Here is a 288,358-nt window from a genome sequence, read left to right on the forward strand (position 1 = left end):
CAACCACTTCAATCAAATAAAATATTAATACATTAGCATCTCGTGAATGATCCCTTTGGCATTTTTCATTTTGGCACCCATCTCACGTTTCCTTTTTTCGTTTTCTGAATTCATTATGTCATGTGCCCTTGAGCTTAATTTAAGAAACCGGCAACGTTGCACCTGCAGTGGCTTGGTAATATAGAACTGTCTAAGTCTAAAGCAGAACCCAAGCTTTATCGGGGATCACTTAACAGTAAGAGTAGGTAGATAACATCATGTTGAAAGCCAGTATCGAAATTGCAGAGGTAAATGATTTTGAGACATACTTACTCAGTGAAAAATACCATAAATTAATAAAATTTTTAAATTATATATATTTTAAAGTTATTTTGCATTATCAGCTATCATTAGTCTTAGGCAGAGATGGTTCCACATATCAGTCAAGTAAATAACTGTTTCATATAAATGTTCAGTACATGCGCTATATACGCGCTTTCTTATATGTAGTACACTAAATAATTTGAAATAACTCAGTCCAAAGCGTACATTTCTCTCCTAGGACTGAATTTAAAAAATTTCTTTTGGCACGGGCTCAAACGGGCAAATCCGAGAATTTTGTATGAAACTTATGCAATTATGTGATTTGCTTATTTGGGAAGTTTGGTGTTGGCAATGATATGAGAAATTACTTGTAAATCCAAAATATCTCATCATCCTCCAGTGTGGTCCAGAAAAGCTAAAATGTTGGGCTCCTCAGCATTTAACATAAAACAGAAGAGATCCTGTATTTAAGCCAGTATCCGAATATGAGAATTTTCTCTTTCTTTGCTTATTTGCTAGGATAAATTTGGAGCTTCGTGCATTATTAGAGCACAGGGAAAATGAAATATTAGGACATTTTTGTTTATAGTGGAAAACCCACTAGCAGCCGAGTGTTAAAATTGCTGAACATGTAGTACTTAACACAACAGACGTATAATATGTTTTAAAATCTCAAAGTTTAACAGAAAGTATAATATATTGCAATATGTTTAACAGAAAGCCTTTACTGTTAAACTTTAACTGATACAACAACTTGTTGTAGGGGGCTCTAGAAAAGCAATCCTGAATGAAACATAATTCAGATTTTGAGAGACCACATTATTGTTTTTTTTTTAATTATTTTTATTTTAAAATTTTGAAACTTTGTTTACTTGGAGATTGAGCTGTTACGCGTATTCTCGATAATGCATCCTTGGAAAAGAATTTCGAAATTTCTTAAAAATTCCATTTGCACAATACCAGGTTGCTGAAACATCGTCACACACCCTCTAAATGAGATTTGTTAATTACGCTCCGAAACGCTTTCGAGGAGAACAGCAAATCCAAAAAACAGTTTATATAGAAAACTAAGCAAGGAAAAAGAATACTACAATATTTTCCATAGCCACCACTCTGCCTAAAATAGATAGCGCAGTTTTTTTAAAGATAGAAAGCATATAAATTGTTTACGAACTTAATCCTTATTTTAAACTATATATCAGGCAAACGTATACGAAAAAACTACTAGGTAACGAATTGCTTAGAAGTTCCATCAAAACAATCTCAATTTCCAAATTAATTTTAACCCTTTAACTGTGCCACGTATTTCAGAAAACGCACCAAAATGGAAACTTTTTGGCTGCTTAATTGTGTTCTTTATATTAACATAATAGAAAAATTTTATTCAGTAAAAGAAAAAAATTACAAGCGGCAACTACTATACTTTGATGAACACATAAACAAGTAATGAACTGCAGAAATCTGTCATTGAAGTACAGCGAATTAACCAAAATTTTGAAGCTAAATACAATGTCATGTTTAATATTCAATAGTTTATCAGAGCGTCCATCTCTTCCTGGTTTGGTTACTTAAATTTCTGAGAAGTTCGTTAGCCTTTCGCAATATTATCTCCTACTATCGATGGCACATCTTTGCTTTAATGCTTTAAAGTGCATTTCCTTCATGTGCTTTAAAGTGCATTCCTATGCATTTTTAGCCTACAAAGTAGGCTGCCGAATGATCTATTGAAGAAACGCCTGCAAGGTACATTACATGAAAACAATCAATTCGAGTCCCACGATGGGAAAACTGGGGGTCCACAAAAAAAAAGGGGAGTAAGTCTATCTTTAACAGATCGAAGATCAAAATCGCACAAGTACGTAAACCCAGGAGAAGGAGACTATATTTATGAAAAATAAATCACGTTCAGAAAACTCGAACAATGTACAAATACAAAAATACGTAAGCAAATATTATACATATATACAAAGTATAAAAGTGTATACAGAAGCGAAACTCGATTATGTAAGAGCCAAATTAACAAAATTTTTGGCTCTCAGTCTATGCGCTGTGTATGGATTAATATCAATATCCGTCGGATCGACAAGATTCCACTCACAGATTTCCAGCGTGACTGTAGAAATTTTCTGTAGAATCCTTTTCTGTAGAAATAGTCATTGCTCCTGTGTAAATAGTTCTCCATTGTTTCTGTTTTAAGATGCTCAAGTAGAAGCGTATTGCGGATATAAAAGTGAGCCCCCATAATCATCCTAAGCATTTTGTTTTGCACCACGTGAAAGCCTATTTGTACTGGCCTTTAAAACACGTGCCTAAGACGGAGAGCCAAAGCTCATAATGGCCCTCAGAATTGTGGTAAATTTTGCCTCTTTCTGTTACGATTTAAGCCTGAAATTTGCCCTTAAGCATATGCAATTGATTGACAAGATTGTGCTAAAAGTACGCACTATTTTAACCCTGGAAATGGGGAAAACCATGGCTGGTACAAAGGCGTTTACTGCTGGAATTTTTACCTCTACTTGAATTGTTGCTCTAATGCTGTTGGCTGTAAGTAGAAAAATAAGAGCTTTTGCGCTAATGAGATAAAATCTAAGCAAAACAGACATGCGGGCTTTAGCCCTGAACTAAAAAGGAAAAGAATTCATTGGCAAAATTCAGGATTAAATTAATGATCAAGCTGGTGAGAGCTGTTTCGTTAACAAACGGAATTGAGAGACTGAATAACCCTGGCGGCATCTGGCGACAGAGAATCAACTTATTCTTTGGCGAAACTCAACATAAAGTAGTGTAGCTGTAGCTTTCTAAGTTCAGTAGCAAATCATCCAAAGTTGAAGTAATAAATATTGAACTTGAAAGTATATGAACATATTATGCTTGCAATGATTAGAACTAATAAGCAAAACGTCTTGCAATAAGAGATAATTTGTTATTCAGATTCATGAAGATATACAAACAGAATAATTATAACATATGCTAAGCTATATAAAAATGGAACAGAGTTCTTTATCGTGCCTTTGTTAATAACAAAGACATATCTTTGCAAATAAGATGAAGTAATAACGTAGAATAATATAATGATATTTATAAAGATAAAATGAAATAATTGGAAATCTCAAAAGTGATCAAAATCCTTTGCACTTGGCAAAAAAAAAAAAAAGTCCTAAATGCTTTGCCAGAATATAAAATGAAAATATTACTTTATATTATATATTTTATGCCAGAATATAAATGAACTATTGCACTATCATGAAAATGGGAAGTTAAATTTGAAACGAGAAAAACTGTTTGCACGGTCTCGAATCCGCCATCTCGTTGCGGCCTCGTCCAATACCATTTCGCTGCATTTTTCTCTATCTGAAACGCTCTTTTTGTGTAATTAAGCAAAGGAAGAAGAAATTGTTGAAGTTTATTGCACATTTGGTTCTGATTCGACAGTTGAATATGCACTATCATGATGAATCGTTCTCGGTCTTTTAAGTGGATGTTGAATTATCGGATCATAAATTGGGGGAAGTTTGATAGAGGGGCAAGATACATTTGTAAATTTAATTAAACATAACACAATGGCATTTCGACAAGAAAACGGCACTGCTGAGTCATTTCGCCATTTTGTAGCAGTTTTGAATAATTATTATTAGAACCAACGATACTTGTGTTGTTTCCATAGCAACACAGCATTTATCTTATTTGCGGTTTCATTTCCCTAACAAACCCACAGAGACAACTCCTGACATAGATCACTAAAGTTATGAACTAAAGTTTTATCACTAATATAAATTGCTGGGTTGAGTCTATCAATTGAAACAATTTGATTCTTACCTTGTAAGGGGTTGATAAAAGTTTTGTCATGTCTCTCAGTCAGAGAATGAGGACCTGAGTATGGCTGTTGAACAAAGTTCAATTCTCAATTAAACATGGGAATAAGTTTTTAAAGATGGATTCGAAACAGTGTTTTGATGCTGGAATGGAATGAGATAGTGCATTATATATCGTAAATGATTGGCATATATTGCTGTCGAGAATGACGGAGAAAGCTGATCTGAGCAACAAGGTGTCCTAAAGCCAGCCTTAAGGTAATACCGTAGACTAACTCAGAACAAATTGTTTAGATCACATCTTTGATGGAAAATAGAATACCCAAAACAAGAAGAGGAAACCAGACTAGCATTAGTGGAAGGACATTCAAAACGAGATATCCATCCACCAATTGGAGATCTACATATTGTTTCAGCAGATATATCAGACGGAGGAATTACTTCGGGTCATGTCTTAGCGTGAAGCGATCGATTATGATCAGTCAATACTGATAACCTTCAGAAATTGGTAATGGGCCAATACAATCGATGCAAATGTGAAACTATCTGGCTTCAGGAAGTAAAAGTGTCGAAATGGGGGATTCCGTTTGCCTGTGTATCCTTAAACATTTCTATTTTTCACAAGCCTAAGCAGAGTGTAAAATAAAAGTATCCATGTTAGACCAAACGTAACGTTGTTTGCTTATCAGTTTTGAAGTGGCAGATATACCTGGATGCGAAAGTTTGTAAATAACTTGGAAGATGATAGGTCTAAATGAAAAGGGAATGAAAGGACGACGAATATCGGTTGTGGAGTTACAGTCGTCTTCAAGAGGGAAATTGTGTTAGAAGGTTAATTCTAGAGCTTCAAAGAAGATCTGGAATTTAGCGATTGTGGTTCATTGTCGGTGTTTCTTCTTGACGCTAAGTGATTGAAATCCAGAGTAGGTGAGCGGGACTTTAACATATTATATATAAGTGGAAAATTGAGAGATATAATCCATGTCTCAGTTGTCGAGAACACTTTTCTGCCTTTTGTCTCAAAGCGAATTTTAGTTGTTTTGTCGCTAAATATAACGACGTTGAGACCTTTTAGAATATGCAGAAATTTCCTGATAGATTCATATTTTTGCGGTCATATGGAGAACATTTTCTTTGACTCTCATTCAATTTTGAAAAGGGAAGGCTATTGGCTCCTATTGAACATTTTGCAGTTGCAACGAGAGAGCTGCCAATAGAAACTTCAGATGCATCGGTCCAAAAACTGAGTTAAACACCAGGAATTGGATGTCATAAGAAGCCAGCTTTTGCAAGAACTTCCTTAGCTACTAAAAATGCATTTTCGACTACCGCAGACCACTGGAGTGGATTTTCAGTCGTTTTATTTGGACGGTGTGATTTCCTTTTGTTAGAATAAACTTCGAGGCACTTAATTAAAGGGGACAAATTGTGTGCAGCAGGTGGTTCAAATTTGCGATTAAAATTGAATAAGCCGAGAAATCTGCAAAGCAATATTTCGCTTATTGGTCTAGGAAATTTATAAATTCATTCGGCTCGATCTGCAAGCGGAGAACTACCTTCTTTAGAGTAAATCCTGAGACTAAGAAAAGAAGTCAAAGTAACGATGTAGATAGCTTTGAATCAGTAGAATAAAATAAGCGACATCAATCCGAACTTTCCGTGTGTCGTTTCCGTCTAGTAGCCTTCCGATAGGAATATGCGAGAAACAGTAAATAAATTGAACAGCTGAGCGAGACAGAAAGCTTCCTACATGGCAAGCTGTTCGAAAACATATCGGTGCAGTTGAAGGAGAAACAGAATTGCAGCGTTGAAGTTGTCCTCGCCAGCTGAGTGTCTTCCTCGAGAATTAACGACTGGTTTGAGTTAAAGGAATACAAGACAAAGGATTCCTCTTTGAAGAAACCCTCTTTTGATGATATACACTCACGTTTGTGAAAATTGCAACACCATGAAGGACTTACGCGAGTGAGCTGAAATTTTCAGGAAATGCAAAGTAGCGCATGATATGCAAATGATTAGAATTGCAAATCCGTAGCGCATGCGTATGTTGAGCAGCGCCCTCTGAACGGCTGATGGATCCGAATAAATAGACGGCTGTAGCGAGGCGTGTATGGTTATCGGTGGTTATCTGCTAGTGGTAAACGCTAACTCAATCTGTACTTATGCCTCGTCGACGAAAGAGAGCGAGATTTGAACAACTTACAGAGTTTGAACGAGGGAGAATCATCGGCCTTCGCGAAGCTGGATTGTTGTATCGTGCAGTAGCCTCTCGTGTGCAGCGTAACAGCAGCACAGTGATGCGCGTTTGGAAGCAGTGGACGGACGAGTGTCGGACAACTCGGAAATCCGGGAGTGGACCCCGAAATGTGAGATCAGCTCGCGATGATAGACACCTGGTCCGCATGGCGCGGACGGACCGTACAGCTTCCTCTAGGCAATTGGCAGCACTGTGGTCAATAGCTACAGGTGTTTCATTGTGTGCTTCATCAATTCGTAGACTTCTGCTGCAGTGTGGACTGCGCGCACGGACTCCTTTATACAGGATCCCCCTAATGCACGACCATCGCCGCCTGCGGCTACAATGGGCCAATCAGCATAGAGACTGGCGTGCTGATTGGCAGCATGTCGTGTTTTCTGACGAATCCCGCTTTAATTTGTGGTACCATGATGGCCGCATTCGTGTCAGACGCTATGCCGGTGAACGCCACCTTCCGGAGTGCATTATCGAACGCCACAGTGGACGAACACCCGGAGTTATGGTCTAGGGCGCCATAGCATATCATAGACGATCTCAATTGCTACGAATTGTGGGCAATCTGAACAGCAACCGGTATATCCGTGAAGTTCTACAGCCCGAAGCTGTTCCCTTCCTTCAAAGCTTGCCAGGCGCTGTATTTCAACAGCACAATGCCCGCCCTCATACTGCTCGGATTGTTAAATCCTTCTTTGCAGCGCAGCAGGTACAGCTTCTTCCTTGGCCTGCGTGTTCCCCGGATATGTCGCCAATTGAACATGTGTGGGATGTCATTGGTCGGCGTCTTGCTCGTGATCCTCGTCCTGTTGCGTCTGCAGACGAACTTTGGGTACGCGTACAAACGATATGGAATGCTCTTTCTCAGTCAGACATTCAAACTTTGTTTGACTCCATGCCACGTCGTGTAGCAGCACTTATTGCGGCGCGTGGTGGCCACACAAAATACTGATTCTGATCTCTTGTTCTTGTTTGTTTGCTTTGAACATTTAATCATTTATTTGTACCACTACCACTCAACTGTGTATTAAATTGCATTCAATTATGACGATTCCTTCTTGGGGTTGCAATTTTCACAAACGTGAGTGTAATTTCTAATTTTTGACAATGCGGATATAAAGGCAAATTGCCTAAATGCTCCTTAATCCACCTCTCGTTGGTCCTTGTTCCTTGCAAAGGTGGTGTGGTGTATTTAATTATGGCAAAGCACACTAGGGCTATCTGCCTAAGGGGAGGGATGCCTCCGTGGAGGACGTTCTAAGGGAAACTGGCTCGTATACACGTTACACATGGGGAAAACCACGAAAACACCCACGCAGCCAGCCCGTTCGCGTCCTTGCAAAGAATTGATTGAGGCAAGCAGTAATGACTCTATTCAGTGTCATTTTTAATTTCGAAAAATAGGGGAAATAAATTCGGCAATAAAAAATTAATCAACAATATATATATCGATATAAAGAAAACTTTTGAAGTTACGAGTGGATCATGAATTGGGGGTTAAGATTCAACTGGGAGTAACACATTAAAATTAAAAGTAGATAAGCCCACGATTTCAAACTGGTAAATGCCGGGTTACCACACTCTCGTCAGCTAACGATGTTGCAATTTTATCCGATTGAAAGGGAAGAGTTATTGTTTTTGTTGTTTTGTGCAGATATTTTATGGAAGAATGGTTGCAGAGTCTCAAGGAGGTTGCACATCAACCACATCCAACGCAGGTTTTTGGTGAACACGTCAATGAAGACTTCCCTGAGATTTCAGTCATAAGTATAAAATCTGCAATAAAACATTATTATGAAAATAAAATATTCTAAGAGCCATTGTAATGTCAAGTCATATAAATAATCAAATCTATATGTTCAAATCTTTCAATAATATTTATATCGCAGTTGTAAGATTCAGGAATTTACTTATTATCGTTTTTAAGATTATACAATTAATGTGAAATTAAAATATTCCATTGCAATGTAAAGTCATATAAATGATCAAATCTGTATGTTTACAATTTTTCAGTAAGATTTGTTTCGTACTTTGAATATCATCACAGCAGTTACGAATTTTCGTTTTCAAGGTAATCGATATAATGTAAACCTTAAAACCATTAAAAACTTAAATTATCTCGAAATTTTTAGCATGATAATCAATGTCATGACAATGCTAATTAACTGAATGGAAATTGTATTCGCGAGCTACGATGGCTCTACTTTCAGATCACTGACTTATAGGATCTGTGATTTTCTCGTATTAAGAAATATCAGTTCTTAACAAAGTTGCTGTCTGACAGATCCCGAAATCCAGTGTGTAGTGTTATCACATTAATATAGTCACACTGTTATTTTGAACTGAGGTAGCTGAAACCGCACGGGAAAGTAATTTGCAAAGTGTATTCGCTTGAGTTTGTTACAAAGCTGAATTAATTGTAAACACTCAAGGTAACGTCTAACATGGAAAATTTCCCCAACCTGCTCAAATATTTCTGCTATTAACAACATTTTAATGTAATCACAAAGCAAGTTTGATGAGAATAGAAACGCCTTCATTAAGACACTTTTGTGATATATAACCGAATATATAACACGAATCTAAAACGATAACTTGTTGTAATAAAAATATTTGTTGTTCTTAATAATCTCGCTTGTCTGAATCAGTTCAAGCGAATAAAATTCATCGATGCAAGGAGTCAAGATCGCATTTGTCTCTGGCAAGAATCTTGTGCGCCATATACACAAAGTGGAACTTTGCTCAGTTCCGCCCAAAATTTTGAAGGAGAGCATCTCGCGGGCACGGGGCTGAGGGTCTCTGACCCATGTTCCCTTACCAACCACCTATCCAGATGACTGTCGGCTCCAGGAATATTTGGAGTGCCCCATGCAGCACAGGCACAATATATTTAAAACCGTCAATGCCTTTTCCGAGATTTGAACCCCGCAATACGGTACGGCAACCAGCGTCGCTAAATAGTAACCCGGTTAGAGCCACAGAAATATAATCCCCAAGCTAAGACTTTTTCCCCTTTTAGGTAAAATTAAATTATTTACAAATACGAAGCTTAATACAAAGTTAAAAATCTGACAGGTCTAGATTAAAGTCTTTACGTAGCGGACTAGTAGGGCAGCCTTCTAATATTGGCCCTCAAAATGGATTTAGGAGGAATTACCTTTTAGTGAGGCAGAGGCGAACACTCCACTAGCCGAGATTAACTCCTACTTTTACGCTGTGCGCACTGATGTTAATTTCCTGTACCTTTCTGCTCTGAACCAAAATTTTGGCATGAGCAGAGAAAAACAGAAAACCTCGAAATGTAGATGTTAATGAAATTAATATTACACAAAATAAATATTATACTGTATAAAATAGTAATATAGACCTTATGTTACATAATTATATTATATAGTGAAACTTATATTATATATATAAACTTATATCAGATATGAAAAGTTCCCACAAGCTTTCTAAATATTATATTCTTCTATTCTGGTCCAAATCTCCGAATTTATTTGGCTTCATTTTTGAAACCAAAGTTGCAGCTGGAAATGAATGAAAGTTTTTGGTTCTTTAAAAGCTCAAGGACTTTAATTAATCACGTTATGCTTTGAAGTACTTTGTGTCTCTATGACAAGAGTTACGTCTTTATTTTGCAGAAAAAATGCTTAACATTTATTCATGAACAAAGTAACAGATACCCCTTCTGACTTCACTCTGGCAGTCGAAATAACCGTTCTACATAGAATCTCGTTCTTTGAGAAAGGTACGGCTCGCGCAATATGGAATTATACAAAAATCTAAACACGTATAGGGTGGGCCATGTAACTTTTGGTATTCAAATAGGTTCTGAAAAACGATAATCAATATTTTTTCGAAATTATTAGTTTATTAAGAAAGATTGGACATTTTCATTTAAGAATGAATATAACATTATTCAAATGACTGCTACGGCTGGTTTGGCAGTACCCATCAGATCAACCCAGTTATTCAGTTTCGAACCAGTTTCAAGCCACTTTCGAACGTTTGGACTCTAATCGCATGAAATAGGAACTTCGATTTAGAGTTTCAAGGTATGAATCGTCTCTGGGTGGTTATCGTAACACTTATCCTTAAGGGTTCTTTTAATACAAATCCGACTGGATCAAGATGCTCCGAGGCGGCCAATTGAAATCATTTCGGCTGATTTTCCATTTCCACAAACAGCGCGCAAAACGATCTATTCAAAATACATAATAGAAAAATATTAAAACTGAGTCTTGTTCTATCCTATGACGCCATAATTTTTAAAACTACATATACTGTCTGAGATTATACTTTTTGAAAAAAAGATGTAACCAATTTGTTACTTACTAGTTTTTCGTAATCTATTTCTCTTTATATATTTTAAAATTGCTAACGAATACGAATCATAAAGTAGATGCTTTCTTTAAATAAAACTGCGTTGCCAGTTTAGGCAAAGCGGTGGATGTGGAGTAAATTGTAGTTTCTTTATTTCTGCTTTTTTTTTATACTACTTACATACTTTTATTTTATTTCAACGCAATATCATTTAAGAACAACGTAGTTGATTTACAGGTGTGTGTGTGACGATGATTCGACACTCGATGTAACACTGACCGAACTTTAAAGAAATTCTAAAATCCTAATCAAGGAATCCATTCTCAAGAATATTCGTACAGACACATTTCTCATGATAAAAAAAATAATAGTTTGAAGATTTTAAAATTTCCGATAAAGGTCTTTGTAAATGGCTTCTTTCGTAACAGTATCGGGAAGGATCTTCAGTGTAATCCGTGGGGGTCGCTACTCATCTGGAAGGTATGATAAAGGGAAACTTCTTTCTTGTAACAGTTTTGTGGCATTTCTGTAGTCTTCTATGAATCTAACATTTCCTCTTTCTGCGTTCTAGTCCAAGTTCAAATGATCGAAGCGATTTCTTTGCGGAATTTCCATGGGTTCTTCCTTTTAATGTAACTTTATTAGTAACAATTAACAAATAATTGCCAATTATTTAAAACAAAAGGTACAGAAACTAATAGTCGTGACTCTATTTGGAATGTTGAAAATTTATAGGATCACAATGTGAATAAATATCCTAAAAATCTGAATTAATGGTGTAAAACTAAAAGCAGAGTCTCTGACTGTCATCGTGGAATCGGTTTTTGAGCGTCGGTTGCATTTTCGTGAGGTCGCATTGCCATTAATTTTAAATACCATTAATTTAAAGCACTTTATATGTGCTAAATTGCAATGTGTGAATCAAGTTTAAAATTTTAAATCTGTTTCATAGTTTAGGTTTTACTTCGTAAAAAAAGTAATTATTTTCAAAACATTTAGTTCATCAATATCAAACGTTAAATGGTGTAAATTTTTCATTTCATTTAACGTAATATTGTATTTGATAGATTAATGTGGTCTTTGCCAGTCCTTTGCATTAGGGCGCACTTGTATTATTTAGGTCGCTGCGAATTCATTTAGTGTTTTTGCAGTATAGGAGATGAACCTTTCTGAAATCGGCTCCGTTAAAGACCATCTGAAAATACTGGTTACCTCAATTTTCAGACATTCCGTTTTAAAGTTATCAAACAGTTTAGAAAATTCTCGAAGAGATATTTTATTAAGCCACTAATATAATGCAATAAAGACTGTGCAGCAAACAGCGTTCAGAATCCCACTGAACATCTGTATATAAGCAAAGGATTTTAAAGTAGGGGTTTCCAACGCGCGGCATGTAAGAAAGCCAAACTTTATTATATTACGTAATTAATCAACTACTGTTGTTCGAAGTCGTCAGAATCCACTGACGTATGCAGGTTCTATTGATATAACTGATTTAAAAAAACAAGAACAAAATTCATTTACCTGTTCTGATGCATTGTTGAATCTGACGTGATGTTTCAGCTGGCAGTTTTCTTTACAGAAAAACCACAATTATATTTCTTGACATCACATTTTATTTACATAAAACATCCAAAAGGAAAAATTTAATATTTAAATACATTTTCTTGTACAGCCTCTCTCTTTCTCTCATGGCTGTACGAATCAATTTATCCGTCCATCACACGGATTTTAAACCAAAGTATCTACTCGTTGCAAAAAAGTATAAAAAAACTAGGTTTTAATTTCTCTCACAAGTGGAACACCTAGCTCCATCTAGCGAGGAAAAGACATAAAAATTTCCCACCTTTAATTTATGGTGGAAGCCAGAAATTAAACATTAAAATTAAATTTGCAACATTATTCAAAAATAATAGAATGAAAATAAAACTTATATCTATGAAACTTTCAAGCAAAAAAACATTAAAATTCTAAAATTGAGTTGTGAAAAGTGTTCATACAGTTCATCAGCTGAATTAGTGGGTCATCGTTCTTAGTATCTCCAAATGGCAAAGTTTACGAATGGGTCGTACAAAAGTTCCTGAAGAGGTTTTTACCTCTGCCACAAGTGTACAAACATCTCTACTTGGAAACAATTTTGTGACTTTGCCTACTGGCCAGTTAAGTCTCTTTCGGTTGTCTAGTTCAGTTAGTACTGCATCACCCGTCTGGATCACTTGAGTCCTTTCTCTTGATTTTTGAACGAGATTTGCCAAATATTCTTTTTGAAATCTATTTCTCAATTGATCTTTTATATTTTGGCATTTCCGGTATCTTTTTTGAAGTTTTTGGAAATTAATTTTTTCCAGATCAGGTATCTCAATTTCTTGGATGTCTTGAATAAAAGATGATGGAGTCAAAGGAATAAATTTATCAGATTCTTCTGAAATATATTAAGAGGTCGATTATTCATTACAGCTTCAACTTCACATAATATCATTAAAAGGTCTTCAAAATTGAGTGATGATCTACCAAGTGCTCTTATAAGACAATTTTTTACACTGCGAATGAGCCGCTAAGCAGAAATAATCCAATAACTTTCTGGCATGATAGAACCAACAGTCTGGAGACCAGTGTGGCAGTTCTTTAGAAGGCAGTCTCGTATTAAACAATTTACTACGTGGTGTTCTGATGGCCACAACATTCGATATTTGAACGAAAATTCATCATCACATTCTAACAACTTGGTTTTCTCTTGTATTATGTTATTTTGATCTTTCACAACAACAAGAGTTTTGACAGAACCTGAGACATGACCAAAATTTTCTAACTGAATTCTTGACCAAAGGAACTTCTCTGCCTCTTTCTTTTCTTCGATCGAGAGCTCAGACGGGGAAAAAATAATTTCTATTTCTACATCTGGATATGAATCTTTTCATCCAACAAATAATATTTACAAATCTGCAAAATTTCGAAACTCTCTTGTAATTCATGAATTGATCTACTTTTGCACAGGTAAATAATGATATTGCAGTTTTCTTTCTTTCTGACATTACTAAATCTTTATTAGGAACCTGTTCTGATTTGGACCAATTATTTTCTTCCTCTCTTAACCATTTTTGTCCCTCCCACCATCTCGTCTCGATAAGATGTCTTGGGCGACAACCACGAGATGGCATCTGATTCTGCTACCCACAAAAGTACCCCACTAGTCATTTCTTCGTATCCATGAGATAACTGTTGAAGAGTCCGTCCAGTAATAAACTGGAATTGTAGGGACATTCACAGCCTCACGAATATAGTTTGCTAATATGGTTCCCAAAACACAAGCAAGAAGTTCTAGACGCGGATTGTCCAAGTTTTTTGTGGCGCAAGTCGAGATGCTGCTCCTAGAAGCTATGCCGAAATCCTATGATTATCGTTACAGCGCAGGAAAATTACTGTTGCATATGCATTCTGACTCGCGTCGCAAAAAAACATGTATAGACCATTTTTCTTTATTTCCGTAACCTATGCGTCTGTTTACCTTCAAGTTAGATAATTGTTTCAATTCACTATACCATTTCTGAAAGTCCTTTTGGATCTTCTCTGGAAGCGGGTAATCCCAGTCTGACTTAGCTGACCAGGCCTCCTGAATCATTAGCTTGGCTGGCAACAATGCTGGGATGAGAAAACCGACAGGATCGTAAATACCTTGTGTTATAGACAAGATCTTCCGTTTAGTAGGATTTTCTATTTAAGCGTCAAATTCATTGCAGTTTATTAAACAATCCTCCTTTCTATCCCATCTAATCCCCAAAACCGAAACTGGAGTTGTAAGATCTTCTTTAATAAAACTTCTGTTCTCAGTTGACAACTTTTCTATTTCTTCTACCGGACCGAATTGCCATAATCTCAAATCCATCTTAGCTTCAGCCGTAATTTCAGTTGACCTTGAGATAAATTCTTCTAATTCGGATGCACTGTCTACAGAGGTTACGCAGTTGTCAATACAGAAGGACTTCAAGAGTTTGTCAGTAACTGTTTTGAGTTGTTTTGGGTACTTGTTCAAATGGTATCTTATAAAAAGGGCCTGAGTAAAAAAGGGCTATAAGTAGCTCCAAATAACACTCTGTTATGGTGATAGACTTTAATTTTATTTGCCTTCTCCCACCATAAAAATCTCAAAAATCGGCGATCTTCTTCCCTAACTTCAATTTGGGGGAAGGCTCTTCTGATGTCGGAGACAACAGCAATAGCCTTTTCTCGGAATCTCAATAATATAACGAGAATTTCTTCTATCAAGTTTGGTCAGTTGAAGAGACAGTCATTTAGGGATGGTGTTCTTCCTACTTTGCACGAGGTGTCAAAAACTGGTCTGATAGACGTAGTAGCACTCTCTGGCTTAATAACTGGATGGTGACACAAGTAATGGCCTCTTAGTTCTTCTAGTTTCTTTTTTTGAGTCGCTGAACGCTGGTAGTTCGGTCCGAAGTTCGAATACCGCGAACGGGTTGGCTGCATGGGTGTTTTCGTGGTTTTTCCCATGTGTAACGTGTATACGAGCCAGTTCCCCTTAGAAAGTCCTCCACGAAGGCATCCCTCCCCTTAGGCAGATAGCCCTAGTTTTCTTTGCCATAATTAAATACACCAACCTTTTTTTGAAACTTCCTGTATGACATTCTCTTTTTGCCATTCTTTAAAGACTAGGTCATAATCTTCAAATTTTTTTAACTTCTTCAGTCTTCTTGTAGTGCTAAACAACCTTCTTTCTGCTTCATTTCTATTTGAAGGAATGTTTGGATTAATACAAGTCCAGGAATACCAACACGGTAACGCCCGTCTTCACTTCTCGTAAGTTCTGTGAGGAACAAATCATCATCTTCTTCTTCCTTCTTAGATAACTTTTCAGTGGGATCATTAATTCCTATTGTTTCTAGTCGCCATAATTCTGGAATACTAAGTTCTCTCAGAGATAAATTAGTCATCAACGTTAGCTGTACCACTATTCAACGTAACATTGGGACAGATTCTTTAACTCACCGCAAATTGTCCATCCAAGTTTTGTCTGAATTGCCGTTAGACCGTTGTTCAGCTGCTTAATTCGTCCTGTTAGGAGTTGGCCATAAACATCATTGCCAATTAAAATTTCTATTTCAGGACACCCAGAACCAATATCCGACATCCATAATCTATATTTCTTAAGCTCTTCTAGAACAGACTCCTTTAGAATGCGTGGAATGTTCCCACATATCTTTTCTTGGTCAAGGAATTCGGTTGGTGCACTTAACTTAATTTTATATTTACAATGAGGTTTAGCTTCTTTTTCTGCACCTCCAAATACCGTGTGGGTAATAGTTGCTGTAGCGAGAGGCTTAAGATCATGTTCTTTCGCGGTGCTCTTTAAAATATAACTCCTTTGGGAAACACTGTCCTTTAGTGCCCTAACCTTCTTAATTTTCTTATTACCATTAATTAGTATTTCTAGTGTCATGAGAGCTATTTTTCTAACACTGCTGATGCAAGTGCGTTCTGGATATTCGCTAGGGGTTTACTTTTATCACTAATTTCTTTCGTTTTATCTATCTCAGGACAGAAAAGCTCTGTATGAGGTTTTGAGCAAACATGACAGCGTACAAAAACTTTACACATTTTGGCACGGTGGCCAAAGCAGAAACATTTCAGACAACAGTTCATTTCCCTGACTTTCTTTATTTTTTTTCCAGAGAGAACGATCTGGCGACTACGCAGTCCTTACTTTCATGCGACTTACCACAGAACAAACACGACATTTCTTTAGCAGCGAATAAACCAGCTGCAGTAGGGTACTTGTTATCCCTTTTCAGTATTTTCTCTTTTACTCTCTCTTTTGGGATAATACTTTCAAAGCCTGCCCTGGCTAACTGTAATCTTTCTTCACCCGCTACCTCCCTCTTCAAAAAGTTCATTAACAACGTTAAACTCGACTTCGGAAAACTCCCTTCACTATTAGAATCTTCCTTTCCCCTAATACTGCATATCTGCAATGCTCTTAAAATATCATCAGGTAAGCTGGATTCTATATGGGGTACAGCCAGGCTGAATTAATTTCTATATCAAGCTCCATGGAGTCTAAAGACCTTAAATGTGCTTCTACCTTGGTAAATAAGTCACACAATGATAATCTGTCTTTACCCCTAGCTTGAACATTTTCTGTAATTAATTTCAAAAATTCCCTGACATACACTTCGATAAGAATTTCTTTGTCCCTATAACGGTCTTGAAAAGCTCTCAAAGCTTTTGAATGATTTTCTGAAGTTATCGGGTAACTTTCTAATAAATGTCTAGCACGAGTTCCAGGTTCTACAGCTTGTAGCAAATATTGGAACTTATCACAATCCTCTAATTCTTTATCTTCATGTATCTTCTTAAACTGTGCCCAAAATGGCAAATAATTAATTAACTGAGAATCAAAAGGTTTTATATTCAATTTAGGTAATTTATACCGTTTGACTTTAAAGTTACTACTGACATCAGAATTACTAAAAACAGCGTCATTTGGAACTTTGTTTACATTTAGAAATTCACTAAATTTTCTTTCAATTGTCATGAATTCATCAGAATATTCCTCACAGCTCATAACTTCGGTTTCTAAATTATCTTCCGTGGCACTGCCCTTAATTAATAAATCTAGTACCTCGGAATCATAAGATTTTAACTTAGCAGTTATCGATTGTAACTTCACAATTTTATCTTTTAATATTGCTTTATCTGCTTGAGCATTTTTACTAATTTCGTTTTTAGAACCTTAACTCTAGTGAAAGCACTGCGTGTCGTTGCACGTTTTTTCTTTATCATATCAACATTCATTTTTAATTTAAACTCAAATATTTTATCTTAAATCTTAAAGTAATCCTTTTAACGTAATCTTATTTCCTCAATCGTTTATTGGATTCTTACACATAAATTAGTTTTACGTTGAAATCAATTTTATTCAAAAACATAAAACTTATAATATATATTTTAAGCTGAAAATACTAAATATCTATTTCTATTCAACTTAAATATAAACATGCTTTCATTCAACAAAATGCATCTTCAGAAAGTAGACATATTTCAAGTAATTTCGTTTTCGAAAGCATAAATAACTAGTTCTGCTTTAAGACAACACATCCTAATGGCGGACGCCAAACTTTATTATATTATGTAATTAATCAACTACTGTTGATCGAAGATGTCAGGATCTACTGACGAATGCAGGTTCTATTTATATAACTTATTTAAAAAACAAGAAAAAAATTCATTTACCTGTTCTGATGCATTGTTGAATCTGACGTGATATTTAAGCTGGCAGTCTTCTTTACAGAAAAACCACAATTATATTTCTTGACATCACATTTTATTTACATAAAACATCCAAAAGGAAAAAATTAATATTTAAATACATTTTTTTATACAGCCTCTCTTTTTCTCTCAGGACTGTACGAATCAATTTATCCGTCCATCACACGGATTTTAAACCGAAATATCTACTCGTTACAAAAAAAAATAAAAAAAAAGGTTTTAATTTCATTTACAAGTGGAATTCTTGGCTCCCACTAGTGAGGAAAAGACACTTTAGATGAGTATTTAATAGGGCACGAAGCGTCGGTGAAATAGTAAGACGCCGTACTGAAGATATATTTTAACTCTTCTTTTCAACGTGATATATATTTTAACGTTCCGATCGGGATCCAAGGCTGTACGTTAACAGGAACGGACGGGTTGTTTGATGCTCCGAAGTGGATTGAGATAAATTGCATTCTAAATGGTCAGACGAAGTCAGCCCAAATAAATGCATATAATTATTTACATTCCAATACGCACGACAAATATAACCTAAAAATAGGAAAAAATACGTAGCCTTACCTTTAGATTTCATAGAAGAATATGAAAATAAATTTCAAGAATTTTGGAAAAAAACTCAAAATTTTTGTATTTTTGCGACTTCGTTTACAGTTTAGATACATATTGCTAATAAATTTTCGATCAAAATACGCAGAGTTGTAATCTGACATACAGCTCAGGTGACAGGTGACAGGTGACAGAGGACGGGGCGCCTGAAGTTTAACAGAGGTTAACAGGCATATGTCCCGCGTCCTCCCCTGGAGTTTATTTAATAGTTATAAGTGTGGATACATGGCCATACAGGGGCAACTGTTTGACATCTGACATTTGAAGTACATTTGAATTAACATACAGGCACGGTTTAAAAAAAAAAAAAAAAAAAAAAAAACACTTAATAGGTTATAACAAAAGAAGAAAATTAAACACCTAAAAATGGTGTTCAATTTTCTTCTGCTCCCTATGCAGTCAGAGATTAGATGGTAGAGCATTAGAGTGCATATGTCAGTGCAAGTAATGCATGTAAGCCATATTACTCTGGCTGACAGAGGTCCTGGCCATATGCTGCAATGGTGGTTATTATTTTGCAGATTTTATTTATGGCCGCTCTGTTTTTGGCTAGGAACTTGTGAAATGCTGAGATATTGGCTGGTATCGGGAAGTGGAACTGTTCCGTGAGTGGGCACTGAAAGATATAATGGTCCGGTGAACCCTCACCCCCGCAAACACAGCGATCCGTGGTTGAGATGGTGCGGCGGTAGAAGTAATCCGGGAAGGGACCATGACCAGTAATGAAGTTGGTAACGGGAGCAATTGCCATAAGGCGCTCCGTGGTTACTTTTGGCAAGAAGCTATGCGCTCTCCTTCCCGTGTCGCCCTGATCCCATTCTCTTTGCCACCACTGGATAGCGGCATTTCGCAGTTGACTTTTAAGGAAAGACGGTGGTGCTGATACTGATATCGGTCTGGCATTTTGGTTCGAAGCAGCCTCTTTAGCGAGTTCATCCGCTGTCTCATTACCCATGTTACCTGCATGGGCTTTAATCCATACTAGGTCAACATGTGCGTGCCGATTATCTTTTAGGATATGCTGCAGTCGTGTGATCAGCGGGGAGGCGTGACTATGTTTGTCAAGAGCAAGCAGTGTCGACATACTGTCTGTATAAAGCTGCACATGTGTGATGTTGTTGAGCGCCACGTATTCAATGGCAGCTGTTATGGCAACTACTTCTGCTTGAAAAATGCTATTATTTGGATTGAGGTGCCCTTTCCAATGGTGTGCAGCATGGCCTTGCCTGTAGTATATAAAGGCACTACCTACACCCTCAGCAGTTTTCGAGCCATCTGTGTAGAACGCGTGCATATTAGGGTTTCCTTCTGGTTGACTTCGTGACGGTTTGAGGATAGTGTGAATGCCAAGTCCCTTGTGTGCTGGGTGCGTGTGGAGAGGAGTACATGGATGTTCGTAATTTGCAGGGCTATGTAAGGTGCCTGCAAAGGTTGCGTCTTTCTGTAGATGTATTATTTTAGTATATGTGGCCTCTAGCTCCGCTTGGATATGAAGTGGTATGATGCCTGCCAAGGTGAGTGCTGCATAAGTTGCAGTGGTGCGGTAGGCTCTGCATAAGCCTATGGCGAATGGGCGCTGTAGTGATAGGAGTTGCTTAACCTTGCGTGCGGTCATGGGTTGTGCCCATATAGCTGCCGCATAGAGTGCCACCTTCTCAGCTACAGTTTTATAAAGTACCTTTTGAATGTGGGGATTCCGTCCCCAGTTCCGGCCTTGGAATTGTCGTGATCTCCTGGCAATTGCAGATGTTTTAATCTTTTGTGCCTGGATATGCGGAAGCCAAGTCAGACCTGAGTCCCATATTACCCCAAGGTATCTTAAAGTTTTTACGACTTTAATATTCCGGCCTTGTAGTTTGATACATGGGCTACGTGTTGGATTTGTACCCTTTCTTGGAAAGATGATAGCAGTGGACTTTGTGGTGGATATTGTGAGTTTTAGCTCTTCGCAGAGGTTGGCAAAGATAGTGCATGACTCACTGCCATGGGCTTCAAGCTCAGCGCGTGTGCGGCCTCTGACCAGTAATGCCGCGTCGTCCGCGTATGCAACTAACACAGTATGTTGTGGCCACCTTGCCTCTAAGACTTTATTAAAGGTGAGGTTCCATAGCAGAGGCCCTGCACAGGACCCCTGTGGACATCCTCTCACTTGTGTTATTGAAACAGTACTACTGTTGTTAGAGATCATCAGTTGCCGGTCTGCCAGATAGTTGTCCAGAACTTGAAAGATATTTCTTGGGCATCTTGCCTCTCTGAGGGCCTGCCTGATGGCAGGCCACCAGAGGGTATCGAACGCACTTTGCAAATCTATCGATATAAAAGCCGTCTGGTAGCCCTGCGATTTGTTCTGAATTATGACTTCATGGATTCGCTGCAGGGCATGAATGGTAGAACTGCCTTGTTTGAAGCCAAATTGTCTTGGGCTAATGCTTTGGTATTGATGTAGATGAAATTTTAGCCTGTTGACGATGAGCTTCTCGTAAATCTTTCCCATCGCCGACAGAAGGCAAATTGGCCTAAAGGAACTCGATACTAGGGGGTCTTTATCCTTTTTTAAAAATAATACCACATTGCCTTTTTTGAAAGCTGTGGGGAATATTTTATAATGCAGAAGCTGGTTGTAGTATTTATGGAAATAGGATGGTCGTGCCTGATATGCAACTTTGATAATTGCGTAATCGAGTCCGTCTGGACCCGGGGCCTTTTTTAGTGGCAGATACCGGAAGATATTACGTATCTCCTGTGCAGAAAACTGTATATCGTTCGGTGTGCATGGCGAGCTTGTATCTTCTCTAATTTGCCTCTGTTCTGAAGTATCTGCTTGTGTATCATCTGTGGGAAAGATAGCATTTAAAAGTTCCTTGGCGGTGGAGGCCGCTACGTCCATAGTATGTGGTGCTGTTGGTTGAACTGGTACTTTCGCTGGTTGGAAGATCTTCTGCGTTGCCAGTTTGTGTAAAATTCCAAATGGATTACTGTTACTGGTGCAGAAAGATCTCCAGCTGTTAATTTTAGCTTCAAGAATTGCTTTCTTGTAGGCGGCCCTTTCTTGCCGAAAGGCCGTAAGGATGTTGGAAGCTACAATTTCGTTGGTAGCAGATCTGAGGCGGCGGCGCAGAGCTCTGCACCTCTGTTTCATATCTCTCAGTCTTCCCGTCCACCAGGATATGCCTTGGAGTTTTTTGGCGGCCCTTGTAGGGAGGATCTGCTGACATATTTGTCTGAGTAATGACAGAATGTGGTCTGTGTAGTCATCCAGTTCTTGGGGGTTGGTAGGGGTTGGTAAGCTCTTCTAGTATGTCTTCTTCTCTGATGAGCAGCTCCTGAAAGGCATTCTTCAGTCGTCGTATCTTTCCGCCCGGTAGTTTGAATCTCTGGAGGATATTAATGCTGGCTTCAAGTGTTAGTGTGAAGTGGATGTATCGATGATCTGAGTTACTCTCATCATCTAGAACATCCCATGAGCTAAAGTTGTTGGCAAAATTAGCACTTGAGAGTGTAAGATCAGGCCATGCTTTATGATAGGTATTGTCATAGGTTGGTTGTGCCCCTTGACTATTATGTAAATGTAGATCGTGACAGGCTATAAAGTCTTCCATGTCTCGCCCTTTAGGCGTTGTGTCTTGGTAGCCCCATATAGTATTATGTGCATTGAAATCTCCTCCAACGACGTGAGGTACTGTTGGGCATTTCTGTTTCACTCGTATAAAGTTGCAAGTCACATCCGTAAGACCTTCCGTGGGCGGGGAGTAGACGGAGGTTAGGAGGAATTGCTGCTCTTCAAAGATGACTAGAATAGTAACGAAGTCTCTTTCTGTGGTTACTACGTATGGAGACTGTGACGAGGTCACATTGAATTAATTATTTACTACGTTATGGCAATATTTAGATATTTGCATCAGATTCCTTTGGTGACAGTTTCATTTTTTTCGCCAACTTGTGTTGTAAGGTGAGGAACAGATTTCATCAGACAACTGTTGTAAGCGGAGGAAAGCATTGCATCAGACAACTGTTGTAAGCGGAAGAAAGTATTGCGTCAGACAACTAGCGTCTTCACTTCTGTTTGCCTGGGTAGCTGAAGGTATTTTGTGATTGGTTGCCTTCTGACTCTGGATCTTTTTTCATTGGGTGGCAAAACTTAACTGTGGAACTTTATAAAAGGCGGTATTTTTTGTCTACCAGGAGGGACGAGAAGGAGGAGATTGTGAAGGTGCGAGATGGAGATGCTGCATAGAGAAAGACAGTAAGAATGGAGTAAAAATGCAAACTTGTGGGAGTTTATCGTGCAAGCTTTCTTTGGTCTCCCAGTGTGTATAAAGGAAGTGATTTTCTTTCTCTTTGATGTTGTAGCTGCAAAATTTAAGCTAATCTCTTTTTTTCCCCGGGCTTGGCATTTTCGCCCGGCATCCCGATGAAGAGTACCTGCATGTGTGTGAGCTGAAATACACCAAGTCTTCGAGGGGCTGTGTGGAAGAATTGATCTATCCTTTTTTTTGTTCTGAGTGAGGAGGCCTCATATCGTCATGTGACATACCGGATTACAAAAAAAGGAATATCTCTTCAGTATTGTTGGTATCCAATAAAGCAAGAATTAAATCTGTTTTCACGTGTTTGTCACTCTCTCGTCACGGCGGGCTATAGACCTGGATCTTGTCCTGGGGTAAGTTGCCACTATATTCCTGTTTATCATAACATGTGACATATACGTTTGCCACCACAACCAACGAAAAGAATCATTACCACACTTAGTGCCGTGACCAGGATACGAACCTGGGTTATTGCGGTGCTCAACCGCTTGGTGCCGTGCCCAACCGTTTCGTGTGCTGTGGCAATTACATTAACGTTGCATTGAACTGTATCTATTCTAAGACTGTATTTAAAGCAGTTGTGTTTATGAAAGTATTTAAAGTGAATATAGATTGTATTAATCGCATGAATGATTCAAAGTCTAACTGAATGTATTTAAGATGAATATACATTGTATTAATCACATGAATGATTCAAAGTCTAACTTAAGTCTTATGCTGCAGTGGTAAATTTGTTTGATATTAATTTTTTTATTTGTATTATATATATGATTTATAGTATATACCTTTATTGGGCAAAAATTTGCATATTTATCATATGTGTCATTTCATAGAATGTTATTTTGTTTAATTGAATATGCCTAAGACACGACAACAATCTCCTGAACAAATGGAAACTAAAACATTCACATTTAATATTGCATCATTTTCTGGTGATCCTGATACCGTTCGCTGGTTCACTAGCCAGATTAAAGAATATAAAACTCTTAATAATTGGAATGATAAAGTTGCACTATTATATCTGAAAAGTAAACTTGTTGGTGCTGCACAGCAGTTCTTTGCAGAATCGCCTGCTTGTCAAAATGTGACTTCCCTAGACGAGGCTTGTGAAAAACTGATAAATTTCTTTTCGAAGGATTCTAACTCTTCATCTAATTTAATTGCTTTCCAGACCATTCAGCTGTTACCTGGTGAGTCAATGAAAAGTCTTGCTCATCGCATTGAAACTTTGGCTCATGCTACATACAATCATGTTCAAAATAGCAAAGCATTAAACCAAATAAAATCTTTGCAGTTTCTAGCTGCTTTACCAATAGAACTCAAAGAAAAATTAATTAGTGAATCTACAGATAATTTTGATCAGCTTGTGAATTTAGCTCAGCAACATCATTCTAATTCGCAAAATTTGAAAATAATGCAAGCACATTCCATTGCTTTGAATAGCAAAAATGATGCTATTGAGAGTTTAAAAAGTCAAGTTGAAAACCTCAGTCTTCAAATTGCATTACAGAATGAAAAATGTCAGTTTTGTAATTTAGATAAGCATCCCTTAAATCAATGTAATGCTGTTTTGTCTTTACAGACAGGTAATCCCACACATGCTCAAGATACAAATGACCACTGTGTAAATTGGATGCAAGAAACTCCCATATATCCTCCATACCCACTTCCTTGCTTATACTGTCATAAATTTGGACATTCAATGTCAGTATGTCGTGCGTATTTGGCAATGTGTAGCCCTCGTCAGAACCAGGTTAGAAGTTCGAATAACTATGTTAGCAGTCGTCCTAATCTCACTAGACCACAGTTCTATCGCAATAGTACGCGACAAGGTGATAATTCAAATGTTAACAGATTTCCATCTTATGTTCGGAGACCAAATTATTATAATCAGCCAAGATACAGTACCCCTTTAAACGCAAGGGGAGTTCACAAGTAGGTGGCGATGTGACCTCTAATGTTTCAATTAAGTCACCAAAAACCAACTATCATACGAGCAAAGAATCGGAGAGTATTGAAACATATTTAAATAAGCAAATGATAATCAGTGGTAAAACCTCGAGTTCTATCAAAGAGTTTTTGCAACAATTTCATGTCAAAAGTAAAAGTAATTGTTTACCTATTGTGCATATAAATAATGTCTTTTCTGATTGTACTCTTCCTTTGATTCATGTAACATTTGGTAAAAATTTGTGCACTTTATTACTTGATTCAGGAAGTTCTGTGTCATTGTTATCAAAAGCTGTGTTTGATACAATAAGATTGGATACTAAAGTTAGATTTTTATCCAGACATGTTCAAATTAAAACTATCAATTCCAATTTACATTTTTCAGCCTGTGCAGAAATATCATTTAAGATAAACAAGCAGCATTTTAAACATGCCTTTTATGTATCTGATGCTTTTCAACAAAATTTTCATGGAATTTTAGGTTATGACTTTTTATCCAAACATGATGTCTTAATATGTGCTAAAAGTGCAGTTGCAAAATTTAATAATTTTGATGTACCTCTAATTAATATGGCTAATGTAAAAAATTATAATTGTAATCCTGTACCTTCAGAATGTTATGCAATTTTGAAACACAAAATTATGTTAGATCCTGGAGAATCGACAATTGCGCACTTAAGAGTCGATAGTCCTCATGCTAACAATCAACCTGTCCTTTTTCAACCAACTGTAAGTAAACATGATATTGAATTGCATCCTGCGATCCACACTCTAAACGACAATTCCTTCATTACTGTCATCAAAAATATTGGTTCGAACAATGTTCATATAAACAAAAATCAGAAGCTAGGTCAAGTCACATCTGATATTGAATTTGCTGAGACCATACCTGATTCTGTAAATTCGGATACTCCTCAAAATGAGTATTGCAATCATATAACTCCATCAAAAGAGGTTTTAGAAATAAGGAAACAAGAATTGTTACCAACTGACTTTGATCTTAACCATCTTTCTCCTGAACAAAGGCAGTGTTTATTGGATGTGTTAATCTCTAATTATGCAGCTTTTTCCAAATCTTTAAAATCACTTGGCTGCACTGATAGGGTAACCCCACAAATTTGTTTTAGGTCTTCGAATCCCATTAGGACCCTCCCTTTTGAAATTCCTTATTCATTGCAATCCCAAGTTAAAGAGGATCTTCAGGAATTGCAGGAAGCTGGTTTAATTCATCGAAATGTTGCTGAATGGGCTTGTCCCATGCTGTTAGTAAAAAAGAAGCCAGATCCCAAATACCCTAATAATCCACCCAAATACCGCATGGCTCTTGATTTAAGATTGCTTAATTCTATTATTGAACATTCAACATATCCTCTTCCAAAGATTTCAACGCTTATAAACAACATCTCCACTTACAAGTACTATTCAGTACTTGACTTAAAAAATGCTTATTGGCAAATTAAACTTCCCGATCACTTGCAGGATGTGTTAACATTTACTACACCTTTTGGATCCTTTGCTAATAGAAGGCTAGTTTTTGGCTTAAAGACTGCCGCCAGTACTTTTCAAGCTTTAGTGGATACGCTTATTGATGAACTAAAAATGGACGGCATCGTAGGTGTGCATGCATATCAGGATGATATTGTAATAGGTGCTTCTGACTTTGATGATATGATGACTAAGTTGACTGCAGTATTGAAACTTTTATCTAAGTATAACATAACACTGTCTCCTACAAAATGTGTCTTTTTCAAAACAGCTATAGATTATTTAGGATTTCACATCTCTCATAACTTAATTAAACCCATTTCAACTAATATTGCTAAGATCACTAACTTTCAACCACCTAAGACTGTCCGACAGGTCAGAAAATTTCTAGGCCTTTGTGGTTTCTATAGGCATCTCATACCAAATTATGCCGAACTTACTGATATTTTGACACAACTGACCAGTAAGAAGAATAAATTTAAATGGACTGATGCGCATAGCGTTGCATTTGAGAAACTTCAGCATATATTCTTTTCTGAACCTTTTGTTATCTTACCACAATGGGACAAGGAATTTATACTGAATACTGATGCCAGTGGTCATGCTATTTCGGGAGTTCTACTGCAGGAGCACAACAATGAATTGCATCCTGTATCATATTATAGTCGAACATTGTCACCATCTGAAAGAAAATACCCAGCTATAAAATTGGAACTTTATGCCATTTATCGGTCTGTTACTGCTTTCAAATCATATTTATATAATCGAAAGTTTACAATTTTGACTGATAGTAAACCTCTGTTGCATTATCAAAAATCTACGTCACCTGCTGACAACACGACTAGGTGGCTTATGGAGTTAAGTGAATATACTTTTGAATTTAAGCACATTCCTGGAAAATTAAATTCTCTAGCTGATTACATGTCACGTATGCAAGATCCTGATCATAATCAGCCAGTGTTGGCTGAAAACTCTGAAGATAACTCAATTATTCTTCCGTTTGTTGAAACAAATCTTGAACGACCCCAAGTGAATGCCCTGGTTTCTTCTGGAGATCCTGCTCATGAAATTTCTGAGTCAACGTTTCTTGCTGAGCAAAGTTCGGATCCTTTTAATTCAGAAATTATCACAATTTTGAAAAAGCCTTCCTTGCTTAATGCTGCAAAGGTACATAATTTCTTCATTAATGAGTCAAGCAAGCTTCTTATGTTTATTTCAAACAAACAAAATAATGCTGAGTTAATTGTTGTTCCACAAGCACTGAAATCTAAAGTGTTAGAAATTTCCCATATATCCCATCTTGGGGTGCAAAAGACTTATGAGATTTTATCGAAACGTTACTTTTGGAAGGGCATGTATAACGACACAAAGAACTTTGTCCTCTCGTGTCATTTATGCAACAAATATAAGTCGTTCACTCCTAAACAAGCACCATATAAAGCAACCAGAATACCTAAGTACCCAAATGACTTTATTTCCATGGATATTGTCGGTCCTATAAGGAATTGTGGCCATGTTCTTACTGTTTTAGATCATTTTTCTAAGCATCTTGCTTTATATCCACTTAAAAATCTCACTTCTGAAACGATTACAGGGCATTTATTACAATATATATCTGTACATGGACGACCGGAAATGATCTTGACTGATTTGGGCACACAATTCACTTCATTAGTGTTTGAATCAATTACAAAATCATTAGGTATTAAATTATCTCATTGTACTCCTCAGAGACCGGAATGCAATGCTCAAAGTGAACGAGTTAATACTTCAATCAAAACTTCTTTACTTACCCTTCATGAAAAAGGTGTTTCATTTCAAAATGCATTGTTAATCCATCAGAATATTTACAATGGTACTATTCATCCTTCAACAGGCTATTCTCCTAATATTTTGCATTTTGGAAGAAACTTATCTTTACTTTTTGATACATTTCATCCTGATCCAAGGCCAGCTCAATTGGATAAATCCCATTATTTGTGTGATCTTCTAACACAGCTGAAATTAACTTATGAACATGCCTATGAGACGCTTGAGCGAAAACAAATAGAACAAAATACTCGTCAACTGAAAAATGCCAAATTAAGATCATTCAGTATTGATGACGTAGTGTATCTGAAATCTAAGGATACATTTAAACCCAGATTTTCTGGACCATTTTGTATTGTTTCAAAATCAAGTGATGTAAACTACACTATTCGAGCACTTGACAATGAGTTTGCTCAACCATTCAAAATTCACATCAATCGCCTTCGTTTAGCTCCAAAACGATTCTCTCACTTAGTTCAAAATCCACCTCCTGCTCCTCAAGTTACACATCAGTATAATCTAAGAAAAAGACAGCACGTTTAAATTTTCTTCTCGTCTTAACATAGTAGTGTATTGAAGAATGTTGATATATATGAAAAGTTATTATATTATTAAGTAGTGTATTTATATCTAATTGTACCAAATTTATTCTGTTGCGCCTCTTTTGTTGAATTCTTATGATTGTGCAGGCATAATCATTAGTATTTAAGGCTTGATCACCCTTAAATATCAATTATAGATTCAACAACATTGTGCCTAACATATTTAAAATGATTAAAGGTGTTTTATTTTTCAAAATCTCTCTGTATGATGTGATTATAGTTGTCTTATAATATTTTGTCATCATAAATGCTATTTATTAAGTGTAACTAGGTTTATGTAAAAATTGCAATTTTACTTTATCATAAAGAATGTGTTCTTATTTTATTGTAACGGTTCTCTAATCTTTAGTCACCATGAGATTTTATACGCCCTACTTTTATCTTGAAACTGTATGTGTTATACTACATATTTATAGCATGAAACATGTTTTGCATCAAAAGTTGGTATGTGAATTTTGTTTGTTGTATAGCATGAGAAGTATTGTATGTCATGATATTCTATTACTGTGCCTTTGAGGACTCACTGTTAATGCATTTACCACCACAACTGTCTTATGTCTTGCAAGTTAACTTTGTTTACACATGATATTTCTGTGTTTGTGTATCCATATATCCTCTTAAATGCTGAATTCTGTGCAAATAGAACAGAATGTAGGTTATGAACTATATGAACAATGTTCAAATTGTTTGACATCTCGACTACTTTTGTGGGCTGTGTACTTTTTAACGCACACTTATTATCAATTATGTGCCTAGTTCTTCAATATTTTGGACAAATTAAGTGAATGTGCAATGATTATATCACTTATTACTGAGTACACGTGTTAGAGACTGTGCCTGAATACTCAGTACGGTAATTATGCTAAATTTATAGACTTTTTGATATTATGGACTCTAATATTTTTCATGGACTTTTAAAATGAATGCTTCTATTACTGTGCGTGATGCACAGAAGACTATCAATTGAACTTTAATCATCTGTGCCAACAGTAGAAAATTGGATTCTTTGCACAATTATCCATATACTTTGGTGTTAAACGATAGCAATTTAATTAAGTGATCTCCATGTTTTAATATGTTAGAAATTGTATGTTTATTTATAGCACATTTGATTATGTTATTTGCCTGGCATTTGTATACTACATACTTTTATTTATTATGTAAATAGCAATTTGTGTGTAATATATGTATTTTTAACCAGCACTTTCACATGAACTGCCATGTGTTGATGTGAGGCTCCCTCTTAACACTAGGAATGTTCTTCGTGTACATAGGAATTTTTTTTTTACCCTTTTTTTTTCCGAAGGAGGGGTGGATATGTGACGAGGTCACATTGAATTAATTATTTACTACGTTATGGCAATATTTAGATATTTGCATCAGATTCCTTTGGTGACAGTTTCATTTTTTTCGCCAACTTTTGTTGTAAGGTGAGGAACAGATTTCATCAGACAACTGTTGTAAGCGGAGGAAAGCATTGCATCAGACAACTGTTGTAAGCGGAAGAAAGTATTGCGTCAGACAACTAGCGTCTTCACTTCTGTTTGCCTGGGTAGCTGAAGGTATTTTGCGATTGGTTGCCTTCTGACGCTGGATCTTTTTTCATTGGGTGGCAAAACTTAACTGTGGAACTTTATAAAAGGCGGTATTTTTTGTCTACCAGGAGGGACGAGAAGGAGGAGATTGTGAAGGTGCGAGATGGAGATGCTGCATAGAGAAAGACAGTAAGAATGGAGTAAAAATGCAAACTTGTGGGAGTTTATCGTGCAAGCTTTCTTTGGTCTCCCAGTGTGTATAAAGGAAGTGATTTTCTTTCTCTTTGATGTTGTAGCTGCAAAATTTAAGCTAATCTCTTTTTTTCCCCGGGCTTGGCATTTTCGCCCGGCATCCCGATGAAGAGTACCTGCATGTGTGTGAGCTGAAATACACCAACTCTTCGAGGGGCTGTGTGGAAGAATTGATTTATCCTTTTTTTTTTGTTCTGAGTGAGGAGGCCTCATATCGTCATGTGACATACCGGATTACAAAAAAAGGAATATCTCTTCAGTATTGTTGGTATCCAATAAAGCAAGAATTAAATCTGTTTTCACGTGTTTGTCACTCTCTCGTCACGGCGGGCTATAGACCTGGATCTTGTCCTGGGGTAAGTTGCCACTATATTCCTGTTTATCATAACATGTGACATATACGTTTGCCACCACAACCAACGAAAAGAATCATTACCACAGAGACCAGGAGGGGTTGCAGCAGACAATGGCTGCCCGTGGTGCTTGTTCTGCATTGGCTTTCTTCTGAAAATTTTCCATGCCATTGGTAGGCTTGCCACTTGGCCCTCGCGACAATAAGGTTCTTGAATTATCAAGAAATCTAAGTTATATTGAATAGCATGCTGGACTACCTGCGTGGTCGCGGCTACCGCCCGTTGTAAGTTAATTTGTGTGCACTTTATCTGTGCTTGATTAGAATTAGCTTCCGTACTTGAAGTTTCTTGGGTTGGCCCGCGTATCGCTTGTTCTGTTGTCGTGCTGTTCGGCTCTTGTTCATTATTCATAGAGAGTGCTCCTTCTGACGCGTTCGATGTATCGTCCATACGTTGGGCAGTTGGTATCATAGGTCGGATGGTTGCATGGCATTGTGCTGCGCGTTTTATAGTTGGCGTCTGAACAGTTGATGCATGTTGGCCTGCTGGCGTGGCAGTCCTTAACACTGTGACTTCCGGAGCAGAAGGCACAGTAGATTCTATTGGTGCATGTTTGCTGCAGATGGCCAAACTCCTGGCATCGGAAACATCTTTTTGTGTCGAAGTGCTCAGCAATCCTATGTCCTCTCCACCCAATGAAGAGCTTGGATGACTGGAGGAGGCTTCTAAATGCCGCTGGTTGACATTCAAGTATCCATTTGACGGTGTTTCTTCTGTCCTTGAGTCGGTACATGACTTTGGCTGTTGTTTTGGTGAGGTGGAGTTCTGAGGCGAGTGCATTTTCTATCTCTTCTGGCTGGACGTCAGGAGATACGTTGTGGATAGCCACTCGTGGTAGTCTAGTCAGTGGTTGCTTGATCTTGACTATTACTTGTCCCTGCGTGCTTTGTAAAGTAGTAGTGAGCTTGGTCACGTCCTCTTTGGAAACACAGTCTACAGCTAGTCCTCCTTTCTGTAGATTTCTAATGGAGGAGATTTTAACTCCAAGCTTCTGAATAGGGAAATTTTCGTTAAGGACAGCTTTTAGGTCCTTATTACCCTGTGCAGTACCCTCAGAGGGATAAATTAAAACCGTATGTTTTGGCTTCGGTCTGGTTGCTTGCGCGTATGTTTTGACTCTGACGACGGTATCGCTAAGCGCTGATGAATCGTTGGGAGCTGTGCCGTGCAATGAACCGCAACAGACTATGGAGGGAGTGTTGGTACAGCCGTCTGCTGCTTCAGGTTTCGGTATGTAATTTGGACCTTCGAGTGCCAAAGTGTGCACTGCGTCTATCAAATCCAGGAGAGATACCTTTACGTCTGAAGGAAGAAGGTATCTGCCTCGTCTTTGTATGGAGGCTGTTTTTCTAAGACTTTCGCAGAGCTTATTGATTTTTGTGTGATAGTCTAATTCTGAGCCAGCAAGAGTTGCCGGATCAGAGTCGCAGTTAGAATTGTCGTACTCAGCCACTGAGGTGGATGGCCGTCTCATAGTAGCAATCACTTGCACTGTACAATGCGAGAAACAGTTGTGGACTTGAGATGGCGCACTGAATTTGATGCAAAGAGTAAAATCACATAGAGACACACAGAAGTCGCTTCACAGGTATCACTGTTACACTTAAAGATCACTTATACATTTCACTGTAGTAAAAATTTCACTGTGACACTTACTCTGCTCGTAAATGCACTCACTGAACGTAAATGCACTTTTTGTGCACTAATTACTTGCACACGTATCACTGTAAGCACTTAATAATCACTTATTCACTTTCACTGTAGTGAAATTTCACTGTGACACTAACTCTAATCAGCACTAATCACTAATGCACTTTTTGTGCACTAATTACTTGCACACGTATCACTGTAAGCACTTAATAATCACTTATTCACTTTCACTGTAGTGAAATTTCACTGTGACACTAACTCTAATCAGCACTAATCACTAATGCACTTTTTGTGCACTAATTACTTGCACACGTATCACTGTAAGCACTTAATATCACTTATTCACTTTCACTGTAGTAAAATTTCACTGTGACACTAACTCTAATCACTAATGCACTTTTTGTGCACTAATTACTTGCACACTTATCACTGTAAGCACTTAATAATCACTTATTCACTTTCACTGTGACACTAACTCTAATCAGCACTAATCACTAATGCACTTTTTGTGCACTAATTGCTTGCACACGTATCACTGTATGCACTTAATAATCACTTATTCACTTTCACTGCAGTAAAATTTCACTGTGACACTAACTCTGCTCGTAATTCACACACACTTGCACTTTAAGTAACGCTAATGCTCTTATTCGAAGAAATATGTAATGATCAACAAATTAATTAATGCTAATTAATAAAATAGAATAATCAAAAGGTGACCAGAATGCTGTAATAGTACTATTATACATTCACGGAATAAATAATATGCACAGGGATACACACAAATAATATAGTATTACTATTTATGTTTAATTACTGCCTAATTAAAACACTTTGGTAAGCCAATTACCACACATAAAAATTTAGAATAAAGTACAGGGAAACTAAATCATAATGCTCTGATAAGAAATGCTACTGTTTATGCATTCCGTAAAAACATATTATCAAATACTGATACAAGAGAATTATACTGGCAATTAATGTAATTAATGAGCCAGTTTGAACTGCGGTAAATAAAACAGATTTGTAATGGGAGCTAGAGCCTTCTGTGCAGAGTACAAATTAAATGCACACGATCACAGCAAAATTGTAGCGTTAGAAACTGTAATTAAATTAACATAGCAGTAATAGATATTATTAGATAGCACAAAATGACACAAATTGACATAGTTTGATAATTATACAGTATCCGGTGTTATACCTGAAGCCTATTTTATAATATGAAGTTAATGACTAAAATTAGCCGAGTCTAACCAGTAAGTAATGCGATTCTTAATTAAACTAATTGATTTAATTAGAAACAGGCAATCCTACCTTGGCTGCTAACCTTCTCTGTACTATCTATAAGCAGCCGCGGTAAGCGAATTGACACTTGGCCGCTATTTTCTCTGCTCTTCTTCTGTATAATGAGTTTTTGCAGAAATCGTTCAAATATTGTCACTGTGTAATCCAAGAGATGGACATAAATCAGGTAAACACTGTACGTAAACACAGGCGCGCGAAGGTGAAAATCCTGTCCAAAATAAAGTCACAAAAAATGAAAACTCGGGTTGTAGTCGTCCAAAAAATTTGAAATTTATATCCCTGTAATCCCTGTCACATGAGGAGTCCAAAACTGAAGGTTCCGAAGAGCTACTTCAGTTAGTTGCCTAATTAGCGAAAAGACGAATTAAAACACAGTCCCTTTTGTTGGTCTTCTTTCCCCTTTGTTGATAGAAAGGAAGTCGCTGACGCCGGGGGGTCGCTGGACTGCAGGTGGTCGTTGGATCGCTTGAAAAGGTCGAGGGTTACGGACACCTCGTGGCTGCAGAATCACTTACTTTAAAAATTAATTACTAGCGGTATAATTAACCAATTGTCTTGAAACTGGTCTGTAGATACTCCTTGTAAGGTCCTTTTTCCAGCGATATAAAATTCAATATGATTCGGCTTCCGGCGGTCGCTCAAAAACAATTTAAGGTTCAGCCCCGTTGGATGTTAAACTGAGAAATTAATGAATCCGTAATTAATGAACCGTTGGTCGTAGAACCAAAACATTAGTGTCTACGTATTCCTACTGATGTGGGCTAAATAATAAAACTTGTTTCAGCACCTGAAAATAAAAACTTCCGCTGCTAAAGACGAAACACGAGGAGCGACGAAAATGCGACCTACTGCTGCAAATATGGCCGCTACTATTGACATACAGCTCAAGAGAACGTTGATGACGTCTCTTTGTTGGAATTTTGCCTACAGACAGAAAAATTCGCCTTATTCCATAGTCATGTGTAATTTATCGCCTTCATTATTTGGAAATATTATACGTATATTTGTGAACAAATATTTTCAAAAGTGAAGCATACGAAGAATAAAATTAGAAAGATATCATCGAAGGGAGATCTCGAGAACTTTCTGAGAATTTCAACCACATCAATCGAATTAAATATCATTAAACATTAGTTAAATCAAATTTAATTAATTCAATTTAAATTAATTAATCAAATTTAATTAAGCAAATTTAAATTAATCTAAAATAAATTAAACATTAGTTTCTCAAATTATCACAAAGTCCAAGTCATATTGGGGATCACTAATAGAACTGTTAAGATCAGGAAGATAACATCTTGTTGAATGCCAGTATATCACAAAGTATCAAAGATTTTTTGGCAAATTGTTTTGAACCGTAGGTACGCCGTAAAACAAATTCATCCTTTGTGAAAAATATTATATTAATTTTATGATTTATTGTAATTAAAACCAAAGTTTGCAACGCAACTTTATGTATAAAATGCTGAAAAAATTTCAAATCGTGTTGTAACTAAAACTTTTTTAATTATATATAATTTTAAGTTATATATTTGTCATCAGCTATCATTAGTGTTAGACAGAGACGGCTAGTCATATCAGTCAAGTGAATCACTGTTTCATATAAATTTTCAATACATGCCTTGTATGTATGCTTTCTTATGTATAGGGCACATCATATTTGAAATAATGCAGTCAAACCCGTACATTTCTCTCCTAGATCGGAATTTTAAACATTCATTTCAGTACTAAAATTGACCAAATCCGAGAATTTTGAATAACATTTATGTGATTTGCTGATTTGGGAAGTCAGATGTTGGCAATGATATCAGAAATTACTTGTGTAGTCCAAAATATCTCATCATCTTCCAGTGTGCCCCATAAAAGCTAAAACGTTGGACTCCTCAGCGTTTAACATGAAATAGAAAAGAGCCTCGAAATGCCTCTTCTAAATGCCTGCATTTAAGCGAGTATCTGAATATGAGAAGTTTCTGTTTCTTTGCTAGGATAAATATGCAGCTTCGTGCATTATTGGAGCACGTGAAAAATTAACTGTTAGGACTTTTTTGCTTATAGTAGGAAACCCACTAGCAGCAGAGGGTTAAAATTGCTGAACACTGGTCGTTTGGTACAGATCGAATCACTAAAAGGAATAGGACAGATCTTCGTGAAATCAAAAAATCTAGAAAATGCCCTGATTAAATTAATTTAATGCTTAACACGTACGCTTTAACACTTCAAAGTTTAGCAGAAAGGCATTTACTTTTATTTAAATACTTTAATTGAGGAATAATTTCTGTCTGGCTCTGCAAAGCGCTCCTGTATTGAAATATAGTTCAGCTTTTAAAAACCACAATCAACTTTTTAAACTCTCAAAACCTTCAAACTGCTAGTTTTGTTTCCCCTAAAGAACATGGCATTTATGCAATATCTTGAGAATGCATCCTCAGATAAGGAATTTAGTATTTCTTTAAAGTTCTGTCAATTTTATATAAGAAGGTGAATCATCGTTTAACTCAAATTTCTGAAAGCTTTTGCAGTGAAGATTAACAGAAGAAACAGGTCAAGCAGAAAATAAAAACGAAATTACCTAGATGGAAATCTTTCTAAAAACACCGCTCTGCATACAGAACGCAAAGCAGTTTTATTTAAAAGAAAACGGAGCCATCTTCAATTCACATTAAATTTTGTAAATTTAAAATACATATAGCGCAAAATTCTACGATAAAACTGGTTGGTAACAAATTGGATAAAACTTCTTTCCAAATATGTGTAACCATAAACTGTAAATATAATCTAAAAATCCATGCCATCATCGAATCTAAAATTGTTTCCATGTAAAATGTATTTCATGAAAAAAAATGAATTTTTTTAAAATCTGAAGAACTTCATTTCCGAAATATTTGACAGTTCAACGTTCATAAGCTGCATTCATTTGTTTAAAAGTCATTAAACACATTATCACAGATTTTCTTAAAAAATTGTTAGATATAAATGGTAATTTTGATGGACGAAATGGATACACGAAAATATCACGCATTTGTTTAGGAAGAGAATCGGAGTATTTGTGAGATTTCCTGCAATACTATGCGTCAGTTTTGATGTATTAATTCCTATAAGTCTGGCATAATTTGCTTGTCTCAATTAGGTAAGGGAAATTGATTCTATCTGTGAAGACATTGATCTGCATTTTGTTATTACATTGTTTTACTGACATTTTTAAATCAACATGCCTGGAATCAATATGTGCACTAATTTGATTCCGGAAGTTCCCTGAAATTTCAAAGGTCATACTTCAAAGCATCATACATACAGGAATAAAGGTAAGAGTTTATTTTAAAAATAAAATATTTTAATAACAATTGTAATGACAAGTTACATAAATAATCAAATTGGTATCTTCAAATTTCTGTGTAAGAATTGATTTTCAGAGGCGTTACTCATGCTCGTTTTTAATAATAATCAAAATAATCTAAAGTTGGACTCAAAACAATTAAAATCTAAAAATTTTTACGCATTTTTTGCCACAAAATATAATGTTATAAGAATGCTAACTAAACGGAAGTAAAATGTATTCGCTAATAATAAGATTCCTTCGACTGCCTATTGTTTCAGACCACTGGTTTATGGGATTAGTGTATTTTCCTACTATGAAATGTTATTTCTTAACAGAGTTTCAGTCTAAACTATCATGGACTGTACTATGTGGTATCATAAAAACTCGGAAATCACAGTCATTCTGTTAAGCTCAGATAGCGCAAACCGCATGAAAACCTAATTTGCAAACTTCGTTCGCTTGAGCTGGTAAACCTTATTACAAAGCTGAAGTGTTTCTGAACGCTCAACCTAACGACTAAATGTACTCGTACAGTTCTTCAAAGTGTAAGAATGCACAATTACTTATTAGCAGTAGAACCTACTCGGAACATTAAATACAACGCAATGCAAAGCAAATCTAAAGAGCGATGTTCACACGGAAGTACCTCAATATTTCGAAGTCGGCTTTGAATTTGAAGAATCGAAAACTGCAAATACCAGTATTTAATTAATTCCTAGTTATGGGGCAAAGCGCGATTTTACCACCTCTGCCGTTGTACTGCCGTTGATCGGCTCATAATTTCGGAATTTTTATTAACGTAGAAAATAAGGAACTTGATGCCATCCGGGTTTATATAACTAACCCGGCCGCCGGAATATCTTTACTACCTTCCAATTCTGGAAGGCTTTTACTTTTTTGGTTTACTTGACGATCGGAAGGACACGTGGGTTCTCTACCTACACGCTCTAAATCAGATTTGAAGGATTCTCCAGGGAGAAAAAATCTCTAATTTTTTTAATAATATCAAACATATAGCATAATGTTTGGCTCTTTACCTTTCGTGTAATAAATAAGCTTTACAAATAAGTCAAATTTGTTTTGCTCCTAACTCTTCCTTTGCCATTTATGCACATGAGTGTATTTAAAAATTTCTCTAAATTCTGTCAATCTAACACTACATATTCAGTCGTCGAGACACACGCTTTAAACCAAATTTCCGAAATGAAGGCTGAAAGATTTTAAAGTGAACAGGAGCAAAATATACAAATCAGAAAAATGACATAAGTTCAATTTATTGACGCCACCGCTCTGAGTAAAATATTCAGAGCGGTTTGATTTAATAGGTTGGACTTAAGGCAGTCGAGTGCATTGCTCAGTATAATTTTAAAACACTTAAAGCGGAACAGTATACTAAAAACCTAGTGAATAAAAAATTAATTACAATTCCTATCATAAATATTGTAATCTAAATCTCTAAATATAATTTTAAATATCCATGCCACATCGAATCGAAAATACCTGCTCTCCTTTCAGATATACTTCAAGAGAATTTTCAAATGATTTGGAATCTGAAGAAATATATTTCCAAATATTTATCAATTCAACCTATCCATGCTGCATTCATTTTTCTTAAAAGTAAGTAAACTGCTATCACCGAATTTCTTGAACATTTATCGCAGATAAATGTTGATATTCAATAACAGCAATGAACAAGAATACCATGCATTTGTTACGGAACAGAAACCAATGTAGGATATTCTCGTCAAATGTATGACGTGTGAGATTAACTCAGACATAGTCACAATTATAACATTTTAATATTAATCTCTACACGTCTGCCATAATTGACGTATCTGAACTATGAACGGAAAATTGAATCTGACTGAGACCATTGAATTCCGTTTTGTTATAAGATTTTTTTCAAATTTAATTTGTTAATCAACATGTGTGTAATCAATGTTTGCACTGATTTAATGCCCCTAAAAGCTGAAGTTTGAATCATCATTACACAAGCTGCAAAAAAAGTAATACATAATTATGAAAATATCTATGTTAAGAACAATTCGGTGACAAGTCATATAAATACTGAAATCTTCAGCTCTGAAAAAGATTTATATCAACCTTTGTTAATTGTCAGAGGTGTTACTCACGTTGGATTTTAATCGTAATCAAATTAATGTAAAACTGGACTCAAAACCATTCAAATCTTAAGACATCTCAAAATTCTTGATATAAAAATTAATTTCCTGATAATGCTAATTAACTGAATGGAAAATGTTTTCGTTGGCTGCGTAAGATTCTTTCAATGGCCTTTCTATTCGGACCAGTCACTTTTACTATTTGTGTTTTGTTAGGGCTATGAAATACTAATTCTTGACAGAGTTTCAGTCTAAACGATCATGGAGAGAAAACAGTCTGACCTTTGTCACTTTATTTCTATGCCACGCAACCGAGATAGTATCTAGCGAGGCTGACTATTGCAACGAAGTGGCCGGGTTTGAATCCCGCGAAAGAGATGGATGTTTGTAAATGTACACTGTCTGTTCGGAATGGTGACTCTAAATATACGGCGAGACGAAACTCCTCTTGAGAAATAGTTGATTGTGGAAGAGAGGTAGCAGACCCTCAAACCCGACCCTCCCTTCGGTCTAGTCTCCTTTAAAATTGTGGGTGGAACTTAGAAAGTCGAACGGTCATCTATATGGAACGCAAGGCTCTTTGCAAATTAGGCTAAGGTTATAAAAATGAATGTGATTTCCGAGCTGATGATGAGACGTAGTAGACATGATATTCTACTCTAAAAACCATTAAGAATTTATATCTCGTACTACAAAAAGCACTAATCCTATAATCCAGTGGTCTATGGAAATTAGAGGCCGTCGAAGCAATCTTATGCCGCTAGCGAATACGTTTTCTCTTCAGTTAATTAGCATTACTGTGACATTAATTTTTATTCTAAGAATTTGGAGAAACTTTAAGAATTTAATGGTTTCGAGTGTAGTTCTACATTATTTTGATAATCATTAAAAATAAACATGAGTAATTTGTATGATAAAGTCTACAAGCTCTGATAAAAATCTTATTCAAAGTTACAAATTTGATATTTTATATGACTTGGAAATACAATCATTGCTAACATATTTATTGTGCTTTCGTAATTAAGCTTTACTTTTATCGCAGCTTGTATGATGATGAATCGAGTCTCAAAATTTAGGACAAAAAGTATAGTAACCAAATCCAGATTAATGTTTGCACAGACAGAATGAATTTTGCGTATTTAGTTGAGACATGTAAATTATATTAGACATATGTTTATTAATACCAAATTTTAAACTCGAGCTTTATTTGCACAGAAAACCTCACAAATATTTCGTTGCAGTTTCGAAAATAATGCATGACATTTTCGTTCAGTGTTGACGATCCGTATTAGCATTTACCTCTGATTTCTTTTCAAGAAAATCTGTGAGAACGTTTTCTTAATGCTAAACAAACGCATGCAGTTTATAAAGGTTCGATAGTGAAATAATTCGGAAAATTAGTCCTTCAAATTCCAAAAAAGTTTTAGTTTCTTCATGTTATGAAAACTGGGTTTCATTCGATGATGCTGTGTATTTTTTAATTTATTTTTGCAGTTTAAAACACATAGTACGATTAACATTATACAGAATTTGTTACTTCTTAGTTCTTTCGTAACTTTCTGCGATACATATACTTTAAAATTGCAATAAGCTGCAGATCTGTAAAACCATTTATCTGTATTGTTAAATGAAACTGTTTTTCCTATTATAGGTAGAGCTGTTGTTTTAAAATAAATTGTAGTTTTGTTTTTTTAGTGTTCGGTTTTGCAGTTAAAATTTATCTTCGATTTGCCATTAACCGCAAACGTTTTCAGGAAAGTAATTCAGAATTTGATTTAGAAATTGTCGGACGAGATTTGACGGAATTTCAAAGGAATTCTAAAATCCTAATCTAGGGATGTATTCTCAAATATATGCGTAAATGCATATTCTTCAACTGAAAATAGCTTATCGGTTTGAAAATTTTAAAATATGTCAAAAATTGCTGATCGATAATTTAAAACGCTGACTTATGTTTTATTGAGGAAAGCTTCTCTAAAGCCCCACAGGAAGGTTGTATAAATTAAAATATTTCAGTAAAGCTTTCTGCTAAACTTTCAAAATTTTAAAACTTACTTTAAGTCTAACGTGTTAAGTTTTAATATAATTTTGTCAGTAAATTTTCTACACTTTTTAACTGCACGGAGATCGATCCTACACCATTCTTCACTTGACGTTTCATTATGAAAAGTAATATTTCCTTAATCATAATGAAGAAATATATCATTAACATAAAGTTAATCAGTAATCAATACCTTTTGAAATTATTTAACTTAAAAGTGTTAGACTGCCAACTGAATACGAAGATCAGATTGCCTTTTTCTTAATTCTTACCATGTCCACGGTGGAAAGCAGATAAAGAACCTTAGCTATCAAGAAGATGGAGCTCTTATTTCTGATTGAGATTTGGGGACTGATTGAATGGGTGAGAATTCACTTCGCAGATACTGTCGCAGTGTATAATGCCTGAGGGAAGTATTCCTAATATGCTTTACTGCACATAATTACATTCTGTTGTTAATTTCCCAGAAGTTGTTGCTTTAGATATATATTTTCGGGGACGAGTGGAAGTTGCTTGTGCCAGATTTCAATAGCTTGTCCGTTTTTCTGGTTGCTACCATATTTTGTAATGGGAACCAGCTGCTCTTGATGTGTGCAGGTAGAAGTTTTCAACTGCAATGTTCCCCAGGAGATTCAGCAACGAAGGACGATAAAAATGGAGATCCGCGTGTCTTGCTTTTCGCTAATAGTTTTTAATTTAAAAGCAATGACATCGTTAGGAGATGGTTGAGGTGAAGCAGAAGTATTCGACTTATTAAAAACCACTATTTCTCAGGAATTTTACCGCTTGGCTGCTGGTGGTTCCCCCCCTATAATAAAAAAGTAATTTTCCACGTTCTCCAATAGTATATGAAGCACATATTTACTTTGGGAAATGATCAAGAAACACAAACTTCTCATACTGAGATTCTCACTGGATTGCAAGCATTCAGCAGCTAGATAGCATGGAGGCTTTTTTCTCATTGAAGCTTTAATGCAGAGAAATAAAATCTTTTAGCTTACCGGGGCCACAATGGGAAAAGATCACATAATTTGGGCTTCACAAATAATTGTTTTTAATATGACTGGAAAATCGTGGCCTCCCAAATATACACTTTACATAATTAAGTTTTATTGAAAATTCTCCGATGTGCTCAGGTTTGACTGCTGAAAGGAATTTGTTTTAATTTGACCTGTAGGAGAGACATGTACTGGATTGACTACATTGTTTCAAAGTTGGTCATTGTGTATTATATACAGTCGCGCAGCAGCACCACAAGTCCGGGATTCGATCTCCGGACCCGACAAGTTTGACTCAGCCTTTCGTCCTTAGAGTGGGTCAATAAAATGAGTACCAAGTTCCCTTGAGGAATAAACAGCAGGGGTCCTGCGACTAGCGGACTACTTGTCCGGAGCATATGCACACACCCCGGGGCCCATGGTCTAGGAAGCAGATATCAGAGCACTGCCAGCCATGGTTCTCTAAGGGCTGTTGTCCGCTAAGTTTAGTTAAGTTTTAATTTAGTATTATATGCAAGAAATCGCATGCATAGAAACATGTAGCAAATATATAGAAAATTTAAGTGAATCAGTGATTCACTTGCTTCATATGGCAAGACTTCATTGCTTAACATTAGCGATGACTGATGACCAAAATCAACTTAGAAATATATTTAAGTAAATTAAAAATTTTCTAATTAATATACGATGTGTGTGAATGCAGTGAGAGCAAGAAACAAAGATTTTGATATTTAATTTAATATTCTATATACAAAATTTTATTGCAAATTTTGGTTGTAATTACAACAAATCATAAAATTAATATATATTCGACCTTAAATTTAAGAAACTAATCCATTAATCTCTAGTTGGATTGAAATGGGTTTAATTCTTAGGAAGTTTTCAACATTTACTTGATCTAACTTTACTTTTAGCGCGGTTACGGTTCTAAAATATTTGAAAAAAGCTCCACAAAATAAATTACGATTTTCTTCACCGATTCAGGTTAATTGCTTCACTTTCATAACAGGAAAGTTCATTTCTTATAGTTCTTTTTGAATATCAGCTTCTCGGCTGTATCTTTTGGCTATTCTTTGATTACCGCTTTTATTTGTTTTTGACTTGGCATCTTGAAAGTATGAAATTGAATGTTTAACTAAGATGTTCAGCAACTTTTCTGAAGTCATCTGAATTTTTTGAAGTAACTCTTTAGCTGTTCCTTCCTGAGGGATATCATGACAAATTCTGTCCAACTGGCGCTTTAGATCGTCAACATCCTGGTTGGAGAGCCCTGCCCCTAATGCTGCAAACGTGCTCAATAGAAGAGCGATACGGCGACCCTGCTGGCCAAGCATTAGAAACATGTGCAGTGTGGGGACAGGCATTATCTTGCTGAAATGTAAACCCAGGGTGGCGTGACATGAAGGGCAACAGAACGGCCCTTAGAACTTCGTCGACGTACCGCTGTACTGTAAGTTTGCGACGGATGACAACCAAAATGTAATGAAATGGTACCCCAGACCATCACTCCTGGTTCTCGGCCTGTCTACCAGAAGAGAGTCAGGTTGGTATCACACAGCTGTCCGGGGGGTCTCCAGACTCGCCTTCGCTGATTATCGGGGCTCAGTTCAAAGCGGGACTCCTCACTGAAGACTATTCTATTCTAGTCAGTGACATTCCAATGCGAATGAGCCCGACACCACTGCAAACGGGCTTGACGTTGTACAGATGTCAATGCTAGTCGACGCAAGGGACGCCGTGAGTTCAGCGCCCTTTCTGTGAGCCATCTATGAATGGTCCTTGAGGTCACTGAAGCACTAGTTGCACGTACAATCGATCATAATGATGCATCTGGGGCTGTGAGTGTCGCTCTGACGATTGCTCGGTCTTCACGTTCTGTCGTTTCTCTGGGCCTCCCGCTTCCTTGTTGACGCTGTGTGCGGCCATGGTTCACCCATTCCTGCCAATGCGACGTCTAATAATGGCATCGCTCTTTCTCAAATGTCGAGCCGATAAGACCAACCGGCTTCTTTAAATCCAACTACACGACCTCTCTCAAATTTGGACATCTGTGCATATCGTTCGCTCACCTGTATGCGATGCATAGTAACTGTCTATCAGAGTACACGGAATGAAATTCGTGAAAAATTTGTGACCTGGAATCGTAATTTCTCCTCTTAAATATCCTGCCAGTTGTGCAGATCAAATGCGTTGTAGCGACAACCGTTCATGCATTGCCAGCCAAAATGTAAAATTTTGTATTTTCCGTCGAAAGCTGTTTGCATATCAATTTGTGTCCAATTCGCTTTACATCTTCTCAGTGAGTTGGCGTTTCTCCCCCCTCTAATAGTGTATATGTGATAGGTGGTAGACAAATGTTGAGAAAATGTGATATGTTGCGCCAAATTTGTGATAGTTTTAGGAATTTTCAACATGTTATTCTTCAATGTGTTCGTCTAACTGGAAGGTTTAGCGTTATGGACTAAAGTTTTATCACTAATAAAAATTTCTGTTTTGAGTGGATTAATTTAAACTATTTGATTCTTACCGTGCACGGGGTTGATAAACGTTTTGTGATGTCGCTCAGTCACAGGATGAGGACCGGAGTATGGCTATTGAACAAGAAGCTTGACTGAGTCAATTTTCAATTAAACATGAGAACATGATTTTAAGGATGGATTCTAAACAGTGTTTTAGTGTTAAAACTTAGTAGTGGGTTCACAATTTTTGGACGGAATTCGCGCATCTTCGACGTGGCTATGTGTTCCTGTTTGCAGTTCGCGCAAGTAGGTTTCTGTTCTTTATTAAGTTTGCAGATGTAGGTTAGGTGACCCTGTCCACACTTGAGGCATCTTGTCGCGTTATTACAAAACATCTGGCCGTGGCCATAGCACTGGCATTTAAAGCAAATTATGATGCTTCGGTTACTTCTAAATCGTCGAAACTTGACCCGGAGATCTAGTAACGTTTAATTTCTGTAAATGCTCCTGCCCTCGTCATTCCGCTTGAATGAAACAAACAAAATCGGGAGCTTAACTTCTTTGCCGTCTTTTTTCCTGGTAAACTGCGAGACGCTGAGTACTGGAAATTCATCTTTAATTAATTCTTCCTTGATTACTTTAACAGGTGATTCATCTGTCAGGTCGTGGATAATAACTTTCAGCGGTGTTTCCTTCTTCTGTCTAAACATGCTGATCCTTCATGAGCATCGCAAGTGTCCTGTCTCTGTGATCTATCGAGTTAAAAATCAGGGTGATATTGTCTCTTGTCAGGACGCCGAGGTAATCATTAACGCCGTGCTTAGTGAACTTTTCTCAATCGCTCGTTGAATCTTCGGATTATGGTAACTTGGCGAAACTTTGGCGACCAACCCTGCTACAGCAACCTGCTACTAATTTGTTTTTGGACGTCATTTTGTTTTCACGAAGGAAAGGCATTTTTTTTTTAATTTTTAAATTTTTTTTTTTTTTTTTTTTTTTTTACTCAACATCTTTTCCAACAATCTGCTAGCCGAATTACGCTTATGCTAGAACTATTATGCAACAAAAGTGCTTAATCATGACAAAGATTAGGTGCTAAATTGGGAGAAAGTGCAGAATCGCCCACTGCTTGCCGCGTTTTTAAGAATTGCACATACACGCGGTATCCATGTACACGTCGACCTATTTTCACTTAAAAAAAATCCCAGAATTGCACAAAAATGGCATTGCGCACACTCTTCACTTTATCCATGTACACATCGACCTATTTTCACTTAAAAAGTCAAAGAAAATTGACAAAAATCAAATTCTTCTTACTCTTGTAAAAAGCGGCAAACAAATAAGTGGACGATTCTGCACTTAAGCAGCGAAATTGTTTCTAATTGCTTATTAGCTAAAATCAGGATTGGAATTTTCCGGAAAATGTCACATTACATGTCTCATGATCTCTCATTTCTCTGAGACAAAATAGTCTGGGATTCGAACTGTGTGCTTCTCAGATTATTCCTAAAGTCCTATATAGTAACCTTTATCGCATTACCAAAATGTCGCCAAACTACCTGTTACCATATTCCGAAGATTAGCCAATCGCTCCATTTCACATCTTGTCTGGGGCAGATAATCGGAGGAAGTCTTTCATTTTTAACATCAGTCTTATTCGCAGTGCCTTGCGAAAGATCAGTAAAACAGGAACTGTAAGAAGAGCTTCGAAACTATTCTTCGTGACTACTTCGGAAGTCGAGGTAGCAACAGGAGCCGTCTTGATACTGGTTTTCTGCGGTTCCGGAGTAGGAGCGGTGAAAATCTTCGCTACTTTAGTAGGAGTTTTCCACTCATCTTTAGGTTTATCGGGCTTGAGAAACTGTTTTCTCTTCCTTTCTGCTTGTATTCTGTGAAAGTCTATCACTGTCGGATCCCCTTTCATATAATCTTTCTCGTAAAATTGCTCTGCACCGTAATGTCTCTTTAACATCATGCCGTAGAAAATCTCAGCTTTGCGCAGTCCATTCTGATTTGAAACGCTAGTCAGATAGCAGCGTAAAAGACAGACAGCCTTCGAGCATGAAGGCCTCCCCTCGAATGCAGCGTTATCGAGGAAGCGCCTTAGGAATTGTGATGTCTACTACAAACGAATATTTACCAATCGTTCTAGTTGCCCTTAGGCCATTCGCGGTTGTTTTAGTTAATTAATGGATGCTCATTAGCACCCCGCCCGCAGGCAAAAAGGTCGTGCTAGCAAAGTCCTGAGGTCAAGCAAGGAAGAAGTCCTCTCTTTAGCTGTAGCTATCCTATCTGTAGACAGTCAGTGGTGGTTGGCCACAGCCAGTCACGTGGGAGGTCACCCTCCCAAATACTGCCCGCTGCTTCTTGAAAACGGGTATCCTTGAAAACGGGGTGAGTGAAGGAAATAAAATTTTTGAAAATGACTTCAAGTCCATAAATTAACATCGGGAGTTGGGATATCATCTAATCTTCCTCTTCTGCAACTTTCATAATAAACATCGTTGCTCGAAAACCAGCTGTTAATTTTGATGTTACTCCTTTCACTGCCCTGATTTTTTCTATCCGCTCTATGATATTTTCCATAAAATTCTGAACAGGTCTTGTAACCAAGATATCGCTTTGCGGGCTTCTCCTGGGATATTCGTAATGTTCTTTTTAATTTTCTCGCTGAAACGTGGTCTTGAAATTCTGTTTTCTTTTCCGAGAGCTTCGGTAAGCTGCGAGAAATCCTCTTCCTTCTTTTCGAAATTCTTTCGGCATTTTATGTGCTACTTTCTTCTCTATTTACTCAAACGTTTTCCTGTATACTTCACACCCGCGGTAACTGCAGATATGACTTTGTTTGCAGAAAATACAAACAGGGTTTTCTTCTCGTTTTAGTGGACACACATTGTTCCTATGTTCTTCTCCGCAACTGCATTAGTGCATTGATTTTGTGAGTGTCCCCACTCCTCGCATCTATAGCATTGTGTTGGTGTACGTCTCGGATTGAGTTTTTTAATTTTTATATTTACGCTGAACATATTGTTTATTTGGTGGATTGCATAGCCTTTCTTTATTTTTCTTTAGTTCTAAGAGCCCCCTCCCCCATACGGGCAGTTTTTGGAAGTTGTTTCTTCTACTTCGGCTAAATTGCTTCCCTTTTTGAATCGGGAATTTTCTTTTTTCTAAGTTAGCGAAAATTTCTTCTTTTGTTATGTCTTCTGGTAATTCTTTGAGAATGACTCCTGAGTGGCTTCTCGTGAGACATCAGATGTGTATGAAACTGAATTCCTCTTTCTTTGAATATTTTCGTAACCTTTCTATGATCATCAGCGGTTTTAACATTGATAAAAATTGTCTTTTACTTCATTTGAGCTTCGAACTCTTCTGAGCATAATTTCCTTAAAGTTTCTTCTATTTTTAGCCAGTTTACTTTGCCTTGCTGTAAGATAATTGGAGGGAGTAATTCATCAGGATTTATAATTTCATCCTCATTTTCGGCAACATTTTCTTCAGTGTTAGCTTTGGGATCCAGATTTTCAAAGCGATTTTTCTTTCCAATTGAATTTCCATCGGATCTGGGCTTTTGATGGGTTTCGCAACTTTCTTAGGTGATTTCCATTCTCCTTCTTTATCATTCGTTTTCTTTTCTATTTCTTTCTCTTCTTCCTCTCTTGTCTGCCTTTCTTTTACTTCAGGAATTTTCTGTTCGAATGTTCATTTAACATCTTATTCACTTCTTCCATGCCAAATTCTTTCCATAAAATCGAAATTTCATAATCATTCATTTCATGAATATTATTCACATTGTGTCTGGTCACTACTGCGTCGAGTAGAGCTTAATGTACATTCCTAGCGGTTTTTGCTTTCTTGGCTTTCTTTTTCGGAGATTTGATAAAATCTTCCTTCCTTAACATTTGCGATTTCGAGGATCTGAAAGACTTGTCCAAATCCGTGTCCGTGTTGTCATCTTCTGTCATATTCGAGGGTGTTCTAAAAAAGGACAATTTTATGTACGCGAAGCTACCTGCAAGGTTAGAGATTTTACACAAAAATCAAAAGAACTGAGCTGTCCGCCTACTGGAATGGAACAATCTGCGCGAATAAGTGAGACGTTGCCAGTTTAGCCAAAGCAGTGCCTATGGAGTAAATTGTAGTTTCCTTGTTTTTAATTTTTTTTTCTTTTTCTTTTTCTTTCTTTCTTTTTTTTTTTTTTTTTTTTTTTTGTTTCACAGCAAAAGCATTCAAGACAAGATTTTGATTTAGAGGTGTGTGTGTGACGATGATTCGACACTTAATGTAAAAGCTTAAAAAAATTCTAAAATACTAATCGAGGGATGCATTCTCAAGGATATACGTACAGGCACATTCTTCAAGAGTAACGAAATGTACAGTTCGAATATCTTATAATTTCCGATGAAGAAAATTGATTTAGGCTTTAGAAAGATGAAGTATGTTTCATTCATGAGGGCCTTTCTAAAGCCTCACGCGCAGGTTTTAGCTATTAAATAACAGTAAATATTTTCTGTTAAAATTTCAAAAGTTAAAACGTATTTTATGTCTAACATTATACGTATTAATACAGTTTTGTCAGCAGATTTTCTATGTTTTTTAACTTCACACAGTTCCGTTCCTGTTTCCTTTTTGAATGAAAATGGAAAAACTACTTGTGTTCAACATTCCTCCCTCCTCGGCTGCAGGTGGGGCCTCCACTATAAGCAAAAACAATTAAATGTAAAAAATTCTGTAAAATTTAATTTTCCATATACTCTAGTAATACTAAAAGCTGCACATTTACTTTTTCAAATAATCAAAAAAGAGAATCTTGTTATGCTCGGATACTCGCTTTGCAGTCAGCAATCTAGCATAGAGGTTCTTTTCTGTCTGATGTGTCAAAGCACAGGAGTCCAACATTTCAGCTTCCCTGGGCCACACGGGAAGAACATGAGATATTTTGAGTTACACAAAATATTTCTAATATTAGTGGCAAATCGGTATCTCCTTAGTAAACAAATCACATAGTTGCGTAGGTTTCATTGAAATTTCTCGGATTATGCTGAGGTTTGACGGCTGAAAAATTTTTTAACTTCACTTCTGCAAAATGTATGGGTTTGACTGCATTATTTTAATGCTCAGCGTGTTAAGAAAGCTCGTGTATAGAAAACTGAAGTGAATAAATAAATTATTTGATTCATAGCCGAGTCATGACTGCCTAACGCTAACAATGGCTGACTACAAAAATAATTTAAAAATATATTTAGATAATTTAGTCTTGATTAATTTATGACTTTTCTAATGTTATGACAGCAAAATTTATTTGACATTTCATACGTAAAATTTCTTTGTAAATTGTGGTTGCGATTAGAAGAAATCATAAAATTAATGTAAGATCGGTCGTTAAGAAATCTGCGAATCGTTTAAAATCCTTTACTCCCCTAAATCTCTTTCATGATCTTTGATCGTATCTTTATTTCTAGCCTCAACTACTAAGTTTTTACCAATACACTGAAAATTATAACCATTTAGACATTTGCGAACTGGTAAAAACTCTTTGTGTATTACTGGAGTATATGGAAAATTAAATTTTACAGAATTTTTACATTAATTTTTTTTTTTTTTTTTTTTTTTTTTTTTTTTTTTTTTTTTTTTTTTTTTCTTATAGTGGAGGCTCCACCTGCAGCCGAGGAGGTAGGAATGTTGAACACAAGTAGTTTGTTCCCTTTTCATAAATATAACTGGTCGATCGATACATTTGGTGAGGAGGCAGTCCGAGAAGAAGTCAAGTGGTCTTGAGAAGGCACCTCATACCGTCTCTCCTATTAATGACATGGGTGTCACACACCACTCTGAAGTTGAGATTCAAAATTAATGGCCCACCAGCGGCCGAGCGGTAAAGTTGCTGAACACTGGTAGTTCGGTCCGAGGTTCGAATCCCGCGAACGGGCTGGCTGCATGGGCGTTTTCGTGGTTTTCCCCATGTGTAACGTGTATACGAGCCAGTTTTTCTTAGAAAGTCCTCCACGAAGGCATCCCTCCTCTTAGGCAGATAGCCCTCGAGGCTTTGCCATAATCAAACACACACACACACAAAATTAATGGCTGAGCAACTAGGAAAGGTTTCCAAGCCACAACCCGATGCTTGAAGAAGAAATTCAGTAAGTTCAGTCTCTGAAAGGCAGCACCCCTTCTAATTTTATTGAAGTCACCTCTCCAAGAGAATTAAGGCAAATTATTACACAGGTTAAAGGGCGAAAAGCAAAAGAATTTGATGAAATTAGCAATGATGCTCTCAAAGCTCTTCCTAGAAAATGCATTGTTATGCTCAAAATTTTTTATGCTTGTATAAAACTGAGATATTTTCCTCAACTATGGAAACATAGTATTATTATAACTATCAGCAAACCATGTAAAGATCCTAAACTGGTCACCAGCTACCGTCCTCTTAGCCTGCTCCCTGCTTTGGGGAAAGTTTTTCAAAGAATTCTCAAAATTACACTGACTCATTGCAAAAATTTTAACGCCTGCTTAAATTTAAACTACTTAATCTGGAAGTATCTGGAAGCTCGTATCTGAAACACGCTACAATTATAGTTATAGGAAAACTAGGAAAAAGCGGTTCAACTAAGAGCGGTTATAGACCAATCAGCTTGCTCCCTGCTCTTGCTACATTATTTGAAGGTATTATTATAAATCGAGTTAACTTCATTGAAAGTCACAACTTGCTAAAGAATTACCAGTTTGGCTTCAGACCGGGTCATTCTACGATTCATCAAATCACAATTACAGAAATTCTTGGACAACATCTAAATAAGAAAGAGACTGTTGCTACCCTACTTTTAGACATCGAGAAGGCTTTTGACATGGTTTGGCATGCAGGCCTTTTTGTCAAAATAATAAATTATTAATTTCCCCCGTACATTATTACACAATATCCAGCTACCTGAACAGTAGAACCTTTCAGGTCAAAATTAAAGATACTTTATCCAGCAAGAAAATTATTCAGGCCGGTCTTCCGCAAGGAAGTTTACTTTCGCCAATATTATTTTGTCTTTACATCAACGATATGCCAAATATCCCAGATACTACTTTTGCCTGCTATGCGGATAACACCGCGATCATGTGCAGTTCTATCAGCCCCATCAGAGCTAGAGATAAGCTTCAAAAGCCGTTAATATCCTCACTAAGTGGTTTTACGCTTGGAAGATCAAAACCAATGCAACCAAGTCCCAAGTCATATTTTTTTAGATACAACCTCAAAAAAGTAAACAACATAACACTAAACGGTGCCACAGCATCCACAGTGAAAAATATTAAATACTTGGATGTAATTCTTGACGATAAGCTTACATTCAGGCAGTATATTATGTAAACTCCTGAAAAAGCTGATAAAGATTTTAAGTCTATATATGCCTTAATAGGGAGACATTCAAAACTAGAACTAAGAGAATTCTCTATCTACAAGAAATAAGACCGATTTTACTGTAAGCAGCACCAGCATGAATTGCTATAGCCAGATCAAACCGCCAGATTTTGCAAAGATTGCAAAATAAATTTCTTAGAACTATTACAGACTCACCGTGGTTTGTAAGAAACATTGCAATACATCGTGGAATGAAAATAGAACCATTAGACAGCGAGATCTAAATTGTCTCACATAATTTCTACACCAGATCACGAAAATGAAGCTATGCGTAGCATAGGAGATTATGACCTTACAGTCATTCAACGCTGCAAAAGACCAAGAACGATACACCGTAACGAGTTATGGTGATCAATGTACATAGTGTATATTGATTTTTTTCTACTTTTCAATATTTATTCTTAGTTATCTTCACTCATTATGCTCCACCGACTTCTTTTATATGCCTCAACTTCTACGCCCACGATATTCGGTTAGCTTCGAGACACGGAGGAAGGAGGCCGCTACAGCCATAGCACCTACGAGGGCAAAGTTATGCCAATGTTTTTATGCTACACATGTACTAAATTGCTTTTACGATGTGAAAGTTATGCTTCAGATATGTTAAATCGCTATTTTGCCCAAGTTATGCCACTGTTACATACTGCCATAGTGGATGTCATTCAACAGTTCAAGTACACAGGTTTGCTCCAACTTTTGGATTTATTTTTCACTTTTAGGATAGCCGGCTAAGAACAGATATAGATAGGTAAAGACTTCAGGGTCGTATACCTATTAAATAAGCGAAGACCTATGACCTATGACCTATAATTTATAGTGGGATACCACAGGGAGCGGTCCTATATTATTAACGACTTGCCAAGCCCTCTTGACTGTAAAATTTTGAAATATGCAGACGACGCGGTCGTCTTTACGGACTCACTTAGTTCATTACTCGCCATGGATAAATTGCAGTTAAAAGTTAACATCGTAAATAAATGGTGTGAGCATTGAAAGATAAATTTAAGCGTAGGCAGTTGTGTTGTTCTCTTCAGACGTTACAGAAAAATGTATTCATCCATATTGAGATCAAAATTAAGAATGAAGTTGTCCCTCGTGAAAGCTCTTACAAATATTTAGGAATTATCATTGATAACCGGCTCACTTTTGCCTATCATGTAAAAGCAGTGGCAAATAAAGCAAATATGGCTTTTTGGGGCACTATACAGCCTTATAGGCAAGAACTTTAAATTATCGCTCAAAATCAAAAGAACTCTCCATATCACCTTAATTAGGCCTATCATGCTTTATGCTGTGCCGGCTTGGGCAACCGCCAACAAAACAGAGCCTGCTAAACTTGATGTTCTACAGAATAAAATTCTACGTTCCACAGTGAAAGCTCCCTGGTATATAAGAAACGCAGACATTCAGCAAGATCTTAACTTAAAAGCCATGCATGAACAGATATTAATCTCGTCTCATAATTTCTTTGAAAGTTTATGCAACTCAGCTTACACCTCCCTCCGAATTTGTGTGACTACGATCCCACAATTGAAAGCGTGGTAAAAAGACCGAGCACTATACACCCCGACGCATTATGGTAAATGTAAATTGTTCATTTTTCATTGTATTTTATCAAGTTTATTGTATTCAAGACTATAAACTTTATGTTTAATTCCAAGATTCGGAGCGGAACTGTGCTACTACTTTCGTTTTGGACACGCCCACACGGGCGTATCTGCTATTGTAACTTTAACGTTCTTCATACAACGTGACTTTTGTGATTACAAATTCCTCATAATTTCCTGAACTTTGTGTTATTGACCAAAGTCATTATTGTGTGCACGTAAATTCTATTAATTTTATGAACTTTGTAATTTTGACCAAAGTCAATATTGTGTAAATGAAAGTTAATACTTATTTTACGAACTTTGTGTTTTTGACCGAAGACTGATTGAACTTTGATGTTTTGGTGCATGTTAAGGATTTTATTGATTATTGAAGGCAAAATTAAATGTTCTCCTATTTTGTAACAAAGTGCTCTCAATACTGAATGTTTCTCCCTAATTAACTCCGAACTATTACTTTGCAGAAATATAATACGACCACTTTCATGATTGCTTTACTACTTAAGATCTACGGAAACGTTTACTTTCCCACGATCAGACAACTCCAAACCTTGTTTTTTTTTAATGTTTTCCAAGCCTCCGGGTGAACGATGTACCAATAGGACATCTTTTATTTGATACAAATCTGAAAGGCCTAAGGGATACATGATCTATTGGTAAAACCTCTTTGTAGTTGAAACGAAAAGCGAGTTACGGTAAATGTAAAGATTGTAGGAACGGCTTGGGAGAACCAATGAGAGGAGCAGTTAGTGTCCGAAGCACAGTTACACGAAAATACACAAAATTCAAAAAAGAGAATAAAATCTTGATTAAATAAAAACTAAGTACTGTCTACAAGTTTCAGGTTGAATATGTACAAGATAAGGATGAGAAGACTCGAAATCTAATGAAGTTGCAGTTAGGGAATTGTAGTTTTTTAAAATCAGAATTCCAAATCTGTACTTGAAAAATAATCGAGGACAGCGATGCCGACTTCAATTTACTTATCATTAACTATGCATTCTTAAATTTCTGTAGGAATTCTTTTGCTTTCTTCAGGTTTGTTCTTATCCATGCAAGAATAGACATTTCATTTTCATTTACTGTATTCTTATGAAAATTCCGTCAGTTCTATATTCAGAGTTAATATAATGTCACTCCTTTTAACTCAAATTTCTGAATTAGATACCTCGGAGCTTTTGCGGCGAGCAACACTTTAACAAACAGGTTAATCAGAAAATCAAACAGAAGTTAAACAAGCTTAAGTTTCGTTAAAGCCACCGCTCTGCCTACAGTAGGCAGCGCAGTTTCATTTAAAATAAAACCAAAGCAAAAGGAAAGCGTTATTCGTTAGTCGTGTAATTTTAAAATAATGTAGCAAAAAAAAAAAAAAAATTACGAAAAATCCGGTAGTAGCAAATAATGTTGCGTGCGTAGGGTTGCTAGTGGAAGGAACACACCAGTTTATAAAATGTTATTATACCAAGAAATAAATCTAAATACTGAAATTTACTCAGAGATATTCTCACAGTAGTTATATTTTACACTACTAAAATGTTAATAGAGCTCACTTCAAAGCAGAGAAAACTAATCCGATGTCACCGCGAATTCGCTAACATACTTAGTAATCAACTTTGTAAGCAAATGAATTGCGGTTTTCTAATCGGGCATTTATAAGCTTTTTAATCAAGCACGCGAAAATTCTGGTAAACTTTATTTCTCGAGTTTTAGTTTTCTGGAAAGCAAAAGCAATTACGAGATATCTATATTAAATGCTCCTGTATCTTAACTTTTCTGGCGTAGCTTTCTCTTAAAAATTCATGTGCGCAGCACTGCACAGGGAAATGAAATATTGAATAACAATTCTACTAAAAATTGGCAAACTAACATTTTCCCCTTCCCAAGGACTGCACGTCCCGTGCAGTACAGTCCCTGGACAGGAAGCCAAACTTATAAGTAACGGATCAATGCAAAACTAAACATTACATTACAATAACAACATAAACAATAATTGCAATTGGAACTTTAAAAAAAAAATCAAATGCTATCAAATACTAAATGCAAATAAAAGCTAAATTCAATTCAAAACAAGCACAAATTTAGAATCAAAAAGGACCACGGTATGGCCATAGTAAAGACCTAAATTGTCGTAATGAACGACTTTAGGTTTAGCGTTCGATGACTTACGGATCCGAACCACGCCGTCATTCAGCCTGTTTAGGACTGTGTAAGGACCATCCCAAGGTGACTGTAATTTATCACAGAGTCCTTTCCGTCGTGTTGGATTCCACAACCACACCTTACCTCCGTTCAATCGATGTTCATCTTCTCCGTCGCCAAGTTGACTCACTCTCGTGCGAAATTGTGCATCACTTCAAACCGGACCTGGAAATCTTGGATGTATTCCTCAGGAGATGGAACCGCATCCGGATGGCGACCAAACAAAAGATTACAACGCAGGTCACGACCGATGAGCATTTGGGATGGAGGATAACCGGTTGTATCGTGTCTCACTTCGAAACTAGTATGATTTCGGTAGCTTTCTGAGCAAGATCTTTCAGACATGTCGGCGTTTCCAGGTGAGGATCACTTCTCATGATGGATAGTTGTATTTTATAATGCTGAAAGCAGTTTGTTGTTTTTAAAGTCCAGGGAAAAATTCTATTTCCTTAAAAAGGTCCAATCCGAGTATGCAAGGATCCTATAATATCTGACGCATATAGTGTGGGATAGTAGGCGGCACTTCCACACGTGATGGTCAGGTTTACCTTCCCATCCATGTCAATTCTATCACCAGACGCAATCTGAAGTATAAGACGGGATGGCGTCCAGATGAGTTTATCTTTAAATTGTTCAGTTAAATCTTTCCGAATGAAGGTAATATTCGCTCTTGTATCGATCACCATATTGCAAGAAACTCCTTTGATATGTCCCATAATGAAGGATCCATTATTGCCGCCACTCACTGAAGATATCTGAAGGGCTTTGAAATGAGGCTTCTCATTATCCTTCAAATTCCTTTTTTCGAAATTGGCCATTAATTTTTTCTCGCATCGTTGCTAGGAAATGGTCTTATTCTCCGTGCCCTGGGGTGTTCTGCAGTTCCTCCGTACGCGCCCTTCAGCTCTGCAGTTCCAGCACTTTGGTTGCTTGTCACTCCTTTTCCATCTCGTGGCATTTAATTGACTGTTTAAATCGTCTGACTTATATCCTATGCTCTGGGGTATTCTTCAGCTCCTTTGTATGCGGCCTTCAGCACCGTATTTCCAGCATTTTGGGATTGGCTTCTGTTCACCTCTATTCCAGCTCAAGGCACTAAATGGTCTTGCCAATTAATATCTTTTATTTTCCGTGCCCTGGAGTGTTCTGCAATGCTGTTACATGTTGCTTTCAGTACCACATTTCCAAAAGTTTAGAATCAGTTTCTTCTCACTCCTACTGCGTATCAAAGCATTGACTTGTCTGCATAAATCATCTAAACGAGCCATACAATTGATCCACTGGCTCATCGACTCGCACAGCTCTGAGTGGATAGCGATCTTTGCGAGTTACTTGCTGGGCTGCCTCGAATTTCATTTCGTACACTAGAGCGCTTTTTACGTCCTTAACATCCGCCGTGCGCAGTGCTTTCTGTATTTCAGTATCCCGGAGGCCGTGGGTGAAATATTGCAGAGAAAGGATTTCACTTGTTTCTGTCGGGCTCTCCGAGAAGGTGAGGTGGGACTGCCTTTCAACGTCAGTGGAGAGGTTCTGGAGTGTTTCTGTGGGCTTCTGTTGACGGGATTTTAATTGAAGCCTACTGTAGTCTTTTAAACATTTCTCGCCAAAGCGCAGCTCCAACGCGTATGATCGAGCTTCGAAGTCTAATCTCTGGTTTTCGGGAAGAGTCTGTAGGATATCTGCTGCATTTACTCTCAGAGAAGCAACGAGATAACTGGCTTTAACTTAAGAATCCCATCCGTTCGCATCCGAATATATAGAAAATTGTGTCTTATTCACTTGCCAAGAGTACTCCCATCATACGTGGATAACTTCAGGGAGGGACGAGCAGGCATGTGTAAAAATTTAAATCCATCACTATTGCTCCCTGGCGTCGCTACGAATTTCTTCATGTTCTCAACTTCTTTGGCAACAGCAGTAACCTTGTCATCATTTGTTGTTCCACGGCATATTCTCTCTCTTCTATTTGTTCTTTTACTTAAGAAACGCTTTCTTCAAGGTGTCCAACTTTATTTTCAACCGCGTCAATTTCGCTTTCCATAGCCTCTAATATTTTTTCTATTACGTAGGCAATTTCTTATTTCATTTCCTTTTGACCTGCTTCAATATTTTTATAAAAATTTCTCATTTCCTTTTTAACAGATTTCAGTACGGCTTTAACAGATAGTTGACCCGTTTTCATCACTTCTTGGTTCGTTTTTATTTCTCCTAGATAAAATATAGATCTCCTATATTTCAGACGCTTTTTGTTGTTTCTTTGACGAATTCTTTGGCAGCTTCATATCTCCTTTAAATGAAGCAAAGGCTGCAATCAGCTGTCTTAGCTGCTCTTCCGTCCCTCTCGTGATTTGCATTCAAACCCCACTTCTGACACCAAAACGTGTAGCGTGCGTACGAGTTCGTAATGCATTGAATGCACAAGTCGAAAAATGTTAATCAAATTTATTATTATCCCAAGAGATAAAACGAAATGCTGAAATTTCCTCAGAGATATTCGTACAATATCGTAATACTTCAGAGTAGTTAAATTTTATACTACTAAAACGTTAATAAAACTCAGTTCAAAACAGAAAAAGCTAATTCGATTTCGCCGCGAATTCGCTACCACCAACAACCAAAAACTTAGCAAACAACGTTGTAAGCAACTCAACTGAGAAGTTTTAATTAGGCTTTTATAAGCTTTCTATTGAAGCACGAGAACATTCTGGTAATTTTTATTTCTCCAATTTTCTAAAAAGCAAAAGCAAGACGAGCTATCTATTTATTAAATGCGCAAGCTCCTCTATTTTAACTTTTCCGGCGCTGCTTTCTCTTAAAACTTCTCGCACGCAGCATTATACGGGGAAATGAAACAATTTATTAACAATACTAAAAATAGCAAATTAAATACAAAAATCTAACAATCTGTATAATCACAAGCTGTAAATATGATCCAAAATTCCATGGGATCATCGAACGAAGACCTGCTTCCCTATCATATCTATTTCATGAAAAAAATATGAATTTTTTTTTATCTGAAAAGCTACATTTTCCAAGTATTTGACAGTCTAACCTTCATAAGCTGCATTCATTTGTCTAAAAGTTAGTAAAGTGTTAACACAGATTTTCTTAAAATGTTATTAGACATAAATGGTAATATTCATGGACAGAAATGAACGAAAATATCATGCATTTCTTTAGGAACAGAAACGGAGTTTTTGTGAGGCTTCCTGCAAGACACATGTGTCGGTTTTGATACTTTTGTATTAATTTCTATAGGTCTGACATAATTTAAGTGACTCAATTAGGTAAGAAAAATTGATTCTGTCTGGGAAAAATCTTAAAATTCTACAAATTCTTGTCACAAAATTTACTGTCATAAGAATGCTAATTAAGCGAATGTAAAATATATTCGCTAAACAGAGTTTCAGTCTAAATGATCATGCACTCTACTATGTTGCATCATCAACTCGGAAATCACATTCATTCTGTTAAGCTGAGATATCGCAAACAGCATGTAAATCTAAGTTGCAAACTTTGTTCGCTTGAGCTGGTAAACCTTATTACAAAGCTGTGTGTTTCTGAACCCTCAATCTAAGGACTAACATGCAAAACTATCTTAATCTGTTGAAACGTTAGTGCCAATAAAAACTGTTTAAGTGTAATCACAAAGTAAGTTTTGCTGATGAATCGAGTCTCAGAATTTAGGACAAAAAGTGTAGTAACCAAATGCAGATTAATGTTTACACAGTCAGAATGAATTTTGAGTGTTTAGTTGAGACATATAAATTATATTAGACATGTGTTTATTAATACCAAATTTTAAAATTGAGGATTAGTTCCACAAAAAATCTCACAAATATTTTGTTTAGTGCCACTGATCAGTATTAACATTTACCTCTAATTACTTTTCAAGAAAATCTGTGAAAACATATTTTTCTTAATGTTAAACAAGCACATGCGGCTTTGTTACTTTCTACGTTTATTGGTAACCTGTGGCGATACTTATACTTCAAAACGTCAAGGAGCTGCTCACCTTTAAATGAAACTGCTTTTCCTATTATACGCAGTGCGGTGGTTTTAGAATAAATTGTAGCATTTGTCTTTTTTAGTGCTCGGTTTTGTAGTTAACTTTTATCTTCAATTTGCTGTTAACCGCTTACGTTTTTAGGAAAGTGTAATTCAGAATTTTATTTAGAGAGTGTCCGACGATGATTCAACGCTCGACATAAATTTGACGGAATTTCAAAGGAATTCTAAAATCCTAGTCTAGGGATGTGTTCTCAAATATATGCGTAAATGCGTATTCTTCAAGTGAAAATAGGTTATCCGTTTGAATATTTTAAAATGTGTCAAAAATTGGTGATCTAGAATTTAAAGAGGAGAGCTTCTCTAAAGCCTCACAGGAAGGTTGTATCAAATAAAATATTTCAGTAAAGCTTTCTGAAAACTTTCAAATTTTAAAACTTACTGTAAGTCTAACATATTAAGTTTTAATATAATTTTGTCAAAAAATTGTCTATTTTTTTTAACTTCATGGAGATCGTGCAGATGCGTGTGTTTTGCTTTTCGCTGACAGATTTAAAACGCTTAAGCAATGACATCGTTAGGAGTTGGTTGAGGTGAAACAGAAGTATTCGACTTGGATCAAACTACCAGTGCTCAGCAATTTTACCGCTTGGCTGCTGGTGGTTTCCCCACTATATAAAAAAAATAATTTTCCACGTTCTCCAGTAGTATATGAAGCGCATATTTACCTTGGCAAATGATCAAAGAAACACAAACTTCTCATACTCGGATTTTCGCTCGAATGCAGGCATTCAGCAGCTATATAGCATGGAGGCTTTTTTCTATGTATGCTTTAATGCAGATAAATAAAGCCTTTTAGCTTCCCTGGGCGCCACAATGGAAGACGTTGAGTTATTTTGGGCTTCACAAATAAATGTTTTTAATATCACTGGAAACTCGTGACCACCCAAATATACAAATCATGTAATTGAGTAAGTTTTATTGAAAATCCTCTGATTTGCTCAAGTTTGACTGCTGAAAGGATTTTTTTTTAATATAACCTGTAGGAGAGACATGTACTGATTTGACTGCATTGTTTCAAATTTGGTCATTGTGTATTATATACATTCGGCAAGCAGCATCGCAAGTCCGGGTTTCGATCTCCGGGATGGACAAGTTTGAGTCAGCCTTTCGTTCTTACAGTGGGTCAATAAAATGAGTACCAAGTTCCCTTTAGGACTAAAGAGCTGGGGTCCTGCGACAACCTGAAAAGTTGTCCGGAGTATATGCACACACCCTGGGGCCCATGGTCTAGGAGACGAATATCAGGGCACTGCCGGCCGTGGTTGTCTAAGAGCTGTTCGCCGCTGAGTTTAGTTTAGTTTTAGTTTTAGTATTATATGGAAGAGAGCGCATGTATAGAAACATGTAGATCATATATAGGAAATTAAAGGGAATCAGTGATTTACTTTCTTCATATGGCAAGACGTCATTGCTTAACATTAACGATGACTGATGACCAAAAACAACTTAGAAATATATATAAATAAATAAAAAATTTTGTAATTAATTTACGATCTGTTTGAATGCAGTGAGAGCAACAAAGAAAGGTTTTGACAATTTATTTCATATACAAAATTTCATTGCAAGTTTTGGTTGTAATTACAAAAAATCATAAAATTAATATATATTCGACCTTAAATTTAAGAAACTAATGCATTAATCTCTGGTTCGATTGAAGTGGGTAGCAATTCTCAGGAAGTTTCCAATATTTTCTTGTTCTAATTTTACTTTTAGTACGGTTCACGTTTGAAAATATTTGAAAAAAGCTCCACAAAGTAAATTGGGATTTTCTTCACCGATTCGGGTTAATTGCTTCATTTTCGTAACAAGAATGTTCATTTCTTATAGTTTTTCTTGAATATTAGCTTCGGCTGCATAGTTTGGCTATCCTTTGAAAACCGCTTTTAGTTGTTTTTGGCTTGGCATCTTGAAAGTATGAAATTGAATGTTTAAATGCCTAAGATGTTCAGCAACGTTTCTGAAGTCACCTGAGTTTTTAGGCTGTTCTTTCATGAGGGCTTTTTCATTTTTAATTTCATAAGGACTTCAATGTGTTTCTTAGGGTTTTAGAATTAACACTGGATTCCGAGAGGGTAATAGGAGGTATCTTCTGCTTTAAGTAAGAAAGTCCTTTTTTAGAGTTTCTCGTTCTTTAGTTAGCTCTTCGTCACTGCTGAGGGTAACATAACGATTTGATTTTTTGTCTTTGGCTTCTTGCTCAATGAACTTCCTTTAACCCCATTCTTGCGTTTAATTCATTCTTGTCATTTCTACAGGCTTTTGATGCTTTGGTTTCTTATTCCTATATTCAACAGGAATTTATCCTGCTCTTTTTAGAGCTTATTATGGAATCCCACTAGGAGGGCCACTAGCCTTTGAATCCCAGTAGCAACGGTAAAATGTGTCAGCGAACGGAGACCCTAACACATCTTTCTCGATTCTCGGATTGTACTGACTCTTGCTTTCAGCCTCGCACTAGACGCAGGATATTTAATGTATAATTTGTAATTATCATGTTCACTGGAAATCTATCCGTTTCTTCACAGTACTTGAAATTACACTGAGCTGGCTAAAGTCATGAGATATCTACTAATATCGTGTCGGACCTCCTTCTGTGCAGCGAACTGCAGGAACTTGACTTGGCATGGATTCAATAAGTCGTTAAAATTCCCCTGCAGGAATATTGAGCAATGTTTGGCTCAATAGATGTCCTAATTTGGAAAGTGTTGCCGTGCTCGATTTTGTGCACGAACTAATCTCTCGATTATGTTTTAACGTCTTATTTAGAGTATGTCTTATTTATGATTAAACGATCGATGGGATTCATTTCAGGAGATCTAAGTGGCCAAATCATTCGCTGGAACTGTCCAGAATGTTTTTCAAAGCAATCGCGAATAGTTGAGACCCGGTGATATGGAGCATTTTCATCCATATATTTGAGTACAAGAAGTATATGAGTAGCTGTTGAGGAAATAGGCTTTTCCTTGGCAAAAGAGCGTACACATTATGAAGCTACCGCTAACTTGCACAGTGTCTTGTTCAAAACTTGGTTTATGGCTTGTTGGACCTACACCACACTCGAAACCTACTATGAATTCTCAGCAACTGAAATCGTAACTCATCTGACTAAACAAGGATTTCCAGTCGCTTTTGGCCCAACCGATAATGATACGTGCCCGTGAGAGGAGCTATATGACTTGATAATGACGCGTGCCCGTGAGAGGAGCTATATGATTTGATAATAACACGTGCCCCTGAGAGGAGCTATATGACTTGATAATGACACGTGCCCCTGAGAGGAGCTATATGACTTTGTTAGTAAAAAAACATTTTACTCAGTCTTTTGCTGCCATAAATCATTAAAGACACATTTCACCGTACTGCTCTACCACATACGTTCATCTAACGTCCCACATTGATTTCTGGGGTTGTTTCAGGCAGTGTGGTTTGTCTGTTAACAATGATAATTTTACTCACATGTCGCTGATTTCGAGCATTAAGTGCAGGCGGTCGGGCACTGCATTGTCCATTATGAGAGGTTATGCTTGAAATTAAGTAGTCTCGGCAGATTCTTGAGACAGTGTATCTCGGAACGTTAAATTCTCTAACGATATTCAGAAAGAAATGTCCAACGCGTCTAGATCTATCACCCATTCCACGCTAAAAGTGCTAACACCTGTCGTCTGGTCATATTTTTTTTTAAAAGAATATCTTGAACACTTATTTACATTTCCACACATTTGAGAAAAATAACCTTTAAATGAGAAACAATGCAATGTCTTACTTTTTGATTTGATGCAAGAATATGAAAATATATTTCATAATTTTCGGAAAAGAAATCAAAGTTTTCGTATTCTTGTGACAATATTTGCAGTCGATATATGTAGTGTCAGCAAGATTTCAAATAGAATGCTCAGAGCTGCTTTCTGACATTCAGGTCAGGGGAAAATTGATGACGTTACTTTGTTGCAACTTTATAAATTATGCCTGCATAACTCCTCATAATTACATATAGTCATGCGTAATCCATTGCCATCATTATTTAGCAATACCTATAGTCATTAACAAATATTTTCAATAATGAAGTATACGAAGAGTAAAATTAGAACCATATCATCGAAGAAACATATCGATAAGTTTTTGAGAATAGCAACCACTTCAATCAAATCAAATATTAATACATTAGCACCTCGTGAATGATCCCTTTGGCATTTTTCGTTTTGACACCCATCTCACATTTCCTTTCTCCGTTTTCTGAATTCATTATGTCATGTGCCCTTGAGCTTAGTTTAAGGAACCGGCAACGTTGCACCTGCAATAGCTTGGTAATATAAAACTGTCTAAGTCTAAAGCAAAACCCAAGCTTTATTGGTGATCACTTAACAGTAAGAGTAGTTAAATAACATCATGCTGAAAGCCAGTATCGAAATTGCGGAGGTAAATGATTTTGAGACATACTTACTCAGTGAAAAATACCATAAATTAATAAAATATTTAAATTATATATATTTTAAAGTTATTTTTTATTATCAGCTATCAGTCTTAGGCAGAGATGGTTCCACATATCAGTCAAGTAAATAACTGTTTCATATAAATGTTCAGGTCATGCGCTATATACGCGCTTTCTTATATGTAGTACACACTTAACAAATTGGAAATAACTCAGTCCAAAGCGTACATTTCTCTCCTAGGGCTGAATTTTAAAAATTTCTTTTGGCACTCAAACGGGCAATTCCGAGAATTTTGTATGAAACTTATGCAATTATGTGATTTGCTTATTTGCGAAGTTTGGTGTTGGCAATGATATGAGAAATTACGTAAATCCAATATATCTCATCATCCTCCAGTGTGGTCCAGAAAAGCTAAAATGTTGGGCTCCTCAGCATTTACCATAAAACAGAAGAGAGCCTGTATTTAAGCCAGTATCCGAATATGAGAATTTTCTGTTTCTTTGCTTATTTGCTAGAACAAATTTGGAGCTTCGTGCATTATTAGAGCACAGGGAAAATGAAATATTAGGACATTTTTGTTTATAGTGGAAAACCCACTAGCAGCCGAGCGTTAAAATTGCTGAACATGTAGTACTTAACACAACAGACGTATAATATGTTTTAAAATCTCAAAGTTTAACAGAAAGTATAATATATTGCAATATGTTTAACAGAAAGCCTTTACTGTTAAACTTTAACTGATACAACAACTTGTTGTAGGGGGCTCTAGAAAAGCACTCCTGAATGAAACATAATTCAGATTTTGAGAGACCACATTAACGTTTTTTTTTAATTATCTTTATTTTAAAATTTTCAAACTTTGTTTACTTGGAGATTGAGCTGTTACGCGTATTCTCTATAATGCATCCTTGGAAAAGAATTTCGAAATTTCTTTAAAATTCCATTTACACAATACCAGGTTCCTGAAACATCGTCACACACCCTCTAAATCGAATGTGTTAATTACGCTCCTAAACGCTTTCGAGGAAAAGCGCAAATCAAAAAAACACTTTATATAGAAAATTAAACAACAGACAAAGAATACTACAACATTTTCCATAGCCTAATATAGATAGAGCAGTTTTATTAAAAGATAAAAAAACCTAATATATTCACAAATTTAGTTCCTATTTTAAACTATATATGACGCAAAAGTATACGAAAAAACTACTAGGTAACGAATTGCTTAGAAGTTTCATCAAAACAATCTCAATTTCCAAATTAATTTTAGCCCATTAACTGTGCCATGTATTTCAGAAAAACGCACCAAAATATAAACTTTTTGGCTCCTTAATTGTGTTCTTTATATTAACATAATAGAAAAAGTTTATTAAGTAAAAGAAAAAAAATTAAATGCGACAACTACTATACTTTGATGAAAGCATTAACAAGTAATGAATTGCAGAAATCTGTTATTGAAGTACAGGGAATTAAACAAATCTTTTAAGCTAAATACAATGTCATGTTTAATATTCAATAGTTTATCAGAGCGTCCATCTCTTTCTGGTTTGGTTACTTAAATTTGTGAGAAGTTCGTTAGCCTTTCGCAATATTATCTCCTACTATCGATGGTACATGTTTGCTTTAATGCTTTAAAGTGCATTTCCTTAAAGTGCATTCCTATGCATTTTTAGCCTACAAAGTAGGCTGCCGAATGATCTATTGAAGAAACGCCTGCAAGGTACATTACATGAAAACAATCAATTCGAGTCCCAAGATGGGAAAACTGGGGACCACAAAAAAAAAAAAGGGGAGTAAGTCTATCTTGAGCAGATCGAGGATCAGAAAGGCACAAGTACGTAAACCCAGGAGAAGGAGACTATATTTATAATCACGTTCAGAAAACTCGAACAATGCCCAAACACAAAAATACGTAAGCAAAAATTATACATATATTCAAAGTATAAAAGTGTATACAGAAGCGAAACTCGATTATGTATTAGCCAAATTAACGAAATTTTGGGCTCTCAGTCTATGCGCTGTGAATGGATCAATATGAATATCCGTCGGATCGACAATGTAATTAAAAAAAGTCACAGATTTCCAGCGTGACTGTTCTCTCCTTTTTTGTAGAAATCGCCATTGCTCCTGTGTAAATAGTTCTCCATTGTTTCTGTTTTAAGATGCTCAAGTAGAAGCGTATTGCGGATATAAAAGTGAGCCCCCATAATCATCCTAAGCATTTTGTTTTGCACCACGTGAAAGCCGATTTGTACTGGCCTATAAAACATGTGCCTAAGACGGAGAGCCAAAGCTCATAATGGCCCTCAGAATTGTGGTAAATTTTTCCTCTTTCTGTTACGATTTAAGCCTGAAATTTGCCCTTAAGCATATGCAGTTGATTGACCAGATTGCGCTAAAAGTACGCACTATTTTAACCCTGGAAATGGGGAAAACCTTGGCGATACAAAGGCGTTAACTGCTGGAATTTTTACCTCTTCTTCTATTGTTGCTCTAATGCCGTTGGCTGTAAGTAGAAAAATAAGAGCTTTTGCGCTAATGATACGAAAAATAAGAGCTTTTGCGCTAATGAGACAAAATCTAAGCAAAACAGACATGCGGGCTTTAGCCCTGAACTAAAAATGAAAAGAATTCATTGGCAAAATTCAGGATTAAATTAATGATAGAGCTGGTGAGTGTCGTTTCGTTAACCTACGGAATAGAGAGAGTGTATGACCCTGGCGGCATCTGGCGACAGAGAATCAACTTATTCTGTGGCGAAACTCAACATAAAGTAGTGTAGCTTTGTAAGTTTAGTAGCAAATGTTCCAAAGTTGAAGTAATAAATATTGAAAGTATATAAACATATTATGCTTGCAATGATTAGAAGCAAAACGTCTTGCAATAAGAGATAATTTGTTATTTAGATTCATGAAGATATACAAATGGAATAATTATAACATGTGCTAAACTATATAGAAAATGGAACAGAGTTCTTTACCATGCCTTTATTAATAACAAAGACGTATCTTTGCAAATAAGATGAAGTAATAACGTAGAATAATATAATGATATTTATAAAGATAAAATGAAATAATTGGAAATCTCAAAAGTGATCAAAATCCTTTGCACTTGGCAAAAAAAGTCCTAAATGCATTGCCGAAATATAAAATGAAAATATTACTTTATATTATATATTTTATGCCAGAATATAAATGAAATATTGCAAATGATAGTGCAATATTTCATTATATTATTAAGTTAAATTTGAACGAGAAAAACCCTTTGCACGGCCTCGAAACCGCCATCTCGTTGCGGCCTCATCAAATACCATTTCGCTGTATTCTTCTCTATCTGGAACTCTATTTTTGTGTAATTAAGCAAGGGACGAAGTTGTTGAAGTTTATTCCACTTTTGTGGCTCTGATTGGACAGTTTAATATGCACTATCATGATGAATCGTTCTCGGTCTTTTAAATGTATGTTCAATTATCGGATCATAGTTCGGTGGTAGTTTGATAGAGGGGAAAGATTCATTTATAAATTTAATTAAACATAACACAATGGCATTTTGACGAGAAAACGGTACTGCTGAGTCATTTCGCCATTTTGTATCAGTTTTGAATAATTATTTTTAGAGCCAACGATACTTGTGTTGTTTCCATAGCAACACAGCATTTATCTTATTTGCGATTTCATTTCCCTAACAAAGCCACAGAGACAAACCTTGAGGTAGATCGAATGATACACTAAAGTTATGGACTAAGGTTTTATCAGTAATATAAATTGCTGGTTTGAGTCTATCAATTGAAACAATTTGATTCTTACCTTGTAAGGGGTTGATAAAAGTTTTGTCATGTCGCTCAGTCACAGGATGAGGACCTGGGTATGGCTGTTGAACAAGAGTCTTGACTGAGTCAATTCTCAATTAAACATAGGAATAAGTTTTTAAGGATGGATTCTAAACAGTGTTTTGATGCTGCAATGGGAATGAGAGAAAGCGTTATATATCGTAAACGATTGGCATATATTGCTGTCGGGAAGGACGGAGAAAACTGATCTGAGCAACAAGGTGTCCTAAAGGGCAGCCTTACAGTAGTACCGTAAACTAACTCAGAACAAGTTGTTTAGATCACATCCTTGATGGAAAATAGAATACCCAAAACAATAAGAGGAAACCAGACTAGCATTAGTGGAAAAGCATTCAAAACGAGTTATCCGTCCACCAATTGGACATCTACATATTGTTTCAGCAGACATATCAGACGGGGGAATTACTTCGGGTCATAGTATGAAGCGATCGATTATGATCAGTCATCAGATACTGATAAACTTCAGAAATTGGTAATAGGCCAATACAATCGATGCAAATGTGAAAATATCATCAACATAATATTTTCACATTTATCATGAAAATATCTGGCTTCAGGAAGTAAAAATGTCGAAATGGGGGATTCCGTTTGCCTGTGTATCCTTGAACGTTTCCATTTTTCGCAAGCCTAAGCAGAGTGTAAAATAAAAGTATCCATGTTATACCAAACGTAACGGTGTTTGCTTATCAGTTTTGAAGTGGCAGATATACCTGGATCTTCCAAGTTTGTAAATAACTTGGAAGATGATAGTTCTAAATGAAAAGGAAATGAATGGACGACGAATATCAGTTGCGGAGTTACAGTCGTCTTCAAGATGGAAATTGTGTTAGAAGGTTAGTTCTAGAGCTTCAAAGAAGAAGATCTAGAATTTAGCGATTGTGGTTCATTGTCGGTGTTTCTTCTTGACGCTAAGTGATTGAAATCCAGAGTAGGTGAGCGAGACACAGAATCTACCTCTGTTAGGGAGAGTGTGTCAGCAACACAATTTTCCCTACCTTGAATATTGAAAGATATAATCTATGTCTCAGTTGTCGAGAACATTTTTCTGCCTTTTGTCTCAAAGCAAATTTTAGTGGTTTTTGTTGCTAAATATAAAGAATTTGAGACCTTTTAACATGTACAGAAATTTCCTGATAGCTTCATATGTTCTCGGTCATATGTAGATCATTTTCTTTGACTCTCATTCAATTTTTAAAAGGGAAGGCTATTGGCTCCTATTGAACATTTTGTAGTTGCAATGAGAGAGCTGCCAATAGAAACTTCAGATGCATCAGTCCAAAGACTGGAGCTGAACACCAGGAATTGGATGTCATAAAAGAGTAGCTTTTGCAAGATCTTCTTTAGCTTCTAAAAATGCCTTTTCGACTTCCGCAGACCACTGGAGAGGATTTTCAGTCCTTTTAGTTGGACGGTGTGGTTTCCTTTCGTTAGAATAAACTTCGAGGAACTTAATTAAAGGGGAAAAATTGTGTGCAGCATATGGCTCAAATTTGCGATTACAATTGAATAAGCCGAGAAATCTGCAAAGCAATATTTCGCTTATTGGTTTAGGAAATTTATAAATTGAATCAGCTCGATCTGTAAGCGGAGAAATACCTTCTTTAGAGACTTCATATCCTAAGACTCTACGGAAAGACCTCAAAGTAACAATGTAGATAGCTTTCAATCAGTAGAATAAAATAAGCGACATTAATCCGAACTTTCCGTGAGTAGTTTCCGTCTAGTAGCCTACCGATAGCAATATACGAAAAGCAGTAAATTAATTGAACTGCTGAGTGAGACAGAAAGCTACCTACATGGCAGGCTGGTCGAAAGCATATCGGTGCAGTTGAAGGAGAAACGGAATTGCAGCGCTGAAGTTCTCTCCGCCAGCCGATTATTTTGCGCGAGAGTTAAAGATTGGTTTGAGTTAAAGGAAACCAAACCAAACCAACCCTCTTTGAAAACCCTCTTTTCATGATATAACTTTCGACGATACGGATATAAAGGCAAATTGCCTAAGTGCCCCTTAAACCACCGTTCATTGTTCCTTGTTCCTTGCAAAGGATTGATTGAGGGAAACGGTAAGGACTCTATTCAGTGCCATTGTTAATTTCGAAAAATAGTGGAAATAAATTGGGCAATAAAAAATTAATCAGCAATAATCAGATCGATATAAAGAAAACTTTTGAAGTTACGAGTGGGTCATGAATTGGGGGTTAAGATTCAAATGGGAGTAAAACATTAATATTAAAAGTAGATAAGCACACGATTTCAAACTGGTAAGTGCCGGGTTACCACACTCTCGTCAGCTAACGATGTTGCAATTTTATCCGATTGAAAGGGAAGAGTTATTTTTTTTGTTTTTTTGTGCAGATATTTTATGGAAGAATGGTTGCAGAGTCTCAAGGAGGTTGCACATCAACTACATCCAACGCATGTGTTTGGTGCAACACCTCAAAGGAAGACTTCCCTGAGACTTCAGTCATTATTATAAAATCTGCAATAAAATATAATTATGAAAATAAAACATTCTAAGTGCCATTGTAATGTCAAGTAATATAAATAATCAAATCTGTATGTTCAAATCTTTCAATAATATTTATATCGCAGTTGTAAGATTTTCAGATGCGTTACTTATTATCGTTTTTAACATAATACAGTTAATGTAAAATAAAAATATTCCATTGCAATGTAAAGGCATATAAATGATCAAATCTCTATGTTTACAATCTTTGAGTAAGATTTATTTCGTACTTTCAATATCATCAGAGCAGTTACGCATTTTCGATTTTAAGGTAGTCGAAATAATGTAAACCTGGAGTCAAAAACCATTAAAAACGTAAATTATCTCGAAATTTTTGCCATGATAATGTCATTGTCAATGTCACGACAATGCTAACTAACTGAATGGTAAAGGTATTCGCGTGCTTCGACGGCTCTACTGTCAGATCACTGACTTATAGGATTTGTATTTTTCTCGTATTAAGAAATATCAATTCTTAACAAAGTTGCAGTCTAACAGATCCTGAAATCCAGTGTGTAGTATGATCACATTAATATAGTCACACTGTTATTTTGAACTGAGGTAGCTGAAACCGCACGGGAAAGTAATTTTCAAAGTGTATTCGCTTGAGTTTTTACAAAGCTGTGTTAATTGTAAACACTCAAGGTAACGTCTAACATGGAAAATTTCTCTAACCTGCTCAAAATTTTCTGCTATTAACAACATTTTAATGTAATCGCAAAGCAAGTTTGATGAGAATAGAAACGCCTTCATTAAGACACTTTTCTGGTATATAACCGAATATATAACACAAATCTAAAACGATAACTTGTTGTAATAAAAATATTTGTTGTTCTTAATAATCTCGCTTGTCTGAATCAGTTCAAGCGAGTAAAATCCATCGTTGCAAGCAGTCACGATCGCATTTTTCTCTGGCAAGAATCTTGTGCGCCATATACACAAAGTGGAACTTTGCTCAGTTCCGCCCAAAATTTTGAAGGAGAGCATCTAGGGGACACGTGTCTGATGGTGTCTGACCCATGTTCCCTTACCAACCACCTATCAATATGACTGTCGGCTCCAGGAATATTTGGAGTGCCCCACGCAGCACAGACACAATATATTTAAAACCGACAATGCCTTTTCCGAGATTCGAACCCCGCAATACGGTACGGCAACCAGCGTCGCTAAATAGTAACCCGGTTAGGGGCACAGAAATAGAATCCCCAAGCAAAGACTTTTTTTCCCCTTTTAGGTAAAATTCAATTATTTACAAATACGAAGCTTAATACAAAGTTAAAAATCTGATAGGTCTAGATCACAGTTAAACACTTTACGTAGCGGACTAGTAGTGCAGCCTGTATCTAATTTCGGCCCTCAAATGGATTTAGGAAGAACTACCTTTTAGTGAGGCAGAAGCGAACACTCCACTAGGCGAGCTTAACTCCTACTTTTACGCTGTGTGCACTGAGGTTAAATTTCTATACCTATCTGATCTGAACCAAAAATCACATGAGCAGAGAATAATAGAACAACTCGAAATATAGATGTTAATGAAACTAATATTACACAAATTTAATATTATACTGTATAAAATAATAATATAAGCCTTATATTACTTAACTATATAATGAAACTTATATTTTATAACTATATTATAGTGAAACTTATATTATGTATATAAACTTAGATCAGATATGAAAAGCTCTCCCATGTTTTCCAAGTATCATATTCTTCTACTCTGGTCCAAAACTCGGAATTTGTTTGCCTTCATTTTTGAATTCAAAGTTGCAGCTGGAAATGAATGAAAGTTTTTTGTTCTTTAGAAGCTCAAGGAGTTTAATTAATCACGTTATGCTTCGAAGTACTTTGAGTCTCTATGACAAGAGTTACGTCTTTATTTTGCAGAAAGAATGCTTAACATTTATTCATGAACAAAGGAACAGATACCCCTTCTGACTTCACTCTGGCAGTCGAAATAACCGTTCTACCTAGATTCTCGTTCTTTGGGAAAGGTACGGCTCGCGTAATATGGAATTATACAAATATCTAAATACGTATAGGGTGGGCCATGTAACTTTTGGAATTTAAATAGGTTATGAAAAACGATAATCAATATTTTTTCAAAATTATGAGTTTATTAAGAAGGATTGGACATTTTCATTTAAGAATGAATATAACATTATTCAAATGACTGCCACGGCTGGTTTGGCAGTACCCATCAGATCAGCCCAGTTATTCAGTTTCGAACCAGTTTCTAGCCACTTTCAACCCAGTTTCGAACGTTTGGACTCCAATCGCATGAAATAGGAACATCGATTTAGAGTTTCAAAGTATGATTCGTCTCTGGGTCGTTATCGTAACACTAATCCTTAAGGGTTTCCATTAAGAAAACTCCGACAGGATCAAGATGTTCCGAGGCGGCCAATTGAGATAATTTCGGCTGATTTTCGATTTCCAAAAACAGCGCGCAAAACGATCCGTGGTTACGTTGGCCCTGTGGCAAGCGGACCCGTTTTGTTCAAACCAAATTCACCCATGTAACCCTCTTCAATTTTTGGACATAAAAAGTTCGTTTAGCGTGACACGGTAACGTTCGCTATTGACGGCAACATCACCTCCTTGCTGCTTTTTGAAGAAAAATGGTACAGTAATGCCGCTGGACCCCCCCCCCCAAAAAAAAAAAAGAAAAGAAAAGAAAAGAAAACGAATGAAAACATAATCGAGTTTGCTTTAATGAAATCCTTTTAAGGAAAGAAGATATTTATAAACGTTCATAATATTCTTCTTGAAAATAATTTAATTTTATTATTAGGTTTACTTTTAACGCAGATTAAAAGAAAGTGTTAAAATACCGTGCCGAATATGAAATTATATAGGGAGGCTATATTACCTGTAGCTATTTAAATATTGGCTGAACCTAAAATGACTAGAACTGAAAGCATCTAATTTCTTCCATTCTAAAATTTGGCGGCACACTAGCAATAAAATAAGTTTAAAAGAATTTTACTTATCTGTAATACACTATGTAAAATGGTTTATGATAATTATTTTTAATGTTAAATAAAACAATATGTACGACGAAGACAACAAAATGTTTATTCAGTAATTAATTAGAAATTAATCATAAGAACACAATTAATGCGAAATTTGCTTGATGATTTTTGATAATTCGTTTATATTTGGTTCTAAAAATGATAATGCCGCTCTCATTTCGTAATATGCATGTAAAAGTCTCTAGCTTTTTTTTTTTTTTTTTTTTTTTTTTTTTCATTTTTGTATTTGTTAATGATGAAAATCCGAATTCACACAAATAAGATGTAGAAAATTGTAACAGTATTTTTAAAGCGTTATTGGCTGTTAGGAAATGATCGTCTCTAAATATTTAATCCAGAATGAATTAGTTGACTTTCTGAAATTAAATCTCTATTACTACCGAGTGAAATTAATTTCCCTCTTCATTCAAAGTTAATTCATATCCAGATGTATCCGTTATCACAATCCGATTACGAACCCAATCAAAATTTTTCATATCTAAATTTCGGAAGTAACGAAGTTTTGTACTCCAAAGTCTAAACCTTAACTCTCATCAACCTTTTCGTTAATTTTGAATCACAAAGATAAAGCTGAATTGTTATGGGATTTCCGTAATCTTATATGTTTGTAGACAGTTGTATAAGCCCACATTGTGCGAAGGATAGGACTATAAGTCGTCTGATTACTTCGATTGCGAATGAAGTCTCTTAGAAGGGGGAACAGTCCTCTTGCTGTTGAAGAGAAACATAAGCAGAATTTAAGGAAAATTAAAGGCGTAACTCTGGTCATGTAGATACAAATTTCTTCGTAGTTTATCGTAATTAATTTAAGTCCTTGAACTTTTTAAATAACGAAAACCATTCGTCCATTTCCAGTTCCAAAGTTGGGGCCAAAAATGAACTCAAAAAATTCTAAATTTATGACAAGCATAAAAGAATTTCACATTTAGAAAGTTAGTGACATTTTGAGGTGTTCTGTACTTCTTTGCTCATGTCACAATTTTTGCGCAGAGCAGAAAGTTGTACAAATTTAAACCCATTAACGTAGAGTTTAAAAGTAGGAATTTAGTTAGCGTAATGGATTGTTCGCCACTGAATCAACAGAAAGTACTTCCTGCTAAATCCTTGTTAAGGCCAAAATTAGATTCTGCCTGTTCTAGTAGTATATACGATTGACATTAACTGTAGCAAAGACCTATCAGATCTATCTTTAAATTAAACTTTTTCTTTATAAATATTTGAAATTAAATTACATGAAAAAATAATCTCAACAGTCTCATCTTTGTCATTCTATTTTTATTCCTACAAACCATGACAGCGTTTAGCCACGCTGACTGTTGTACCAAATTACTCGGGTTCGAATCCCGAAGAAGGCATGGTTGTAAATATTTAGTGTCTATTCGGCATTGGACACACTAAATATGCTGCGACTGTAAAATATGCGGCAATTGGTTTTGAGCCCAGTTTTATATTAGTTTGATTACCATTAAATAACCATAAGTAACGCCTCTGGAAATTTACAAACTGTGACATACATCTTATTCAAAGATCTGAAGACAGAGATTTCATTATTAATGGGATCTGGCATTGCAATAGTTGTTAGAATATTTTATTTTCATAATTATGTTTTAATAATGATTGAAGTCTCGGGGAGGCTTCGACATTGTGCACACACTCTTTACAGACGAGCTAATTTATATAAAATTTCATTTAAGCGAAAGAAATCTTGTAATAAAATGCAGATAATTTTTTTTACAGTGAGGATCAAGTTTCTGTATCTAGAAGAGTCACATAAATTCTGTTAGAATTGTAAAGATTAATACAAAATTTTAAAACTGAGACTTGTTCGTCCAGAAAATCTCCCAAATACTTCGCTTCAGCTTCTAAACAAATGCAGGTAATTCTCGTTCTCTGCTGTCTGTAAATATTAGCATTCTTCTCTGATAACCTTTTAAGAAAATCTGTGATAAGCCTTTGGTTGTCCTTAAAACATTTGAATGCAGCTTGTATAGGATGTACTGCCAAATTTTTCATAAATTTAGTTCTTAAATTTTAAGATTTCTTCATGAAATGCATCTGACATGAAAAGAGGTTTCTATTTTATGACGCCATAATTTTTAAAACTTCGTATAGCGTCTGAGATTATATTTATTTTGAAAAAAAGATGTAACCAATTTGTTACTTACTAGTTTTTTCGTAATCTATTTCTCTTTATAAATTTTAAACTTGCTAACAGATGCGTGTGGTACAACTCTTCTTCGTATTTAAATAGACCTGCGTTGCCAGTTTAGGCAAAGCGGTGGATGTGGAGTAAATTATAGTTTATTTATTTCTGCTTTTTTTCTCTACTTATGTACTTTTGTTCAGTTTGAACGCCAAATCAGAACGTAGTTGAGGATTTTGATTTACAGGTGTGTGTGACGATGATTCGATACTCGATGTAAAACTGACCGAACTTTAAAGAAATTCTAAAATCCTAATCAAGGAATGCATTCTCAAGAGTATACGTAGAGACACATTTTTTGAGATAAAATAATAATAGTTTGAAGATTTTAAAATTTCAAATAAAGATCTTTGAAAATGACTTCTTCCGTAATAGTATCGGGAAGGTTCTTCAGTATAATCCAGAAAGGTTTTCCGCTACTCATCTGGAAGGTATAAAAATGAGAAACGTCTTTCTTGTAACATTTTGGTGGCATTTCTGTAGTCTTCTATGAATCTACCATTTTCTTCTTCTATGTTCTCGTCCAAGTATAAAGGATCGAAGCGATTTCTTTGAGTAATTTCCATGGGTTCTTCCTTTTAATGTAGCTTTATTAGAAACATTAAAAACTGCCAATTATTTAAAAACGTGGTACTGAAACTAAGAGTCGTGACTCCATTTGGAAAATTTATAGTAGAATCAGAAGGTGAATAAATATCATAAAAATTTGAATTAATGGTGTAAAACTAAGAGCGGAGTCTCTGATTGTGGTCGTGAAATTGGTGTTTGAGGGTCTGTTGTATTTTTATGAAGTCGCATTGCCATAAAGTTTAAATACCAATGATTTAAAACATTTTATATGTGCTAAAATGCAGTGTGTAAATAAAGTTTAAAATTTTTAATCTGTTTCATATTTTAGGTTTTACTTCGTAAAAAAGTAATTATTTTCAAAACATTTAGTTCATCAATATCAAACGTTAAATGGTGTAAATTTTTCATTTCATTTAACGTAATATTGTATTTAATAGATTAATGTAGTCTTTGCCAGTTCTTTGCATTAGGGCGCACATGTATTTTTTAGGTGACTGCGAATTCATTTAGTGTTTTTGGAGTATAGGAGATGAACCTTTCTAGACACAGGAAATTCCGCTACCGGTAGTGAAGAAAGTGTCACAGAGGTTGTTGCGATACTTATGGTAAGTAAATTACTCAGTTAATGCTTTGAAAAAAATAGCAAAGTCTCTGTTTATCGCGAGACTGTGATTAGAACAGTAGTTTTAAAAATTTTTTTAAAGAAAATGAGTTTGTACTGAAGCGGTTTGTTGCAAATAATTGAAATAAAATAATTATGCCTAAAACGAATCTTTTTGTCTATCATTTTGAAACGAACCTTCTCGTTTGCCTGATTTAATGGGTACCTTTAGTCTAAAGTAACAGACAGATCTTATTGAAAACTAAAAAAATTTGATTGACAAGTTAATCGGAATTCTCGACACAGCAGTTATAGGAATTTTGTAACTGAACAAGAAATTATGTATGTTTATAGAATTAAAGAGAAAGTATTACTACAAAATACGAAACAACTTACATTGAAAGAAATATTTAATAAAGAAATAAATATTAAGCTTATTGTTTTGTAAATTTTCATACCCTTTAGGTCAAAAATACTTATTATTTCAAAAATCTATATACCGTATCCTTATACTTATAATTTATGCATACCATGTAACTAAATTTAAATTAATGATCCATTACCCGAAAAAATCCCAAAGCACAAGGATCTCAGATTTTGTAGTGTATTAAAATGTTTTACATAGCCACCGCTCTGCCTAAACAGGCACTGAAAGTTCATTAAAAATGCAGATACGAACCGTATTTTCAAGCAAGATTAACCCATATATAGCATAACGGTATACAAAAACACTAGTGGATAACGATAATTGCTTAGAATTTTTTCATAATAATCTTCATTTCCAAACCCTTTAACTGTGCCATGTATTTCGGAAAAACGCACCGAAAACGGAAACTTTTTGACTGCTTGTGTTCTTTATATCAATATAATAGAAAAAAATTATTCAGTAAAAACAAAAATGCGATAACTACCATACTTTGAAGCAGACATAAACAAGTAATAAATTACGAAAATCTGTTTTTGAATTACAGCGAATTAAGCAAAATTTTGAAGCTAAATATAACGTCACTTTTAATATTCAATAGTTATCTTCATAAGAGCGCCCATCTCTTCCTGGTTTGGTTACTTAAATTTGTCAAAAATCCCTTCGGCCCTTCCCAATATTAGCTGCTGCTATGAGTGGTATTTTGCTTTAATGCTTTAAAGTGAGCTTCTTATGCTTTATTAACCTACAAAAAAGGCTGTCGAGTGCTCTGTTGAAGAAACGGCCACAAGGCACATTACGTGAAAACAATCAATTCGAGTCCCATGAAGGGAAAACTGGGATTCACAAGAAAAAGAGGACTAAGTCTATCTTGAAAAGATCGAAGGTGAAAATTGCACAAGTACCCATGAGAAGGAGACTATATTTATGAAAAATAAATCATTTTAGAAAACTCGAACAACACACAAATGCAAAAATACGTAAGCAAAATTATACATATATACAAAGTATAAAATGTATATAGAAGCGAAACACAATTCATGTTACGTTCAAAATCTGCTATTAAAATGTCTGTGTCCTGATCGAGAGGAATTTCTTCTGTTGAATGTGTGTTCGATTTACTAGGAGAGCCTTTTATTCTTTTATTTCTGAACAGTATACATATTTGAGTTTAAAAATGTACTTGAAATTTTCCATTCACCATCCTGAGGGTTTGTGTTTGTGTCATTTCGAGAATTATCTAGGGTAGTGTCAGAAATATTGTGTGTCATATTGTAAGCAGTGTAGAATTTTTTAAGAACATCGAGTTCTCAATTTTCTTTCGTGGTAATGGTGTTATTACTCAGCGTAATTGTCAGTTGCTCAGTAGTAGAAACCATTAAGTCTTATAACTGCGTCCATATTCAAATCCTTTATCCAGTCCTAAGTCCGATCAGAAACGTAACAAAAGGAGTCTTTGCATATTCAGTAAACAGTGGAGGGTAACCTGCTCCCTGGAATCGAGCCCACACATATTACAGCTAAGTAGAGTTCAGAGATTTCACATGAGCTGTCATCGAGGATCATAGCTGGGTTCGTTTAAACATTTCAATTTTTGTGAACGACGTTTAGGAGTATAAAATTTCTACTGTTCAATTTTCCTAAATTTGTTGGCAAGATATGGCTCAAAAACAAAGTCGGCATTGGGATAACATAGCATACAAGGTATATGGGACTGCGTATGCTAAAGAACATGAAACGACGACTGCAGAGAGCCATTTGGAGCCAACCCCCAACTGAGAAAAAGTTAAGAACTTGGTGGAATCAGGAAGGGGATCTGAAAAATGCTACTCATAGACTGGGTATCTGCATAAATTATTATTTTGTATTTTATTACTTTATACTTAAGATACTATAAATTCTTTATAATGATCAGTAATAGAGTTTTATTTTTTAAAAAATGTGTATAAACAAGCGTGCGCGTCTTATAGGCCGGCAAATACTGTCATGAATTTTTTTACGAACGTTTAGATTATCAGTAGCAAACGTTGAATTCTGTAAATTTTTAATTTCATTTAACGTATAATGAGTTTTATACACTAACGTGGTCTTAGTTTGTCCGTTGCATCCGAATTCATAACTATTATAGAGATCACTGCGATTGATTAAGAATTTTTGAAGTATTAAGAGTTTTTCAAACAGGACGGTATTTTTCTTTGAAATCGGCTTGGTTTCAAGACGGTCTGAAAATTCCTTCAGTTCTCAGACATACAAATAAAATGTTATCACACAGTTTAGAATATTACCGAGCTGTCTTATTATTAAATAGTTAACATACAATATTAAGTTCCGGGGGTTCAGCTGCAACCAGTCTGAATCGTGCTGAATATCAGAAGCTACTCGAGCTTTAAAGCAGAAGTCGTTGAGTACGCGACCGCAAGCACTAAAAGTTCTATGCAAGAAATGAGCTCGAAACGTTGGAGAAATATTAAGAGTCCGTCCCGATGACATAATATATTACGATCGGAATGCAAGCCATCCGTTTAACATGGATGGCCTTGTTATTTGACGCACGGAACTGGATTGAAATAAATTGCCTTCTGAATGGCCAGGTAAAGCAAACCAAAATAAATGCATACAACTGCTTACATTTCAACATCATCTAGACAAACACAACTTCAAAATGGAAAAAAATACGCAGCCTTATTTTTGAGTATGATAAAAGAATATGAAATTAAATTTAAAGATTTTTCGGAAAAGAAATCAAAATATTTGTACTTTTGCGACTCAATTTACACCCGATATAGATGTTGTCAAAAAATTATCAAATAGAATATACAGATTTGCTGTCTGGCATTCAGGTCAGGGAAAATTTGATAAGGTGTCCTTGTTGGAATTTTATAAATCAGGCCTACCGAGAGATAAATAGGCTTCACTGTTCAGTGATGTAGTATTCATTATTATCATGATTTGTCAATACGTATATCTGAGAAAACATGTTTTAATTTTGAAGCATACTAAGTGTAAATGTAGAGCCAGAACACTGAAGAAACTTCTCGAGAACTCGCAGACAATTGCAACCACTTCCATCGAACTAGATATTATAGAATTAGTTTCGCAGTATTTAAGTAGTTAGGAATAGTCAGGTTAGGTTATTAGTTATATATTTCGGAATATTTAAGTAGACAGGAATAGTTTCGCAATTTTTACGTCGAATAATAATTTATTATTTTTTGGTCGATATTAACCTTATGATTTGTTGTAATTACGAACAAAATTTACAGTGAAATGACAAAATAGTATCGGCTGCTGTCACTACATTAAAAGAATCATATAAATTAATAACATTTTTAAATTAATTATATATATAGATATATTATAGTTAATTCTTTTCATCAGCTATCGCTATTGTTAAGTAGTGACTGCTCGACGTTTGAATCAAGAAAACCACAAATTCACTTAAATTTTCTTCACTTGTGCTCTGTTATATATAAATTACCCTTTAAGTAAATTTGAAATATTCTAGTCAAACTCGTATGTTTCTCTTCCAGAGATCTGGTGTGGTGTGGTGTATTTAATTATGGCAAAGCACACTAGGGCTATCTGCCTAAGGGGAGGGATGCCTTCGTGGAGGACGTTCTAAGGGAAACTGGCTCCTATACACGTTACACATGGGGAAAACCACGAAAACACGCATGCAGCCAGCTCGTTCGCGGGATTCGAACCTCGGACGGAACTACCAGTGTTCAGCGACGTTACCGCTCGGCCGCTGGTGGGCCTCTCCAGCCAGATGAGTTTCAAATATTCTTTCAGCAATTAAACCTGAGCATTTTCAATGAAATCTATTCAGTTATGTGATTGTTTATTTGCGAGATCCCGAGTTACCACAGATAATAGAAATTATTAGTGTAGCAGGAAATATCTCCTCTTCTTCCAGTCTCGCTAAGTTGGACTCCTATACATTAAACCATCAAACAAAATACAGTTCCTATGCCATAGATGCTGAATGATTTGTGTTCAAGCGAGCATCCAAATACGAGAATTTTCTGATCCTTTAATTATTTGCCAGACTTAAATATGCAGCTTTTTGCATTAGTAAAGCAAAAAATTAAATGTTAGGTCTTTTTGCTTATAGTGGGGGACTCACCAGTAGCCAAGGGGTACGCTGCTGAATATTGGTAGTTTGGTCCATGCCAAAAACAAAAGGAGCTTTGTAAAGTTAAAATATATAGATAATTTGGTGAAAAATTAAGTTAATACTCAACAAGTTAGACTTACAAGATGCTTTAATATTTGAAAATTTATCAGAAAGGCCTTTACTGTGATTTAAATACTTATACTGATGAAAGCTTCCTGTAGCTCTTTGGAAAAGCACACCTGAGTAAAATATAATTCGAATTTTTAAAGAATAAACAATATTTTTATAATGTTTTGAAATTTAGAAATTGCTTATTTTGTTTCACTTGAGGAGTATTGCATTTCCCTTAATATTAAGAATGTATCTCTAGATAAGGATTTTAGAATTTCTTCGAATTCTGTCAAGTTCACGCCAAGTGTTGAATCAAAATCAAATATCTGACTTAAGGTCTCTGTTAGCTTTTACTGATAGTACCAAACCGAGTAATTATTCAATTACAAGAAAACCCCAGCATATAAAATAAAATGAAACGAATGCATTTCAAAGCCACCGCTATGCCAAAAGACGGCATCGCAGTTTTATTTAAAAGAGGAGATTAAATTGGAAAATTTCCCTTTATATATAATTTTAAAATATATAGAGCGTAAAATTGTACGCAAAAACCGGAAAGTAACGTATAATTATAATTTTTTTTTTATAATGAGTATCTTCTCAAATTGCAAATATTGCTTTAAAAATCCATGTTATCATGGAATCGAAATCTGTTTCCATGTCAGTTGCATTTCCTGAAGAAATCTGAAATTTGTTGAAACCCGAAGAAATAGAAGTATTTCACAGTCCACACTGTATATGTATGAGATGCATTCCTTTGTTTAAGAGTCAGTAAAGGCTTGTCAGAGATAAATGCTAGTATTGATTCATAGCAATGAACGAGAAATTCATGCATTTGTTTAGAAACAGAATGAAGTATTTGTGTGATTTCCTGCAAAAATTTATCTGCATTGTGTTGCAAAATTTGTTTTCTTAAATTTATTTTTTTTAAATCTATTTGCCTACAATCAATTTGTGCACCAAATTTCCATTGTCATTTTACAAGCTGCAATAAAACTAGTTAGTTATGAAAATAAAATATGCTAACAGTTATTTTAGTGCCAAGTCTTATAATTAGTCAGCTCTGTATCTTCCAATTTTGAATACGATTTTTAAAAGAGTTTTTAAATTTTCAGAGGTGTTACTCATGTTCGTTTTTAATGCGAATCAAACTACTAGAAAACCGGACTCAAAACCTTTAAAATCTTAAAATATCTCTAAACGTTTGGCCTAAAAATTAGTGCCATAATAATGCAAATTAACTGACAGCATAATGTGTTCGATGGTCAGGTAAGATTGCTTCGACGGCCTTTTGTTTCAGACCGCTGAGTTACAGGGATAGTGTTTTTTGTCTGATGAAATTCTAATTCGCAACAGAGTTTCAGTTTAATAAATCATGATTTTTTTATGTATCAGAAATCCCATTTTTATTCTTAGCCTAATATAGCGCAGACGGCACGGCAAAATAGTTTTCAAACTGAACAAAACAAATCACTTGAGTAAAACTTATTAAAAATTTGAATTACCTATGAATACTCTATCGACCGTCTAACAAGCAAAATAATCTAAACTATTTGAAGACATAGTTCCCTTAGCAACTATTTAACTGTAATTAAAAAGCAAGTATGATGAAAATTTAAATGAAGCTAAAACGGTCGCTAGTTATAATTATAATGTTGTTGATTTAAAACTAATCTGACTTATGTGAATCAGATCAAGCGCACGAAATTCATCGTGGGAATTCTTCAAGATTGCTCCCGTTCTTCGCCAGAAGCCATATAATTTCCATGTAAATAATAATACGATTTCCCCCTCCCCATTTTGAAGAAAAGCGCTCGGTGGGACGCATTCGAGAATCTCCCACCCTCCTTGCCCTACTGCAGACACGCGAGAGGATTTTTAGGTTGCCTAATATTTAGAGTGCCCTATGTGGAACAGACACTATACATTTACAAACATCTATGCCATTTCCAGGATTCGAGGCCCACATTTCGGTACAACAGTCAGCGTCCGTAACCATGATACCGCTGTGCGGCGCTCCCAATTTTGAAGCACAGCAACCTGATGTGCGGAACCGAGGGTTTTCCCCTTCTTTCCCTACTAACAGGGTCTTAAGTGCACTTTCGGCTCGCCGCATATTTAGGGTACCCCATTCCACACAGATACTCTGTATTTACAAACTTCCATGCAATCTCGGGGTTTCGAACCTTCGCCTTTCGATAAGGCATCAGCGTCGCTAATTACTATCCTATTTGGGATATATAAAAACCGTACGACAAAATTGAGACTCTTTTGCATGCAATTAAATTTGAAACATTCATAAACACACAGTTTAATTTAAATTTAAACATTTGATAGGTCTACACTACAGGTTTAACCAGTAGCACAGCGCCAAATAATTTCGCCCCTCGGATGGATTTAGCAGGTACTACCTTTCATTCAGTCAGTAACGAACACTCCACTAACTGAGCTAAATTCCTGCTTTTATGCTCTGCCGCATTGATTTAATATTTGTAAAAATTTCTGATCACTGCAAAAATTGTGACATAAGAAAAGACGAACAGAACACCTAAAAATGTAGAAGTTAGTGTAATGATGCGCAATTTTCACAAACTTTCTAAATGTGAAATCCATCTATGCCCCACTAAAACTCACAATATTTTATCTTCATTTTTGAACTAAAGGTTCCAGCTTAAAAAATAAATGTGTTCCATTATTTAAAAAAATGAAGGACTTAAATATATCACGATATGCTTCGAAGATATTTGTGTTCATATGACAAGAGTTGTGTATTTAATTTGCAAAAAAGAACGCTCAGCTTTTCTTCCTCAACAAATTAGACAAACCTTCCTTCTATAAGAACTTCACTCGCAGCCATTCGAAGTAATTGTCTACTTAGTTTATAGCTCCGCACAAAATTGACTTATACAAATGTCTAAACGTATATAGGTTTTGTGGAGTTCATTTAATAATTCAGCTTAATTTCTGGGATTCAAAGTTAAGGCAAAGTTTGATCAGAATTATCTTCCACTCTTTGGAGTACGGAAACTTTGAAATATATTGTCTACCTGATTAAAATTAACATAAGTGTTAAGCGTATTTAAACATGAATCCAAAGTCAGCATTCACGATGAATATTAAAAAAATAAAAAGAAATATATCTGAAACTTGTAATTTTATATGTTAACCGCGAAAAAAAAACTTACATTCGCGAAACTCAAGAATTGTCCTAAAATTTGAGAAACTGCTGGAATTGCCGGAGCAAGCTTTCGATAAAATTGCCTCCCAGTGATATAATTCAGCATTTTAGAGATTACATATTATTTTTTGGAAAACATTTTGATACCTCCAAACTTTTCATTTTGCTTCACTTGAAAAAATCTGCCAAAATGCATATTCTGGAGAATACATCCCTAGGCAAGAAATTTGGATTATCTTTAAAATTCGGAAAATTTTTCAGTATGTACTGACTCAATCGTTGCAAACATTATAAATCAAATTTCTGATTTAAATTCCTTAAAGATTTTTGGAGTGAACAACAGAACGAACAAATAATTAAATTCCACCACCAAACACTAAAAACAATACATTAACAAAAACAAATTTATGGCACTGCTTAAGTTCCAAATTCCGCTGGATGCGTCGCCGATTAATTTCCAGAATTTACAAGTTTTGTCTATATCTATGTCTTATCGCTTAGTAAGAGGCAATCGACCTTTAACCGCCTTTACCAATATATTATACTTGACTTTTAAATGCTTGAGGAATCGAGAAAGTTGTATCCAATAATATGGAAGTACTTGTGCACATGCTGTGCTAGAACTCAGAGATTTGTAGAGAGGGAGGCTCCTGCGCTACCGTCTGTAGAGTAAGTAAATTTTGAACAAATGAGGCGTCGTGTGGCGCCATCTATTACTAGGGATGAAAAGCATTTCAGTTGACTGGAACTCTGCAGGATGTATTGTGAGGCAAAATTTAATAAAAATTAAATTAAATTCAAATTCAGATTTGATAAAAATTATTCTTCTATTAAGCAATAATTGGAAAGTGAAATGATGAAAAAGACAATTTGCTGTACATTGAAATATTTCACAAGCGTAAAACCTATTTACATAGAAAGTCTACCTGCTTTGGCAGCAACAATGTCCATAGCGCATTGTAATTTGATAAGCAAAGCTATAAGAAAAGAAAAAGGAAATAAAAAATTATGGCAAAATAAGAGCAAAGTTATACGTAAAAACTAGTGAGTAAAAATCTGGGTAATATTTTTAATAACAAGTATAATCTCAAACTATACAAATAATTTAAGAAATGTATGGCATCATCGAATCGAAACCTGTCTGCATGTCAGATGTATTTTATGAAAACATCTGAATAATTTTTAAATTTGAAGTACTGGAAAATATATTCGCGACCCGAGTTATAGGATTAGTGTTTTTGGTACTATAAAAAATGCTAATTCTGTACAAAGTTTCAGCCTAATATATGATGGATATGTTACATCATCAGCTCGAAAATCACATTCATTTTGTTGAAGTGTAAAAGCGCTATGATTTGTTGTAATGAAAGTAGAATGACCAAGATGAGGCTCTTTGCTTTTGCAGTTAAATTTGAAGTTTTTTATAAACACAAATTTAAACATCTGATAGGTCTATAATTTTGTTACACTCTTGCGTAGCATACCAATAGCCCAACCACTATCTAAATTCGGCCCTCAGATAGATTTAGCAGAAGCTACATTTTAGCGAGGCAGTGGCGAACTCTGCAGTAGCCTAGCTAAATTCTATTTTAAACTCTGCCTCACTGAGTTTAAATTTGTATAAATTTATGATTTGAGCAAGATATGTGACATAAAAAATGACAAAAGAGCACATCAAAATATAGGCGTTAGTGCAACATATGAATAGTTGTCATAAATTTTCTAAATGTGAATTTCTTTTATGCCCCACCGAAACTCAGAATTTTTAGTTTCATTTTTGAACACCGTGTTTCAGCTGGAAATGAATGAACGATATTCGCTATTTAAAAAGCTGAAGGACGGAATTAATGACGATATGCTTCAACGAAATTTGTACCTGAATGGCAAGAGACACGCCTTTAGATTACGAAACAAATGCTTTACGGTTATTCATCAACAGATGAACAGATCCTACTTCTATCAGACTTCTATCACTCGCAGGCCAATCAGCGTAATCATTTTACTTAGACTACAGTTCTTCGAGAAAGTTAATGGCTCGCACAACATGCATTTATAAACTTAGACAAATAGCTAAATACATATACGAGTTACGGAACAGAAATATTATGCTTATGTTTGGATTTGGTTCACGGACAGCTTTTCTGCAATAATGCACTCATCTGACGTAAAGAACTGTGGTAAACGGATTTGTTTCCGATGTAAGTCATGTTTCGTCTATTAAGGGTTGTGAATTTTACCCGAAGCTTTATAACAGAACATCTGAAGTAAATCCAGATCCAGAGTTGAATAATAGTCTGATTAAGGAAGCTGCTAAGTCCAAGAATGAATTCCCTGATGAATGTGCTTCTGCACAAGATTCACTCTCCCCTGTTATGATGGTGAATCCTACTTTCCTAAAAGATTACTCTTCCGAATCTGGGCTGCTTAATTTTGCCGAAATTTGCTATGAATTTCATGGAATTTAATAACTCAGGATAATAAACTAAAACTAGCTATGCAGTTTATACAAGTTTTCGATGAACGGAAAAAATAATGCTCCATTTTATTTGTACGATGAATCTTTCATCTACGACTGATCAAAAGTAGTAGATACCACCACATCTGAAGCGGAGCATATCTTTTTAATTTTTCCGATTACTTTTTTCTCTCCGGCTATGATAGTTTCTTTTGTACCTTCTAGTCTCTCTTCGGACTGCCTCTGATATCCTCTACTTTCATCGCCACTTAGGCATCATTACATCATGACAACCATGAACGCAGCATGCATATGTGCACGTTGTGCCTGTTCCGTCTTCCAGGCATTGACGTGCCTTGTTAAATCGTTTAGACGAGCCAATAATCGTCTACTCGACTAGGTAATGCAATTGAGCAGCTCTGATTGGTGGCCTTCTTGTCGAGTTGGTTTCTTTGATGGCTCAAATTTTAACTTTTATGTTACTTTTAAGAGAGTAACTTTTAAATCTTTGACATTGACCATTCTCATATTTCTCTGCATCGCAGGATCTTGGATGCCATCGATGAAGTGCAGCAGCAATAGTATTTGTCTTCTTTCAGTTTGGCAGTAAGAAAAAGTGAGATGTGACTGTTTTTCAACATGCGCCGTGAGCTCCTGGAGTGTTTCCTGATTTTCTCCTAACGAGAGTTGAACTGAAGTCTCTATAATCCTTTAAACACTTCTTTTCCAAATAGGCAACTCCAGCGCTAAGGATAAAGCTTTGAAGGTATAGCGTCTGTTTTCGGGGAAGATTTTGGAGCATATCTGCTGAATCTTCTCTCAGAGATGCAGCGTGATACAGGCCTTTTCTTTCCGAATCCCATCCATTTCAGTTTGCCATTGAAGAAACTACCGTCTTGTACACTTCCTAGGAAGTCTTTCCATGATATATGGAAACATATATTTAAAAGCAATGGAACAACAACAGTCTCAGTTGTTCCTACATCTCAGTCACCAGCATTCAACTCCCACTTCTAATATCAAAACTTGCTGCGTGCTAACTTATTGGTAACGGACTGACTGCACACAGAATCGATGATAGACTAATAGAATTTACTTTAAAAACGAAACACTTTATAGTTCGGGAAATGTTCACAATTGTACTGGTACAGGTCTTATAAGAGTGCACAATTAGTAACTACCAATGGGACATTAAATACAGCACCCTGCAAACCGAAACTAAAGGGCAAAGCTCACACGGAGATATCTCAATACTTCGAAAAAGGCTCTGAAGAATTGAGAACTGCAAATGCCAGTATTTAATTAATCTCTAGTTATGAGAGCAAAGCGCGACTTTACCAGCTCTGTCGATGTACTGCCGTTGATCGGCTCATGACTTCGGAATTTTTATAACATAGAAAACTGCGATTTGATATGCCATCCGGGTTTATGCAGTTTTAACCCGGCTGCCGAGAACTCTCCTAACTTCCATTTCTGGAAGGCTAGGATTCGTTTGGTTTACTGGACGACCACAAAGCACACGAGGACTATCTACCTACACGCTCTAGATGAGAATTCTGAATTACGTTTCTGATAGCTTTTGCGGTGGACAGAAAACCGAAGAAACAAATTAAACACCAAACCTAACACTAAAATTAATAGAACAATTTACGCCAAAAAAAAAAAAAAAATTCATCGATCTGCCTAAAATAGGCAAAACGGTTTCATTAAAAAAAAAAAAAAAAAAAAAAAAAACTAAAGATTTAGCCACTCTTAGAACTACTGTGACCGATTTAAATATTATTAAAATTGATTTAAATATTATAAATTTAATTAGACGAACATTAAGGTATATGTGAATGGTGAATGTTTGAAACCAGTTTCGAGTGCCACGTGCGCATGAAGAATGTATTTTATTTAAAAAATGTTAGAATTTGTTTTTTTTTCTTTTTTTTTATGACGCCATTTTGAGTGCTAAATAAAGTTTTTTCTGTGGTCCATCAATGGAGTTGCTTCATATTGCCAAAGAAGTATCACAGTCATAATTATTTTGAAGGCACCGACGAGATCGAATAAACATGTGTATTTTTATTTTATTAGTTCACCGAACATAATATTAGTGATACCAGATTATTACTTCCAGTTAATATTGAATTGCTTTATTTTATTAGTTCATCACTGAACGCAAAATTAGCGATACCAGATTATTGTTTCCTTTTAATAATGAATTGTCTTATTTTATTACCGTTTTGGATATTATTTTTAATATTCATTTTAGTTGTCCAGACAGTAGATATATATATGTAAGATAAAAATGTATGAATCAGAATTATAATATAACTATAAACATTAATTCTTCCTCTCTATTCTAAAATCGTAATAACTTATCTGCATTGCGTCATTCAGATTAATCATGCGATCTTACGTAACCGTTAATACCAGATGCCTCTTGACAACCAATCACTGAATTGTAAACCAAAGCTTTTCTCTTCGCGTGCTTCCATCTTGCATAACTACGCACTTCAGCTTTTGCCCTCTACTCTGCTAAGATGTAATTTCGCTGGCTTGCTTTCTATCTCAACAATGTTAAAAATGTAAATCTTCTGTGGAAAGGCACGACTAGAGTGCCAAGTGATTGTGGCCACAAATATCAATTGGAAGTAAAAATGGAATTAAAACTGCCTCGACTGCCAAGTTCTTTAAATACTACGCAATCAAGATTCTTCAATATGTGTTTAATCACGCATCTACAGTGCTCCGTCATATCCTTTGCTTTTATTATGTCAATTAAGCCGGTAAGGATAGTTTCCTGCAGCCTGAAACCTCAATGGAAAATTTAAGTGAATCATCAAGTTTGTTTTTTCAGTGTTTAAAAAATAACAGATCATTCTTCTGCTGTGGTGTTTTGCAAGTGCTTCAAAAAAAATAATCACGCCTAGTGTTTATATCTCGATAAATTGAGAAGTTTGAATGCCTAGTGAAAAGGAAATCATCAGTGAATTACCGTTTAGGAATTAAGCATTACAGCGGGTTGAAGGTCGATCTGAGTTAGTGTTTGCAAGTATGTGCGACAGAAAATTATTTGCACTTCCGCTTTTTCAACAGCTCAAAAATTATTACATTCGTGTGAATCTAGCGCAGGAACTAAATTATTTAATGTGCTTCGGATTCTACAGTTTTCATTTCAACTTCGGTTAAAATTTCTGCAATTTGTTTTGAGAAAATCTGAAATTCTTGTTCATTAATTTTTCTAATTTTTCATAATTATGTGTGAGCAAATTAAGTAATTAATTTTAAGCTATTTAAATTATTCATAGGGAAGGATATTAATATAAGTTTTTATGTTTTTGAAATTTTGTTGAGAATTTTGAATACGAATTTTATAATTATTGTAAAAATGAAGCAGGTGTAAAAAATAAGTGAAATTAGTACAGATAAGTAATATGAAATTATGGTAAATGCATGTTAAAATTTGTGGGTTATTGTGTGTTAAGTATAGTATGATGAGGGTGTACTGGTGCCTTCAACAGAGGCCTGTAATTACCTCTGTACCAGTTTTTCCTTTTACCCTCTTCATGCAAGATAATGTTGGAGGCTCTCATTTTATGAATGCATGTAAAATTTTTATATTATTATTATTATGGAATGTATTAATGCAGTTCTCAAAGGCCAGTTACCTTAATGCAAGGAACGGAGGCCTCTTCAAGTAACTGTCTAGGCAGCCTGGGCCACCAGTGCAGAGAACACACTGGTAAGCTCAAGAGGACAGCCCTATTGATGGATATGTTTGTTTAGAAGTATTGCGAGGCTTCCAGTTTGGTAAAATCAGGAATTGTAAATGAAAGATGATAACGATGAAACCATAAATTCTGAAAATCTTAATCCTATTATTTATGATGTTAAATTATAATTTATCAGTATGTAAATAAGTATCATAAATATTTATGTGCATTACATTTAATTATAAGAAATGATTATGTAAAAGTTTTTGTGATATTCTGTAATAACAAGAACCTTCCCTGATGAATTGTGATTATGTGAACTCTCAAACAAAAAGACTTTTGGACTGAAATGCTGAAAAATTCAATAGGACTCTAAAAATTAAAAATTTATTTAAAAAAATTGATATTTATAAATTATACTTTACAGGAAAAAATTTTATGATTTATTTATTTTTATTTTTATTTTTTTTTTTTTTTTACATTTGCTAGTGTGTTAACTCTCTCTTTAAAAAGGCTTCTCTGTCGCTACGCCTTTTTCTTTTTGAAGGGGGGAATATGTAAGATAAAAATGTATGAATCAGAATTATAATATAACTATAAACATTAATTCTTCCTCTCTATTCTAAAATCGTAATAACTTATCTGCATTGCGTCATTCAGATTAATCATGCGATCTTACGTAACCGTTAATACCAGATGCCTCTTGACAATCAATCACTGAATTGTAAACCAAAACTTTTCTCTTCGCGTGCTTCCATCTTGCATAACTACACACTTCAGCTTTTGCCCTCTACTCTGCTAAGATGTAATTTCGCTGGCTTGCTTTCTATCTCAACAATGTTAAAAATGTAAATCTTCTGTGGAAAGGCACGACTAGAGTGCCAAGTGATTGTGGCCACAAATATCAATTGGAAGTAAAAATGGAATTAAAACTGCCTCGACTGCAAAGTTCTTTAAATACTACGCAATCAAGATTCTTCAATATGTGTTTAATCACGCATTTCAGTGCTCCGTCATATCCTTTGCTTTTATTATGTCATATATATCGCTCTATGTTGTTATTCTTATTTTAGTCACAATTAATGTGGTAGAGAGAATTAACTTCATATAATTTAAATATTTCATTTTTGAGGTTATACGTATCTAACAGAGTGCATTTAATTCCGTCATTCCTGACTGCATTAATTAATTAAAGTAATTGAATTGAGCTATTTTGAGGAAGTATAAAGAACACAGTGTTCGTTAATTTTAAACATAGAAACAATGTCTTACTTAGGAAGAGCTCGTAAGGAAAATTTGAAAAATCTCGCAGTTGAACTGGGAGTTCATGTGACTGGAGATTTGAAAATAGTCGATTTAAAACAGAAAATTGTTGAAAGTAGAGAATATGATGAAGTATTCGTTAAAGGAGTCTTAGACATAATAATAGAAGAACGGAAAGAGAAGAACGGAAAAAGAGGGAGGAAAAAGATGAACGTAGGAGACAGGAAGAAGCAGAAGAGCGGAAAAGAAACGAACAGTATGAATTAGAGGGATTAAGACTTGAAGCAGAGACAAAGTCTCAAAATACCGGACAGATTCGGCAAAAAACGGAGCTGCGTCACCTTATGCAGAAATTCGATGACAAGAAAGGAGATATCAGTCTATATTTGCTATTGGTTTAAAAGGGAAGCAAAATGGGCTCAAATTCATAAAGAAGAATTTGTATCTCATTTACTAGGACTGCTTCCTTACGAAGTAACCCAGTTAATAGCTAGAGAACCCTCCGATAAAGGTAAAGACTATGAACACGTGAAGAATTTATTGTTAAGACGGTTTAAACTAAGCCCGGAAAAGTTTACGCAGAAATTTATGAAACATCAAAAGAGTACCGAATGCACATGGGTGGATTTCGAATATGAAATAGAAAATTATTGCAAAGAATGGGTGACTGGTCTAGGAGTTAAGAATTTTGATCAGTTGCTAGATTTGATGGTGATTGACCAACTTAAGCGTCGAGTTCCTCCTGAAATTCGAGATCATTTTCTTGATGAGTGGGTAGAGATGATTTCATCTAAAAAATTAGCTGAAAAACTTGATGCCTATGAAAACGTTTGCGGAAACTTTCAAAAAAGGCCTGTAGTGGCTCGGCAGAGAGAAAGACAATGCACTTACTCAAGGTAAATTGAGTTCAGATAATAAAAATAAAACTGAAAAGAAATTGTCATCAGGATTTAATTCGCAAAGCTGGTTTTATAGATCCAGAAGTCCACGTCCAGATGATAAATATGAAAAACGGAAGACGCCACAATGCTATCAGTGTGGGTCCTATCATCATTTAAGACCCCCAATATCTAAAACTTAAGAATAATACTGAATCTCCTGCTAATCTTAACAAAATTAGTGCAAAACCAGAGGATTAATTTCTATTACCTTATACTAATATGGGTTACGTAAATGGTCATAAAATTCCGATATTAAGGGATTCAGGTGCTAGTACTGATATAGTTTGTCGCAAATACATCACACCGGAAATGCTGACAGGTGAAAATGTGTGTGTGCAACAACCATTAGATTTGAAACCAACCTGTTTACCATTGGCTGAGATAGAACTAAATTGCGATCTTGGGCGAGTAATAACTAAGGCTGCCATTGTTAGAAATGAACTCGACAACGGAAGATATTTATTAGGCAATTGAACTTTTGCGCTGTTGTATAAACAAAGAAAGGAACCTGATAGTCATCCTCACCAGGTTAATGCCGTTTCTACTAGAGCTCAAAGGAAAAAAAAATAGCTAAAGAGAAGATCTTGGAACCGACGAAGGAATAAAATAAAGCATCCTGAGATGTCTTTGAAGAGATGTCTTTAAATCACCGGAATTAAACGTGGAAGATGTTCACGAAAATTTGAAAAACGATAAAGAATTAATATTGAAAATCATTTTGCAATGCAGCGTTATCATCATTTTTCGGCTTTTGATTCAATATCAAAGCCGCTACTAATAGACGAAGAAAACAATAGTCAGAAGCAAAGATGAACTGAGCAAAGGCTTTGCTGTGAATTAGAGCCGAGAAACTGGACCAACATGGAAGAAATCTAGGTGCCGTCAAGAAAAAAAAAAAAAAAAAGAAGACTAATTTGAACATTGTCCATTTTCTTCCTATTTAAATGTGGTGTAAAAGTATTTCTTTAAAACTTAAAATTTTTGGTCTGAAATTTGGAAACTTATGAGAGAAGTAACCTTTTCTCTTTAAGCATTTGTTCAAGCCCAGCTTATAAACTTTCGAATTTTACAGAACCTTTCCCTTCGGTAAAAGTCTCTCCGTTGGGGAAGAGGTTGTAACAGCTTTAAATATTATTAAAATCTTGTAGTTTAAAATAAATAATTTAATTAGATGGACATTAAGGTATATGTGATGTTGGTGTTCGTGTATTTAATTATGGCAAAGCACACTAGGGCTATCTGCCTAAGGGGAGGGATGCCTTCGTGGAGGACTTTCTAAGGGAAACTGGCTTGTATACACTTAAGGTATATGTGAGTTGCAATGTTTGAAACCAGGTTCGAGTGCCACGTGCGACTCTCGCACGAAGAATGTATTTTATTTTAAAATGTTAAAATTCATTTTTATTTTTTTTTTTCGTATGTCGCCATTTTGAGTGCTAAATATAGTTTTTTTTCTGTGTTCCATTAATGAAGTTGCTTATTATTGCCAAAGAAGTATGACACTACTTAGCTACCTGTAAATTAAAAATATATAGAACGCAAATGCATACGACAAAATTAGTAAGTCCTTAAACAGTTGTAATTTTTTTCATAATACAATAAATATAATCTCAAACTGAAAATACAGTAAGATTTTAAAAATTCGTGGCATATTCAAATTGAAACTTATTTTTATGACAGATGCATTTCATGAAGAAATTAAATTTTTTTAAATTTAAAGAGCAATATTTCTGAAGTATTTGGCAGTCCTTAAAACGTTTTCAAAGATGAATTGTTTGACAGCAATGAACGAGAAAATCATTCATATATTTTGGAAGAGAAACGAAGAATTTGCGAGATTTTCTGCACGACCAAGTGTCAAATTTATTATTTTTATATTAATTTCTACACGTCTCAGACAACGTACGTGACCGAACTAGGTTCGGAAAACTGATTCTAACTGTAAAAAATATGATCTGCATTTTGTTACAAGATTTTATTCTAAAGCATAATTTTTTTATCAACATGGCTGCAATCAAGTCGTGCACGAGACTTCAATCGTCATTATAGACGCTGCGATAAAAGTAATATATAATTATGAAAACAAAATATTCGAAAAACATTCGTAATCCACAATCAAATCTATATTCTCAGATCTTTGATTAAGATTTATATCATAGTTGGTAGATTTTTCAGAGGCGTTACTCACCTGCGTTTTTAAACGTTATTAAGGTAATGTAAGACAATGCAAAACCATTAAAAATCTTAAAATAGCTCCAAATTCTTGCCATACAGATTGATATGATAATAATGCGCAATTCGCGTAAAATGGCTTCCATGGACTCTAGACTCGGACAGTTATCGTTTTGCAGTCGCGTATTTTTCGTAGTATGAAATGCTAATTCTTTACAGAGTTTCAGTCTACCAGATCATGAACTCTACTGTATTATATCAGAAACCCAGGAAATTGAAGACTTTGTTAACCTGACAATGTGCAAAATGAATCAGGAGTCTAATTTGTAATCTATGTTCGCTTGACCTGCATGCACTTGATTGAAAAGTTAAACCATCTGTGAACATACGACTTAACCTCTAACATGCAAAATTAGTTTAATTTACTGAAACATTAGCGCACTTGACAACTGTTTAATTGTTATCAAAAAACAAGGTTGATAAGAATTTAGACAAAAAGTCGTTTATAACTGAAAATATAACACAAATCTAAACCGATCACTTGTAATAAAAATAGTTGTTGTTACTAATCTCGCTTTTCTGAATCTGATCAAGCCCACGAAATTCATCATGGTTAGGAGTCAAGATTGTGGTTGTGGTTGGCAAGAACCTTGGACACCATACAGGTAACAGTACGATTTTGTTCAGTTTTGCACACAATTTTGAAGGATAGCATCTCGGAGCTACGCGTTCAAGGATCTCCTACCCCTCTTCCCTACGATCAAACCCTCGAGTGGACTTCCAGCTTGCATATTTAGAGTGTCCCATGTCGGTTGGTTTATTGAGATTACGGCAAAGCACACTAGGGCTATCTGCCTAAGGGGAGGGATGCCTTCGTGGAGGACATTAAGGGAAACTGACTCGTATACACGTTATACATGGGAAAAACACGAAATCGCCCAGCCGGCCCATTCGCGGTATTCAAACCTCGGACCGAATTACCAGTGATAAGCGAATTTACCGCTTGGCCGCTGTTGGGCGTCCCATGTCGGAGAGACACTATATATTTACAAACATCTATGCATTCATGGGATTCGAATCCGGGTGTTTTGGTGCGGCAATCTGCGTCCCTACCACTATGCTGGGAGGCATAAAAGTCAAATGACAATAATGACGTTTTTCTGGCTTGTAATTTAATTTCAAATATTTATGAATAAAGCGTTTAGAGAAAAACATCACATTGGTCTAGACTAATGTCTTACGTAACATACCAGTAGTACAGCAACTATTTAATTTTGGCCTTAAGATGCATTTAGCAGGAGCTACCTTTACTGAGGCAGTGCAAATACTCGACTAGCCGAGGTAAACTTCTTTTAAACTCTGCCGCAGTGAGTTTAAATTTCTATAACATTCTGATCTTAACAGAAACTGTGACATGAAGAATGAAGGAACCACTCTAAATGGAGGAGTTACAGAGTCATTTTTGGAGACGTCAAAGTTATGATGTAGATAGTATTAAAATCAGTAGAATGAAATAAGCATGCGAACTTTCCGTGAGTCGTCTCCGTATAGTACCCTACCGACAGCAATATGCGAGAAGGAGTGAATGAAATCTAAGTAATTGAACTGCTGGGAGCGAGCCAGAAAGCTTCCTACATCGCAGACTTGTCGAATGTAAATGGGTGGTAAGTAAAGGAGAAACGGAATTGCAGAGAAATCGTCTCCTGCCAGTCGATTGATTTGCGCGAGAGTTAAAGATTGGTTTAAGCGAAAGAAATACAAGGCAAAGGTTTCGTCTTTGTGGAAAACCTCTTTTAATGATATAATTTCTAATTTTCGACGATGCGGGGATAAAAGCAAATTGCCTAAATTCCCCGTAAATCAGCGTTCGTTGGTCCTTGTTCCTTGCAAAGGACTGATTGAGTGAAGGGGCAAGGACTCTTTTTAGTGCAATAGTTAATTTCGAAAAATAAGGGAAATAAATTGGGCAATAAAAAATAATCAACACAAATCAGATCGATATCAAGAAAACTTTTGAAGTCATGAGTGGATCATGAACTGTGGGTTAAGATTCAACTGGGAGTGAAACATTAAAATTAAAAGTAGGTAAGCGCAAGATTTCAAACTGGTAAATGCCGGGTTACCACCCTCTCGTCCACGGACCCTAGCTAACGCTGTTCCAATTTTATCCGATTGAAAGGGAAGAGTTATTCTTATCGTTGTTTTGTGCAGATATTTTATGGAAGAATGGTTGCAGAGCCTCAAGGTGCTTGGATGTCAACTACTTTCCACGGCAGGTGTTTGGTCCAACACCACGCGGGAAAACTTCCATGCGACTTCAGTCATTATAATAAAATCCGGAATAAAACATAATTATGCAAATAAAATATTCTAAGAGCCATTGTAATGTCAAGTCATATATATATAATCAAATATGTATGTTTAAATCTTGCAATAATATTTATTAGCATTTTGAAGATTTTCAGAGGCATTACTCATTATCGTATTCAAGGTAATCCATTTAATCTGAACATAAAATATTCTAAGTGCCATTGTAATGTAAAATCATATAAATAAACAAATCTGTATTTTAAAAATCTTTGAGTAAAGTTAAATATCGTACTTTGAATATTTTCAGAGCTGTTACTCATTTTTGTTTTTAAGGAAATCTCAATAACGTAAACCTGGAGTCAAAAGCATTGAAAACATAAATTATCTCGAAATTCTTGATATGATAATTAATGTCATAATAATCATAATTAAGTGAATGGAAAATGTATTCGCGAGCTTCGACGGCCTCTACTTTCAGATCACTGACTTATAGGGTCTGTGCTTTTTTTTTTTTTTTTTTTTTTTTTTTTTTTTTTTTGTATTAAGATATACAAATTCTTAACAAAGTGGCAGTCTAACAGATCCTGGAATCCACTCTGTAAAATCATCACATTAATATAATCACACTGATGTTTTGAACCTGATGTAGCTCAAACCACACAGAAGGTAATTTGCAAAGTATATTCGCTTGAGTAAACCTTGTTACAAAGCTGAACTAACTGTGAATACTCAAAGCAACGGTTAACATGGAAAATTAACTTAACTTGAGGTAACATTTCTGCTATTAACAGCTTTTCAGTGTAATCACAAAGCAAGTTTGATTAAAATTGAAATGTCTTCATTAAGATACTTTTGTGGTCTATAACCGAAATATAACTAAAATCTAAAACGATAACTTGTTGCAATAACAATATTTGTTGTTCTTAATAATCTCCCTTGTCTGTCTCAGTTCAAACGAATAAAATTCATCGTTGCAAGGAGTCAAGGTCGAGTCTGTCGTTAGCAACAACCTTAAACGAGATATAAGAGAGATTGCAACTTTGCTTACTTCCACCCAAAATTTTGAAGGAGAGCACTCAGAAGTGACGTATCCTAGAGACTCTGACACATATTCCCTTACCAACCACCCGTAAAAAGAACTGTCGGCTCCAGGAATATTTAGAGTGCCCCTTGCAGCACAGACACAATACATTTACAAACGTCAATGCCTTCTCCGAAATTCGAACTCCCCAATAATCAGTTGTTGAAGAGAAACTACAACAAGCGGATTGCTGCATCAAACAAGCGGGAAACTACAACAACATGTCTTGTAAAAGGGGGAAAATCCGCTTACTGTTGAATAGAAACTAAGCCTAATTTATTGAAATTTTGCGTAAATTAACTGATATTAACTATTGCGTAGACCTATCAGATTTTTAACTTTGAATTAAAATTTTCGTTTATAAATATTCGAAATTTAATAGCATGAAAAAGAGCCTGATATTTGTCGTTCTATTTTTAATCCTACCAACCTTCAGAGTAGTTCCCGACGCTGACTGCTGTACTGAATATCTGGTGTTCGAATCCCGAAGTAAGCGTGGTTGTTTGTAAATGTTTAGTGTTTATTCTGCATGGAACACTCTAAATATGTGGCGACTCTAAATATGCGGCAATAATGGTTTTGAGCCCAAATTTATATTTATTTGATTAGCCATAAACAAACATGAGTAAAGCCTCTGAAAATTAACAAACTGTGACATATATCTTATTCAAAGATCTGAAGATAGAGATTTGGTTATTATTAGGACCTGGCATTGCAATCATTGTTAAAATATTTTATTTTCATAATTAGGCTTTATAATTATTGCAGGTTATATAATAATGATTGAAGTCTCTTGGAGCTTTCGATATTGTGCGCACACTCTTTAAAGAAAAGCTAATTAATATAAAATTACATTTAAGGAGAAAAAATGTTGTAATAAAATGCAGATAAAATATTTTACAGTAAAGGACAACTTTTCGTACCTAGAGCAGTGACGTAAATTCTGGTAGAATTGTAAAGATTAATACAAAAATAGTACTAAAACTGAGACATGTCCATGCAGAAAATCTCGCAAATACTTCGTTTCGGTTTCTAAACAAATGCAGGGAATTCTCTTTCTCTGCTGGTGTATAAATCGTATAATCTGTATTTATCTCTAATAACTTTTTAAGAAAATCTCTGATAAGCCTTTGCTATCCTTTAAACATTTGAATGCAGCTTATACAGGATGTACTGCCAAATCTTTCGGAAATTTAGTTCTTAAAATTTCAGATTTCCTCATGAAATGCATCTGACATGAAACCAGGTTTCGATTCTATGATGCCATAATTTAAAAACATATATGTAGTACATTCTCAGATTATACTTATTTTGAAAAAAAATATGTAACCAATTCGTTACTTAGTAGTTTTTTCGTAAATAATTGCTCTTTATATACTTTAAAATAGCAAACACATACGGATTATATATTGAATAATGAGCTTTTTAAAGAAAAGTGCCTTGCCGGTGTAAGCAAAGCGGTGGTTACGGAATGAATTTTAGTTTCCTTGTACATTTTTTTGGGGGGGGGTGTACTTACATTCTTTTTCGTTTTACCGCAAAAGTATTAAGAATTTGGTTCAGAATTTCGATTTGCAATAGTGTATGACGATGATTCGACACTTGAAGTAAAACTGACTCAGGTTTAAAGAAATTCCAAAGTCCTAAACAAGAAATGCATTGTCAAAAATATACGTACAGGCACATTCTTCAAGAGAAACAAAATTAACAGTTTGAACATTTTAAAATTTCCCATAAAGAAAATTGATTTAGGCTTTAGAAATATGAAGTTTGTGTCATTCATGAGGGATTTCTAAAGCCTCACGGCAAGAATTTATCAGTTAAATAACAGTAAATATTTTCTGCTAAAATTTCAAATGTTAAAACGTATTTTATGGCTAGCATGTTACGTATTAATACAGTTTTGTGAGCAGATTTTCTATGTTTTTTAACCTCACAGAGATTCCATTCCTGTTTTCTTTTTTGACAGAAAATGAATCAAACTATTAGTGTTTAGCATTTCTCCTCGTCGGCAGTAGGTGGGGCCTCCACTATAAGCAAAAAAAGTAAAAGTAAAAATTCTGTGAAATTTTATTTTCTATGTACTTCAGTAATACAGGAAGCTGCATATTTATCTTGGCAAATAATCAAAAAAGAGAACCTTGTCATGCTCGGATACTCGCTTTCATCTCTACGAGGGAAATGTGCAGATTTGACTGCATTTTTTCAATGCTCAGTGTGTTAAGAAAGCGCATGTATAGAAAATTTAAGTGAATCAGTGAATTACTTGTTTCATAGGCGAACCGTTTCTGCCTAACACTAACGATGGCTGACGACAATAATAATTTAAATAATTTAGACTTTATTATTTTATGATTTTTCTAATGTAATGACAGCAAAATTTGTTTGTCATTTTATACGTAAAATTTCATTGTAAATTGCCATTGCGATTACAAGAAATCATAAAATTAATATAATATCGGTCGTTGGAGAAGTCTGAGGATCAGTTGGAATCCTTTACTACCCTAAATCTCACAATCCGCTGGTCCATAAATCAGTCCTTATATGCAGAAACTGAAAAAAAACGTCTGCTGTATAGCTAGAATCTGTGCAAGAGAAGGAGTGATGTGATGCCATCTAGTGGCATACAAAAAATTAATTAAATATAACATATAAAAAAGAATACATCGAATAACTGTTTGGGAAAGGTAAAAATGCTATCCCGTAAACATGGTTAAGAACTAATGTATATGCACAAGATAATTACAAGATGATAATAAATCACCAATGAGAATTATGATGAATTTTGCTACACCGTTTTATTGGTTGCTCATCCATATAAAAGTTGCCACCAATTTTTCGGATAATATCGTGAGGATTCTCATCGGGCGTTTTATAAAATTTGTAAACAGTACTTAGAATTTCAACATTTAAAGATTCAATTTTTTAATGAGTTACGGCATTGAGAATAAAACATGGAACATAAAGAATGGTCCTTAGCGCTTCTTTTGTAATTTTTGTAGTAATACTTCTGTTCGAACGTGCCGTAGCTGCGCATGATGGAGCTGCATATTGTCATATTGATAAGTAAGGATTCGTTTGGTGCTTATAGCAAGGTTAAAAACTATTTCAATTATGGGATAATTGTTCATAAACGCTTAATGGTTGATTTTTCTTTTGTGTTATTAAAATGTTCACGAAATGTGAGTTTTTTTTTATCTAAATAGACGCCTAAGTATTTCATTCTTTTCACTTTGGAATGATTTTGCCAATCAGTAGTAATACTTCCGATGTCATGGCGCGCAGCGGATAGTTCCTGAAATAGATAACCGTACTCTTTTGTTCATTAATTTTAATCTTCAAGGTTTCTGTACCATGGTGAAATAATTGTTGCATTTCTAAATCAGATGATGGTGGTTCAGTGAGTTTACTAATTTTAACACTTTTACATGTTTAACAATATTTTAATTCACTACATACAGAGCGTATTCTTAGGCCGCCGCCTTCAGCATGAACAAACTTTATTCTTTTTCAACTATGCGAACAACAGCGCCCTCTAGCCGTTTCCTTCAAATTACACAACACATGGAGAGATGTAATCAATAAATTCTTGCTGTTTGGCTGCGTGATTAGCACTGATTGATTTTGTGAGAACTGTAGTATTATCTGCGTAAGCGGCTAGTATAATGTAGTCCTTTTTAGGTATATCATTTATAAATAGTAGATTAAACAGAAATGACGAATGGACGGTGCCTTCTGATATACCTCCAGTTAGTTGTCTTCGAGTAGAGTAGTAATTTTGAATTTTAACAGTAAAGGATCTATCACATATATCACTAATGATGATAAGAATGATACTCGCCGGGATGGTTATACTCCAGCTGCGCGAATCAAAATTTCTTCACCTTGCCCCGTCTGGGTATATTCCAACTGCGGGAATCAATTTCTTACCCCGCTCCTGCCGGGGAATTACAGGCTTACAATTTTACTTTTCGAAGCCAATTGTAGCCAAGAAGAAAATAAAAATAAAGAAATACAATTACATATCACAAGAACAAGTAAAGAATATCTAGCAAGCAGGCTGATTTCTTGAATAACAGTAATAAATGCGAGAGCTAAAGAAGAAAATAAAACGCATTTGTAAATATACATATTAGCATTACAAACATCTTTCATTAATTACAATATTAGAGCGAAGAGTATTATAATAATATCGTAAATTAAATAATTTATGAAGCATATCGATTATATTTTTTATAAATTACATCAATAATCATCATGATGTCTGAATTTGACTGTAAAATTTAATATACAGTAAAACTCCAATTATACGATCTCCGAATATCCGAATCGCTTTCAGAATTTAAGAAAGAAATTAAGTCAGAAATGTAGTGTAGAACAATCAACGACTTTAGATATTAAAAAGAGCAAACTTCTTCATGTCACTGCTTGAAAACGAAAATGCAAGTTCTTCAAGAAAATCAAAGAAGGCAGCAAAAAACAAAAATTTGGATGTCGTTTTTCAAGTGGTTTTTGCAGCAACGTTTTACGGGAAACCCAAGCTCGAGTCCGATTCTTTGTGAGAAAGCTGACATCTTAGCTCAGAAGCTTAGTTGTTCATCCCTAAAAGCAAGTAAAGCCTGGCTAGAGAAATTTTTAAGTGCAGGCACCATGACCATCAAACAGCTTACTTTGCAGAAATTAATAGTTAGATTAAACTATTCTAAACTAAACATGAAATATATTTTATCAACATTATAATGCGTTTGGAACACTGGCGTATAAATTTTAAATAAATTTAAATTATTATGCTAAGAATAGTTTTCTAAAATTTATCTAAAAGAAAAGAATTAGATAAACAGTACTGCAAATTGATATAATCAATCAGTCTTCTCAACAGATAAAACCTTTTTTTTAAACCAAAACTTAGAAATTGGTATGCAAAAGTTTGTGAAATATACTTGGAAGTATCTGAATAACATTAGCAAGCTTTTTTGGTTTGTAATTCTTACTTCCTTGTAAAGGGAGTATTGAAATTACGAAAAATTTTGAGTACCATATTTCAACGAAAATATCCATTTGGACTACTATCGAATGCAATTTAACGAAGTGTTTGCATGACATCTGTACGTAACGACATAATAAAAAACTATTTTTCTTTATTATGTAATATAGACTTTGAATTTAATAAAGAACTCTTTTTCTCCAAAGGAATTATAAACCTGGTTTAAAATGCATTAAGAAGAAATTACGTACGTACGTACGTATGTGTGTATGTATCTCGCATAACTCAAAAACTAGAAACATCAGAACGTGAAATTTTGTATATAGGGCTCCTATAACATGCAGATGTGCAACTGCCTTGCAATGGAATATTCGTTATTTGGTATGTAGACTATCATTTGAGTTATGACATTTATATCACTAGGATGATGAAAATCGTTTTCAGTGATTTTCTTCTCCTATCTTAAGTCGAGGATATTAACATCAGCCGAGTTATGAACATTGGGTTTCTATGGAATAGATGAACAGTAGAATTCGGAGTTCTTTTTTAAGGCTTTCGCGAGTTTCCAAATTGAATGATCAGAAACACAAAGAGAACTAACATAATTTTAACAGGAATCTTCTTTGAAGTTTTTGCACATACATTTGATTTCATTGCTAAGTTGGTTATATTGATGTTTGTGCGTAGGATCTTGAGTATGATGGAATATTTTTCTGATCCTACTTTTCTCCTCAATTTTTAAAGAATATTAATGAGTGGAACATATTTATATGGAATGATAATAACGAATTATTTATTGCAATTTGAATTTGAAAATTAAGATAGTTTCCAGAATTATCACCAAAGCATGGAAATCATTGAAATGACCTTCAAGTCGATGTCTGAAGTCATTTTAGTTGAAGTAACAGGTCAATGGTGGCGAATTATGACGCAGCCCATATATAGTGAAATGTGTATTTAAATGATCCGAACGGAGGTCATTGCATATGAACACATAAGGGAAATGAGACATATTACAAGTCAGAAGAATGTCTAATACATCTCGCTGATGCTTAGAATTCTATGGATAATGGGTAGGTTCAGTTGGAATGTGAACATTAATATTATGAGTAGTATTGTAGTTAAATAACGGGTAAATGTCTTGATTAGTAGATCTGAAGTTCCAAAACATATGTTTGCAATTCATGTGCGCAGCAATAAGTGTGGGGTATTCTAATAAAAATTAAAATATTTCTTGATATCGTTTTGCTGGTTTTGATCATTATTTCCTGGGCATTTAGGACAAATTTTATTGCACAGCTTGAAAACCTCGGCAAAGCATTGCATCTTTTGGGAACATTTTTTTTTTTTTCCTTGATAGGACATTCATTCATGCAATTTACTCGTATATTGGTCAAGGCATAGAACTCAACGCGGGCTATTATGGCATCGATCGAGAGTTCGAATCCAGCTCGCTTTTTACATCTCCCGATGCATTAAAAAATGTAATTAAGGATCTCCTGCATTTTCCCATTGTGTTGACAATTCAAGGACTGGGTGAGCCCCTGTCTGCTTTTGCATCCAGAGACTTTTACTATCATGTCAAGAATCTTACGTACATCAAAGATTTTCCTTCTGGTTCTCGGGGCTTCTGAACATAGAAGACAGGGAGGGTAGTAGGTATTCCGTTTCTCAAAATTTGGATTTCTTTATGCTTCACTATAAGTATTTCTTGTGCTAGGAGATCTTCTGTTATATCTTCTTTTGGATATCTACAGTAAGCTTTTTATGACAACACAAATGCATTTATACGAGTTAAGGAAATACGTATGAAAGGGTATTTTTATGGATTTAAGTTTATTTTGAACTTTTCGTAATCTTCTACAAAAAACTTTTGGATTTTAAGGATTCTCCATCGCTTTATTCTTCAATTTTTCTCAATTTTCAGGACACCTTTTAATTTTTTGCGTAATGCAATCCAATTTACATTAAGATTCGTTTCAACTAAGGTAGGATTTTTCTAGCATTTTTTCGAGGATTTTGAAAGTAAGTAGAAGTTTGAGTGGCATCACTTTCGTTATTACCATCTGATTCCATTTTTCTTTGACATCTATATTATGGGCAGCTTCAAGTATGTTAAATCTGGAACTACTCTTCAAGGAGAGGAATTCACGTTCCGCAGAGATGTTTCTTTTTCAAAATCTCTTATTTCATGGAACAGATATCCAGTTTTCATGATTTGTTGCCTTCGGCTTAGTCTGACTTGAAGCAGCATTAGTAGTAGCAAAATAGAGATTTATAATACCAATAGGCCCAAAGAAGATATTATTTATCATTTCATTATATATCATGTGCAAGCAGTATAGCTCGCAAAATTTTTTTTTCTTCCTGTGTTAGCCCTTCATTTTGTCGCTTAGCGTTGAGATTATGAATGTCATTCTTCAGCTCGTTTATGCGAGCTGCATGCCAGCATGAAGAATACTGTGGGGGTTCATGGCTAAGCCGCAAGAGTCACTAACATGATAGCAAACGCAAAACTGGCATAAACAGAAAAAAGTCACTTACCAGAACCAGGAGAACACGTAGAGAACAATAAAGTATTGAGAATCAGAATCATCAGTTTCACTTCTGGTAACAACTTCTACGTTTTGGCCAGTAGATCAAATATGTCCTTAAGCTCTCGGTTTTGTTTTTATTTAAATCAAAGGTGTATGAGCACTGGGCCAGAAGGCGAAAAAAGGTGGGAGACAGCAAGCCATGAGGTCGAGAAGTGAATAGTCCCCTCTAACAGTTAAGTTTGTTTTTGCTAAATGAAAAACGGTGATTTGTCGGAACCACTCACGTTCGAGGTCACCCTCCGAGGAACTGACCCCGAGAGATACATCTTGAAACAGTAGAGCCTGTGAAATGAGAAAAACTGAAATAAAAGTTCAATATCAGCAATTTCTTGAGGTTCGGATGATTTGCAAGATTAATCACCTTCCTCTGCAAACTTCATGAGAGACCTCGCTGCTACTTTTCTAATTCTCTCTATGTGATCGATGATGTTTCTTAAGAATTCGTTTATCTTCTCATCTTTAAGTCAATATATGGCTTCATTAATTTCGTCAGGTATGGCGGCGACTTGCGTCTTCACTTTTCGCTGTAAAGAATTTTAGATATTCTGTAGAGACATTAGGATATTTTGGAAGCAAGAGAGAAGAAAAATATGCAATGCCTTCCCCGGGAAATCGAACCGCGGACCTCTGGAATATGCGCCCAGCGTGCAGACAACCACATCACGAAGGCAAGCGAAGAAGGCAGGGAAAATATTTTATGTACTCTCCCTTCTAAAGAGCGACTAGGAATTTAGCCAAGTCCTGGGTGTGCAGAATCATCATCCAACACCCTTTTAGTTCGGGCACCACTGTAAAGACATTAGGTTATTTTGGCACTAGGAAAGATGAAAAATATGCAACGCCTTTGCCAGAATCTAACCGCGGACGTTTAGAATACGCGCCCAATTTGCGAACCACCACACCGCGAAAGCATGTAAAGAAGGCGAGAGAAATATAAGATTTCTGTTTGCGTTTTCTGTGGCTGCGCTCACTAGTTGAGGGAAATATTCTTTATTCTGTTTTGGTTTTGGATCCCTGCTCACTGTTTTCTTTTCGAATTTCTTTTTGCATTGGGAACATCCTCTATAACTACATACATGATTTTCTTGGAAAACATGTGGAGGTGGGCTTCTCTTTATTTTTTTGATTGGGTGTACGTTGCTTCTGTGCTGTATTCCACAACTGCAGCATCTTTCGGGGTTTGTGCAAAGATTCTGGGCGTGTCCTCACTCCTGACACCTAAAGCACTGGATGGGAAACTGACGCCTCGTCAGATCTTTGTAAATGTCTTCTTCCGAAACAATATCGGGAAGTTTAAGTATAATCCGTAGGGGTTTTTCGCTACTCATCTGGAAAGTAGGAAAAGGGAAACTTCTTCCTTGTAATAGTTTTGTGGTATTTCTGTAGTCTTCTATGGCTTTAACATTCACGAATATTAATTGAGACTTCATTTGGGCCTGGAATTCTTCTTTGCATGATTTTCTAAGTGCTTCTTCTATTACTAATCAATCACATTTGTCCTGTTCAAATACAGTCGGGGGGTTCTTCGTTATCGTCTCCTCTTTCTTCTGCGTTTTCGTGTAAGTCCAAATTATGGAAGCGATTTCTTTGAGGTATTTCCATGGGTACTTCGCTCTGATATAACTTTATTAGCAACAATTAACTGTTACCGATTATTTTTTAAAAACGTAGTACTGAAACTAAGAGTCTTGACTCCAGTTGGAATGTTGAAAGTGTATAGGAGCATCGCATAGTGAATAAAAGTTCCTTCAATCGGAAATGTGGGTCCACCAGCGGCCGAGCGGGAAAGTCGCTGAACACTGGTAGTTCGGTCCGAGGTTCGAATCCCGCGAATGGGCTGGCTGCATGGGCGTTTTCGTGCTTTTCCTCATGTGTAACGTGTATACGAGCCAGTTTCGCTTAGAAAGTCCTCCACGAAGGCATCCCTCCCCTTAGGCAGATAGCCCTCGTGTGCTTTGCCGTAATTAAATACACACACACACACACACAATCGGAAATGATGATGTGAGTGTAACTAAGGGTGGAGTCTCTGATCGTGGTCGTGAAATTGTTTCTCGGGGGTCGACTGCATTTTGATGACGTCACATTGCCATGAATGTAAATAAAACTGAGTTAAAATGTTTTATATGTGCTAAATTGCTATGCGTAAATCAGGTTTAAAATTTTTAATCTGTATCATATTTTAAGGTTTACTTCGCGAAAAAAGTACTTATTTTCCAAACATTTAGTTCTTCAGTATCAAACGTTGAGTGATGTAAATTTTTCATTTCATTTAACGTACTATTGTATTTGATAGAGTAATCTGGTCTTTGCTTGTCCTTTGCGTCAAGACGCACATGTATTATTTAGGTCACTGTGAATTCATTTCGTGTTTTTGGCGTATAGGAGATGAACGTTGCTGAAATCGGTACGGTTAAAAACAATCTGAAAATACTGGTTACCTCACTTTTCAGACATTCCGATATAAAGTTATCAAACAGTTGAGAAAATTCTCGAAGAGATATTTTATTAAGCCACTAATATAATGTGATAAAGACGGTGCAGCAAACAGCGTTCAGAATTCCAAGGAACATCAGTATATATATAAGCAAAGGATTTTAAAGTAGGGATTTCCAACGCGCTGCCGAAAGCAAGAACCATTACCACTCAAGAAGGGAGCATGAAGCGTCGGTGATATATTTAGACTCCGCCCTGATGATATATTTTAACGTTTCCTTTTAGCGTGATATATATTTTAACGTTCTGATAGGGATTGGAAGCTGTACTTTAACAGTAACAGACTGGCTATTTAAAGCTATGGAGATAAAATACATTCTGAATGTCGGACAATGCCAGTCCAAATAAATGCATACAATTATTTACATTTCAACAAGCTCGACAAACACAATATAAAAAATAGATAGCCTTACTTTTGGATTCCATAGAGAATACGAAAATAAATTTCAAGATTTCTGGAAAAGAACTCAAAATTTTTGTATTTTTGCGACTCCGTTTGCAGTCGAGATACATTTTGCCTACAAAGTTTCAATCAGACTAGACGGAGGTGCTACTTGACATTCAGTTCAACCAGAGAGAGCACTACAGAGAGAAAAATAAGACTCATTCCATAGTCATTCGTAATTCATCGCCCTCGTTATTTTGAATTGCGTATGATTTGCTTATTTGGGAAGTCAGGCGTTGGCAATACATCAGAAATTACTTGTGTAGTAAAAATATCCCATTATCTTCCAGTGTGGAGCAGGAAAACTAAAAGTTTGCACTCCTCAGCATCTAACATCAACCAGAAAACAGCCTCTATGCAGTTGCTTATAGTAAATGCTTGTATATAAGCGAGTATCCGAATATGAGAAGTTTCTGTTTCTTTGCTTATTTGCTAGGGTAAATTTGCACCTTCGTGCATTATTGCAGCACTGCGAAAATTAACTATTAGGACATTTTTGCTTATACTGGGAAGCCCACTAGAAGCAGAAGGGTTGAATTGGTGAATGTTTTTAGTTTGGTACAGGTCAAATCTCAAAAAGAAATGGGAAAAAAATCTAGAAAATAAGCTGATTGAACTAGATTAATGCTTAACACATACGCGTTCACGTTTGAGTTTAGTATAAAGGCGTTTACTGTTATTTAAATACTTTAATTGATGAAACAAAAAATTTCAAAACGCCCTTGAATTAAAAATTCTAAGGGACATCTTGAAACGCCCTCCTGATTGAAACTTAAGTTAGAGTTTTAAAGCCTAAATCAATCTTTTCTGAAAACTTTAAACACCTAAACTGATAAATCTGTATCACTCGAAAAATGCGCCTTTAAGCATTATCCTGATAATGCATCTTTAGAAGTGGACTTTTTAGGAAGAATTTCCTAATAATTCCACAATTAATTTTAGATTTCTGAATTATATTCATGAAACCTTTTCAGCGTAAACGAATGACTGAATGAGAAAATCAAACAGAGATTATCGAGTTTACATTTTGCCAAAACCACCGCTCTGCCTATAATGGGAAACGCGATTTCGATTAAAAACAAGAACACGTGTACATAGACACTCGATAAATTTGGCAATATTAAAACAAATGTAACATGAGGGTTTATGAAAAGACTGCTTACTAACGAATTGAAAAAAACTTCTTTCATAATATTGTTTCGTGCATACTGGTTCGTAGCGCATTGAATGCACAAGTCTATAAAAAGTTAATAAAATTCATTATTATCCTAAGACATAAAACAAATACTGAAATATTCTCAGAGATATTCACACAATATGGCAAAATCTCACAGTAGTTATATTTTACACTACTAAAGCGTTAATAAAGCTCATTTCAAACCAGAGAAAGCTAATCCGATCTCGAAATGATAAAATTAACGAATTCCCTACCATAAACAAGCAAAAACTTGGTAAACATTTGCATAAGCATCTGAATTGAGGTGTTTTAATCCGGCTTTTATTAGCTTTTTAAACAAGCACCAGAACATCATGGTAATTTTTATTTCTCGAGTTTTCTGGAAATCAAAAGCAATTACGAGATTACGAATTATTTTGATACCTTTATTTCAGCGAATGTATCTGAAGTTTGTTTCTATTGATTTTTGCTGTGGCTGCACAGGCAAGAGGGGCGTACAGCATAATTGGTCTTATTGATTGGAGGCCTGGTATTGATAGAAAGATTGGATTTTCTTCGGATGTCAGAAACGATTGCCATTAAGGCTTTAAAAGCTTTATCGCTGATGTTTTCGGCATAGAGCTGGAAATTTAACCTATTATTAAATGTGACTACAAGATATTTAGTACTTGCGTCACGTGGTACAATTTCGTCATTCATCTGAATATTATCAAGGGGAGTTCTTGTTTTAATTTTTGTCTGAAATAGATGATGTAGCGTTTTTGAGTACTGATTTTAATTTTCCAGGCGGTGAACCATCTGACAATATGTTTAACGAAGAGTTGTAATTTATTTACTGCGTATTTATCATTTAGTGGTCTGGTCGAGATAGCCGTATCATCGGCATAAAAACCAAAAAGAACATCCACTTTACTTGGCATATCGTTGATATAGAGGTTGAATATAAAAAGAGAATCAACGGAGGGTTGAGTAATGCCCCTTCTAATATCACGTGTAGAAGAAATATAGTTATGAATTTCCTCTTGAAATGTTCTGCCGGTAAGCAAACTGGGAAAAAAGATGATGATTGCCTAAGGGTAATTGAGCGAAATTAATTTCTTGAGTAAGCAGTAATACTACAATCTGTCGAATGATTTTTGTGTGTCCAGTAAAAAACTAGCTACAGTTTCTGTTTTACTAAACCTTTCACCAATGTATCTGACTAAACCTGAGATTTCGTGAACTGTAAAATAGACTTTTTTGAAGCCGAATGTGTGATTGCATGAAATATTTGTTGTGTTGAATATGTTTATGTAATCTTTTAATTAGCATACGTAAAAACCTTCGAACATGCTGGTAGAGGGCTTATAGGCCGATAATTCGTGGCATGTCTTACCCGCTTTTTTAAATAGAATGAGGAGAGCGTGCTTCCATTTTTGAGGAAAAGAATTATTTTTAAAACAAGCGTTGAATAAGTTGGTGAGCAGGACTATAGCTTTGTAGGGCAGCTCCCTGATTGTCTTGTTCGAGATGCAGTAATATCCTGAGGCTTTCGTAGGGTAAAAATTCTTGATTTCAACTTTGATTTCTCAAGGATTGATGGGAGAACTGAAGGAGAGACAATTTTGAGTGAGAAAGCTATGAATATGTTTAATATGTTTGATGAAATTTAAGTCATGGTGATGTGGCCGGTAATTACCTGTGAACTGATATCTTCTGGGTTTCGAATGCGACTATTGTTGCGTAGAATAAGGTCGGTATTTTGACTGCCTTGGTTGAGAGTCTATTAGACTATTTAAACACCGAATGATCGAGATGGGAGATGTATTCTACGAAGGAGCTTCAGCTGCGGTCTTTACATTCCATGCAAAAGTAATACATGTCTATTTAATTGGTTAAATTTTAGTTTAATTCTTGAGTAAGTAGAGAAAGTTTACTAAATGTCGCGGAAGGTAGACATCCTTCTTTACTGTGTATTTTGAAGCGTAATTGCACTTTGAATCTTGAGATTTAAGTATCTTGAGCTTGCATTTTCAATTTCTGGTTCCACGCGGAGAGCCTGTTTTTCAGTGACAATGTTGTTGAGATTTTGTTTGAAAATAATCCAAGTTACAAAAATTTTAGTAGGTTGCGTATAATAACTCCGTCCATAGAGAGTAAATCTGAACGAGAGATGATCTGAATATAGATGTAGAAAGACAACGTATAATTGTCCGTAGTGCGTCAGATACTACTGTAGACGTTCGAGCTTGACGGACGTTTTGCTCGTCGCTGCTGAACGAACGCCTTCCAGCTAGAAAATGAACTTTGCCCTCGCTCGTGTCGTGACACGTTTTAGGGCTAACACGAGACAGCTTGTGTTCCGGATTTATGGATGCGCTACATTGTGCGTGCTTAAAATTTATAGTACAATCAGCTTCATGTGGTTAAGAAAAACAAAAGATTTTTGGATTGCAGGTAACTTGAGACCCTCCAAAGCACTAAAATGACACGCTCGCCTCCGTGTTCACCAATTTTAAACCCATGGCCTGTCCCGCTGAAAAACAAGCACTTTCTCACAACGAAGACGAAACAGGTAATTTCATCAATTATCTCGAAAAGCAACTACGTAGTCTTTGCACTGTGGAAGATCCTAAATAGAACTAGCAGATTAGAGGAAAACCAAGCCATTAATCTAATAGTGTGTAGAGGCACTAGAATAAATAAGCTTGAGAAATATGTTAATGGACTGATCCAAGCCTTACAGGGAGGTCCTTTTAAAAAGCGACGTAAAAGGCATAGACGTTGCTTCACGAAGAGATGAAACTCAGATAATTAACTTTTGAAATATCCATGAAAACTGCAAATCGATATAATGGACTACAAAATGAAAGGATTAAAGTTTATATAAAACATAATGAGAAAACAATTAAAAATGAAAATTTAGACCCTCAAAATGAGGAGCGCAGTGGTGCCCCTAAAAATAAGATAACTAGAGTACCGTTTATTATTATGTATGAAATACCAAATACTGACAAATTCCTGGCGAGCTTCAGTGTACGTACTGTAAAAAGAAATACAGGACAATCGAAAAGAACGAAACTTCACATGAGCGGTCCCGATGCTGAATCTCATGGACATATACGAAACTCATTCAAGAAAATAACTTAATATCTCACATTATCCTCTCCAAGAGGAAAATGTCCTAAAGATTATAATAGGAGCTTACCTCCTACTAAGAAGCTCACAAGAATTGCGAAATCAAGGTTTCAAACACTCACAAGAATTGCGAAATCAAGGTTCATAACAAACCACCAGAATAGACTTTAAAATATACGTATGCCTCAAGTTCTTGTATATCTATTAAGAAACGAACAAGCTAAAGAAATATATTACATAACGCATATAGTGCTTGTTGAGCCCGAGTCGCTTCACAGGAAACTCGAAACCCCTCAGTCCTATAGATGTCAGGATTTCTTTCCACTACTTTCTGCTTTCTACAAGAAAGTGGATGTACATATGGTGTTGTGGACCTCACCGCTTCACCTCCAGAGAATGCAAACTCAAGCCTGAAGATTGCCAGACACTGTTACTGTGGTAGCCCACCCACAGCTTCCTAATCCAGTTGTCCAAGAATACCTAAAATAAAAAGAAGTACAAATAACTTCATACTAAGCCAGGCACCAGCAATCAACCAATCGAATAACAATGAAAACTTTCCCTCTGTTACTGAACCTTTAACATACAACCAAGCCTGTATCCCGAAGAACAACCTGTAATGTAGTCTTCAATCTCAAATCCATTAAAACCATATGAAATGTCATAAATCAGAGAATCAAAAATCTAAACAAAAATACTTCCCTCTTGGAAAAAATCGCAGAAATTATTGATAAAGTCAGCGAACTTATGTAATTCTCACAAAAACTCACTTTAAACCTGCAAAGGTTTTAATTTGCAAATTTTTGCAAATTACTTTACTTGCATAGATAGGCATACATGACAAAACGGCGGCTTAATTGTGTAAGTCAAAAGTAGTATCTTGCATTTCAGTAAAATGTTTATATCAAACAGCTTTGAAAACACAATGTAATCATAACTATTGATAGCGCCTTTATTGCTATTTCGAATATATACATACCTGCCATTAATCATGAAAAAAACACAGAATTCGAAGATTTGCTTACTTCACATTCACTGTTTTAGTCACTGGAGGCGACTATAATGTAAAGCATCCCCAAATGGAATCTCAGCAGTGAAAACAAACAGGAATGACCGCCTTCTCTTCGATTTAATTAAGAAACATTACTTAACCATAATAGCACCAGATGAGAACACTCATTTTCTTCACACCCCATAATTTTCCATTTCAGCTCTCCCGCTCTCTCCTCTGATCGCAATCCAATTTTCGTTAGAATCTATGCAACTTCAACATTTTTTAAACTGTCAAGAATGGTAGGTACATTCACCCAAATTCATCAATATCTTTTTACCTCAGTCCAAGGGAACCCCAGTACTAACTCCAGAGACGACATTGACAAAGAAATTTATAAATTCCCATTTAATAATGGTAATGCAATTAATGACACTACTGATATATTTTATATTTACCTATAGTTCCTCCACATTTTAATGCCGCATTAAAGAACGCATTGCTACCGAAAATTAATGAAGAAAAATTTCGCAAACACAAAAGACCTGCAATCCGAATGTAGATTAAACTATCACCAAAACCATATTAAAAACGCAATCAAAACATTCAGAAATAGTAAATAGGCAAATTTTTTTAACACACGTTGCGACTGAGAAGAACTTATAATTTGATATTTTTCGCAAACTTAGAAATCCCTACAAACAAATACCCCCTTCATGACTCCTCGGGGAGGGTCTACTCGGACACTCTCTGATGTTATTCAAGACATATTCACTGCAAACACCTGCCGCCTATGATAACACCCACATTGATCATGTTAATAACATATTTGATAAATATTCCAGTTCCTTCTGTAAATTTCACATACCTGGCCACACTTTCCTTTGCTGCTCAGTTTGTCAGTACATTTAAAAACGAACAAGCTTCAGAGCATATTGCATTCCCAATAAAGCTCTAACTCATCTCCCCAAAAACGAAGTTACCTCCTTCACGAAAATAATCAATCTCATAATCAAATTCACTTACTTCCCCGTATCCTGGAAGAGAGCTACATTAATTAATTTTCTTTCCGAAACAAAATAAAACTGTACCTTTGCGCCAATTTATAGGCCCATAAGCTTAGTCAGTAAACTTTCAAAAATCGCTCAAAAATAATTCTTTATTTCATACATAATAAAATTAGATTTAATCTTTGCCTATCGCCACAACAGTTCGGATTTTCCTATTCATATAGTAGAAGTACATTAACTACTTAGAGTTGTAAACTACATAACAGACGGTTAGAACGCGAAAATTCCCAGAGGCACATGAATATTACACGTCTCTAAGGCATTTGATTGAGTATGGAACAATGACCTTATCTTCAAATTAATTTAATTTAATTTCTCGGATCATCTTATTCGATTAAATGCATCCTCTCTCAATAACCGGTCGTCCACAATTAAAATTCGTAGCACTCACTCCTCTGCCCGCCCCATTACCGCAGGTGTCCGCCAAGCTTCTCTTTTCCCCATTTTACATCATTTAGACTCATGACATCCCTAAAGACCACACAGTTACTCCAGTCTTATTTGTGTGAATTGCCCGAATTACAGCCAGCATAATTGGGGCAATTCACAGAAATCATATTCGTCTCCAACTACAAAAACTACCTAATGACACTGGCTAACCCCCTGGAGAATATCGGTTAACACAAACAACTTAATAACAAATATATTTCGAAAAGGAAACTCAAACTACACCCTCCAGATCACCCCAACTATCTGACAAGATATCGAGTGGAAAATAAAATTAAAAATCACCGTGGTTAAACATCTTGGTATCTCATTGAATGGCACATTAAATTTCAAAAACACTCTCGTGCAACAGCAGACAAATTTAAAGCCACAACAGCCTCAGTGAATTCGCTTTTAAGGCCCACAATGTGCACTCTCTAGCTCACACAAAACTACTGTATACAAAAAGATTCTACGCGCCACCTTATTATACTATTGCCCTAAATGGGGACACGAGGCAAAAAAAAAAGGGCATTTAAAAAAAATTGAAATTTTGCAAAGTAAATTTTTGCATGAAGTTGTTAATTCACCACAGTATATCCTAAAGAACACCATTCACACAGATTTTAAAATTGGCACAATGATAATGTACACACACTTGCCACAAATGTCTTCCTTTCGATGCAATTTCACCACAACTCAGAAATCTTCGCTACTTTCCTTTCCCATTAATTAAAACAAATACCCAGCTCACAAATGTCATTCCTTAACACCGGTCACTACACGGATGCCACCATGATTAGCAATTTTAGAGCCAAGTTAACCTTTTATTTATGTATATTAAATAGATATTTGAAAAAAAAAAAGGAACAAATAAGTCTCTCTTTTAACGTACGTGGTATCCGCCACCGATCAATGGACGGCTCGAATTTACACCAGCATCGAACAGCACATTGATTAACTCTCTATTCAGAACCGACGTCAATTGAAACAGTAAAAGAACGTCTTGCGTTTTGAGACATTAATTCATCATACGATCTCATTACTAAACTTTCTTTGTCCAAGTTAATAAATATCCTTCTTGCCAGGGAATCCATAACCTACTTTGTCAGAGAATCCATAACCTGCTTTGCCAGGTAATAAATTCTTAAGATACACAATTTACTTTCGTAATAATTTTTGAGAAATCAAAAATTAAAGTCCTTCCTTGTTTTTTCAGGAATTACATAAGGTACAAATAAGTGAATATTCAAGAGAATAAAACAGAATCATGAATATATACATACTGACATTTAACCATTATAACGAATTATGGTGGATTAATGTTAGTCATTTTACTGCACTTTCTTTTGCGGGATTATAATTTATGAGAGTTTCCTACAAACCACAGAGCGTTTATAGCTGCTCCCAGAATTTTATTTTGTATGCCTATGATGGTACTGCGTAGAGAAGGATGACAAAATTACCGTTATGCATATTGTTTTATAACTTTAATATTTAACTTTGATTTTCTTCCTATCAAATTGCAGACAGTTGTGAAAGCCGAATTTGCTTTGTCAGTGATGTAAAAGATGTATTCTTTAAAAGAATGATTTTTATGCACTATTATGCCAAATATTTATAGAAGCCTGCCGTATTAATTCCCATTTACGCGTTCTTATATCGTTTGTATCTTCTATACAGAACCACACAACATTTTGAAGTATGGAAGGTTCATATCTTTTAAAGTCGCAAATACAAATTGACTGAAACAGTTGTACTGAAGCCCCATTTAGAATATGAAGAATTTATGTTAGGATTACAAGGTGAATAAAAGTCCTAAAAAATTTGAATTAATGTTCTATAACTAAGGCTGGAATCTCTGTAGTTTGTAGCCTTAAAATTGTTTCACTGTAGTCAAGTAAGTTCTCACTGTAGAGCCATGCATTATTTATTCTTATCATTATTTCCTAGTACGTATATTTCAATTGTAAAACTTCGAAATAAAACTTTAAAATCTTAGTATGTTTCACTATTGAAGGGGAAAATTAGAACCAGAACATCGGCTGAACATCTTGACAATTGTTTGCAAGTTGCAACCGCTCCAATCAAACCACACATGAATGCATGAATTTCTCAAATTCATGGTCGATTACAATTACAACCAAAATTTACAATGAACTTTTATGTATTAAATACCAAAGAAAAGGTCAAAATAATCCTATGTTGCTGTCACTGCAGTAAAAAAAAACTATAGTAATAAAGTTTTTAAATTACTCACATATATTTATAAGTCATATTTATATAAGTCATTTTTTGTCATAAGCCATCTTTAGTGTTAGGCACTGACGACTCGTCATCTGAATAAAGCAAATCACTGATTCACTTAAAGTTTCTATATATGTACTTTCGTATATATATTACACATTGAGGAAATTTGAAATAACGCAGTGAAACAGGTACATTTCTCTCATAGAGGTGAAATTCAAAAATTGTTTTCTACAGTCAAACTTTATTAAATCCGAAAAATTTGAAGGAAACGTACACAATTATATGATTCGCTTATTTGGGAACTCAAGAGTTGCCGCTATCGATAGAAAATATTTGTGTATCCAAATATATCTTATCTTCTTGATTGCATGGCCCAAGGAAGCTAAAAGGTTAGACACCTCTTCATTAAAGCTTCAAATAAAAACCAGTCTTTATGCTATAACTGTTGAAAGTCTGTGTTCTTAATTAGACAAACTGCCTCAAAATATTTCGCATACACGTTCGCGTTTCGAGAGCTTCACTAAGGAATTTTATCACAAGGCCCATTGTGAACAAAATTGATAGAACAGGAAAGCACTGTCTAATGCAGTAGAATGCCTGTATAAAACACATAAGTATCTGAGTATGAGAAATTTCTTTCTTAGATTGTATGTCAGGATAAATGTGAATCTTCGTTTATTATTGGAGCAGATAGAAAATTAATGCTAGTTCCTTTTTACGTGTAGTGCAGGACCCATCAGTAGTGGAGGGGTAAATTGCTGAAAAGGACGGATCTTCGTGAAGGTAAAAATGTGGAAAATTTGCTAGCACAAACCATATTGATATTTAACACTCTACGCTTAGAACCCGTTTTCATATTTCAAAGTTTAGCTGCAGCAATTATTTGAAGATTTCTTTAAATTCTGTCAATTTCACATCAAGTATTCAGTCATCGAGGCAGACGCTTTAAATCAAATTTCCGAAATAAAGCTTAAAATATCTTACGGTGAACAGGAGAAAAATATATAAATCAGCATAAACGACACAAGCTCGATTTATTCGAAAACCACCGCTCTGAGAAAAATACGCAGAACAGTTTGATTTAATAACTAGGAGTAGAAATATTTACCATTTATTGCTTAGCCTAATTTTAAAACTCTTAAAGCGGAAGAGTGTACTAAAAAACTAGTGAGTAACAAATTTATTACAATTCCTATCATAAATATCGTAATCTAAATCTCTAAATATAATTTTAAATATTCATGTCACCATCGAATCGAAAATACCTGCTATCCTTTCAAATATACTTCAAGAGAAATTTCAAATGATTTGGAATCTGAAGAAATAAATTTCCAAATATTTGACAATCCAACCTATATATGCTGCATTCATTTTTCTTAAAAGTAAGTAAACTGTTATCACCGAATTTCTTGAACATTTATCGCAGATAAATGCTAATATTGATCAGCAGCAATGAACAAGAATATCATACATTTGTTACTGAACAGAAAGCAATGTAGAATATTCTCGTCAAATGTATGACGTGTGAGATTTACTGAGACATAGTCACAATTATAACATTTTAATATTAATCTCTACACGTCTGCCATAATTGACGTATCTGAACAATGAACGGAAAATTGAATCTGACTGAGACCATTGAACTCTGTTTTGTTATAAGAATTTTTCAATTTAATTTGTTAATCAACATGTGTGTAATCAATGTTTGCACTGATTTAATGGACCCCAAAAGTTGAAGCTTGAATCATCATTATACAAGCTGCAAAAAAGTAATATATAGTTATGAAAATATCTATTCTAAGAACAATTGGGTGACAAGTCATATAAATACTGAAATCTTCCTCTCTGAAAAATATTTATATCAACCTTTGTTAATTGTCAGAGGTGTTATTCACGTTGAATTTTAATCGTAATCAAATTAATGTAAAACTGGTCTCAAAACCATTGAAATCTTAAGGCATCTCCAAATTCTTGATATAAAAATTAATTTCGTAATAATGCTAATTAAATGAATGGAAAATGTTTCCGTTGGCAGCGTAAGATTTTTTTAGTGGCCTTTCGATTTAGACCACTAGCTTTTACTATTCGTGTTTTGTTCGGGCTATGAAATAGTAATTCTTGACAGAGTTTCAGTCTAACCGTGTGTGTGTGATTATGGCAAAGCCTCGAGGGCTATCTGCCTAAGGGGAGGGATGCCTTCGTGGAGGACTTTCTAAGGGAAACTGGCTCGTATACACGTTACACATGGGGAAACCACGAAAACGCCCATGCAGCCAGCCCGTTCGCGGGATTCGAACCTCGAACCGAACTACCAGTGTTCAGCGACTTTACCGCTCGGCCGCTGGTGGGCCCATTCAGTCTAAACGATCATGGAGAGAAAACAGTCGACCTTTGTCACTTTTTCAGTGCATCCTGCCTCAGGGTGATATTCCTAATATGCTTTACTGCACATTATTAAATTCTGTTGTTAATCTCCCAGAAGTTAGTTACTTTAGGTATATATTTGCGGGGACGAGTGGAGGTTGCTTGTGCCGCAGTCAAATTACAAGAGCTTGTCCGTTTTCCGGTTTTTATCATATTTAGTAATGGGAACCAGGTGCTCTTGATCTCTGCATGTCGAAGTTTTCAACTGCAATGTTCCAAATTAGATTCAGCAGTGAGGGACGATTAAAGTGGAGATGCGTGTGTCTTGCGTTTCGCTGAGAGTTTTTAATCGCTGAGGCAATGACATCGTTAGGAGGTGGCTGAGGTGAAGCAGAAATACTTGACTTGTATTAAACTACCATTGCTCAGCAATTTTACAGCTTGGCTGCTGGTGATTGCCAAACTACAAGAAAAAATATACTTTCCACGTTCTCCAATAGTATAGGAAGTACATATTTACCTTGGAAAATGATCAAAGAAACACAAACGTCTCATACTGAGATTCTTCGTCGATTGCAAGCATTCAGCAGCTATATAGCACAGAGGCTTTTTTTTCTTTGATGCTTCAATGCAGAGAAATAAAGCCTTTTAGCTTCCCTGGGCCAGGATTGGGAGAAGATGAGATAGTTTGGTCTTCACAAATAATTTTTTTCAATATGACTGGAAAATCGTGACCTCCCAATTACACACTTCACATAATTGAGTAAGTTTTATTGAAAATTCTCCGATTTACTCAGGCTTGACTGCTGAAAAAAATTTTTAAATTTGACCTGTAGGCGGGACATGTACTGGTTCTACTACGTTGTTTCAAATTTGGTCATTGTTTTGTATATACAGTAGCGGAGCACCACAAGTCGGGGACTCGATCTCCGGCTGGACAAGGTTGACTTAGGCTTTCGTCCTTAGTGTGGGTCAATAAAATGAGTACCAACTTCCCTTGAGGACTAAACAGCTGGGGTCTTGCGATTAGCTGAATACTTGTCCGGAGCATATGCACACATTCTGGGGGGGGCCCATGGTCTAGAAAGCACATATCAGGGCACTGCCGGCCATGGTTCTCTAAGGGCTGTTGTCCACTGAGTTTAGTTTAGTTTTAGCTTAGTATTATATGCATGAAAGCGCATGCGTAGAAGCATGTATCTCATATATAGAAAATTTAACTGAATCAGTGATTTACTTGCTTCAGATGGCAAGATTTCATTGCTTAACATTAACGATGATGGATGACCAAAATCAACTTAGAAGTGTACTATAAGTAAATTAAATATTTTGTAATTAACATACGGCGTTTTTGAATGCAGTGAGAGCAACAAAGAAAGATTTTGACATTTTATTTCATATTTCATATACAAAACTTCATTGCAAATTTTGGTTGTAATTACAATAAATCATAAAATTAATCTATATTCGACCTTAAATTAAAAAAAACTAATGCATTAATCTCTGGTTCGATTCAAGAGGGTTACAATTCTCCTGAAGTTTTCAATATTTTCTTGTTCTAATTTTACTTTTAGTACGCTTCACATTTGTAAATATTTTAAAAACGCTCCACAAAATAAATTGGGATTTTCTTCACCGATTCGAGTTAATTGCTTCATTTTCGTAACAGGAAATTTCATTCCTTGTAGTTCTTAAGTATCAGCTTCGGCTGCATCTTTTGCTATCCTTTGATTACCGCTTTTAGTTGCCTTTGACTTGGCCTCTTGAAAGTATGAAATTTAATGTTGAACTGCCTAAGATGTTCAGCAATTTTTCTGAAATCATCTAAATTTTTAAGGAAGTCTTTAGCTGTTCTTTCATGAGGGCTTCGAAGTTTTCTTTTCAAAAGGAACTTGAATGTGTTTCTTAGAGTTTTACAATTAACATTGGATTTCCAAGAGGATAATGGGAGGTATCTTCTGCTTTCGAATAAGAAAGTCATTTTTTGGGGTTTCTCGTCCTTTAGTTAGCTCTTCGTCACTGCTGAGGGAAACATAACGATTTGATTTTGTGACTTCTTTGCCTTCTTTGTCAATAAACTTCCTTTTAGCCGTATTCTTGGGTTTAATCTATTCTTGTGATTCCTACAGGTCTTTGAACCTTTTTTTGCTTATTCCGATGTTCAACAGGAATTTATCCTACTATTTTTAAGCTTATCACCGATTCCCACTAGGGTGCCACAAGCCTTTGAATCCCAGTAGCAAAGGTAAAATATTGCATCAGACGGAGACTCTGACACTTCTATCTTTGATTCTCAAATTGGAATGACACTTGCTTTCAGCCTCGCACTAGACGCATGAGCTTAATTGTAGTAATACTTAATTGTAGTTATCATGTTCAGTGGAAATCTATCCGTCTCTTCACACTACTTAGAATATACATTGAGCTGACAAAAGTCATGAAGTACCTGCTAGTATTCTGTCGGACCTCCTTCTGTACAGCGAAGTGCAGGAACTCGATTTGGCATGGATTCAACAAGTCGTTAGAATTCCGCTGCCGGAATGTTGAGCAATGTTGGTTCAATAGATGTCCTATTTGCGAAAGTGTTGCCGTGCATGATTTTGTGCACGAACTGATCTATCGATTATGTTTCATAAACTTTTGATGGGATTCATGTCAGGAGATCTATGTGGCCGAATCATTCGCTGGAATTCTCCAGAATGTTTTTCAAACCAATCGCGAATACTTGGGGCCCGGTGGTATGGATCATTATCATCCATATATTTTGGTACAAGAAGTATATGAATAGCTGTTGAGTTGTTTCCATGTAGCTTAACAGGATCATTTCCAGTCAATGATCGATTCAGTTGGATCAGAGGAACCAGGCCATGCCTTGGCAAAAGAGCTTACACTATTATGAAGCTTCCACTAACTAGCACGGTGCCTTGTTTAAAACTATTTTCCATTGCTTCGTTTGGCCTGCACCACACTCGAAAACTACCATCAATTCTCAGCTACTGAAATCGTGACTCATCTGTCTAAACCGCTGTTTTCCAGTCGTTTAGGGCACGACCGATATGATATGGACACGAGTCCGTGAGAGACGCTGCAGGACTACTCATTCTTCTGCTGTTATAGATTATTATAGACAAATTTGACCATACTGTTTTAACACATACGTTCATCTAACGTACCACATTGATTTCTGTGGTTATTTCGCGCAGTGTTGCTTGTAAGTTAGCAATGATAATTTTACTCACATGTCACTGGTTTCCAGCATTACGTGCAAGCGGTCGACCACTGAAATGTCCATGATGGGGGGTTATGCTTGAAACAGGTAGTCTCGGCAGATTTATAACACAGTGTATCTGGGAACGTGTAATTCTCTAACGATATCCGGAAAGAAATGGTGGTGGTGTGGTGTATTTAATTATGGCAAAGCACACTAGGGCTATCTGCCTAAGGGGAGGGATGCCTTTCGTGGAGGACTTTCTAAGGGAAACTGGCTCGTATACACGTTACACATGGGGAAAACCACGAAAACGCCCATGCAGCCAGCTGGTTCGCGGGATTCGAACCTCGGACCGAACTACCAGTGTTCAGCGACTTTACCGCTCAGCCGCTGGTGGGCCCGGAAAGAAATGGCCCACGGGTCTAGCTCTATCACACATTCCACGCAAAATAGTGTGTTAACACCCGTCGTGTGGTCATAATCACGTCAGATATCGTTTCAAAAGAATACCTTGAACACTTATTTACATTTCGACACACTCGGCAAAAATAACCTTAAAATGAGAAACAATGCAATGTCTTACATTTTGATCTGATGCAAGAATATGAAAATATGTTACATAATTTTCGCAAAGAAAATCAAAGTTTTTGTATTCTTGTGACTGTATATATATTCGATATATATAGTGTCAACAAATTTTCAAATAGAATGCACTAAGCTGCTATCTGACATTCTGCTCATGGGAAAATTGATGACGTCCTTTCTTGGAACTTTATGAATCATGCCTGCAGAAAGAAGCATACTTCTCATTACATATAGTAATGTGTAATCCATTGCCATCACGATTTATCAATAAATATAATTGTGAATAAATATTTTAAATAATGAAGCATACGAAGAGTAAAATTAGAACCATATCATCGAAGAAACATCTCGAGCACATTCTGAGAATTGCAACCACTTCAATCAAATCAAATATTAACACATTAGGTCCTCAAATAAGCGCAAATCCCAAGCTTTATTGGGCATCGCTAATAGAATTTGTAAGAGTAGGTGGATAATATCATGTTGAATGCCAGTATCGAAATTGTGGAGGTAATTGGTTTTGAGACATACTTACTTCTTGAAACTGTACCTCTAGATCGCTCCTGACGAATATTATATTAATTTTACAATTTGTTGTAATGAAAAAGAAAGTTTACAATGAAATTTTATGAATAAAATGTTCAAAAAATGGTAAATGGTTCTGTAAGTATGCAAAAAATACTATAAATTAATAAAATTTAAAAATTACATATATTTTAAAGTTATTTTGTATTATCAGCTATCATTAGTCTTAGGCAGAGATGGTTCCACATATCAGTGAAGTAAATAACTGTTTCATATAAATGTTCAGTTACATGCGCTATATACGCGCTTTCTTATATGTAGTACACACTCACAAATTTGAAATAACTCAGTCAAGCAAACTAAGCAAATCCGAGAATTTTCAATGAAACTTATGCAATTATGTGATTTGCTTATTTGGGAAGTTGGGTGTTGGCAATTATATGAGAAATTATTTGTCAATCCAAAATATCTCATCATCCTCCAGTGTGGCCCAGGATAGGACGGATCTCCGTCAAATCAAAAAATCTAGAAAATAAGCTGTTTAAACTATATTAGTACTTAACACATTTTAGTTACTCAAATTGTTTCAAATTCCCCACAGAAACTTATGTTTCAAATTTTCACTTTTTAAAGCCTAAATCAATCTTTTTTGAAAACTTTAAAACATTGAAACAGCTAAGTCTGTTTCGCTTGAAGAATGTGTATCTAAAGCAATATCTTGAGAATGCAGCATTAGACAAGGACTTTTAGAATTTCTTTAAAATTCCTTCAATTTTACATCCAAAATTTAATCATCATCTCACACGTTAAACTCAAATTTCCGAATTACATTTCTAAATAATTTTGAAAGTGACGAAGCAATTTAAGTATAAAATCAAACAGTAGAAGTTAAAGAAATTGAATTTTCTCCAAAGCCACCGCTCTGCCTGAAGTAAGCAATGGAGTTTCATTTTAATAGTATATGTAAATGACTAATTTAACAATCGCGAACGTTTTCAATTGTGAAGGAATCGTTATTCTGCCTTTGAAATACATATAGCACAAAATTATACAAAAATTGGTTAGTAACAAATTTGTTAAAGTTTCTTTCATAATAAGTTTAATTACAAACTCTAAATAAAATTAAAAAAAAACCCATGGCATCATCGAATCGAAATCGGTTTCTCCGTCACATCCTTTCTGTGAAGAAATTTGAAATTAAATTTAATTTGAAGAATTAAATTTTCGAGTATCTGAAGTATTTCACAGCCCAGTCTTCATAAGCTGCATTCATTTCTTTAACATGTAGTAAAACGTTATCAAAGATTTTCTTAAAACTTTATGGTATAAAGTGCAATATTGATCGATAGCAATGAAAGAGGCTTCTTTTAGTTTCTGAAGCATCTCTGTAAGATTTTCTGAATGTTGTCCAAACCTCTCTTTCCCACGATGATGATGTCATCCAGGTATATTATAGAAGCTTCGCAGGAAAGGCCTGTCATCACGCTCTGCATGAGGAGTTTGAAAGTGCCCGGCGCGTTGCATTATCAAAACTCATCACCAAGAGCTGCCCAGGTATTTGTTCGATAGCAAATGCTGTCTTTTCTTGGGAATCAGTGTGTAGTTCTACCTGCCGATAGCTATTTTAGGATTCTTTTCGAGCTGTTATATTTCCTGAGATATTATATATTATAACGCAAATTCTTGTTTCCATCTATGGATCAAGAAAGTAGAAATTCGGTTCTTCCTGTAGTATGACACTGTCTTGAGCGATTATTTGGAGCTAGGATAATTTGTACTTACGCAGAAAGTGTAATGCGTGTATACAAGTGTCTGTAATATTTGCTACGTATGTCGTTGCGATGAGAGCCTGCACTTCCATACGTGTAGTTAACGTCTACTTTTCCATTAGTTTCGGTTTTAGCCCAGAATATACTCTGCTGGAGAACCCTGGGCGGTGTCCAGCTGACAGTACCTTCCAAATGTTGAGCCGCGTCTTTTTGGCGTGACGGGAATATTTTCTCCCGCAACGATAATCATATTTTATGGAACTCCATTTATTCCTCGCATGATGAGCGAGGAATAAATGGAGTTCAATTCAATGAATTGCAAAAATCTGAAATACTTTAAAATGGATCTTGACATTGTCTTTCCGAATCCGCTTCGCGACATGGCCACTAATTTCTTCATTTTTTTTCTTGCTGGGAAGCGGTCTTACTTTTCGTACCATGATGTGTTCTACAATTCGTTCGCCCATTGTCTTTAGCACCGCCGTTCCAACAATTTATTGTCACTTCCAACACTTCTCAATATCTGACAACCTCTTCAGATGGCCACTAATTACTCTGCCTTCTAATGAGAGCGGTCTTAGCTTTCATGTCTTGTTGCGTTGTGCAATTATAGCCTTTTAGGGTCGATTTCTTGCCAGTCCATTTTCGTCTCAGAGCACTGACTTGTCTAGATAAACACTTTAGACAACCAGTTAATTTACCCACTGCCTCTTAATCTTTAGCAGCTCTGACTTAGTAGCGGTCTCTACGAGTTGCCTGCTCAAGTAGGTATTTCGAATTTCATGGCATAAATCACAGCGCCTTTTAAATCCTTGACATCCGGCATTCTCAGTGTTTTCTATATATCAGGATCCCAGATGCTTTCGATCAAATGTTGCAGAGATAGTGTATGTCTTGGACAGTGAGAAAAAGGAGACATTATTTCAACATGCATCGCGAGTTTTTCCGTAAGTTTCTCTTGGCGAGGTTGTAAATAAAGCGTGCTATAGACTTTTAGACACTTCTCGCCAAAGCGAGCTCAAACGCGGCGGATAGAGGTTCAAAATATAGCCTATGATTTTAGGGTAGGGTTTAGAGAATATCTGCTACGTGTGGTCCCAGAAAAGTGACTGCACGACAGGCTTAGCTTCGGTATCCTATCCAATTGCGTTTTCAGTTATAGAGAAATAAGTCTTTTACATTTGGTATAAATCTTCGCATCATATATGGATAGCTTTAGAGAAGCCCGAGAACACATGGCTAAGATTTCAGAATCATGAGAGTTTTGTCCAGCTATAGTTATGAGTTTTTAAAAAATTCAATTCCTTGAACATAGTAGCAGAAACTCTGTCTTAAAGTTTTTTTTTTTTTTTTTTTTTTGTTCAGAGCAGAAATTTGTCCTTCAGTTTGTTATTCAACAGCAAAAATCTTCCAAGGAATTTCTCCAGCATTCTCTTGAAATGTGTCTATTCTGTCTTCGATACCCTCAAATGAATTTTCTGTTATGGCAGAACTGTCTTTTTAAATTTTTTGTTAAGGTGGTTCACTCCTTTTCTTGGCCCGCTTTCTACTCTGCTTTGCCTGCTTTCATCACTACGTGAGTCTCCTTTATCTGGTCTTGGCTCTCTTTCATTCCTTTTTCGACAGATTTCTTCTCTTTTTAACAGAAATTTTGATCCAATTTCATCTCCTCTTTAAGCAACAATGGCTCGAACTAACTACCTTGGTTGCTCTTCTTACAGGCATTTATCCCCACTTCTAAGAGCAAAACATTTTTGCGTGCTCAAGGGTTCGTTATGTTTTTTGGACTACCTACAGAATCGATGATAGCTCGACATAAATTGATTTTCCGAATGAAACAATTTACAATTTTGGAACTTCCGATATACTCACACAGTTCTTCTCGGTATAACACAGCACAACCAGTAATTATCGCCTGAAACAACTCGGAACGTTAAATACAATACAATGCGATGCGCATCTAATTTGCAAAACTCACATGCATATATCTCAGTACTCCGAAGTTGGCTGTGAATTGAAAAATGGACAACAAACCATACTACTGAATTATTTATTACCAATTAAGGCTGTTATCGCGCGAAGCAAAATGGGTCTTGAGACTTGTAAAGCTGCGTTATCGCGCTAAGCGAGAATTGACTTGAGACTTGTAAACATTTTTGCTTTCATTTTTGCTGCGTTTACACTGGTCCGTTGGAGCGAAGAGCGGCAATGCGGAAAGTTTTTTTCGCGTTGCCGCGTACGTCAGTTCACAACAGCGCAGCAACTAGCAACTTTCGTTTTAATTTGTCATTTGCTTGCACTAGATGGCGCTTCATATCAGAAACTTAAGGCAAAACTTGAAATTTTTGTGTGGTATTTTGACTTTTTACGATTACATTTTTCAGTTAAAATGGATTTAATTTCTGATCATCTAAACTTATTTTACTTCTTGCATTGTGTTGCTTCAAAAGCAGAACACTAAAGTTTTGTCTGAATATCGCAGAAAAGAATCGTTTGGAAGATAAGAATAGGATATCCCAGGAAAGGATCGTTGTATATATCGAACGCTGTATATATCTAAATTAATGTATTTATGAATTTTGTTGAATGATATTTAAAAATCTTGATTACATGATTCTATTTTGGAGAGTAAATTTTTCATGCGGTAGAATACCATAAATGTTTTTGCATGATGTATAAACTTCCCTTAAATGCTACATTAAATAAACATTCCTTAATTGATTTAAATAATGCAACAAAAATGTATATTTTGTTTAAATATATGTAGGATTTACAGCATTACTAAATTAAATATCAAACTTAAAAAAAGCAGTTATTTTTTAAGTTAATAAACAACAGCAATGTTTTAAAAAAATATTTTAGTTTCTGCCTTATGTACACATCTTTACCTTAAATTGAATAGTAATTACTTCAATTAGTTACTCATATATTAATGAACAGCCACTCTCTAAAGGTTTATTTTATAATAAGGTCAATTTTACCTAAAAGGTCACTTTTATCTAAAACTCATTGAAGTAACTGCGTTTTATATAATACTTTATTTTCAGCGATAAAAACTGAATTCCACAATTAGCAAATTTGCTAATGGTTATGCAAAAGTTTTTTAAATAAATGAAAAATTACCATCAAGAAAAAACCTTTCGAAAAGTAGTCTTGCATGTTAAGAAAAACTAACATGAAGCCATTAAAATGTAGCGAATTATTCCATATAAGCATCTGCATACTAGCGAGCTTCTTTTCTGTATAAATAACAGTTTTCTTAATCCTTTTAAACAAACGGTTTACGCGTCAGCCCTCGTTTAAAATGCAGAAATCACTAAATTTTTTAATTGCGTAAAACAGCAACTTTATACTAATTACCAGCATCGATTTTGCTAGTGTCATATCAGCCGAAATAGAATCAATTCCTAGTAGTCAGACCTTCTTATGAATTATAGCACAGGCTCGTTGTCAAAAGAAGGATAATGGACACAATGCCAAGCGAAAATTAGGTTTATGTGAATGGTGAATGAAATAAAGTGAAAACTAAATAAAAGCTTCTTGTGTCCCTTCCCCCAAAAAAGCCAAGAATCGCCAAATCCTGTGCGAGGAGAAGTCATCATTCACCACACTTTTAGTTCTGGCGGTACTGTAGACACATTAGGTATTTTTGGAAGTAGGAGACTTGAAAAATGAGCAAACGCCTTCGCCGGGAATCGAACAACGGATTTCTGAAATATCGGCTAAGTATGCTGACTACTATACCACGAAGGCACTCTATGAAGGCGGGAGAAATACCTTATAGTGTAAACAAACTGGTAATCACAACTCCTTTAATTAAAGGGAAACCGGCGTGTTTGTTTATTTTGTTAGGAATTTCTTTTTTTATTGTCTTCTTTTTTATTCTTTGCGTTTTTAATTATTAGAATGTGGGGAAGTGCATTATGCTCAATGTTTCCTGTTTCCTTTTTTTTTTTTTTTTTTTTTTGTCAGGAGAATGTGAGAAAACACATATAGCTAACTATAGCGGTTTTACTTCCTTATGCGAAGTAAAAAGCAAGTATTGTAATCGCGAAAACTTTTCGGCATCATATTTCAACGAAAAAATCTATTTTGGCCCTTATCTAACGCAATTTAACGATTTTCTTTCATGACATCCGTACATAAGGACAGAATTATATCATGACGTTTCAGCGACGTCCACAAATTGCCAAGATGCAACGGCAAATATTTTGCGTCTTCGCAACGTTGTAATGACGTCGTAAAAGTTACCACGACTACTTTGCTACCTCTCGGACCAGTTTGAAGCGTTTTTGCAACGTCGTGTGCTACTTGTGCAGCGGCCTCTATGACTTGTATAGAGAATAATTATACTATTCGTATTGAGTTTCTATTGAGATAATAGCATCATATTTTCTACTAAGACACATTTTGCTCAGGCACGATTTGCTCAGGCTTGACTGCTGAAATAAATTTTTAAATTTGATCTGTAGAAGGGACATGTACTGGTTTGACATCGTTGTTTCAAATTTGGTCCTTGTGTTTTATATGCAGTAATGCAGCACCACAAGTCGGGGACTTGATCTCCGGCTGGACAAGGTTGACTCAGCCTTTCGTCCTTAGTGTGGGTCAATAAAATGAGTACCAAGTTCCCTTGAGGACTAAATGGCTGGGGTCCTCCGACTAGCTGAACACTTGTCCGGAGCAAATGCATACACCTCTGGGCCACTTTGATGTAAAAACAGCTTTTCTGTAGGGAGTTCTGAAAGAAGATATATATATGAAGCAACCAGAAGGTTGTATCTCTGCTTCAGAAGCAAATAAAGTCTGTAAACTGAATAAAAGTATCTAGGGACTAAAACAGGCAGCCAGAAACTGGAATCACAAGATAGTTGAAATCCTGCGCAAACAAGGAAAGGCTGATCCATACTCCTTCACACTAATCGAGAAAAATGTAAGAACTCTGCTAATAGTAAGGATTCTAATACTAACGTCAAACCCCCCCCCTTCCGGGGATAAATCTCTGTCAAAAATATCCACGTTAACTCAGGCAGTTCCTATGCTGATGTTGTTAACAATCAAAATGTAAAAAAAAAAACCTGCTGTTCATGTTAATAATGGTGATAAAACAGCTAAGGAAACTAAAACCAGTAATGATAAAAATGTAAACAGAAAAAATAATAAAACTTCAAATGATGTTGGCCTCTCTGGTCTTATCGAAATAGCCAAATGTTTTAAAGATCTTATGAATATGTTCAAGGGCATCTCACTCATGAATGTTCTGCGTAAAATTTCGAACAAAATGCCTGAAATCCAGGCAACTTATACTGTAACAACTTATACGGTACTGTAGCTTTACTCCGGTACCTGCGCCAAATTATACCTTATCCGCCCTCTTACCAGTAGATACCAGCTGCTCACTAACGTATGCACCAATACAGATGTATGTATTATAAATATCTGTGTAGAGTAAACACGTTAGCTCTACCACCTCTCATTATGTATATCCTACGTATTAGCGTAAGTATGTTTTAGTGCAATGTATAATCGATATAATGTTTGTATCAGTGCTTCAAAGTAACTAATGTACTTGTGTATTGTATGTATTCTATGTCCCTTTCTCAGTACTGATATGTTTTTTCTTTTTTTTAATTATGTATTTTATGTACAACATCTTATGCATCTCTGTAATGCCTATTCAGTGCAACCTATGCTTGTAAAAACACATTGTCTAACCTCACTCCTAAGCCATTGTAAACCCATGTGCAACGTTTCATTTATCTCAGTAAACTCCCGAGGCTGTCTCTAGATAGGGGAGGGCGTGGGATATACGCCTGTTTACCTATGTTAAACACCAGGCGTCCCCGTCCTCCGTCACCTATCACCTGTCGAACCTGTATAAGCTGCATGTGTTTGTTTAGCCTTAAGAAAATGTTCTCACAGATTTTCTTGAAAGGCAATCAGAGGTAAATGCTAATACTGATTGGTAGCACTGAACGAAAACGTCATGCATTCGTTTAGAAACTGAACTTAATATTTGTGCGATTTTCTGTGGAACTAATCCTCAATTTTAAAATTTGGTATTAATAAACATATATCTAATATAATTTACATGTCTCAACTAAATACGCAAAATTCATTCTTTCTGTGCAAACATTAATCTGGATTTGGTTACTACACTTTTTGTCCTAAAATTTGAGACTCGATTCATCATCATACAAGTTGCGATATAAGTAAAGCGTAATTACGAAAGTAAAATAAATATGTTAGCAATGACTATAATGCCAAGTCATATAAAACATCAAATTTGTAACTTTGAATAAGATTTATATCAGAGTTTGTAGACTTTGATAGAAATTACTCATGTTTATTTTAATGGTTATCAAAATAATGTAGAACTACACTCGAAACCATTAAATTCTTAACGTCTCTCCAAATTCTTGACGTAATAATTCATGTCACAGTAATACTAATTAACTGAAGAGAAAATGTATTCGCTACAGGGAAATGATTGCTTCGACGGCCTCTAATTTCCACAGACCACTGGATTATAAGATTAGTGCTTTTTGTAGTACGAGATACAAATTCTTAACGGTTTTTAGACTGGAATACCATGTCTACTACGTTTCATCATCAGCTCGGAAATCACATTAATTTTTATAACCTTAGCCTAATTTGCAAAGAGACTTGCGTTCCATATAGATGGCAGTTCGACTTTCTCAGTTCCACCCAACATTCTAAAGGAGAGTAGACCGAGAGGAGGGGGACGGGTTTGAGGGTCTGCGACCTCTCTTCTAATACCAACAACTTCTCAAGAGGATTTTCGTTTCGCCGTATATTTAGAGTGCTCCATGCTGAGCAAACAGTATAAATTTACAAACAACTATCTTTTTCCCGGGATTCAAACCCGGCCACTTGGTTGCGGTAATCAGCGTCGCTAGCTACATTCCCGTTTGGTTAGTATAGAAATAAAGCAACCAAGATCAGGTTGTTTTCTGTCCATGATCGTTTAGACCATGGAGGTAGGAAGTAAGAAGGAAGTCCTTTCTTACCTCAATGGTTTAGACCCAGGGACGGAGTTGGGAAACAACGTGGGGCCCACGCCCCACACGGGGGCAATGCGACTGTTAAGGGGGGCAATTCAAAAATGGACTCGTCCAGAGTTTAAGGGGACAAAGGACGTTTTAAATATGTTTCATGAAGTTAAAATGTTTCGAAATTTTATTTTTTATTACCCAAAATAAAGAAAAATGTAAAAATGTAAAATGTATACGTAAAAACGTTTTTAAATTGCGGTGCATTTTAAATATTTTTTGAAGAATTCTCGCTGTAGACACGAGCATTTAAATGCTTTTAAAGGCGTTTAAATAACTGACAAATTATGCCTTCCAGATGTTTCTCGCACATTTCAGCCAACGAATTTATTTTATTTTTTACTGTAGGAATGACAACCGGTATATTATTCTTTCCTTGAATGACAAAAGTAGCTGCGTCCAGCTTTGTTTATATTGATCTTATAGTTATTTCTTTGTCCCCTTAGTGAAATGAGGAGTGCAAGCAAGAAAAAAGTTCATCGGTATTCGGAGGCATATTTAAAATTTGGTCGATAAACGGTCAACTTTTGTCCTTTTATGGCAATAATGCCTGACCAACAAATCAATGAAACTAGGTCGTCTTGAAGCACGTTTGAAGGCGAAACATAATGCTGATATTAATTCAGATTTGAATTATTTTCATACTTTAAGGAAAATTTTGAAAAAAGAGTAATATTAATGTGTCTATTTACTGCTCATAATGCAACTGTTAATCGTGCTCTTGAGGCTATTTATCAAATTTCATTACTCATCGCTTAATCTGGGAAAAGCCGTACTATAGGGAAAATTTAATCAAACCATCAATACCAGCATTTAAAACTGTTCTAGAAAAAGATGACAAAGATCTTAAAGCTATGCCACTAAATAACGATATTGTTTGCAGAAGAAAGATTACATGAGGGAGGATATTGAAATACAACTTGTTGAAAATCTGAAAAAAAGAAAATTTTCGGTGCAAATGTATGAACCAACTTTGAGAGACAGTGCAGCCGTACTTGTAACTTGTGTAACATATATTCATAAAGGGGATTTTGCCGAAGAAATGTTCTGTAAATCATTAGAAAGCACCACTACCTCCAAAGACATTTATAGCAAGCTAAAAAATTACTTAGATATAAAAAATATACCAATAAAAATATAATACATCTTGTACTGCAGATGGTGCTTCTAATATGATGGTTGAAAAATAAAATACAGCACGGAATAAGAAAAAGAGCTGCGATAACACAGCTTTGTGAGGAAACCAGAATCAGATATCCAAATGCAACAAAATTTGCAAGAGGACTATTGTTACCGTTTCCATCTTCATATTTTGCTGAATGCGGATTTCGTGCCATAAATGATTTGCTGCTTAAAAAAAAAAGAAATCGGTTGGATATAAGGAAACCGGGAGACTTGAGACTCAAGTTATCTAAATTGGAATCTGACATAAAATTTCTTTGCGGCAAGTATCAAGCGCAAGGAACTCACTAAATTTAAATAATAAAAAATACTAATACTTAAAATAAAAAAACTTTCACTAAAATGAGCTTTTTCTTGAATTTCAGTTCTCAATGTTCGGAAAGTTCACTTACTGTGTTTGCTCACAAAATTTCGTAGTCATTTCTTCTTAAAAGATATCATTCAAGTTTCTTTCGTGAAAATTTCAATTTTTAAATATTATAATAAAAATTATAAATTAAGTTATGTATTATTATAAATTAAGTTATGTATATGCTAGGGGGAGCTTAATACTTTTAGAGAGGATTAGATGGGGCATAGCACAAAAATGGCTAGAAAACACTGGTTTAGACTGAAACTCTGTTAAGAATTAGCATTTCATAGCCCGAACAAAGCACGAATAGTAAAAGCTAGTGGTCTGAATCTAAAGGCAACTGAAGCAATCTGACGCTGCCCGCAAAAACACTATTCATTCAGTTAATTAGCATCATCACGAAATTAATTTTTATATCAAGAATTTGGAGATGTCTTAAGATTTTAATGGTTTTGCGTCCAGTTTTACATTAATTTGATTACGATTAAAATCCAACGTGAATAACACCTCTGAAAATTTACAAACGGTGATATAAATCTTATTCAAAGATGAAGGTAGAGATTTCATTATTTATATGACTTGTCACCCAATTGTTCTTAGAATAAATATTTTCATAATTATGTATGACTTTTTTTGCAGCTTGTGTATTGATGATTCAAGCTTTAGCGTTTTGGGGGGCATTAAATCAGTGCACACATTCATTACAGACATGTTGATTAAAAAATTAACTTAAACAAAATCTTATAAAAAACCGGAGATCAATGGTCTCGGTCAGCTTCAATTTTCCGTTTATAGCTCATACATTGATTTAATTTCCTTAAGAAATGTATGATATTCTCGTTCACTGCTATTGATCAATATCAGTATTTATCTGTGATAAATTTTTAAGAAACTCGGTGATAATAGTTTACGTACTTTAAAAGAAATGAATGCAGCATATATAGGTTGGATTGTCAAATTATATAGGTTGGTTTGGAAATTTATTTCTTCAGATTCCAAAACATTTTGAATTTCTCTTGAAGTATATCCGAAATGATAGCAAGTTTCGATTAGATGGTGACATGGATATTTAAAACTATATTTACAGTTTTAGATTACAATATTAAGGATAGAAATTGTAAATAATTTGTTACTCACTAGTTTTGTAGTACACTCTTTTGCTTTAAATAGTTTAAAATTATGTTACAAATACAAATTGATAGCCATTAGCTAAAGTTATTAAATTAAACTGTTATGCGTATTTTACTCAGAGCGGTGGCATTGGAATAACTTGAACTTATGCCAGTTTTGCTAATTTATGTACTATTTTTCTCATATTCAACGTAAAATCTTTTAGGATTTATTTCGGAAATTTGATTTAAAGTCCTTGCCTCTACGTCTGAATACTTGATGTTAAATTGACAAAATTTAAAGAAATTTCCTAATCATTAACTAGGGACTCATTCATTGATGTTTCATTCAGAAGCGCTTTTCTAAAGCCCCACGGGAAGGTTTTTTTCAATTAAAGTACTTAAATGACAGTTTACGCTTCCTGCTAAACTATAAAACAAATATTAAAACGTGTTCTAAGCCTAGAGTGTTAATTATAAATATAGTTTGTGCTAGCAAATTTTCTACATTTTTACCTTCACGAGGATCCATTCTTTTCCTTTATGTCCTTCGACCTGGATCAAACTACCGGTGTTCAGCAATTTACCCTTCCACTATTGATGGGCCGCACACTACTCCAATAATACACATTTTCAACTACTCCAATAATACACAAAAGTTCACATTTATCCTGGCATACAATCTAAGGAAGATAAATTTCTCATACTCGGATTACTCGCTTGAAAGTAGACCTTCAACAGTTATATCATAAGGACTGGTTTTTATTTGAAGCTTTAATGCAAAGTTTACCTTTTAGCTTCGTTAGGCCATGCACTTCACTCAAGAAAATGAGATAATTTTGGCTACACAGATATTTTCTATCGTTAGCGGCAAATCTTGAGCTCCCAAATAAGCGAATCATATAATTCTGTACGTTTCCTTCAAATTTATCGGATTTAATAAGGTTTGAATGTAAAAGACAATTTTTGAATTTCACCTCTATGAGAGAAATGTACTGGTTTTACTGCGTTATTTCAAATTCCTTCAGTGTGTAATATATAGAAGAAAATACATATATAGAAATTTTAAGTGAATCATTTATTCAGATGAGTAGTCGTCAGTGCCTAACACATTTAATACATAAAATTTCATTCTAAATTTTGGTTGTAATTGCATTCCACCATGAATTTGAGAAATTCATGCATTCATGTGTGGTTTGATTGAAGCGGTTGCAACTTGCAAAATGTTACTCACTAGTTTTATAGTACACTCTTCGCTTTAAATAGTTTAAAATTATGCTACAAATACAACTTGAAAGCCGGTAGCTAATGCTATTAAATTAAACTGCTCTGCGTATTTTACTCAGAGCGGTGGCGTTTGAAAGTACGTCAGTTTTCTTAATTTATATATTATTTTTCTCATATTCAAAGTAAAATCTTTTAGGATTTATTTTGGAAATTTGATTTATCCTTTTTTTTTTCCTACATTTTTACCTTCACGAGGATCCATTCTTTTCCTTTATGTCCTTCGACCTGGATCAAACTACCGGTGTTCAGAAATTTACCCCTCCACTATTGATGGGCCGCACACTACTCCAATAATACACATTTTCAACTACTCCAATAATACACAAAAGTTCACATTTATCCTGGCATACAATCTAAGGAAGATAAATTTCTCATACTCGGATTACTCGCTTGAAAGTAGACCTTCAACAGTTATATCATAAGGACTGGTTTTTATTTGAAGCTTTAATGCAGAGTTTACCTTTTAGCTTCGTTAGGCCATGCACTTCACTCAAGAAAATGAGATAATTTTGGCTACACAGATATTTTCTATCGTTAGCGGCAAATCTTGAGCTCCCAAATAAGCGAATCATATAATTCTGTACGTTTCCTTCAAATTTATCGGATTTAATAAGGTTTGACTGTAAAAGACAATTTTTGAATTTCACCTCTATGAGAGAAATGTACTGTCAAAATCGTAAAAAACAACCTTATATTTAGCGTAGGTATAATGAAACACTCAATCGATTTCGAGGGCAGCTAAAGGTCCCTCCTCATCAGGAGAAAGAAATACATAGAAAGAAGAAAATAGGAATCACAGAAACACGTGGTGCTTATCAGCACTGCACGTGGTTATAACTAGATTTTTAATCAGAGTTGCACTGGCCGCCTACTTTTACTGAGCCAGGCTGTCTGATCAAGCATAAAGAAATATTAGCGAAGTTAAAATAGGGAGCGAGGGGCAAATGCACATTACGCTCAAAATCTGAACTTCAAATAATGGAAAGCAACCACTGAACGGATTTTTATACCCTCTGGTAGTACCAAGTGCGAGGAGGTAACGCCTTCTATCGGCAAAAATAATTGAATTAAGATAGTAGAATTTTAAAGGCATTAGGAAGGACTGGATTGGACTTCAAATCATTAACTAAACTTTCTAAATCTTTGTGAATGTGAAAAGCCTCAAGAAAATCCAATTCGCCTATGGAAGAAGCCTTTTGGATGATTTTTGAAGACCCAAAATCAAAATTATGGTTAAAAGTCCAGCTATGATACGCTATTGAAGACTTGTTAATTTCCCCTTTTTTGACATAAGATTCATGTTCCTTGATACGAAACTTCAACGCTCTTTTTGTTTGGCCAATATATCTTAAACCACACTGACATGATATACTATAAATTCCCCAAGAATTCAAGACAGAAACGCAATCTTTTAGAATCGAAGGGTGAATTTTATTAATAGGGGAGAAACCGACTTGAAAATTGAATTTCTGGAGAATCCGTGCAATTTTATAGCTAACAGAAGGATAAAATGGAAGCAGGACAAGGTCATTGATATTATTTCTAACAGTGGAATGTCTTCTTTGATGGGAATCTGAAAATTTTTGACGGCTTTATCAATAATCACGGGTCAATCGCAACGCAATAAATCGCAATAAATAATCCACGGTCAATCGCAACTGCTCTCAAATAATTAAGTTCATTGGTAAGCAAAGATTCAGAGGAACAAACTTTTAGCGCGCGGAAAACATAATAGTAAAAAGAAGCCATTTTTTGCTTAACAGGGTGGCATGACTTGGCATGGGGTGGTAAACAAACTGCAAAGGGTTTACGGTACACAGTGGTGCTAAAATCGGTTTCATTGCGGATTATAAGAATATCGAGGAAGGGGAGGGAATTGTTGGATTCAATTTCAAGAGTGAATTGGATGGCTGGATCAATTGAATTCATAATAGATAGAATCTCGGATAAATCCTCTTTATAACCGTCAAAAAGTGCGAAAGTGTCGTCAACATACCGAATCCAAAGACGAAAAGATAATTTATCAAATAATTTCATCTCAAAATAGTGCATATAAATGTCAGCAAGTACCGGACTGAGAGGATTACCCATAGCCAATCCTTCAACTTGACGAAAATATGCATTTTGGAAAACAAAGTGGGTTTGACTTAGAGAAACTTTAGTAAGCGAAACCAACTCATTAATTTCAGTATGTGTGAAGTGAAATTCCCGAAGCCTAGTTTCAAGACAATTTAGTGCTCCTTCGACCGGAACATTAGTAAACAATGATTTGACATCAAATGAAACCATAATGGAACGAAGTGGGGAAATATTTTTAAGTTTATCAATGACTTCAACAGATTTTTTACAGTGTGAATATTGTTATCAAGTAGAGGAGAAAATCTGGAAACTAAATATTTGGCCAAAGGATATGAAGCAGTACCTATGTTGGAAACAATTGGTCGAAAAGGAATACCGGTTTTGTGGACTTTTGGAAGAGCATAAAGTCTAGCGCAGTTAATAATAGGCGGAATAAGTGATTTCTTCAACTGAGTTGGCAGAATGTGGGAAGATTTAATAGCACTTTTTACTTTCATGAGGTCCGAAGTTGAAGGATCTTTAGGGATCGAGCAGTATGGGCCTTCATTTATCAATTTAGAGACTCCAGTAATATATGTGTGTTTGTCCATAACAACGATCTGTCCGCCCTTATCAGCTTTAGAGATAATGATATTAGTATCAGAATGAATTTCACGTAAGATCTCATTTTCCTTTTTGCTAAGATTAGAACCCAAAGATTTATTGTTAAAATTAACGTTATGAGTAATTAGGTGGCGGATTGTATCCTTATGCGTTTCCGAAATTTTGGAGAATTTAAAGGCTTTCTCTATAGGGGCGATGATTTGAGGAATTGAAGGTTTAGATGTCTTTGAAAAGTTGAAATTATATTTTAATACTTTTAACTGATCCTCCGAAAGATTCCTATTGGAGATATTAACGATGGAGTTAACGTTTACAGTGGGAAGATCAGCTAGATAATTGGGACTATCCGACTGGTGTGTGAGTTTTTGGAATTTAGAAATGAGCACATTTTTATGCCGTTGCCGTTTTTATGCCCTGGTCTAGAACCGATACCGTTTGTCAACGGCATAAAAATGTGCTCATTTCTAAATTCCAAAAACTCACACACCAGTCGGATAGTCCCAATTATCTAGCTGATCTTCCCACTGTAAACGTTAACTCCATCGTTAATATCTCCAATAGGAATCTTTCGGAGGATCAGTTAAAAGTATTAAAATATAATTTCAACTTTTCAAAGACATCTAAACCTTCAATTCCTCAAATCATCGCCCCTATAGAGAAAGCCTTTAAATTCTCCAAAATTTCGGAAACGCATAAGGATACAATCCGCCACCTAATTACTCATAACGTTAATTTTAACAATAAATCTTTGGGTTCTAATCTTAGCAAAAAGGAAAATGAGATCTTACGTGAAATTCATTCTGATACTAATATCATTATCTCTAAAGCTGATAAGGGCGGACAGATCGTTGTTATGGACAAACACACATATATTACTGGAGTCTCTAAATTGATAAATGAAGGCCCATACTGCTCGATCCCTAAAGATCCTTCAACTTCGGACCTCATGAAAGTAAAAAGTGCTATTAAATCTTCCCACATTCTGCCAACTCAGTTGAAGAAATCACTTATTCCGCCTATTATTAACTGCGCTAGACTTTATGCTCTTCCAAAAGTCCACAAAACCGGTATTCCTTTTCGACCAATTGTTTCCAAAATAGGTACTGCTTCATATCCTTTGGCCAAATATTTAGTTTCCAGATTTTCTCCTCTACTTGATAACAATATTCACACTGTAAAAAAATCTGTTGAAGTCATTGATAAACTTAAAAGTATTTCCCCACTTCGTTCCATTATGGTTTCATTTGATGTCAAATCATTGTTTACTAATGTTCCGGTCGAAGGAGCACTAAATTGTCTTGAAACTAGGCTTCGGGAATTTCACTTCACACATACTGAAATTAATGAGTTGGTTTCGCTTACTAAAGTTTCTCTAAGTCAAACCCACTTTGTTTTCCAAAATGCATATTTTCGTCAAGTTGAAGGATTGGCTATGGGTAATCCTCTCAGTCCGGTACTTGCTGACATTTATATTCACTATTTTGAGATGAAATTATTTGATAAATTATCTTTTCGTCTTTGGATTCGGTATGTTGACGACACTTTCGCACTTTTTGACGGTTATAAAGAGGATTTATCCGAGATTCTATCTATTATGAATTCAATTGATCCAGCCATCCAATTCACTCTTGAAATTGAATCCAACAATTCCCTCCCCTTCCTCGATATTCTTATAATCCGCAATGAAACCGATTTTAGCACCACTGTGTACCGTAAACCCTTTGCAGTTTGTTTACCACCCCATGCCAAGTCATGCCACCCTGTTAAGCAAAAAATGGCTTCTTTTTACTATTATGTTTTCCGCGCGCTAAAAGTTTGTTCCTCTGAATCTTTGCTTACCAATGAACTTAATTATTTGAGAGCAGTTGCGATTGACCGTGGATTATTTATTGCGATTTATTGCGTTGCGATTGACCCGTGATTATTGATAAAGCCGTCAAAAATTTTCAGATTCCCATCAAAGAAGACATTCCACTGTTAGAAATAATATCAATGACCTTGTCCTGCTTCCATTTTATCCTTCTGTTAGCTATAAAATTGCACGGATTCTCCAGAAATTCAATTTTCAAGTCGGTTTCTCCCCTATTAATAAAATTCACCCTTCGATTCTAAAAGATTGCGTTTCTGTCTTGAATTCTTGGGGAATTTATAGTATATCATGTCAGTGTGGTTTAAGATATATTGGCCAAACAAAAAGAGCATTGAAGTTTCGTATCAAGGAACATGAATCTTATGTCAAAAAAGGGGAAATTAACAAGTCTTCAAATAGCGTATCATAGCTGGACTTTTAACCATAATTTTGATTTTGGGTCTTCAAAAATCATCCAAAAGGCTTCTTCCATAGGCGAATTGGATTTTCTTGAGGCTTTTCACATTCACAAAGATTTAGAAAGTTTAGTTAATGATTTGAAGTCCAATCCAGTCCTTCCTAATGCCTTTAAAATTCTACTGTCTTAATTCAATTATTTTTGCCGATAGAGGGCGTTACCTCGTCGCACTTGGTACTACCAGAGGGTATAAAAATCCGTTCAGTGGTTGCTTTCCATTATTTGAAGTTCAGATTTTGAGCGTAATGTGCATTTGCCCCTCGCTCCCTATTTTAACTTCGCTAATATTTCTTTATGCTTGATCAGACAGCCTGGCTCAGTAAAAGTAGGCGGCCAGTGCAACTCTGATTAAAAATCTAGTTATAACCACGTGCAGTGCTGATAAGCACCACGTGTTTCTGTGATTCCTATTTTCTTCTTTCTATGTATTTCTTTCTCCCTGATGAGGAGGGACCTTTAGCTGCCCTCGAAATCGATTGAGTGTTTCATTATACCTACGCTAAATATAAGGTTGTTTTTTACGATTTTGATTGTCACATTAGCGTGTTTCTCTTCTAGTCTAGAAATGTACTGGATTTACTGCGTTATTTCAAATTCCTTCAGTGTGTAATATATAGAAGAAAATACATATATAGAAATTTTAAGTGAATCATTTATTCAGATGAGTAGTCGTCAGTGCCTAACACATTTAAAACATAAATTTTCATTCTAAATTTTGGTTGTAATTGCATTCCACCATGAATTTGAGAAATGCATGCATTCATGTGTGGTTTGATTGAAGCGGTTGCAACTTGCAATATGTTACTCACTAGTTTTGTAGTATACTCTTCGCTTTAAATAGTTTAAAATTATGCTACAAATACAACTTGAAATCCGGTAGCTAATGCTATTAAATTAAACTGCTCTGCGTATTTTACTCAGAGCGGTGGCGTTTGAAAGTACGTCAGTTTTCCTAATTTATATATTATTTTTCTCATATTCAAGGTAAAATCTTTTAGGTTTTATTTTGGAAATTTGATTTATCTTTTTTTTTCCCTCACGAGGATCCGTTCATTTTCCTTTATGTCCTTCGACCTGGATCAAACTACCGGTGTTCAGAAATTTACCCCTCCACTATTGATGGACCCTGTACTACAAGCAAAAAAGATTTAGCATTAAATTTTCATGTGCTATTAACACGAATATTCACATTTGTCCTGACACACAATCTAAGAAAGAGAAATCTGATCATCACGTTACTCGCTTGAATGTAGACCTTCAACAGTTATATCATAAAGAGTGGTTTTTACCTGAAACTTTAGTGCAGAGGAGTCGAACCTTTTAGCTGGTTAATGCAGATGTGTTCAAACTTCTAGCTTCGTTGGGCCATGCACTCAAGAAAATAAGATATTTTTGGCTACACAAATATTTTCTATCATTAGCGGCAAATCTTGAGCTCCCAAATAAGTGAATCACATAATTGTGTACGTTTCCTTCAAAATTATCGGATTTCCTGAGGTTTGACTGCAGAAAACAATTTTTGAATTTCACCGCTATAAGAGAAATGTACGAGTTTGACTGCGTTATTTCAAATTACCTCAATGTGTAATATATATAAGAAAGTACATATATAGAAAATTTTAAGTGAATGAGTGATTTACTTTATTCCGATGACGAGTCGTAACACTAAAGATGGCTTATGACAAAAAAATAACTTAAAAATATATGCGAATAATTTACAAAAATTATTATTTTTTTATTGCATATATATATAATAATATTGTCATGGACCTTAAAAGAAATAGACTAACCCAAATGGGTTTTCTCCCTCGTCTGACGCGTTCCCGGCTGTCACCTAGATCATATCGGGAGGAGGAGACATTTAACAGTAGTTGCCTATTGCAGCATGTATAATTGTCAAGACAAAGCTGGTTGTAGCGCCTTATTTCACAAATCAGAATTTCTACATATTTTTATTTTTGAAACTGAGATTGATTTTTAACAATTTAGCATATTTATCAAGCCTAATTAGCATTCCAAATAATTATAAAAGTATTGCATGCTTTCACGGCTGGATACTTTTCTGGCTTTTCGTATGCTGTAAGGAAATTTGTAACTACTTCTTTTAGAAAATAATATTTAAAATCTGAGCTAATAGCAAATTTCAAACAAGCAATTTTTCTATTGCAAATGTTTTGCTTTTTATTGGTGTAAATAAATAAAAAACATTAAAATATTTAAAAACGAATTTTTGAAAGTTTTGTTTAAAATTCTAAATTGCGCTGCTTTTTTTAAAATTATAGATGAGTATTATAGCACAATTTCTATAAAGGAATTTTATTTCAATTATATTTCATAATACATCATAGTGATAAACACTTTTGACATCTTAATTTTTATACATTTAATACTAATATTAAAATTCTATTTAACAGTAATAGTTAATTTTGCTTGTATTTTATAGTCATTATTTTTTAAATTTATTTTTAGTTCTGCATAAATTTTTTTTTATTTACTGTTAATTTAATTTATTAGCTCGAAGCGGCATTTTACGCTGTTTCACTATAAATTCTTCCTCCTTTCAAATTGTTACCAAATATTATTGCCCTGTATTATATTTAAAGAAATTAAATAATGAAGAATCTGCATGAATACATGTATGTTTCTTGCACTGTGACAAAAACGACGGTATCTAGAACCACGAAATTTTGAATAATGTAATCCTCCACCCGAACATGGGCATTTGGACGGCCGAATTTCGAATTTGTTTTAATCTATTTCCTATTTTGTAAAAGTTTAACGAATTTCTGATTAACAAACTCAACGAGTTCAAAGCGAGCAATCGTAACACTGTACGGAAAATAACATTTTTTTATCTGCAGTGCGAAAATTCTAAAGATATGCTGTTTTCAAACGTATGTGGTTTACGGGCGAAGAACATGATATTCAAGAAATATATGTAACACACAAAACGTTTAAAAAAGGTTCTTTTTGGGCGTAATATCAAATTTGAATGCTTGTAGATTTTATTTTATCTTTTTTTTTTTCCCTTCAGAAACCACTCCTTTCCTACTCAGAAAAATTTATGCTTCGAATGTTATAAATTACTAATATAAATAATCCACTTTAATGTTAATACTTTAATGATGATATAATCAAATAAATGATCGTTTTGCAATGTTATTATAGTTTTTGAAAATCACTGCTTGAAAATGTTCATTAAATGTTTTAAAAAATTATCAGATCTTGTTTAATTTTACCTTATTTATTTCAACGTATGACGTACAATAAATCTTATTTAATTTTACTTTATTTTTACGCAAAATTAAGTTAATAAATTTTGTCCTTGGAGTTTTTACCGTTTTACCAAAGTAAAGATGTTTGTACAAGAATTACACGTGAGAAAAAATGCGCGAAACGCAGTAAAAACCGCTTTAATGAGATATATTAAATCCTATTTGAAAAAAAGTGACTTTCATAATCTCATCACTATACAACGTATCACAATTAATAATTGAAAAAATTATGTAATACAAACAACATTGTTTTCAGTGTTAAAGTAAGCCAGATCGTCCCTACTCTTCCTTGCGGACATGTCGGTGAGGCGCGTCCCGCCCATTGGGTTAGTCTCTTATAATGTCCTTATAAAACTCTTATAATGTCTATGATTGCAGTGGCAGCAACACAGGATTATTTTCATCTTTTATTTGGTATTTAATACATAAAATTTCCATGTAAATTTTGGTTGTAATTGCATTCGACCATAAATTTGAGAAATTCATGCATTCTTGTGTGGTTTTTTTTTTTTTTTTGGAGGGGTTTTAACTTTCAAGGAATTCTCAAGACGTTCATTCGATGTTCTGGTTCTAATTTTGCTCTTCAATAGCGAAACATACTAAGATTTTAATTTCAAAGTTTCACTATTGGAATATACGTACTGTCAAATAATGATAACAATGAGTAACGCATGACTGTATAGTGAGAATTAATTATTTCTCAAGAGGCATGATGTATAAAAGTCTAAAAAAGACACGTAATTAATTTTTCCTTGAGCTGAATGTCAGATAACTATTCAGTTCAACTTGTTTGAAAATTTGCTGGCAATATCTATAACGATAGTAAAAAGAGTCGCAAAGTTATAAAACTTTTAGTGACTTTTCCGAAAATATTGGGATGTGTTTTTCTATTCTGGTATCAAATCCAAAAGTAAGTCTGTGTATTATTGCCCAATTTTAGTTTATGTTTGTATCGCGTGTTGAAATCTAAATAATGTATGCATTTATTTGAGCTTGCTTTATCTGGCCATTTAGAGACCATTTTATTTCAATTCATTTCGAAGCATGAAATAGCCCGTACGTTCACGTTGAAGGCTAGGCTTGAATCCCTTCCGTAACTGCAAAATATCGGGCAGAGTCGATATTTGGACGATTCTTCGCTCTCACTAATGAGACATCCGACTCGTCTGCTTAAATCATGGACCTTATAAGAGATAGACTAACCCAGTGGGCGGGGCGCGAGTCACTGACATGTCGCCAAGAAAGAGTAGGGACGATCTGGTTTACTTTAACACTGAAACCTATGGTGTTTGTATCACAAAACTCTTTTTAATTATTAAATGCGATACGTTTTATAGTGATGAGATTATGAAAGCCACAGTGTTTTCCAAATAGGATTTAATATATCTCATTAAGGCACTTTTTACTGCATTTCGCAGTAAAAATTCGTTATTTTTTACTCGCTATTTTTTACGCGTAACTCTTGTACAAACATCTTTACTTTGGTAAAACGGTAAAAACTTTAAACACAAAATTTATTAATTTACTTTTGAGTACAGGTAAAGTAAAATTAAATAAGAATGATAGTACATGAAGCTTTGAAACCAATAAAGCAAAATTAAACAAGACTTGATATATTTAAAAAAAATTTACGAGAAATTTTAGGCAGTGGTTTTTGAAATTATTATAACATTACAAGACGATCATTTATTTGATCATATGATCATTAATAATTAACATCATAAGATGGTTATTTATTTTAATAACTCATAAAATTCACAGCATAAAATTTTCTGAGCTTAATGAAGGAAAAAAATAAAATAAAATAAAATCTAGAAGCACTCAGATTTTATATTACGCCCAACCTTTTTTTAAAGTTTTGCGTGTTACCTATATTTATTGAATATCATGTTCTTCGCCCGTAAACCACATACATTTGAAAACAGCATATCTTTAGAATTTCCTCACTGGAGATAAAACTGTTATTTTCCGTATAGTGCTCGCTCTGAACTCGTTAATCAAAAATTCGTTAAAGTTTTACAAAATATGAAATAGATTAAAACAAATTCGAAATTCGGCTGTCCAGATGCCCATGTTCGGGTGGAGGATTACATTATTCAAAATTTGATGGCTCTAGATACCGTCGTTTTAGTCACAATGCGAGAAACATACATGTATTCATGCAGATTCTTCATTATTTAATTTCTTTACATATAACACAGGGCGATAATATTTGGTAACAACAATTTGCAAGGAGACACGGACATTTATAGTGAAACAGCGCCAAATGCCGCTTCGAAACTAGCAGCCTTTCTAGGCTACCGCCTCTTTAGGCTAATAAATTAAATTAACAGTAAATAAAAAAAAGAATCTTATGCAGAACTAAAAATAAATTTTAAAAAATAATCACTAGAAAATACAAGCAAAATTAATTATTACGGTTAAATACAATTTTAATATTACAATTAAATGTATACAAATTTTTAAGGAGTCAAAAGTGTTTATCACTATGACGTATTATGAAATATAATTGAAATGAAATTCCTTTATAGAAATTGTGCTATAATACTCATCTATAATTTTACAGAAACAAGCACAATTTAGAATTCGTTTTTAAATATTTTAGTATTTTTTCTTATTTACACCAATAAAAAGCATAAAATTGCAAGAGAAAATTGCTTGTGTGAAATTTTCTATTAGTTCAGATTTAAAATGTTAGTTTCTAAAAGAAGTAGTTACAAATTTCCTTACACCATAGGAAACGCTAAAAAATTTTCCAACCCTGAAAGCATGCAATACCTTCATAATTATTTGGAACGTTAATTATTCTTGATAAATATGCTAAATTTTTAAAAATCAATCTCAATTGCAAAAATAAAAATATGTAGAAATTCTAATTTGTGAAATGACGCGCTACAACCAGCTTTTTCTTGACAATTATACACGCTGCAATAGGCAACCAATGCTAAATTTCTGCAAGTCGTCCCTACTCCTCCGGATGTGATCAAGGTGACAGCCGGCAACGCCTCAGACGAGGGAGAAAACCCGTTTGGGTTAGTCTATTTCTTATAAGGTCCATGGCTTAAATGCTCTGAGGTACTCCACACGCTTTCCTTCGGTGCCTTCTCCCTGCGATTCCCTTCTGCAAAACTGGTCGGAGTTATCGAACTCTCACCTGTATGCATGGACCTTATAAGAGATATACTAATCCAGTGGGCGGGGCGCACGTCACCGACATGTCGGCAAGAAAGAGTAGGGACGATCTGGTTTACTTTAACACTGAAACCTATGGTTTTTGTATTACATAACTTTTTTAATTATTAAATGTGATACGTTGTATAGTGATGAGATTACGAAAGCCACAGTTTTTTCCAAATAGGATTTAATATATCTCATTAAAGCACTTTTTACTGCATTTCGCGCATTTTTTTCACGCGTAATTCTTGTACAAACATCTTTACTCTGGTAAAACGGTAAAAACTCTAAGCACAAAATTTATGAACTAAATTTTGCGTAAAAATAAAGTAAAATTAAATAAGATTGATAGTACTTGATGCTTTGAAATAAATAAGCTAAAATCAAACAAGATCTGATAAATTTTTTTAAATAATTTAATGAACATTTTCAGGCAGTGATTTTCCAAACTATAATAACATTACAAAACGATCATATTCATTTGATTATATGATCATTAAATTATTAACATTAAAGTGGATTACTTATTTTAATAATTCATAAATTCATAAAATTTAATAATTCATAAATTCATAAATTTTAATAATTCATAAATTCATAAATTTTAATAATTCATAAAATTATTAATAAGAGTATCGAGATAAATTATTTTCCAGTTCCCTGGAAACATGCGATTATTACGGTCATCAAGATTCCTGGAAAATATGGAAATCTTACTACCAACTATAGATCAATTAGCCTTTTACATGCCATGGCAGAGTTATATGAAATATCTATTATTACTGATATGAATGACTATCACGAAAAACAATATCATTAGCGAACATCAATTTGGATTCTGTAAAGGTTTCTCCATTGTTAGCAAATTTCTATAATTTCTGGAATTATATATGAAAGCCATAACAAAAATGAAACTGTTGATATTGGAAATGCGTTTGACAAGGTACGGCATTATGGCCTCCTTTTGCAACTCACCTCGCATAATGTCCTGGCGCGTAGGATACGAAATGCCCGAAATTTAATTGAAGACCCCCATTTCTTATCTTAATGCACAAATTGCGCAACGTTTTCATGTCATCTCTTTCTACAAATCCTCAATTCTGAAGAAGATGGGTGCTGTAAAAAGTCATTTATCACTAACAATGGGACATTTTATTGAGACTACAAACCTCTATTTTTCGTTTATCAGATATTGTGAAAATTGTGCATACCAAACAAATATTCATTTAAAATCTGGCGTGCACTAATGTAAAAATGAATTTCTTTTACACTCATTCTAAAGTTTTATGATGCTTAGAAGAATAAAGAGCCACATATTTTTTATTCTCTGTGAGAAATAAAAACATTTTAAGTTGTAGATTTTAGCTGCTGATATATATATATCAGTTTTGAACATTACGATTGGTATATTAAGGACATACATAAAACTGATGCAATCACCCTATCAAATTTGAGATTTGTAGCCTACCTTAAATACGTTTTCTGGTCTAGATATATATTAACAAATCTTAAATAGTAGAATAGTTTTCACTTTCAAATTTACCATTTTAGGTAACCAGTTTTCTAAATTAATTAAAAATATTCTCTTTAATAAATCTAAAAATTGGAATTATTAAGTGGTTCTAAATTGACAGTAATATTATTGCAATATATGCCGTATTACGCTTTCCATTTATAGTGACTGAAGTTAATTTAAAGTTATTTAACTTTCCTACAAATTCCATATTTTAATATTAGAAATATATAAATTTCTGTTTTACAGTTATTCTAACTGATGCACTTTGGCATACATTTAATTTCTAATACACATTTAATTAATAAATTGATAATTATAAGCATCTGCAGAATTTTCATAATTAACAAAAAAAAAAAAAAAAATTCGAACTTCCTTATATTCATATCTTGGGAATTTCAATTCCCTTTTATTCCATTCGTTTTTCACATATTGTTGCATTGTATTCAAGTTTTCAACTATGTAGAATTTATATATTTTTGTGTTGCATTTATGCCAATTTATATTTAAATGATAATTTTTATAAATTCTTGCATCATAAACTCTAGTTAACAGAAGATGTTTCTAACACTTTGGTAAAGAAAAATTTTCAGCATGCAGCTTATTTTTCAATCTAGTTTCAGGCGGAATTATTTGTAAAATTAATTATTGGAAATTATTTTTAAACAAAGATGGTCTCTAAATGACGCTAATAATATTTCTAACTATTGTAATTTATAATGCAACGAGTTCGTGTGATTTATAATTTCATTTATAATTTTTCAGCAGTATTCAAATGAACAGCAGTTACTGATAATTCTATGCATTTAGATTACAATGATTTAGATTATCATTGCCTTTTCAGTTTACGCTTGTTTTCTAGATTGCTAATATTTCGTAATGGCATACAGATAAGTTTAAATTATTCACCAAACATATAAACCTAAAATTCATTATTCACTAAACGTATAAACCTAAAACTCAGCCCACTTTTTCTTTTCACATGTGGCTGTATCTTCTATTTTCTTTACCACTATAACGGCGGTGGGGGTCATTTTGACCATTGATTCATTTTGTTTTATTGGAAGAAATCACTTGGAATTTTTTTACTTTTCCTAAATAGATAACAAATATTTGTAAAAAATGTTTCAGCATTCTAGGTTTGTTAGTCTCCAGTTGCTCTTCATGTCTCCAATGAAAGCACGTATCGTCCACTTTGAATACAGAGAGCTGACATCCTTGATATACTTATTACAAATTCTTCTACTCCCATCGCCTTTAGAAGTTAAATCGCAACTCACATCGGACCATATGCCGGCTATTGCCACCTAAGGAATTACTACTAAAGATGTAATTACGACTACAAACAAAACAGATTGGAAACCTTTTCATAATATTATCAAAAGGCGTCCTCCCTGCATTTCTGCATTAAGCACGCATCAAGATATTAGCAATGCCGTTAATGAGCTGAGAAGCTGTATTATTAAAGCTTATCGTGATGCTACCGCTATCTCCCAGCTTTCGCACTACTGCATAAGACTTCCTACAAGTATAAGACAACTTAAGACACAATAACACGCCGAACAAATACTAATTCAGAAGTCAAACAACAAAATTTTGTAAATTAACGCTGATTTTTGTTGTTTGACTTCTGAATTAGTATAAGACAACTTATTAAAGATCGTAATACGCTTCTTAAAAATTGGCATCGCACATAGGATCCAGAACTGAAAAGGAATTAATAGATTAAACAGAAACATTATAAAGGTTATTAACGACTACGTGAATGACTCCAAGGGAAATGTGATAGAAAATCTGAACTTTAACAGCAGTTTCCGGTAGAATTACCTCCAAAACCTTAAAAGGAAGCACGTTTGTTCCATGCCTATTCACACAGAAAACAAAATTGCTTATCCGTTCTAGGAAAAAGTTAAAGTCTTTACACAGCATTTTGAACTGCCAATACTGATCCCATTGACAGGCAGTTTAAAAAGTACAGTGAGGATTATGTTCAAGCACGAATTGATACACCTTCTGTTTTCCATCTTCCTGATTTTGTCACACCATTGGAACTCCAAAATATCATCAGGTCCCTGAATGTTAATAAAACACCAAGGATGGTCGGTGTTAACAACTAAATGCTGCGTAAGCTTCCAAATAATGCGATTTCCAACCTTGCAAGTCTAAACGTGAACGGCTGCCTTACTAACAGATTCTTTCATGATCAATGGAAGCAAGCTAAGATATTTTTATTTCCCAAACCTGGCAAGGACGCAAAAGATCCAGATGGCGTTAGGCCTATCAGTCTTTTGTCAGGTGTAAAAAACATTTATTAAAAAGTCCTCCTCAAGCGCCTTGAACTCGACCTGCATCTTCTCCCAGACGACCAATAGGGTTTCAGGAAAATTCTCAGCACTACCAAAGCAGCTTGTTAGAATTATTGTATTCGTCGGTGCAGCGTTCCACTACAGGTGACAGGTGACGGAGGATGGGGACGCCTGGTGTTTAACAGGGGTAAGCAGGCATATGTCCCACGCCCTCCACTAACCAGATGCAAGTGCAATAATAAACACATATTATGCTGTACTCATATGCACAATTGATACCAGACGCAGTACACAGATACATGGGATGCAGTACGTAGGACACAGGATGCAATGCAATATGCAGCGGAGGTAATATAATATACAGTAATACAGTAATAATCACATATAGTGCAGAATTCATATGCATATAATTTACATAACGCAATACACAAATACGCAGAACACTTTACTCAGGACACATATGTAATAATCGGAGATATTAGCATATTACGCGCACAGTGCAGTAGCAATAATAGTGTACAATCAGTGAAGCCATAGAGGTAATACGATGTGCAATAGAAGTAATGCAATATACAATGATATAAAGTGCAATAATAAGCAAATGTAATGCAATACTCATAAGCACAAAAGATACAAAAGGTACAAAACGCAGGAAATGATATGCATGACGCATAAGTAATAATTTAATGCATTAGCATTTACGCGCGCAGTACAGCAGCAATAGTAGTGTACGAGCAATGCCGCCATAGAGGTAAGTACTTGTACAGGGTATACATATGATGCGATACGTATTATACATACATAAAATACAATATGCTGTGATAAGCATATGTAAAGCAAGACTCATGCTCAATTGATACAAATCGCAATACACGGATGCGCAAAACGCGTGTGCTTAATATACGAAACCCTATACACCGACACATAAAATACTATACCCATTGCACATAAGTAACAGAGATATAAACATGTTGCATACATTGCGCATTAAAACACATTACGCAAATTTCATTATACTCATAATTAAACATTACATCAACATAATTAAAACACCCAAGTAAACATAATTACACATAATTAAACATTACAATGTACACATTACGTATTAAAATCAAATATAAGTATTTTCCGCGCACAGTGTTGTTGCAATAGGATAATTACAAATCAAATGGCAATTTCCAAAGTTTGGTTATTTCGTACAAAGGCGCACATTTCAATCTGGCGATAAATTGCAGTCTGGCAATTATTGCAATCTTGCAATTTACAATAATAATTACATATACACATATACTGTAGTGTAGTACTCATATGCGCAAAATATACAAAAGGTACAAGAAGCAAAATGCAGATATGCAGGAGACGATATGCGTGACACATAAGTTATAATTCGGAGACATGAGTATATTACGAGCGCAATACAGAAGCAATAGTAATGTACATTCAGTGCTGTCATTGAGGCAAATACTTATTCAGTGACAGATGCATTTAGTGCGATACACATTGGACATACACATAAAATAAATATGCTGTGATAAACACATATAACGCAATGCTGAAAACAAAATACACAGATGAGCAAAACGCATGCGCTTAAGATACAAAACACTATACCCCAACACTTAAATTACTATACATAGTGCACATATGTAATAAACAGGGATATAAACATGCATGGCATATATCATGCTTAAAAAAAAATTAACATATGATGCGTTGGTCCGTTATGCACGTTTGTTGCACAGATTATATTATACAATTAGCGTAGCACAGTTAGCGTAGCTCAGTTAGCACAGGCACTCAGTATACTGCGGTTGAGGACTTCTGTGAAGAACGGCGATGGACGTTTTAAGTCGGGTGACAGACGTCTTGACCCTGTGTGGCTAGGTAGTTAACCATTTGGCAAATTTTATTCACCACTGCACGGTTTTTAACCGTGAAACGGAGAAAGGCATCGAGATCGGTGGTAGGCTCTGGAAGGTGCATGGCCGAGGTAAGAGGGCATGCGAACAGGTAGTGGTTAGGGTTGCCTTCTTGTCCGCATATGCAGATGTCTGTGGTGGATATGCCATGTCTGTGGTAGTACGTGGGAAAGGGCCCATGCCCTGTTATAAACCTGGTAAGCGGCGGTATGGAGCAGAGTCGGCTAGTTGAGACTTTTGGTAGAAAAATGTGAGCGCGACGCCCCGTGTCGCAGCTGTGCCAGTCGCGTTGCCAGGCTGTAATGGTTGCTCGTGTGAGCTGTGACTTGAGGTAGGAGGATGGAGCTGGTAGGTTCACTTCTATGGCCTCATGGCTGGCGGCTGCCTCGTTGGCTAGGGCATCTGCAGCTTCATTGCCAGCAAGGCCCACATGGGCCTTCACCCATATGAGTCTTGCTGGGTTGGAGCGATGCTGCTGCAGTAGACTTTGAATGTCTTTGATGATTGGTGATGTATGTCTGTGATTTTTTATGGCATGAAAGTGTAGTAGTGTTGGCATGTAGTGTTGACTGGCTGTCAGTGCAGATTATGGGTGAGCGGTAGTTGAAGCGTGCAGCGTGTGCTATGGCCTTCAGGATGGCGAGTGCCTCAGCTTGGAAGATGCTATTATGTGGTTGGAGATGGCCCTTCCAGCTTGTGATGACTTCATTATGGTGGGTAAGAAGGAAGGCGCTGCCGACTCCTGCGTCCTGCTTAGAGCCGTCCGTATAGTAGACAGGATGAGCGCTTGTGATATTTGAAGAGGGAGCTTTTGGGATGCTGATGATGACTCCTTTTCCTTTGTCACCTGGATGTTGTCTGCTGTGATGCCTTAGGTGTTCGTAGGAGGTGGGGCTGAAGGTGTGTCCATTAAAGGTGGCATCTTGTCTGAGTTGTAGTATCCTGGTGGTCGCTGCTTCCTTCGTGGCTCTGTGATAAAGGGGAGGGATGCCGGCTAGTGTTAGTGCTGCGGATGTCGCAGTGGTTCGAAAACCTTTGCATATCATAAGCGCGAAAGGACGCTGGATAGTGAGTAGCTGTTTTTGCTTTCTGCCCTGCATTGGATTTGCCCAGATTGTTGCGGCATACAAGCAAATGCGTTCTATGACGGTTGTGTACAGGATTTTGTTGATATGAGGATTCTGACCCCAGTTGATTCCTTGGAAAAGTTTGGCTTTTCTGGCTATTGCGTTTGTTTTGCTGCGTATGTACTGAAGATGGGGGATCCACGTCAGGCCTCGATCCCAGATAATCCCGAGGTATTTGAGCTCAGAAACGATCTTGATATTGGTTTGCTGTAGCTTGATACAGGGTTTCCGTGTTGGGTTGGTGCCTGGCTTTGGAATAATTAATGCTGCGGATTTATCGATGGAGAGCGTGAGTTTGAGTTTGGTGCATAAGGTGTTGAAAATTTCACATGCGGCTTTACCTCTTTCTTCTAACTCATTTCGCGTACGTCCTTGGATGATGATAGCCGCGTCATCCGCGTAGGCAGTGATCTTTGCATAAGGCGGCCATGCATAGGTGAGGACTGTGTTGAACGTAAGGTTCCAGAGGAGAGAGCCGGCACATGAGCCTTGTGGGCAGCCTCTCTCCTGGACCTTGACTGTAATGCCTTGGTTGTGTGGCACCATCAGCTTGCGATTGCTTAGATAGTCGCTGAAGGTATTGAAGAGATTTTGTGGGCAGCGAGCTGTTCTGAGGGCCTGTCTAATGGCAGGCCACCAAAGTGTATCAAAGGCGCTGCGCAGATCGAGAGAGATGAAGGCACTGTGAAGTTGTTGTTTCCTGTTGCTGTGGATGATGCGGCGAATTTCTTCAAGTGCGTGGATGGTGGATCTTCCTGGTCTGAAGCCGTATTGCTTACTACTGAGGATATTATTACATTCAAGGTGGTGACTGAGGCGCTGGACTAACAATTTTTCATAAATTTTGCCCATGGCTGGAAGCAGGCATATCGGTCTTAAGGAGCGGGGGTCTTGTGGGTCTTTATTCTTTTTGGCAAAAAAGACAACATGACCTGTTTTAAAGGCAGTTGGAAAGATTTGAAGTTTAAATAGGCCATTGAATAGATGCAAGAAGAAGGCAGGTTGTGCGGCGAAAGCAGTTTTGAGAATATTGTAGTCCAGGCCGTCAGGCCCTGGCGCTTTCTTTGTTGAGAGGATTCTAAAGATTTCTGAGATTTCTTGCATGCTGAAGTCCATGTCATTTGCCGTGTCAGGGCAGGTGGTGTCCTGTCTGATGCTGCGTTGTTCAGCTGTGTCTGTGGTTGGATCATCGGGAGGAAAGATCGCGTCCATCGTGATGGTGGCCGTGGCGGATGTAAGGTTATTGTCCTGTGAGCCTGCGGCTTGTTGAAGATGAAGTTGATGTGGGCGAAAGACTTTATTGGTGCTGATTTTGTGCAGGATGCCAAAGGGGTTTGCATTTGTGGTGCAGAAGCGTTTCCAGCTGGTAGTTTTAGCGGTAAGGATATTTCTTTTGTAAGATGCTCTCTCCATTCTGTAGAGGGCTAGATAATGTGCCTTTCCTTCATCTCCTATGACTTTGTTGATCTTGCGTCGTAAGTCACGGCATTTTTGCCGTTGTGTTCGTAGGCTCTTGGTCCACCATGTGATCCCATCGAGTTTTTTGGCAGTGCGCATGGGAAGGACTGCATCGCAGCAGTTTTGGATTTCTTTGGTTATGCTAGTTGTGAAGTTGTCAAGGTCCTCAGCGTTATTACAGCTGTGAATTGTTGGGATGGCGTCTGTGAGGAGGGTTTTGAGTTGATTCTTGAGCCTGTGTATTTTACTGCCTGGGAGTCTGTATCTTTTGAGTATTGGGATGGTTGCATTGTGTGTCAGCTGGAAATGTATGAATTTGTGGTCTGACAGGCTTTCTGTATCTACCACTTCCCAGTTTTGCAGGAGATTAGTTGCGTTGCTGCTAGAGAGGGTTAAGTCAGGCCAGCCCTTGTGATAAGTGTTGTCAAAGGTAGGTGGTGCTTCTAACGAGTTGTGGAGATGCAGGTTTTGCGTGACAATGTAGTCCTCTAGACTCCGCCCCTTTGGGCTTGTGTCCGGGTATCCCCAATGCGTGTGGTGGGCATTAAAATCCCCACCAATGATGTGCGGAGTGTGTGGACACTTCTGCTTGATTGTGTCTAAAGCTATTGTAGCATCTTGTATAGAGTCCGTGGGCGGGGAGTAAAGTGAGGTAATGGCAAGAGCAAGATCTTTTGTTTCCAATAGGATGGAGACACAGTCGCGCTCTGTGAGAATGTTGATGGGGGACCAGGCTGGATTACATATGATAATTGCGGCGCGCGGTGGAGAGTCCGAAGAGACATTCTGCTTTTGGATGATCCTCCAAGTTAGTGGGAAGCCTGCTATTTGCCCTTCTTTGCAGTATGGCTCTTGAATGAGGATAAGGTCAATGTTTTGTTGAATTGCGTGTGTTGTGGCCTGTGTTGCTGCGGCTTTAGCTCGTTGTAGGTTAATCTGTAGACAGCACAGAGGACTGGTTAGCTGCAGTGAAGTGCTGTTGTTGGTGGTCAAATTGGCACTGTGCACTACTTGCGTGCTGCCTTGCTGGCTGGGGGTCGTCGTAAATAGTACTTCTGCGGACGCGGTCCACGTAGTTGCTGTAGGAAGGGCAGGTGGTATGGTATGCTGGGTGGTCGCATGGGATGTTACTTCTTGTCCTGTGGTTGTAATCAGCACAGTTGATACAGGCTGGTCTTTTGGCAGTGCAGATTTTGACGTTATGCTCACCTGAGCAGAACGCACAGTATTCCTTATTGCGACATTCGTGCTGCAGGTGTCCAAACTCCTGACATCGGTAGCAGCGTTTTGAGCTGAAGTGTTCCGTGATACGGTGGGCTCTCCAGCCAATGTACAGACGTCCGAATTGCATGATCCTGTGGAAGGTGGAGGGTTGGCACTCGGCGATCCATTTAACATTTTGGTTTTCTTTTAGTCGATGTAGTAAGTTAATTGAAGATTTTCTGACACCAAGTTCTGATTCTAAGGATGCTTCTAGGTCTTGCTGTTGCAAAGTGGCAGGTAGGTTATGGATGGCAATGCGCGGGAGTCGCGTGGTAGGGCTTTTGATCTTTACCAATTTTTTAGCACTAGAATTTGAAAGTTTCTCGGAAAGCTTGTCGTAATCTTCTGTAGTAGCACACTCTACGGCTAAACCTCCTTTTTGTATGTGCCTGATTCTATGCACTTTAACTCCAATCTTTGGTAGTGGAAATTCTTCTGTCAGTTTTTGCCTTAAGTCTTTGCTGGTTAATTCCTCTTGAGGATAGATGAGTAGTGTAGGTAGTGATTGCGGCTGTGGAGAGGCAGCTGCGACCTGGGAGTATGTGCGCACAGCAGTTGTATGCAGCTGTGTAGGGTTGCTTGGTAAATAAGGTACTGGAACGTCTGGGCAAGTGAAAGTCCTGTATTTGAAGCACAGTCGTGGGTCTCCTTAATGCCTGGGCCCTTTAGGGCTAGTGTCTTGAGGACTCTAAGTGTTTTGGTGATGGCGTCTCTTACGTCCGTGGGGAGGAGGTATCTTCCGCCTCTCTTGCATGTAGCAATGCAGTAGCACTCTTTATAAAGTGCTTGGATCGTTTCTTCGTAGGTGTGCTCCGTAGACGTGAGTAATGTTTCTGGAACTATGCTGCTGACATAGGTGTATGGATCAGACATCCTGCGGGAACTGTGACTTTTGCGTTTGTTCTGCAGCTTGTGAATGTGTAGGCGGCTGACGGAACATAAACTTGAAATCCTTTGCACGGGATAATTGTGCGCTTATGGCGTAAAATGTGGGTACTGAAGCAGCACTAGAAATGCGCTAAAGAAGCTGCACTTGAAGTTGAGTATTTTAACTCAGTGGAAAGAGGTATTGAGCAAATATTAGTGACACTGAACTTGAAAACACACACTGAACTTGAAAACACACACTGAACTTGAAAACACACACTGAACTTGAAAACACACTTGGTGACACTAGACTTGAAGAGACTTTGTAATCCTGAATGCACTGTGACGTTGTGGGCACTAAAGAGCTAAGAGCAACTGTGCACTAATATAGTAAGCTGAAGCCTTAAGGATAAGTACTTGTCATTACGTGCTCTATTATGTTAAGTGGCATACTAAGTAATTGGCAATATGATACAGAATGACAGAGCTGATACCAGTAGCTGAATAGCAAAACAATGTACAATGCAAATACTATATAAGTTTGTTACGCACAATACAGACACTAAACAACAGACATTAGATGAAGTGCTTTTCAGTCATGAATAGACAGAATTAGTGAGCTTATAAATGCGACACTTCAGTGATAATGGCTTCACAGGGTTGTAGTGGCGTACCAGAGGTTTCGAAAATCGTAAAAGTAAGAGAGAACAAAAAGTTCAGTTAGGAATGAGAAAAAAGGGGGAGAATGTAAGGAATAATTAGGGAGAAATCTTGAAGAGCGGGAAGGTGGTGGTAGGAGAAAGCCGAGGGGTAGAGAAGGTGGTTAGAAGTGGTGCTGAGTGAAAGTGACTTTAAGTATCGAAGGAATATAAGAAATAAAAAGTGGATTAAAGGCTATTACAAAGGGAGAAAATTGGAATTGAAATGGATGTGCTAAGGAGATATATTTTTAAAGAGCTGGTCTTACGCTGGGAGGGTAGGTGAGAGAATTATGGGACTAGGTGAATAAAGTGGGGAGTTATTGGAGAAATAAAAAACAATTAAGGGTATTAAAAATGGAATAAATTACGAATGGAACGGGTGAATTAAAGAGTTATATTGTTAAAAAGCTGGTCTAAGCAGAGAAGGGAGGTGAAAGAATTACGGAGCTAGGGGAGTTAATTGGGAAGTTATGGGAGAAATAAAAGGCCGATTATAGTCTAATAAAAATGGGAGAATTAAAAGCGATGAGGATATATTAAAAATTTATATTGCTAGAAAGCTAGTCTTAAGTAGAGAAGGGAGGTGAAAGAATTATGGGATTAAGTGAATTAGATGGGGAGTTAAGGGAGAAATAAAAGTGGAAAAAAGCGATATAATTCGATTAAAAAGGGGGAAAGAACAGGGAGTGGGGGAAGAAAGTTGTTGATGAGATAGGGTTGAAGCTTTGGTTATTAGGAGATGAAGGCAAAAGAAATTATGGTTCTATTGAAATTAGAGCGGGAGGTATAGTGTAAAATAAATTATAATATAAATTTAATATTAAAAGAGGAGGGGGCGCTTGTATATTCAAAACTATTAAGTGAGTAGGATTCTGTAAGGGGAAAAAGAGAGGATTACGAAAAAAATGGGTTTGGGAGAGGTTAGTGCATTAGGGACCGGGAAATTGGAGAAATAAAACGAGATTAAAGGTAATTAAAAGCAATTAAAAACGTTATAGATAGAGAATTAATAGGAGTTAAGATATGAGAGTTGTATATTTTTGAATGGGAGTCTAGGGGGGTCTTCAATTAGAAATTGGAGTGTCTAAGTCAGAAATAAAGAATTAGGGGGGCTAAGGGTAAAAGTTTAGACTTAGGCTTAGGAGCCTCTGGTAACTCTGAAACGTGAGGGACCAAACCATATGGCCCGACCCTGCGCAGCTACACGTAAAAAATTGGACGGAGTTTGTGAACTGTTAAGTGATCAGTCGAGGGAAAATATGTGCACAAAAAGATCCAAATATAAAATATTGCATAAAATCAAAAGAGAACTATAATTACAAGGTAAGCAAAGAAATACATGTAAAAGCTTCTTTAGATCGTAAGTCTAACGTAATTACAGGCTGAGATATTGATTTTTACAATTTAAAGCAAAATTAGCACTTGAATAAAATGTGGGAAAAGAATCAAAACATTGAGTTAAAACATTTTAAAATGCATTTAAAAATGCAGCAATTAAAACAAAACATACATGAATATAAGTGACATAAAAAGTTAAACATATACACTTCAGATTGGAACTTTATACAGATTATAAACTGAATTGGAGGTAAGATATGATTTTTTTCAAAATTATGGATCAAAATGAAAATAATTAATCATATGGAGGTAAGATATGATTTTTTCAAAATTACACACCAATTTCGGGACTTAGAAATAATTGAGCACTTTTCTTAGCCCTACCAGGGCACCTCGTGGTAAGCTGGCGGAAGGCGACCGTAGCAGTGGCGGCATCACATATGAACAAAAGTCCGGCACTTTTGCAGCAGCCTAGAATCCTTTGTTTTCGGCACAAAAACACTAATAACTAGAGAAATACTTGGCGCACACGCAAAAATGAAATATTCTCGGATGCAGCGTATATTCACACACAATTTAAAACAAACAATACACTTCCGGCGGCACTTTTTCCACCAAAAATCTCAAAAATACAGGAGCAAATCGAAACGACGTCTGTCCTCGATGACGGTCTACAATAAGAGTGTTGCGCTCCTTATGCTGGAAGTGGCGAAAGTCTTCGACCGCGCCAGGAATGAAAGGCTCAAATTAATTCAACTTGGGCTGAATTGGGACCTGATTCTCCTCACTACTTCATTTCTCAAGCAGCGCACATTCATTGTCGCTTATAGAAATGTCATCTCGAGATAAGGGCACATAAAATATGGCATCCACCAATGAAGTATCGTCGTTCTGCATCTCTATTTCTATTATATACCTGATGTTCCTCACGCAAGTCTTGTAAACTACTCATTATTAGCCTGTTACGCCGATGATACGGCTATCAAGTCTTTTAATGCTAAACATGCCATATTTAAACTTCAGATTTATGAAAGCTCTCTTGAAGACTGGTGTAAGACCTGGCGGGCTAAAATAAACGCCAGTAAATCTCAATTACTTATTCTTTACAAGACAATTAAGAGAAACAAGAATTACAGAAACCTAATTTTGTTCGGCGAAATTGTTACTAACCCATTGTTACTAACGCCATCTACCTGGGAATCATCTTCAATCAAAATCTTACTTGGCATGATCCTATAAAAAGTATTTACAACAATGTTATTGATATTATAAATTTCTTCCAGTCATCGGCAGATTTTCTAAATTAAGTTCGTAATTAAAATAATAAATTAAGTTCGTAATTAAACTTTGTAAATTAAGAAACATATTTACACTGTTTGAATTAGACCAGTTCTCGTCAGAAATGCTCTCCTCCACAAGGTCCTCAAAACTGAAGAACTTTAAATTTATCTACGATGAACAAATGATTTTTTTTTCAACAATGCAACATTAAAATGTACTAAATTACTAGATTTTTTATGACTTCAAATGGCTTTGTAAATGTGTTAATACGTTCTGTATGATAAAAGCTAAATTAACTGTATTTATTTGCTGATGAGAATACATTGAATTTATTTGTTATGAAAACATGTTTCGATTTATTTAGCATAATTATCCGAATTCCTAGTTCTTTAATGTTTTAAGAATTTCTATAAACACTTGAGCAATATTTCCATCTTGGTTTTCCCGATGGAAGGAAAAATAGTCCATATAAGCTTAGCATAAGTATTTTATTGCTTTGAAATTTTTATGCTTAGCAGGTCAAAAAGTACATTTAATGGATATGTGTTTGTGCATTTTTTACAATGTCAGCATAAATGTGTTTTAAAGGTACAGAAAAAAGTTAGAAAACGCAGGACAGATAAGCAAGACAAAAATGTAATTTATGGTTTTAAATTCAATAGAATGAAAAAAGAAATTTCTGGTCTAAAATTGTAAGAACATAGTTTTATCGGTATACGTACTAGGTCATTTAGATAATGAGAGTCTTTATGTAAATAACAGTTGCTTGGTTTATAATCTTTAAGATAATAAGGAGCATACCAAAAGTTTCGAAGTAAAAATTTTACATACATGTATAACACTTTTTCTCAAATGCAATTTTATGTCCTATTTGCAACTACATTTGTAATTTAATAAAATATGTTTCATAATTTGATTTACATCGAACCATTTTAATCTTTACTTAGGAATTTCAGAGCTTTTTTAATGAAGATCCCATAGCTGCATACTTAAATACTGAAAGAGAAATTATTATTTTCTATTTACATATATTTTAAACTTTATTAATTATTTTATATGAAATTGCGCAGTAAATGTAGACAAATACCTAAGAAATCTATGTTTTATTTCACATTTTCATACACATTTCTTTCTCGGATACACTAATTTGACCGCATTTTTGTTCAGAATGCTTTTAATAATTTATACCAAAGCTTGCTGAAATGTTATATGTCTAAGTTTATTCCGGCGAAAAAAATATAATTTTTTTTTTTAAATCAGGAAAGATTTTAAACAATTTCAAAAATTATTTCAAATTTATGAAAAATATTTGTTCTTCTACTTCAGTGGGCTCACCAGCGACTTAACAGTTAAGATACTGAACGCTGATAGGGTTCGATATCGGGCTAATGGACTGACTGCATGGGCATTTGTGTGGTTAAGCATGCATAGCATGGATACGAATTAGATTCCAATGGATACGAATCAATTTCCTTTAGAAAGTCCTCAGAAAGATGCTACATTTTTTGTGAAATGTTTTTTGACGTGGAAAAATGAAGAACCCTTGGAAGAGTTTGGAATGGAGAGTTTATTGACCTTATTCTTCGTCTAGAGTAGGCAAATGTGTGATTAAAGATCACCCAAGAGATTTTGATCAGTTTCTAAGTGTTAAAAAATATGTCACTACTTCTAGTGCCGATCAAAATTTCATTCTTAATGAGCACTGCTAGAAAATTGTCAAAGCAGCAATAGCATTAAAACATTCAGTGAAATTCTAAAAATTTGCCAGTTTTCCCCCAGTACCAAGAAGTAAAGCAAGAAAAACTAGAGTTTTCTCTAATCAACACTCAGGGGGCAAAACAAAGAAGTCTCATAATAATATCTTCAGTTAAAAATTATGGCAAACTATAATTTGATTTATACGATGTGTTTAAGAATTTTACAAATATTTTGCAAGAAAATACTACTATTTTTCTGTCAGAAAGGAGAATTCTCGGCAAGTATTACTCTGTTCCAGATTAGTAACCAACACGCCTTCATTATTAACACAATAATAATATACGGTATTTTAAAAGGTCTGAAATAAAAAAAAAATCTGCTTTTTTATAAAATGATCAGACATTATTTAAAAGAATTTCTTACATCTGATAAGATAGATATGGTAATTTTATCTAGAACCATTATTATTTGTGTAAACAATAGTATTACCAAATTCAGCTCAGAACTACAGTGGCATTCCATGAAATTTTGAAAGATTTATATTGAGAAAATATGGAATAAATTTACAGCTGAGCAAAGAATAATATTTCCATTATTATTATACCCCTCTTTGCTTATTTTAATGAAGGAATACTTTACGAAATCTTCATCAGGGAAAATGTTTCCTTTGATTTCTGGGAATAAAAGGAAATTACTTCTTCTCGTATGTAAAATTTTATAATAAGCCTTCAGCTTATATTTTAAAGCTTCAGAATGCTTCTGCCATATTTACCTTATTTTAGTACTAAAAATAGATTTCTCTCTGAAATAGAAATAATTCAGCTATTGAATTAATATGCAGAATTTTTTTATATGAATGTTTTTGGCACTCTTATCGGGAGAGGATTAAGAAATGTATGTATATATGCTTGTATTATTATATGGATGCATTATACGAAAAAGAAATGTAAGCACGCCCCCCAAAAAAATGAACAAAGAAAGTACAATTTATTTCGTATCCAAACCACTTTGCTTACACCAGCAAGGCGGTTTTGTTTAAAAACTTATAATTCTCAGATTGAGTCTTTACACGTTCGCAATTTTAAAGTAGATAAAGAGCAATAATTTACGGAAAAACTAGTAAGTAACGAATTGGTTACATATTTTTTACAAAACAAGTGTAATCTGAGAATGTACTACATATAATTTTCAAACTTATGGCATTACAGAATCGAAACCTGGTTTCATGCCAGATGCATTTCATGAGGAAATCTGAAATTTTAAGAACTAAACTTCCGAAAGATTTGGCAGTACATCCTGTATAAGCTGCATTCAAATGTTTAAAGGATAGCAAAGGCTTATCACAGGTTTTTCTTGAAACGTTATTAGAGATAAATACAAATTATACGATTTATACACAGCAAAATTTGTCATTGGAACTATTGCTGTAGTGTATTTTTTCATATTGTTGTCATTGATTTGCATTGTCTTGGGTCCTCCTTGAAAGCTATGATCGCTCGTCACGTTTTGCGAACTTCTCCGATTGAATTGTCTTGCTCCTTTTGGTACTTCTCTTCTTCCCCTTATCTCAGTTTCTCTGAGTTTTATCTGAGATTTTCTCCACGTCCGGATTTCTTTATGTCAAGTGCCCTTGGGTTTTAATTCTGGAACCGGGAACATTGCTCTTCGCAATAGCTCGGTCAATTATAAAGCCTAAGTCTATACAATTATAAAGTCTAGTCTATACACAGCAGAGAACGAGAATTCCCTGCATTTGTTTAGAAACCGAAACGAAGTATTTGCGAGATTTTCTGCACGAACATGTCTCAGTTTTAATATTTTTGTATTAATCTTTACAATTCTACCAGAATTTACGTCACTGTTCTAGGTACGAAAAGTTGTCCTTTACTGCAAAAAATTTTATCTGCATTTTATTACAACATTTTTTCCTCCTTAAATGTAATTTTATATTAATTAGCTTGTCTTTAAAGAGTGTGCGCACAATATCGAAAGCTCCAAGAGATTTCAATCATTATTACAGAACCTGCAATAATTATAAAGTCTAATTATGAAAATAAAATATTTTAACAACGATTGCAATGCCAGGTCCTAATAATAACCAAATCTCTATCTTCAGATCTTTGAATAAGATATATGTCACAGTTTGTCAATTTTCAGAGGCGTTACTCATGTTTGTTTAAGGCTAATCAAATAAATATAAATTTCGGCTCAAAACCATTATTGTCGCATATTTAGAGTCGCCACATATTTAGAGTGTTATATGCCGAATAAACACTAAACATTTACAAACAACCACGCTTACTTCGGGATTCGAACACCAGATATTCAGTACAGCAGTCAGCGTCGCGAACTACTCTGAAGGTTGGTAGGATTAAAAATAGAACGACAAATATCAGACTCTTTTTCATGCTATTAAATTTCAAATATTTATAAACAAAAATTTTAATTCAAAGTTAAAAATCTGATAGGTCTACGCAATAGTTAATCTCAGTTAAGTTACGCAAAAGTTTCAATAAATTAGGCTCTCCCCTTTTACAATACATGTTTTTGTAGTTTCCCGCTTCTTTGTTGCAGCAATCCGCTAGTGGTAGTTTCTCTTCAACAACTGATTATTGCCAAAGAAAGTCTATGTAAAGAAGGAAAGGCTCCATAGACGTAATGTAAACCAGTTTGTCTTCTACGCCGCTAGAAAGAAGAGGGACAATTCGGTAAGGGATTTGGCGACGGAACCTGTTGGCGAGAATTTCCCCCTTTGTGATGTACCTGGTCGAGATTCTCCACCTCCGCCACGTGTACAAGAAATTGAGGAACACGGGTTAAGATGAATTGTTCTTTGACTTTTCGCGATAATTTAAACTCGAATTTTCGTGCTTTTTTGCTTTACTAGTAGAACTTGTATTTTCCATATCGCAGTTTGATGTCTGATTTTATATCTGTCAATATGTAGGGAAAAAAATGGAGTCACACAGCTTTAAACTCTTGATAAACGTGACCGTCGAACCTGTTCCAACTTCGAGCTTCGGCGCTTTTTGGCGAAAATTATTCCACGCATGCGCAGTTGTGTCCCTTTTCGTTCGGAGGGAGCCACTCCTGCTGCTGCGAAGCTTTCCTTCTTAACAATACATATTTTTTGTTATTGCGGAGGTCGAATTTCGGAGAAGGCATTGACGTTTGTAAATGTATTGTGTCTGTGCTGCAAAGGGCACTCCAAATATTCCTGGAGCCGACAGTTCTCTTTACGAGTGTTTGGTAAGGAAATATGTGTCAGAGACTCTAGGATACGTCCCTTCTGGGTGCTCTCCTTCAAAATTTTGGGTGGGAGTAAGCAAAGTTGCAATCTCTCTTATATGGCATTTAAGGTTGTTGCTAACGACAGACTCGACCTTGACTCCTTGCAACGATGAATTTTATTCGTTTTAACTGCGTCAGACAAGGGAGATTATTAAAAGCAACAAATATTGTTATTACAACAAGTTACCGTTTTATATTTGAGTTATATTTCGGTTATAGACCACAAAAGTATCTTAATGAAGACATTTTGATTTTAATCAAACTTGCTTTGTGATTACACTGAAAAGTTGTTAATAGAAGAAATGTTACCGCAAGTTAAGTTAATTTTCCATGTTAGCCGTTACCTTGAGTGTTTACAGTTAGTTCAGCTTTGTAACAAGTTTTACTCTAGCTAATATACTTTGAAAATTAATTTCTGTGCGGTTTGGGGTACATCAGGTTCAAAACATCAGTGTGATTATATCAATGTGATGATTCTACACAGTGGATTCTAGGATCTGTTAGACTGCCACTTTGTTAAGAATTAGTATATCTTAATACAAACAAATTACAGACCATGTAAGTCAGTGATCTAAAAGTAGAGGCCGTCGAAGCTCGCGAATACGTTTTCCATTCACTTATTTAGCATTATTATGACATTAATTATCATATCAAGATTTTGATTCCATGTTTACGTTATTTTGATTACCTTAAAACTGAATAACAGCTCTGAAAGTATTCAAAGTACGATATAAATCTTACTAAAAGATTTTAAAAATACAGAAATCTTTATTTATATGACTTTGCATTACAATGGCACTTAGAATATTTTATGTTCAGATTAATTGCATTACCTTGAAAACGATAATGAGTAATGCCTCTGAAAATCTTCAAAATGCTAATAAATATTATTGCCAGACTTAAACATACAGATTTGATTATATATACATGACTTGGTATTACAATAGCTCTTAGAATATTTTCATAATTGTATTTTATTGCGGATTGTATTATAATGACTGAAGTCTCAGGGAAGTTTTCCCGCGAGATGTTGCACCAAACACCTGCCGTGGAAAGTAGTTGAAATCCAAGCTCTTTGAGGCTCTGCAACCATTCTACCATAAAATATCTGCACAAAACAACGATAACAATAACTCTTCCCTTTCAATCGGATAAAATTGGAACAGCGTTAGCTAAGGTGCATGGACGAGAGGGTGGTAACTAGGCATTTACCAGTTTGAAATCGTGTGCTTATTTACTTTTAATTTTAATGTTTCACTCCCAGGTGAATCTTAACCCACAGTTCATGATCCACTCATGACTTCAAAAGTTTTCTTTATATCGATCTGATTACTGTTGATTAATTTTCTATTGCCCAATTTATTTCAGTAATTTTTCGAAATTAACTATTGCACTAAAAAGAGTCCTTACCCCTTCACTTAATCAGTCCTTTGCAAGGAACAAGGACCAACGAACGGTTATTTATGGGGAATTTAGGCAATTTCCTTTTATCCCCGCATCATCGAAAATTAGAAATTATATCATTAAAAGAGGTTTTCCACAAAGAGGAATCCTTTTCCTTGCATTCCTTTCGCTTAAACCAATCTTTAACTCTCGCGCAAATCAATCAACTGGCAGGAGACGACTTCACTGCAATTCCGTTTCTCCTTTACTTACATCCATTTACTTTCGACCAGTCTGCGATGTAGGAAGCTTTCTGGCTCGCTCCCAGCAGTTCAATTACTTAGATTTCATTGACTCCTTCTCGCATATTGCTATCGGTAGGCTACTATACGGAGAAGACTCACGAAAACTTCGGATGATGTCCTTTACTTTATTCTACTGACTTTAATACTATCTACAACGTTACTTTGAAGTCATCGGAAATGATTCTGCAATTCCTACATTTAGAGGTGTTCCTTCATTCTTCATGTCACAGTTTCTGTTAAGATCAGAATGTTATAGAAATTTAAACTTACTGCGCCAGAGTTTAAAAGAAGTTTACCTCGGTTACTCGAGTATTTGCACTGCCTTACTAAAGGTAGCTCTGGTGCTAAATGCATCTGAAGGCCAAAATTATATAGTGGCTGTGCTACTGGTAAGTTACGTAAGACTTTAGACCTATGAGATGTTTTTCTCTAAACTGTTTATTTATAAATATTTTAAATTAAATTACAAGCCAGAAAAACGTCATTATTGTCATTTGACTTTTATGCCTTCCCGCATAGTGGTAGGCACGCAGATTGCCGCAACAAAACACCCGGATTCGAAACCCATACAGATGTTTGTAAATACACGCTCGTCTGTGTACTTGTTGATGCTTTATCGTCTAATTCTCGCTTACGCCCGCTTAAAAATTTATCCATGATCCTGTATAATTCTGCTGCCGTGAATATTTAATATGGTGAATTGCAATTACACGAAAATATATATAACATACACATTCAGAATAGATTCAATAGCCATAGAAGGATCGACTCGAAAGAGATTGTCTGGAATTGAAATTGGCGTCATAGAACTTTCTCCTTCTCCCTATGAGAAAACATTTGTTCACATCTGCGCACGCTCCTAACTTAACTTTTAAGCTGACCAGACAAATTCCAGACAAATCGAAACTTCTTGCAAAACCGTGAGAATGTCCGACATGGCGGGACGCAAGAGCAATAAAAAAGCATAGGATTCTTGTTTTTTCAATGCTGACGATCGGGTGTTGCAAAATGTCAATAAATTTCCGTATTCTTGGTAATTTGTAAAGTTTAAAATTAAGGTTGTAGTGTAGGTTTAGCGCCAAAGTGTATTACAAAGTACATTTTATTGTATGCGGTGGGGAGAGGGGGGCGCGATAAAAATTATGATTGAAAATTGGGCCGTGAATACTAAAAGTTTGAGAATCACTGCTTTACTACATTCTGATTTAGAGCAAGGAGGTTAGAATACCTCCTTGATTTAGCGCCTGATGCCAAATTTGCCTCTTATTTCTAAAATCTCCTCTCCGCTTTCTGCTTTTATGTTTCATTTATGTTATAGAAGTATAAAATGGCAAAAACATAGTAAACATTACAAAATCCAAAAAGAAAATTATAAAAACCATAAAAATCGAAAATTTGACTTCCTGGTCTTTCTCATACCAAAAGTCTCTCGAGCTAACGTGGCTTTCTCTAGCTTGCATCAAACTAACTATTTATGCAATTTTCATTTTTTTATTCACTAATATTTTTATGATGTGGAGGTGTTCTGCCCTTCTAGAGGAATAGAAATAAATAAAGGACAGTTCTGTATCTCCAGTTGTACTGGGCCGATTGACGGAATTCAAATTGTGTTTTTTATGTCACGAAAGCGCGTCTTAGGATATAGTATCTTAGATTTATATAGCACTGTCCTAACACAACGGAAATCCTGATTCCTACTCATGATGAATTTCTTGGGCTTGATTTGATTCAGAAAAGCGAGATTAGTAACAACAACTATTTTTATTGCACACGATATGATCGATTTAGATTTAGTTACATTTTCCGTTTTAGAACACAAGAATGCCTTAATGAGGTTTCATTTAATTTTGCACCAACCTTGCTTTTTGATAACAGTTAAACAGTTGTCAAGCGCACTTGTGTTTCAACAAATTAAGATAGTTTCGCATGTTATAGGTTAGGTCGAATGTTCACGGATAATTTAGCATTTTAATAAAGTTTACGCAGCTCAAAAGAACATAGACTGCAAATTAGGCTCCCGTTCATTTCGCACATAATCATGTTAATAAAAAATAGCAATTTCCGGGTTGCTTATATAACACAGTAAAGTTCATGATCTGGTAGACTGAAAATCTATAAAGAATTAGAATTTCATACTACGAAAAATACACGACTACAAAAAGATAACTCTCCGAGTCTAGAGGCCATGGAAGCCATTTTACGCGAATTACGCATTATTATCACTTCAATCTATATGGCAAGAATATGGAGCTATTTTAGTATTTTAATGGCTTTGAGTCTTAAGTTAGTTAAATTACCATTGAAAACGCAGGTGGGTAACGCCTCTGAAAATATACCTACTGTGATATAGAGCTTATTCAAGAATATGAGGATATAGATATGATTGTTGATTACTAACATTTTTGGAATATTTTGTTTTCATAATTATATTTACTTTTATTGCAGCATCTACCATGATAAATCAAATCTTGTGAACGACTTAGTTGCTGCCATGTTATTAAAAAAAAATAAGTTTTAGAATAAAATCTCGTAACAAAATACAGATCAGATTTTTGGAAGTTAGAAAAAGTTTTCCACACCTAGTTCAGTCACGTAAATTATGCCGGACGTGTGGAGATTATTATAAAAATATTAAATCTGCCACTTGGTCGTGCAGAAAATCACACAAATTCTTCTTTACTCTTTCAAAATGTGTGAATGAATTTAAATCTAGTGTTAGGTTTGGCGCTTTAATTGTTTCTTCAGTTTTCCATTCACCGTAAAAGATATCAGAATCGTAATTCGCAATTCTGGTTTAGAGCGTGTAGGTAGACATGCGTCATGCGACGGAGGACGTGGGCACCACCCCTCTACCAATACGGTTAATCGGTATAGCGCCACGTCCACCTTTATCTAGATAATCATACGTGTTCATTGTGCTAATATACTAATACATAAACATACATACAAATTTGGTACTTCATACAGTGGCGTTAAAGCTAATTAATGTTAGACACTGGATAATACATTGCCATGTTACAACGTGTATGCAAAAGCATGGATACGATAGCATATATACATAACGTGTGTACTCATATGTTGAGTACACTATGACCCTTTGAAGCATTATCATTAGATTACAAAAGACATGTACATACTGAAATATTAGGTGCGCAATGTTATGCTGGAATAAGTAATTAGTATAGTGAATTAAAAGTTAGACCCTAGATTAGTACTGTGTAGTACAGTGTCTTTGGTGCAATTAATTTTAGAGTGGGGCTCTAGTTAGTTCTTTGCGATGCGGTGCCGTGTTACAGGATAAAATGTGCAGATGCATAGTTACATTATCATATATACAGAACATAAATTCATATACATATATACAGACACATTAGGTACATGATTATTCAGTGCGTAATAGATGTATATTAACTATACAGTGCCAAGATATGTGATAACACTAGTAGATACATGGGTACAATTACATATAAACATGGACATACACAATTACATATAGACAAAAGCGTGAATACGCTTATATTTTGGTACACAATAGTCATTGGTGACATAAACATTTCGTACTTACTTCATATACTGAAACTCTAGATCCATAAAATAATGTTATAACTAGTAATAGGTGCTTATTTAATTTCATAATAGGACACTACGTTGATGTTTTGCCTTACTGTGTCACGTTACGTAGAAATGTATGCGGGTGCATGGGTACAGCTTCCTATTTACAATGCTATACCTATTTACAATGCTTATATCATTCGATTTCATAGAACCCACGTGTTCTTTCCGATCGTCAAGTAAACCAAACCAGTACAAGCCTTCCAGAAATGGAAGGTAGTAGAGATTTTCCGGCGGCCGGGTTAGTTATATAAACCCGAATGGCATCAAATGCTTTATTTTCTTCGTTATAAAAATTCCGAATTTATGAGCTGATCAACGTCAGTACATCGGCAGAGGTGGTAAAATCGCGCTTTGCCCCATAACTAGGGATTAATTAAATACTGGTATTTGCAGTTTTCAATTCTTCAAATTCAATGCCGACTTCGAAATAATGAGGTACTTCCGTGTGAACGTCGCTCTTTAGATTTGCTTTGCATTGCGTTGTATTTAATGTTCCGAGTAGGTTCTACTGCTAATAAGTTATTGTGCATTCTTATACTTTGAAGAACTGTACGAGTACATTTAGTCGTTAGGTTGAGCATTCAGAAACACTTCAGCTTTGTAATAAGGTTTACCAGCTCAAGCGAACGAAGTTTGCAAATTAGGTTTTCATGCGGTTTGCGCTATCTGATCTTAACAGAATGACTGTGATTTCCGAGTTTTTATGATACAACATAGTAGAGACCATGATAGTTTAGACTGAAACTCTGTTAAGAAATAACATTTCATAGTAGGAAATAACACTAATCCCATAAACCAGTGGTCTGAAACAATAGGCAGTCGAAGGAATCTTATTATTAGCGAATACATTTTACTTCCGTTTAGTTAGCATTCTTATAACATTATATTTTGTGGCAAAAAATGCCTAAAAACTTTTATATTTTAATTGTTTTGAGTCCAACTTTAGATTATTTTGATTATTATTAAAAACGAGCATGAGTAACGCCTCTGAAAATCAATTCTTACACAGAAATTTGAAGATACGAATTTGAATATTTATGTAACTTGTCATTACAATTGTTGTTAGTGTGAAGTTCCTTCCCCTGATGAAAGACGAAGAACGGAAGTGACTTACCCCGGAAAAACCGGTCGAGGCAGGCTGGTGGGGGGAAGAAAGACTGGACGGGGAGGGCACTGGGAGTTGGACCGGCGAGCATGCCGTGTGAGAACGTAGAGAAAAGAAATATGTTTTAATTTCTTTTGCGCGCCTTGTATATATATATTGTATATAGTTTATTTTACAGTGTATTCGTTGTATGGTGTATCAATAGTGCAGTTTGTGTAATAAATTAGTGAAGAAAATGTCAAAGCGGACAACTGTTATTTTCCCACTATGGTAAGTTTACACAGAAGAACCCACCTCGTGTTTGAACGAGCGCGAGGCATGACAAATGGCGCAACGCTACAGGATAGTGGGAAAAATGAAATCACCAAAAATACGAAGGAAGTAAGATCGTAAAAGGTGATTTGAGTGAACGTGGTTTAAATGAAGGAAATAAGTCACGAAAGCAAGGAAGATGACAAAAGATGGTCATGAAAGACGGAAAGTGGCACGCGTAAGCCTACACGTGGAAATAAACGAAAGGGTGTATGAAATCTCGTCGTGTGAAAAGTGATCATCAGTATTACCGTGGTGATATTATTAATTGAAATGTTCGTGCAGTGTTGAAACAGTGGCTGGTAAAAGTGATCATCCGTATTACCGTGGTGATATTATTAATTGAAATGTTTGTGCAGTGTTGAAACAGTGGATGGTAAAAGTGATCATCAGTATTACCGTGGTGATATTATTAAGTGAAGTGTTATGCAGCGCGATGAGGAAATTGTACAGAATTGAGCACAACTCGTCATTTTCTACTATCGGGATCAAAGGTAAGTCCCTCTTAATTTCTTGGGAAGCACAATATATAAATGAAGAGAGCTCCCTCCCTATAATTACTATAGTAACGGAGAAAATTAAAATTGTGTTAATGTCGGTTAATAACATGATGAGAATGCCAGGCGTTAAAGCCAGTAGACACTTAGAAAGTATATTTTATATGCAAATAAGGAATTATGATTAATTTTGTTATTAAGGAGATAATGTATGCTAAATGAATGTTAAAATAGTTCAAAAATATTTCAGCAGAAATTTCGAAACATTTAATTGTGTGCTCGTGTTACTAATTAAGGTAGAAATTATCTATTTTTGTTGTTGCCGTGTTTTGGCAAAATGTTTTAGTCATTAAAGTTAATAGGTTGATTAAAAATTAATTAGTTTAAGGATTTGAGAACAATAAGTAAATGTTTGTTTCATTTCCAGAATATGTAAGGTATTACGGCGTAAGGCCAAAGTATTCAGAACTATTTTTTTGTACTAATTCAAAAGCTAATATAATTTTTGGTACTTATGTGTTAACAATATATGGTGAAATATATGTTAATAGTAATATATGTTAATAGTAATATGAGAAAGGTATTCATGATTGTGTTCACTAATGATAATGTTTGCTAAATGAATAATGGTATTATTCAGTAGTAGTGAAATATGTATGTTTGCCTGTAAAATTAGGTGTTATTTATGTGTTGTATGGGTAAAGCTGTAAAAAGAAATACCAGAAGTTAATATGGGTCCTAAAAGGAGAAATAGGGTGTCAGAAGAATCTGATGAAATTATTAAGAACATGCAGGCTTAAATTAAGTTAAAGGAAATGGAGCTGCAGCTAGAAAGGTGTAAGTTAGAGGTAGATGCGGCTAAAGACCGATTAAAAGAGATGGAATTTCGGGAAAGACAATTAGAGAGAGAACACGAGATAAAAATCAAAGAATTAGAAATTCAGAGTAGGAAAATAGATAAAGGAGGAAATAAATCGGGCTCAGAGGATGAAGGGGTTTCAGATGTTGAGAGCAAGGGAAATGATTTCTTGAAACATTTAAAAATAATGAAAGGAGTTATGATTGACCCGCCATCTAAAGCTGAGGAATGGCCGTGCTTTTTCCATCATGCGGAAATGATGTTTAATCTCTATAAAATTCCTGAAGAACATAAGGGGAAAGTTATTTTGCAGAGTTTAAAAACTAAAGTTAAAAGTTTGATTTCAACTCTGGGTGAAAGGGATTTGGATAATTATATTAAGATTAAAGATACAGTACTAAAAGAATTCGAGATTACCCCATTGCAACATAAAAAGAATTTAGAAAAATGTGTAAAAAGATATGAGGAAACGTATACTCAGCACATAGCGAGGGTTGAGGCAGCACTTGATTTCTACTTAGAATCCAGAAAAGTTAAGACTTTTGATAAATTAAGAGAACTATTGATTGTCGATCAAGTAAAAGATCAATTACCCGCAAATTTTAAGGCGCATATACTGTTAAAAGAGGTAGAAAACTGGTTATCTCCGTCAGAGCTTGCAAATGATTTGGATAATTACGTTGCAGCAATGCCTAGAAATTACAATACGAGTGCTCAGGAAGTAAATAAAGTGGGACCAAAACAGGAACCGATAAGACAAGGGGAAAAATTAGGACGACCAAATAAGAGTAAGTGGAATTTCAGTTCTGATTACAGGGTTGATAAGGAGAAGTACAAAGGGGTAAAAACTTTAGAACCTCAAGGAATGATGCAGGCAAATAAGAAAGTTCTAAAATGTTTTCAGTGTCAGGGTGAAGGACACATAAAGCGTTTTTGTCCAGCGATAAACCTGATAGCAAAACCCAAGAGAGGAAGCGAAAAAGAGGATACGGATGAGGTGGAAGCAAAGGGATTAAATAAAATATGCGTAGGGTTGAAGTTAGCTAACTATGCAGAAGAAATTCCGTTAACTAGGGCAAGTGGGGAATTACCTAGGATAGAACTGCAGATAGGTAACGCTAGATTCAAAGGGGTGATTGATAGCGGAGCAGAAGTTACTGTAATCCGGAAATCGGTAGTTCCACAGAAATATTTGGAGTCTGGAGGGAAGATATGGTTACAACCCGCCGTGGGACCCCAGGTAGAAGCCAAATTAGTTACAGTACCTATCAGTATCTGGTCAGGAGAAGAGGAGGTACAGCCTTATGTAAACGTTCATGCAGCAGTAGTGCATAATTTGAACGAGGAGGCGCTGGTGACACCTCGAGATTTTAGACTTCTCAGGGAACAAGGAGATATTTATTGGGGAGAAAATAAGGAAGAAAAACTAGTATTGGGAGTTGGTCAGGTATCGAGTAACTTGGACGGAAAGGAATCGACAGAAAAAGCCAGTCACGAGGTCGAAGGTGAAGCGGAAATAGCTCGTACTACACCGTTGGTAAGGAGTAAAGATGAGGGGGAAGTAGAAGTGGGAGGCAGTGAGCAAGTGTTAGCTGATAACCCACCCTTATCGCAAACTCAACGTTTTAGGCAGGAGCAAGCGGAATGTATTTCGCTGAAAAGCGCGTTCATGGATGCACGTAAGTACAAGAATGGGTATTGGCTAGAGTCAGGAATTTTGTACCATACGGGAAGTCTCAATGGGCAGCGATGTAGTCAGTTAGTTGTTCCTCAAAGCCGCAGGAAAGAAATTGTGAAGTTGGCTCACGAAAGCTTACAAGGGGGCACTTCGCAGCAAAGAAGACGGCGGAAAGGATTAAAATGTCGTTTTGGTGGGAAGGATTGTCAAAAGAGGTACGGAAGTGGTGCGAAGCTTGCAAGGAATGCCAGCTACGAAGGAAAGTTAAAGTGAAGTATAGGACTCCAATTACAGCAGTAGGGAGGCCAGAAATTCCATTTCAAGTGGTTAATGCGGACGTTTTAGGGCCGATTGAGCCGAAATCTTCAAGAGGGCACCAGTATGTGTTATGTGTTGTTGATCAACATAGCAGATGGCCGGAGGCAATTCCACTAAAGGCGATAACAGCGAAAGCTACATGTGACGCTTTCATTGATATTTTCATGCGAACAGGAGTTCCGAGAATGATAGCCATGGATAACGGAACGAACTTTAAGGCTAAGCTAACACAAGAATTTTTAACTAGGTTAGGGGCCTCGCCAAAATTTTCTATGCCAGGGTATCCGAAGTCAAACGGGCTAGTGGAAAGGTGGATAGGAACAATGAAGTCAATGTTGCATCACGCGATAAATACTCAAGGAAGAAACTGGGATAAGCAGTTACCATATATGTTATGGGCTTATAGGGAGATACCGAATTCAACTACCAGAGTCTCACCATTTTTGCTGATGTATGGTCGGGTGCCAGTGGGGCCACTGGCGATACTTAAATCAAGTTGGGTAGATGAGACGGTATTACCACAAGGAGTTGGGGAATCAGTTACTGAATATTTAATTTCTCTTCGAAATAGGTTACAGGAGGCAGAGAAATTCGCTAAAGAATTCTTTTTTACGCTAGAAAATTCGGAAGCTAAACAGCAGAAATATGTTCAGCATCATAATTTGAAGTCTAAGGAAAATGAATTCGAGATAGGAGATGAAGTAGTAGTACTGATACCAACGTCAACAAATAAACTTTGCTCGAAATGGACAGGACCTGGAGAAATAGTTGCGAAAAAGTCTCCACATTCATATTTGGTAAAATTGCCAGATGAATCTGTTAGACATATGCATCAAAATAAGTTACGGAAATATATACAGCCTATAAATGCAGTAGGGATAATCTATGAGGCTGGCACAGAATTTGGGGAGGTGCAGCACGCGCCTATTCAAAGAAACCCTAAAGTAGACAAACTTTTAGATAGGATCTGTGTTTCAGAGGAATGGAAAAGGGATCAGTTGAGCAGATTAATCAAATCTTTCCATGTAGTGTTTGACGGGGAGATTAAATGTGCGAAGGTAGGATCCCACAGTATCAGGTTAAAAACGGGAGTTGAATGAAAGCAACCTCATGTTTATAAGGCACCTGAGGCGTTGAAGCCACAGGTGGAAAAGCAAGTTGCTGATTTGTTAGAAAGAGGTTTAATTGAACCTTCCACAGCAGAGATTGCTTACCCTATTGTGTATGTAGCGAAACGGGACGGAAGCGTACGTTTATGTTGTGATTATCGAGGGCTTAATGCGGAAAGTCAGATTGTCCCATTTCCTATGCAAAACGCAGAACAGCTTCGATATAAGGCAGGGGCAGCACGTTATTTGTCTACGCTAGATATTCTTAAGGGGTATTGGGAAATCCCTATGGAGAAGGAAAGTAGACATCTGACGAGTTTTGTTTCTCCGAAGGGTCAGTATCAGTGGAAAGTGATGCCGTTCGGTTTGTCAGGTGCTGCCGCAACTTTCCAAAGAGTTATGAACCAAGCTCTTAGACCACATAGTGATTATGCTGAAAGTTTCATCGATGATATAATTGTCTATTCGTCAACGTGGGAAGAACATCTTAAACATTTAAGAGCCGTACTCAGTACTTTACAGACATTGAACTTTACGGCTAATTTAGAGAAATGCTCTTTTGGCAAGTCGGAGGTAAAGTATTTAGGTCACATAGTAGGCTCAGGCAGACATGGCCCAGATCCAGAGAAATTGCAGGTCATTAAAAATTTGAAGCCACCTAGAACCAAAAAGGCATTAAGATCAGTTTTGGGGTTATATAATTACTATCGAGAGTATGTCCCGAATTATGCAAAAATAGCTAGGCCGTTAACTGAGCTCACGAGAAAATCTATACCTAATGATATACCTTGGGGGTCTGAAGCCGAGAAGGCATTCAAAGAATTAAAGGATGCATTGTGCAGGGCATCGTCTTTATATACGCCGGATATACGAAAACCTTTTGAAATTAACACAGATGCCTCACTAATAGGTATTGGAGCGTGTTTACTTCAACGAGATGAGTATGGGAAAGCTAGACCGATAACATTTGCTAGCCAGAAATTAACTAGCGTTCAGTCTAAATGGAGCACTATAGAAAGAGAAGCGTATGCAATTATTTGGGCTCTCGACAAGTTCGAAACTTGGACATACGGAAATAAAATTTTGTTGCATACAGACCATAACCCATTAAAGTACTTAACCGAAGGGATACCCCGGAATGCTAGATTACAGAGATGGGCATTAGCTCTATCCCGCTTTTAAGTCACTGTAATGCATAAACCAGGAGCTAAAAACTCCGATGCAGACGCATTGTTGAGGATCCCTCACGAATGTATAAGTGACCAATAATCTGAACTAAATTGGAAAAGAAACTAATGTTGGTATCATATATTTTTTGTTTGTGTGTGTGTTTATTTATTATTGTAACACTAGAAAGGATAATGTTCAATGCTAGTATGGCAAAAAGTATATAGATATTGTAATTTTCATTTATTATTTTTTTTGTATTATTGTGGTTACTCTAGAAAAGATTGTGTTATTAGTGTATATTAGTAAACGAATTATTCCTTACAGAAGTGTCAGTGAGTTGATATTGCAATGTTTTGTTTGTATTGCTATAGAAATTTGGACATGTGCAGTTTTTATGTTTATGTGTTTTAAGTGTTCTTTTTTGTGTTAGTGTTTATAACTGTAGCATGACCCTTTTTTTTTTTTTGCTCTCTGATTTTACTGTGATTCCTTGTGCTGTGTCCCGGAAAAGAGGGACTACCTGGTAAGTGCCAAAATAATATGGGTTTCAAATTTTTCGACTCAGTCGTAAATATTTACAAACCAGAGGGGAGGTGTGAAGTTCCTTCCCCTGATGAAAGACGAAGAACGGAAGTGACTTACCCCGGAAAAACCGGTCGAGGCAGGCTGGTGGGGGGAAGAAAGACTGGACGGGGAGGGCACTGGGAGTTGGACCGGCGAGCATGCCGTGTGAGAACGTAGAGAAAAGAAATATGTTTTAATTTCTTTTGCGCGCCTTGTATATATATTGTATATAGTTTATTTTACAGTGTATTCGTTGTATGGTGTATCAATAGTGCAGTTTGTGTAATAAATTAGTGAAGAAAATGTCAAAGCGGACAACTGTTATTTTCCCACTATGGTAAGTTTACACAGAAGAACCCACCTCGTGTTTGAACGAGCGCGAGGCATGACAGTTAGAATATTTTATTTTTAAAATAAACTCTTACCTTTATTCCTGTATGTATAATGAATGACCTTTGAAATTTCAGGGAACTTCCGGAATCAAATTAGTGCACACATTGATTCCAGGCATGTTGATTTAAAAATGTCAATAAAACAATCTAATAACAAAATGCAGATCAATGTCTTCACACATATGATCAATTTTTCTTACCTAATTGAGACACGCAAATTATGTCAGACTTATAGAAATTAATACAAAAATATCAAAACTGACACATGGTATTGCAGGAAATCTCACAAATACTCCGTTTCTCTTCCTAAGCAAATGCCTGATATTTTCGTGTATCCATTTCGTCCATCAAAATTACCATTTATATCTAACAATTTTTTAAAGAAAATCTGTGATAATGTATTTAATGACTTTTAAACAAATGAATGCAGCTTATGAACGTTGAACAGTCAAATATTTCGGAAATGAAGTTCTTCAGATTTAAAAAAAAAATCATTTTTTTTTTTCATGAAATACATTTTACACGGAAAGAGTTTTAGATTCGATGATGGCATGGATTTTTAGATTATATTTACAGTTTATGATTGCACGTATTAGGAAACACGTTTTATCCAATTTGTTACTAACCAGTTTTTTCGTAAATTCTTGCGCTATATGTATTTTAAATTTACATAATTGCACAGAATCCGCAAATATGATGTTTCCTTTTGAATAAAACTGCGGTGCGTGCTATGTGCAGAGCGGTGACTTTAGAAAGAATTGAATTTTGTTAATTTTGTTTCAATTTTCTGCTTAACCTGTTTTTTCAGTTAATCTTCACTGCAAAAGCTTTCAGAAATTTCACTTAGACCATGATTCAACTTCTTGTTTAAAATTGACAGAACTTTAAAGAAACTCGCAATTCCTTATCTGAGGATGCATTCTCAAGATATTGCATAAATGCCATACTCTTTAGGTGAAACAAAACTAGCAGTTTGAAGGTTTTAAGAGTTTAAAAAATTGATTGAGGTATTTAAGAGCTGAACTATGTTTCATTCAGGAGCGCTTTGCAGAGCCCGACAGAAATGTTTCCTTAATTTAAATAACAGTAAATGCCTTTCTGCTAAACTTAAAAATGTTAAAGCGTACGTGTTAAGCATTAAACTAGTTTAATCAGGGTATTTTCCAGATTTTTTGATTTCACGAAGATCTGTCTATTGACCTCAAAATCTTCGATAATTTGTGATATACTGGCATTCAACAAAATGTTATATTCCTGATCTTACCAGTTCTATTAATGATCCCCAATATGACCTGGAATTTGTGATAATTTGAGAAACTAATGTAATAATATTTTATTCGATTGATGTGGTTGAAATTCTTAGAAAGTTCTCCAGATCTTCCTTCGGTGATATCTTTCTAATTTCACTCTTCATATACTTCACTTTTGAAAATATTTGTTCGCAAATATACGTACTTCCAAATAATGAAGGCGATGAATTACGCATCACTATGGAATAAAGCGAATTTTTCTCTCTGTAGGCAAAATTCCAAGAAAGAGACTTCATCAACTTTCCTTTGAGCTGAATGTCAGATTACAACTCCGCGAAGTTTGATTGAAAACTTATTAGCAATATGTATCTAGAAAGTAAACGGAGTTACAAATATACAAAAATGTTGAGTTCTTTTCCAAAACTCTTGAAACTAATTTTCATATTCTTCTATGAAATCTAAAAGTAAGGCTACGTATTTTTTTCTGTTTTTAGGTTATATAGGTCGAGCGTGTTGGAATGTAAATAATTACATGCATTCATTTGGGCTGCCTTCATCTGACCATTTAGAATGTATTTTATCTCAATCCACGTCGGAGCGTCAAATAGCCCGTCCGTCACTGTTAAAGTACTGCCTTGAATCGCGATCGAAACGTTAAAACATATATCACGTTAAAACGAAACGTTAAAATATATCATCAGCGCGGAGTCTTAATATTTCACCGACGCTTCGTGCTCCCTTCTTGGGTGGTAATGGTACTTGCTTTCGGCCACGCGTTGGAAACCTCTACTTCAAAATCCTTTGCTTATATACTGATGTTCTGTGGAACGCTGTTTGCTGTACCGTCTTTAATACATTATGTTAATGGCTTAATAAAATATCTCTTCGAGAAGTTTCTAAATTGTTTGATAATTTTATATCGGAATGTCTTATAACTGAGGTAACCAGTATTTTCAGATGGTCTTTAATCGAGCCTATTTCAGAAAGGTTCATCTCCTATACTCCAAAAACACTAAATGAATTCGCAGTCACCTAAACAATACATGTGTGCCCTAATGCAAAGCACTGGCAAAGACTACATTAATCTATTAAATACAATATTACGTTAAATGAAATGAAACATTTACACCATTTAACGTTTAATATTGATGAACTAAATGTTTCGAAAATAATTACTTTTTTTACGAAGTAAAACTAAAATATGAAACAGATTAAAAATTTTAAACTTTATTTACACATTGCATTTTAGCACATATAAAATGTTTTAAATCAATGGTATTTAAACTTTATGGCAATGCGACCTCATGAAAATACAACCGACATTCAAAAACCAATTTCACGACCACAATCAGAGACTCCGCTCTTAGTTTTACACCATTAATTCAGATTTTTAGGATATTTATTCACCTTGTGATTCTACTATGAATTTTCCAAATGGAGTCACGACTCTTAGTTTCAGTACCACGTTTTTAAATAATTGACAGTTTTTAATGTTTCTAATAAAGCTACATTAAAAAAAAGAACCCATGGAAATTCCTCAAAGAAATCGCTTCGATCATTTAAACTTGGACGAGAACATAGAAGAAGAAAATGTTAGATTCATAGAAGACTACAGAAATGCCAAAAAATGTTACAAGAAAGACGTTTTTCATTTTTATACCTTCCAGATGAGTAGCGGAAAACCTTTCTGGATTATACTGAAGAACCTTCCCGATACTATTACGGAAGAAGTCATTTTCAAAGATCTTTATTTGAAATTTTAAAATCTTCAAACTATTATTTTTTTATCTCAAAAAATGTGTTTCTACGTATACTCTTGAGAATGCATTCCTTGATTAGGGTTTTAGAAATTCTTTAAAGTTCGGTCAGTTTTACATCGAGTATCGAATCATCGTCACACACACCTGTAAATCAAAATCCTCAACTACGTTCTTTAACGATTTGGCGTTCAAACGGAACAAAAGTATATAAGTAGATAAAAAAGCAGAAATAAATAAACTATAATTTACTCCACATCCACCGCTTTGCCTAAACTGGCAACGCAGTTCTATTTAAATACGAAGAAGAATAAACCAAACGTATCCGTTAACAAGTTTAAAATTTATAAAGAGAAATAGACTAGTAAGTAACAAATTGGTTACATCTTTTTTTTTCAAAATAAATATAATCTCAGACGGTATATGAAGTTTTAAAAATTATGGCGTTAAAAAAAGAAAACTTCTTTTCATGTCAGATGCATTTCATGAAGAAATCTTAAACTTTAAGAACTAAATTTACGAAAGATTTGGCAGCACATCCTATATAAGCTGCATTCAAATGTTTTAAGGATAGCCAAAGGCTTATCACAGATTTTTTAAAAGGTTATCAGAGAAGAATGCTAATATTTATAGACAGCAGAGAACGAGAATTACCTGCATTTGTTTAGAAGCTGAAGCGAAGTATTTGTGAGATTTTCTGGATAAACAAGTCTCAGTTTTAAAATTTTGTATTATTCTTTACAATTCTAACAGAATTTATGTGACTCCTCTAGATACAGAAACTTGATCCTCACTGTAAAAAAAATTATCTGCATTTTATTACAAGATTTCTTTCGCTTAAATGAAATTTTATATAAATTAGCTCGTCTGTAAAGAGTGTGCGCACAATGTCGAAGCCTCCCCGAGACTTCAATCATTATTATACACCCTGCAATCATTGTAAAACATAATTATGAAAATAAAATATTCTAACAACTATTGCAATGCCAGATTCCATTAATAATGAAATCTCTGTCTTCCGATCTTTGAATAAGATGTATGTCACAGTTTGTAAATTTCCAGAGGCGTTACTCATGGTTATTTAATGGTAATCAAACTAATATAAAACTGGGTTCAAAACCAATTGCCGCATATTTTAGAGTCGCAGCATATTTAGTGTGTCCAGTGCCGAATAGACACTAAAAATTTACAATCATGCCTTCTTCGGGATTCGAACCCGAGTAATTTGGTACAACAGTCAGCGTGGCTAAACGCTGTCACGGTTTGTAGGAATAAAAATAGAATGACAAAGATGAGACTATTGAGATTATTTTTTCATGTAATTTAATTTCAAATATTTATAAGGAAAAAGTTTAATTTAAAGATAGATCTGATAGGTCTTTGCTACAGTTAATGTCAATCGTATATACTACTAGAACAGGCAGAATCTAATTTTGGCCTTTACAAGGATTTAGCAGGAAGTACTTTTTGTTGATTCAGTGGCGAACAATCCATTACGCTAACTAAATTCCTACTTTTAAACTCTACGTTAATGAGTTTAAATTTGTACAACTTTCTGCTCTGCGCAAAAATTGTGACATGAGCAAAGAAGTACAGAACACCTCAAAATGTCACTAACTTTCTATATGTGAAATTCTTTTATGCTTGTCCTAAATTTAGAATTTTTTGAGTTCATTTTTGGCACCAACTTTGGAGCTGGAAATGGACGAATGGTTTTCGTTATTTAAAACGTTCAAGGACTTAAATTAATTACGATAAGCTTCGAAGAAATTTGTATCTACATGACCAGAGTTACGCCTTTAATTTTCCTTAAATTATGCTTATGTTTCTCTTCAACAGCAATAGGACTGTTCCCCCTTCTAAGAGACTTCATTCGCAATCGAAGTAATCAGACGACTTATATTCCTATCCTTCCCACAATGTGGGCTTATACAACTGTCTACAAACATATAAGATTACGGAAATCCCATAACAATTCAGCTTTATCTTTGTGATTCAAAATTAACGAAAAGGTTGATGAGAGTTAAGGTTTAGACTTTGGAGTACAAAACTTCGTTACTTCCGAAATTTAGACATGAAAAATTTTGATTGGGTTCGTAATCCGTTTGTGATCTGGATATGAATTAACTTTGAATGAAGAGGGAAATTAATTTCACTCGGTAGTAATAGAGATTTAATTTCAGAAAGTCAACTAATTCATTCTGGATTAAATATTTAGAGACGATCATTTCCTAACAGCCAAAAACGCTTTAAAAATACTGTTACAATTTTCTACATCATATTTGTGTGAATTCGGATTTTCATCATTAACAAATACAAAAATGAAAAAAAAGCTAGAGGCTTTTACATGCAGATTACGAAATGAGAGCGGCATTATCATTTTTAGAACCAAATATAAACGAAATTATCAAAAATCATCAAGCAAATTTCGCATTAATTGTGTTCTTATAATTAATTTCTAATTAATTACTGAATAAACATTTTGTTGTCTTCGTCGTACATATTGTTTTATTTAACATTAAAAATAATTATCATAAACCATTTTACATAGTGTATTACAGATAAGTAAAATTCTTTTAAACTTATTTTATTCTTAGTGTGCCGCCAAATTTTAGAATGGAAGAAATTAGATGCTTTCAGTTCTAGTCATTTTAGGTTCAGCCAATATTTAAATAGCTACAGGTAATATAGCCTCGCTGTATAATTTCATATTCGGCACGGTATTTTAACACTTTCTTTTTAATCTGCGTTAAAAGTAAACCTAATAATAAAATTAAATTATTTTCAAGAAGAATATTATGAACGTATATAAATATATTCTTTTCTTAAAAGGATTTCATTAAAGCAAACTCGATTCAGTTTTTCATTCGTTTTTTTTTTTTTTTTTTCTTCTTCCAGCGGCATTACTGTACCATTTTTCTTCAAAAAGCAGCAAGGAGGCGATGTTGCCGTCAATAGCGAACGTTACCGTGTCATGCTAAACGAATTTTTTATGTCCAAAAATTGAAGAGGGTTACATGGGTGAATTTGGTTTGAACAAGACGGGTCCGCTTGCCACAGAGCCAACGTAACCACGGATCGTTTTGCGGGCTGTTTTTGGAAATCGAAAATCAGCCGAAATGATTTCAATTGGCCTCCTCGGAACATCTTGATCCTGTCGGAGTTTTCTTAATGGAAACCCTTAAGGATTAGTGTTACGATAACCACCCAGAGACGAATCATACACTGTAAAAAAATTCTGTGACGTTACTAAAAAAAACTCATGGAAACTGGGATGCCATGGGTTATTTGAGTAACAGTAACAGGTGCATTCGTTGCAACTTTACAAGGATAATGCCTGTAATGGTTACAGATCTTTTCCTTGCCATGTTACAGCAAATAATTATGTAATCCCAAACGATATATCTGTAATGATTACAGATGATTTGCGTGTAATATTACAGCAAGTAATTATGTAAAAAAAACATGTTTTTCTCATATAAAATCCCAAACGATATATCTGTAATGGTTACAGATTATTTGCGGGTAATATTACAGCAAGTAATTATGTGAAAAGAACTTACAACGTACTTTTCGTATGTAATATCCTAAACTATGTATCTGTATAAGTTAGAAATTTATTGCTTCTTATAACACATTATGTAATTACATATGTTGAGTATATTTGTTACAACTGAAATACTAAAGGATATATCTATAAAGATAATAGATGTTTTGTCTATAATGATGGCTTTTTTCTATTACTGGTAATAATCTTCTTTGTTAACAGGTTAAAGACTTGTAAAATAAAATTTAAAAAATTCAGTTTTCATAGATTAAAAACCTTTTCATTTTCCAACTCATATGCAGATACATGTTATACATGTTTGCTATAGAGCAACTAAATTTAAATCCTTTGCATCTGAAATTGCAGATTAAAGATTGTGAGGTTAAGTTTGCCAATTCTGACCACTGAATGTAAAAGCCACTTTAAAAAAGAAATACTATTTTTATATTTCATGCTACACAAGAATTGATTTTTAATTTTTCATAATCATCTTTTTTTAAAAGTTGCTTCATATTCTTTCTATGTTAAAAAAAAGACATTATCATCTTTCAAACTTTAAACTGCTACAACGTCTCATTTCTTGCATTACGAAATTCCATGTTAACCAAATTTAAAGCACACAATAAGCATCACAAAATTTTATATAAATTCGTAAATTCATAGTTTTCAACACCTACAACCTACTGCATAATCAATGCTATATAGTTTCAAAAAGTGTTAAAAACTTTGCCTTTCCATTTTGTTCATTACCTGCTTCTGATCTTGTTTTATAAAAACATATAAATATTTTAAATGTTAAGACAAGACAATAATTTATTTTTTAATTTAATTTAGTGTTATTTTCTAATAATATTCAAAAATATTTTATATTATTATAAAATCTTAGCATAATTACAAATAAGTATGATTTAATGTAAAGCATAAATGGAACATTGTTTTTTTACGGTCAAATTATTAAAAGATTCATTTTAATTCAAAAATAATATCATTTAGAAAGTGATATTAAAAAATTATTCACAATTATTATAAATTTTGAGATTTGCATACAAAATTGTGAAATATACATGTGACAACAGAAAACGAACTTTAGGCCATATTTATTCAGTACAGCATGTTAATTGAGAAGTTTATTCAATTTATAACTTTATTGCAAAAGCATTTTACTAGTAATATTGTGAAGCAAATAATAGGCTAATAATAAAGATACAAAAATAAAAATAATTTATTATTTTTATAATAGTAATAAATTAATTTAATAATAAATGATTTATTAAATTCATAATAAATTTATTATTTAATTCAAAATAACATATAATTTAATTCATAAACTTTAAAATCTGAAAAAGAAAAAAAAACTAATTTAAAAATAATCTTGTCTTTTGAGTAGATCGAAAAATGAAAGAACGGTTCTTCTCTCTTTGTGCATATAAAGCATTTCTCCTGAAAAAAAAAAAATAAATAAATCATGTTGTTAAAATGTTTATAAAAATTATTTTAATAGATGTTTTAAACATCTGCAATATAAAAATTTTTTACATGTCTTTATAATAACTTATCTTAACTAATTAATATTATTAAAACAATTGAATTACAGTGAACTGTCTCATTGCGTCTAGCTGCCTCAATAACTTCTTAAAATGATTATAGTATTTCGCACAAAATAACTAAGCATAACGTAGTAGACATAACTTTTTTTCTAGCATGCCCACTTTTATTGAAATTTTCAGGAATCTTGTAGCTTAGAGAAGGTTCATTATAAAAAAATAGCAAATAGGCAAATTCTTTCGTAAAGGAAGCCATTACAGATGGTAAACGTAATATATATAGTATACTTATTTTAAAAAAAAATTCCAGCACAAAAAATTTTAAATTGTCAATTACCTTTAGATTTCTAAAACAATATTAGAGATTTCTGCCAAATGAATCACTGAATCTCAGTCCTTAAGTAACGTATTAGCTCACTTAGGTCTTCCTAGCTTTCTTTTAGCACAGGCTTCTGAAATTTTGAAAATTATTTACGTAATTTTTTCGCCTTCCTTCAGCCGTCCATACAGTGAGTTTCCCTAAATTTTAAAACATTCATTCATGTAGTTGTCGTTTCCGTCTTAATAACTAATTTGCCTTAGATTTTGGGTGCATGGGCCATGATTAATAAAACAATAACAGTGAACAGCTTCAAGAAAATGGGGGTATCTAATATTCTTCATGCCGTATTCCCTATTTTTTTTAACTAATTTTATCATTTGAAATGGAGAGGGGAAAATGAGACAATTTTAACTTCCAAAAGACACAGTGAAGTAAGAACATAAATGCAAAATAATCATGGGTAAACTACTAGTAACTATCATAATTTTATTTCTTTAAAAGAAATCTACATTTCGATAAGAATCCACGTAATTACGACATTTAATAAATTATCTCATTTCTACTTCTCTATAACTCGAATTTCTCCCATTTTGGCAATCATCTTTGCTACTACTTAAGCCTCAACTCTAACATAAATAATTAGAGAATTTGACTATACAGCTGACGTGGCAAAATTGCAGAGTGACTATCGATTGATGTTTGCTTCACTTTAATGGGTCATTTCTTGTATTAGGCTGGCATAAAGTCCAACACTTAGATAGGAAAGCTTCAGCATGGCCTTTGCAGGTAGTAAGCAAAAGTTTGTCTTTTTTAACATGACAAAAACAATCACTATGTAGACGAATACATTTTAAAAGTTTGGAAAATCATTGCATGGGGTAAACAGACTGAATGGTGATGACTTAATAGCAATAGATGCAGGAATGAAATTATCTTATTATCTTATTATTAGATACTGAAATATTAATATTACAATGCATTCTTATTGTAACGTAGGTTTCTTTTAAATAAATAATTAGTTACCAATATTTTATCCTTGAATACGTTTCAATTGGTATATTCTTACTGTAATCACATCCTTCAAAATTAAATGAATAGAATAGTTTTCCCCTCTCGATTTTCCTACTATAAAATTAATAAAAAAGGGGGGAAATCTGTGAATAAACATGGTGATACCTCTACCTCTCCATATATATAGACATATATCTTCATGAAAAACACCTAAGGAAAACAAATGGCATTTTTCTTTAAAAACATTGTATCGATAAATAGGATGAGAATTAAGTTTATTTTTAGACTTGAGGTGTATGAAATATATTCGATTAAAATAAATTAGAAAATTAAGTTCAAATAAATTTTAAGCCAAATTATCTATTTAAGTTGCAGTAATTTAGTTGTGGTAATAAATATTAATAAAAATAGTATATTTAATTCAGAAAAGTATAAAAATTCTTCTACAAACTTGCAAAAATTACCAACATTTTTTATTTATCTAATAATTGTCAAATTTATTCTTCCGTTTTGGTTTTAGATTTAGAATTTTTCACAGAAATTTGTCTTTGGCTTTAAAAAAAAATGTCACAGTACATTTTTGGTACTTTTTGAAATTTTGCAGAATTTCTACTTTACCAAACAGAACATCTGAATTTAATATATAAAATTAATATTAAAAACACAGATCAGAAACTACATAAAATTTAACTAATAATTATTACTAGTGTCATGCAAAATACTATGAAATTAATTAACAAATTAAGCGTGATATTCCACATCTGCAAAGTTTGAAAATTTTATGCTTAAATATTTTTTTAATAAATATTTAAAAAAAGGGTCCCTTGGAACATTCCGGACGTTCTGAACCACCGGACATTCTGAACCTGCAACTTGCTTAAATTATAAATACACTTCAGGTCTTTCATGCTCTTTCATTTCGCTAAAAAGAAAAATTACCTTCAGTTATTATACTATAACGTATTTTCTCCCTCCTTCCATCATGCCTTTGTGGTGAAACGATAGCACACTCGGCGCGTATTCGAGAAGTCTAGGTTTAAGTCTCGACGAGGGCATTGGTCATTTTTCATGTCACCTGCTTCAAAATAGCCTAATGACTCTACAACTGAAATTAAGACTTCTGACAAAGATGCTATTGAAAGTCACAAATACGTACTTAAATGTGAAATCAATTTGGATAATCTAAAATAATTTTAAAAAATCAATCTTCATGTATATGTCTAAAAATCAGACCCTCCTAATTTTATTTTATTTAAAAGATATTAGCATTCTATATTAATTTTGACTAGCAAATGATTGGATAACTAAATTCCAAGCTATAAGTGAACTAATGTAGCTTACAAATGCACAGAATTTTATTTCCTGCATTAACTTAAAGCAAAATTTGCTGCATATTTGTATCGTTTGGTTTGATGGAACATGGCAAAGCATATAAAGCTATTTTCCTAGACATATGTAATTATGAAGGGATTTGTAAGGAAAACTGGCTTGTATTGAGATTGTATTTATGTATATTTATATTGTTAATTCTAAAATTAATATTTTATTAAAAATATTATTATCAATTAATTTTTAATACAGACATACACATACAGAATGGTTTTAAATTCCACATATAGTCACCATTTGTTTTTTAAAAGAACTTATTTTATGATTTACATATCATATTACATGTTTATATATGTTAAACACGTTATAAATATGCAATGGCAGTTACAGAGTATAATAAAACTTTTAATTTAGAAAATATTAATTACATGATATTTTTGCGAATGGAGTGCAATATGTTGTTTTTGTTTACAATTAGTTTAACATATTGCTAAAAAAAAATATTTTAGGTTGTTTTCACTTTTCCCTGTCGATATTAATATACTAAAATATATGAAATAACGAAGTTGCACATAGTTAGTAAAACAAAACATTACAAAAATTATCATACAATATCATATCATGCGATTTAATCAAATGTAATTTTTCATTTTAGAATCATAAAATTGTCAAATGAAATTAATGCGATATCACTGTTTCAATTAATTACTGCTGGTTATATAAAAATACTGGTTATAAATAAAATGATCAATTAAAAGCTTAATTTATTGAATTCATAATCACAATTATTATTATTAGATCTAGATTTAGAATAAATATTTTACACTATATTAAATGCAGATAGTGCTTGTATTTGCTAGATAATCGTTCTAATACAAATCACTCTGCGTTAGACCAAAGAATATCTATAGAATACATATTCTTTGGTTGAGTATAGAGAATAGAACACAAATTACGAGCATCTTAAATATAATACATATTACGGACATTAATATTTAATAGTAGCTGGGGCTAAACGTTAAAATACTTATCAATATATATAACAGTGTAAAGTGCATAAGAATAATACATAAAATTATAAATTAAATAAAAATATTTCAAACAGTAACTATGAAAGTTTTAGTTACCGTTCAGGAACGTTATAAACACGCAGGCAGCCATGTATATATGTTACTATCTTTAAAACAATTATCATTGTCTTCTCATGATTGGGTGAGATATATCCCCCCCTCCCACTTTCCAATCGGTCACCTGATTCATGCGCGCGAAACTGAAACCTTAGTCTTTGCTTGTAAGTGTACTCTTAAATCGTCTGCATACGGCACTAATTCATTTCAGACTGTTTACGTTACAGGAAATTCTCATGTAAAATTTTAATTTCTGTAACTTTACAAAACTTTTGCCTGTAAAGAGCGACTTTTTTTTTTTTACAGTGTAATTTGAAACTTTAAATCGAAGTTCCTATTGCATGCGATTGGAGTCCAAACGTTCGAAACTGGTTCGAAACTGAATAACTGGGTTGATCTGATGGGTACTGCCAAACCAGCCGTGGCAGTCATTTGAATAATGTTATATTCATTCTTAAATGCAAATGTCAATCGTTCTTAATAAACTCATAATTTTGAAAAAATATTGATTATCGTTTTTCATAACCTATTTAAATTCCAAAAGTTACATTGCCCACCCTATACGTATTTAGATATTTGGATAATTCCATATTACGAGAGCCGTACCTTTCCCAAAGAACGAGAATCTATGTAGAACGGTTATTTCGACTGCCAGAGTGAAGTCAGAAGGGGTATCTGTTCCTTGGTTCATGAATAAATGTTAAGCATTCTTTCTGCAAAATAAAGACGTAACTCTTGTCATAGAGACTCAAAGTACTTCGAAGCATAACGTGATTAATTAAACTCCTTGAGCTTCTAAAGAACAAAAAACTTTCATTCATTTCCAGCTGCAACTTTGAATTCAAAAATGAAGGCAAACAAATTCCGAGTTTTTGACCAGAATAGAAGAATATGATACTTAGAAAGCATGGGAGAACTTTTCATATCTGATCTATGTTCATATATAATATACGTCTCACTATAATATAGTTATAAAATATAAGTTTCATTATATAGTTATGTAATATAAGGCTTATATTATTATTTTATATAGTATAATATTTAATTTGTGTAATATTAGTTTCATTAACATCTATATTTCGAGCTGTTCTATTATTCTCTACTCATGCCAGCATTTTGGTTCAGATCCGAAAGATATGGGAATTTAACCTCAGTGTGCGCAGCGTAAAAGTAGGAGTTAAGCTCGGCTAGTGGAGAGTTCGCTTCTGCCTCACTAAAAGGTAGTTCCTCCTAAATCCATTTGAGAGACGAAATTAGATAGAGGCTGCACTACTAGTCTGCTACGTAAAGAGTTTAACTGTGATCTAGACGTATCAGATTTTTAACTTTGTATTAAGCTTCGTATTTGTAAATAATTGAATTTTACCTAAAAAACCGTATTTGTAAATAATTGAATTTTACCTAAGGGGAAAAAGTCTTAGCTTGGGGATTCTATTTCTGTGCTCTAACCGGGTTACTATTTAGCGACGTTGGTTGCCGTACCGTATTGCGGTTGTTCGAATCTCGGAAAAGGCATTGACGGTTTTAAATATATTGTGCCTGTGCTGCATGGGGCACTCCAAATATTACTGGAGCCGACAGTCATCTTGATAGGTGGTTGGTAAGGGAACATGGGTCAGAGACCAACAGACCCGTGCCCCCGAGATGCTCTCCTTCAAAATTTTGGGCGGAACTGAGCAAAGTTCCACTTTGTGTATATGGCGCACAAGACTCTTGCGAGAGACAAATGCGATCTTGACTCCTTGCAACGATGAATTTTACTCGCTTGAACTGATTCAGACAAGCGAGATTATTAAGAACAACCAATATTTTTATTACAACAAGTTATCGTTTTAGATTTGTGTTATGTATTCGGTTATATACCACAAAAGTGTCTTAATGAAAGCGTTTCTATTCTCATCAAACTTGCTTTGTGATTACATTAAAATGTTGTTAATAGCAGAAATTTTTGAGCAAATTAGAGAAATTTTGCATGTTAGACGTTACCTTGAGTGTTTACAATTAACTCAGCTTTGTAAAAAACTCAAGCGAATACACTTTGAAAATTACTTTTCCGTGCGGTTGGAGCTACCTCAGTTTCAAAATAAAAGTGTGACTATATCAATGTGATCATACTACACACTGGATTTCAGGATCTGTTAGACTGCAACTTTGTTAAGAATTGGTATTTCTTAATACGAGAAAAATATAGATCCTATAAGTCAGTGATCTGAAAGTAGAGCCGTCGAAGCACGCGAATACCTTTACCATTCAGTTAGTTAGCATTGTCATGACATTGACAATGACATTATCATGGCAAAAATTTCGAGATAATTTACGTTTTTAATGGTTTTTGACTCCAGGTTTACATTATTTCGACTACCTTAAAATCGAAAATGCGTAACTGCTCTGATGATATTCAAAGTACGAAATAAATCTTACTCAAACATTGTAACCATAGAGATTTGATCATTTATATGCCTTTACATTGCAATGGAATATTTTTATTTTACATTAACTGTATTATGTTAAAAACGATAATAAGTAACGCCTCTAAAAATCTTACAACTGCGATATAAATATTATTGAAAGATTTGAACATACAGATTTGATTATTTATATTACTTGACATTACAATGGCTCTTAGAATGTTTTATTTTCATAATTTTGTTTTATTGCAGAATTTATAATAATGACTGAAGTCTCAGGGAAGTCTTCTTTTGAGGTGTTGCACCAAAAACATGCGTTGGATGTAGTTGATGTGCAACCTCCTTGAGACTCTGCAACCATTCTTCCACAAAATATCTGCACAAAACAACAAAAACAATAACCCTTTCCTTTCAATCAGATAAAATTGCAACATCGTTAGCTGACGAGAGTGTGGTAACCCGGCATTTACCAGTTTGAAATCGTGTGCTTATCTACTTTTAATTTTAATGTTTTACTCCCATTTGAATCTTAACCCCCTATTCATGACCCACTCGTAACTTCAAAAGTTTTCTTTATATCGATCTGATTATTGTTGATTAATTTTTTATTGCCCAATTTATTTCCCCTATTTTTCGAAAATAACAATGGCACTGAATTGAGTCCTTACCGTTTCCCTCAATCAATCCTTTGCAAGGAACAACGAACAACGAACGGTGGTTTAAGGAGCACTTAGGCAATTTGCCTTTATATCCGTATCGTTGAAAGTAATATCATTAAAAGAGGGTTTCTTCAAAGAGGTTTGGTTTCCTTTAACTCAAACCAATCTTTAACTCTCGCGCAAAATAATCGGCTGGCGGAGAGAACTTCAGCGCTGCAATTCCGCTTCTCCTTCAACTGCACCGATATGCTTTCGACCAGCCTGCAGTTTTCTGCTTCTCGTATATTACTATCGGTAGGCTACTAGACGGAAACTCCTGACGAAAAGTTTGGTTTAATTTCGCTTATTTTATTCTACTGATTGAACGCTATCTAAATCCATCTTTTTTTTTTTTTTTTTTTTTTTTTTTTTTTTTTTTTGACGTCTTTTCTTAGAGTCTTAGGATATGAAGTCTCAAAAGAAGGTATTTCTCCGCTTACACATCGAGCTGATTCAATTTATAAATTTCCTAAACCAATAAGCGAAATTTTGCTTTGCAGATTTCTCGGCTTATTCAATTTTAATCGCAAATTTGAGCCACATGCTGCACAGAATTTTTCCCCTTTAATTAAGTTCCTCGAAGTTTGTTCTAACGAAAGGAAACCACACCGTCCAACTAAAAGGACTGAAAATCCTCTCCAGTGGTCTGCGGAAGTCGAAAAGGCATTTTTAGAAGCTAAAGAAGATCTTGCAAAAGCTACTTTCTTATGACATCCAATTCCTCGTGTTCCGCTCCAGTCTATGGATCGATGCATCTGAAGTTTCTATTGGCAGCTCTCTCATTGCAACTACAAAATGTTCAATAGGAGCAAATAGCCTTCCCTTTTAAAAATTGAATGAGAGTCAAAGAAAATGATCTACATATGACCGCGAACATATGAATTTATCAGGAAATTTCTGTACATGTTAAAAGGTCTCAACTTCTTTATATTTAGCAACAAAACCACTAAAATGTGCTTTGAGACAAAAGGCAGAAAAATGTTCTCGACAACTGAGACATAGATTATATCTTTCAATATTCCACTTATATATAATATGTTAAAGGTAGGGAAAATTGTATTGCTGACACACTCTCCCTAACAGAGGTAGATTCTGTGTCTCGCTCACCTACTCTGGATTTCAATCACTTAGCGTCAAGAAGAAACACCGACAATGAACCACAATCGCTAAATTCTAGATCTTCTTCTTTGAAGCTCTAGAATTAACCTTCTAACACAATTTCCCTCTTGAAGACGACTGTAAGTCCGCAACTGATATTCGTCGTCCAATTATTTCTTTTTCATTTAGACCTATCATCTTCCAAGTTATTTACAAACTTGGAAGATCCAGGTATATCTGCCTCTTCAAAACTGATAAGCAAACACCGTTACGTTTGGTCTAATATGGATCCTTTTATTTTACACTCTGCTTAGGCTTGCGAAAAATAGAAACATTCAAGGATACACAGGCAAACGGAATCCCCCATTTCGACATTTTTACTTCCTGAAGCCAGATATTTTCATGATAAATGTGAAAATATTATGTTGATGATATTTTCACATTCGCATCGATTGTATTGGCCAATTACCAATTTCTGAACGTTATCAGTATTGACTGATCATAATCGATCGCTTCACGCTATGACCCGAAGTAATTCCCCCGTCTGATATGTCTGCTGAAACAATATGTAGATCTCCAATTGGTGGACGGATAACTCGTTTTGAATGCTTTTCCACTAATGCTAGTCTGGTTTCCTCTTATTGTTTTGGGTATTCTATTTTGCATCAAGGATGTGATCTAAACAACTTGTTCTGAGTTAGTCTACGGTACTACTTTAAGGCTGCCCTTAAGGAACACCTTGTTGTTCAGATCAGTTTTCTCCGTCATTCCCGACAGCAATATATGCCAATCGTTTACGATATATAACGCACTCTCTCATTCCTATTACAGCATCAAAACACTGTTTAGAATCCATCCTTAAAAACTTATTCCCATGTTTAATTGAGAATTGACTCAGTCAAGACTCTTTTTCAACAGCCATACCCAGGTCCTCATCCTGTGACCGAGCGACATGACAAAACTTTTATCAACAAGTGCACGGTAAGAATCAAATTGTTTCAATTGATAGAATCAAACAAGCAATTTCTATTAGTGATAAAACTTTAGTTCATAACTTTAGTGTATCATTCGATCAACCTCAAGGGTTTTCTCTGTGGTTTTGTTAGGGAAATGAAATCGCAAATAAGATAAATGCTGTGTTGCTATGGAAACAACACAAGTATCGTTGGCTCTAAAAATAATTATTCAAAACATACAAAATGGCGAAATGACTCAGCAGTGCCGTTTTCTCGTCAAAATGCCATTGTGTTACGTTTAATTAAATTTATAAATGAATCTTTCCCCTCTATCAAACTACCACCAAACTATGATCCGATAATTGAACATCAATTTAAAAGACCGAGAACGATTCATCATGATAGTGCACATTAAACTGTCCAATCAGAACCACAAAAGTGGAATAAACTTCAACAACTTCGTCCCTTGCTTAATTACACAAAAAGAGAGTTCCAGATAGAGTAGAATACAGCGAAATGGTATTTGACGAGGCCGCAACGAGATGGCGGTTTCGAGGCCGTGCAAAGGGTTTTTCTCGTTTCAAATTTAACTTAATAATATAATGAAATATTGCACTATCATTTGCAATATTTCATTTATATTCTGGCATAAAATATATAATATAAAGTAGTATTTTCATTTTATATTTTGGCAAAGCATTTAGGACTTTTTTCTGCTAAGTGCAAAGGATTTTGATCACTTTTGAGATTTCCAATTATTTCATTTTATCCTTATAAATATCATTTATACGAGTATTATTATACGTTATTACTTCATCTTATTTTCAAAGATATGTCTTTGTTCTTAATAAAGGCAGGATAAAGAACTCTATTCCATTTTTTATATAGTTTAGCACATGTTATAATTATTCCATTTGTATATCTTCATGAATCTAAATAACAAATTATCTCTTATTGCAAGACGTTTTGCTTCTAATCATTGCAAGCAAAATATGTATATATACTTTCAAGTTCAATATTTATTACTTCAACTTTGGAACATTTGCTACTGAACTTACAAAGCTACACTACTTTATGTTGAGTTTCGCCAAAGAATAAGTTGATTCTCTGTCGCCAGATGCCGCCAGGGTCATACACTCTCTCAATTCCGTCGGTTAACGAAACAACACTCACCAGCTCTATCATTAAATTAATCCTGAATTTTGGCAATGAATTCTTTTCATTTTTAGTTCAGGGCTAAAGCCCGCATGTCTGTCTTGCTTAGATTTTATCTCATTAGCGCAAAAGCTCTTATTTTTCTACTTACAGCCAACAGCATTAGAGCAACAATTCAAGTAGAGGTAAAAATTCCAGCAGTAAATGCCTTTGTACCAGCCAAGGTTTTCCCCATTTCCAGGGTTAAAATAGTGCGTACTTTTAGCACAATCTTGTCAATCAACTGCATATGCTTAAGGGCAAATTTCAGGCTTAAATCCTAACAGAAAGAGGCAAAATTTACCACAATTCTGAGGGCCATTATGAGCTTTGGCTCTCCGTCTTAGGCACGTGTTTTAAAGGCCAATACAAATAGGCTTTCAAGTGGTGCAAAACAAAATGCTTAGGATGATTATGGGGGCTCACATTTATATCCGCAATAGGCTTCTACTTGAGCATATTAAAACGGAAACAATGAAGAACTATTTACACAGGAGCAATGGCGATTTCTACAAGAAAGGAGAGAACAGTCACGCTGGAAATCTGTGACTTTTTTAAATTACATTGTCGATCCGACGGATACTAATATTGATCCATTCACAGCGCATATACAGAGAGCCAAAAATTTTGTTAATTTGGCTCTTACATAATCGAGTTTCGCTTCTGTATACACTTTTATACTTTGTATATATGTATAATTTTTGCTTACGTATTTTTGTATTTGTGCATTGTTCGATTAATTTAATGATAGAGCTGGTGAGTGTTGTTTCGTTAACCGACGGAATTGAGAGAGTGTATGACCCTGGCGGCATCTGGCGACAGAGAATCAACATATTCTTTTTTCTGAACGTGATTTATTTTTCGTAAATATAGTCTCCTTCTCGTGGGTTTACGTACTTGTGCGATTCTGATCTTCGATCTGTTGAAGATAGACTTACTCCCCTTTTTCTTGTGGACCCCAGTTTTCCCATCGTGGGACTCGAATTGATTGTTTCCATGTAATGTACCCTGCAGGCGGTTCTTCAATAGATCATTCAGCACCCTACAAAGTAGGCTAAAAATGCATAGGAGGCTCACTTTAAAGCATTAAAGCGAAGACGTATCGCCGATAACAGCAGATAATATTGCGAAAGGCCGACGGACTTCTCACAAATTTAAGCAACCAAACCAGGAAGAGATGGACGCTGTAATAAAGATAAACTATGAAATATTAAAAATGACATTGTATTTAGCTTCAAAATTTTGTTTAATTCGCTCTACTTCAATAACAGATTTCTGAAATTCATTACTTGTTTATGCGTTCATCAAAGTATAGTAGTTGTCGCATTTATTTTTTTTTTCTTTTCCTGAATAAACTTTTTCTATTATGTTAATATAAAGAACACAATTAAGGAGCCAAAAAGTTTCCATTTTGGTGCCTTTTTCTGAAATACATGGCACAGTTAAAGGGTTAAAATTAATTTGGAAATTGAGATTGTTTTGATGAAACTTCTAAGCAATTCGTTACCTAGTAGTTTTTTCGTATACTTTTGCGTCATATATAGTTTAAAATAGGGGTGAAATTCGAAAATATAGTATAAGCTTTTTGTTTTTTAATAAAACTGCTCTAACTATTTTAGGCAGAGCGGTGGCTGTGGAAAATGTTGTAGTATTCTTTGTCTGTTGTTTAGTTTTCTGTATAAAGTGTTTTTTCGATTTGCTGTTCTCCTCGAAAGCGTCTAGGAGTATAATTAACAAATTTGATTTAGAAGGTGTGTGACGATGTTTCAGCAACCTGGTATTGTGTAAATGGAATTTTAAAGAAATTTCGAAATTCTTTTCCAAGGATGCATTATCGAGAATACGGGTAACAGCTCAATCTCCAAGTAAACAAAGTTTGAAAATTTTAAAATAAAAATAATTTAAAAAAAAAACGTTAATGTGGTCTCTCAAAATCTGAATTATGTTTCATTCAGGAGTGCTTTACTAGAGCCCCCTACAAGAAGTTATTTTATCAGCTAAAGTTTAACAGTAAAGGCTTTCTGTTAAACATATTGCAATATATTATACTTTCTGTTAAACTTTGAGATTTTAAAACATATTATACGTCTGTTGTGTTAAGTAGTACATGTTCAGCAATTTTAAAACTCGGCTGCTAGTGGGGTTTCCACTATAAACACAAATGTCCTAATATTTCATTTTCCCTGTGCTCTAATAATGCACGAGGCTCCAATTTATCCTAGCAAATAAGCAAAGAAACAGAAAATTCTCATATTCGGATACTGGCTTAAATACAGGCTCTCTTCTGTTTTATGGTAAATGCTGAGGAGCCCAACATTTTAGCTTTTCTGGACCACACTGGAACATGATGAGATATTTTGGATTTACAAGTAATTTCTCATATCATTGCCAACACCAAACTTCCCAAATAAGCAAATCACATAATTGCATAAGTTTCATACAAAATTCTCGGATTTGCCCGTTTGAGCCCGTGCCAAAAGAATTTTTTTAAATTCAGCCCTAGGAGAGAAATGTACGCTTTGGACTGAGTTATTTCAAACTATTTAAGTGTGTACTACATATAAGAAAGCGCGTATATAAAGCATGTACTGTACATTTATATGAAACAGCTATTTACTTGACTGATATGTGGAATCATCTCTGCCTAATACTAATGATAGCTGATAATGCAAAATAACTTTAAAATATATATAATTTAAAAATTTTATTAATTTATGGTATTTTTCACTGAGTAAGTATGTCTCAAAATCATTTACCTCCGCAATTTCGATACTGGCTTTTAACATGATGTTATCTGTCTACTCTTACTGTTAAGTGATCCTCAATAAAGCTTGGGTTCTGCTTTAGACAGTTCTATATTACCAAGCCATTGCAGGTGCAACGTTGCCGGTTCCTTAAATTAAGCTCAAAGTCACATGACATAATGAATTCAGAAAACGAAAAAAGGAAAAGTGAAACGGGTGCCAAAACGAAAAATGCCAAAGGGAAAACACCAACTTGCTTTATTTGCCGCGATTAACCTGCGAAATTGCAGGCTGTGTTCCGGCTATCGAACTTTGGTGCTTCTAGGAGCGCTGCAGGTAAGGAAATGCCGAACGTAGTTCTCGTGGAGACAGGATAGCAGATGCAGGGGGTGTGACTAATGTCACGTGATGAGCGATAAGACATCTGGTTGGCGATGATGTGTATCCAGGCATCGTAGCGCTGTAAATCTGAAGTTTTACAATAGTGTTACACAAAATAGTACTAAATCAGTTCATAAAAGGTGTGTGTTGCAGTCATAAATGCAGAAAATAAAATACGATTCCAAAAAGTAAAATAGTATATACAGGAAAAATATAAGTAATATCTTGTGAGCGTGGCTGTGTGTGTCACATGATCATCCGGCTAAGATTTCTAAACATCATTATTTACAAGTCAAATAAGTTTTTCAGAGTACTACATACTTAAAAACACAAATTATGTTGGAAAATCCTGGTTTCCACTGAGTAGAAAAGCGGCATATGGACGGAGGTGCCTGTCCTCGTATAAAATTTCATAGTGAAATAGGTTGAAAATGTCCATATGTTGGCACTCCTTAGCGGCGTCATAAAATGCCGTGTTAGTTCTTCTTAAATATTCCACTATTGTATCCATTTTTTAAATCTTCATGGAGACGTTTGTTCTTCACATACGGGTGTGCATTTGTGATAATTCTTAAAAATTGGTTTTGCACAACTTGTAATTTTTGGATTACACCCTTCGTAGCGGTAGTCCATGCTGGCGAAGCGTACGTCATGATGGGTCGGATTGTGGCTAGATAAATAAGTCGTTTCTTGTCCAACGAAAGTTTTGAATATTTCCCTATCATAGGATATAAACATTTCATGACTTTAATCGCTTTATCCCTGATTTGTTGGATGTGATGCTGCCATGTGAGCTTGTCGTTGATGGTGATGCCCAGATATTTGGCTTGTTTCACGATAGGCACAGTCTCGTTAAAAAGATAAACACTTTGCCTGATCGGAACATTTTTCTTCCTTTTCCTTATGAGTAGGAGCTGCGATTTTTGAGCGTTAATTCGTATCTTCCAATATCCACACCATTGTTCTATGGAGGGAATAGTGTCTTGGAGTTTCCGAATAGCATGATTGATGTTAGCAGACTTCATTGCCAGGGCAGTGTCGTCTGCATAACAGGCTAGCATAGAATTATGATTTAAATGCAATCTCGGAAAGTCTGAAACGTAGAATAGATAGAGTATAAGGCCAGTCACAGAAACCTGTGGAACACCGCTAGTCATTATTTTAGTGCTGGATAATTCATTTTTTACCGAGACTCTGAATGTCCGATCCCTGATAAAAGAATGGATTAGCAGAATGAGTTCTCTGTCCAGTTGAAGGTCAATTAATTTAGCAATTGAGCCCTCATGCCAGACGCGGTCGAATGTTTTCGCCACGTCTAGCATGAGTATAGCAACATTAAGTTTGCAGTGCAGAGCTGCACCAGCGAATTCGGTTATTCGGACAAGTTGCTTCGTTGTTGAGAGGTGAGCACAGAACCCAAATTGTTCCGGCGGAAGGTGCTCAAAATATGGTTTCAGTCTATTCAGGATAATTCTCTCAAAAATTTTGCCTAAGCCCGGCAGTAGACTAATAGGACGATATCCGTCTGGTCGGGTGTGATCTTTAGCTGGTTTAGGTAGTAAAATAATTTTAGCAATTTTCCAAGGTGTTGGAAAGTAAGAAAGAGCAAGACAACCATTAAAAATACTTGTCAGGCTGGAGATGATGTTAGGCGGCAGATTTTTAATTGCTGTATTGCTGATTTCATCAATTCCTGGAGATTTCTTTTGTCTCAGGTGTTTGATAATATTAGTCGTTTCAGTAGGAGTAGCATATTTATCGGAAGTCTGACTGAAGGGGCGTTGAGCCAATCCCTCACTCGTAGGAGGGTCTTTAATTCGAAATCAGAGTCATTTGGCCAATCATTTGGCGAGAACTGTTCTTGGAGGTGTGCTGCGAAGATTTCTGCCTTTTCCTGATTGGAGATGGCAATATTACCTCTGTCATAGAGGGGTCGATTACTTGTGAAGGAAGTTTTAAAATTTTTGATTAAAGACCAGAATGTACCTTCTCTAGAATCCAGATTTAACATTTAATCATCCCATAGTTCTTCTTTGAAGGTTTTAATGGCCTTCTGAATTTGCTTATTTTTACGATTTATTTCACGTTTAAGTGCCGGGTCCCACGTTAAATGATAACATTTCCTGAGTCTATTTCGCTCTCTCATAAGCTGTCATATATTAAGGGGCAGTCTGAAAGCCTTATCACGATTAGTAATTTCAGTACTGGCTTCCTTAATTGCACCTTGAATGCTTTCACTTAAGGCATTAATTACGGTGTTTATACCTTGTTTGGTATTGAGATTTTGCAGTCGAGGAGGTGAATTTTTCATGATATTGCTGAAGAGATTCCAATTCGTAATTCGCTTAGTAGAGAACTCAGAAGTTTTTGTCACTCCTAATGTTGCGATTACGGGGAGGTGGTCAGAGGACAATTCATGAAATACTTCCAGTGCAACGGGGATAGTCGTTGTAGTGACTGCAATGTCTAGTATATCAGAAAATTCAATTCTATTATGAAGCCGCGTGTATTCTGGTGGGGCATGTAGCGCCACCAGATGCTGTAAAATATATTCATGGAGAATTTTACCATTTAGGTTTGTTCGACGACAGTTCCAGTCTATATGCTTAGCATTAAAGTCCCCGGCAGCAAGGGTAGGTATGTCATCCGGTAGAATGCTATTTAGAAAATTATCACATAGTCTATTCGTTGGAGGGTTATACACAGCACAAAAATTGATGTTATTAAACATAGGAAGAGTGACACACACAGTAGTTTGCTCACAATTAAAATTTCTTGAATCAGATATAAGACAAGATGCATAATTACGTTTCACATATATTGCCACACCACCACCTCTGTGTGAAAGTCTATCACAGCGGTATGAATTATAATTTGCAATTCTCAGGCGTTGGCATGGTTTTGCATGAGTCTCTGATATGATTGCAATGTCAATATCATGCTCACTTAAAAAATGGTGCAGTTCAGTAATTTTGGTGGGTAGCCCGCAGGCATTCCATATCATTATTTGTACGGGAGTACACTTTTTCATGTAATTAGCCATTAACAGGGGCTGCAGGAGTATGATCTTGAGATACGTTTGATTTTGCCATCAGAGTAAATCCAGTTTCTTTTAGAGCAGAGACAAGCATACGTAGCTCAGCTGCAACTTGTTTTGCTTCAGTTAGAAATTCAGGAGCGAGGCCGGTGTTTAAAGCTTGTGCATAAGTTTTATTATGCACTACCCGATCAGAGAACGTTTTCACAGCCGGAGTGGTTTTTGGTTTTGGAAAACGCACACATAATCTGTAGTTAGCTGTATGACCTATCTCATGACAATTGGCACATTTAGGCGGAGTTGCCTTATCCTTGTCACAGTTAAATGATTCATGAGGTTCACCGCAACGAACACAACGTGGTTCGTCATTGCAGTGCGATTGGGCGTGATGGAACCCTTGACAGCGATAACACTGCAAGGGTTCCTTACGGCCACGGTATCTCTCAACACTAATCTTCATTCCCAGCACAAATTTTAACTGGTGTATCTCCTTGTTTTTCTCCTTGCGGGTGAGAGTAACGAGAAACAGGGGAAGCTTAATAACTTCTCCTTTACGCCTGATAGTGAGTTGGTTGACCCGCACGACGTCGAGTCCATGTTCTTTTAGATCCATCATAATTTCCTCAGGGTCCATGTAAGACAGGAGGTTACGTATCACAGCTTTTATATGTTTAGATTCGGGAAGCGCATAGCAGTGATACCTGATGCCTTCTTCTTCTAACACTTTTACCATTTCCCGGTAAATGATGGGCAATTTCACTTTAATCTTGATTCCGTCCTTCATGTTTTCTCCATAGAAATCGTGCAGAGAAAAATTCTTATTATTAAACAGAGTTTTTAAGTCATTCCATGTGAATCTGCTGTCTTTGATTATAATTGGCGGGAGTTTTCTCGCACTGTTGATCGGAGCGTTCTGATCGGTTGGAGGTGTCTGCACTGGGGCGGGGTCCGCGTCCATATTCTGTTACGGAGTGAGATCAGCAACAGGGTGAGTCTTTGGAATTTCAGGAGCAGTTGCAGCAGCCAGGGGTGCAACAGCTTTTTTCACAGGTTTTCTGGTGCGTCTGGTTCTGTCTCCTCTGGGTATGCCAAAGGGATAATTCACGTAATGCTAATGTATTAATATTTGATTTGATTGAAGTGGTTGCTATTCTCAAAAACTTATCGATATGTTTCTTCGATTATATGGTTCTAATTTTACTCTTCGTACAATTCATTACTGAAAATATTTGTTAACGACTATAGGTATTGCTAAATAATGATGGCAATGGATTACGCATGACTATATGTAATGAGGAGTATGCAGGCATGATTTATAAAGTTGTAACAAAGTGACGTCATCAATTTTCCCTTGACCTGAATGTCACATTGCAGCTCTGAGCATTCTATTTGAAATCTTGTTGACACTATGTATATCGACTGTAAATATAGTCACAAGATTACGAAAGCTTTGATTTCTTTTCCGAAAATTATGAAATATATTTTCATATTCTTGCATCAAATGAAAAAGTAAGACATTGCATTGTTTCTCATTTAAAGGTTATTTTTATCAAATGTATGGAAATGTAAATAAGTGTTCAAGGTATTTTTTTTTAAAGATTTCTGATGTGATTAGGACCAGACGACAGGTGTAAGCATTTTTAGCGTGGAATGGGTGATAGAGCTAGACGCGTTTTAGCCCAGGACATACTCTGGAGGGAAACCCTGGGTGGTTTCGAGCTGACTCTTCCTTCCAAATGTTAAGCCGGGTCTTTTCGAATGACGGAAATATTGGCTCCCGCATCGATAATCCTATTGTATGGAGCTCTATTGATATCTCCCATGATGATGAACCCCTAATTGCAGAAATCTGAAGTTCTTTAAAATGGATTTTGACATTGCCTTTCCGAATCCATTTCGACAAATGGCCATGAATTTGTTCCTTTCCTCCTTGCTGGGAAGCGGTCTTATTTTCCGTACCCTGATGTATTCTGCAATTCGTTCGCACATGGTCTTCAGCATCGCAGCTCCAATAATTTAGTGTCACTTCCAACGCTTTTTCAATATCTGATAACCTCTGCAGATGAGGCCCACTAGCGGCCGAGCGGTAAAGTCGCTAAACACTGGTAGTTCGGTCCGAGGTTCGAGTCCCGCGAACGGGCTGGCTGCATGGGCGTTTTCGTGGTTTTCCCCATGTGTAACGTGTATGCGAGCCAGTTTCCCTTAGAAAGTCCTCCACGAAGGCATCCCTTCCCTTAGGCAGATGGCCCTCGAGGCTTTGCCATAATCACACACACACACACACCTCTGCAGATGGCTACTAATTACTCTGACTTCTAATGAATGTGGGCTTAGCTTCCATGTCTTGTGGCGTTGTGCAGTTCTAACCTTTTAGTGTCGATTTCTTGCCACTCTTTCTACGTCGCAAAGCATTGACTTGCCTGGTTAAACACTTTAGACAGCCAGTTAATTTAACCACTGGCTCTTTAACTTGAGCAGTTCCGATTTGGTAGCGGTCTCTACGAGTTGCCTGCTGAAGTACTTCGAATTTCCTGGCCTACAATACAGCGCCTTTTAAATCCTTGACATCCGCTATTCTCACTGTTTTCTGCATCTGAAGATCCCGAATGCATTCGATCAAATGTTTCAGGGATAGTATATCTCTTCGAGAGTGAGTAAAATGAGACAGTATTTCAACATGCGTCGCGAGTGTGTTTCGGTAAGTTTCTGTTAGCGAGGTTGTAACTAAAGCGTGCTATAGGCTTTTAGACACTTCTCGTTAAAGCGAGCTCAAACGCGACGGATAGAAGTTCAAAATATAGCCTACGATTTTCGGGTAGGATTTAGAGAATATCTGTCAAGTGTGGTTCCAGAAAAGTGAATGCACGGTAGGCTTAACTTCGGTATCATACGCAATTGCGTTTTCAGTTATAGAGAACTAGGTCTTTTTCATTTGGTGTGGTGTAACGTGTTTTGCAGTATTTAACAAAATAACAGATGATCTTCTTAGTAAAACATAAATTTTATTTTTAGTTTACGGACTTAGGTAATTTGAATACAATCTTTTAGTTAAAAATTTTTCATTTGGTAGTAATCTTCTTATCATATGTGGATAGCTTTAGAGGTCCAGAAGACATGGCTAGAATTTTAGAATCATGAGAGTTTTGTCCAGCCACTATAGTGGCATGTAAGGCAAATTCATAAATCATGCAATTAGGATTTTTTAATTATCATTCAGCAAAATTCATAAATATATTAATTTACAGCTGTTTAAAATACAGCGTTTGATATATACAACGATACTCTACTGGGATATCTTACACTTATCTACCAAACGATTGTTTTCTGCGATATTCTGAGAAAAATTAGTGTTCTGATTTTGAATCAAAAGCTCAAAGAGGGCTAGAACTTCATAGAATTGATAGTGTGTCATGCGATAGTAATTAAAAGAAATTTGGTTTCGTTCTAGCGCATTTCTGCAATTAAATTATTTACATCTGCTTGCTGCAGTCGTCTCTCACATATTAATATAAACCACTGCATTTTGCTTCTTTTACACAATGCAAGAAGTCAAATCAGTTTTAATTGAGCAGAAATTAAATCCATTTTAATTGAAAATGTAATCGTAGAAAGTCAAAATACCACACAAAAATTTGAAGTTTCGGCACAAGTTTCTGATATGAAGCTTCATCTACTGAAAGCATATGACAACTTTTAAAGCAAAAGTTGCCACGCTGGTGTGAAATGACGTATATAATAGCTATAGCTATAATGCAGTGGTATATAATAGCTATAGCTATAATGCAGTGCCACTATAGCTATAATGCAGTGGTTTATATTGGACACTTGTCCAATTCCTTGAACACAGTAGCAGAAACTCTCTCATAAATTTTGTTTTTTGGTTCAGATCAGAAATTTGTCCTTCAGTTTGTTATTCGACAGCAGAAAATCTTCCAGGAATTTCTCTAACATTCTCTTGAGATGTTTCTATTCTGTCTTCGATAGCTTCGAAGGAATTTTTTGTTATGGCAGAAGTGTCGCTTTTCATTTTTTATTGAGCTGGTTCACTCCTTTTTTGAGCCGCTTTCAACTCTACTTTGCCTGCTTTCATCTCTTCGTGACTCTCCTTCATCTGTCTCTTTCATCTCTTTTTCTATTGCTTCCATCTCTTTTTTAACGGAAACTCTGGTTCCATTTCATCTCCTCTTTAAGCAACAAAGGCTGGAACTAACTACTGTTATCAGCCGATAGATGGCATTGTAGAAAAGCCGCCGATAGGGGCGCACGATATCAATCGAGAATCGGGAAGCGAGAGATTAGGATTAATGTTAAGAATGTTCCGTAATGATATGTATATATGTATATAATTGTTGTAACAATAAAGCATTTATAAAATGCAAGAGTTATCCCGATTGAATGAAAAGTGAAAGCCCGACTTACCCCTAGCCGTCCTGAGATTGATAACGGAGATTAAAGCTAACACTACCTTGGTTGCTCTTCCATTGCTCTTCTTACATTCATTTATCCCCACTTCTAACAGCAAAACTTTTTTGCTTTTTTCTTCCTTATGTTTTTTTGACTACACGCAGAATCGATGATAGCTCGATATAAATTATTTTTCTGAAAGAAAGAATTTACAATACTGGAACTTCCGATAAACGTATTCGTACAGTTCTTCTCGGTATAACAGAGCACAACCAGTAATTACCACCACTTGAGATTTGCAAATCTGCGTTCACACTGGTCCGTTGGGGCGAAAAGCGGCAACTTTTCTTAAGTGTGATATTTAATTTAGCGGAAAAAAATTCTATCCTCGTACGTCATTTCACACCAGCGTGGCAACTTTTGCTTTAAATGTTGTCATATGCTTTCAGTAGATGAAGCTTCATATCAGAAACTTGTGTCGAAACTTCAAATTTTTGTGTGGTATTTTGACTTTCTACGATTACATTTTTTAATTAAAATGGATTTTATTTCTGCTCAATTAAAACTGATTTGACTTCTTGCATTGTGTAAAAGAAGCAAAATGCAGTGGTTTATATTAATATGTGAGAGACGACTGCAGCAAGGAGATGTAAATAATTTAATTGCAGAAATGCGCTAGAACGAAACCAAATTTCTCTTAATTACTATCGCATGACACACTATCAATTCTATGAAGTTCTAGCCATCTTTGAGCTTTTGATTCAAAATCAGAACACTAATTTTGGTCAGAATATCGCAGAAAACAATCGTTTGGTAGATAAGATATCCCAGTAAAGGATCGTTGTATATATCAAACGCTGTATTTTAAACAGCTGTAAATTAATATATTTATGAATTTTGCTGAATGATAATTAAAAAATCCTAATTGCATGATTCTATTTTGGAGAGTAAATTTTTCATGGGGTAGAATACCATAAATGTTTTTGCATGATTTATGAATTTGCCTTACATGCTATCTTGAATAAACTTCCCTTAATTGGTTTAAATAACGCAATAAAAATGTATATGCTTAAATATACGTAGCATTTACAGCATTACTAAATTAAATATCACCCTTAAAAAAAGCAGTTATTTTATAAATTAATAAACAACCGCAATGTTTTAAAAAAGTATATTTGTTTTTGCCTTATGTACATATTTTTACCTTAAATGTAACAGTAAATACTTCAATTAGTTATTCCTATATTAATGAACAGCCACTACCTAAAGGTTTTTTTTATAAGGTTACTTTTATCTAAAACACATTGAAGTAACTGCGTTTTATATAATACTTTATTTTTTTGCGTTAAAAACTGAATTCCACAATTAGCAAATTTGCTAATGCTCATGCAAAAGTTCTTTAAATTAATGAAAAATTATCATCAAGATTAAACCTTTCGAAAAGTGGTCATGCATGTTAAGAAAAACAAACATGAAGCCTTTAAAATTTTTAGAAGTATTCCATAAAAGCAGCTACATACTATCGAGCTTCTTTTTCTGTATAAATAACAGTTTTATTAATTTTTTAAACAAATGGTTTACTCGTCACCACTAATTTAAAATTCAGAAATCACTAAATTTTTTAATTAGATGAAACAGCAATTTTATGCTAATACCATTATCGCATTTGCTAGTCTCATGAATAGAATGAGATCATAGTAGTCAGATCTTCTTATGATTTATACCAAATGTTCGTTGTCAAAAGAAGGAACACAATGCCAAGCGAAAATCAGGTTATTATGAATATTGAATGAAATAAATTGAAAAATAAATGGAAGCTTCTTGTGTCCCTCCCCCTCCAAAACGTGGCGGTAGATAAAAAATATTCTTCTATTCATGCCATCATCAAAGGCAGGAAAGAGGCAAGGCCAGAACCCTCAATACAAGTCCATAGTAAAAGCTGAATATTCTACATGAGTGTATTATCTCCGCGCTAAAATGTCTTGCGATTAAGCGTGCTTTTCACACATCAACTTCAGGAAACGGAAGAAGCATCTGGGCTACTCTGAAACTACCGATAATATTTTCTGTAAATAGTTTTTTTAAATACCAACTCCATTACAACACCACACATGGTGACGCTTAAATCCAAAATCTTTAACTCAAAAAAGTCAACGTTTTATACTTTAGGCAACAAGAGAAATCTTAAATTGATGTAGATATAATTTATGAAAAATTCAAAATCTGGGATTTTGAAATCCATCACTATTTTCTCGCCCCAATCTATTGCTTTAGATTGTTCTGTAAAAATTATTAACCATTTATCATTTATGGGTGATTATTAAGGTGTATTACTGATAATGAACTTGAGAATTTTCCTTTAAATAATTTATAAAGCTATTTGTTCTAGTAGTATATGCACTTTTTTTATCAATATTAGTCCATCTGCCTTTCTTTTGCATCAAGAATAATTTTTGAAAGTGCAATCATTTAGAAAGCATGGTATAAACTGGACATTTGGAACCATATGCCTGAAACTGACGCATCAAGCTTCAAAAAGTTGAAGTTAAGTCACCTCCCGCGGTCTCGACTATCCGAAAAATGCCGCCTCTGAACTCGATTCTGACTCGTTAACGCTTTAAGCGCAAACGCGTGATCGCGTTGGTGTGAACGCAGCTTTACTGTTACTGGAGAACTGAAGCTTTCTCCGAGCTTAGTAGTTTTACACAGGTCGCCGAGAAATGTCTACTACCTTCGATTTTTCGAAATTACTGGAAGATTCGGTTTGGTTTAGTTTATTTGATTACGGGAAAGCAGACGAGGTATATCTACCTAATGGATGACATGCCTTCGTGGAGAGCATTCGAAGGAAAAGTGGCTCGGATCCCCAGTGCATAGGCCACGAAAACACCCATTCAGCCAGCCCATTCGCCGAGATTCAGACCCGGAACGAACTATGAGTATTCAGCAACTTTACCGCTCATATTACTGGAGGGCATATGAGGCCTGAATACGGTTACTTAGGATAGGGATCATATAGTTTAGAACGCCTCACGTGAATATAGATTAATTGCAGTTACTTGGTTACCTTAACAGTTAGAGCTACAGAGCGACTAGATCGAAATATGGTCAAATGGTCGCGAAGTTTGGCGATTCCTCGCCAATTGAAAGACACCATTTACCAATGGACATTTAGCTCAGTTTTAAGTAGACTTGCCACTGTAATCGTTTTGCGGCAGAGCTTCGTCTCTTTCAATCATTTCGTGCTCCATTGCACAAAAGGGACCACATTTTCACTCATAACTCTACTAAAATTATTTACCTATGCACAAAATTCGAACAATATATACGTGTACATATGCAAATAATTACTCTATGTTTTATATGTATGAATTTAACTCTTTATAACTTTTCGAATATAACCTTTTTGACTTCGTTCCTTTTTTTTACAAGATGTATAAATAGATACCAAAAATGATTTCACGTGAGACGCTCTAAACTATAATTATTTTTCTCGATGATGGTAGAAACATTTTTCTAATATTTACAAAACTAATATTAATTATTTTCTTAAAGCCGAGTTAACGGTTAAATATGAATAACGTTATTACTTTCACCCGTTCAGGCCCAGCGTCGCGTATACGCGACGCAACGTTTCTACTCTTACCAGCCCAGCGTAAAAGCGAGTAAATAATAATTAATTAAAGTAATAACGTTATACGTGAAGAGCTCCGATCAATCTCTACAGCGCAGCGTCGCGTATACGTAACTTGAAAATAGAATAATAATTTTGAATTTTTAAATTCCAGTAGATGGTGCTAAATGGTAGCTGTTTTCACATCGGTTAAGTTAAACTTCATGTATGAGCATCAGTTTCTGACCTTCATGTATGAGTATCAGTTTCTGTCTTGTGCTTCTGGTTTTGAGAGATTTATAGGTGTTGTAGAGACATTAGGTATTTTGGAAGTAGGAAAGATGAAAAATTAACAACGCCGGGAATCAAGCAACGGACATCTGGAATACCGGCCCAGTGTGCAGACTTCATTATCTTCTACTACGCCACATCCAGGCACACTAGCTGTCACTTCAAAATACTCCGCCAATGCTTGGACAGACTGAGAGATTATTTAGAATAGACATGTTTAGCAAGTATTACCTGAACTAAAAAGTAATTTCTAGCATCAGTCACCGTACCAATGGACCTTATACGAAATAGAATAAGCGAGTGGTCGGGTATTGTGCTGTACCTTAAAAGACCTCTTTTAACTTCGATTTATATTTAACGAACGATCTTCACTCTGCGTATTCCTGTTTTCTTTTCAAAGCCGTTATGTGGCACATGATGACCCAAATAATGGTTCTTAATTTCAGGAGCGCTTGAAACTAGTGCTATGACCTGACCTGACTGCAGTTTTAGGTTCATGACAGTCTTTTACCGACTCCAGTTGGAATCCTGGATTGCTTCTGTTATATATGGTGTTCAGAATTTACTTTCAGATATTTTAGATAAAATATTTTAGATATTATTTTAGATATTCTAGATCTCCCCCGATTATTTCCCCTTGCCTACGATTTCTCCTATCTAGAATAGGCCATCCACTAACCTATCTTCATATGCCTCGGTGCTTAATTTCATAGAACCGGCAAAGTTGCAGTTTTGTTCAGCAGTTTCGGCCATGCAGTGTATACAAAAGTATCTATTTGTAGTTTTAGAACAAAAATTTGAAAGCATGAGGCAAACCTGTAAATCAGATTGTGCCTAAATTATCTTCAATTTGTTTTTTAAAGGTAAGAATATCAGCTAAACCTGATGTATTTTTTATTCCGGTACTACTACTGTTACTGGAATGAATACCGTAGCTATTATTTCCCTTTATAATCAGTTCTTGCGGTTTCTACATTAAGATTTCGCGTTATTATTAGATGTATTTACATTCATAGTATTATTTTTTCATGCGCGCTTCCGCAAAAGCGATTACACCCGGGGGGAAGCAGAGGTGCTGAGATTTGCACTGTTATATTTCTGAGCTGGTGGTTTTTGAGTACTGTCTTAAGTTTGTGTTTTTTAGAGACTTTAATGCTTTCACGATAGATAGCAGTGTGGGGACCCAGGTAGTTCCCACAATTGGATTTTTACAAGGTATTCCTACAACCTTCGTAGTGTAGTAGTCAGCACACTCGGCGCGTATTCGAGAAGTCCAAGGTTCGAGTCCCGGAAAGGGCATTGCTGATTTTTCACTTATCTCAGCATCAAAAAATCTAATGTTTCTAAAGTGGCACCCGAACGAAAAAGGTGGTGAATGATGGTTCTCCACCACCAGGATTAGGAAATTGGGTTCCCTAATTCCCAGCCACCCTTGAAAAGGGAGAGTATATAAGGTATTTCTTCCGCCTTCTTAGCATGCCTTCATGGTGTAGTAGTCAACACACTAGGTGCGTATTCGAGAAGTCCGTGGTTCGAGTCCCGGCTAAGGCACTGCTCATTTCTCATGTCTCCTGCTTCTCATTATTTCTTCATGAGCTGTTCGATGTTACCCGAGTCTTGCGATTCCTTCTTTTCCAGCAATAATTTCCATTACTCGTCCTAGAGACCAATTAATGCGTTTCCGATTGTCACTGCCTATGAGAACGACGTTTCTCACAGATATCGTTGACCATTTTTGTAGGTTAAGTCTTTGAATTAACGAACTTGAATCTTTTTCTAAGACCTTTTTGAAGAGCGAGTGGATATTTTAACCTTCTATTAAGGCTTTTGTGGTCTGCTGCATCACAGTCTCGTACTCCGATTTCTTTGATGTCTTGAAGAAGTAATGATGGCGACAGAGGAACTAAATCTCAGTCATTTTGCGAAATATATGTGAGAGGTTTTATGTTAATAATCGACTCACAGTCACTTAGAACTGTGATCATCTTCTCATATGAACAAACATGTACGACCTATCATTGTCTTTAATACAACTTTTATGATTCGAATTAACCGTTTCCACCGAATGAGCAGAATGAGGTTTGAATTTCCACAGAATGCTATTCACAGTTGAATTTTCGATGATTCGATTCCAATTCAAAGTTTTGAACAAACTATCGGCTCCAAAAAATTGGTTCCAATGTCACCGTAAATAACTGTGCGTCTACCTCGTCTTGCCACAAATCTACGTAGGGCCAATAAAAAGGTATATGTCGAAATATCCGGCATAATATCAATATACACAGCTCGATAAACGGCGGAAGTAAAGAGACAGACGCAGCAGACAAACACAGACCTCCGACCCAGGTCCGACTTGCGGACCCATGCAGAGTTGAATATCCTATGGTCATTGGGACATCATCCTCGCGGGTGCAGGCCCCGCAGTTCCTGCCCGGCTATATACAAAGCATTGGGCAGAACAAATCGTAGACATGAATTTACTTAGTTATTTTGCCTCCGAGCACCACTCTGCCGGCAGCTTACGTCGTAAGGTGCGTTCTGACCACTCTGTCAGTCCCCGCCACGAGAAATGTTTGGAATTATACTTTCGGGATTTGGTCACCGATCTCCGATCTAGCTCCACCACAACTGAAGGAACAGACACGAAAAGTGCAATCAATTAATACAGTACCAGTACGGTCTCAGCCAAGCCTGAACCTGCCATAGACGGAACTAAGGCTGTAGTCCTGTGAAGTCATGTTATGTGCTCCCATGGCTGAAACTGCTTAAGTACAGATCCTAGCCGATAGTAATGAGTCAACTCCGGGAAAACCAAGTCTTAATTTTTCCATAACAAAAATATAATTACCTCAGTAATTATAACTACTCAAATCGCAATATATGTCCTACACACGGACGCCAGATGTCGGATACCGATTTCAAAACTTCAAGCTATAAATCGAAATATTTAATAATTAAAACTCCAATAATGTACAAAGTATTAACACAACACTATTTTTTCTTTGGAACATTAATAATTATAACGTTCGTATTTTAATCATTTAACTACGAATATGAAGAGAATTCTCTTTGAATTAAAAAACATTAGAATATTCTTTTTATTTTTTTGTATCATTAATAATTACAACCTTGATATTTGAAAATATCTAACTACGACTATGAAGACAGCTCTCACTAAATTCAAAACATTAGAATACTCTTTCGACTTGCCAGTCTTAGAATTACAAAGCTACTAAAGTTAAGTTAGTTATACTGGCAACAATACGCGTGCATCCAATTTAACACGTAGTTTTCTACATAGTGTTAGAAATTGAAGAACGGTAAAAACAAAGACTATTAGAGTTTTAAGAAAGCTAAAAAAGAATACAGTTTGCAGTTGAAGATCGGGAAAATCAAAGGAATTTTGAATTACCAAAACTAAAATTTTTAAAAGAAAATAAATTTATGTCTAAAACGTCAACGGGAAGTAATATAACCGCACAAGAAAACAAAAAAAGTCATCGATTTGAAGAGTCTTATGCATAAATTCGATTTAAACTCATTCTGCCTTTTAACAAGACAATTAGTCATAGATTCTTATAAATGTTTGACTATGTAATAACACTAAAACCCCTAAAAAGGCGAAACGGTTCAGTTTACTAATTCGAATGTAGAAATTAAAGAACTCAGAAAGTGCACCTAGATGCTGTGTCAGCCGTATATTATCCAAAATTTAAAAATAAACCATGGCCTTTGCTAAATTGAATGTTATTTTTTAATCGCAATTTTAATCTTATTTCTTAACAAATAAAGCCAGTGAATACGTTACATTATTAAATTAAAAAAGATTTATAAGCATGATGGAGATATTCCTTCTCACCTCTTAGGGATGGGATTGCAAGTTTTGCAATCAAAACTGTCTTCATATGTCATTTTACTGACCACGTCTCTTTGAATAGATGTTAACAAAAAGGTTAGGTTAGCGTTGAAAGAACTAATATTTTTGACTAGTTGGTACCCGCCCGCTTTGCTGGGCACATTACTATTTGAATGTGAGCCTAGATTTCCTATATGGAAGAAATGTCTAATTTTGAATTAATTATTAATGTAATTTTTTTTAATTTAATGTCCGGAAATAAAGTGCCAGTCACTGAATCTGTCATACACAGATTTCTACATCGCCCATGAGGTACTGTGTATTGGGATGCATCCCCATTATTTAACGTGGTGGGATCCCCAGTAGGTCTACATGCGAAAAACTGCCAACATAAAACTAAGGTTTATATATATTTAAGTGTTATCATAAGTTTCATGAAAATAAATGTTATCAAATTTTTTAATCAATTATTTGTCCTTGATTTTTTATAACATCAAACTTTATGTAAGGCAGTTTTTTATAAACAACAAGATTTTTATTTTTCATCACAATAATTTATTTCTCTTAATAATAACTTTTATTTTCGTGAAACTTATAACAGTTAAATATAAATGTTATTTCTAACCTTATCATTTAAACATTGTTTGTATTCATTGGACAGATGCAAGTTATTTACCAATTAGCAATTTTAAGAGAAAATGCAATATTTGACAAAATTGTATTTCATACCTAGTTTTGGCAGCAATAAAAGAAAATTTTGAACTGGGATTTGAAAACCAAATGTATGAGAAACTTTTATTGTATACCAAAAATCCATTTTGGACAGGATTTACGTAACATCCGTACTTAGTCCGCTTCTACATAGTGGAATGAGTAACTATGCAAAGTTTCAAGTCATTTTGATGTATACTTTCGGAGATCTCGCGATGAGTCAGTGATATTTCGTTTATATATATATATATATATATATATATATATATGTATAGATTAAAGATATTTTCATTGTTTTCCATAAGACTGTCCTTAGATTTTTGAAAATCTAAGTCTGCAAGCGCTGTATTTCGCAAAAAGAAGCTCTAACATCAAACTTTATTGACCCTAACACCCGCCTATTCTGAGACGCACTGCATTGTGCATACAATGTTTTGATTTTTTTATGGAAATTCGAATATGAGTATTTTGTAAATAAAAAAAATAGAATATTTTTTTTTCCTAATTGCATTTTACGTATCATTAACATATTACTTTTTGAAAATGGAGATGCTTTTATTTGACTACAATCAGTTATTTATATTTTTTAAATATGAAACATTTCTGAACATAGCTAAAGATTTTTGCAGATCTATGCAGCATGATAATTTAGAAGATTATCTTAAAATTTCCGAATTCAACTAGAAAAACCTAAAATTAGAAAAACATATTTCTATGTTAATTCCTTTTATAAATATATCAAGTCCAACATATTAATTTCTCAAGCATAAATTTGTAACAGAAGTGAAGATAAAAGGAAACCGTTTAATTTTTACAGCTGAAAAGAACTCTTCGGGTTATAACTTAATATCCTGACATTAAATTTTGTTAAAAAATTTTGAAAGTAAGGAAAAACAACAGTATATATTTCAGTACAATCAAATTACTACGTTCCTAATATATAAATCGTAACACTTTAAAGAAAGCCATATTCCACTATAGTCTTTCTCCTTTGCGAGTTTTCTCTTTCTTTCTTTTTATTTTCCCTTACTTTTTGTCTGCACCAAATTTCAATTACGAGTAACATATTCAAAATTAACAATATGGAAGGGAATTTCTCTGCACTTTAGCTCTTTTTGTACGTATTTTAAAGGAAAAATTTTCATAAGCTTATGTGAAATTATTCACGTGTGTATAGTATATATCTTTAGTCAGAAATCATCTTTATTTAGTGAAGTCTTCGGCCCAAAGGCTTTTACTCCCATATGTCACATATCTTTATAATCATACGGGAGTATAGAAATAGCAACTATTGACATGTTCATATTCACTAGAGGAGTGGTCTTCATGCGTGAAGGTTGCCTGTTTCCGACGCTGCTGACAGGCAGCCATCAAACTGATAGTCCTGAAAATAAAGAGTTATATCAAGATCTTCATAACGTTCATGTTTTGCAAGAACAATTAAGAAATATGTGAAATCTGAGCTACGAAAAGCCGAGAAGATTTTCTATGCCATCATAGACAAAGAAAACTATTTCCCAAAGAAATTTTACGACAGAAATCACCTAAGAGGAACACCGAACAATCATCCGATGATGGGTGAGTTAAATAGGAGACATGCTGAAGGGAAAAGAAAGCAGATTGAAAAATCCGATAAACCTGAGGACGAAGGTTGGAAAACACAGACTAAAACTGCTGATATTTTCTCGGCTCCTATTGCGGAACCGAATAATTCTCCTGCCAAGAAGGTGCCCGTTGATGCTGCGGACAAAGATGTTGCAAAAACAAATAGTTTTCAAGTCCTGGCTACATCTGTTCCCGCCGCTGAACCCATGGACTGTATTGTTGAAAAGAAAAAAAATTGATAAAAATCTCGCCCCCGCAGCGGTGCCTGAGACTGTAAGAATGGAAGACTTCCTCCAATTTTCTGTCAAAGACTGGAGGTGAAATGGAGCGATCTCAAATGCCTTTTCACTAGCCTAATAGTGTATGAAATTAAGTAGGAACCTTGAAGAGGGATAACATCACCTTGATTTTTGAATCTACGCATCACCGAGATAGAGCACTCGCTATTCTAATAAAAGATGAAGTGAAGTTTAGAACATTTCGAGAACATTTAGGCCCTCATGTAGCCTAGTACAGGTGTTGTCCGAAATTTCCCAAGTACAAGAAAAATCTCAAAACACTCACAATTAGACCAGGCATTAGTTTTGGCCAAGCACTTCAACCGAACACTAACCAAAACGCAGAAAATAATAGCAGTCAGGCGGCTGCTGCCGATCTTCAACATGACAAAATGCACATAGTTCTTAATAACAGTCAAAAGCAAAAATGGATCTTGAAACTAAGAATCCTACCCAGTCAAACATTTTCGAATTATTTTCAAGTCATGAAAGAAGTTGAAAGCATTTTCGGTCATAATATTAGCAAAATTATTTCAATCTACAAAAGCAAAATTTCCGAACTTAGGAAATGTTCTAGATAAACTTAATAATCCTCCAGATAAAATCCAAATTTTACACCTCATCTTAGGGCAGATACATCAAATCAACAAAAATTCACCCTAATTAGATTATTTTATTATCACAACTCATTAATGAGTTACGCCTTTAATTATTTGTAATATTATTTGTTATAATTAATTATCCTTCTGTTTACCCTACTTCCATGATCTTTTTGCAAGTTAGACTACAGCCTATTAACAGTAATAATTATCTAATCTTTTTGCACATTTACTTCATTACGCTGATTAATTGTCATACTTGATTTTTTGGCATCTAAGGCATTTCTATCAACTATAATAGCTTTTCCACCAACTTATTGCTTGCACACTTATTTTTCAATTTTTACAGTTAGCAGTATTACGTGTTTATCGTTCGGACTCATTTTATCTATGATTGATAGGCTATTTTGTTCGAACTGTATTGTACGTATTTTCAAAGCTCACACATATTCAAAAATCTATATTTGTGCTACTTCGGGATTGCGTACGGCAACGCGGGAGCGCATTGACCGCAAATTGCGAAAGCTGCCTGAGCCGCAAACGTAGAAAATGAAGTTGTTTGAAATTTTGTAATCCACAGTTGTCAGTAAAAGATCGTCGGTCATACAAAAAGACTTCGAAATTTTTTCGCAGTTTCCACTTCCGGAAAGTATCTGAAACTAACCCAGCACTTTTAGGAAAATGAACAAATAAGCACATTAATGGTCATCATTTTCTGTAAGGCGATCCCCTGTATGAAAGCGCAAAATTGCTCGGAAAACAGGTGTAATTTTTTTCGAGATGTTTCGATGTATAATTTCTAAGAGCAGCAAAACCTCAGACGATAGAACGTGACAAACTTTAAAATCACATCTTTTACGATTTTTTAAATTTTAATTAAAATGGGATAATGAATACACTGTTTTATTAAGCTGATTGTAGTAAACAATTTTAAATGATACTCGTTCTTAGAAAAAGCTTGTATTTCCAGATGACCCTGTTCCCACGGGGCGCCTGTCGACCGTCAGGTTTGCCATCCGCTAAATCCGCCTCTGAGCATGATGTTTAAATTTCTACTGATGGACGTTTCTACTTTCAACGGCCATAGAGGCCTATACTTTATAAAGTGGCTACACTAGTTAACTACACTAGCTAGGCTCGACATTTAGCGGAAACTGGAAGCAAAATAATTTTATCTTGTTTTCTTTACATTAAGAAAATCATATCTTAATAAATTTTTAACTTACTTAACTATATTTTTAACTTGTTTTTTTTTATCAGTCATAATTAATGTTAGGCAGTGACAGCTCGCCAAATGGTTCAAGTAAGTCACCAGATTTACATAAATTTTCTTTCGTATATGCAGTACACACTGAGTAGATTTGAAATAACGCAGTCAAATGTGCATATTTTTCTCCTTAGAGGTCAAATACAAAATTTCTTTGTCAAATATGAAGAAATCCGTGAGTACGCGGAAATCGAACACTAAAATAAATATATCACCTGTAAAATCACTACACACATCTTCAAGAATCATATGCAAATTTCAGGAAGTAACCTAATGACACCGATGGTACGTCACAATGATGAGAGTGTAAGAGTGTGATATATAAGGAATACAGGCAAAGAAGTAAAATTGTTCGCAGGCGCTTTATAAGCATTTCAGTGCACTAACCGAAAAGTTATGACACAAAGGACGCATTTGGATGATTTTTTACGTGGTAGAATTATCGGCCGACTGGAATGTGGGCGTACCCAACTGGAAGTATCAGACCAACTTGAAATTGCCCAGAGTGTCATCTCCAGGCTTTGGCAACGATTCCAAGATGATGGTAATGTGAGTAGACGTTACAGCACAGGTCGCCACAGAGTTACAACGCCGAATGAGGACCGGTATTTGGCAGTTACTGCCGAAAGAAACAGGCGGAGCACAGCCACAGACCTGTCTCATCAGCTCTCTTCAGCCACTGGTACGACAATTTCAAGGCAGACCGTGTACAGACGCTTAGGGCAGATTGGTCTATATGCTCGTAGACCTGTCAGATGAGTTTCACTTACTGCAACTCACTGTCGCTTGCAGTTAGCCTGGAGTAGAGAGCATGCATTGTGGACACCGCAACAGTGGGCTTATGTGATGCTATCCGATGAGTCCAGGTTTAGCTTGCAGTCTGATTCTCGCCGAACGTTTATATGGAGAGCTCCAGGTACCCGTTAACACCAAGAAAACATCATTGAACGACATCGTTACGGTGGTGCAGGAGTGCTCGTTTGGGGTGGAATTATTCTGAGTTCCAGAACTGACCTGCATGTTCAGATTGGAACCATGACAAGCCAAATCTATCGGGCCGTCATTCTGGAACAGCATGTATGTTTGTTTCGGGCTCCATGGGCACACAATTTGTGTTTATGGATGACAACGCCCGTCCTCACCGTGCAAACATCGTAAGCGAATGCCTTCAATCGGAGGATATCACCCGTATGGACTGCCCAGCATTCTCACCGGACTTGAATCCAGTACAGCACGTGTGGGACATACTTGGCCGACGAGTTGCAGCCCGTCAACCTCCTCCTACATGTCTACCGGAACTTCGTAGAGCACTGTGTTTGGAGTGGTGAAATATCCCCCAAGATCAGATAGATAATTTGATACTCGGCATGCCTAGGCGTTGTACGGACTGTATTGCATAGTCTGGGAGACATAAAATGTATTAACAATCATACCAACCATGTAATATTGGTTTTTTTGTAAATATTTTTTTTTTTTTTGTAATTTGCTCCAGGGAGAAAAAATCGCTAATTTTTTTAATAATATCACACATATAGCACCTTTTTTTGCTCTTTACCTTTTGTTTAATAAATAAGCTTTACAAATAAGTCAAATTTGTTTGCTTCTAACTCTTGCTTTGCCCGATTTTGCATTATCCTTAATTTATGGACATGAGTGTATTAGACATCTCTGCATTAAAGAAAAAAGAGCCAGTAATGCGTCGTTTAGAGTTTTTGCGGCGACTAGCAAACTGAAGAAACATTTTAACCACAGAAACGGCATACAACAAAGAAAAATCTTCAATTTATTCCAGAGCCACCGCTCTGCCTAGTATAGGCAAAGCAGTTTTATTTAATAATGTACTAAAATTCATATTCTATATGAGGTCTCTTTGCAATTTAAAAATATATATCGCAATAATACACGAAAAAACGTAGTCAGTAACGAATTGCTTATAATTTTTTCGTAATAATCTGAAACTGTAAATATAACTTTAAGAATGATGGCATCATCGAATCACCTGTTTCCATGTCACATGTATTTCATGAAGAATTTTGAATTTTTTTTTTAAATTTGAAGAACTAAGTTTCCTAAGTATTTGACTGTCCAACCTGTGAAAGCTACATGCATTGGTTTAAAATTTAGTAAAGTGTTATCACAGATTTTTTTTAAAAAGATATCGGAGATAAATGCTAATATTGATCGACACTAGTGAACGAGAATATTATGTTATGTTATGTACAAGTGAGGGGGCCACCTAATATTTACGCTAAGTAAGCAGGTATTAGTCCCACACACTAACTAGAAAACTAACAACATTCTGGCATAATTTTTCCTCGAGTCGTGATGAAAAATGTGACTCCAGTGAGCACTAGAAGTACTGCCACCGGCGGCATCAACGGTGTTCCTATCTTTCAGCGTTAAATTAGCTCGAGTAAAAGGGAATGAATTACATTACATACATTGCGAAATACATAGTTGTGCAGGTGCATATTTTGAAGATGTTATCTATTCTAGTGGGTACAGGCAATATGTTTCAGGACATTTTATATTGCATTAGAAACAGGCGGGATGTTCCCACGTTACAAATCATTTTTGTAAACATGATCTATTTACTATCAGAATTAATTAAGAACTATAAAATTGTTTACAAAGCTTAAATTTAAGTACTGTTGTAAAGTTGTTCTGAAACTTTAAAAGCTCAATTTTGACGATTCATTATGCGCTGTAACGTAGTTTTTGTGTTAACTGATTTTCAGAAATTACATTATTGTCTAGCAGTACATTGTTATTTGCATGTAAAAATTAATCATGACATTATAAATTGAGGTGGCTAGAAGCAACGACTTGTTTACATAATTTTATTACAAAGAGCTGTCAAAAATAGAAAATATAAAATAATAAAAAAGACATAAATAAATAAGTCTGAAAACAAAAGAAAAAATAGCTTTATCTGCATACTTATGCGTACTACGTACTTTTAGATATATCTGCATACATTTGCTGATACACTGCCAACTTATTTTTGTCAGTTCATTGTATACAATTACGTGTGTTTTTACAATAATTAGTTTACGTGAATTACATACTATGATACATTACATTGTTGATACTTTACCAACTGAATGCTGGTTATTTATTATATGTGTTCACTTATCAGCTAATGTGATCTTATGTTACATAGAAATGTAGGGGTCATATATGATCTACCTGAAGTAAACAGATAGGAGCCCCTTACCCTACTTGTGAGTGACCTGTTTTGTGCTTCATATGGATTACGGTGCTTATTTCTTTCCTATAAAGGTACGCCCGCGTACATTATATCTGCATTTAATTGTTTTATTTTGCTATTGCTGTAGCATTTCTTTGGAGGCTAAATTACACTGCATAGCTCTTGACTTCTAGCAGCCAAAAAGTCAATAACCTTCGTAATTTTATTCCTCAAGTGCTTGTTTTTAACTGCATATCTTAGAAATGGGAATAAATCCTCTTCTGAATTTGACTTCTTTAGATGAAGGGAATCTGTAAACGGGCAGGGAAATAGATAATGTTCGGGGTGACCCTTTTCACCACATGCACAGGAGTCTGATAAAGAGAGATTTCTTGCATAGAGGTACGTGGGAAAGGGATCGTGCCCCGTGATAAACCACGTGATATGTCTGGAGAGAGGGATTGGAGGAGAGTCAACTTTGGGGAAGAGATGGTAAACTCTTCTGCCTGTATTTGCAGCATTCCACCATTGTTGCCATAAGTCTTTAGTTGTGATCTGTAGTTTTAGTTTGAGGTCAGAAGATGGCCAAGTGATGCTTATTTTCTTTGCATGGATTCCCTGTGCTGTTTCCTTGGCTAATATGTCAGCCTCTTCGTTTCCTTTATGACCAACATGGGCCTTGATCCAGATTATAAATAAGTGTTGGCCTTGGGCATCGGAGGACTTTATAAGAACTTCCTGAGCTAATGGTGATCTATTAGTGTTCGCGAGTGCATGCATTGCCGTCTTTTATGTCATGATCACTGAGATATATTTTTAAAGCACATCCTTTGCCATTGTTTATGCGAAAACCATCAGTGTAGATCTTTGGAAATAATGCTTGGTATTTATTCTGCTTTATGCATAGTGTGATATTATTTCGGCTACCTGGGTGCCTTTCATATGGATGGATCGGTGAGGTGTAGGAGCTCGCAGCTACTACCTCTTTTTTAATTTTGCAGTCATTTCTTAGCTGAAGAACTGAAGACTTTGCATGCTCCTGCTCTGCAACTAAGAACAGGGGGATGCTGCTGGTGAGCTGAAACAGTGCAGCATTTGAGGTGGTTCTGTAAGCTCTCGAATAATTTAAAAGAAAAGGCCTTTGGATGGATTGGAGTTGCTTTTGTTTTCTCACCGAGTTTGGTGACGCCCATATCGCTGCACCATACAGAGCTATCTTTTCTATAACAGTGTTATACAACAGCTTTTGTATCTGGGGGTTTAAGCCCCATCCGACACCTTGCATTCTTCTGAAAGAAATTATAAAGAAACCATAAAATTATATAAAAATCGAAACTTTTGAGTAAATGATTTCGTCCTATTCCAAAACACTCTCGAACTAATGTGGCTCCCTCTAGCTTTCATCAAACTAACTGTTTATTCAATTTTGCTATATCTGCTCACTAAGATATTTTTATGATGTGCACATGTACTGCCCCTCTCCAAGGAATAGAAATGAAAGAAAGGACATATCTGTATCTCCCGTTCTACTGGGCCGATTGACGGAATTGAAATTGTGTTTCATGTCACGAAAGCGCGTTTTAGGCTATATATTAGACTTATATAGCACTGTCCCAACACAAAATCGGAATTTTCTGAAATGTCATGCCCTTTTCTTTCCATATTAACATTCTACAACTCAAATTACGCCAAACCGCCGTGTTTGTCTTTAAAAAAATTAACTCTCAAAATTTTAGCTCCTCAATGTCAATTGAGTTTGGAATATATTTACAAATACCTCCTTTTTTTTTTAAACTTATACAATTCTTCTATTCGCATTTCGAAATCTAGGTTCATTCCAAATAACATTCGCCCATTTTTTATGACTTATTTTTAAAAATTGTATTTTAAAATAATTTTATAAACTTTAATGTTTTATTAATGTATGGAATTTTTTTGTATAATTACAGAACCATTTACCATTTTTTGAACATTTTATTCATGAATTTCATTGTAGGCTTTGGTTTTAATTACAACAAATTGTAAAATTAATATAATATTCCTCACCATGGATCTAAGGATAGTTTCACGGAGTAAGTATGTCTCAAAACCATTTTCCTCCAAAATTTCGATACTGGCATTCAGCAGGATATTATCCACCTACTCTTACGAGTCCTACTAGTGATCCCCAATAAAGTGTGGGTGCTCTTTAGACTTAGACTCGATATTATACCGAAGTATTGCGAGAAGCAATGTTGTTGGTTCTTGAAATAAAGCCCTAGGGCACATGACATAATAAATTTCTGCACTATGCCGTTTTGAGGACCGTAAAAAAAATTGCATCGAAAATGTATGCGTAAAAGCGCCAAATCTAGCAAATGCGCCCATTTAACAGCGCGCCTAATCTAGCTTACGCGCTGATTTCAGATTGCGTAAGTTTATATAGCGCTATATTTCTTAAGACGCCATTGAAATACTAGTTTAATTTTTAAATCATTTTTTGATATCTATGGATTTAACAATCTGGGGACTGCCCATGACGAAATGTCTGCAATAAAATTTTTGGTAAAGTGCAGAATCACCCACCGCTTGACGCGTTTTTAAGAATTGCACATACAATGCTATCTATGAACGCATCGGCTTAAATTCACTTAAAAAAATCCCAGAATTGCCCAAAAATGGCACTGCGGACACCTTTGATTTTATATATGTACATATCGACCTATTTTCACTTAAAGAGCAAAAGAAAATTGACAAAAATCCAATTGTTTTTACCCTTGTAAAAAGCGGCAATCAAATAAGTTGGCGTTTCTGCACTTTACCGAGAATTTTTTCAAAGAAAAGGCATTATTAATTATAGAATATTATGTTTGAACAACCAACGAGGTGAAACTATGCTTTAGCGATAACTCGGTAGCGTAATAGCGATGCAGGTATCCATTCAGTTATGTTTAGCAATTTTTACATAAATTATAATAATGATCTGAAACAGTTATTTACTCTTATGCTTCCATTCAGTCATGTTTAGTCTTTTTTATATAAATTATAATAAAAAAAAGTATTATTTGAAATTAACCTTTCATCAAAATTAAAACATCAATCTTAGTTATTTACTATTATACTTTCCTTCTTGCGTTACGGTTGCCTCATTATATTTAGTAGCACTGGCATCAACAATAGTTTGGTGATTTTTACGACCCTCAAAACCGAATGGTATCTAAATTTCGGACGTGGAAGCAATCGCAGAAGAGAAAACGGAGTAAGGGGAAAGGAGAGAATTACCAAAAGGAGTAAGGCAATCTTATCAGACAAGTTCTCAAAACGTGACGAGCGAGCAGAGTTTTCCAGAATGATCGAAGATTACGTAGGTTGAATGACAACAATAAGAGAATTATAACAAATATTGGGTTTTGCGATTATTTCAGGAACTAATGTGTTAATATTTGATTTAATTGAAGTGGTTGCAATTCTCATAAAGTTCTCGTTATATTATCTCGTCTCGATGATATATATGGTCCTAATTTTACTCTTCCTATGCTTCATTATTGAAAATATTTGTTTACAAATATAGGTGTTACCAAATAATGATGGCAATGGATTATGCATAATTATATGTAATGAGTAGCATTCTTCTCTCTACAGGCATGATTTATAAATTTACAACAAGTGACGTCATCAATTTTACCCTTGAGCTGAATGTCAGATAACAACTCTGTGCATTCTATTTGAAAATTTGTTGACAGTATGTATATCAACTGTAAATATAGGCACAAGAATACAAAAACTTTGATTTCTTTTCCAAAAATTCTGAAATATATTTTCAAATCCTTCCATCAAATCAAAAAAATAAGACATTACATTGTTTCTCATTTTAAAGTTATTTTTGTCAAGTGTGTCGAAATGTAAATAAGTGTTCAAGGTATTCTTTTGAAAAGATTTCTGACGTGATTATGATTACATGACGGGTGTAAACACACTTATAGCGTAGAATGGGCAATAGAGATAGACGCGTGGGACATTTCTTTCTGGATGTCGTTAGAGAATTTAACGTTCTGAGATACACTGTGTCAAGATTCTGCGGAGACTACCTAATTTTAAGCATAACCCATAACCTCCCATCATGGACAATGCAGTGGCCGACCGCCTACACGTAATGCTCGAAACCAGCAACATGTGCTTAAAATTATCATTGTTAACAGACAAGCAACACTGTGTAAAATAATCACAGAAATCAATGTGGGACGTACAATGAACGTATCTGGTAGGACAGTACGCTGAAATTTGTTTTTAATAATCTATGGCAGCACAAGACTGAGTACAATGCTTTAATGTACTCAGTCTAAAATCAGTTAAAATCATGTCGCCTGCCGTGCCTTTCACGGGCCACGTGTCCATATCGGTTGTGCCCTAAACGACTGGAAAACCGTAATTTATTAAGATGAGTCACGATTTCAGTTGCTGAGAATTGATGGTAGGTTTCGAGTGTGGTGCCGGCCCCACGAAGCCATAAATCCAAGTTTTAAACAAGGCACCGTGCAAGTTAGCGGTATCTTCATAATGGTGTAAGTTCTTTTGCCAAGGTATAACCTGGTTCCTCTGATCCAACTAAATCGATCACTGACTGGAAATGATCAAGTTAAGCTACATGGAAACAACTCAACAGTTATTCATATACATCTTGTAACCAAATATATGGATGGCAGTGCTCCATATCACCGGGCCTCAACTATTCGCAATTGGTTTGAAAAACATTCTGGATAATTCCAGCGAATAATTTGACCACTTAGATCTCCGCACATGAGTCCCATCGAACGCTTATGGAACATAATCCAGAGATCAGTTTTTGCACAAAACCCGCAAGGTAACACGTTCGCAATTAGGACATCTATTGAGGCAACATTGCTCAAAATTCCTGCAGCAGAATTCTAACGACTTGTTGAATCCATGCCAAGTTCAGTGCCTGTACTTCGCTGCACAAAAGGAGGTCCGACAGGATATTAGCAGGTACCTCATAACTTTTGTAAGCTCAGTGTATATTCTAAATAGTGTGAAGAGGCGGATAGATTTTCACTGAACATGATAATTACCAATTAAGTATTAAAGCTCATGCGTCTAGTTCGAGGCTGAAAGCAAGTGTCAGTGGAATCCGAGAATCAAAAAAGAAGTGTCAGGGTCTCCGCCCGATGACATATTTTTAAGCTGCTACTGCGATTCAAAGGCTAGTGGCCTCTAGTGCGATTCCGTGATAAAATTTGAAAAGAGCAGTATAAATTCGTGTTGAACATAGGAATAAGCTGCCAAAGCATCAAAGGCCTGTAGAAATCACAAGAATGGATTAAACCCAAGAAGAAGGCTAAAAGGAAGTTTATTGACCAAGAAGCCAAAGAAGTCAAAAAATCAAATTGTTATGTTTCTCTCAGCAGTGACGAAGAGCTAAGTAAAGAACGAGAAACCCCAAAAAATGACTTTCTTATTCGAAAGCAGAAGATACCTCCCATTATCCTCTTGGAAATCCAATGTTAATTGTAAAACTCTAAGAAACACATTCAAGTTCCTTTTGAAAAGAAAAATTCGAAGCCCTCATGAAAGAACAGCTAAAGACTTCCTTAAAAATTTAGATGATTTCAGAAAAATTGCTGAACATCTTAGGCAGTTAAGCATTCAATTTCATACTCCCAAGATGCCATGTGAAAAACAACTACAAGCGTTAATCTAGATAGCCAAACGATACAGCCGAAGCTGATATTAAAGATGAACTACAAGAAATAAACTTTCCTGTTAGGAAAATGAAACATTTAACCCGAATACGTGAAGAAAATCCCAATTTATTTCGTGGAGCTTTTTTCAAATATTTTCAAACGGGAAGCGTACTAAAGGTAAAATTAGAACAAGAAAATATTGAAAACTTCCTAAGAATTGTAACCCACTTCAATCGAACCAGAGATTAATGCATTAGTTTCTTAAATTTAAGGTCGAATATATATTAATTTTATGATTCGTTGTAATTACAACAGAAATTTGCAATGAAATTTTGTATATGAAATATGAAATAAAATGTCGAAATCTTTCTTTGTTGCTCTTACTGCATTCAAACACATCGTATATTAATTACAAAATTTTTAATTTACTTAAATATATTTCTAAGTTGATTTTGGTCATTAGTCATTGTTAATGTTAAGCAATGACGTCTTGTCATATGAAGCAAGTAAATCACTGATTCACTTGAATTTCTATATATGAGATACATGCGCTTTTTTGAATATAATACTAAAACTAGACTAAACTCAGCAAACAACAGCCCTTAGAGATCCATGGACGGCAGTGCAATGACATCTGGTTCCTAGACCATGGCCCCGGGGTGTGTGCATGTGCTCCGGACAAGGTTTCAGCTAGTCGCAGGACCCCAGCTGTTTAGTCCTCAAGGGAACTTGGTACTCATTTTAATGACCCACACTAAGGACGAAAGGATGAGTCAACCTTTTGTCCAGCCGGAGATCGAGTCCCGGACTTGTGGTGCTGCGCTATTGTATATAAAACACAAGGACCAAATTTGAAACAACGCAGTCAAACCAGTACATGTCTCTCGTACAAGTCAAATTTAAAAATTTCTTTCAGCAGTCAAGCATGAGGAAATCGGAGAATTTTCAATAAAACTTACTCAATTATGTGATGAGTATATTTGGGAGGACATGAGTTTCCAGTGATATTAAAACAATAATTTTACAAGCCCAAAAAATCTTCTTTTTTTCCAATGTGGTCGAAGGAAGCTAAAAAGCTTTATTTATCTGCATTAAAGCATCAAAGAGAAAAAAGCCTCCGTGCTATATGGCTACTGAATGATTGCATTCGAGCGAGAATCCGAGTATGAGAAGTTTGTATTTCTTTGATCATTTGCAAGGTAAATATGTGCTTCATATACTATTGGAGAAAGTGGAAAAATATTTTTTTTATTATAGGTGGGGGGAGAACCACCAGCAGCCAAGCGGTAAAATTGCTGAGCACTGGTAGTGTGATCCAAGTCGAATACCTCTGCTTCACCTCAACCAACTCCTAACGATGTCATTGCCTCAGCGATTAAAATTTATCGGCGAAACGCAAGACACACGGATCTCCACTTTAATCGTCCCTCATCGCGGAATATACTGGGGAACATAGCAGTTGAAAACTTCGACCTGCACAGATCAAGAACACCTGCTTCCCATTAGAAAATACGATAGAAACCGGAAAACGGACAAGCTCTTGATATCTGACGGATACACAAGTTCCACTCGTCCCCACATATGTGCACCTAAAGCAACGAACTTCTGGGAGATTAAATCCAGAATATAATTCTGTGCAGTAAAGCATATTAGGAATACTTACCTCAGGCAGGATACACTGCGACAATATCTCCGAAGTGAACTCTCACCCTCTCGATCAGTCCGCAAATCGCAATCAGAAATAAGAGATTCATCTTATTGATAGCTAATGTTCTTTATATACATTCCACCGTCGACATGGTAAGAATTTAAAAATTGGCAATCTGATCTTGGTACTCAGATCCCAGTCTAACACTTTAATTTTTTAAGTTAAATAATTTCAAGAGGGTACTGATTAATAACGATTTTATGTAATGATATATTTTCTCATTATGATTAAGGAAATTTTACTTTTCAAAATGGAACGTCAAGTGTGAACTTAGTGTGAAGAAGGGTGTAGGATGGATCTCCGTGCGGTTAAGAAACGTAGAAAATTTACTGACGAAATTATGTTAAAAGTTAACACGTTAGACTTACAGTAAGTTTTAAAATCTGAAAGTTTATCAGAAAGCTTTACTAAAATATTTCAATTGAAAGTACCTTCCTGTAAGGCTTTACAGAAGCTCTCGCCAATAAAACATAAGTCAGCGTTTTAAATTGTAGATCAGCAATTTTTGACATATTATAAAATATTCAAACCGATAACTTATTTTCACTTGAAGAATATGCATTTACGCATGTATTTGAGAATACATCCCTAGATTAGGATTTTAGAACTCCTTTGAAATTAAATTAAATTTATGTCCAGCGTTGAATCATAGTCGGACACTCTCCAAATAAAATTCTGAATTACACTTTCCTGAAAAACCTATGCGGTTAACAGCCAATCGAATGTAACATTTAACTACAAAACCGACTCTAAAAAAGCAAAATTACAATTTATTTTAAACCACCGCTTTACATATAATAGGAAAAGCAGTTTCGTTCAATAACATAATGAACATTTTAACAGACATGTGTTGAACGTTGTTATTTTAAAGTAGTATATGTATCGCAACAGTTTACGAAAAAACTAGGAAGTAAAAATTTCGATACAATGTTTTTCGTGGTATGTGTTTCAAACTGTAGAAATAAATTTAAAAATTCACAGCATCATCGAATCAAACCCAGTTTTCATGAGATGAAAAACTAAACATCTTTTGGAATTTGTAGAACTAAGTTTCTGAACTATTTGACTGTCGAACCTGTATTTCTTCTGTAATATACTCTTCTGTGTGTATTCATCAATGTGCATTCATAAGTATCATAGTGTGCATCCACTAGTATTCTTCCTTAATGTATCCATCAGTGTGAACTCATCAGCGCATTCTTCATTAAAACGCACTCATTAGAGTGCAGTCACCGGTGCAAAAGCAGCACCCCCGCATAAATGTCTTTAGCGCATTAAAATCAATATCATGTCAGCGGTGTCTTCGGTGTATTCTTCAATAGTGTATTCACATCTGTGTGTATTCATCGGTATATGTATTCAACCGAAGCAGGTCGTTTCGACGTTGACGTTTCGACGCCAACGGTTCAACGCCAACATTTCGACACCAGGGCAGTTCGACACGATATTTTTTTTCGTATTTTTATTTATTTTTAGAATAAATATGAAGTAATATAAATAAGTAATATGACTGATTTTTTTTATTGAATTAGCGATTGTTTGCATGCATATTGCAAATAAATATATGTGTGTATATGTGTGAAAGTGTTCAAGATTTTGGTTTGCGTCCCAGATTGGTGAGAACAGATAAATAAGATTACACATAAATAAGATTAGAGATAAATAAGATTACACATAAATAAGATTAGAGATAAATAAGATTACACCACAGAACTGTTATTTTACTAATCCATTGCAAAGTTATGCACCACACCTTTCAGGTATTCCATTATGTCTCGATTTTCAAAATCTTCAACTATCCCCTTAATTCTCATATCAGCTCGCATATAGCTATTCCGCTTGTGCGGCGGTTCATCTCCACGTACAAATTGTTCATAACATTGATCAACTGATTTTTGAACACGCCTGAGACCATCTATAAATTCCCATAATGTGTGGTGTGAAACATCCAATGATGATGACACCAAATTTATTTGAATGAAGATGCAAACTTATTCTATAAATAAATAAAAATACGAAAAGTATGGCGTCAAAGAAAAGCAAAAACAATGGCGTCGATCTGACCCCACGTCGAAACGACCTCGTGTCGAACTGGCCACGCGTCGAAACGCTGGCGTCGAACCGTTGGCGTCGAAACGTTGGCGTCGAACCGTTGGCGTCGAAACGTTGGCGTCGAACCGTTGGCGTCGAAACGTTGGCGTCGAACTGACCTGTACCGGTATTCAACAGCGTATTCTCACTAGCGCATTCATCTCTGTGCACTCATCAGTATACTCTCATAGTGCATTCACCAATGTCTGGTTGTAAAGGTACCCTTAGTGAACCATGCATGCCCAATACAATTCCAATAAACTTTGGACTCTGACTTACTCACCGAACTTAACTTTTAAGTTGCATGAACTCTCGCCAAAAGGCGAATCCCTCGAACTCTATGCGAACTGTGACAAACTTCAGTATTAATATATGCATTCCATTGTCAAGGTACTGTACCTTTACCCCGGTACCTGTGCCAAATTATACCTCATCCCCTCTCTTACCAGTGGATACCAGCTGCTCACTAACGTATGCACCAATACAGATGTATGTATTATAAATATCTGTGTAGAGTAAACAAGTAGGCTCTACCACCTCTCATTATGTATGTATATCTTACGTATTAGCGTATAGCGTAGGTATGTTTTAGTGCAATGTATAATCGGTAAAATGTTTGTATCAGTGATTCAAAGTAATTAATGTACTTGTGTATTGTAGGTATTCTATGTCTCTTTCTCAGTACTGATATGTTTTTTCTTTTTCCTTTTCTTTTTTTAAAATTATGTATTTTATGTACAACATCCTATGCATCTCTGTAATGCCTATTCAGTGCAACCTATGCTTGTAAAAACACATTGTCTAACCTCCCTCCTAAGCCCTTGTATGGCCATGTGCAACGTTTCATTTATCTCAATAAATTCCCGAGGCTGTCTCTAGACAGGGAGGGTGTGGGACATAAGCCTGTTTCCCTATGTTAAACACCTGGCGTCCCCGTCCTCCGTCACCTATCGAACCTGTATAAGCTGCATGTGTTTGTTTAGCATTCAGAAAGTGTTCACACAGATTTTCTTGAAACGCAATCATAGGTAAATGCTAATACTGATTGGTAGCACTGAACGAAAATGTCATGCATTCGTTTAGAAACAGAACTTAATATTTGTGCGATATTCTGTGGAACTAATCCTCAATTTTAAAATTTGGTATTAATAAACATATATGTAATATAATTTACATGTCTCAACTAAATACGCAAAATTCATTCTTTCTGTGCAAACCTTAATCTGCATTTGGTTACTACACTTTTTGTCCTAAATTTTGAGACTCGATTCATCATCATTACAAGTTGCGATATAAGTAAAGCTTAATTACAAAAGTAAAATAAATATGCTAGCAAGGATTGTAATGCCAAGTCATATAAAACATCAAATTTGTAACTTTGAATAAGATTTATATCAGAGGTTGTAGACTTTATCATAGAAATTACACATATTTATTGTTAATGGTTATCAACATAATGTAGACCTACACTCGAAACCATTAAATTCTTAAAGTTTCTCCAAATTCATGTATAATAGTTAATGACACAGTAATGCTAATTAACTGAAGAGAAAATGTATTCGCTAGTGGCATAAGATAGTTTCGACGGCCTCTAATTTACACAGACCACTAGATTACAGGATTAATGTTTTTTGTAGAGAGATACAAATTCTTAACGTTTTTTAGACTAGATTATCATGTCTTCTACGTTTCATCATCAGCTTATAAATCACATTCATTTTATTAACCTTAGCCTAATTTCCAAAGAGCCTTGGGTTTTATATAGATGACAGTTCTTCTCAGTTTCACCTAAAATTTTAAAGGGGAGTAAACCGACGGGAGGGTCGGGTTTGAGTGTCTGCTATCTCCCTTCCACAACCAACTATTTCTCAAGAGGATTTTCATCTCGCCGTATGTTTAGAGTCACCATTCCGAACAGACACTGTACATTTACAAACATCCATCTCTTTCGCGGGATTCAAACCCCGCCACTTCGTTGCAATAGTCAGCATCGCTAGCTACTATCTCGGTTGCGTGAAATAGAAATAAAGTGACAAAGGTCAGACTGTTTTCTCCCCATGATCGTTTAGACTGAAACTCTGTCAAGAATTACTATTTCATAGCCCGAACGAAACACGAATATTAAAAGGTAGTGGTCTAAATCGAAAGGCCACTAAAACAATCTTACGCTGCCAACGGAAACATTTTCCATTCAGTTAATTAGCATTATTACGAAATTAATTTTTATATCAAGAATTTGGAGATGCCTTAAGATTTTAATGGTTTTGAGACCAGTTTTACATTAATTGATTACGATTAAAATCCAACGTGAATAACACCTCTGACAATTAACAAAGGTTGATATAAATCTTTTTCAGAGCTGAAGATTTCAGTATTTATATGACTTGTCAATCAATTGTTCTTAACATAGATATTTTCATAACTATGTATTACTTTTTTGCAGCTTGTGTAATGGTGATTTAAGCTTCAGCTTTTGGGGGCAGTGCAAATAAATCAGTGCAAATATTGATTACACACATGTTGATTAACAAATTAAATTGAAAAAATCTTATAACAAAACAGAGTTCAATGGTTTCAGTCAGATTCAATTTTCCGTTCATAGTTCAGATACGTCAATTATGGCAGACATGTAGAGATTAATATTAAAATGTTATAATTGTGACTATGTCTGAGTAAATCTCACACGTCATACATTTGACGAGAATATCCTACATTGGTTTCTGTTCCGTAACAAATGTATGATATTCTTGTTCATTGCTCTTGATCAATATTAACATTTATCTGAGATAAATATTCAAAAAATTCGGTGATAACGGTTTACTTACTTTTAAGAAAAATGAATGCAGCTTTATAGATTGGTTTGTCAAATATTTGGAAATTTATTTCTTCAGATTCCAAATCATTTGAAAATTCTCTTGAAGTATATCTGAAAGGATAGCAGGTATTTTCGATTCGATGTGTCATGGATATTTAAAATTATATTTAGAGATTTAGATTACAATATTTATGATAGGAATTGTAATTAATTTGTTACTCACTAGGTTTTTAGTACACTCTTCCGTTTTAAGTGTTTTAAAACTATAGTGAGCAATACCCTCGACTGGCTTCAGTCCTACCTATTAAATCAAACTGCTCTGAATATTTTACTCAGAGCGGTGGCGTCAATAAATTGAATTTATGTCATTTTAGCTGATTTGTATATGTTTCTCTTGTTCACTGTAAAATCTTTCAGCATTCATTTCGGAAATTCGGTTTAAAGCATGTGCCTCGACGACTGAATACGTAATGTTAAATTGACAGAATTTAAAGAAATTTTTAAATCCATAACCAGGGACTCATTTATTGATGTTTCATTCAGAAGCGCTTTTCTAAAGCGCCACAAGAAGGTTTGATCAATTAAAGTATTTAAAAGACAAGTTAGGCTTGCTGCTAAACTTTCAAATATGAAAACGTGTTCTAAGCCTAGAGTGTTTGATTATCAATATAGTTGTCGTGCTAGTAAATTTTCCACATTTTTACCTTCACGAAGATCCGTCCTTTTATTTTATGTCCTTTGACCTCGGTCAAACTACCGGTGTTCAGCAGTTTACCCCTCCGCTACTCATGGGCCCTGCACTGCACGTAAAAAAAACTAGAATTAATTTTCCATCTGCTCCAATAATACACAAAAATTCACATATATCCTGACATACAATGTAAAAAAGATAAATTCTTCTTACTCAGATTAATCGCTTGAATGTAGACCTTCAACAGTTATATCATAAACACTGGTTTTTATTTGGAGATTTAATGAAGAGGTGTCGAACCTTTTAGCTTCCTTGGGTCACGCAATCAAGAAGATAAGATATATTTGGGTACACAAATATTTTCTATCGATAGCGGCAACTCTTGAGCTTCCAAATAAGCGAATCATATAATTGTGTACGTTTCCTTCAAATTTATCGGATTTAATAAAGTTTGACTGTAGAGAACAATTTTTGAATTTCACCTCTATGAGAGAAATGTACGTGTTTCACTGCGTTATTTCAAATTTTCTCAATGTGTAATATATATACGAATGTACATATATAGAAACTTTAAATGAATCAGTGATTTACTTTATTCAGATGACGAGTCGTCAGTGCGTAACACTAAAGATGGCTTATGACAAAAAATGGCTTCAAAATATATAAGATTAATTTACAAACTTTATCAATTCTGTTTTTTTTTACTGCAGTGACAGCAACATAGGATTATTTTGACTTTTTATTTGGTATTTAATATAAAATTTCATTGTAAGTTTTGGTTGTAATTGCAATCGACCATGAATTTGAGAAATTCGTGCATTCATGTGTGGTTTGATTGGAGCGGTTGCAACTTGGAAGCAATTGTCAAGATGTTCAGCCGATGTTCTGGTTCTAATTTTACCCTTCAGTAGTGAAACATACTAAGATTTTAGAATTTTATTTCAAAGTTTTACTATTGAAATATACGTGCTGTGAAATAATGATAACAATAAATAAGGCATGACTGTACAGTGAAAACTTACTTGACTACAGTGAGACACTTTTAAGGCTACAAACTACAAACAGAGATTCCAGCCTTAGTTATAGAACATCAATTCAAATTTTTTTAGGACTTTTATTCACCTTGTGATCCTAACATAAATTTTTCATATTCTAAATGGGGCTTCTGTACAACTGTTTCAATTAATTTGCATTTGCAACTATGAAAGAAGTGAACCCTCCATACTTCAAAATGCTGTGTGGTTCTGTATAGAAGATACAAACGATATATGAATGCGTAAATGGAAACTAATACGGCAGGCTCCTATAAATATTTGGCATAATAGTGGATAAAAATCTTTCTTTTAAAGAACATATCTTTTACATCACTGACAAAGCAAATTCGGCTTTCATAGCTGTCTGCAATTTGATAGGAAGAAAATCAAAATTAAGTATTAAAGTTATAAAACAATATGCATAACGTTAATTTTCTCATCCTTCTGTACTCAGTACCATCATAGGCATACAAAATAAAATTCTGGGAGCAGCTATAAACGCTCTCTGGTACGTAGGAAACTCTCATAAATTATAATCCCGCAAAAGAAAGTGCAGTAAAATGACTAACATTAATCCACCATAATTTTCGTTATAATGGTTAAATGTCAGTATCTATATATTCATGATTATGTTTTATTCTCTTGAATATTCACTTATTTGTACCTTTTGTAATTCCTGAAAAAACAAGGAAGGACTTTGATTTTTGATTTTTCAAAAATTATTACGAAAGTAAATTGTGTATCTTAAGAATTTATTACCTGGCGAAGCAGGTTATGGATTCTTTGACAAAGTAGGTTATGGATTCCCTGGCAAGAAGGTTATTGATTAACTTGGACAAAGAAAGTTTAGTAATGAGGTCGTATGATGAATTAATGTCTCAAAACGCACGGCGTTCGTTTACTGTTTCAATTAACGTCGGTTCTGAATAGAGAGATAATCAATGTGCTGTTCCAGGCTGGTGAGTCTGAATTGTAACTTCGAGCCGTCCATCGATCGGTGACACTTTGTTGGCGAATACCACGTACATTATAAGAGAGACTTATTTGTTCCTTTGTTTTCAAATATCTATTTAATATAAATAAATAAAAGGTTAACTTGCCTCCAAAATTGCTAATCATGGTGGCATCCGTGTAGTGACCGGTGTTAGGGCATGACCATTGTGAGCTGGGTATTTATTTTAATTAATGGGAAAAGAAGGTAGCTAAGATTAATGAGTTGTGGTGAAATTGCATCGAAATGAAGACATTTGTGGGAAGTGTATGTATATTATCATTATGTCAATTTTGAGATCTGTGTGAATGGTGTTCTTTAGGGTATACTGTGGGGAATTAACAACTTCATGCAAAAATTTACTTTGCAAAATTTCAATTTTTTTAATGCTTTTTTTTTGCCTCGTGTCCCCAATTAGGGCAATCGTCTAATGAGGTGGCGCGTAGAATCTTTTTGTATACAGTAGTTTCGTTTGGACTAGAGAGTACACTTTGTGGACATTAAAAGCGAATTCACTGAGGCTGTTGTGGCTTTAAATTTGTCTGCTGTTGCACGAGAGTGTTTTTAAAATTTAATGTGGCATCCAATGAGATACCAAGATGTTTTACCGCGGTGACCCACTCGATATCATTATCATATAGTTGGGGTGGTGTGGGGGTGTAATTTGAGTTTCAGTTTCGAAATATAATTGCTTTTGAGCTGTTTGTGCTAACCGCTATTTTCCAGGGGGTTAGTATTGAACAGTTATTAGGTAGATTTTGTAGTAGGAGACGAATATGATTTCTGTGAATTGCCCCAATTAATCTAGCTGAAATTCGGGTTATTCAAACAAATAGGACTGGAGTAGTTGTGTGGTGTTTAGGGATGTCATGAGTGTAAATGTTGTAAAATGCGGGGAAGAGAAGCTTGGCGGACACTTGCGGTAATGAGGCGGGCAGAAGAGTGAGTGCTACACATTTTAATTGTGAACGACCGGTTATTGAGAGAGGATGCATTTAATTAAATAAGATGATCCGAGAAATTTAATTTAATTAATTTGAAGATAAGGCTATTGCTCCATACTCAAACAAATATCTCAGAGACGTGTAAAAATGTCGTGCGTGTGGAAATTTTGGCATTGCAACCGTCTGTTATGTAGTTTACCACTCTAAGTAGTTAATGTACTGTACTGTGTGAGTAGGGAAATCCGAAATGTTGTGGTGGTGGGCAAAGATTAAATGGAATTTTATTATGTATGAAATAAAGGATTATTTTTTGAGCGATTTTTGAAAGTTTACTGACTAAGCTAATGGGCTTGTAAGTTGGCGGAAAGTAACAGTTTTGTTTTGGTTTCAGAAAGAACATTAATTATTGTAGCTCTCTTCCAGGATACGGGGAAGTAAGAGAATTTCATTATGGGATTGGTTATTTTTGTGAAGCAGGTAATTGCGTTGTTAGGGAGATGTTTTAGAGCTTTATTGAGAATAAAATCTGTCCTGAAGCTTGTTTGTTTTTAAATGTACTGATAAATTGAGCAGCAAATGAAAGTATGGCCAGGTATGTGAAATTTACATAAGGAACTGGAATATTTATCAAATATGTTATTAACATGATCAATGTGGGTGTTATCATAGGCGGCTGGTGTTTGGGGTGAATATATCTCGAATAACATCAGCGAGTGTATTTGCTTTGCCAATGTCCGAGCAGATCCTTCCCGAGGAGTCATGAAGGAGTTATTGGTTTGTAGAGATTTCTAAGTTTGCGAGAAGTGTCAAATTATATGTTCTTCTCAGTAGCAAAGTATGTTTACGAAATTTGCCTATTTACTATTTCTGAATGTTTTGATTTCGTTTTTTTAAATGTTTTTAGTGATAGTTTAATCTACATTCAGATTGCAGGTCTTTTGTGTTTGCGAAATTTTTCTTCATTAATTTTCGGTAACAATGCGTTTATTAATGCGGCGTTAAAATGGGAAGGAACTATATGTAAATGTAAAATATATCAGTAGCGTCTTTAGCATTAGGATTATTAAATGTGAATTTATAAATTTCTTTGTCAATGTCGTCTCTGGAGTTAGTACTGGGGTTCCCTTGGACTGAGGTAAAAAGATATTGATGAATTTGGGTGAATGTATAACACCGACCATGCTTCACAGGGTAAGAGAGGTTGAAATTGCATAGAATTTAATGAAAATTGGATTGCGATCAGAGGAGAAAGCGGAAGAGCTGAAATGGAAAGTTATGGGTTGTGAAGAAAATGTGTGTTCTCATCTGGTGCTATTATGGTTAAGTAATTTGGCTTAATTAAATCGAAGAGAAGGAGGTCATTCCTGTTTATTTTCACTGCTGGGATTCCATTTGAGGAGGCTTTGCATTATAGTCCCGTCAAGTGACTAAAACGGGATGTGAAGTAAGCAAATCTTCGAATTCTGTGTTTTTTACGTGATTAATGGCAGGTATGTATATATTCGAAATAGCAATTTAGGCGTTATCAATAGTTAGGATTACATTGTGTTTTCAAAGCTGTTTGATAGAAAAATTTTACTGAAATGCGAGATACTACTTTTGACTTACGTAATTAAGCCGCCGCTTCGTCATGTATGCCTATCTATCTAAGTGAAGTAATTTGCAAAAATTTGCAAATTAAAAACCTTTGCAGGTTTAAAATGAAGTTACGTGAAAATTACATAAGTTCGCTGACTTTATCAATAATTTCTGCGATTTTTTCCAAGAGGGATGTTTCTTTGTTTTACATTTTTGATTCTCTCATTTATGACATTTCATATGGTTTTAACGGATTTGAGATTGAAGACTTCATTAGAGGTTGTGCTTCAGGATACAGGCTTGGCTGTATGTTAAGGGCTCAGTAACAGAGGGAAAGTTTTCATTGTTATTCGATTGGTTGATTGCTGATGGCTGGCTTGGTATGAAGTTATTTGTACTTCCTTTTACTTTAGGTATGGTTGGACAACTTGAATAGGAAGCTACGTGGAAGCCACCAGAGTTACAGTGTCTGGCAATCTTCAGGCTTGAGTTTGCATTCTCTGGAGGTGGAGCGGAGAGGTCCACAACACCATATGTACATCCACTTTCTTGTAGAAACAGAAAGTAGTGGAAAAAAATCCTGACATCTATAGGACTGACGGGTTTCGAGTTTCCTGTGGAGCGACTCGGGCTCAATAAGCACTATATGTAATATATTATGTAATATGTAATATATTTCTTTAGCTTGTTCGTTTTTAATAGATATACAAGAACTAGAGGCATACGTATATTTTGAAGTCTATTCTGGCGGTTTGTTATGAAGCTGCGTTTAAAACCTTTATTTCGCAATTCTTCTGTGCTTCTTAGCAGGAGGTAAGCCCCTATTATAATCTTTAGAACATTTTCCTCTTGGAGTGGATAATGTGAGATATTAAGTTATTTTCTTGAATGACTTTCGTATGTGTCCATGAGATTCAGCATCGGGACCGCTCACGTGAAGTTTCGTTCCTTTCGATTGCCCTGTATGTACACTAAAGCTTGCCAGGAATTTATCAGCATTTTGTAAATCATATGTAATAATAAACGATACTCTACTTATCTTATTTTTAGAGGCACCATTGGGCTCCTCATTTTAAAGGTTCTAAATTTTCATTTTTAATTGTTTTCTCATTATGTTTTATATAAACTTTAATCATTTCATTTTGTTGTCCATTATATCGAATTGCATTTTTCAAGAATATTTCAAAATTTCATTTTCTGACTTTCATCTCTTCGCGAAGGAACGTCTATGCCTTTTACGTCGCTTTTTAAAAGAACCTCCCTGTAAGGCTTGGATCAGTCCATTAACATTTTTCTCAAGCTTATTTATTCTAGTGCCTCTACACACTATTACATTAATGGCTTGGTTTTCCTCTAATCTGCTAGTTCTGTTTAGGATCTTCGACAGTGCAAAGACTACGTAGTTGCTTTTCGAGATAATTAATGAAATTATCTCTTTCGACTTCGTTGTGAGAAAGAGCTTCTTTTTCAGCGGGAAAGACCATGAGTTGGAAATTGGTGAACACGTAGGCGGGCGTGTCATTTTAGTGCTTTGGAGGGTCTCAAGTTACCTGCAATCCAAAAATATTTTGTTTTTTTTTAACCACATGAAGCTGATTGTACTATAAATTTTAAGCACAATGTAGCGCATCCATAAATTCGGAACACAAGCTGTCTCGTGTTAGCCCTAAAATGTGTCACCAGACGATCGAGGGGAAAGTTCCTTTTCTAGCTGGAGACGTTCGTTCAGCAGCGAGGAGCAAAACGTCCGTCAAGCTCGAACGTCCACAGTAGTATCTGATGCACTACGGACCATCTGGATATCTGGATATTGTCATTATTAGTCTCTCTACAATTATACGTTGTCTCTCTACATCTGCATTCAGATCATCTCTCGTTCAGATTTACTCTCTATGAACTGAGTTATTATACGAAACCTACTAAAATTTTATATTATTTTTTATTTTCTGGATTATTTTCAAACAAAATCTCAACAACATTGTCACTGCAAAACAGCCACTCCGCGTGGAACCAGAAATTGAAGATGCAATCTCAAGATAGTTAAAAATCAAGATTCAAGGTGCAATTACGCTTCAAAATACACACTAAAGAATGATGTCTACCTTCCGCGACATTTAGTAAACTTTCTCAACTTACTCAAGAATTAAACTAAAATTTAACCAATTAAATAGAAATGTAAAGACTGCAGCTGGAGCTCCTTCGTAGAATACATCTCCCATCTCGATCATTCGGTGTTCAAATAGTCTAATAGACTCTCAACCAAGGCAGTCAAAATACCAACTCTATTCTACGCAACAATAGCAGGATTCGAAATCCAGAATAAATCAGTAATGAATTTGCAAATACTTTCGCTGAACAATTCACAGGTAATTACTGGCCTCATCCCAATGACTTAAATTTCATCAAACATATTCATAGCTTTCTCAGTCAAAAATTCCTCTCCTTCAGTCCTCCCATCAATCCTTGCGAAATCAAAGTTGAAATCAAGAATTTTAACCCAACGAAAGCCTCAGGATATTACTGCATCTCGAACAAGACAATCAGGGAGCTGCCTACAAAGCTATAGTCCTGATCACCAACTTATTCAACACTTGTTTTAAAAATAATTCTTTTTTCCAAAAATGGAAGCACGCTCTCATCATTCTGTTTAAAAAAGCGGGTAAGTATGGTAGACATGACACGAATTATCGGCCTATTAGCCCTCTACCAGCTTGTTGGAAAATTTTTACGTATTCTAATTAAAAGATTACATAAACATATTCAACACAACAAATATTTCATGCAAGTACACATTCGGCTTCAGAAACGTCTATTTTACGGTTCTCGAAATCTCAAGTTTAGTCAGATACATTGGTGAAAGCTTTAGTAAAACAGAAACTGTAGCTGGTATTTTCCTGGACACAGAAAAAGCATTCGACAGATACTGCTTTCTCACGAAATTAATTTCGCTCAATTACTCTCAGGTAATCATCATCTTTATTCCTAGTTTGCTTACCGGCAGAACATTTTAAGAGGTAATTCATAACTATATTTCTTCTACACGTGATATTAGAAGGGGCATTACTCGACAAACCGTTATTTCTCTCTGAATATTCAACCTGTATATCAACGATATGGCAAGTAAAAAGGTTGTTATTTTTGATTTTTATGCCGATGATACGGCTTTCTCGACCAGACCACTAAATGATAAATATGCAGTAAATAAATTACAACTCTTCGTTAAACATATTGTCAGATGGTTCACTGCCTGGAAAATTAAAATTACCACTCAAAAACGCTACGTCATCTATTTCAGACAAAAATTAAAACCAGAACTCCCATTGATAATATTCAGATGAATGACGGAATTGTACCACGTGACGCAAGTAATAAATAGCTTGTAGTCACATTTAATAGTAGGTTAGAATTCGAGCTCCATGCCGAAAACATCAGCGATAAAGCTTTTAAAGTCTTAATGGCAATCTTTTCTGACACCTGAAGAAAATTCAATCTTTCTATCAATAGCAGGCCTCCAATTTATAAGACCAATTATGCTGTGCGCCCCTCTTGCCTGTGCAGCCACAGCAAAAATCAATAGAAACAAACTTCAGATACATTCGCTGAAATAAAGGTATCAGAATAATTCGTAATCTCGTATTTGCTTTTGCTTTCCAGAAAACTCGAGAAATAAAAATTATCATGATGTTCTGGTGCTTGCTTAAAAAGCTTATAAAAGCCGGATTAAAATACCTCAATTCAGACGCTTATACAATTTTTTTACCAAGTTTTTGGTTGCTTATGGTAGCGAATTCGTTAATTTGATCAATTCGATTTGATCATTTCGAGATAGGATTAGCTTTCTCTGGTTTGAACTGAGCTTTATTAACGCTTTAGCAGTGTAAAATATAACTACTGTGATACATTGCCATATTGTACGAATATGTCTGAGGAAATTTCAGTATTTGTTTTATTTCTTGGTATAATAATGAATTTTGTTAACTTTTTATGGACTTGTGGTGGTTTTATAGACCGAGGGGTTAAATTGGTGAACGTTGGTACCAAACTACCAACATTCACCAATTTAACCCTTCGTCTGCTAGTGGGCTTCCCACTATAAGCAAAAATGTCCTAAAAGTTAATTTTCTCCGTGCTGCAATAATGCACGAAGGTGCAAATTTATCCTAGAAAATAAGCAAAGAAAAAGAAACTTCTAATATTCGAATAGTCGGTTAAATACATGCATTTACTAGAAGCTATAGAATAGAGGCTGTTTTCTATTTGATGCTAAAGTCTGAGGAGTACAAACTTTTAGTTTTTCTGAGCCACACTGGAACATAATGAGATATTTTAACTACACAAATAATTTCTGATGCAATGCCAACACCCGAGTGCCCAAATAAGCAAATCATACGTAATACCAAATAATGAGAGCGATGAATTACGAATGACTATGGAATGAGTCGGATTATTCCCTCTATAGCGCTCTCTCTCATTGAATGAATGTCAGGTAGCACCTCTGTCTAGTTTGATTGCAACTTTGTAGGCAATATGTATCTTTTACAAACGGAGTCGCAAAAGTACAAAAATTTTGAGTTCTTTTCCAAAAATCTTGAAATATATTTTCGTATTTTTCTATGGAATCCAAAAGTAAGACTATTTTTTATATTGTGTTTGTCGAGCTTGTTGAAATGTAAATAATTGTATGCATTTATTTGGACTGGCATTGTCCGACATTCAGAATGTTTTTTATCTCAATCCTCTCCGTAGCTTTAAATATCCAGTCTGTCCCTGTTAAAGTGCAGCTTTCAATCTCTATCGGAACGTTAGAATACATATCACGTTGAAAGGAAACGTTAAAATATAGCATCAAGGCGGAGTCTAAAAATATCACCGACGCTTCGTGCTCCCTTCTTGGGCGGTAATGGTACTTGCTTTGGGCCGCGCGTTGGAAACCCCTACTTAAAAATCCTTTGCTTATATGTAATGATGTTCCTTGGGATTCTGAACGCTGATTCCTTCACCGTCTTTATCACATTATATTAGTGACTGAATAAAATATCTCTTCGAGAATTTTCAAAACTGTTTGATAACTTTATATCGGAATGTCTGAAAACTGACGTAACCAGTATTTTCAGATGGTCTTTAACCGAGCCGATTTCAGCAACGTTCATCTCCTATACGCCAAAAACACTAAATGGATTCGCAGTGACCTGAACACACTGGTGTGCAAAAATTAAGGACGAGACGGTTTTTTTCAATATAACTTTGTACAAAAGCTTTCCAAATCAACACATTTAATACCGTAAGATCCCCAATACGTAAGGACATGAGTAATGTAAGCAACACTTACTAAAAGAGAAATCAGAGGGATAAAAAGAAGCTTTATTGAAAAGTAGCATGGACCACAATGCGACTGAAGGCCGAAACATCCCTGTGATGGGTGTCTAGCAAATGATGGGTGTCTAGCAAAGAAACATCCGGTCTTTAATAGGGGATATGATCTCCCCTTACTGCTAGGCAGGTTTCACAGCGTCTGCCCATGCTGAGAATGGGGGTGTCAATGAGTTGTTGAGGCATTGCTGCCCATTCGTCTTGCAGCGCCAATCGAAGCTCCGGAATCGTTACTAGTGGTAAGGTACGAGCTGCCAAGCGTCTGCCTAGAAAATCCCATACATGCTCGATGGGATTGAGATCCGGAAATCGTGCCGGCCAATCCATACGTTCAATATTCTCACTCTCTAAGAGCTGTTCGGCAGCTACTGTGCGATGACATGGTGCATTGTCGTCCATGAAAAGGAACTGAGGACCCATAGCGCCTCTAAAAAGACGCACATATGGAACAAGAATCTCGTTACAATAACGGGTCCCGTTGACTGAACCTGTGTCGAAGATGTTAAGGTCTATACGACTACCAAGCATGATGCCTCCCCAAACGAGAACACCGCCACCTCCATACCTGTCCCTTTCAATGATGTTCGTGGGATGATTGCGGCTTCCCCGCTCTCTCCAGATGAGTATGCGATGAGAACCGCTACTCAGACTGAATCTGCTCTCATCTGTAAAGAGTACTCGTCCCCATTCATTGTCTCTCCAATTCCGTTGCTCCCGGCACCACAGAGAACGCCTTCTCCGATGGGCAGGCGTTAGAGGTACACACCGTACAGGGCGTCGTGCAAACAGACCACCACCGTGCAGTCTTCTGGCCACGGTAAAACGCGATATCGGTCGTCCAGTCGCCTGTGTCGTGTGTCTAGCGATTTCTCCCGCTGTCTGCCGCCTGTTTCTTCTGGCCTGTAAGGCAATATGCCGGTCATCTGCGGGTGTGGTTCCTCGGGGACGACCACTACTAAACCCCTGGATAGCTGTTCCTGTAGTTTGAAATTGTCTCCAAAGTCGTGAAACGATGCTGTGAGCAATTCCTAACTCTGCAGCCACACTTGTCACACTGCGGCCTTCCTCCAAATTCCCAATGATTTGACCTGGGGTAAAAGCATCCAGATGTCGTCTAACAGATTGATTATTCGCCGTTTCTCGCTGAGGCAGCAACTCGGTGTGATTTTAACTGCTGTACGGCGTGCAATCTCTATGCCAGAAATACTGATCTTACACCGACAACATGCTTTGTACTACTGAGACACTCCCCCATAACGTCTACCTGCATATCTGCGCATGTGCTAGCGTACATCACCTTACTTAATCTCCTGATTGATCTTTCTGTCCGCTCTGCCTCTTCGTTCAGCTGATATGCTAATTTTCCGACTTCGTCCTTAATTTTTGCACACCAGTGTAATACATGTGCGTTCTAATGCAATGGACTAGCAAAAACCAGATTACTCTATCAAATACAATATTACGTTAAATGAAATAGAAAATTTACATCATTCAACGTTTGATACTGAAGAACTAAATGTTTGGGATATAAGTACATTTTTCGCGAAGTAAACTTTAAAATATGATACAGATTAAAATTTTTAAATCTGATTTACGCATAGCAATTTAGTACATATAAAGCATTTTTAACGCAGTTTTATTTACATTTTATGACAATATGACCTCATCAAAAAGCAGACGACCCCGGAGAAACAATTTCACGACCACGATCAGAGACTCCACCCTTAGGTATACACCATCATTTCCGACTTTTATTCAACTTGCGATGCTCCTATACATTCTCAGCATTTCAAGTGGAGTTACCACTCTTAGTTTCAGTACTAGGTTTTTAAATAATCGGTAATTGTTAATTGTTGCTAATAAAGTTATATCAAAGCGAAGAACCCATGGAAATACTTTAAAGAAATCGCTTCGATAATTTGGACAAAAACGCAGAAGAAAGAGGAGGCGACCACGAAGAAACCTTCTACCCGACTGTATTTCAATAGGACAAAAATGATTGGTTAGTACTAGAAGAAGCATCTAGAAAATCGTGCAAAGAAGAATTCGAGGCCCATATGAAGTCTCAGTTAATATTCGTGAAGGTTAAAACCATAGAAGACTACAGAAATACCACAAAACTATTGCAAGCAAGTAGTTTCCGTTTTCATACCTTCCAGATGAGTAGCGAAAAACCCCTACGGGTGATACTGAAGAATGTCGCGATGTTGTTAGAGAAGAAGCCATTTCCAAGGATCTGAAAAGTCGTCAGCTTTGAAATGTCACACAATTCAGCAGAAGCAGGAAAAATAATTTCGAAATTTACCCATCTGGTTACTGGAACTTAGAAAAAACAAAATTGGATATGCCATTCATAACCCGAATAATATGTTCAGTGTTAATGTCAGAGTAGTGAAGTTCAACTCAGAAAACGGCCAATATAGTGCTTTAGGTGTCAGGAGTGAGGACACTCCCAGAATCTTTGCACAAACCCCGAAAGATGTCGCAATTGTGAAACACAGCACAGAAGCAACGTACAGCCACTGGAAAAAAAAGAGAGAGAGAGAGAAGCCAACCTGCACATTTTTTCCAAGAAAATCATCTCTGTAGCTGTAGAGGATGTTCCGAATACAAAATAAAGAAATTCGAAAAGAAAATAGTGAGCAAAAACCCAAACCAAAATAGAATTCAGAATATTTCCCTCAACTAGTCAGCGCAGCCACAGAAAAAGCAAGAAGTCTTATAAGATACTTCTCCCCTTCTTTACATGCCTTTGTGGTGTGGTCGTCTGCAAGTTGGGAGCGTATTCCAGAGGTCTGCGGTTAGATTCAGGGAAAGGCGTTGCATATTTTCGTCTTTTCTAGTGCCAAAATAATCTAATGTCTCTACAGTGGCGCCCGAACTAAAAGGGAGTTGGATGATGATTTTCCACACCCAGGATTTGGGGATTTTGTCCCCTAAATCCCTAGTCGCTCTTTAGGAGGGAGAATATTTCTCCCGCCATCTTCGCATGTCTTCGAGGTGTAGTGGTATGCACGCTAGGCGCGTATTCCAGAGGTCCTCGGTTCGATTTCCGGCGAAGGAGTTGCATATTTTTCAACTCTCTTGCTTCCAAAATATCCTAAAGTCTCTACAGACTATCCAAAATGCTTTACAGAGAAAAGTGAAGAAACAAGATGCTGCCATACCTGACGAAATTAATGAAGCCATATATTGACTTAAAAATGAGAAGATAAACGAAGTCTTAAGAAACATCATCGATCACATAGAGAGAATTAGAAAAGTAGCAGCGAGGTCTCTCATGAAGTTTGCAGAGGAAGAAGATTAATTTTGCAACTCATCCGAACCTGAAGAAATTGCCTGATATTGAACTTTTACTTCCGTTTTCGCAGGCTCTACTGTTTCAAGATGTATCTCTCGGAGTCAGTTCTTGGGAGGGTGACCTCCAACGTGACTGGTTGCTACAAATAGAGAGCTAGACGCGTGGGACATTTCTTTCCGGATGTCGTTAGAGAATTTAACGTTCCGAGATACACTGTATCAAAAATCTGCCGAGACTACCTAATTTCAAGCATAACCTAACATCATGGACAATGCAGTGGCCAACCGCCTGCACATTATGCTCAAAACCTACCTGTTCGTAAAACTATCATTGTTAACAGACAAGCAACACTGCGTGAAATAACCACAGAAAACAATGTGGGACGTACAATGAACGTATCTGGTAGGACAATACGGTGAAATTTGTCTTTAATGATCTATGGCAACAGAAGACTGAAATGAGTGCTTTACTAACAAAATCATATCGCCTACCGCGCCTCTCACGGGCACGTGTCCATGTCGGTTGTGCCCTAAACGACTGGAAAACCGTAATTTATTAAGATGAGTCACGATTTCAGTTGCTGAGAATTGATGGTAGGTTTCGAGTGTGGTGCCGGCCCCACGAAGCCATAAATCCAAGTTTTAAACAAGGCACCGTGCAAGTTAGCGGTATCTTCATAATGGTGTAAGTTCTTTTGCCAAGGTATAACCTGGTTCCTCTGATCCAACTAAATCGATCACTGACTGGAAATGATCAAGTTAAGCTACATGGAAACAACTCAACAGTTATTCATATACATCTTGTAACCAAATATATGGATGGCAGTGCTCCATATCACCGGGCCTCAACTATTCGCAATTGGTTTGAAAAACATTCTGGATAATTCCAGCGAATAATTTGACCACTTAGATCTCCGCACATGAGTCCCATCGAACGCTTATGGAACATAATCCAGAGATCAGTTTTTGCACAAAACCTGCAAGGTAACACGTTCGCAATTAGGACATCTATTGAGGCAACATTGCTCAAAATTCCTGCAGCAGAATTCTAACGACTTGTTGAATCCATGCCAAGTTCAGTGCCTGTACTTCGCTGCACAAAAGGAGGTCCGACAGGATATTAGCAGGTACCTCATAACTTTTGTAAGCTCAGTGTATATTCTAAATAGTGTGAAGAGGCGGATAGATTTTCACTGAACATGATAATTACCAATTAAGTATTAAAGCTCGTGCGTCTAGTGCGAGGTTGAAAGCAAGTATCAGTTCAATCCGAGAATCGAGAAAGAAGTGTCAGGGGCTCCGTCCGATGACATATTTTACCTTTACTACTGGAATTCAGAGGCTAGTGATCCACTAGTGGGATTCCGTGATAAGCTCTGAAAATAACTCTTTAAATCTATAATGACAAGTACATTCAAAATAAAACTGAAATAAATTAGATATTACAAAGCATTTAATGCTATATGATTAATATATAATCATAATGCACAGCGTTTCAGCAATACATAATTTACTATACATTAAATAATCCTGTATGTGATCTATTATGGACTTAATTAATTTATTGCTTACTTTTATATTTTACACTAGTTATTGTTTACTGTTTTAATATTTTACACTAGTTTTTAGTAGAAATCATTTTAGCTTTAAAAACAGACATGTTAAACGTATCGAATATTTAATTTAGTTTTCTTTAAATATCAATAAAATCATAACAATGAAACCTCACCCTGCTGTTTTTGGTCCGAATGAAGTCCTTCCGTTTTATTGCACGTATCCACTTTCACATCTGCATTAATATTAAGGGAAAATATCTATTGTTATTTCAGTTACATCGCGGCACTGAACACATGTAAGACGTTATTTTGTTTCTGGAACAACCCTCAAATTGCAAAAAAACTCAAATTTAAAGTGTCCGACTACGAAAAAAGCACGGTATATACCAAAATTTTAGGTCAATAATTGCAGTTCAATCACTTCTCTCGTAGCAATGGCAACTAATAACCTTTAAACCAACGCTGTCGTCAAACTCAAAGGAAATTGCAATCTCTGTTCGACGTCACTGAGCTGTAAGGCCTTGTTCTCGAAGGCCAAGGTTTGAAGGTCTGCAACCTTTCTTCTAATACCAACAACTTCTCAAAAGGATTTTCGCCTCGCCGTATATATAGAGTGCACCAAGCCGAGCAGACACGATACATTTATAAACATCTATCTTTTTTCCGGGATTCAAACCCGGCCACTTGGTTATAGGCTATATGCCAAAAGTCTACGAAACACGCAGCTGCAAACTAAGCACACATCCGTCGAAATATATACTGGGCATAAGGACTTTCCACTCACCAGCGTTAACCCCCCGCTTAGACGGACCAGGGGCCGTGCTTTATACGGATGGGTCAAAAATGGATAACGATGTAGGCAGTTCCTATGTAGCCTATATAGATGGGAACATAACAAAGGTATGGAAGGGCCGCCTGGGCGCACAGAACTCAGTGTTCCAAGCTGAAATAGTTGCCCTCACAAAGGCAGTGCAATGGGCAATTGACACACGGTAGAGTCGAGCTACGATATTTACTGACAGCCTGCCAAGCATTTATACTATCAATAACCCTCTTCAGCGCTCCGCACTAATCTCGCACCTGAAAGCAGTCCTCCGTCTACACGAAAAGTCAATGAGAATCCAAATTTCCTGGGTGAAGGCGCACGCCGGAACCCAGGGAAATGAAGCAGCAGACGCTCTTGCCAAGGAGGCTACCCAAAATGAGGAAACGGAGCAGATTCAAGTGCCCCTGGCCCGGTCATTTCTAAAGAGGCAAATAGAGGAGACTGCCATTGGAAACTGGCAGAAAGAATGGAACCAAATCCCGCAAGGCCGCAGAGCATATGAGTTCCTGCTCAAGGTAGAGGTGGACCGGCTCATCTCAGCGCCCTTCCTCACGCGATTTATAACAGGCCACGGCCCCTTTCCTACATACTCTGCAGAAAGGGGTCTAGCAACAACTAATATACTAACTACCAATAAGTATTTGGACACCTGTGATAGAAAAGAAAAACTAACTTTATTGAAAACAATAGCTGGTAGAGCCTCCACGAGAGGTAATTACAGCGTGGACTCTCCGGGGCATACTTTCCACAAGTCTTTGTATGACAGCTAGTGGTATTTTCTTCCACTCGGCTTGGAGAAGACATAGAAGTTCCTTCACCGATTTTGCACGGCTAGTGCACCTCTGAATTCGGCGATGCAACTCGTTCCAGAGGTTCTCGATAGAGTTCAGGTCTGGACTCTGGACAGGCCAGTCCATTCGATGAACTCCATTGGCACCATACCATGCCTTGGTTAACGTCGAAACATGGCAACTGGCATTGTCGTCCTGAAAGTAACAGGAGTCCAACCTGTAAAACTGCCACAACGTAGGAAGCACATTGTTATCCAAAATAGTGCAGTAGGCATGGGAGTTGATTGTTGTCTTGCATGGGAGTTGATTGCCACTGTCGATTTTGGGTACTTCAGATCGCTAGATATGTCCTTTAAGGATCGGCCACATTTGTGATACCCGATAATTATACCTTTCTAGAAATCAGAGAGCTTTCTAGAAATCAGAGATATGTTTGTGAGCAGAACAATGCATTTTCTAGGAAGAGCCTTGAGAGCATCATTAATTTCATCAAAGGTGTTTGCTTTTCGGGCTTTAAGTTGTTTAATAATTTGCCTTAATTCTCTGGGAAAGGTGAGTTCAATAAATATTACCATTTATCTGGGATAATTTTTTAAGAATCTCGGTGATAATTGTTTACTTAAAATGAATGCCGTAGATGTAGGTTGGATTGTCAAATATTTGGAAATTTATTTCTTCAGATTCCAAAACATTTGAAATTCCTCCTGAAGTATATCTGAAATGACCGCAGGTTTCGATTCCATGGTGACACGGATATATAAAATTATATTTAGAGTTTTTAAGTTACAATATTTATGAGAGGAATTAATTTGTTACGTACCAGTTTTTTCCTACACTCTTCCGCTTTAAGTGTTTTAAAATGGGGCGTCGAACATATTTTCCACATTATTAAAACAGTTCTTAAATAAAGCTGTTCTGCGTATTTTACTCAGAGTGGTGGCGTTCACGAGTAAATTGAACTTAAACCATTTCTCTTGATTTATACTTTTCTTATTCAACGTAAAAGATTTTAAGGCATGTTTCAGGAATTTGATTTCAAGCGTGTGCATCGATGACTGATTACTTGATGTTAAATTGACAGAATTTAAAGAAATGTTCAAATCTCTAACTAGGCACTCATTCATTGTTGTTTCATTCAGAAGCGCTTTTCTAATGCCCCACAAGATGGTTTTATCAATTAAAGTATTTAAATGACAGTTTAGGCTTGCTGCTAAACTTTCAAATATGAAAACGTGTTCTAAGCCTAGAGTGTTAATTACCAGTATAGTTTTTGTGCTAGCAAATCTTCACCATTTTTATCATCACGAAGATCCGTCCTTTTCCTTTATGTCCTTCGACCTGGATCAAAGTACCAGTGTTCAACAATTTACCATTCACTACTGATAGGCCCCGCACCAGAAGTAACAAAAAAAACTAGCATTAATTTTCCATGTGCTCCAATAATACACGAAGATTCACATTTTTCCTGACATACAATCTAAGAAAGAGAAATCTCTCATACTCAGATTAGCCCACCAGTGTTTAACGGAGGTAACATATGTCCCACGCTCTCCAGGGCCCACCAGTGGCCGAGGGGTAAAGTCGCTGAACACTGGTAGTTCTGTCCGAGGTTCGAAGCTGGCGAACGGACTGGCTGCATGGGAGTTTTTGTGGGATTCTCCATGTGTAACGTGTATACGAGCCAGTTTCCCTTAGAAAGTTCTCTACGAAGGCATCCCTTCCCTTAGGCAGATAGCCCTCGAGGCTTTGCCATAATCTCTCTCTCTCACACACACACACATACTCAGATTACTCGTTTGAATACAGACTCTCAACAGTTACATCATAAACACTGGTTTTTATTTGAAGCTTTAATGCAGAGGTGTCGAACCTTTTAGCATTCTTGGGCTATGCAATCAAGAAGATAAGATATTTTTGGCTATACAAATATTTTCTATCGTTAGAGGCAACTCTTGAGCTTCCAAAAAAGCGAATCATAAAATTGGGCACGTTTCATTTAAAATTTTCGAGTTTCCTGACTGCAGAAAACAATTTTTGAATTTCCGGTCTATGAAAAAAATGTACGGGTTTGACTGAGTTATTTCAAATTTCCTCAATTTGTATATATCTCATTGTGAATATATATAAAAGAAAACACATATCTAGAAAATTTAAGTAAATTAGTGATTTACGTTAATCAGATGATTATAGTCAGTGCTTAACAATAAAGATGGTTTATGACAAAAAATAACTTTTGTGTATAATCATGTTAATAACGTATTAATTAATTTACTTCAAAACTTTCTTTATATTTAAAACCTGTCCCATAATTTTTGAAACCATGTAAATTTGGACTTGAGGGTCTCGAACATTCATAAAATCTATCATACGGCTCCCATCGTATTGAACTTTTGCCACCCCTGGTATAGACCTATGAAATGATGAACTTGGATATAAATTTTGTATTTCTAAATCTTTCACCTCTAGGAAACAGCCTAAAATTTCTCATACTATTTCTATACCACCCAACAGGGACAGCGGTTAGCAACGCTGACTGCCGTATCGAATGTTAAGGTGGGAATCCCAACGAAAGGGCGGATATTTGTAAATGTATGGTGTCTGCGCGGCTTGGGGGGCGCTCTAAATAAGGTGGAAGAGGTTGTGTAAATGAGGGGTGGGAGACCTTCCGCCCCTTATCCCTGGGATGCTCTACTATAAAACTCGTCGGAGAACTGAGCATAGTCGAACTCTCACCTGTATGGTGTCCAAGCATTTGGGCAATGACAAAATGAATACTTGCTACATTCTACCATGAATTTAGGTGGATTCGTGTAATTCAAACAAGAGAGATTAGTAGCAAATACAAAAGCTATTTTTATTACAACGCGTTAGTGTTTTAGATTTGTGTTGGCTTAGTCAACAATTATCTGGATATTCCCAAAACTTTCTTTGTGATTACACTTAAATAGATTTTAAGGGCACAAACTCTTCAACAGATTAGGACAGTTTTGCATGTTAGTCGTTAGGTTGAGTGTTCAGAAACGCTTCAGCTTTGTAATAGGCCCACCAGCGGCCGAGCGGTAAAGTCTCTGAACACTGGTAGTTCGGTTCGAGGTTCGAATAACGCGAACGGGCTGGCTGCATGGGTGTTTTCGTGGTTTTCCTCATGTGTAACGTGTATACGAGCCAGTTTCCCTTAGAAAGTCCTCCACGAAGGCATCCCTACCCTTAGGCAGATAGCCCTAGTGTGCTTTGCCATAATTAAATACACCACACCAGCTTTGTAATAAGGTTTACCAGCTAGAGCGAACGGAGTTTGCAACTTAGGTTTACATGCTGTTTGCGATATCTCAGCTTAACAGAATGAATGTGATTTCCGAGTTGATGATGCAACATAGTAGAGTGCATGATCTTTTAAACTGAAACTCAGTTCACAATTAGCATTTCATTGTACGAAAAAAACACTAATTCTATAAACCATTGGTCTTAAACAGGAGGCTGTCGAAAGAATCCTACGCGCCTAGCGAATACATTTTCTATTCGTTTAATGAGCATTCTTATAACAGTAAATTTTGTGGCAAGAATTTGTAACAATTTTAAGATTTTAAAGGTTTTGAGTCCAATTTTACATTATTTTTATTATTATTAAAAACGAACATAAGTAACGCCTCTGAACAATCTAATCTTACTCAAAAGTTTGAGGGTACAGATTTGATGATTTACGTAATTTGCCATTACAATCGTTGTTAAAATATGTTATTTTAATAATTAGCTGTTACCTTTATTCCAGCATGTATAATGATCTTTGAAGTTTCAGGGAAATTCCGGAATTAAGTAACTGCACATATTGATTCTGGGGAAGTTGACTAAAACATGACAATGAAAACAATCTTGTAACAAAATGCTGATCAATTTTTTACAGACAGAATGTATCTTCCTTACCGAATTGAGTCACTAAATTATGTCAGATTTATAGACATTAATACAAAAATATCAAAACTGACACATGGGTCTTGCAGGAAACCTCACAAAAACTCCGTTTCTGTTCCTAAAGAAATGCATTGTATTCTTGTTCATTGCTGTCCATGAATATTGCCATTTATGTCTAATAACATTTTAAGAAAATCTGTGTTAACGCTTTACTAACGTTTAGACAAATGAATACAGCTTATGAAAGTTGGTTGTATTGTCAAATACTTAGGAAATGTTGTTCTTCAGTTTTGAAAAATTCAGATTTTTTTCAGGAAATACATATGACAGGGAAACAGGTCTCCATTCGTTGATGCCATGGAATTTTATATCATATTTACAGTTTGTGATTATATATATTGCTAGATTTTTGTATTTAGTTTGCTGTTTTAGTATTGTTAATAAATAGTTTCATTTCCCCGTGTAATGCTGCGCGTGATATGTTTCAAGAGAAAACTACGCCGGACAAGTTAAAATAGAGAAGCACGCGCATTTATTTAATAGATAGCTCGTAATTGCTTTTGCTTTCCAGAAAACTCGAGAAATAAAAATTATTAGAATATTCTCGTGTTTGATAAAAAAAAAGCTCATAAAAGCCGGATTAAAACAGCTCATTTCAGTTGCTTACAAATTCTTGATTTTGGTTGGTGGTTTCGTATTAGTGGTGAGATCGTATTAGCTTTCTCTGTTTTGAACTGAGTTCTATTAACGTTTTAGAGTGTAAACCGAAACTATTCTGAGATATTGCGATATTGTTCGAATATCTGTGAGGAAATTTCAGCAGTTTGGGTTTTTTTCATGGGATAAAAATAACTTTTATTAACATTTTATAGACTTGTGCATTCAATCCATTATGAACTCGTACGCGCGCTACACTTTTTGGTGTCAGGAGTGGAGTTTGAATGCAAACCACAAGAAGGATGAAAGAGGGGTGGAAGAGGGGTGGAACAACTAACAATTAAGAGTAAGACAGCTGATTGCATTTGAGTGTCTGTTGAAATATTGCTTGTCTTCTCTGCAATGAGGGCGTTGAAAGTTTCTTCTGGCAGCATTGCACATTTTGATCAGTAGGGCTAGCTCTTTGTTGCGTTTGACTTTTTATCTGGTAATTTCACATTGAGCTTGGTCCCGTGCAGACATGATCTTTTGAGTGATCTGAATAAAAGCACCAACGTTATCCTCCGACTGTATCGCGGGTAATGTGTAGCGTATGTTGTTGAGAGCTTTTACAAATTTTTGCCGGTCAGTGCGAAAGGCTCTGGTCTCTGATGTGGTATATCCACTGATGTCAAGAATTATTTTGACCGAATTATGATCTGATGACAATTCCCCAGCACGAAAATATCCAGTAGTACACTGTAATTCTGAGCAGGAAGAAATCAATAATTCCAGTAGACTCAGTAGTGTACTTTGTAGAATCCTGTCGGTGGGCTAAGTTTAAGATTACACGTACAGTGTCGTTTGAATTGCAGCAGTTCCACGCGCGGTGTCGAATATATTTAGGTCTCTGCCAATAATGATGTCTTTTCCAAGACCAAGTAGAATGTGTAAGTCAGCGAGGACTGCCAAAACATTACGCCCTGGTGGTATGTAAGTGGAGACAAAAGTGTATGTTGTGGAAGTGTTTGTTGTGAGTGTAGTAGTTGAAGCCTCAATTACCGAAAGCTGTGGTATTGTAACTGGTAGTAGAGAGATACAGCGTTTTATTACCAGTGCAGTGCCCCACCCCTTGAGCGGGAGGTGGTTGGAGATCGGTTAGATCTATGTACAGCACAGTTCTGTACAAAGATTGGAGAGGCAGGGCAAAGCTTGTGTTCTTGTAGGAACATAATATCTCAGTGTGTGTGTGTGTGTGTGTGATTATGGCAAAGCCTCGAGGGCTATCTGCCTAAGGGAAGGGAGGCCTTCGTGGAGGACTTTCTGAGAGAAAGTGGCTCGTATACACGTTACACATGGGGAAAACCATGAAAACGCCCATGCAGCCAGCCCGTTCGCGGGATTCGAACCTCGGATCGAACTACTAGTGTTCAGCGAATTTACCGCTCGGCCGCTGGTGGGCCCTGGAACATAATATCAGGAATGTACTCATTTATGAAATCTCATGAATTTTTTGAGACAATCCATTCGCGTTCCATGGAATAATATTCAAAACATTATACACATTATTCATTAACAGTATTATTATTACAGCCAAAAAGGACTTTGAAATGTTGAAACAATGAAAATAATTTATCTACAATATTATCAGTTGTCTGGATTTCAGGCATTTTGTTGGAAATTTTACGCAGGACATTCATGAGGGAGATGGCCTTGACATATTCATAAGATCTTTAAAACATTTGGCTATTTCGATAAGGCCAAAGAGGCCAACATCATTTGAAGTTTTATTATTTTTTCTGTTTACATTTTTATCGTTACTGGTTTTAGTTTCCTTAGCTGTTTTATCACCATTATTAACATGAACAGCAGGTTTTTTTTTACATTTTGATTGTTAACAACATCAGCATAGGAACTGCCTGAGTTAACGTGGATATTTTTTGACAGAGATTTATCCCCGTAAGGGGGGGTTGACGTTATTATCCCGTAAGGGGGGTTGACGTTAGTATTAGAATCCTTACTATTAGCAGAGTTCTTATGTGCCTGAAGTACTGAAAAATTTTGCACCCATGATAGTTCGAGGGTGACCCATTTGCAAAACTTACAACAAGAATATTTTCTAAGCATTTACTAGAGCATTCTTCAGTTTTATAGGCTCCTGCACATTTTACACATTTAGGCTTTAGTTTGCAGTTGTCAGAGGTGTGATGAATAAACTGGCAGTTGTGACACTGCACAATATTTCCATTCACCTGATATGCTTTTACAGTTACATAAAAACCTAAACATTTTGTAATTGGCGTATTTTCAATTTGAACTTGAAACTTTTGAAGGTATGCGTGGTTCATTTTTGTTTACTATTACAACTTCGCTAAATCGAGACGAGCAGATGAATAAAACAGAATTAAAGTTCTTACCTTAATAAAGTGTAATCCAAGCTGCGGATGTAAGGAACACGATCATTATATTAGCAAACACAAAATAACATATTTATTAGGTATTAGAAGAAAAAATATCTAGCGATGATTACAAGCGTAGTATACTGTCCATTGCATAACGCGAGAAGTGAGTAATACAAAATGAGAATATTTCTCCTTTTTCGATCAGGTCCAATTACAGTTAGCGGGGGTGAGGGGGAAATTAACGTCGGAGTGTACAGCTTCATCGCAATCGTTATGAATTGCTCCACAATCTTCCACTCGATGAGCTGTTCCGATCAGAGTAAGGCCGATTCCTTTTAACAAAAATTCCAGCTGTTGTCTGCGCAAAGGTTTCGTGAACATGTCTGCATACACCATTTTACTGTTGCAGTGTTGTAGATTAAAAATTCTTTGATGTTTTAGATCACATACGTAGTGATATTTCACATCGATGTGTTTGGTGTAACTGCTTCCTTACTCTTTTCTGGAAAGATTTATGCATGATATATTGTCCTCAAATACGATGTTAAGTTCCTGTTGAGTAAAACCTAAATCTTCCATCAGTTGTCTAATCCATTGTAGCTCCTGCAAGGTTAATTCTAGAGCGACGCATTCGGCTTCTGTCGAAGCTAGGGCGACACAATTTTGTTTCTTGCTTGTCCATGATATCTTACTGTTTCCTATTTGACTGTTTCCTATTTTACTGTTTATTACTGTTTCCTATCCGGATGTGGATTTTCTGTCAGAGGTATCCCCTGCCCAATCAGCGTCACTGTAAGCTTTGATGACTGGTGCACCATTGGATTTTAGATGTAATTTGTAATTAATTGTAGCTCTCAGATATCGTATGATTTTAATGATACCATTACAGTCCGATGTTGATGGATTTTCTACTTTTCTTCTAAGTATTCCAACAGGATTTGCTATGTCAAGTCTTGATACTGTTGCTAAATATAAAAGTGCTCCGACTGTTTCCCTATATTTCCGATTATCGAGAAAAACGTCATCCTGGTTGTTTTGGTTCTTCGTAAAATTCGTAATCATGGGTGTATCATGGGTGTATCATGGGTAATCATGGGTGTAGTTTCTTTGGTGACTCTCCTTCGAATTTTTCAATTATACTCCTAATCTTGTTAGCGTGATGAAGTTTAAAGCTTCCGCCTTTTTCTCTTTCGATTTCAATTCCTAGATATGTAGATACTTCTCCAAGATTTCGAATGTCGAAATATTCTTTGAGAATTCATTCAACTTCTTGAATTGATTGTCGCTCGCGACTAATATGTCATCAACGTAAACGATTATGTAAGTTCTTGCATTTTTCTCGATTAGTGTGAAGGAGTATGGATCAGCCTTTCCTTGAACGTATCCTTGTTTGCGCAGGATTTCAACTATCTTGTGATTCCAGTTTCTGGCTGCCTGTTTTAGTCCCTAGATACTTTTATTCAGTTTGCAGACTTTATTTGCTTCTGAAGCAGAGATGCAACCTTCTGGTTGCTTCATATATACTATATCTTCTTTCAGATCTCCATATAGAAAAGCTGTTTTTACATCAAAGTGGCCCAGAGGTGCGTGCATTTGCTCCGGACAATTGTTCAGCTAGTCGGAGGACCCCAGCCGGTTAGCATTACGAACTCGTACGCACGCTACACGTTTTGGTGTCAGGAGTCGGGTTTTAAAGCAAATCGCAAGAGGGATGGAAGAGCAGCTATAACAGCTGATTACGGACTTTGCTTCATTTAAAGGAGATGTCAATGCTGCCAAAGAATCCGTCAAAAGAAACGATAAAAGCGTCTCAAATCTAGGAGAACTATCTTTTATGTAGGAGAAATAAAAACAAGCAAAGAAGTGATGAAAACGTGTCAACTGCCTGTTAAAGCAGTACTGAAATCTGTTCAGCAATCTGTTAAAGAGGAAAGGCGTTTTTGATAGCATTTAATTTGTTTAAAGAGTCAATTGCAATCATTCTTTTGTTGTTGTTGTAATGTGATGTTTGTTATTGCATTGATGCATTACTTATAAATTTGGCTTCCTTTCCCGGGATTGTACTGCACGGGACGTGCAGTCCTTGGAAAGGGAGCAGTGCTACGATTTGTGTATTTAGTAGTATTTTTAGTAGAATTTTTATTAAATTATTTAATTTCCCAGTGCAACGTTGCGCACGAGAATTCTTAAGAGAAACCTACGCCAGCGTTAAGATACACGGGTACGCGCATTTAACACGTAAAGAGATATCTCGTAATTGATTTTGCTTTCCAGAAAACTCCAGAAAACAAAATTACCAAAATGTTCGCTTGCTTGATTAAAATGCTTATAAATGCCGGATTAAAACACCTCAGTTCAGTTGCTTACAAAGTAGTGTACTAAGTTTTTGGTTGTTTATGATAGCGAATTCTCTGTGAGATCGGATTTGCTTTCTGTGGTTTGAAGTTAGCTCTATTAACGTTTTAGTAGTGTAAAATATAACTACAGTGAGATACTGCGATATTGTACGAATATCTCTGAGAAAATTTCAGTATTTTGTTTTATTTCTTAGTATAATAATCAATATAATTTACTTTTTATAGACTTGTGCATTCCTTCCATTGGGAACCCGTACGCATGCAACAATATTATGCAAAGTTTTATCCAATTTGTTACTAGGCAGTTTTTTCGTAAACTTTTATGCTACACTAATTTTAAAATTATAGATCTGTTGAAATGGTTTCATTGTTAGCTCGCTTCTTTTAAATGAAACTGCGTTGCCCAACTTAGGCAGAGCGGTGGCTTTGATAAAAATTAAATTTGATTAAATTCTGTTTCATTTTCTGATTAAATTGTTTCCTCAGTTGTTTTCTTAGCAAACGTTTTCAGGTATCTTATTCAGAAATTTGATTTAAAGCGAGTGAGATGATATTAACTCTGAATATAGAGCGGTTTCAGGAAAAATCTCAGCACTACCAAGCAGCTTGTTATAATTATCTTATTCGTCAGTGCGGCTTTGCACTACAATAAGAGTGTTGCGCTCCTTATGCTGGACGCGGCAAAAGTCTTCGACCGCGCCTGGAATGAAAGGCTTAAACTAATTCAACTTGGTCTGAATTGGAACCTGATTCTCCTCACTACTTCATTTCTCAAGCAGCGCACATTCATTGTCGCTTATGGAAATGTCATCTCGAGACAAGGGCACATAAAATCTGGCGTCCTCCAATGAAGTATCGTAGGTCATCTCTATTTCTATTATATACCTGATGTTCCTAACGTAAGTCTTGTAAACTACTCATTATTAGCCTGTTACGCCGATGACACGGCTATCAAGTCTTTTAACGCTAAACATGCCATGTTTAAACTTCAGAATTATGCAAGCTCTAATGAAGACTGGTGTAAAGCCTGGCAGGTTAAAATAAACGCCAGTAAATCTCAATTCCTTATTCTCTCCAAGACAATTACAGAAACATAATTTTGTTCGGCGAAATTGTACCCATTTTTACTAAAGCCATTCGTCTACCTGGGAATCATCTTCAATCAATATCTTACATGGCATGATCATATAAAGAGTATTTACAGCAATGTTATTGATATTATAGATTTCTTCCAGTCATCGGCAGATTTTCTAAATTAAGTTTCTAAGTTAAATTTGTAAATTAAGAAGTATATTTACACTGCTTATATTAGACCAGTTCTCCTCAGAAATTCTTTCCTCCACAAGGTCCTCAAAACTGAAGAACTTTAAACTTATCTACGAAGAACAAATGATTTTTTTCAACAATGAAACGTTAAAATGTACTAAATTACTAGATTTTTATGTCTTTAAATGGCTTTGTAAATGTGTTAATACGCTCTGTATGATAAAAGCTAAATTAACTTTATTTATTTGCCGATGAAAATACATTGAATTTATTTGTTATGTAAACATGTTTCGATTTATTTAGCATAATTATCTGAATTCGTACTTCTTTAATGTTTTACCAATTTCTATAAATGCTTGAGCAATATTTCCATCTTGGTTTTCACGATGGAAGGAAAAATAATCCATATGAGCTCAGCATAAGTATTTTATTATTTTGAAAATTTTATGCCTAGCAGTACAAAAAGTACATTTAATGGATATGTGTGCGTGCATTTTTTACAATGTTAGCATAAATGTGTTTTAAAGGTACAGAAAAAAGTTAGAAAACGCAGGACAGATAAGCAATAGAAAAATGTAATTTATTGTTGTAAATTCAAAGGAATGAAAAAAGAAATTTCTGGTCTAAAATTGTAAGAACATAGTTTTATCGGTTTACGTACTAGGTCATTTAGATAATGAGAGTTTTTATGTCAATAACAGTTGCTTTTTTTATAATCTTTAAGATAATCAGCAGCATACCAAAAGTTTCGAAGTAAAAATTTTACATACATGTATAACACTTTTTCCCAAATGTCCCTATGTCCTATGTCCTATTTGCAACTACTTTTATAATTTAATAAAATATGTTTCATAATTTGATTTACATTGAACCATTTTATTCTTTATTTATGAATTTCAGGGCTTTTTAATGAAGATCTCATAGCTGAAGACTTAAATACTGAAAGAGATATTATTTTTTTATATTTACATATATTTTAAATTTTTATTAATTAATTTATATGAAACAGCGCAGTAAATATATATAAATACCTAAGAAATCTATGTTTGATTTCACATTTTCATACACATTTGTTTCTCCGATACACTAATTTCACCGCATTTTTGTTCAGAATGCTTTTAATAATTTATACCAAAGCTTGCTGAAATGTTATATGTCTAAGTTTATTCCGGCGAAAAAAATATAATTTTTTTTTTAAATCAGGAAAGATTTTAAACAATTTCAAAAATTATTTCAAATTTATGAAAAATATTTGTTCTTCTACTTCAGTGGGCTCACCAGCGACTTAACAGTTAAGATACTGAACGCTGATAGGGTTCGATATCGGGCTAATGGACTGACTGCATGGGCATTTGTGTGGTTAAGCATGCATAGCATGGATACGAATTAGATTCCAATGGATACGAATCAATTTCCTTTAGAAAGTCCTCAGAAAGATGCTACATTTTTTGTGAAATGTTTTTTGACGTGGAAAAATGAAGAACCCTTGGAAGAGTTTGGAATGGAGAGTTTATTGACCTTATTCTTCGTCTAGAGTAGGCAAATGTGTGATTAAAGATCACCCAAGAGATTTTGATCAGTTTCTAAGTGTTAAAAAATATGTCACTACTTCTAGTGCCGATCAAAATTTGATTCTTAATGAGCACTGCTAGAAAATTGTCAAAGCAGCAATAGCATTAAGACATTCAGTGAAATGCTAAAAATTTGCCAGTTTTCCCCCAGTACCAAGCAGTAAAGCAAGAAAAACTAGAGTTTTCTCTAATCAACACTCAGGGGGCAAAACAAAGAAGTCTTAATATCTTCAGTTAAAAATTATGGCAAACTATAATTTGATTTATACGATGTGTTTAAGAATTTTACAAATATTTTGCAAGAAAATACTACTATTTTTCTGTCAGAAAGGAGAATTCTGAGCAAGTATTACTCTGTTCCAGATTAGTAACCAACACGCCTTCATTATTAATACAATAATGATATACGCTATTTTAAAAGGTCTGAAATATAAAAAATCTGCTTTTTTATAAAAAGGTCAGACATTATTTAAAAGAATTTCTTACATCTGATAAGATACACATGGTAATCGTATCTAGAACCATTATTATTTGTGTAAACAATAGAATTACCAAATTCAGCTCAGAACTGCAGTGGCATTCCATGAACCTTTGAAAGATTTATATTGAGAAAATATGGAATAAACTTATAGCTGAGCAAAGAATAATATTTACATTATTATTATACCCCTGTTTGCTTATTTTAATGAAGGAATTTTACGAAATCTTCATCAGGGAAAATGTTTCCTTTGATTTCTGGGAATAAAAGGAAATTATTTCTTCTCATATGTAAAATTTTATAATAAGCCTTCAGCTTACATTTAAAAGCTTCAAAATTCTTATGCCATATTTACCTTTCATTTTAGTACTAAAAATAGATTTCTCTCTGAAACAGAAATAATTCAGCTACTGAATTAACAAGCAGAATTTTTTTATTTGAATATTTTTGGCACTCTTCTCTTACCGGGAGAGGATTAAGAAATGTAGGTATATAATCTTGTATTATTATATGGATGCATTATATGGATGTGTTATATTATATTATTGTATGGATGTTCATGCTCATGTATGTATCTATATATTTAAGCACACATGTATGTGCTAGTATACATACTCACACATATGCACACACATATATACACAGACGCATACGTTTTTGACTACGGTCTCCATTAGTTGCATCTATTACAAACTAAATATTAACAAACTATTTTTACATTTTAAATTCAGTATTCATATTGATATGTAGCGCAAAATTAATCAATTTTTATTACATTATTGAAAAATAATTGTTATTAAACAACCAAACAATTTTCAGCGGAGATAATATTTTGTCGAGTAAGAATGTGTTTTCAAAACTTTGAAATAAATATTATTTAGGAAAAGGAAATTCAGTTACAGCTTTCACAACTCTAACTATTCTAACAAAGTTGCTCTGAATAACTTTTACGACGTAATAAATTTTACAATGAAGCTTCAGACTCCAATATAAAAGGTATCTGAAGATTATGACTGTACATACAGTATTCTATATGCAGATAGTAATATTAAAATACATTTTATCGGAGTGATGTTTTCTTTTTATGAGACTGTTTAAAGTGTGCAATGATGTAAAAGAACACACTTTCAGTCTATAAACCTCATAGCATTAGCAAGTGTAGCAACTAACAATTCTTGATTTATAGTGAAAAGTACATTATATGTAAATTATAAAAAAAAACATATTCCTATTTCTATGTTCAGTCACCTTTCTTATTTACAATAAAGAATACAAAGGTAATGTACTTGCAGAGACTCTAGAAACAACATTTGAATATATTCGAACATAATGCAATGGTAATTTAATTACACATGCTAAGAAAACATTTTGAAATTATAAATGCACAATAAAACTAACAAATGTTCCTTTTGTTGTTCCATCTCCATTAGTAAAAAAGCTAACTCAAAATTTGCAAAGCTAATGGCCGAGATAATATAAAAGAGCTTCCTTTAAAAATTATGCTACTCAAAGATACCACCATGTAGAATACAGACCTTCCCTTCATGATAAAATGAACATTACTTGAAACATTAATTTATGCAGACTTACTTTATGCATCTTGAAAGGAGGCATGCTGCAAAAACAAATCGATATCAAATGTAAGTTTTGCAAAACGAAACTGGCAGCGATCCTTGGTTTATAAAAAAATTTATGCCAAATTAAAATCGCAAGTACCAGAAAGAAAATAAATTTATGAATAATTTTTATTAATTTTGACTCCTTATTTTGACTCTTTTATTTTTGACTCTTTATTTTAAATGGATTATATAGCCATTTCAAATGAATTTAAATTAATTCATTTAAATAAATCCGACCAATTTCTGCTGTCCATCATATAAAATTTGCTTCCACATATTAAGAGTTTAGAATCATTAATGCACTTACGCTTTTCATTTAGCATATGTCCCTAGTAAAATTTTAAATTTTATTAAATAGCCAATTGCTCCCATTTAAAGAACAGTATCCTAATTGCCTTTACGCAGATTTTCCAGGGATGAAGCTTTAATGGATAGACTCTGATGTGTACACCACATGACTTTCTTGGACGGAATTATACGCAATTTTGCTACGTTTCATTTAAACGCGTTGAATTAAAAGTTAACGAATTTACTTACCAAAAATGAGCAATAACCTCTGTGACACTTTCTTCACTACCCGTAGCGGTATTTTCTGTATCTAGAACTATACTACAGATTTCGCCATATGTTAATTGACTGATGATTGGGGAATTGTCATCGCAATAAAACACTTCTGTTGTCATCATCTTCATTTATTACTGCTTCTTTACATTTATTTACAAAATGTATTAATTGGAAAATTTCACCTTTGTTTTGCGGTATCCGAAATCCTTCAAATTCGCGTCTATTATCTTCATCCTCCTCACCATGAAATATGGTAGCTGGCAATAAATTAAGCCAATAAATTAAGGCAATAAATTTATTAAAGTACATTGCAAACACATCCCCTTATAATCTTCCGACGGTCCACACAGCAGATATTATATTAAAATATTTCAAAAGTTCTTGAATAGTCTTGCAATTGTTCAAGAAATTTAAAATGGATTTTAAGACTGCGTCTGTATATTTGCGTTTCAGCGCACGCACTAGTCCCGTATCCATAGACTGAATGATCCTCTTGCTAAATGGCTTAGATATGACCTCACCTCTTCACTTCCAGCCCTCGTGCCGTGATGGACGGACATCTCTGTCTTCTAAAATTGCTCTTCCTCACTCATTCCAAAATTCTATCACCTACACAAGTTCAACTGAAAGGTGGCCTTCTGTTATCAGTCTGTTCGTTTAAAAATCACATCATGCCCGCATAATTAATTTCTGCCTTCGATATTTTCTCGCCTTTTCAAAAACTTTACTACATTCTGATTTAGCGCAAGGAGGTTAGAATAACTCCTTGATTTAGCGCCATATGCCGATTTGCCTCTTAGTTCTAAAATCTCCTCTCCGCTTTCTGCTTTTATGTTTCATTTATGTTATAGAAGAATAAAATGGCAAAAACATTACAAATTACAAAAAGAAAATTATAAAAATCATAAAAATCAAAACTTTTGACTTCAAGTTTTTTTTTCCCATACCAAAACTCTCTCGAGCTAATATGGCTCCTTCTAGCTTGCTTCAAACTAACTATTTATGCAGTTTTTCTATTTCTACTCACTAATATTTTTATGATGTCGAAGTGTACTGCCCCTCCCCGAGGAATATAAATAAAAAAAGGGCAGTTCTGTATCTCCAGTTCTACTGGGCCGATTAACGGATTTCAAACTGTGATTTTCATGCCACGAAAGACCGTCTTAGGATATAGAATCTTAGATTTATGTAGCACTGTCCTAACACAACCGCAATCCTGACTCCTACCCATGATGAATTTCTTGGGCTTGGTCTGATTCAGAAAAGGAGATTAGTAACAACAACTATTTTTATTGCACACGAAATGATCGATTTAGATTTAGTTATATTTTCCGTTTTAGAACACGAGCATGCCTTAATGAGGTTTCATTTTAATTTGCACCAACCTTGCTTTTTGGTAACAGTTAAACAATTGTCAATGCACTAGTGTTTCAACAAATTAAGATAGTTTGGTATGTTGTAGGTTAGGTGGTATGTTTACGAATAGTTTAGCATTTTAATAAAGCTTACCCAGCTCAGGAGAACATAGATTGCAAGTTAGGCTCCCGTTCATTTTGCACATTATCAGGTTAATAAAAAAATGCAATTTCCGGGTTACTGATATAATATTGTAGAGTTCATGATCTGGTAGAATGAAACTCTATAAAGAATTTGCATTTTATAATACGAAAAACACACGAATACCAAAAGATAGTGGTCTGAGTCTAAAGGCCATTGAAGGAATTTTACTCGAATTAGCATTATTATGACGTCAATCTTTATGGCAAGAATTTGGAGCTATTTTAAGATTTTAATGGCTTTGAGTCCAGTCCTGCGTTAGTTAAATTACCATTGAAAACGCAGGTGGCTAACGCCTCTGAAAATCTACCTACTGTGATATATATCTTATTCAAGGATATGAGGATACAGATTTGCCTTGTTGACTACTAACGTTCTTGGAATATTTTGTTTTCTTAAGTATATTTACTTTTATTGCAGCTTCTACAATTATAAATCAAATCTTGTAAACGACTTAACTGCAGCCATATTGATTAAAAAAAATAAGTTTTAGAATAAAACCTCGTAACAGAATACAGATCAAAATTTTTTGAAGTTAGAATAAGTTTTCCACACTTAGTTCAGTCACGTAAATTATGCCGGACCTGTGGAGATTATCATAAAAATATTAAATCTGGCACTTGGTCGTGCAGAAAATCACACAAATTCTTTTCTACTCTTTCAAAATGTGTGAATGAATTTAAATCTAATGTTAGGTTTGGCGCTTTATTTGTTTCTTCAGTTTTCCATTCACCGCAAAAGCTATCAGAATCGTAATTCGCAATTCTGATTTAGAGCGTGTAGGTAGAGAACCCCCGTGTTCTTTCCGATCGTCAAGTAAACCAAAGCAGTACAAGCCTTCCAGAAATGGAAGGTAGTAGAGATTTTCCGGCGACCGGGTTAGTTATATAAACCCGGATGGCATCAAATGCTTTATTTTCTTCGTCATAAAAATTCCGAAATTATGAGCCGATCAACGGCAGTACATCGGCAGAGGTGGTAAAATCGCGCTTTGCCCCATAACTAGGGATTAATTAAATACTGGTATTTGCAGTTCACAATTCTTCAAATTCAAAGCCGACTTCGAAATACTGAGGTACTTCAGTGTGAACATCCCTTTTTAGATTTCCTTTGCATTTTCTTGTATTTAATGTTCCGAGTAGGTTCAAGTGGTAATACGTAATTGTGCATTTTTATACTTTGAAGAGCTGTACAAGTATACTTAGTCGTTAGGTTGAGCGTTCAGAAACACTTCAGCTTTGTAATAAGGTTTATAAGCTCAAGCGAACGAAGTTTGCAAATTAGGTTTCCATGCGATTTGCGCTATCTCAGCTTAACAGAATGACTGTGATTTCCGAGTTCTGTGATACGACATGGTAGAGTCCATAATAGTTCAGACTGAAACTCTGTTAAGAATTAACATTTCATAGTAGGAAAAGAACACTAATCCTATAAACCACTGGTCTGAAACAAGAGTCCGTCAAAGGAATCTTATTATTACCGAATACATATTACTTCCGTTTAGTTAGCATTCTTATGACATTACATTTTGTGGCAAAAAATGCTTACAAATTTTAAGATTTTAATTGTTTTGAGTCCAACTTTAGTTATTTTGATTATTACCAAAAACGAACATGAGTAACGCCTCTGAAAATCAATTTTTACACAGAAATTTGAAGATGCAAATTTGATTATTTATGTAACTCGTCAGTACAATCGTTCTTAGAATATTTTATTTTTAAAATAAACTCTTAACTTTATTCCTGTATGTATAATGAATGACCTTTGAAATTTCAGGGAACTTCCGGAATCAAATTAGTGCACACATTGATTCCAGGCATGTTGATTTAACCACTTAACAGTTTCGTTTTTCTGCCATATTATGTCCAAAAATAAGCACATTTTTTATAAACAATTTTGTATTAAAATCGATTGTATAAACTCAAATCCACAGTCAAAATTGTTACAAGTATTGCATTTATTAATTTATTTTAAATTTTTAATTAAGCGAAAAAATGGCATTTTTACTTAAAGTGGGTTTTTTAAGAACAACTAACTGAAATGTAAAGAACATTTTACAGGATTGGAAGCGAGAGAAAGAGCATGCAATATTTTAATTCTTACATTTTATTTCAAAAATCAGCTTTTGTATGGTAAATTTTAAAGCATGGAGATAAACAAAGTCCAACATCACAATCAGGACAAAAATATCTTGTTTCTCTTCTGATCCGTTTTCCGCTCTCGTTCCGTTTTGGGCAACACACAAAGCATTGCCTCGTCGGTCTCAATTTCTTTTCGGTGGCAGGAATCACTTCTAAAAAGTGTCTTTCCGTCAATCGTAAAGGATTGGGCAAAATTCTTGGTCGTCCTATTCTTTCATTTACTGTTCCATGCCTTTCAATCAAGCGATCAACTAAATCTAGTCTAAAATTCAAATGGGAGTATTTTCCGCCGTGCTTCTGGTACAAAACAAAAGCATTCCACAGTGATATATCAAAAAGGTGGAAGAATATTTTTTTGTAGTATTTTTTTCCTCTCTTCTTTATGATGGGATAATTGATAAGATGTTGATCTAGTCTGTCTACACCTCCCATTGTATTGTTATATTCCATTACTACTTGTGGTTTTTTTCTGACCTCATCATTGTGAGATGGCACTTCGATCATTTCGGGATTATGTATTGTAGATAAAAGACTTACAACCTTCTTATCCATCCATTTGATGATACACACTTTTCCTCTTTGGAAAGCACGGACTTCACCTTTTTTTAGTTTTTTTGATTGCAGTTCCTTTGGAACGTCTTTCCTGTTGAGTTTGAGTGTTCCATACATATCTGTTTGTTTGCTAAGAAGGATATCTACCAGTTCTGGAGATGTGTAATAATTATCTGTCGTTAGGCAATATCCTTTATTCAATAGTCATAGGCTGCATAAGTGTCATCACAACTTGAGATGACTTGTACAAATATTGGTAATTATTATCGAAACGTGTGTCTTTTCCAGTGTATATAATAAGCTGATATACATAACCAGACTTTGACTCGCATAACATAAAACTTTTTATACCGAATCGTGATCTCTTTAGTGGTATATATTGCTTCCAGTGCAGTCGTCCTTTAAAGGGCATCAAGCTCTCATCTATTGTTACATCTCTTTCAGGTGTCATGATTTCTTGATAACGTGCATTCAAGTGTTTTATTACAGGCCACAGTTTTTGTAATTTCAGACACTCATGTGTTTTAGCATCAAATTTCGCATCATCGGAAAAATGTAAATATCGATGAATTAGGTGAAAACGACGGTAAGACATAATTTTTGAGAAAAATGGCGTTGAAGTTGAATGTCGCTTACTCCAATATAGTTCAATAGCAGGTTTTTTTTGCAATACTTGTAACAACTTGTAAAATATTCAATGCAAAAAACACTTGAATTTCGTTTTTCGATGTTGGTTCCCACTTGTTTGCTCTACTATTTCTTCGAAGATTACAGTTTCGAATACTTCGATCTGCATATTTGTTGGTTTCCGAAACTATCACTTCAAGTAGGTTATCATCGAAGAAAATATCAAGAAACTGTAAAGTTCCGTCATTTACATCAATATTCAAATGGATAGCAGGATTCGCTGTGAAAGGAAATCTTGGCGGTGCTGGAGGAGGATTATTGATATCAATTTCGCAAAAGTTCCGAAACTGAGTTAGCTTATCCGAACTTTCCGTTTCTTCGTCATTAGAGAAGTCCGATAACGAACTTTCACAACTGCCTGAATCATTTAGCGAAATTTCCGATTCACTGTCTGATCCAATATCAGAATTATATTCTGTAATAAGCCGCTCACTATCACTCATTGTAACACAAAATGAGGAAAGAAAGTATTCGCAACGCGTGATACAGTAAACTAAATTTGCACTTTTTCCCGCGTAAAGCAGTAAAACCAGATGAAACCGGTTTACACTTATTTTGAAAGCCAGTCTTTACTGGACAACTAGAGCCATCTATTAGAAACAATGGAAACTAAAAAAATGAGAAAAAGCCGGGCAAATCAGTGGATCGGCGTAAAAAAAACATGCTGCCCGAGCGGCGCTCAGGCAAATCAGAAAAGTCCCCTTTCGCTGCACCCGAGCGGCGTTCGGGCAAAACTGGTAAGTGGTTAAAAATGCCAATAAAACAATGTAATAACAAAATGCAGATCAATGTCTTCACAGATAGAATCAATTTCCCTTATCTAATTGAATCACGCAAATTATGTCAGACTTATAGAAATTAATACAAAAATATCAAAACTGACACATGGTACTGTAGAAAATCTCACAAATACTCCGTTTCCCTTCCTAAACAAATGCGTGATATTTTCGTGTATCCATTTCGTCCATCAAAATTACCATTTATATCTAACAATGTTTTAAGCAAATCTGTGATAATATGTTTAATGGCTTTTAAACAAATGAATGCAGCTTATGAACGTTGAACTGTCAAATATTTCGGAAATGAAGTTCTTCAGATTTAAAAAAAATCTTTTTTTTTTTCATGAAATACATTTTACACGGGAACAGTTTTAGATTCGATGATGGCATGGATTTTTAGATTATATTTACAGTTTATGATCGCACATATTAGGAAAGACGTTTTGTCCAATTTGTTACTAACCAGTTTTTTCGTAAATTCTTGCGCTATATGTATTTTAAATTTACAAAATTAAGTAAATACTATAAATAGAATGTTTTCTTTTAAATAAAACTGCGCTGCGTACTATATGCAGAGCGGTGACTTTAGAAAGAATTGAATTTTGGTAATTTTGTTTCAATTTTCTGCTTAAACTGTTTTTTCAGTTAATCTTCACTGCAAAAGCTTTCAGAAATTTGACTTAGACGATGATTCAACTTCTTGTTTAAAATTGACGGAACTTTAAAGAAATTCGCAATTCCTTATCTGAGGATGCATTCTCAAGATATTGCATAAATGCCATACTCTTTAGGTGAAACAAAGCTAGACGTTTGAAGGTTTTAAGAGTTTAAAAAATTAATTGAGGTTTTTAAAAGCTGAATTATGTTTCATTCAGGAGCGCTTTGCAGAGCCCGACAGAAATGATTCCTCAATTTAAACAGTAAATGCCTTTCTGCTAAACTTAAAAATGTTAAAGCGTACGTGTTAAGCATTAAACTAGTTTAATCAGGGTATTTTCCAGATTTTTTTATTTCACGAAAATCTGTCCTATTTCTTTTAGTGATTCGACCTGTTCCAAACGACCAGTGTTCAGCAATTTTAACCCTCTGCTGCTAGTGGGTTTCCTACTATAAACAAAAACGTCCTAACAGTTAATTTTCCACGTGCTCCAATAATGCACGAAGCTGCATATTTATTTTAGCAAAGAAACATAAACTTCTCTTATTCGGATACTCGCTTAAATGCAAGCATTTAGAAGAGGCATATAGGCATTTCGAGGCTCTTTTCTGTTTCATATTAAATGCTGAGGAGCCCAACCTTTTAGCTTTTCTGCGCCACACTGTAAGATGATGAGATATTTTGGACTACACAAGTAATTTCTGATATCATTGCCAACATCTGACTTCCCAAATCAGCAAATCACATAAGTGTTATTCAATTTCTCGGATTTCGTCAATTTGAGTGCTGAAATGAATTTTTTAAATTTCTATCTAGAAGAGAAATGTACGAGTTTGACTGCATTATTTCAAATATACTGTGTCCTATACATAAGAAAGCGCATTTACGACGCATGTATTGAAAATTTATATGAAACAGTGATTCACTTGACTGATATTCTCTGTCTAACACCAATGATAGCTGATGACAAAATATAACTTAAAAATATATATAATTTAAAAAGTTTAATATTTAATGATATTTTTTGGATAGTAACAGCACGATTTGCGAATTTTTCAACATTTTATACATAAAATTGCATTGCAAACTTTGGTTTTAATTACAACAATTCATAAAGTTAATATAATATTCTTCACAAAGGATGAATTTGTTTTACGGAGACCCTACGGTTCAAAACCATTGACCTCAAAATCTTCGATACTTTGTGATATACTAGCATTCAACAAGATGTTATATTCCTGATCTTACCAGTTCTACTCGTATTAATGATCCCCAATATGACCTGGAATTTGTGATAATTTGAGAAACTAATGTAATAATATTTTATTCGATTGATGTGGACGAAATTCTTAAAAAATTTCTCCAGATCTTTCTTCGGTGATATCTTTCTAATTTCACTCTTCATATACTTCACTTTTGAAAATATTTGATCGCAAATATACGTACTTCCAAATAATGAAGGCGTTGAATTACGCATCAGTATGGAATAAAGCTAATTTTTCTCTCTGTAGGCAAAATTCCAAGAACGAGACTTCATCAACTTTCCTTTGAGTTGAATGTCAGATTACAACTCCGCTATGTTTGATTGAAAACTTATTAGCAATATGTATCTAGACATTGCATTTTAGCACATATAAAATGTTTTAAATCAATGGTCTTTAAACTTTATTGTAATGCTACCTCATAAAAATACAACCGACATTCAAAAACCAATTTCACGACGACAATCACAGACTCCACTCTTAGTTTTACACCATTAAGTCATATTTTTAGGATATTTATTCACCTTGTGATTCTACTATAAATTTTCCAAATGGAGTCAGGACTCTTAGTTTCAGTACCACGTTGTTAAATAATTGACAGTTGTTAATTGTTTCTAATAAAGCTACATTAAAAGGAAGAACCCATGGAAATTCCTCAAAGAAATCCCTTCCATCATTTGAACTTGGACGAGAACGCAGAAAGAGGAAATGTTAGAATCATAGAAGACTAAAGAAATGCCACAGAAATGTTACAAGAAAAACGTTTCTCATTTTTATACCTTTCAGATGAGTTGCGAAAAACCTTTCTGGATTATATTGAAGAACCTTCGCGATACTGTTACGGAAGAAGCCATTTTCAAAGATCTTTATCGGAAATTTTAAAGTCTTTAAACTATTAATGTTTTTTTCTTTTGAAGAATGTACGTATATTCTTGAGAAGGCATCCTTTGATTAGGTTTATAGAATTTCTTTTGAAGCTCAGTCAGTTTTACATCGAGTGTCGAATCATAGTCACACACACCTGTAAATCAAAATCCTCAACTACGTTCTTAAATGATTTTGCGTTAAAACGGAATAAAAGTATGTAAGTAGATAAAAAAAAGGGGGAAATAAAGAAACTACAATTTACTCCACATCCACTGCTTTACCTAAACTGCCAACGCAGTTTTATTTAAAGGAGCTTGAATTACAGGATTAGTACATATTAGCAATTTTAAAATTTATAAAGACAAATACATTACGAAAAAACTAGTAAGTAACAAATAGGTTACATCTCTTTTCAAAATAATCTCAGAGGGTATATGTAGTTTTAAAAATTATGGCGTCCTAGAATAAACCTGTTTATATGTCAGATGCATTTCATGAAGAAATCTGAAATTTTAAGAACTAAATTTCCGAAGGATTTGGCAGTACATCCTATATAAGCTGCATTCAAATGATTAAAGAATAGCCAAAGGCTTATTACAGATTTTCTTAAAAGGTTATCAGAGAAGAATGCTATTATTTATAGACAGCAGAGAACGAGAATTATCTGCAATTGTTTAGAAGCCGAAACGAAGAATTTGCGAGATTTTATTTGAACGAACAAGTCTCAGTTTTAATATTTGTAGTAATCTTTACAATTCTAACAGAATTTACGTGACTCCTCTAGATATTCCTTAGTGAAAAAAATTATCTGCATTTTATTACAAAATATGTTTTGCTTAAATGAAATTTGATATTAATTAGCTTGTCTGTAACGAGTGTGCGCACAATGCACAATCGAAGCCTCCCCGAGACTTCAATCATTATTATACACCCTGCAATAATTTTAAAGCATAATTATGAAAGTAAAATATTCTAACAACGATTGCAATGCCAAGTCCTATTAATAACGAAATCTCTAACTTGTAAACTTTGAATAAGATGTATGTCACCGTTTGTAAATTTGCGAAGGCATTACTTATGTTTGTTTAATGGTAATCAAAGTAATCTAAAACTGGGCTCAAAACCAATTGCCGCATATTTAGTGTGAATCACAGCATTTTTAGTGTGTTCCATGCCGAATAGACACAAAATATTTACAAACGACCATGCCTTCTTCGGGAATCGAACCCCAGTTATTTGGTACAGCAGTCAGCGTCGCTAACCGCTGTCACGGTTTGTAGGAATAAAAATAGAATGACAAAGATGGGACTCTTTTTTTTTCATGTAATTAAATTCGAAATATTTATAAACAAAAAGTTTAATTCAAAGATAAAGTCTAATAGGTCTTTACTACAGTTAATTATAATCGTATATATACTACTAGCACAGGCAGAATCTAATTTTGGCCCTCACAAGGATTTAGCAGGAACTACTTTTTATTGATTCAGTGGCGAACAATCCATTACGCAAACTAAATTCCTACTTTTAAACTCTACGTTAATGAGTTTAAATTTGTACAACTTTCTGCTCTGTGCCAAAATTGTGACATGAGCAAACAAGTACAGAACACCTCCATATGTAGATGTTAGTGAAACTTATGAATACATGTCACAAACTTTCTAAATGTAAAATTCTTTTTGCTTATCCTAAATTTAGAATTTTTGAGTTCATTTTTGACACCAACTTTGGAGCTGGAAATGGACGAATATTTTCCGTTATTTAAAAAGATCAAGGACTTAAATTAATTACGATAAGCTTCGAACAAATTTGTATTTACATGACCCGAGTTACGTCTTTAATTTTCAATAAATTAGGCTTAGTTTCTCTTCAACAACAAGCGTATTTTTTTCCTTATAAGACTTCATTCGCAATCGAAGTAATCAGTCGACTTACATTCCAATTCTTAGCACTATGTAGGCTTATACAAATGTCTACATGCATTTAAGATTACGTTAATCCCATAACAATTCAGCTTTATGCTTTTGATTCAAAATTAACGGAAAGATTGATGAGAGTTAAGGTTCAGACTTTGGAGTACAAAACTTCATTACTTCCGAAATTTAGATATGGAAAATTTTGATTGCGTTCGTAATCCATTTGTGATAACGGATACATCTGGACATGAATTAACTTTGAATGAAGGGGGAAACTAATTTCAATCGGTAGTAACACAGATTTAATTTCAAAACATTTCGAAGAGTCAACTAATTCATTCTGGATTAAATTTAGAGACGATCATTTCATAACCGCCGAAAAAGCTTTAAAAATATAGTTACAATTTTCTACATCTTATTTGTGTGAATTCGGATTTTCAGGATTAAAAAATATAAAAATGGAAAAAAAAAAAAAAAAAAAGATAGAGACTTTTACATGCAGATGGCGAAATGAGAGTTGCATTATCATTTTTACAACTAATTATAAACGAAATTATCAAAATTCATCAATCAAATTTCGTATTAATTGTGTTCTCATAATTAATTTGTAACTAATTACTGAATAGGTTAGGTTAGGTTAAGTTATTTAATTACGGCAAAGAATCGAGGGCTATCTGCCTAAGGGGAGGGATGCCTTCATGGAGGACTTTCTAAGGGGAACTAGCTCGTATACACGTTACACATGGAGAAAACCACGAAAACACCCATGCAGTCAGCCCGTTCGCGGGATTCTAACCTCCGACCGAACTACCAGTGCTCAGTGACTTTACCCAGTTGTTCAGCTCAGCCGGTGTGCCTAATTACTGAATAAACATTTTGTTGTTTTTGACGTACATATTATTTTATTTAGCATTGAAAATTATTATCATAAACTATTTTACATAGTGTATTACAGATAAGTAAAATTCCTTTACTTATTTTATTTATCGAACTTATTTTATTGTTAGTGTGCCGTCAAATTTTAGGGTTAGATGCTTTTAGTTCTGGACATTTTAGGTTTAGCCAATATTTAAATATTTACGGGTAATATAGTATCACTATATAATTTCATATTCGCCACGGTATTTTAACACTTTCTTTTTATTCTGTGTTAAAAGTAAACCTAATAATAAAATTAAATTATTTTGAAGAAGAGATGTATTATAAACGTATATAAATATCTTCCTTTCTTAAAAGGATTTCATTACCTGGATTATGTTTTTCATTCGTTCGGGGACAGAGTGGGTTTTTTTTTCCTTCCAGAGGCATCACTGTACCATTTTTCTTCAAAAAGCAGCAAGGAGGCGATGTTGCCGTCAATAGCGAACGTTACCGTGTCATGCTAAACGAATTTTTTATGTCCAAAAATTGAAGAGGGTTTACATGGGTGAATTTGGTTTGAACAAGACGGGTCCGTTTGCCACACAGCCAACCTAACCATGGATCGTTTTGCTCGCTGTTTTAGGAAATCGAAAATCAGGCGAAATGATTTCATTTAGCCTCCTCAGAGCATCTTGATCCTGTCGGACTTTTCTGAATGGGAACCCTTTAACCACCCAGAGCCGATTCATACTTTGAAACTCTAAATCGAAGTTCCTATTTCATGAGATTGCAGTCCAAACGTTCCAAATGTAGAACGGTTATTTCGACAGTCAGAGTGAAGCCAGGAGGGGTATCTGTTCCTTTGTTCATGAATAAATGTTAAACATTCTTTCTGCAAAATAAAGACGTAACTCTTGTCATAGAGACTCAAAGTACTTCGAAGCATAACGTGATTAATTAAAGTCCTTGAGCTTCTAGAGAACAAAAAACTTTCATTCATGTCCAGCTGCAACTTTGAATTAAAAAATCAAGCCAAACAAATTCCGAGTTTTGGTCCAGAATAGAAGAATATGATCCTTGGAAAGCATAGGAGAACTTCTCGTATCTGATCTAAGTTTATATACATAATATAAGTTTCGCTATAATATAGTTATAAAATATAACTTTCATTATATAGTTATGTAATATAAGGCTTATAGTATCATTTTATACAGTATAATATTTAATTTGTGTAATATTAGTTTCATTAACATCTATACTTCGAGGTGTTCTATTATTCTCTGCTCATGCCAGAATTTTGGTTCAGATCAGAAAGGTATAGGAATTTAACCTCAGTGCGCACAGCGTAAAAGCAGGAGTTAAGCCCGGCTAGTGGAGTGTTCGCTTCTGCCTCACTAAAAGGTAGTTCCTCCTAAATACATTTGAGGACCGAAATTAGATAGAGGCTGCACTACTAGTTCGCTACGTAAAGAGTTTAACTGCAATCTAGACGTATCAGATTTTTAACTTTGTATTAAGCTTCGTATTTGTAAATAATTGAATTTTAACTAAAAGGGGGAAAAAAGTCTTAGCTTGGGAATTCTATTTATGTGCCCCTAACCGGGTTACTATTTAGCGACGTTGGTTACCGTACCGTATTGCGGCGTTCGAATCTCGGAAAAGGCATTGACGTTTTTAAATATATTTTGCCTGTGCTGCATGGGGCACTCCAAATATTTCTGGAGCCGACAGTCATCTTGATAGCTGGTTGGTAAGGGAACATGGGTGAGAGATCATCAGACCCGTGCCCCCGAGTTGCTCTCCTTCAAAATTTTGGGCGGAACTGAGCAAAGTTGCACTTTGTGTATACGGTGCACAAGATTCTTGCCAGAGACAAATGCGATCTTGACTCCTTGCAACGAGGAATTTTATTCGCTTGAACTGATTCAGACAAGCGAGATTATTAAGAACAACAAATATTTTTATTACAACAAGTTATCGTTTTAGATTTGTGTTATATATTCGGTTATATACCACAAAAGTGTCTTAATGAAAGCGTTTCTATTCTCATCAAATTTGCTTTGTGATTACATTAAAATGTTGTTAATAGCAGAATAGGGAAATTTTCCATATTAGACGTTATCTTGAGTCTTTACAATTAATTCAGCTTTGTAACAAACTCAAGCGAACACACTTTGCAAATTACTTTTCCTTGCGGTTTGAGCTACCTCAGGTTCAAGATAACAGTGTGACTATATCAATATGATAATACTACACACTGGATCTCAGGATCTGTTAGACAGCAACTTTGTTAAGAATTGATATTTCTTAATACGAGAAAAACACAGATCCTATCAGTCGGTGATCTGAAAATAGAGCCGCCGAAGCTCGCGAATACATTTTCCATTTAGTTAATTAGAATTGTTATGGCATTCATTATCACGGCAAATCTTTCGAGATGATTTAAGGTTTTAATGGTTTTTGACTCCAGGCTTACATTATTTCGATTACCTTAAAAACGGAAATGCGTAACTCCTCTGATGATATTCAAAGTAGGAAATAAATCTTACTGAAAGTTTGTAAACATAGTACAGATTTGATCATTTATATGCCTTTACATTGCAATGGAATATTTTAATTTCACATTAATTGTATTATCTTAAAAACGATAATAAGTAACGTCTCTGAAAATCTTACAACTAGGATATAAATATTATTAAAAGATTTGAAAATACAGATTTGATTATTTATATAATTTGACATTACAATGGCTCTTAGAATATTTTATTTTCATAATAATGTTTTATTGCAGATTTTATACTTATGATTGAAGTCTCAGGGAAGTCTTCCATTGAGGTGTTGTACCAAAAGCCTGCGTTGGATGTAGTTTATGTGCATCCTCCTTGAGACTCTGCAACCATTCTTCCATAAAATATCTGCACAAAACAACAAAAACAATAACTCTTCTCTTTCAATCGGATAAAATTGCAACAGCATTAGTTAAGGTCCGTAAACGAGAGGGTGGTAACCCGTAATTTACCAGTCTGAAATCGTGTGCTTATCTACTTTTAATTTTAATGTTTTACTCCCAGTTGAATCATAACCACCAATTCATGATCCACTCGTAACTTAAAAAGTTTTCTTTATATCGATCTGGTTATTGTTGATTAATTTTTATTCCCCGATTTATTTCCCCTATTTTTCGAAATTAACAATGGCACTGAATAGAGTCCTTACCGCTTCCCTCAATCAATCCTTTGCAAGGAACAAGGACTAACGAACGGTGGCTTAAAGGGCACTTCGACAATCTGCCTTTATATCCGCATCGTCGAAAATTAGAAAGTATATCATCAAAAGAGGGTTTCTTCAAAGAGGAATCCTTTGTCTTGTATTCCTTTAACTCAAACCAATCATTAACTCTTGCGCAAAACAATCGGTTGGCAGAGACAACTTCAACGTTGCAATTCCGTTTCTCCTTCAGCTGCAACGATATGCTTTCAGCCAGCTTGCCATGTAGGAAACTTTCTGTCTCGCTCAGCAGTTCAATTAATTTACTGCTTCTCGCATATTGCAATCGGTAGGCTACTAGACGGAAACGACTCACGGAAATTTCGGATTGATGTCGCTTATTTTATACTATTGATTGAACGCTATCTACATCGTTACTTTAACGTCTTTTCTTACAGTCTTAGGATTTAAAGTATTTAAAGAAAGTAGTTCTCCGCTTACAGATCAAGCCAATTCAATTTATAAATTTCCTAGACCAATAAGCCATATATTGCTTTGCAGATTTCTCGGCTTATTCAATTTTAATCGCAAATTTGAGCCACATGCTGCACAGAATTTTTCCCCTTTAATTAAGTTCCTCGAAGTTTATTCTAACGAAAGGAAACCACACCGTCCAACTAAAAGGACTGAAAATCCTCTCCAGTGGTCTGCGGAAGTCGAAAAGGCATTTTTAGTAGCTAAAGAAGTTCTTGCAAAAGCTACCTTCTTCTGACATCCAATTCCTGGTGCTCAGCTTCAGTCTTTGGACCGATGCATCTGAAGTTTCTATTGGCAGCTCTCTCATTGCAACTGCAAAATGTTCAATAGGAGCCAACAGATTTCCCTTTTCAAAATTGAATGAGAGTCAAAGAAAATGCTCTACATATGACCGGGAACGTATGAATCTATTAGGAAATTTCTGCACATGTTAAAAGGTCTCAACTTCGTTATATTTAGCGACAAAAACCACTAAAAACCGCTTTGAGGCAAAACACAGAAAAGTGTTCTCGACAACTGAGACATAGATTATATCTCACAATTGTCCACTTATATATAATATGTTAAAGGTAGGAAAATTGTATTGCTGACACACTTTCCCTAACAGACGTAGATTCTGTGTCTCGCTCACCTACTCTGGATTTCAATCATTTAGCCTGAAGAAGAAACACCGAGAATGGACCACAATCGCTAAATTATAGATATTCTTCGTTGAAGTTATAGAATTATCCTTCTAACACCATTTCCCTCTTGAAGACGACTGTAACTCCACAACCGATATTCTTCGTCCTTTCATTCCCTTTTCATTTAGACCTATCATCTTCCAAGTTATTTACAAACTTTTGCATCCAGGTATATCGGCCACTTCAAAACTGATAAGCAAACAACGTTACGTTTGGTCTAACATGGATACTTTTATTTTACACTCAGTTTAAGCTTGCGAAAAATAGAAACGTTCAAGGATACACAGGCAAACGGAATCCCCCATTTCGACATTTTTACTTCCTGAAGCCAGATATTTTCACATTCGCATCGATTGTATTGGCCCATTACAAATTTCTGAAGGTTATCAGTATTGACTGATCATAATCGATCGCTTCACGCTATGACCCGAAGTAATTCCCACGTCTGATATGTCTGCTGAAACAATATGTAGATCTCCAATTGGCGGATGGACAGGGGTTGGACAAAAATATGGAAACACCTTTAACAAACATGTTTCTTTGCTTAATAAGGTGTAGGAAACCCGTTGGCAACCAAAACTGCTTGCAGTCTTCTCGGAATGGATAAATACAGTTCCTGTATGTTTGCCAAGGGAATATTATACCATTCTTCCTGCAAAACGGTGGCAAGTTCAGATAACGATGCTGGCGGTGGATAACGAGAACGCACTTTCCGTTCCAATGTAGACCACAACGGTTCGATAATATTTAGGTCTGGTGACTGTGGTGGCCAGGGAAGATGGGACAACTCATCCTCGTGCTCAGAAAACCAGTCCTGGACAATGTGAGCTGTGTGAACAGGGGCTTTGTCGTCTTGGAAGACACCATCACCATCGGGGAACAACGTTTGTACCATGGGATGAACTTGATCGGCCAAAATGTTCACATACGTCTTGGCAGTCATGTGCCCTGACACAGTTATCATGGGGCTAGCAGAGAACCACGATATGGCTGCCCAAACCATAACAGAACCCCTACCATGTTTCACTCTTGGCAAAAAGCAGTCTGTATTATTGGCTTGAGATGGCGTTCTCCAGACGCAAACTCGGCCAGAAGTGAGAAACAATGTGAAAGAAGACCCGTCAGACCATATTACTCGCTTCCACTGCTCTATAGTCCAGGCTTTATGACTTAAACACCACCTTTTCCTGTTACGGGCATTAGCATCACTGATGAGTGGCTTCTCAATTGCAGCACGGCCAGCAATTCCCTCGTTATGAAGCTCCCTTCTAATTGTTTTGGTACTCACAGGGTTCGGTAACACAACATTCATTTCAGCAGTAACATTTGCAGCTGTGGTCTTCTTATTTTTCGTCACAATTGCCCTTAATGATCGTCTGTCACGATCACTCAGGACACACTTTCGTCCGCGCTGTGGTTTAGCAGATGATGTTTTTCCGCTTTTCAAATATGCGGAATAAATCTTCAATACAGTACCTCTTGAAACACTAAACACCTCGGCTACCTTGATTACGGAAGCACCTACCATACGTGCTCCAACAATTTGCCCCCGTTCGAAGTCAGTTAATTCTGACATAATGCAATGATAACCTCACGTAACAGTACTCCGACAACAACTGAACTGTTTAGCACATTTACGAAGTTGTATAGGTGGCGTCAGTAGTCAAAAACGCCAACGCCACCTACATATTTCATCAATCTTTATATAAATCTTTATATAATCTTTATATAAATCAATCTTTCTTTTCAAACATGCATTTCACTAGGTGTTTCATATTTTTTTCCATCCACTCGTCGTTTGAATCTCTATGAATCCACTATCTCGTTTTGAATGTCCTTCCACTAATGCTAGTCTGGTTTCCTCTTATTGTTTGGGGTATTCTATTTTCCATCAAAGGTGTGATCTAAACAACTTGTTCTGAGTTAGTCTACGTTACTACCTTAAGGCTGCCTTTAGGACACCTGGTTGTCCAGATCAATTTTCTCCGCCATTCCCGACAGGAATATATGCCAGTCTTTTACGATATATAATGCAGTCTCTCATTCCCATTCCAGCATCAAAACACTGTTTCGAATCCATCTTTAAAAACTTATTCCCATGTTTAATTGAGAATTGACTCAGTCAAGACTCTTGTTCAACAGCCATACTCAGGTCCTCATCCTGTGACTGAGCGACATGACAAAACTTTTATCAACCCGTGCACGGTAAGAATCAAATTGTTTCAATTGATAGACTCAAACCAGCAATTTATATTAGTGATAAAACTTTACTCCATAACTTTAGTGTATCATTCGATCTACCTCAAGGATTGTCTCTGTGGTTTTGTTAGGGAAGTGAATTCGCAAATAAGATATATGCTGTGTTGCTACGGAAACAACACAAGTATCGTTCGTTCTAATAATAATTATTCAAAATGGCGAAATTACTCAGCAGTGCTGTTTTCTTGTCGAAATGCCATTGTGTTATGTTTAATTAAATTTATAAATGTTTCTTGCCCTCCTATCAAACTTCCCCCAATCTATGATCCGATAATTCAAAATCCACTTAAAAGACCGAGAACGATTGATCATGATAGTGCATATTAAACTGTCGAATCAGATCCAAATGTGCAATAAACTTACAATTTCTTCGTCCCTTGCTTAATTACACAAAAAGAGAGTTCCAGGTAGAGAA

This window comes from Stegodyphus dumicola, chromosome 11 (assembly GCF_044657685.1).
Source record: "Stegodyphus dumicola isolate Sdum_Otavi_A_Nest chromosome 11, ASM4465768v1".
Taxonomy (NCBI): domain Eukaryota; kingdom Metazoa; phylum Arthropoda; class Arachnida; order Araneae; family Eresidae; genus Stegodyphus; species Stegodyphus dumicola.